Source organism: Heptranchias perlo, chromosome 33 (assembly GCF_035084215.1).
Source record: "Heptranchias perlo isolate sHepPer1 chromosome 33, sHepPer1.hap1, whole genome shotgun sequence".
NCBI lineage: Eukaryota > Metazoa > Chordata > Chondrichthyes > Hexanchiformes > Hexanchidae > Heptranchias > Heptranchias perlo.
The window spans coordinates 3468473-3749082 of record NC_090357.1 but is presented as its reverse complement, the minus strand read 5'-3'; the positions used below and the strand labels follow the sequence as shown (position 1 = coordinate 3749082).

The following is a 280610-nucleotide window of genomic DNA, read 5'->3' as shown; positions in this document are numbered from 1 at the left end:
TAGGGCTTAGAGGGTTAAATTATGAGGTCAGGTTGCATAAACTTGGCATGTATGGCCTTGAGTTTAGAAGATTGAGGGGGTGATCTGATCGAGGTGTTTAAAATGTTAGTGATTCAATAGGATAGATACAGAGAAACTATTTCCTCTGATGGGGGAATCCAGGACATGGGGACGTAATCTTAAAATAAGAGCTAGGCCATTTAGGAGGGAAATCAGAAAGCACTTTTTCACACAAAGGGTAGTGGAAATCTGCAACGCTCCCCAAAAGGATGTGGATGCTGGGGGACAATTGGAGTTTTCAAGACAGAGAGCGATAGATTTTTGTCAGGTAAGGGTATCGAGGGATAAGGAGAAGAGGTGGGAAAACTGAATTAAGATACAGATCAGCCATGCTCTAATTGAATGGCGGAACGGACTAGAGGGGCTGAATGGCCCCCTCCTGCTTCTATTAGGAAGCTGTGACTTTTCTCAGGATCTCGGTCATAAATTGGCATCTCACCCCTTGTCCGTTAACAGCACAACATTTTCTTTTTATAATTCTTAAAGTGCCAAGAACAGGTTTACCTGCCAAATTGCTCATGAGTTCCAGGGACCATTGACCAGTGGGCTTCTTTGGCCAAGCCTGTTCCCGGTCTTTGATGTGACCAGGTCAGTTTTAACACTCGGGGCTCATGATTGGTAGGGAACCAGTCTTTATGATCAGTTTTCAACCAAGGAAGATGCAATGACCTTGAGCACTGGGGGATGGGGGGGAGGGGGAGGGGTTTTGGGGGGGCGAGGGGGTAGGGGGCGGGGGGGATCTCTGGAGAGAGCAGAACTTCATCTCATACTTCCCCTCGGGACAACTGATTTGTTGGCAAAATGATTTATTTTGGGTGGTTTATAACTGTGATGTTCTCTTGAACAGAAAAACTGATGCAAACTGCACTTTGGGAGTTAGTGAAAGATTTCTTATCTGATTTTTAAAATGTGAAGTGAACCAAAAACTTGACCCAGATAAAAGATGGTTAAAAGGAGAGTGTTCAGGCTGGAGTTCAAATACATTGAGTGGCCAAGGTTCAGAGGTGTATAACTTGGGATGTGCACGTGAAGTTCCACAATCTACAAGGCTATGGACCAAGTGCTGGAAAGTGGGATTAGGCTGGATGGCTCTTCTTTGACCAGCACAGACACGATGGGCCGAATAGCCTCCTTCTGCGCTGTAAATTTCTATGCTTCTAACAAATGAAGGTTCATTCTGTGGCAGTGACTCCATGTGCCAGGAGAGATGAACAGCACAAGAGAGAGAGCTGACTGTCCGATACCCAATAGCTAATAAACTACCCCATATCCTTAGTGGGAGTTGGGGGGGGAGGGGGAAGAAGGGTTAAATGGGGTCTCTTTGGAGTCAATTTGGTTCCAAGATAACGTGCCCAAGACATGGGAGATTGGAACTGAGTTGAACCTCAGTGGAGACTCGGTAATCTGATACCCCAAATCCAACAGATCTGTCGTACCCCACAACACTGCGAGTGGTTGATGGGCCAGCCCTTTGGGATCTGGAAAGGTAGACCTGTCACGGAGGGGGGGGCGGTGCGGTGATTCTTCTCACTTGGATCCAGATCGTCCTGCAAACCAAATCCTAAAGAGTTGGGTGGTGCCAGCAGCAAGCAAATCTTAATCATGTTCCATGTGAGTAGATTGTGCTTTTAGCTGGTTGAACTCCACGTTCTTAAGGGTCCCTAATCCTTTGTCTTTTTGCCAACCTGTACCTACATTCTCCAGACCGAGGTGAGGGGAGATGTCCCCTGGAGGGAGAGGCATCATGTGGGGCAAACCGATACTTTCCCTGTTTGGATTTGTCAGTAATTTGTTTCGGAGACTCTTGTACAGGGTGATGGGTCTGTGGGTAGGGTGTGTGTTTGGGGGGGGGGTGATGGACGGGTGTGTGTGTGTGTTTGGGGGGGGGGTGATGGACGGGTGTGTGTGTGTTTGGGGGGGGGGTGATGGACGGGTGTGTGTGTGTGTTTGGGGGGGGGGGTGATGGACGGGTGTGTGTGTGTGTTTGGGGGGGGGTGATGGACGGGTGTGTGTGTGTGTTTGGGGGGGGGGGTGATGGACGGGTGTGTGTGTGTGTTTGGGGGGGGGGGTGATGGACGGGTGTGTGTGTGTGTTTGGGGGGGGGGTGATGGACGGGGTGTGTGTGTGTTTGGGGGGGGGGGTGATGGACGGGTGTGTGTGTGTGTTTGGGGGGGGGGTGATGGACGGGTGTGTGTGTGTTTGGGGGGGGGGGTGATGGACGGGTGTGTGTGTGTGTTTGGGGGGGGGGGTGATGGACGGGTGTGTGTGTGTTTGGGGGGGGGTGATGGACGGGTGTGTGTGTGTGTTTGGGGGGGGTGACGGGCGGGTGTGTGTGTGTTTGGGGGGGGTGATGGGCGGGTGTGTGTGTGTGTTTGGGGGGGGGGGGTGATGGGCGGGTGTGTGTGTGTGTGTTTGGGGGGTGACGGGCGGGTGTGTGTGTGTTTGGGGGGGTGATGGGCGGGTGTGTGTGTGTTTGGGGGGGGTGATGGGCGGGTGTGTGTGTGTTTGGGGGGGTGATGGGCGGGTGTGTGTGTGTGTGTTTGGGGGGGTGATGGGCGGGGTGTGTGTGTGTGTGTTTGGGGGGGGGGGTGATGGGCGGGTGTGTGTGTGTTTGGGGGGGTGATGGGTGTGTGTGTGTTTGGGGGGGTGATGGGCGGGTGTGTGTTTGGGGGGGTGATGGGCGGGTGTGTGTTTGGGGGGGTGATGGGCAGGTGTGTGTGTGTGTGTTTGGGGGGGGGGGTGATGGGCGGGTGTGTGTGTGTTTGGGGGGGTGATGGGCGGGTGTGTGTGTGTTTGGGGGGGTGACGGGCGGGTGTGTGTGTGTGTTTGGGGGGGTGACGGGCGGGTGTGTGTGTGTTTGGGGGGGTGACGGGCGGGTGTGTGTGTGTTTGGGGGGGTGACGGGCGGGTGTGTGTGTGTGTTTGGGGGGGTGACGGGCGGGTGTGTGTGTGTTTGGGGGGGTGACGGGCGGGTGTGTGTGTGTTTGGGGGGTGACGGGGCGGGTGTGTGTGTGTGTTTGGGGGGGGGTGACGGGCGGGTGTGTGTGTGTGTTTGGGGGGGTGATGGGCGGGGTGTGTGTGTGTGTGTTTGGGGGGGGGGCGGGTGTGTCAGACATCTAGCTAACCATAAAAAAAAGACACGTTGCTTTTAAGAAGGTTTATTTTGATGCTGTAAGAACAGAAAATGTTGGAAACACTCAGCAGGTCAGGCAGCATCTGTGGAGAGAGAAACAAAGTTAACGTTTCAGGTCCTTTCATTAGAACTGGAAGAAGTTAGAGATACAACAGTTTTTTTAAACGTAGCACCCTGGCTGGAATTGGCTAACTCGGTATAGACCCAACACCAAATCTGGAATCTTGCAGATCTGGGTAGTTCAGTATCACACCAAGCAGTGCACTTACAACTGATCTAATGGGGAAGTTCCCTTTCAATCCACTCTACTGGAGGGTACTAACGAGGAAAAGAGGAAACCAGGGAATTGGTTTATAGTGAAGTTGTACCGGAAGAATATGCGCTTGGATGAATCTGATTGTCCGTGTGTTTGACTTGCAGGTGAGGCTCTGCTGGAGAGTAAATCAGCCATTGATTACGTTTACTGCTCACCGTCACTGCGCTGTGTCCAGACGGCATTCAACATACTGAAAGGTAGCAAAACATATATGTCTATGTTTACCAATCCCTTCCTTGCCTTCCCCTGCCCAACCTCTGCAACCTCCTCCCAGGTCCAGGTCCATGTCCCTCTTTGTAACCTCCGCCGTTCTACATCAGAACTGAATTCCAGAGGTGAGGTGAGAGTGACTGCCCTTGACAGCAAGGCAGCATTTGACCGAGTGTGGCACCAAGGAGCCCTAGTAAAATTGAAGTCAATGGGAATCAGGGGGAAAACTCTCCAGTGGCTGGAGTCATACCTAGCACAAAGGAAGGTGGTGGTGGTTGTTGGAGGCCAATCATCTCAGCCCCAGGACATTGCTGCAGGAGTTCCTCAGGGCAGTGTCCTAGGACCAACCATCTTCAGCTGCTTCATCAATGACCTTCCCTCCATCATAAGGTCAGAAATGGGGATGTTTGCTGATGATTGCACAGTGTTCAGTTCCATTCGCAACCCCTCAAATAATGAAGCAGTCCGAGCCCGCATGCAGCAAGACCTGGACAACATCCAGGCTTGGGCTGATAAGTAGCAAGTAACATTCGCACCTGACAAGTGCCAGGCAATGACCATCTCCAACAAGAGAGTCTAACCACCTCCCCTTGACATTCAACGGCATTACCATCGCCAAAATCCCCCACCATCACCATCCTGGGGGTCACCATTGACCAGAAACTTAACTGGACCAGCCACGTAAATACTGTGGCTACAAGAGTAGGTCAGAGGCTGGGTATTCTGCGGCGAGTGACTCACCTCCTGACTCTCCAAAGCCTTTCCACCACCTACAAGGCACAAGTCAGGAGTGTGATGGAATACTCTCCACTTGCCTGGATGAGTGCAGCTCCAACAGCACTCAAGAAGCTCGACACCATCCAGGACAAAGCAGCCCGCTTGATTGGCACCCCATCCACCACCCTAAACATTCACTCCCTTCACCACCGGCGCACAGTGGCTGCAGTGTGTACCATCCACAGGATGCACTGCAGCAACTCGCCAAGGCTTCTTCAACAGCACCTCCCAAACCCATGACCTCTACCACCCAGAAGGACAAGGACAGCAGGTACATGGGAACAACACCACCTGCACGTTCACCTCCAAGTCACACACCATCCCGACTTGGAAATATATCGCCGTTCCTTCATCGTCGCTGGGTCAAAATCCTGGAACTCCCTTCCTAACAGCACTGTGGGAGAACCTTCACCACACGGACTGCAGCGGTTCAAGAAGGCGGCTCACCACAATTAGGGATGGGCAATAAATGCCAGCCTTGCCAGCGACTCCCACATCCCATGAACGAATTTTTTTAAAAACCCTTCACCCACCCGCCTCTCTGCTCTTTCATCGTGCTGCAGTCTTCAGCCATGATGCCCCTGCACTCTGGAATTCTCTTCCCAGATCCCTTGGCTTTGATGCATCTCTTTCTCTCTTTCCCCCTCCACCCCTGACCCCACAAAAAACAGTTAACGTTTCAGCTCGATGACCTTACATCAGGAGTGGAAGAAGTTAGAGATTCGACAGTTGATAAAGCGAGTACAGAGGCAGGGAGAAGGGCAGCTGGGAAATCAACAAAGTGAAGGTCTGGGGTAGAGTGGAGTGTCGGAGTGACGAAATGAGAAAAGGGACGATAGTTCAAGGCAAAAGGGGAGTGGAACTGGGACGAGAAGAGAGAAGGTTAAGGGGAGGTTTGACGGAGGCGTTCAAAATCATGAACAGTTTTGACAGAGTAAAGAAGGAGACAACGTTTCCAGTGGCAGAAGGGTCGGTAACCAGAGGACACAGATTTAAGGTGATCGGCAAAAGAGCCAGAGGCGACATGAGGAAACATTTTTTTACGCAGCGAGTTTGTTATGATCTGGAATTCGCTGCCTGAAAGGGCGGTGGAAACAGATTCCATAATAACTTTCAAAAGGGAATTGGATAAATACTTGAATGGGAAAAATTTGCAGGATTATGGGGAAAGAGCAAGGAGAGTGGGACGAATTGGACAGCTCTGTCAAAGAGTCGGCACAGGCACAATGGGCTGAATGGCCTCCTGTGCTGTACCTGCAATAATACTATGAAGTAAAGAAACAAAAGCTGGGTCCAGAGGAGGTGTAAATGGTTACAGCAGAACCATGATCTGCACCTACTGTCCGAAAAAGTGGGAGCAGTGGTTATGATCTAAAGTTGTTGAACTCAAAAAAGGTCGTCGACCTGAAACGTTAACTCTTGTTTCTCTCTCCACAGACGCTGCCTGACCTGCTGAGTATTTCCAGCATCCGCCGTATTTTGCTTTTGATTTTGTTGAACTCAGTGTTGAGGCCAGAAAGCTGTAAAGTGTTCATTGAAAGATGAGGTGTTGTTCCTCGAGCTTGCGTTGAATGTTGACTCAACATGTGTACCCCAGTGAGAGTCGGTGCCCGGGGAACGTGTACCCCAGTGAGAGTCGGTGCCCGGGGAGCGTGTACCCCAGTGAGAGTCGGTGCCCGGGGAGCGTGTACCCCAGTGAGAGTCGGTGCCCGGGGAACGTGTACCCCAGTGAGAGTCGGTGCCCGGGGAACGTGTACCCCAGTGAGAGTCGGTGCCCGGGGAACGTGTACCCCAGTGAGAGTCGGTGCCCGGGGAACGTGTACCCCAGTGAGAGTCGGTGCCCGGGGAACGTGTACCCCAGTGAGAGTCGGTGCCCGGGGAACGTGTACCCCAGTGAGAGTCGGTGCCCGGGGAACGTGTACCCCAGTGAGAGTCGGTGCCCGGGGAACGTGTACCCCAGTGGGAGTCGGTGCCCGGGGAACGTGTACCCCAGTGGGAGTCGGTGCCCGGGGAACGTGTACCCCAGTGGGAGTCGGTGCCCGGGGAACGTGTACCCCAGTGGGAGTCGGTGCCCGGGGAACGTGTACCCCAGTGGGAGTCGGTGCCCGGGGAACGTGTACCCCAGTGGGAGTCGGTGCCCGGGGAACGTGTACCCCAGTGGGAGTCGGTGCCCGGGGAACGTGTACCCCAGTGGGAGTCGGTGCCCGGGGAACGTGTACCCCAGTGGGAGTCGGTGCCCGGGGAACGTGTACCCCAGTGGGAGTCGGTGCCCGGGGAACGTGTACCCCAGTGGGAGTCGGTGCCCGGGGAACGTGTACCCCAGTGGGAGTCGGTGCCCGGGGAACGTGTACCCCAGTGGGAGTCGGTGCCCGGGGAACGTGTACCCCAGTGGGAGTCGGTGCCCGGGGAACGTGTACCCCAGTGGGAGTCGGTGCCCGGGGAACGTGTACCCCAGTGGGAGTCGGTGCCCGGGGAACGTGTACCCCAGTGGGAGTCGGTGCCCGGGGAACGTGTACCCCAGTGGGAGTCGGTGCCCGGGGAACGTGTACCCCAGTGGGAGTCGGTGCCCGGGGAACGTGTACCCCAGTGGGAGTCGGTGCCCGGGGAACGTGTACCCCAGTGGGAGTCGGTGCCCGGGGAACGTGTACCCCAGTGGGAGTCGGTGCCCGGGGAACGTGTACCCCAGTGGGAGTCGGTGCCCGGGGAACGTGTACCCCAGTGGGAGTCGGTGCCCGGGGAACGTGTACCCCAGTGGGAGTCGGTGCCCGGGGAACGTGTACCCCAGTGGGAGTCGGTGCCCGGGGAACGTGTACCCCAGTGGGAGTCGGTGCCCGGGGAACGTGTACCCCAGTGGGAGTCGGTGCCCGGGGAACGTGTACCCCAGTGGGAGTCGGTGCCCGGGGAACGTGTACCCCAGTGGGAGTCGGTGCCCGGGGAACGTGTACCCCAGTGGGAGTCGGTGCCCGGGGAACGTGTACCCCAGTGGGAGTCGGTGCCCGGGGAACGTGTACCCCAGTGGGAGTCGGTGCCCGGGGAACGTGTACCCCAGTGGGAGTCGGTGCCCGGGGAACGTGTACCCCAGTGGGAGTCGGTGCCCGGGGAACGTGTACCCCAGTGGGAGTCGGTGCCCGGGGAACGTGTACCCCAGTGGGAGTCGGTGCCCGGGGAACGTGTACCCCAGTGGGAGTCGGTGCCCGGGGAACGTGTACCCCAGTGGGAGTCGGTGCCCGGGGAACGTGTACCCCAGTGGGAGTCGGTGCCCGGGGAACGTGTACCCCAGTGGGAGTCGGTGCCCGGGGAACGTGTACCCCAGTGGGAGTCGGTGCCCGGGGAACGTGTACCCCAGTGGGAGTCGGTGCCCGGGGAACGTGTACCCCAGTGGGAGTCGGTGCCCGGGGAACGTGTACCCCAGTGAGAGTCGGTGCCCGGGGAACGTGTACCCCAGTGAGAGTCGGTGCCCGGGGAACGTGCACCCCAGTGAGAGTCGGTGCCCGGGGAACGTGCACCCCAGTGAGAGTCGGCGCCCCGGGGAACGTGCACCCCAGTGAGAGTCGGCGCCCCGGGGAACGTGCACCCCAGTGAGAGTCGGCGCCCCGGGGAACGTGCACCCCAGTGAGAGTCGGCGCCCCGGGGAACGTGCACCCCAGTGAGAGTCGGCGCCCCGGGGAACGTGCACCCCAGTGAGAGTCGGCGCCCCGGGGAACGTGCACCCCAGTGAGAGTCGGCGCCCCGGGGAACGTGCACCCCAGTGAGAGTCGGCGCCCCGGGGAACGTGCACCCCAGTGAGAGTCGGCGCCCCGGGGAACGTGCACCCCAGTGAGAGTCGGCGCCCCGGGGAACGTGCACCCCAGTGAGAGTCGGCGCCCCGGGGAACGTGCACCCCAGTGAGAGTCGGCGCCCCGGGGAACGTGTACCCCAGTGAGAGTCGGCGCCCCGGGGAACGTGTACCCCAGTGAGAGTCGGCGCCCCGGGGAACGTGTACCCCAGTGAGAGTCGGCGCCCCGGGGAACGTGTACCCCAGTGAGAGTCGGCGCCCCGGGGAACGTGTACCCCAGTGAGAGTCGGCGCCCCGGGGAACGTGTACCCCAGTGAGAGTCGGCGCCCCGGGGAACGTGTACCCCAGTGAGAGTCGGCGCCCCGGGGAACGTGTACCCCAGTGAGAGTCGGCGCCCCGGGGAACGTGTACCCCAGTGAGAGTCGGCGCCCCGGGGAACGTGTACCCCAGTGAGAGTCGGCGCCCCGGGGAACGTGTACCCCAGTGAGAGTCGGCGCCCCGGGGAACGTGTACCCCAGTGAGAGTCGGCGCCCCGGGGAACGTGTACCCCAGTGAGAGTCGGCGCCCCGGGGAACGTGTACCCCAGTGAGAGTCGGCGCCCCGGGGAACGTGTACCCCAGTGAGAGTCGGCGCCCCGGGGAACGTGTACCCCAGTGAGAGTCGGCGCCCCGGGGAACGTGTACCCCAGTGAGAGTCGGCGCCCCGGGGAACGTGTACCCCAGTGAGAGTCGGCGCCCCGGGGAACGTGTACCCCAGTGAGAGTCGGCGCCCCGGGGAACGTGTACCCCAGTGAGAGTCGGCGCCCCGGGGAACGTGTACCCCAGTGAGAGTCGGCGCCCCGGGGAACGTGTACCCCAGTGAGAGTCGGCGCCCCGGGGAACGTGTACCCCAGTGAGAGTCGGCGCCCCGGGGAACGTGTACCCCAGTGAGAGTCGGCGCCCCGGGGAACGTGTACCCCAGTGAGAGTCGGCGCCCCGGGGAACGTGTACCCCAGTGAGAGTCGGCGCCCCGGGGAACGTGTACCCCAGTGAGAGTCGGCGCCCCGGGGAACGTGTACCCCAGTGAGAGTCGGCGCCCCGGGGAACGTGTACCCCAGTGAGAGTCGGCGCCCCGGGGAACGTGTACCCCAGTGAGAGTCGGCGCCCCGGGGAACGTGTACCCCAGTGAGAGTCGGCGCCCCGGGGAACGTGTACCCCAGTGAGAGTCGGCGCCCCGGGGAACGTGTACCCCAGTGAGAGTCGGCGCCCCGGGGAACGTGTACCCCAGTGAGAGTCGGCGCCCCGGGGAACGTGTACCCCAGTGAGAGTCGGCGCCCCGGGGAACGTGTACCCCAGTGAGAGTCGGCGCCCCGGGGAACGTGTACCCCAGTGAGAGTCGGCGCCCCGGGGAACGTGTACCCCAGTGAGAGTCGGCGCCCCGGGGAACGTGTACCCCAGTGAGAGTCGGCGCCCCGGGGAACGTGTACCCCAGTGAGAGTCGGCGCCCCGGGGAACGTGTACCCCAGTGAGAGTCGGCGCCCCGGGGAACGTGTACCCCAGTGAGAGTCGGCGCCCCGGGGAACGTGTACCCCAGTGAGAGTCGGCGCCCCGGGGAACGTGTACCCCAGTGAGAGTCGGCGCCCCGGGGAACGTGTACCCCAGTGAGAGTCGGCGCCCCGGGGAACGTGTACCCCAGTGAGAGTCGGCGCCCCGGGGAACGTGTACCCCAGTGAGAGTCGGCGCCCCGGGGAACGTGTACCCCAGTGAGAGTCGGCGCCCCGGGGAACGTGTACCCCAGTGAGAGTCGGCGCCCCGGGGAACGTGTACCCCAGTGAGAGTCGGCGCCCCGGGGAACGTGTACCCCAGTGAGAGTCGGCGCCCCGGGGAACGTGTACCCCAGTGAGAGTCGGCGCCCCGGGGAACGTGTACCCCAGTGAGAGTCGGCGCCCCGGGGAACGTGTACCCCAGTGAGAGTCGGCGCCCCGGGGAACGTGTACCCCAGTGAGAGTCGGCGCCCCGGGGAACGTGTACCCCAGTGAGAGTCGGCGCCCCGGGGAACGTGTACCCCAGTGAGAGTCGGCGCCCCGGGGAACGTGTACCCCAGTGAGAGTCGGCGCCCCGGGGAACGTGTACCCCAGTGAGAGTCGGCGCCCCGGGGAACGTGTACCCCAGTGAGAGTCGGCGCCCCGGGGAACGTGTACCCCAGTGAGAGTCGGCGCCCCGGGGAACGTGTACCCCAGTGAGAGTCGGCGCCCCGGGGAACGTGTACCCCAGTGAGAGTCGGCGCCCCGGGGAACGTGTACCCCAGTGAGAGTCGGCGCCCCGGGGAACGTGTACCCCAGTGAGAGTCGGCGCCCCGGGGAACGTGTACCCCAGTGAGAGTCGGCGCCCCGGGGAACGTGTACCCCAGTGAGAGTCGGCGCCCCGGGGAACGTGTACCCCAGTGAGAGTCGGCGCCCCGGGGAACGTGTACCCCAGTGAGAGTCGGCGCCCCGGGGAACGTGTACCCCAGTGAGAGTCGGCGCCCCGGGGAACGTGTACCCCAGTGAGAGTCGGCGCCCCGGGGAACGTGTACCCCAGTGAGAGTCGGCGCCCCGGGGAACGTGTACCCCAGTGAGAGTCGGCGCCCCGGGGAACGTGTACCCCAGTGAGAGTCGGCGCCCCGGGGAACGTGTACCCCAGTGAGAGTCGGCGCCCCGGGGAACGTGTACCCCAGTGAGAGTCGGCGCCCCGGGGAACGTGTACCCCAGTGAGAGTCGGCGCCCCGGGGAACGTGTACCCCAGTGAGAGTCGGCGCCCCGGGGAACGTGTACCCCAGTGAGAGTCGGCGCCCCGGGGAACGTGTACCCCAGTGAGAGTCGGCGCCCCGGGGAACGTGTACCCCAGTGAGAGTCGGCGCCCCGGGGAACGTGTACCCCAGTGAGAGTCGGCGCCCCGGGGAACGTGTACCCCAGTGAGAGTCGGCGCCCCGGGGAACGTGTACCCCAGTGAGAGTCGGCGCCCCGGGGAACGTGTACCCCAGTGAGAGTCGGCGCCCCGGGGAACGTGTACCCCAGTGAGAGTCGGCGCCCCGGGGAACGTGTACCCCAGTGAGAGTCGGCGCCCCGGGGAACGTGTACCCCAGTGAGAGTCGGCGCCCCGGGGAACGTGTACCCCAGTGAGAGTCGGCGCCCCGGGGAACGTGTACCCCAGTGAGAGTCGGCGCCCCGGGGAACGTGTACCCCAGTGAGAGTCGGCGCCCCGGGGAACGTGTACCCCAGTGAGAGTCGGCGCCCCGGGGAACGTGTACCCCAGTGAGAGTCGGCGCCCCGGGGAACGTGTACCCCAGTGAGAGTCGGCGCCCCGGGGAACGTGTACCCCAGTGAGAGTCGGCGCCCCGGGGAACGTGTACCCCAGTGAGAGTCGGCGCCCCGGGGAACGTGTACCCCAGTGAGAGTCGGCGCCCCGGGGAACGTGTACCCCAGTGAGAGTCGGCGCCCCGGGGAACGTGTACCCCAGTGAGAGTCGGCGCCCCGGGGAACGTGTACCCCAGTGAGAGTCGGCGCCCCGGGGAACGTGTACCCCAGTGAGAGTCGGCGCCCCGGGGAACGTGTACCCCAGTGAGAGTCGGCGCCCCGGGGAACGTGTACCCCAGTGAGAGTCGGCGCCCCGGGGAACGTGTACCCCAGTGAGAGTCGGCGCCCCGGGGAACGTGTACCCCAGTGAGAGTCGGCGCCCCGGGGAACGTGTACCCCAGTGAGAGTCGGCGCCCCGGGGAACGTGTACCCCAGTGAGAGTCGGCGCCCCGGGGAACGTGTACCCCAGTGAGAGTCGGCGCCCCGGGGAACGTGTACCCCAGTGAGAGTCGGCGCCCCGGGGAACGTGTACCCCAGTGAGAGTCGGCGCCCCGGGGAACGTGTGCCCCAGTGAGAGTCGGCGCCCCGGGGAACGTGTGCCCCAGTGAGAGTCGGCGCCCCGGGGAACGTGTGCCCCAGTGAGAGTCGGCGCCCCGGGGAACGTGTGCCCCAGTGAGAGTCGGCGCCCCGGGGAACGTGTGCCCCAGTGAGAGTCGGCGCCCCGGGGAACGTGTGCCCCAGTGAGAGTCGGCGCCCCGGGGAACGTGTGCCCCAGTGAGAGTCGGCGCCCCGGGGAACGTGTGCCCCAGTGAGAGTCGGCGCCCCGGGGAACGTGTGCCCCAGTGAGAGTCGGCGCCCCGGGGAACGTGTGCCCCAGTGAGAGTCGGCGCCCCGGGGAACGTGTGCCCCAGTGAGAGTCGGCGCCCCGGGGAACGTGTGCCCCGGTGAGAGTCGGCGCCCCGGGGAACGTGTGCCCCGGTGAGAGTCGGCGCCCCGGGGAACGTGTGCCCCGGTGAGAGTCGGCGCCCCGGGGAACGTGTGCCCCGGTGAGAGTCGGCGCCCCGGGGAACGTGTGCCCCGGTGAGAGTCGGCGCCCCGGGGAACGTGTGCCCCGGTGAGAGTCGGCGCCCCGGGGAACGTGTGCCCCGGTGAGAGTCGGCGCCCCGGGGAACGTGTGCCCCGGTGAGAGTCGGCGCCCCGGGGAACGTGTGCCCCGGTGAGAGTCGGCGCCCCGGGGAACGTGTGCCCCGGTGAGAGTCGGCGCCCCGGGGAACGTGTGCCCCGGTGAGAGTCGGCGCCCCGGGGAACGTGTGCCCCGGTGAGAGTCGGCGCCCCGGGGAACGTGTGCCCCGGTGAGAGTCGGCGCCCCGGGGAACGTGTGCCCCGGTGAGAGTCGGCGCCCCGGGGAACGTGTGCCCCGGTGAGAGTCGGCGCCCCGGGGAACGTGTGCCCCGGTGAGAGTCGGCGCCCCGGGGAACGTGTGCCCCGGTGAGAGTCGGCGCCCCGGGGAACGTGTGCCCCGGTGAGAGTCGGCGCCCCGGGGAACGTGTGCCCCGGTGAGAGTCGGCGCCCCGGGGAACGTGTGCCCCGGTGAGAGTCGGCGCCCCGGGGAACGTGTGCCCCGGTGAGAGTCGGCGCCCCGGGGAACGTGTGCCCCGGTGAGAGTCGGCGCCCCGGGGAACGTGTGCCCCGGTGAGAGTCGGCGCCCCGGGGAACGTGTGCCCCGGTGAGAGTCGGCGCCCCGGGGAACGTGTGCCCCGGTGAGAGTCGGCGCCCCGGGGAACGTGTGCCCCGGTGAGAGTCGGCGCCCCGGGGAACGTGTGCCCCGGTGAGAGTCGGCGCCCCGGGGAACGTGTGCCCCGGTGAGAGTCGGCGCCCCGGGGAACGTGTGCCCCGGTGAGAGTCGGCGCCCCGGGGAACGTGTGCCCCGGTGAGAGTCGGCGCCCCGGGGAACGTGTGCCCCGGTGAGAGTCGGCGCCCCGGGGAACGTGTGCCCCGGTGAGAGTCGGCGCCCCGGGGAACGTGTGCCCCGGTGAGAGTCGGCGCCCCGGGGAACGTGTGCCCCGGTGAGAGTCGGCGCCCCGGGGAACGTGTGCCCCGGTGAGAGTCGGCGCCCCGGGGAACGTGTGCCCCGGTGAGAGTCGGCGCCCCGGGGAACGTGTGCCCCGGTGAGAGTCGGCGCCCCGGGGAACGTGTGCCCCGGTGAGAGTCGGCGCCCCGGGGAACGTGTGCCCCGGTGAGAGTCGGCGCCCCGGGGAACGTGTGCCCCGGTGAGAGTCGGCGCCCCGGGGAACGTGTGCCCCGGTGAGAGTCGGCGCCCCGGGGAACGTGTGCCCCGGTGAGAGTCGGCGCCCCGGGGAACGTGTGCCCCGGTGAGAGTCGGCGCCCCGGGGAACGTGTGCCCCGGTGAGAGTCGGCGCCCCGGGGAACGTGTGCCCCGGTGAGAGTCGGCGCCCCGGGGAACGTGTGCCCCGGTGAGAGTCGGCGCCCCGGGGAACGTGTGCCCCGGTGAGAGTCGGCGCCCCGGGGAACGTGTGCCCCGGTGAGAGTCGGCGCCCCGGGGAACGTGTGCCCCGGTGAGAGTCGGCGCCCCGGGGAACGTGTGCCCCGGTGAGAGTCGGCGCCCCGGGGAACGTGTGCCCCGGTGAGAGTCGGCGCCCCGGGGAACGTGTGCCCCGGTGAGAGTCGGCGCCCCGGGGAACGTGTGCCCCGGTGAGAGTCGGCGCCCCGGGGAACGTGTGCCCCGGTGAGAGTCGGCGCCCCGGGGAACGTGTGCCCCGGTGAGAGTCGGCGCCCCGGGGAACGTGTGCCCCGGTGAGAGTCGGCGCCCCGGGGAACGTGTGCCCCGGTGAGAGTCGGCGCCCCGGGGAACGTGTGCCCCGGTGAGAGTCGGCGCCCCGGGGAACGTGTGCCCCGGTGAGAGTCGGCGCCCCGGGGAACGTGTGCCCCGGTGAGAGTCGGCGCCCCGGGGAACGTGTGCCCCGGTGAGAGTCGGCGCCCCGGGGAACGTGTGCCCCGGTGAGAGTCGGCGCCCCGGGGAACGTGTACCCCAGTGAGAGTCGGCGCCCCGGGGAACGTGTACCCCAGTGAGAGTCAGCCCTTTCAAAAGAGAAGAGGAGAAAGTTTTGAGGGGCAGGCCTGTTGTTTTTGTACCCCTGACCTGGAGATGCTCCTTTTGTGTCAATAAATCAGCGTCATCGTATCTCGTTTTAATCACAGGGCTTCAGCAGGAAAACCAGATGAAGGTTCGTGTGGAGCCTGGGCTGTTCGAGTGGACTAAGTGGGTCTCGGGCAATACCTTACCAGCGTGGATGTCAACAGAGGAACTTGCAGCGGCAAACCTGGGGACTGACACAACCTACAGGTGGGAATTGGCAGAGAAAATACTCACCAAACACAAGCATTCAAATTTATGGGCACTTCCACTTTTGTAAGGGTCAAGTCAATTGGTCTTGAACCAACTTATGGGAAATATTTAAATCCTTTGACAACCATATTGGTATGTGCATAGAACCATAGATTGATGCAGCCCAGAATGAAGCCATTCGGCCCATCGTTCCTGTGCAGTTGTGTTAGGGTGTCAAGCATATGAACCAATCAGTGGGAGGCACCTGAGGTCAAAATTCCTAATCTGGGATTGACAATAAGTCTAACCAGAATTGAGGGGATGCAACTATCATGAAAGATTGAGCAAACTGGGAATATTTTTTTCTGGAAAAAAAACCAATGAGACCTGATAGGCAAATTTCTGAGACGTGCAAAAAACAGTAAGGCAGTAATAGTAGGGGATTTCAACTAACTTAATATTAACTGGAACTCAAACAGTGTGAAGGGTATAGAGGGCACAAAATTCTTAAATTGCATTCAGGAGATATTTTTTAGCCAGTACGTAGCAAGCCCAACAAGAGAGGGGGCAGTTCTGGATTTAGTTTCAGGAAATGAGGCTGGGCAGGTGGAAGGAGTATCAGTGGGAGAGCATTTTGGCGGTTGTGATCATGATTCAGTTAGTTTTAGCATAGTTATGGAAAAGGACAAAGATAGAACAAGAGTTAAAGTTCTCAACTGGGGAAAGGCCAATTTTACTAAGCTAAGAAGTGATTTAGCAAAAGTGGACTGGAAACAGCTACTTGAAGGTAAATCAGTGTCAGAGCAGTGGGAGGCAGTCAAGGGGTTCAAAGTAAACATGTTCCCACAAAGAAAAAGGGTGGGACTGCCAAATCTCGAGCCCCCTGGATGTCAAGGAGCATACAGGGTAAGATAAGCCAGAAAAGGAAAGCTTATTTCAGACACCGAGAGCTCAATACTACAGAAAGCCTAAAGGAGTATAGAAAGTGCAGGGGTGAAATTAAAAAGGAAATTAGGAAAGCAAAGAGAGGGCATGAAAAAATATTGGCAAGTAAAATCAAGGAAAACCCAAAGATGTTTTATAAATACATTAAGAGCAAGAGGATAATTAAGGAAAGAGTAGGGCCTATTAGAGACCAAAAAGGTAACCTATGTGTGGAAGCAGAAGATGAATAATGAATACTTTGCGACTGTCTTCACAAAAGAGAGGGATGATGCAGACATTGTAGTTAAGGAGGAGCAGTGTGAAATATTGGATGGGATAAACTTAGTGAGAGAGGGAGTATTAAGGGGTTTAGCATCTTTGAAAGTAGATAAATCACCAGGGCCAGATGAAATGTATCCCAAGCTGAATACAGAATACATTCAAGGCTGAGTTAGACAAATTTTTGATCAACAAGGGAGTCAAAGGATATGGGGAAAGGGCGGGAAAGTGGAGTTGAGGTAAAAATCAGATCATCCATGATCTCATTGAATGGCGGAGCAGGCTCGAGGGGCCGAATGGCCTATTCTTGCTCCTATCTCTTATGGTTTATGGTCAGGCTGTTAAAAGAAGCAAGAGAGGAAATAGCAGAGGCCTGACCTTCATTTTCCAATCCTCACTGGATACAGGCGTGGTGCCAGAGGATTGGAGGACTGCTAACGTTGTACCATTGTTTAAAAAGGGAGTGAGGGATAGACCAAGTAATTACAGGCCAGTCAGTCTAACCTCGGTGGTGTCTGAGGGACAGGATAAACTGTCACTTAGAAAGGCATGGAGTAATCAAGGACAGTCAGCACGGATTTGTTAAGGGAAGGTCTTGTCTGACCAACTTGATTGAATTTTTTGAGGCGGTAACAAGGAGGGTCGATGAGGGTAGTGCATTTGATGTAGTCTACATGGATTTTAGCAAGGCTTTTGACAAGGTCCCAGAGGGCAGACTGGTCAAAAAAGTACAAGCCCATGAGATCCAAGGGAGAGTGGCAAGTTAGATCCAAAATTGGCTCAGTGGCAGGAAGCACAGGGTAATGGTTGGCGGGTGTTTTTGTGACTGGAAGGCTGTTTTCAGTGGGGTTCCGCAGGGCTCAGTACTGGGCCCCTTGCTTTTTGTGATGCATATTAATAATTTGGACTTAAATGTTGGGGGCATGATTAAGAAGTTTGCAGATGATACAAAAATTGGCCGTGTGGTTGATAGTGAGGAGGAAAGCTGTAGACTGCAGGAAGATATCAATGGACTGGTCAGGTGGGTAGAAAAGTTTCAAATGGAATTCAATCTAGAGAAATGTGAGGTAATGCATTTGGGGAGGGCAAACAAGGCAAGGGAATACACAATAAATGGGAGGATACTGAAAGGTGTAGAGGAAGTGAGGGATCCTGGAGTGTATGTCCACAGATCCCTGAAGGTAGCAGGACAGGTAGATATGTTGGTTAAGAAGGCATATGGAATACTTTCCTTTATTAGCCAAGGCATAGACTATAAGAGCAGGGAGGTTATGCTGGAATTGTATAAAACACTGGTTAAGCCACAGCTTGAGTACTGTGTACAATTCTGGTCACCACATTACAGGAAGGATGTAATTGCACTCGAGAGGGTTTCTGAGGATGTTGCCAGGACCGAAGAATTTTAGCTATGAGGAAAGATTGGATAGGCTGGGGTTGTTTTCTTTGGAACAGAGGAGGCTGAGGGGTGATTTAATTGAGGTGTATAAAATTATGAGGGGCCCAGATAGAGTGGACAGGAAGGACTTTTCCCCTTAACAGAGAGGTCAATAACCAGGGGGCATAGATTTAAAGTGATTGGTAGAAGGATTGGAGGGGAGCTGAGGAAAAATGTTTTCACCCAGAGGGTGGTGGGGGTCTGGAACTCACTGCCTGAAAGGGTGGTGGAGGCAGAAACCCTCAACTCATTTTAAAAAGTACCTGGATGTGCACCTGAAGTGCCGTAACCTACAGGGCTACGGACCAAGTGCTGGAAAGTGGGATTAGGCTGGATGGCTCGTTTTCGGGTGGTGTGGACATGACTGGCCGAATTGCCTCTTTCTGTAAATTTTCTATGATTTTATGATAGTTGTCTTTAAAATTGTGGAGCAGTTCGATAGGGTGGATGTGGAGAAACAGTTTCCGCTTGTGGGTGAGTCCAGAACAAGGCAGTATAAATATGATAGTCACTGACAGATCAAATGAAGAATTCATTTGACAGATCAAAGGAGGAATTTCTTTGCACAGAGTGTAGTGAGAATGTGGAACTCGCTGCCCCATGGAGTGGTTGAAACATTGGAACAGGAGGAGGCCATTCAGCCCCTCGAGCCTGTTCCATTCAATTAGGTCATGGTTGAACTGTATCTTAGCTCCATCTACCCGCCTTGGTTCCTGGTTACTCTTTCCTAACAAAAATCTATCAATCTCAGTTTTGACATTTTCAATTGACCCCCCAGCCTCAACAGCTTTTTGGGGGAGTTTTTTCCAGATTTCCACTTCCCTTTGTGTGAGGAAGTGCTTCCTGACATCACCCCTGAACGGCCTGGCTCTAATTTTAAGGTTATGCCCCCTTGTTCTGGACTCCCCCCACCAGAGGAAATGGTTTCGCTCTATCTACCCTATCAAATCCTTTAATCATCTTAAACACCTCAATTACATCACCCCTTAATCTTTTATATTCAAGGGAATAGCATTGCACTGATGGCATTGATGTATTTAAGTGGAGTCTTGATACATACATGAGGGAGAAGGGAATAGAGGGATATGGAGGCAGAGTGGGAAGAGATAATTAGTGGGAGGAGGCTTGTGTGGAGTATCAACACCGGCATTGGCCATTTTGGCTGAATGGCCTGTTTCTGTGCTGTAGATTCTATGTACTCGTTCCATGGTTAAAGTTCAATATTTTATATTGTTTGGCATAAAAACTTCGCATTAATGTTTTCATTTTAAATTTTGTTATATCGCAAAGTCAGAAGTGTCTCAAAGGTTCTTCACATATACGATAACTTATCTTGAAGTGTGGTGACTTAGTTTGTAGGGAAATTCTTCACACAGCAAGATCCCACAAATGGCAATGAGATAAACGACCAGCCGGTGATGTTGGTTGAGGGAGGAATGGGGACAGGGAGAACTCCCTACACTTTTTTTTGTAAAGCTTCACACTGGCTGGAGTGTAACTGAGTTGCCCCTGACTTTCCCGGCCTCCTGCCAGCGAATCTCTTCCGCCAAGAAGCCCCGTTTCAGTTGAGAACGCATTGGGTTGGGGAGAGATAACCATCTCGCACCATTTGCACCGGTGCAGGGAGCTGACGCACCATCAGGCCTTCCTCCCTTTCTCTGCTCTTCACTGGTCTGCCTTCGTTTTGTGTCACTTTCTAACTGGTATATTTATATATTGCAGACCTCATTTACAGGCGAACAAACTGGGGATTTCGGAACCCTACGAGACGTATATTAGCAGGAGTTGCCAGGTGATGAGGGACATCCTGGCTCAATGTAAAGTCAAAGGTAACTGCAAGACTCATTGTAAATAATTGTGAGGAAGCAATGGTATTTTCAGTTGATATTTGTAAGGGAATAGCGTTGTGGATTACATCAACAAGACAAACAGTGTGACCGACCCATCAAGGTTCAGGATGATGGTTGGAACGTAATAAAGAACGTAATAAAGACTTGCATTTATATAGCGCCTTTCACAACCTCAGGACGTCCCAAAGCCCTTTACAGCCAGTGAAGTACTTTTTGAAGTGTAGTCACTGTTGTAACGTAGGAAATGCAGCAGCTAATTTGCGCACAGCAAGATCCCACAATCAGTGATGAGATAACGACCGTATAATCGTTCTTTTTTTTTGTGATGTTGGTTGAAGGATAAATATTGGCCAGGACACCGGGGAGAACTTCCCTGCTCTTCTTACAATAGTGCCATGGGATCTTTTACATCCACCCGAGAGGTCAGGCAGGGCCTCGGTTTAACATCTCATCCGAATGACGGCACCTCCCCCAGAATGCACTGGGAGGGTCAGCCTAAATTTTGTGTTCAAGTCTCTGGAGTGGGACTTGAACCCACGACCTTCTGACTTAGAGGCGAGAGTTCTCCCCGGTGTCCTGGCCGATATTTCTCCCTCAACCAACATCACTAAAAACAGATTATCTGGTCATTATCTCATTGTTGTTTGTGGGATCTTGCTGTGCATAAATTGGCTGCTGCGTTTCCTACATTGCAACAGTGACTACACTTCAAAAAGTACTTCATTGGCTGTAAAATGCTTTGGAAAGTCCTGAGGTCGTGAAAGGTGCTGTATAGAAAAGCAAGTTCTTTCTTTGTGCTGGGTTGTGAATTGCAATGACTGTTGGTTTGCTTTTGCCCTTCAGGTAACAACATTTTGATTGTAGCACACGCCTCCTCCCTTGAGGCCTGCACACGGCAGCTCCAGGGTCTCTCAGCGCGCAATTCCAAGGACTTTGTGCAGGTGGTTCGAAAGGTCAGTGTGTTGGTGCCTCCCACTGGGGCAGGGAATGCTACAGTGGGGTGGAAATTTGGCATATTTCCAACTGTGGGAGCAGTAACAGTGACAATACCTGACCGCTGTTCAGTCTAAGCCCTTAATATCTGTTAATGGCGGGGGGGGAGGGTGCGGAATTTTTAACTGGGAACGGGTTTTAGGTGGGAGGGGCGGGGCAAATGTCAAACCTGCCCGACAGCATCAGTTTCAGGCCTCATTTGCACGCGTTCGCATTCAGGCCAGCTGCTCACCTGAGAAAGAGGCAGCAGGCCGACTTTGGGCAGGTATCAAAATCGCGGGACGTGGAGGCTGCCCACCTTGCACCAAGGTAAATTGTGGGGTGTGGGGGAATCGGGCCCATTCTGCGGGTGAGAAGAGGAGAGTCCTGGGCAGCAGAGGCCCAGACTCACTCATGTTTACACTAGCGGAAAGGAAATTTAGAACAGAATATACTTCATGCAAAGAGTAATAAATGACTGGAATTAGCTACCAGATAGAGTAGCAGAGGCAGACTTTGGAAGGGGGAAGGAATGGTTTCAAAGCAAAGTTGGCTAGGAGAGTTGGGGTACTCGGAGAGGAGTTCATCAATGGGCCTTTTCCTTAAGCAAATCACCCTAAGGATTAATGAAAAATCATGGGCCAATTGGAAGAGCATTTTCCCACCATTTCGTTTCTGTTGTAACTGTGTTCCCCATGGTTTAGATTGACATTTTCTGCTACAACCAGTGCATTAGTCGTGAAGTTGCTTTTAATGTGTGAAATGTGAAGTGATGCAAGTGTGAAAGGAGAATGAGAAGAGGCAATATAAACTAAATGGTACAGTTTTACAGGGGGTGCAGGAACAGAGAGAACCAGGGGGGAGGTGAGGAGAATTTTTCTTTTACGCAGCAAGTTGTTCTGATCTGGAATGCGCTGCCTGAAAGGGCGGTGGAAGCAGATTCAATAATGACTTTCAAAAGGGAATTGGATAAATACTTGAAAAGGAAAAATTTGCAGGGCTTTGGGGAAAGAGCAGGGGGAGTGGGACTAATTGGATAGCCCTTTGAAAGAGCCGGCACAGGCACGATGGGCCGAATGGCCTCCTTTCGTGCTGTCAGATTCTAATACCAAGACATAGATGTTGAACATGATTCTTTAGGAGTAAGAATGGAAGTCAGCTAAAACTTTTTCACCCAAAGTGCAATCGAATTGTTTAATAGAATTGAGTTAAGGAAGAAATGTCCAGAGAGAGGCATTCGATCAGACAGTACAAATAGGTTCAAGAGATGCGTTTCTGGAGAGAGAAGGGTTATGATACCAAGGTGGGTTTTAGATTCTGGGCCGAGTGGCTCTTCCTGTTCCTCAAGATACTGTCCCTGAAATTCATGTGTATTTTTTTTCCTCTTCCCACAGATCCCGTATTTAGGATTCTGCGCCTGTGAAGAGCTGGAAGATGCAGGCATATGGCAATTGGTAGATCCTCCCATCCTACCACTCACCCACGGCCCCAATCACAGTTTTAGCTGGAGGGAGATCTTGTTCCAAGACTGAAAAAAAAAAGGACAGAAAGGCCCATCCATCACTGGAAGATAGAGCCATTAATAGCATGTGCTTCCACTTACTACACCACCTCCTCCTCCTTTCCCCAAACTCAGTACGAGCGCATTCATTCCACTGCCACGCTTGGTGTATTGTGTGATCCAACAACCATCTGGTGGTCTGTAGCTTTAATTATTTGATTGTTGTGTTAAAAGCCTGTACAGTACTTTGTTTTTGACAGGACTGGTATTTTTTTCATCTGATTTGCTTGAAGTAAATTATGAATGATATATGTGATTTCAGGGCCAAATATATTTAGGTCAGGACAAGATAATGTTCTGAGGCTGGGTTTGAATGGAACTTGAGTCGATTTCAGAGAATCGAAACGTTGTTGAGGGACCTTGTGGTCGCTGTAGGTGTATGAAATATTTCTGAACTGTACATGGCACAGTTCCACTCGGACCTGTGGTGCACTCGAGCAATAATTGGGGACGTGGGCTTCTATATAATGGGCTTCAGATGCAACGAGGGATGACTAGAAATGGTTTTATTGGAGCAAAGGTGACTCGGACTTCTGTTCCAGAACAGTGTGACCTCGCTTATCTGAGATTCTTGAGAGAGTAGAGTGATTTTTTTTTCTCCTTGTTCTGTTTAATTAAAGCCAAATAACAAAATGGTTTGCAAATTAAAAGCCAAAGGAATGGCTCATGAAGATATCTTGAAATGAAGCCCACCTTCCAATGTTTAAGATACACTGCACCTCCCCCCCCCCCCCCCCCCCCTAGTTACCAGGCTGCCATCCGGAAGAGGGACGATTGCGTGTTTTGTTAGAGGGGTCTGCTGTGGTGATTGTCTTGTTTTTAAAAACAAAGCAAAACACAATTGTATGAAAGCTGGTTTGAGATGAGTTCATATAGCCTGGCAATAGAGAACAGGGCTAATGCCACAGCCCCGCACTCCGAGCAGGGAGACGACACTCAAAGGGAGTGGGGACGTGGCTACAACACTATACAGCCCCGATTCTCCAATCGGCACACTGTGCATACACGTGTCCCCACTGGGAGTGCGGGATCGTGGGATCAGTCGGAATGTTCTAACTGAGGGGTTCCTATTGAGAGCCGGGTATGACCGAGGGAAGGCTTGAAACTTATGCAGTTGAGCATGTGAGCCCTTCATGCGTCCGTGGTCATTTCCTTAATCCGCTAATTAAATGGAGGCTTGACCCCCTCCATTAAGGGGACGACTTTATTGTGAACACGTTCACTTTTCTTGCACTAATCTTCACGCAGTGTAATTTTAAGGCTGCAGTGTCGTGGTTGAGAGCTTTATAATGAGGGTGTGGTGCGAGCTGAGTGCTGTTTAAATGTTGTTCTGCTGTATCCTGAAGCAAACTGAAGAGATAACCATGAAACACCTCTATTTTGCTTTCCCATTTTCCCTTTGATAGGTTTTTAAAACAGAAAGTTGACATTCGCAGAATATAAGTCAACTAAAATCTACATTCTTGGTCCACTAGTTTCCATCTTCAAAACTCTTTCTACATTTTGGAAAATAAGCTTAAGTTTGTTTTGAGTTGTCGTTATATAAAGACGCTTTTGAAGTTAATGGCCGTGCTCCCCCCCACTTCCTATATTACGTTTGTGGAGCGTTCCAAACCCACTGAGGTATTTTAATGGAAGGTCGAAACCTTTCTGTCCAATCTCGATTCTACTGAATAGCCTTTTTTTTTTCTCTGGGTGGAGCTCTTCAGCCTGATTTTGTTCCTCAACTGAAAGGGTGTGGGGGTAATTTTATCTTCACTGCTTGGGGGGTAAACCACCATCCCCCCACCTACCCCCATTACAGAAATCGGGTGATCTCCAGCACATTACCATCAAGGTGGCAAAATTGAAAACTACCCTCTTTTTTTCTCTCTTGTGGTTCTTATTTTAAATACTGCCTAAGCCCTCCACTGGAAGATTGTTTTGTGCGGTGCGTGCTGCTTAAGGAACCCAGTAAGGGTTAAAAATAGCAAATCTGATTTTTGTGTGTGGGGGGAGGGGGAGATGGAGATGGAGATAAACCTGTTACCTCTTTGAAATTTCAGAGCAGCCTGCACTGCTCAGTCTAAAACTGGATGTTTGGTGACTTTACATCTCATGAAAAATTAGTTGTCAGACATGGATCTTTGGATAATTCAGGATCAAAGCATTTCCATTTAACAGTGAGATCTTTAACCTTTATGTGGGTTGTGAGTTTGCTTTTGTTCATCACAGGATGATGTTAGTCTGCAGGCCACGCCTATTTCAGAAGTGAGAATAATAATATGAAATCATTGTCCTTTATTTATTTTTGCCAAAACTGTGCCCTGGAAGCTCCTTCACATCACATTCTGTTTGGGGATAGCCAACCAAAAAACAAGAGTTTATTATAACTTTTGAAGTGGTGTGTGTGCGTGTTTTTTTTTTCTCTCGTGTGCTGTCAAAATAAACATATTAAAAATAATTCTACCACAGGAAGTCATGTAAAGGAACTTCCTGGGCATAGCTTCAGTGATGAAAGGCAAAATCTCAGTGGGGATATCTGGCTTCATGGCCTGTGAATGTTGAGTGATTCTTCCCCCTTGCTGAGGTGGCCCTCGGCTTTTCAGGGTTGGGACGAGCACATACATGTTTTCAGGGTTGTAGCTTCCTTCAGTTCTGAATTAATTTGCATCTTTAATTTACTCAGCAATCCCTTTCTGCTGAATGTTTTATGTGATCAGATAGTGGGGGGAATGGGGATTCGAGAGGGGACAAGCACAATATGAAACAGTTAACTTCAGAAATTCCAGATGCTTCTCCTTCGATGGCTTGGCAAATTTGTCCAGTGAATAGCTGAGCCATGCAAACCAGGGAGGTCCCAGGTTTGATCCTTGGTCTGTCCGGAGATAACTCATGCCAATTTGGGCTGCCGTGGGTGATGGGTGGCTACAATGGGCTTTAGTGCCCTTGGCTGTCAAGAGTGTGAAATTGGTTAGGGTTCCTGCTCCTGAATGCGATCCAGTAACCCCAGTTGGGAGAGCATATGTGTGTGGATGTTGGTTGAGGACAAGACCGAACTTGACTGTGATGCGCCCCAGCAGTTGAATAGCCTGTCGACACTTGCTGGCAAGACTTGTGCATGAATAATGGCTAAAAGGGCAAGATACAGATGGCCATCTGGCATCGGGGAACTGTAGCCCAGTAATATGTTAGTCGATGGTTGTGGGAGGAGAAGGAAGAAAAATAAATTTCAGTTGCATTACATTAATGCCAGAAGTTAATTCTGACTCTGCTGCTCTCACTGTGAATATCCTGCTCATTTAAAGGAACACTGTTGTCTAGAAGCAATGATGTTCTGCGCTTTCCTAGATTTACAAACAGAGCTACATGTAGTGATGTCATTGCATCACCAATCAAGTCTGCCTAGACAAAAAAATTATTCATTGGATTCATTCGACCTGATATAGTATGGCTACAGTGCAATTACCCAGAGGACAAAATGGTGGACATCCGGATAGAGGCTGTTCCAGGCAGTGTAGGAGTGCAGCCTTTCCCAAAAATTCCTTACCAATCTAGCAGGAAATATCTGGCACTATTTTGTGTGTAACATTTTCTTCCCACCATTTTTTCCCCCCTCAGATAAGATTATCTCCAACAATGGACATGGAGGACAAGATTTCTCTGTGTATCCTGTAACAAAATAAACAACGTGCTCCTTTATAAACAGGTTTACGATATTGTTGCACACATTGCACAGGGGAACCCTCCCTCATTGGGGGCAATTCTAAGTTAATCCATCCATCCGGAAACTAACTAGATCGGGTGCAGTGCTGCCCGATTTTTGCTCCATTGAAGGCAACAGAGGGTGACATTGGACGGGGTGTAAAACGTGGGTTCCACGTGATCCGATGGGTTTCCCCTCGGGCAGTTAGGTTGAAATTACCCCCATTGTGTTCAGACACCATCCTTTCTCCTCTCAAGTGTGAATTCCAGTGCAACCGGCATCCATGGGGAGTGAGGCTCTCTTCATTGCGAAGACTGAAATGAATTCCAGGTGAAGTGATGTTGGCCCAGCCGTTGGGTGCCTGGTTGACGTGAGTGTGCCGTGTAAAACATGAGCCATTTGCAACTTGGAAAACTGTGTGGAGTCATCAAATTTCCATTTCAGTGCTGCGGCGTACGTTTAGGGTCATACCACTGAATTAAATAAAGAGTATGTTGAACTAAGGAACTAATTAAAAGGAAAATCATGTGGCTTTTGTGAATCACAGAGGTACTTGATTAGACCTGTTCCTTGAGTGTTCATCTTTTCAGCCCAATTAGATGGACTGTTTTATCATGGTAACTTTTTTGGCCTCACCCATTGGCTAATTGCATTTTTGTCTTGTTTCTACCTGCACAGTTTCAAGGCTCTTTTTTTTTTGTGCTTATTAATTACACTAAGTGACAGCATGTTCTAAACACTGAACTGAAATGTAAGCTCATCTCTTTCAGAGCATTGCGATAACTTGTTCCTGCTAGCACTGTGGGATGCTCCTGCTGCCCCATAACACCCAACAATGTAAAGGATGCAAGCTCAGTTCCTCTGCCTTCCACGTCCTGAATTTTCATGAGTCCTGAGGGAGTCATAGCACACTATAGGCCCCAATAACTTAACAATAGGGTGCTTGTGGGTCGTGGGTCCCTGCTTGAACTCTGCTCAAAAAAAAAGCATCAGACTGGGAATTGGTAGGATCCTGTTTAGCCTCTATTTTGGTTGCATTTTCTTTCTGTTGGTATCTTTTGAGAAACAAATGGAGCATACAACCTCCCATAATGGTTCATTGTGCAAAAAACAGCCAATTCCAGTCAAATAAACATTCCTTCCTTAATGGTTACTGGGTCTCTACTTTTAGAATCACAAACCCACTGAGAGCTTTTTAACTGACTTAACATAACAAATTCTGCTTTGGATAACCATAATAGAACTAATTAAGAACAATATAGGACAGAGACTGAGCCAATCTAGGACAACACGTGAATGGTACAGGTACACTTGGTACAGGCAATGGGTTAGACAATGGGCTTTCACGTCTGGAACACAAATTGAGTTCCAGCTCATACCTGAGAGTGCCAGTAACCAATCGATTGTGGAGCATGTTGTTTATGGTCTAGAGGCGGGTGCTAGTTATCCAGGTTTACTCAGCTTCTGTCATCTAAAGGCAGAGCAAAAATAGAAAGGGAGCTGCTTATTGGTTTCTGAAAAGACTCGAGAGGGTGGGGGGGGTGAAACTTGACTTGGACAGGGATGCAAAATGGGCGATATCGCATCTCCTGGCAGTTATACGTTTGGTCCGATATATTCAGTTGACGTTAATTGACGTTTTGCATCCCTGCACAAATCGAATTTCAGCCCCAGACTCTTCTACAAGAGTGAGAGTCTTCCTATACTTTAGTTTGGTGTAGAGCATTGCAAGATAGTGGCCTTCGGAGGCTTAATTCAATTGGAAGGGAGAATCAACTGAGGGGCATTATATTCCAGAGTCACTTGCCCAAAGGATCCATAACCAGTGGCTGTGGACAATTAGTTTTATATAATGACTGAACCTGGCCTCTTAACCAATGAGCGACAGTTACGAGGAAGTTCTGCTGGTTCAATTCAGAAGGAGTTTGGGTGTCCTGTTCTCCAGCTGGCAAACCCGTGCATCTGTTTATACAATGACTATTCTCCCCTCCTCCTCCTCCGATTGTTTCTGTGGGCTCAATTACTCATCAGTGGTGTTGCCATGCTACTAAAGGCCAGGTCAGCAGTATGGGAGAAGCTACTTCCTGTGGTCACCGGTTAGTGAAATCGTTCGGCTAGTGTGATCAGTTTATCAATAGAGGAATGTCTTTTCTTGTGAAAGACCAAAGTTTTCGAGAACTCAGTTACATGGTGTAGTGGGGGTCAATGGTCTGAGAATTTCTTCCAAATACTCAGGTTTACATATGAAAAGTTGAGTCAGGAGTTGTGCGTTGTGTTCTGCAGTGAAAACTCTTCGAGCGGTCCTGCCCACATGAGGGTGATCAGTGTTTGGGGAGGCAAAACCCTATGTTCATCAGCCAATCATTTTGCAGTGATATGGAGATAAAACAAAAAAGAAACACACATGCTGAAAATCTGAAATAAATACCCAAAATACTGGAAATACACAGGTGGTCAGTCAGCATCTGAGAGGGAAAAGACACGTTAACATTTCTGGTGTAGGCCCTTCATTAGACAAAGTAAGACTTACATTTATATAGCACCTTATCACATCTCAGCAACATCTCATACAGTGAACTACTTTGAGGCACAGTGACTGTCATAGCGGAAGCAGTTCTGGGTAAGTTGATCTGACTTTTCTTTCAGATGCCGATTGACCTGGTGAGCATTTTCTCTCTCTCTTTTATGCAGTGATGTGTTTCAACAGGACCCTAACGTCAGGGTTTGCAAACAGTAGAAAAGAACATTTGCCAAAGAAGTTTATGAAGGCGATGTCCCTTTGAGACTTCCTCAAACCCATTTTATGTTTTCCTCTGTGTGTTGGTCCTTCCATTCCAATTTCTGAATATTTTAAATTGTCCACTTTTACAGCTCAGGACAGTGGGTGTATAATGATACAAATCTTGTGTGTAAAAATGGCAGATGTACTAAGCAGCTTCTACTGTACAAGTTGTGGTGCAAAAAGTGTTAAAAGGCCTATTGATATATTTATTAAAATGTTTTTGTATGTATAAATGACCGGAATGATGTTGATGCCAAATATTCTGATGTTGCCTATGTTACATATTTATAGCTGTTTTAAAAGTGATTCAATTTAACAATGAGCTCTAATCTCTGTGTCTGTGGTATTTCACCTTGGTTATAATCGGAATTAAAACTGATTTCTGCAGATAGGGTTTGTGCAAATGCTTGTTGTATATGCTGTACTTCTGCAGACCCTGTTCGTCACCTCATTTGATGGTCAGCAACTTAGAATGGCTTGAGAGATGTGGGTAAAGGGACCCTTGTTCCCTGACCAGTTGAGATCTTCCTCTCCGTCTCCAGGGATCCTGCCAATCTATGCCCCTCAGGGACGCCCGAGAGTGAATCTGTTATCAAGACTGTGATCATGACCTAAGTCTCTGAAGCCGTACCATAGCATCAAATTGTGTTTCTGTGGCCAGATCTTTGACCTTGAGAGAGATGCTGCTTATCCAAGTCGCTTAATATAGGCATCATGGCCGAACACTCGAAATAATGGGCAGTTCGAACCTTACTGCTTCCCTACAAGATCAGGCCAAAAGTGACCCACAAATAACGAGAGCAGAACAGTTACTGCTCTACCATAATGGTGAACTGGAAAAAAATATATAAAAAAATAAATGTATTAGCATTCCTCAGTTCAGCATTTTGTAATCAGTTATGGTGTCCAATATAGCTAACAGCTCAAATTTCTGTCTGAGTCTTTGTCAATGATAAAACTCCCCAGAGCAGGTGAATTAAGATGCTCTGTACAGACGGTCAGCTCGCAGCATCCAGCTACCCAACCTTTTCTGTGTTTTGGATTTCCCAGTCCAAAACACAACCTATTGTGGGCGATTTTAGCAATATGCAGCCACCGGGAACTGGTGAAGCTCCTTGCGGCCAACAAGCAAGGCTCGCCCTGGTGGCGGGTGAGGCTCCCTGCACCCAGAGGGCGAGGCTCCCTGCACCCAGAAGGCGAGGCTCGCCCTGGTGGCGGGTGAGGCTCCCTGCACCCAGAGGGCGAGGCTCCCCCTGGTGGCGGGTGAGGCTCCCTGCACCCAGAGGGCGAGGCTCCCCCTGGTGGCGGGTGAGGCTCCCTGCACCCAGAGGGCGAGGCTCCCCCTGGTGGCGGGTGAGGCTCCCTGCACCCAGAGGGCGAGGCTCCCCCTGGTGGCGGGTGAGGCTCCCTGCACCCAGAGGGCGAGGCTCCCCCTGGTGGCGGGTGAGGCTCCCTGCACCCAGAGGGCGAGGCTCCCCCTGGTGGCGGGTGAGGCTCCCTGCACCCAGAGGGCGAGGCTCCCCCTGGTGGCGGGTGAGGCTCCCTGCACCCAGAGGGCGAGGCTCCCCCTGGTGGCGGGTGAGGCTCCCTGCACCCAGAGGGCGAGGCTCCCCCTGGTGGCGGGTGAGGCTCCCTGCACCCAGAGGGCGAGGCTCCCCCTGGTGGCGGGTGAGGCTCCCTGCACCCAGAGGGCGAGGCTCCCCCTGGTGGCGGGTGAGGCTCCCCCTTGGCGGAAGGGTTGAGAACCAGAGGACACAGATTTAAGGTGGATTGGCAAAAAAACCAAAGGCGACATGAGGAAAAACTTCTTTACGCAGTGAGTGGTTATGATCTGGAATACACCGCCTGAAAGGCCGGTGAAGGCAGATTCAATCATAGCTTTCAAAAGGGAATTGGATAAGTACTTAAAGGGAATTGGATAAGTACTTGAAGGGAAAAAATTTACAAGGTTACAGGGAAAGGTGGGGGAGTGGGACTATCTCAATCTGTGGGATTTATACCCTTACAGAATACTTGTTTATATGTTTTAAATTTAATTTTTTTGTAAGAATTTGTCTAGTGAGCTCTAAACTTGCAACTGCAGCATGTTAAAATGATGAGGTGTGTCAGTGGGATAAGGCACCTCAGTTTGGTGATTTAGGAGTCTTGCAAATCCCTGTTTTTCCTCAGTGGCACTGTTAAAATTGCTCCTGTGAAGCACCTTAGGACATTTTACTATGTTAAAGGCGCTATATAAATGCAAGTTGTTGTTGTTGTTTGACATTGGGATGTTCCAATTTAAAATGGAACAGCTGGGAGATGAAAGCATCTGCCTCAGCTGGTCTTTAGTTGCCTTCCTCTAGATAAGCTGGAGTGACAGGCGACATGGTGAATCTGTTGTGTCATCACTGCCGCAGGGGCAGGTATGCCTCAACCATGCCCATATTTAAAGCAGTGGCGCTGGAAGAGCAGCAGGAGGAATAGAACGACAATACTAAATAATTTGTTCACTGACCATACCAATTGAGTTGCACCTCTCTTTCAAATAAGACCACTACAAAAGGAATGTTAGCCTGTTAGTGAAACAACTTCATGATAAGACATAAGAAATAGGAGCAGGAGTCGTCCCTATGGCCCCTCGAGCCTGCTCCGCCATTCAATAAGATCACAGCTGATCTTCGACCTCAACTCTACTCTCCTGCCCGATCCCCATATCCCTTCATTCCCCTAGAGTCCAAAAATCTATCTCAGCCTTGAACATACTCAATGACTGAGCATCCACAGCCTTCTGGGGTAGATAATTCCAAACATTCATGACACTCAGTGAAGAAATTCCTCCTCGTCTCAGTCCTAAATGTCCGACCCCTTATCCTGAGACTATGTCCCCTAGTTCTAGACTCTCCAGCCAGGGGAAACAGCCTCTCAGCATCTACCCTGTCAAGCCCTCTCATTCTTCTAAACTCCAGAGAGTATAGGCCCATTCTGCACAATCTTTCCTCATAGGACAACCCTCTCATCCCAGGAATCAATCTGGTGAACCTTCATTGCACCGCCTATAAGGCGTGTATACCCTTCCTTAGTATAAAATAAAAACAGAAAATGCTGGAAATACTCAGCAAGTCAGGCAGCATCTGTGGAGAAAGAAACAGAGTTAACGTTTCAGGTCGATGATCTTTCGTCAGAAGATCTGCCTGACTTGATGAGTATTTCTAGCATTTTCTGTTTCTATTTCAGATTTCCAGCATCCGCAGTATTTTGCTTTTGATATCTTTCCTTTGGTAAGGAGACCAAAATTGTACACTGAATTTAGGTGTGGTCTCACCAAAGCCTCACCTGTACTTCCTTACTCTTGTACTCCAACCCCCTTGCAATAAACGCCAACATACCATTTGCCTTCCTAATTGCTTGCTGTACCTGCATGTTAACTTCCTGTGTTTCTTGTACATGGAAATCCCAAATCCCTCTGAACACCAACATTTAACAGTTTCTCACCATATAAAAAAAAATTCTGTTTTTCTATTTCTCCTACCAAATTAAATAACATCACATTATACTCCATCTGCCACCTTCTTGCCCACTCACTTAACCTGTCGATATCGCTTTGCACACACTTTACATCCTCCTCACAGCTTACTTTCCCATCTAGCTTTGTATCGTCAGCAAACTTGGATACTTCGGTCCCTTCATCTAAGTCATTAATATAGATAGTGAACAGCTGAGGCCCAAGCACTGATCCTTGCGGCACCCCACTAGTTACGACCTGCCAACCCGAAAATGACCCGTTTATTCCTACTCTCTGTTTTCTGTCCATTAACCAATCCTCAATCCATGCTAATATATAACCCCCAATCCCATGAGCCCCAATCTTGTGTAGATTCGGGCTCCAGATTGTGCAGTATTGGTATATCAAAAAAATTAAGTCCATGTGAGGTTATTCGTCCCATCAAGCCTGCTCCATCTGTGTCAGGGACTCCACCCTCTGCACTAAGTTCCCCTCCTAACATCCCTTAAAAAAAAAATCAAGCAGTGTTGTTAATATCACTCGAATCTTCAATCTTCCTTCTCAACAGATTTCAATCCAGCTCCTTTTTTAAAGGTGTCCATTGATCCTAAGTCAACTTTCTTCTCGAGGAGTCTGTTCCATATCCAGTATTGTGTGCAGGAGAGGGGAAGTTTTTGTTCTAGCTTCCAACCTTGTAGCAGATTGTAAATTTTGGGCTTTTGATCACTGGTTCTGGGCTCATTCTCTATGTTAAATAACTTGTTTAATTCAACCTCATTATTTTGAAGAACTTTGCCTGGTGGTTTGAAATTTTCAGTTTTAATTTTTTTTATTTAAATAAATGTTTACTTTTGTCAACTGATTGTTAGTTGATAAACAGAGGCTGATCATGTGGGTGCGGTTGTGTGTAGAGAGGGCACTGGTTCAGCATTGTGAAGGGCAAGTTCAGGTCAGGCACCAGGCAATATTGCTTTACACAGAAGGTGATCGATATCTGGAATGGATTGCCGGGAAGTATAGTTGAGGCGAGAGCACTGGCATCATTTAAGAAACGATGAGATGCTATAATGGGGAGAGGGTGGGATTAGTATTCTGGAAGGATTCGATCAAAGGCTGAAGGATTGAATGAAGAAGACTCTAACTTGTGACCCTCTATAAATGTAGCCAAAGAAACCTAACGGGGAGATGTAATCAATGTCGTAGCCCATGCGTACCTGTATATTTAGGAACATTCAGAATATGGGCAGGTGTTGCACGCCTGAGTCTTTGTACAGTTTGAACATTTCTGAAATAATAATTCACCGCTTTGGAGATGATTCATTTCATGAAAATTGAAGGAAAATCACAGACAAAAATTTAAAGAGAAAAATTTGAACTCCCCTTTGTAAAGGAATTCTTGGAACCCAAGGCATTGTCGATTTTCTCATTCGTTGAATGAACGTATTGTTGTATTTATTTTTGCTGAGAACAACACAAGGTTTAATAAAAGCTAAGTGTAAAAGTGCACCCCGCTCGATTTTGCGATTGTCTTGTCTGGGGTTTTAGGATAGGTTGACTCCTATCCAATCCCAGCAATAGCAAGTTGAGTGCGACACAACATTCTGGATTATGTGACTCACTGTTGGTTGTTGGTGTTATACTTGTCTGAATCACTTCAGCCTGGACCACTACTGCAGTGTATGAATTGACGTAGGGATTTAATTGCCACAGAGAATCTTTTTTAAAGAAAAAATCTGAATCTGAAGTACTCTTGTCCTTAATTTTTTAAATTTAATTAAATGTTTATTTTTGTCAATTGATATGGGTTATCTGAGGCCAACTGATTGTTAGGTGATAAACAGAGACTGATCATATGGATGCGGTTGTGTGTAGAGAGGGCATTGGTTCAGCATTGCGAAGGGCAAGTTTAGGTCAGGCACCAGGCAATATTTTTCAGGAATCTTTTCTCTAATATTGGCTGTGGTCTTTAGTTCTCAATGGGTGTTTAGAACTGCTTATTGCCTCTTGTGCTCCAGAGCTATTGAGTGTTGTGCCATGCATGTGGTAATCTAGACTATTAGAACTCCTTGATTTCCTTGGTCTTCCCTTCCTCCTAGAGCCTTCAGGCCTTTAAAACCCAAGCTTAGGGTAGCTGACCACTGCTTCCTGATTACTTACTCTTCTCTCCTTTTTTAACCGTTGGTGGTGTCCTGCACTAGGGGCCTTGGTTTCTCATTTAAGAAAATATTTCATGGCACAAAACTGATATCCTGTTAATTCTGTGGAGGATCTCTTTATCCTGCCTATAACTAGAATCTGAAATTTTTTTTTTTTTTAAAAACCAGATTGAATAGTAGCTGATGTGTTTACACTTTAGGATTGTGAAATCTTTTTCAGTCTTGAGCTATGCCACGTATCTGCCCTCCATTGTGCAGCCTTTACTTCCTGGCTTTTCCACCCAATTGTAGATTTCTTTCCAATTCCTCTCTATTTGCTTAACCCCCCCCCCACACTTATCGCACTCTCGTGCAGTCTGTTTACAGCATTGAGATTTGGGTATCTACCATCAAGGTGACTGTAGTCACCAGCACTGCTCTTGTCTACAATCTAGGTGGGTGTTATCGTTTTATGCTTTTGCTGAGCCGTACAATGAAGTAACAAAACTCTCAGCACTGTGAGGTTAGAAGTTTTGAATGTGTCTCAAACCTGTTACTACAACTCCTTAAGTTTAAAAAACAATGCCGGCAGGGTAATTCCAATATTAATGCATTCTGCTGAAAAGTCTGTCTTGAATGATTCGAGCTTGGTTTTATGAATGTCTGACTATCCAATTCAAGCTTTGCAGAATAATTGGCGGTTACTCCTACTTAACCAAACATCTTTTTCTCTGCACCAGTCCCTGTCCAAGGTGAGCTCCATTTCCTCATTTACCAGCCTTACTTTATTTTGAAAATAGGAAAAGTCGAAGGACAGTCAGACACCTCACTGCTTCCCAACCAAAGTGACAAGAGTTGACTCTCAACCTTGCCTGTCACTCAAATCTGCCTGCCTTTCTTTGGAGCAATGACCCTCAGTGCCACATAGTGGTGGGGTTTGGGATGCAGCTGTTGGACACCCAATCCCAGCTGTGTCACTATAAGAAGAAAATGAGTCCTACCAGTTCTTGTAAAATGGCATTGGCAGCAGCCTGGGAAGAGCTCATCCCCACCTGCCCTCTTGGTGGTTGTGGGAGACAAAGAAAACAAAAGAAAAGCAACATGGAAAAAGGAGTTTGCACCTTTTTTGTAAAACAAAATTTTAATAGCATGCCTTATTTTGGGTGAGCTAAGCCTTGTTTTGTAAATGGGTTCCCCAGTCTCAGAGAAGGAACTAGTTTCTTGAGTTGCACCCGTGCTAGATGCTCCATTACAGCAGTCAAGGCCGACTCACCTCTTCGGTTTGGGGTGAAGAATGAAAAGTTGAAAAAAAACGGAGCCACTGAAACGAATTAAAATTGACTTCAAAATAAATTTCAAACCTTGTAAACAGCATTTCCGGCACAAGTGTGTTTAGTTAATCTCAGTCAAGCAATACATTGCATTTTCTCTTTTTAATAAAAACCCTACGCAATATATTTTCCACATTAAATCTGTATCCAAATTGTGTGTCTTGATAGTGAGTTAATCCTGGTTGTGTCTTGGTCCTTGGTGTCCCTATTATTTTCCTATTTGTAGACAATATACATAAGAGGACTATAAATAAATTAATGAAGAATTTGGTTATATATATATATATATATATATATACATACACACACACTGTATTAAAAAGCCTGGCGCTTTTGTGATTATACGGCTGGGGGGGGAGCTTTAGTTTTCGGCATGTTATTGAGTAGCAATTTGTTTGCAGCTCTAACAGGGAGGCCTCAATTCAAATGACAAGTCTCTTGTTCTTTAAACAAATGCTTTATGTATTTAAATTATTGTTCCATTTTTATGTATTCAGAAGTGTGTTTCTCAAGAATGTGCAATTTTTTTTGTTACAAACGACTGCCTCGATAATTATTTACCGCTTCCTACTGTGTAAATTATGTTGCCAAATAAATGTTTTATTAGCGTTAAATATCACTTTATTCTGAGTATATTTTTGGGTCATTTTCATTGTTTACTTGGTTTGAGCGTGTAATTATTATGAGTCACTGCACCTTTAAGGAATTAATGATAGGTGTGAAACCCCCGGGCAGTGTTGTCACTGGGATTTCATTAAAATATAATGGTGGGCGTCTGAAAATGTCAAAAACCGTGACCACTTGAAAAATACCCAGCAGGACAGTAATAGATTGTGTCCTTCCAAACATGAGTTGTGTCTGGAGAGAGGACTGTGAGCTGGGTAACACTAGAATGAATTACTGGTGGGTGCATGTCTATCACTGGTGCTGATAGTAATGGGAGTAATTTAAGGCGGTGAATTAAGAGCAGCACACAAGAAGTGTATCAAACAACATTGAAGTGAACTGACTTATGTGAATTTTTTTCTATAGACCATTCATACCAATACATTAAGCCTTGTGACAATATTGATCACATTTACTGCTGTTAGTCCTTGGCTCCCCCTCCCCCAGACATTAAGAAGCACTACTAGGAAAGAAAGTCTTGCATTTATATAGCACCTTACAGGATGTTCCAAAGTGCTTTATAGCAACAAAGTACTTTTGCAGTGTAGCCACTGTTGTAATGCAGGAAAACATAGCAGCCAATTTGCGCACAGCAAGGTCCCACAAACAACAATGTGATAAATAACCAGATAATTTGTTTTGGTGGTATTGGCTAAGGGATAAATCTTGGCCAGGATACTGGGAGACTCCCCTGCTCTTCTTGAACAGTGCCATGGGGTCTTTTACATCCACACACGAGGGCAGACGGTGCCTCGGTTTAACATCTCATCTGAAAGAAGACATCTCCAACAGTTCAGCGCTCCCTTGGACTGCACTGGAATGTCAGCTGAGATTATGGTCTCAAGTCCCTGGAGTGGGACCTGAACCCACGACTATCTAACTCAGAGAGGAGAGTGCTACCACTGAGCCTTGGCTAACTTAGCTTCAGCTATTTGGTATCAATAAAACTCTACTGATGGCTCAGTGGGTATAAACACAGCCTGGTATGGCATTTAGGCATACACAACAGGCATACCCGAGGTTGAATCCCTGGTCTGCGTTGACTTAGCTGATCTTGGCCAGGTCAGTGGTAGGGCCATTACAATTGGCCCCATTGCTCTTTTTGTCAAGGAGGGGAAAAATCAACCAGGGTTCCCTCTGGAGATGGTCATCCAGTTATGTTTGTTGAAAAGTACATTTCTATGGATATTGGGTGAGGACAGAATCAGGTTCAGGCTGCCTCACCTCCTTCCCTCCCCAAAAGGTCCAATGCCATGTCAATTGCTCACTCACTTACTGTCTAGGGTCACAGATCAAGAATGGATGAAGAAACTGGAGGGTGGCCATCACCCATAACCTAACATCATCTTCAGAAAGGATGAGAAAATTGAAGGGAGGAAAGTCACACTTACATTTTAGCACCTCACAAACCCTACTTAAAGTTGAGCTGTAAACATTAATTTCTGAACTTACTTGTATATTTAGTTATTTGTTTAAACATCCACTCCCTCCACCACCAGCGCACCATGGCTGCAGTGTGTACTGTCTGCAGGATGTACTGCAGCAACTCGCCAAGGCTTCTTCGACAGCATCTCCCAAACCCACAACCCTCCACCACCCAGGACAAGGGCAGCAGGTGCAAGGGAACACCATCATCTCCAAGTTCCAAGTCACACACCATCCCAACTTGGACATATATTGCTATTGCTTCATCATCGCTGGGTCAAAGTCCTTGGTAGCATTAAATGGCACATTCAACTGTAACCAAGGTATGGTGTTTTTTATTCATTCTTGGGATGTGGCTGCCACTGTCAAGGCCAGCATTTATTCCCCATCCCTCGTTGCCACAACTGAGTGGCTTGCCAGGCCACTTTAGAGGGCAGTTAAGAGTCAACCACATTGGTGTGGGACTGAACTCCCTTTTAGACCAGACCGGGTAAGTATAGCAGTTTTCCTTCCCCAAAGGACATTAGTGAACCAGTTGGGTTTTTCAGACATTCCGAGTGCTTCATGGTCACTTTTACTGAGGCCAGCTTTTTATTCCAGATGTTTTTTAAACTGAATTGAAACTCTCAACTACCATGATGGGGTTTGAACTCATTCTCCATTATTAGTCTTGTAACATAACCACTACACTACTGTACCCAATAGTGTAGTGGTTATTGTACTGGCCTAACAACCATGGCAATTTTTGAAATCAAATTCAATAAATCTGGAAGTTTGTGGACTAGTCATAGAAAAAAATGACCATGAAACCTGCTGTTTTAACCTTATAATAAAATTAAAACCAAACTGGTTCACAAATGTCCTTCAGGGAAGGGAATCAGCCATTGCTACTTGTTCTGGCCTACATGTGACTTCAATCCCACAGTATGTGGTTCTCTTAATGCTGTCTGATGTGGCCTAGCAAACCCACTGGCAACATGGGGCAACGAGGAATGAGTAATAAATGTGGCCTTGGACAATTTTTTTTAAAAAAAAGGGATATGTCCTATAAATTTAATCATGGTGGCTACTAATAACACAGAAAGGTCTTCCCAGGTTTTGTCAATGATTTTACAGCCTCCGATGGACTGTGGTGTGCAGAACTGTACAATATGGACTTCCGTCCCTCCCATCCTTGAGAACTAAGCTGGTAGTATTTCGGGATGGGAAAAAGGTTGCCAACTCTGGACATATTCCTGGAGTTTTTTTTATCATATGACCTCCTGCCTCCGAGCGCCCCGCCCCCCACACTCCCGCCCGACACGCCCATCCTCGCGACACACCGCCTATTGGAAAGCGAACAGACTTTGGATGGATCTTGACTCTGTCAAACAGCTATTTTTCCCCATCTCCAATATTTTTATAACTAATAAGCGAAAGTGTTTAAATAAAAATGGAAAAAAAAAACACAATCTGTTTTCAAAAAAAAAATGCCCCTATGATTTCTCTCCCGGGGTTTTGCTCGCAGCAGTGTCCTGGAGATTAATTCCTGGAGACTCCAGGACAGTCCTGGAAGGTTGGCGACCATACAATGTCTAACAACCATCTCCAGAACAGGGTTGCAGAGGCTTGGATACAGGTAACTTGTTCTCCCAGTGCAGGGTAACCTGAGGGAAGGGGGAAGAGATACACCTTGTTACCTATTTGGTGGGCAGTAATGGGAAAGTGGGAGCTGCACTGGGACATTAAACTCTCTTTAAAATATGGAATATTATGGCCCATGGACTATTAAAGTTCTTAATATTACCTTTTGTAAAAACATAAATTGGTATTTTAGGTTAATTCAGTATTTTTTTTCTGACAATCTCACAAATTCCATTCTTTCCCATTTTTTTTTTTGCCCCGTGGAAGGGACCAACCCCGCGCACGCGGCCGCGATTTGATTCAATCGGGAGCGAGATTCGGGCGCGCGTGCACACGCTTCCAACTGTCATTGCGTCCGGGAGCGCGCCTGGGGAGCAGTTGGAGCAAAAACTGGAGGTAACGTCAATGAATTCAAGGGTTAAAACCCTCTGCCCTGAAATGTCTATAAAACTAATCCAAACAAAATTATGGGAATAATCACTAAACTGCTTTAAAAAGTGAAATTCAATGTTTTTCTGTCATTATATATAATATTGTTTAAGGGCAAAATTATATTTACCACTTTTTTAATATGTTGTGGGTTTACAATTGCAAATCTATTTGATCACTTTTTAAAAAATATATATAAAAATTAGGAAATTACAATTATGTTTGAATTATTCTGTAAAATTATGTTGTTGATTACATTAATCCGGAAATGTTTAATTACTTATGGTATCTCTTCCAACATCCCATGAAAAAAGGTTGGAAATTTTGGCTGTGTACACATGCCACATTCTCGTTTAAAAAAAATACTGTCAAGGTTAACACAAATCTTCTAAAACTTCCACCTGGTAATTCTGTTTTCTGGATTTGGACAAAGGGGTGGGTTTATAGTGGGTATGGAGGCGGGTTTATAGTGGGTATGGAGGCGGGTTTATAGTCCGTAGAGGCGGGTTTATAGCGGGTATGGAGGCGGGTTTATAGTGGGTATGGAGGCGGGTTTATAGTCCGTAGAGGCGGGTTTATAGTTCGTAGAGGCGGGTTTATAGCGGGTATGGAGGCGGGTTTATAGTCCGTAGAGGCGGGTTTATAGTCCGTAGAGGCGGGTTTATAGTTCGTAGAGGCGGGTTTATAGCGGGTATGGAGGCGGGTTTATAGTCCGTAGAGGCGGGTTTATAGTGGGTATGGAGGCGGGTTTATAGTGGGTATGGAGGCGGGTTTATAGTCCGTAGAGGTGGGTTTATAGTTCGTAGAGGCGGGTATATAGCGGGTATGGAGGCGGGTTTATAGTCCGTAGAGGCGGGTTTATAGTGGGTATGGAGGCGGGTTTATAGTCCGTAGAGGCGGGTTTATAGCGGGTATGGAGGCGGGTTTATAGCGGATATGGAGGCGGGTTTATAGCGGGTATGGAGGCGGGTTTATAGTCCGTAGAGGCGGGTTTATAGTGGGTATGGAGGCGGGTTTATAGCGGGTATGGAGGCGGGTTTATAGCGGGTATGGAGGCGGGTTTATAGCGGGTATGGAGGCGGGTTTATAGCGGGTATGAAGGCGGGTTTATAGCGGGTATGGAGGCGAGTTTATAGCAGGTATGGAGGCGGGTTTATAGTCCGTAGAGGCGGGTTTATAGCGGGTATGGAGGCGGGTTTATAGCGGGTATGAAGGCGGGTTTATAGCGGGTATGGAGGTGGGTTTATAGTCCGTAGAGGCGGGTTTATAATGGGTATGGAGGCGGGTTTATAGCGGGTATGGAGGCGGGTTTATAGTCCGTAGAGGCGGGTTTATAGTGGGTATGGAGGCGGGTTTATAGCGGGTATGGAGGTGGGTTTATAGTCCGTAGAGGCGGGTTTATAGTGGGTATGGAGGCGGGTTTATAGCGGGTATGGAGGCGGGTTTATAGTCCGTAGAGGCGGGTTTATAGCGGGAATGGAGGCGGGTTTATAGCGGGTATGGAGGCGGGTTTATAGCGGGTATGGAGGCGGGTTTATAGTCCGTAGAGGCGGGTTTATAGTGGATATGGAGGCGGGTTTATAGCGGGTATGGAGGTGGGTTTATAGTCCGTAGAGGCGGGTTTATAGTGGGTATGGAGGCGGGTTTATAGCGGGTATGGAGGCGGGTTTATAGTCCGTAGAGGCGGGTTTATAGCGGGAATGGAGGCGGGTTTATAGCGGGTATGGAGGCGGGTTTATAGCGGGAATGGAGGCGGGTTTATAGCGGGAATGGAGGCGGGTTTATAGCAGGAATGGAGGCGGGTTTATAGCGGGTATGGAGGTGAGTTTATAGCGGGTATAGTGGCGGGTTTATAGCGGGTATAGTGGCGGGTTTATAGCGGGTATGGAGGTGAGTTTATAGCGGGAATGGAGGCGGGTTTATAGCGGGAATGGAGGCGGGTTTATAGTGGGTATGGAGGCGGGTTTATAGCCGGTATGGAGGCAGGTTTATAGTCCGTAGAGGCGGGTTTATAGCGGGTATGGAGGCGGGTTTATAGCGGGTATGGAGGCGGGTTTATAGCGGGTATGGAGGCAGGTTTATAGCGGGTATGGAGGCGGGTTTATAGCGGGTATGGAGGCGGGTTTATAGCGGGTATGGAGGCGGGTTTATAGCGGGTATGGAGGCGGGTTTATAGCGGGTATGGAGGCGGGTTTATAGTGGGTATGGAGGCGGGTTTATAGCGGGTATGGAGGCGGATTTATAGTGGGTATGGAGGCGGGTTTATAGCGGGTATGGAGGCGGGTTTATAGCAGGAATGGAGGCGGCTTTATAGCAGGAATGGAGGCGGGTTTATAGCGGGTATAGTGGCGGGTTTATAGCAGGAATGGAGGCGGGTATAGTGGCGGGTTTATAGAGGGAATGGAGGCGGGTTTATGGTGGTATGGAGGCGGGTTTATGGTGGTATGGAGGCGGGTTTATAGCGGTATGGAGGCGGGTTTATAACGGGTATGGAGGCGGGTTTATGGTGGGTATGGAGGTGGGTTTATAGCGGGTATGGAGGTGGGTTTATGGTGGTATGGAGGCGGGTTTATAGCGGGTATGGAGGCGGGTTTATAGTCCGTAGAGGCGGGTTTATAGCGGGTATGGAGGTGGGTTTATAGCGGGTATGGAGGCGGGTTTATAGCAGGAATGGAGGCTGGTTTATAGCGGGTACAGTGGCGGGTTTATAGCAGGAATGGAGGCGGGTTTATAGCAGGAATGGAGGCGAGTTTATAGCGGGTATGGAGGCGGGTTTATAGCGGGTATGGAGGCGGGTTTATAGTGGGTATGGAGGCGGGTTTATAGTCCGTAGAGGCGGGTTTATAGCGGGTATGGAGGCGGGTTTATAGCGGGTATGGAGGCAGGTTTATAGCGGGTATGGAGGCGGGTTTATAGCGGGTATGGAGGCGGGTTTATAGCGGGTATGGAGGCAGGTTTATAGCGGGTATGGAGGCAGGTTTATAGCGGGTATGGAGGTGGGTTTATAGCGGGTACAGTGGCGGGTTTATAGCAGGAATGGAGGCGGGTTTATAGCAGGAATGGAGGCGAGTTTATAGCGGGTATGGAGGCGGGTTTATAGCGGGTATGGAGGCGGGTTTATAGTCCGTAGAGGCGGGTTTATAGCGGGTATGGAGGCGGGTTTATAGCGGGTATGGAGGCGGGTTTATAGCGGGTATGGAGGCGAGTTTATAGCGGGTATGGAGGCGGGTTTATAGCGGGTATGGAGGCGAGTTTATAGCAGGTATGGAGGTGGGTTTATAGCGGGGATGGAGGCGGGTTTATAGCGGGAATGGAGGCGGGTTTATAGCGGGTATGGAGGCGGGTTTATAGCGGGTATGGAGGCGGGTTTATAGTCCGTAGAGGCGGGTTTATAGCGGGAATGGAGGCGGGTTTATAGCGGGAATGGAGGCGGGTTTATAGCGGGAATGGAGGCGGGTTTATAGCGGGTATGGAGGCGGGTTTATAGCGGGTATGGAGGCGGGTTTATAGTCCGTAGAGGCGGGTTTATAGCGGGTATGGAGGCGGGTTTATAGCGGGTATGGAGGCGGGTTTATAGCGGGTATGGAGGCGGGTTTATAGCGGGTATGGAGGCGGGTTTATAGCAGGAATGGAGGCTGGTTTATAGCGGGTACAGTGGCGGGTTTATAGCAGGAATGGAGGCGGGTTTATAGCGGGTATGGAGGCGGGTTTATAGCGGGTATGGAGGCGGGTTTATAGCAGGAATGGAGGCTGGTTTATAGCGGGTACAGTGGCGGGTTTATAGCAGGAATGGAGGCGGGTTTATAGCTGGAATGGAGGCGGGTTTATAGCAGGAATGGAGGCGGGTTTATAGCGGGTATAGTGGCGGGTTTATAGCAGGAATGGAGGCGGGTTTATAGTGGGTATAGTGGCGGGTTTATAGAGGGAATGGAGGCGGGTTTATGGTGGGTATGGAGGCGGGTTTATAGAGGGAATGGAGGCGGGTTTATAACAGGTATGGAGGCGGGTTTATAACGGGTATGGAGGCGGGTTTATAGAGGGAATGGAGGCAGGTTTATAGCGGTATGGAGGCGGGTTATAGCGGGTATGGAGGCGGGTTTATAGCGGGAATGGAGGCGGGTTTATAGCGGGAATGGAGGCGGGTTTATAGCGGGTATAGTGGCGGGTTTATAGCAGGAATGGAGGCGGGTTTGTAGCGGTATGGAGGCGGGTTTATAGCAGGAATGGAGGTGGGTTTATAGCGGGAAGCGGGAATGGAGGCTGGTTTTTGCAGGAATGGAGGCGGGTTTATAGCGGAATGGAGGCGGGTTTATAGCGGGTATGGAGGCGGGTTTATAGCGGGTATGGAGGCGGGTTTATAGCGGGTATGGAGGCGGGTTTATAGCAGGAATGGAGGCGGGTTTATAGCGGGTATGGAGGCGGGTTTATAGCAGGAATGGAGGCGGGTTTATAGTGGGTATGGAGGCGGGTTTATAGCGGGTATGGAGGCAGGTAACCAGGGATGGGCAATAAATGCCAACGATGGCCAGCAACGCTTACATCCTGAGAATGAATTAAGAATTAATCTGAGGTAAATCTTAATGAAACTTAATTTCACAATTTAAACAATTTTTTAAATGTCCGTAAGACATCGAGTGGGTAGCCCAGGAACTCCAGCTGGAAAGTGTGTGTGGATGTCGATCTAGAACAGGATTGGGCTTGGCTATAAAGCTTCCTCTCATGTGGGAATAGACTCCCCCACTCAGTGTCCAGGCTCACAGATCAAGAATGGTCACTTAGCTGAGATATTGGAGAGCTGCTGGTGTTTATGGAACCTGCACCTCAGTCAGCATCTTCCGAGGAGGGGAGAAAGTACTGCAGATGGTTAAAGCAGACCGCTCACTTTTAAATTTGAGATGCTAAGCCAAGTTATTAACGGTGAATGATCGACCTGCTTTGGTCGGACCAATGTACTCATGATCACTATCTACTGTATTGAAAATGGCTTAGGTGTGAAATTGGTGCAGGGCAGAGAGGGAATTCCTCTGACTTCAGCTCATCCAAATCTCTGCTGCCCATAACCTATTCCGCATAAGTCCCACTTACCCATCAACTTCTCGTCCACCAATGCCTCAAATTTAAAATTCTCATCCTTGTGTTTAAATCCTTCATGGCCTCACCTCTCCCTATCACTGTAATCACTTCCAGGCCTACAACCTCCCCCCCACCCCCCACCTCCAAAATCTTCATTCCTCTGACTCCAGCCTCTTGTGTATTTTCCCCTCCTTTCGCTCCACTATTAGCAGCTCTACCTTCAGCTGCCTAAGCCCCACCCTCTGTAATTCCCTTCCTACACCCCTCATGCCTCGCCACCTCCTTCTCCTTTAACATCCTCCTTACAATCCATCTCTGACCAAGTTTTTGGTCACTCTTCCTAATATCTCATTCGTTGGTCCAGCATTTATTTTTAACATGCCTCTGTGAAGAGCTTTGAGATGTTTTTCTTAGTTAAGGTGTTATATAAATGCAAGTTATTGTTGTTACTACAAAGATAACAATGGGTGGGTAGAAGTGGAGAATATTAGAATCAGTATACTGATACATGTTAACAAAAGTTTTGGATTTGTATCTCTTTCATTCCACAGTCAACTGAGAATTGGTCGACTTTGATCTTTTCCAGCCATGGTTAACAAAGACACTCTGGTTTCAATAGCTCATAGAACTTATACCACGGTCTTTGCCCTGCTGTTGCTTCTTGGTGTGTCTTGGGCATATGTAGCAGGATTCCAGCTCCTCTTAGAAGGATATAAACTAATTTCGCTTGGGGTCTATGGCACCATGATCATTGTCCACTTCTTCCTTCAAACCATCTTTGCCTTGCTCGAGTGCAACAGGACAGAAGATAACATCTTACAATGTAGCAGCACCAAGTCAGTAGCCATAATCATATCTGCCTACCAGGAAGACCCTTCATACCTGGTACAGTGCCTTAACTCTGTGAAGAACATTGAGTACCCAATTCATATGCTGAGAATTATCATGGTCATTGATGGGAACTCAAAAGAAGATCAATACATGATGGACACGTTCAAAGAGGTTTTCTGCAAGGAAGATATTGGGACTTATGTATGGGAGGGCAACTATCACTCCAGAAATTTTAATAGAGTTATTCGGAATAAAGAGGAGGGCCACAACAAGGGGCCGTACAGGGACCCTGTCAATCTGTTTTATGGGGAGGCATGTGTTGGAAATCCAGAGAGGGTAGAGGTGGAGTCACTAATCCGGACCAAACGTTGTGTTTGCATCATGCAGAAATGGGGAGGAAAGAGAGAAGTAATGTACACAGCCTTCAAAGCTATCGGAGACTTGGTGGATTACATTCAGGTATGACCAATGCGACAAGTCTATGTCTGTAATTTATCCTTTTCACTGGTGTAAATCTGTCATCTGCATCAAACAAATGCCTTTTGCTTTAGCACTCTGAAACTGGAAGTTGAGCTTTAAAGTTTCCATCTGACCTACTTATGATTCAATGTTCCTTCTTTTCAGTTCCCCTCACCCCCAGTGGTTATGAATCCATGATCTCAACTTCCCCGGAGAGATCTGAGGCATAGTTTTTAAAAGTTCATTCTCAGGATGTGGGCACCACTGGCAAGGCCGGTATGTATTGCCCATCCCTGGTTGTCCTGAGAAGATGGTGGTGAGCCTTTTTCTTGAACAGCTGTAGCATTTTGATGCAACTGAATGGCTTGCTAGGCCAGTTCAGAGGGCAGTTAAGAATCAACCACGTTGGTGTGGGACTGGAGTCACGTATAGGTCAAACCAGGTAAGGACAGCAGTTTTACTTCCCTAAAGGCAGTTAGTGAACCAGTTGGGTTTTTACAACAATTAACAGCTTCATGGTCACTTTTACTGATACCAGCTTTATTATTTCCAGGATTTTTAAACAATTCAAATTCTCAAACTGCCATGGTGGAATTTAAACTGATGTTCTCTGGATTAATTAGTCCAGGCCTCTGGATTACTTGTCCAATACATAACCACTACACAACCGTACCTCTGTTGGTCCAGAAGCTGAAAGTACCAACTTCAAAGTTGACACAAAGGAATCGCCCCATTCCAATCTTGGCCTAGATACAAGGAGAAGGTGCTGGATTGAGGGGGTGCAGAAGTTCTCTTTTTTTATTATTCGTTCATGGGATGTGGGCGTTGCTGGCGAGGCCGGCATTTATTGCCCACCCCTAATTGCCCTTGAGAAGGTGGTGCTGAGCCGCCTTCTTGAACCGCTGCAGTCCGTGTGGCGAAGGTTCTTCCACAGTGCTGTTAGGAAGGGAATTCCAGGATTTTGACCCAGTGATGATAAAGGATATATTTCCAAGACGGGTTGGTGTGTGACTTGGAGGGGAACGTGCAGGTGGTGTTGTTCCCATGTGCCTGCTGCCCTTGTCCTTCTAGGTGGTAGAGGTCGTGGGTTTGGGAGGTGCAGTGCATCCTATGGATGGTGCACACTGCAGCCACAGTGCGCTGGTGGTGAGGGGAGTGAATGTTTAGGGTGGTGGATGGGGTGCCAATCAAGCGGGCTGCTTTGTCCTGGATGTCCCAAAGGGAGAATCACTGGAGTGAGTTGCCCTGAGCTGCTCTTGCACACTCTTTAGTGATGAGTTCCACATTGACAACACGAGCAGGTCACTGGCCTGATAGGAAACAAGGCAAGGTAGGAAAAATAAAGAAAATTGGTGGTAGTAACATAATTACTTTTAAAGTAAATAAGGTCCTGACTCTAGTTGCCCATCCACCTCCCTAAACGATTGATCTGTAGTTTGTTCATACAATTGGATTATATACATTTGCGCAACAGCCTCAGTCTGAGAAGGCAGAAAGTTACATGCCTAAAGTTACTTTTTTTACAAAACAGCAAACTTAGTCCAACATAAAAATTCTGGGTGTAAGATTTGGGCTTTTTATTTTATTTTTTATTGTTCAAAGCCTCCCACCCCCGTCTGATGCTTTCCCACCTTTTGAGGGATATTTTCCAATTGTGGAATGTTGTACAAGTGTGCTAAGAGTTCACACTGAACTTTGCTGGTCAGAAAATATTATACCTCTTTTAAGTCATGCTTAATTCTCACAGTACTTTTTTCTTCTATAATTTTCCCTCCAGTTCTTGCCCCTCATTCCTCCTCAGCTGAATCATTGATTCATACTCAGATATGATTCCACAGACAGTCCTCTGATACCTCACCCAATCATCAGTTCCTATTTGTCAGCCTAGAGTGAGTAACAGCAGGATATATTGACCTTGGAGGGGGTGCAGTGCAGATTCACCAGAATGATACCTGGGCTAAAAAGGTTAAGATGTGGAGATGCCGGTGATGGACTGGGGTTGACAATTGTAAACAATTTTACAACACCAAGTTATAGTCCAACAATTTTATTTTAAAATCCACAAGCTTTCGGAGGCTTCCTCATTCACCTGAGGAAGGAGGAAGCCTCCGAAAGCTTGTGGATTTTAAAATAAAATTGTTGGACTATAACTTGGTGTTGTAAAATTGTTTAAAAAGGTTAAGTTATGAGGACAGGTTACATAGACCAGGCTTATATTCCCTTGAGTATAGAAGATTAAGGGATGATCTAATTGAGGTGTTTAAGATGATTAAAGGAGTTGGTAAGGTAGATAGAGAGAAATTATTTCCTCTGATGGGGAGTCCAGAATAAAGGCATAACCTTAAAATTAGAGCTAAGCCGTTCAGGGGTGAAGTCGGGAAGCACTTCTTCACACAAAGGGTAGTGGAAATCTGGAACTCTTTCCCTCCACCCCCCCCCAAAAAAAAGCTGTTGGCTAGGGGTCAATTGAATATTTCCAAAACTGAGATTGGTAGATTTTTGTTAGGCAAAGGTAGTAAGGGTTACGAAACCAAAGCCGGTAAATGGAGTTAAGCTACAGATCAGCCATGATCTAACTGAATGGTGGAACAGACTTGAGGGGCTGAATGGCCTACTCCTGTTTCTGTATTTCAATTTGACTCGGGGCAGGAGGGAGCCATCACAAACAAACCTGGTTCTGTCTCCATCTGACTTTGACACACACGCACTTATCAGTCAGGAATCAGCAGCAGGAATCCTGGCTGATTTTACCCCTCCTTAGCCCAGGGGCACTAAAGCTAATTACAGGGCCCCTAATGCTGCCTGCCTGGTCTCAGACTAGAAATCAAACCCAAGACTTTTTGGTCTGGATGCTTTTAGATATCCCATTTGCATGTCTTATTTGTTTTCATTGCTTTTCAACAACAGAAAAAAAATCTTTTTGACGTTTGAATATCTGGTAATAGAACTGCACACTCCTTAGGTCACCAGGGCACTGAAAAGGCGTTAAACTGTGTGAAGCTTCAGAAAGGACACACAATGAACACCCTCCCATTAGACAGAGGGCAGAACATTTAATGATGGGCCTGTGATTACATGAATGTAACTGGACTAATGTGGCAGCCCAAAGCTTTGCAGCGACAATTATTGCTCATTATCCTGTTCTCCTGCACCCAGGAATCCTCTTAGATAGGCTTAGTTTCAGGTATAGCGTCCAAATAAAGCTGTGTGCGCATTAGCTGCAGTAAGTATGTTTCTAGTTTCTGTCACATTGCCCACCATTTTTTTTTACTGTCATCGCCTTCTGGTCCTGCTGTCTGGTGATTGTGCAACTTCCATTTTATGCCTTGAGAGTTCAGCATGTTTCCATCACTACCTTTGTCTTGGTGTTTGGCTGAAGTACAGGGAGGATTGCTACCTCTCCACTTATGGACTAGATAAACCAGTTTTGTATCTGGAAATTTCTGAAATGTAAACTGGGCACCAAGAAATTTTTTTTAAACAAAAGTTGATTTTTCCTGCTTATTTCTCTGTCTCATGATGCATTGGGAGTTAAGCTAAAAGTGGAACCGTAGAGATAGGTAGAATGTGGACCAATGACAGCATTGTGCTAGAACAGGCTTCTGCGCCAAAATAAGGAGAGAAAATGCCAAAAATGCACAGCACCTTGATCAGCATTTGACAGAGCAAAGGCAGTTAACATCTCAGGTGGGATCCTTCATCAAGGTTCAGATGGTTATTTCAATGACTGGTTTAAATGAGAAATGGTCACTTCTGAATAAATGTACAGAGTCATACAACACCAGTTTATAGTCCAACAGCTTTATTTGAAATCACAAGCTTTCGGAACTTAGCTCTTTCGTCAGGTGAGTGAATATTTATGGAATTATGGAAAGTATTTGTACAGTTCCATTAGGTTTACAAACAAGAGAACTTGCATTTATATAGCACCTTTCATGACCTCAGGACGTCCCAAAGTGCTTTACAGCCAATGAAGTACTTTTGAAATGTAGTCACTGTTGCATTGTAGGAAACGTGGCAGCCAATTTGCACACGTCAAGGTCCCACAAACAGCAATGGGATAAATGACCAGGTAATCCGTTTTAGGTGTTGCTTGAGGGATAAATGTTGGCAAGGACACTGGAAGAACTCCCCTGCTTTTCTTAATAGTGCCGTGGGATCTTTTACGTCCACCCGAGAGGACAGACGGGGCCTCAATTTAATGTCTCATCTGAAAGACGGCATCTTCAACAGTGCAGCACTCCCTCAGTACTGCACTGAAGTCTCAGCCTGGGTTATGTGCTTAAGTCTCTGGAATGGGGCTTGAACCCACAACTTTTTGACTTGGAGATGAGAGAGTACCACTGAGCCATGGCTAACACCTGAAAGAAAGTATAATCGGAAAATGTCTTTGATTATATTCCCAGGGGATATGAAAAATGTTCCTGTAAAAAGTAAATTCCATGTCAGAGATTCATGGCTCAGAGATGCTTGTAGATTCTAATACATTCTTGAAAAAAGCTGATACTTCACCTTCCCTGGATAGTTGATACCAGAAAAATAAATCTGGTAATTAACACATCTATTGTAGCTCAGGAAGCAGACGAGCTAGACCAATGTAAATAAAATCAGGATGAAGCCTGAATCAATCAATCAATCTTTTTGTTTATCTATAAAAAATCTTGTTTTCCTGTTTGTCACTCCCATTTCCTGTTGTCACAACTTAGTAACACTTCAGTCCCATTAGTAATGCTAGAGTAATGTTTCAATCAATAAAAAGATTTATAAGGATGATACCAGAACAGAGAGGGTATACCCATTAGGAAATATTGAACAGGTTGGGGCTCTTTTCTCTAGAAAAGAGAAGGCTGAAGGGTGACCTAATAGAGGTCTTTAAGATTATGGAAGGGTTTGATAGGATAGACATAACAAAGATGTTTCCATTTGTGGGGGATACCAAAACTACGGGCCATAAATACAAGATAGCCACTAATAAATTCAATAGGGAATTCAGGAGAAACTTCTTTACCCAGAGACTGGTTAGAATGTGGAACTCGCTACCAGAAGGAGTAGTTGAGGCGAATGGCACAGAAGCATTTACGGGAAGCTAGATAAATAATGAGGGAGAAAGGAATAGAAGGTTATGATAGGGTTAGATGAAGAGGGGTGGAAGGGGGCTCATCTGGAGCATAAACACTGGCTTGGACCGAAATGTTTCTGTGCTGTACATTCTATGTAATTCTATATAATGATTCTTTACATTGGTTTTAATAGGTAACACTAGAACACCAAAACAGCTACCACCTGCAGTATGTACTTTGTCCATTGCTGGTGCTGGAGTACTCCTACTATCTTGCCTATTATTCTTACCTGCATCAGAGCTGGCGCTATAACCTCACTCAGCCTGTTACAACGCAGTTAAAGATGTACCATTTCCTCTTGATTAACTGTGAGCAAGATAACAGATTATTGATTAGTACTATAAATAATGACAGGTCAAAATAACACTTAGCTTCTTCATTCATGTGCTAGCATATCTTTTCTGAGATATCACATGGGTAAAAGATTTAACACAATTACAGATGGATCTTAATCAGTGCTAATACTTGACAAGCCCAGCTGCCTTGCAAGAGCATTCAATGTCGCAGCCTACTCTTGATGTTGCTGATGTGCAGTAGTTTTCCACTCTACAATTCCTATCAATCAAAGTGTCACTTTCTTTGTCACTTTCTGTTTCATCAGATTCAAGTGTCAGAAGGAAGTTTACTATCTACTTCACCAGCACCTCCACCTTTTTGTTTGCTGTGTTTTCATCCTTGTTACCAGCACACAATTTCTGAGTGATTAGAGGAAAGGCTAGTCTTGAGCCTGAAGATTGCCCCCAAATGAAATCTGTAAACAATTTTACAACACCAAGTTATAGTCCAGCAATTTTATTTTCTAGGTTTTTAATCACATAAAGAAAGAAAGAATTTGCATTTTTAAAGCACCTTACCACATCCTCAGGATGTCCCAAAGCACTTTACAACCAATGGATTATTTTTGAAGTGCAGACATTGTTATTATGCGGGCAAAGGTGGTAACCAATTTATGCTCAAAAAAGGTCCCCAAAACAGCAAATGAATAAACAGCCAAATGATCTGTGATGGTGTGGCTTGAGGGAGGAATGTTGATAGGGACACTGGGAGAACTCCCTGCTCTTTGTATAATGCTCTATGATCTCTTACAACCACCTGAACAGGTTAACAGGGTCTTGATTTAACATCTCATATGAAAGATGGCACCTCAGATAGGGCAGCACTCCCTCAGTACTGCACTTAAGTGTCAGCCTGAAATTATGTGCTTAAATCTGTAGTGGTGCTTGAATCCATAACCTTCTCACTCAGGGGACCAAATTCGCACCCCAATACGCCAACATTTTCACGCACAAGTTCGAGCAGGACTTCTTCACTGCACAGGACCTCCAACCAACACTATACACCAGATACATCGACGACATTTTCTTTCTATGGACCCACGGTGAGGAATCACTAAAGAGACTACACGATAACATCAACAAGTTCCATCCCACCATCAAGCTCACCATGGACTACTCCTCAGAATCAGTTTCTTTCTTGGACACACGAATCTCCATCAAAGACGGGCACCTCAGCACCTCACTCTACCGCAAGCCCACGGACAACCTCACGATGCTCCACTTTTCCAGCTTCCACCCTAACCACGTCAAAGAGGCCATCCCCTATGGACAGGCCCTGCGAATACACAGGGTCTGCTCAGACGAGGAGGAACGCGATGGACACCTACAGACGCTGAAAGACGCCCTAGTAAGAACGGGATATGATGCTCGACTCATCGATCGACAGTTCCGACGGGCCACAGCGAAAAATCGCGTAGACCTCCTCAGAAGACTAACACGGGACGCAACCAACAGAGTACCCTTCGTCGTCCAGTACTTCCCCGGAGCGGAGAAACTATGCCATGTTTTCCGCAGCCTTCAACATGTCATCAATGATGACGAACACCTCGCTATGGCCATCCCCACACCTCCACTACTCGCCTTTAAACAGCCACCCAACCTCAAACAAACCATCGTTCGCAGCAAATTACCCAGCTTTCAGGAGAACAGCGTCCACGACACCACACAACCCTGCCACGGTAACCTCTGCAAGCCATGCCAGATCATCGACACAGATACCACCATCACACGAGAGGACACCACCCACCAGGTGCACGGTTCATACTCCTGTGACTCGGCCAACGTTGTCTACCTCATACGTTGCAGGAAAGGATGCCCCAGAGCATGGTACATTGGCGAAATCATGCAGACGCTGCGACAACAGATGAACGGACACCGCGCAACAATTGCCAAACAGGAGGGTTCTCTCCTTGTCGGGGAACACTTCAGCAGTCATGGACATTCAGCCACCGACCTTCGGGTAAGCATACTCCAAGGCGGCCTTCGAGACACACGACAACGCAAAATCGTCGAGCAGAAATTGATAGCCAAGTTCCGCACCTATGAGGACGGCCTCAACCGGGATCTTGGGTTCATGTCACACTACACGTAACCCCACCAGCGAACAAATGTTATCTGTTTTTAATATAACGGGTCATTGACTGTCTTCCTTCTCTCTCTCTTTTTTTTGGGGGGTTTGTATATTCGGTGGCCTTTTAGGTGACACCTTTCTGTCTGCTCACTGTGATTGCCTTGGCAACGGGCAGTAATCACCAGGCATTGTTCTGTGATTTTCAAATGCGAAGGATTCGAAAATGTCATTTCCACACCATTCACCTGAGGAAGGAGGAAGCCTCCGAAAGCTTGTGGAATTTAAAATAAATTTGTTGGACTATAACTTGGTGTTGTAAAATTGTTTACAATTGTCAACCCCAGTCCATCACCGGCATCTCCACATCATGGCTTCTCACTCAGAGGTGAGAGTGCTACCAACTGAGCCATACTGACAGAAGATAGGCAAGTGGAACTCATGCTTGGTGATTCCTGTAGCCCTTGCTATATTATATTGAATAATTGTCTCTGGAATATCAGCAGAGTCCCATTTACTTGCAGTATTTTCTGGCTGCTGGACAGAAATGTCTTGGAACAGATGAAAAAAGAATGCACGTTTGTGGAACTTGTAGCTTTCTTTCTTGATTTGGGTCATTAAGTATCCCCACATGCTATACAAAGAGCTAATTTTAGTTGAAGATGGTAAAGTAGCCCAGTAGCAGATCACCTTAGCTTGCTGTTCCATGGAATGGTAGATACAGGCTTGTGCATGCATCTCCACACATTGAGTTCCTTATCTTGGCCAAGAAAGTCTGTGGAAACCATAAAACAGACTGTTTCTTGATTGTCCATCATGAGTTATGATGTTTTCCAAAGTTGTCTCTCTGTGCCACTGAATGTAGGCAAATTCTTGAATTCAATTTGTTGTCACAACAAAAGCAGGGAATCGTACGATGATCTGTGTGGTCCCACAGTGGCCATTTTCATTCTATCCACTTGGTGTCCCAGATTGTGCCTTGTTGGTCTCTAGGTCGGCAATACCAGCTGTGGCACTGCTTTGCCATCCCAAGCTGTTTGTTGCTGTTTCTTCAAAATTCTCTGTTGGTATTTTGCAGAGCCTTAGCGTTGCCTTCAGAATATCATTGCAGTGCTTTGGTTGACCATTGTGGCTGCACTGTTCTCTGTAGAAAATCCATTTTGGCAACCTTATCCATTCACATGCCATTTGCTATCGAAGCAAATGAAGCTGTGATTTCATCGCCATTGCTTATGTGCTCCTCATGTTGTTTTTGTCTGGGTACTTCAGTGTCTCCCACATGATCTGGCCATGAGACTAATGATGTAAGAGTGTGAGACTTCTAGAGCTTTTTTCAGGTGGGGTCTGTGGACAGTCCATGTCTCATAGTCATACAGAAGAATGATGAGCTTGAATGCTTGATCTCCAGGTCATGCTCTTCAAACAGTCTGTTCTTCACCTTTCCAATGCCTTTCTCACATAGCTTGGAACCTCTTTATTGACATTGCCATCAGGCATAATGATGCAGCTGAAGTGGGAGGACTGTTGGATTGACTTCAGCTGTTGGTCTTTGACCCTGATGCCAAGTTCACTGTGGTAACTTTCAGGAGGAGGGTGAAACCTCATCCCCATTTTGTTAGGACTGTTAGTACAAAGCATCTAATTGCTGGTGTAAAATGACCCATGCATGATGAATTGGAGGTCACTTTCTAACTGAGCCTTTTAGAGTACAGCTATCAACAAAGGAGTTCTTCAGTTTGTATTTAAATAGCTTGCCGCCACTTATAAACTTGATATAAAGGCCACAATCTCACAACAGAACAATATGAAAACATTTGAGGCGATAACATCTCCCTGTTTCACTGTAGGGGTCAATAGGAGAGCTTTGGCACAGACCCCACCTGAGATCACTCTGATGGGCATTCCTTCATGGAACCCTTTGATAGTGCTGATAAATTTAAGAAGGGAATCAAACTTTGCCAATGTCTTCCATTGCACTTTGAACAGTTTTGTTAGGTTAACACATGGCATGAATAGATCCCTTTTGAATTGATTGCTTCGGAATTTCATCAGTTTCTCACTCACTGTCGTTGATGTGTTCGATCCATCATTACATTTCATCTTTGTCGCTATTTTCCATGGTGAATGGATCCAATGTATTGATATCATACAACTGCCTTATGTTATGTCTGTCAGCAAATGCTTGTATTTCCACAGCCTTCTGCTTCCATCATATGTCTCAGTCATCTCTGGGCCATATGCCTGATGTCTGTCTACCTGTTCTTGTTCTCATCCATTGGAGCCAGTTGCTGTGAGCTACACACTTGCTATCTAACAACTGTGAAATCTTGGTGTAATTTTCATCAAACCAATCCAGCTACTTTCTCTTTATGAAGCTGTAAGGTTTGGATGTAGCACCATCACAGCCATCTTGCGCATGTACCATTGTTCAACCATATTAGGGGCAGCATTTGCTTCCACATCTGTGAGTCATCCAACACCAACATTTGGGATCTTCACTTTCTGTCTCTGTTGTTGGTGTTGTACCATGAGAACTAGTGTACAGTGTACTAGATGATGATCAATATAGCATTCAACACTTCACGTGGTCCCTGCGTTCTTCACATCTTGAATGCTCTTTTGGTTGGTGATCATATAGTCTATCAATTACTGATGCTTCGAATGCTGATGCATCCAGATTATTCCATATGTATCTGAAGACAGCCTTTGTGATGGTAAGTTGAAGCTTGACATACAGGTACAACAGGTATAGCCTATTGCTATTGATCTGGCTAATGTCCTGCCTGTTAATAGTCCCTTTGCAGACCTGCTGACTGCTGCCCAGATAGAGTTAGATGAATGGTTAATGGATTATAGGGGTAATTTTTTGAGTCCATGGGATCCTTGTTTGCCGGCAATGCACATCTGGCACTTTGGCACCTGTAACTCATGGTTGTATGATGATTCATTATAATGGTTGGAAAATTATGAACACCATGTGCCCGAAATACATACATTGTCTGCCAGTAGGCGATGGTCCCTGCCAGCAGAGTGGACTCAAAATTACCTCTTGAGTATCTTTATCAATGAATTATGTATCTTTAACAATGAATTGGGTTTCTTTATCAATGGATTGTGTATCTTTTAGGTCTGTGATTCTGACACAAAACTTGACTCACGAGCAACTGTGGAGCTGGTTAAAGTTTTAGATTCAAAGGAAAACTATGGAGCAGTTGGAGGGGAAGTGCGAATTCTCAATGTCAACGACTCGTTCGTTAGCTTCATTAACAGCTTGCATTACTGGATCACGTTCAATGTGGAACGAGCCTGCCAGTCTTACTTTGACTGTGTGCCCTGTATCAGTGGACCTCTAGGTAAGAATGTGAACAAATCCTGATCTTAATATAGGATGTTATGATCCCAGATCATTTTTTAAAAAGAAGCCCTCTTTTAGACCTAGCTGGTGCAGATGCAATTCCTACACACTAGGCTTGGGTAGTAGCCTTTATTTTTTAGAAATTTAGCTCAAGAGCAAAGACCAGTTATGCAGGAATACCAAGGCTAAATAAGAGTCAAAGAGAAGACAAATCAAACAGCAATGATGCCAAGTTTGGGTTTTAAAAGCCTATCAATTGCAGTACAAAGGAGGTGCTGAGGGAGGTGTTGCACTTGTCAGTTTTGAATCTGGGAAAGAATGAGATAGAATAGAAGACAGTGTGATGAGTCCTGATTTCCACACATTGAGAAGGAAGAGTATTGGAGCTTAGGAAGAACCAGAGAGAAAAGTTCAGGTGGGGAACTGACCATCGTGGTATCGGTAAACTAGACAGGGAGGGACAAGAGGGAGGAGTTGTTAGGGTTCTGTCAGTGTTACTTTGCTGTCCTGTCTGACTCCCTCAATAGCCCAACTGATTTGCCTTCTTACTTCTAACTTCCTCATTTTTAATTTCTATCCCGGGTAAGAGAACCATCCATCGCAGTATAGTGAACTGTTTGCCCAGACCACGAACATAATCTGTGTTAATTTCTAACAATGACTATCTGTTTTAGGGATGTACAGGAATGATTTGCTCCAACAGTTACTAGAGCCCTGGTACAATCAGAGATTCCTGGGAATCCGGTGCATATTAGGGGACGATCGTCACCTGACTAACAGGGTGCTCAGTCTGGGCTACTCCACAAAGTAAGAGACAAATCTATTTTCTGCTCAATTGTGTAATACCATGCCTTATGTTGTAGCTGAGATGATAAACCTGGGCCTGTTATTTCTGCTTAAACGGATAAGGACACTGCTTCTTCTTGTGATACAGTTCCATGGGCACTGGCAGCCTGCTGATACATTTCCATTTTCATGTATGAGCCCAGACAGTGAGTGCCGGCAGACTATTCAAACATGAGGGGCATCATAGACAAGGCCAATCTTGTCTTCAGTTGATGCCCTTTCCAGCAGGCATCATCAGTTAGTAATCAAGAGCAGGAAACCTGACTGATTGCCCCCCCACCCTCAGCCCAGGGGAGCAGCACCACCTACTGCTGCTCCGACTGAGATCAGGTAACATTATTCAAATGCTCCTGCTTTTTATAAGCTTACAACAACACGGGACACTGCATTTACCTGCACAGCCGCCAGGGAGGTACCTATAAGTATTTATCATTGAATTACGACCACTGTGGGGCAAAACACCACACATGGAAGAAGTAGGGTATCATTCAGGAGAAGAGAATGACTAACATTGAAAGGCCAAAACTGAATTAATGAGAAGGTGGCCTGTGGGCAGTAGTTGAACTTTACATAGAATTACATTAGAATTTACAGCACAGAAACAGGCCATTCCGGCTCAATAGGTCTATGCCGGTGTTTATGCTCCACACGAGCCTCCTCCCACCCTTGTTATTGAACTTGTTACAGCAAGAATATTGCAACATACATAATTGAAGATTGGTGCCCTCAGACAGTGATGGGTGAATTCTAGGTGGGAAAAGACCATATTGAAGGTCAAAGCTGAGACAATGGGATTACGTACAGGAAGACAACGGTTAGCTGGCTGCAGAGGCGTGGCAGAGGTGTTCCAGTGTCTGTGGCCAGCTTGGTTATAATGATTGGCTGATTGCATGGCAGAGGTGTGTTAAATTTGATTGTTGTAAAATGAAAGTCAAATACAGAAATAACAAGGGTTCATTAATGAAAACTCATTTCTGTTTCACCCAGGTATACGCCCAAGGCCTGGTGCTACACAGAAACTCCAGCTCAATATCTGCGCTGGCTGAATCAACAACTACGTTGGACCAAGTCATCTTTCATGGAGTGGGTCTACAGTTCTCTCTGGTGGCACAAGCACAGTCTGTGGATGACCTATGAGTCCGTAGTTATAGGAATCTTGCCATTCTTCATTATCGTGACCATTGTCAAGCTGTTCTACCATGGGTGTCTATGGAACATTCTTTGGATGCTCCTTTGCATCCAGGGCCTTGCAATCATCAAAGCAATCAACGCCACATGCCTGAAGGGAAGTCTGGTGATGATCTTCGTATCTCTGTATCCAACCTTCTACCTGAGCGGGCTGCTGCCCATCAAATGCTTTTCTCTTCTTACTGTTACCAATAACAGCTGGGGAACATCTGGACGCAAAGAGAGAGTCAAGAACTACATCCCGCTGCTTCCGCTCTTGGTATGGGGGATCATCCTCCTTGTGGGTTTGATCGAGACTGTCTTCTCGGAGTCTGAACGCTCATGGATCCACGCTAAAGAGTCAGATAGAGACTACGTGCTCTACAGTTCACTGGCCTTGTTTTCATATTGGGCAGTTATGGTTACAATTTACCATCTGCGGTCATGTCAGCGGTATAGAAGGAACTCTGCAATGTACCGTGTCGAAGTGTAGAGAGATTTTGTGTAAATCACTTCGTGATCACTGAAAAATTTGAGGAATGTCTCATACCTTGAAGCATGCTTTACGCCCCATAAACTTTCTGCTTTTTGTTCCTGAGATGATTTTATCTGCAGTCCCTCCTGGGCCATGCACATTCTGTACAGGAGAGTGGTAGAGACACCATCTCCCAGCGCCGCTCTGTGTTAGCTAATAAGAGATTCCCAAAAGCAGATACTGGACACCCGTCACTTTGACTTTTCGCTTGCTCCTTGTAGGGAAGAGATTACTGTCTGTCACATGTGGCTCCGTTCTGGCAAACCCACCCTCGAAGCCCTGGCAATTTGCACTTATGTTTCTTATTTGTTGGTTTGCCCTGTTTGAATTTAGTGGGCCTGGAGGTTGGAAAGGGCTGTTTCCTCATTGGCGTATAAATCTTAAATCACAATACAAAGATCTAACTGAATCATCAAATTAATGCAATATGGATTTCAACTTTAGACATGGCTGCCGAGGCTTCATGGTAAACGCCTATCTGGCCTGTGAAGACAAAAATGCTGAGACCGCTGCTAAACACCACGGGCACCAATCACTCTGTGCTTGCTCCTACAGCTCAATTCTAAACACAGAATCTGCCACATTGGTATTGTCCATGAGAGGGCAAAATTAGGTTGGGTGTCATCCATTCAATACACGTGGCAGAAGCACTCTAAACCCTGCAGTCATGTTGTTTTAATATGATGTTCGCCGTGAGTGGCTCGTTTATGACTCCTGCCTACATGCGCTGTAAACTGGGTAAACTGCCTACCCACTAGCACACAGCAGCGATAGTGAAGGAGGAACCAGCATTTATTTGCATGGTAGCTGTATCTCTTCTATCCTCTAATGGTGCCCTGCCCATGACCTATCACCTTAGTTTCTCATTTGTAAAAGAATCTTAGATAAGTGTAGCAGTCGTATAAATGGATTACACTTACTAAAAAAAGTGCTGCTCATTTCCTGTACAAATAAAACACACCCCTTCAAATGAGTCACTTCGCAAATGAGATTTGCTAATTAGGGTGAAAATTGAAGTAGCCAAGGTGGGTGTGCAGAAACCAGATGGTTGCAGTACATATTCTCCTCCACAAGAGCGCACCACCACACTCTGTAATACTAAATGGAGCTCACTTGTGCCACATAGTGGCATCACCTTGGTGTGACATGAATTTCAACTCCTAAGCCATGATGAAAAAGGTATCTCTGGTCCATTGTTACAGCTGCTGCCAGTGGTATCTCCAGCAAATGTTAGCACACACCCTGTAGCAGTTTTGTTAGAAAACAATTTGCCTTAAAAATGATTGTGGAGTAAATCAGGAGTCCTTTTGGTCAAGATATCGGTGCAATCATAGTATCACAGAAGGTAGAGCACTGGAGGGAGGCCATTTGGCCCATTGTGTCTGTGCTGGCTCTTTCAAAGAGCTATCCAATTAGTACCATTCTCCTGCTCTTTCCCCATAGCCCTGTAAATTTTTTCCCTTCAAGTATTTATCCAATTCCCTTTTGAAAGTTACTATTGAATCTGCTTCCACCGCCCTTTCAGGTAGTGCATTCCAGATCATAACAACTCGCTGCGTTAAAAAAAAGTTTCCTCATGTCACCTCTGGCTTTTTTGTTAATCACCTCAAATCTGTGTCCTCTGGTTACTGACCCTTCTGCCACTGGAAACAGTTTCTCACTTTCTCTATCAAAACCGTTCATAATTTTAAACACCTCTATCAAATCTCCCCTTAACTTTCTCTGTTCAAAGGAGAACAACCCCAGCTTCTCCAGTCTCTGCACATAACTGAAGTCCCTCATCCCTGGTACCATTCTAATAAATCTCTTCTGCACCCTCTCTAGGGCCTTGACATCCTTCCTAAAGTGTGGTGCCCAGAATTGAACATAATACTCCAGCTGAGGCCTAACCTGTGTTTTATAAAGGTTCAACATAACTTCCTTGCTTTTGTACTCTATGCCTCTATTAATAAAACCCAGAATCCCATATGCTTTTTTAACAGCCTTTTCAACTTGTCCTACCACCTTCAGATTTTTGTCTGTGCATCCCCAGGTCTCTGTTCCTGCACCCCCTTTAAAATTGTACCATTTAGTTTATATGGCTTCTCCTCATTCTTCCTACCAAAATGTATCACTTCACACTTCTGTGTTAAATATCATCTGCCACGTGTCTGCCCATTTTCACCAGTCTGTCTATGTCCTCCTGAAGTCTATTATTATCCTCCACATTGTTTACTACATATCTGAGTTTCATGTCATCTGCAAACTTTGAAATTATACCCTCTATACCCAAGTCCTGGTCATTCATATATGTTAAAAAGAGAAGTGGTCCTAATACTGACCCCGGGGGAACACCACTGTATACTTCCCTCCAGTCTGAAAAACAACCGTTCAACCCTACTCTGCTTTCTGTCCCTTCTCCAATTTTGTATCCACGCAGCCACTGTCCCTTTAATCCCAATGTGTTGACGAGGAAGACTTTGGGAACTCTCAACTTCACCAGTTATGTGTTTTTCATCCTCCTCATCCTCAGATCTGAAAATCTTAGTGTTTGGACTGACCCTGCGATTCAGTGTGACAGGCTCATGCAGGTATATATCAGGCAGTCAGGAGAAAAATAGAGGACAATGTCAGGGTTTTGGTGAGATAACTAGGGTATATAGGGTATGGTTGTATAGTGGGTATAATACTGGACCAGCAGCCCAGGGGTTATAACTTGACATCCTACCATGCTAAGTATGAAAATTAATTCAATAAATCTGGTAATTTGTGGGCAGGCACCAGAAAAAATAACCATGAAAGCTGTTGCTTTATCAATAGACACACAACTGGTTCGCTAATGTCCTTTACGAAGGGAGCCTGCCACCCTGCATGTGACTCCAGTCCAATACTATAAGCTTAACTCTTAATGCCACTCTGAGGCCTGGACTTATCTAGAAAATGGTAGGGATGGTATTCGAATAGGAGATCAAATGGGCTTAAGTGCCTTCTTAATCCAAACCAAACTTATGATCATGATCCCACCCTCATCCTATCTCTATCCTGACCCCTGTTTGGTTTTGGATATAGCAAAAGATGGCCACCCCAAGTGAACGTGAGCTGCTGTACAGACAACGGAAAGGAAAATGGGAAAAATAAAACTTCTTAGCAGTTTACAGAACAGCAGAAGTCAATTTTTAGGTAATATCCCTGACCACTCTCAGCCACCTGGTGAAGATAGGGAGAGCCAATTGTAATATTCAGGTGAAGCGGGGATGGGGGGAAATAATTGGACATGGGCACACAGACTTAATTCGGAATCTGTTTTTAAGCCACATCTTTTTGTCCTTTTTATATAATGCTTTGATTTTATATTATTATTTACATTTAAATAGCAAAACCTGTGGCATTTCGGGAAGCATAGAAGTAGAGTTGGTTGTGGAGCATAGGAGTTTCTTTGCAGTACAGGCGAAGGAGATGCCAGACACAAAACTGAGCTGCTACAGTGCCACCACTAGCAGGAGGGTGTGATTAAAATGTGACAAGTTTGCATTGGCAGTTCCGTTATAAATGTGGACATAAGAATTTATAATGGAAAAGTTGACAAAAACCTGACAACAGAAAATAAGGCTTTGCAGACATGACGTTATTGCAAATATAAGATTTGTAACATATATTACAAATCTTACATTTCCATTCATGCAAATATATAGATGTGAAAAGGACTGGAGCATGTAGAGGACATTCCACCTGGATAGACTATGTGGAGGAGGCACTTTGTTTCTCTTATATTGTGTGAATTATACTTTTATCCCTCTTCATGTAGAGATGCTGTAAATGTATTTTTATAATTGAAAATACCAGGGCCCATGCCCATAGCAGGACACCATCGATGCTAAAAAGATTAAGTGAGAAGATGAGACAAATCGAGTCGTAGTTAGGTGACACCAAACTTGGGTTTTTAAAGCCTTTAGATTGTAGAATGAAAGGAGGATTTAGGGAGGCAAGGAGCCCACAGTTTTGGAAAAGAATGAATTGAAGTAAGAGTCAGAGCAATATGTCTTGACTTCAACATGGTTGTCAAGTCTGTCTTACGGAAATGTGATATTCAATTTATCATCCTTAGAATCAAATTCAAGGGTAAAGTAAAGTCAGGGAGCAGAACCATTTCATTTTTCTCCTCACTCTAAGTAACAGAATGTTTTATCTGCTTGACTGATCTTGGAGCATAATAAGGATGACTCACTTAATAGACTCTACAGTGAGGGTTTAACAATGATGGATAAATACACTCCCAGCGTAAAAGCCCAGTTTCAAATTCAGAATTTTTTTTATTCAGATAGGTATTCCATTTTCTTTTCTTTGACTAATCCTGAGAAAGAAACTGGTACAATTATTGATAACAAACAAAATGGTTTCCTCAAACACTAGACTGCTGTCTTTTATGATGCATGGAGATAGAATTGTTAGTCTCGATAATGAAGGGGAAGGGAGTGCTCTTAAACTGCCACGTTATCATAAATACAATAGTGAGAGTCTGTACACCTACCAGCATCTCTCAGGCTGCTCTTGTTTTAAACTGCTGGCAATATGTAAGGTGGAAACAGGCATATTTGAAAGACATACTTGATTAAGTATGCTGCCCAAATTCCATTGTCGCCACTCATAATGCCATTGAAGAATGTGTTCATGATATTACTACAAAATTGGCCTCAGTGCCTCTGGGCTATGGTGGGGAAAAAATCAGGCAGGACTCCCACTCTAAATTGCCATCTAGTGACTCCTGCTCAAAACGCAAGTGTGGGTGTCAGATGAGTACAGGATCGGATATGGCTGTGATATCCATGGGGCTGATTTTTGTATCTACATCATCCCATAAACTGGAACAGATGGGAGGTCACAACTTGTTATGCTGTGTCTTTTCACATTTTGATCATGACCTTCAGTGAGGGTGGGCGGGAGGAGGGGGGTGTCCCATATCTTTTCCTGGTTCAGCGACTTTTTAAAATTGTCATACATAATGGCCATCTGTGGTTGCCAAGCACTGAGTTATATACAGAAGTAGGTTTAAAGGGTCTACTAAGAATATTAAACAATTTTAAGGGCATTTCTGCACTCTTTACAATCTTTTTTGGTGTTTTTATTCCCTGCTGGCACTTAGATTCTTGTGAGCCTTTATACCAGTTGTTATAATTTTTTTGTTTTCTTGCTTCCAGCACCACTACTGACAGAAATGAGTTTCACAATTTGAATCCTCCCTTTGACATGTTTAGAAGAACAGTTGGACCAAAAAAAGTATGGCAGGTAGGTCAGTTCATGGAACCTACTCGGTGGTCACCCATGGATACCTTCAAACAGGCAGTTAGGGACAGAGGTGAATATACCTCACTCTGGCAGACCATTAGTGTATTAGGAGGCTCCAATTCTCAAGGTAGGTTGTAACAGCTGGCCCCTTAGCACAAATACGTGTAAAGGTCTGACTAATTGTTATGTCGGATGCGTTTTCAGAAGTAGCCCAATCACGTCATGCTGCATGAAAGAAGGCATGCCAGCGTCGTCATAAGCCAAAAAACTCTGATTGGCCACCGACTCAAGATGCCACCAAACATATTTGCAGGTATTGTTGCACTTACCTGGCAACAATTGTAGGGAATTGTCTTCACAGGGTCAGCAGAGGGCCAGATACAGAGCTGCCATCTGCTGCTAATATGCATCAAAAAGGTTGGCACAGCCAGATACTGGTCAAATGCAACCTCAAGCCTGATTCTACCTCCTTCTAAGTATGCTGCAATGCAAACATATGGGGATGGTATAGATGGCAACTATCCTCACAACCATCTCCACTTCAAAAGCCATCAAATGGGGGTTGGGTGCACAGATGATCCATTACTTGCCTGCAGACTCATATTTGCATTTTGGCTTTCCTTTCCCTTCATTTTTGCCTGGCACTACTTCTTATTCCACTTGACAAAGACTGCTAATGAGCTGTGATGCTGTTGAATCTTTCTAAAGGCTTTCAGAATTTTTGCCACCCTTCTGTTAAATTTAACTTATGCACAATTTTCTGCTCCCACCACTAGTTTGTTCCCTACACCTGTCCAAATCTACACCTGGATCTGTAAATAACTGCATATAACCTGACCCATGAATTTTGAATGGTATTAGTACATTGCCACTCTGATGAGATTAGTATCAGTTCTTAACCATTTAGACCTGATTTACACCATTAGGCAAAAATTGTTCCCTAAATGTCTTACAAAAGAGAATGTTCTAAACATATACTTTATAACATCAAACAGCTACCTTCATTGCAATATATATATCTTCCATGCCACCTCATCAATGGAAAATGGGGCATTCATTTATTATGCGCCAAGATGTCTGTTCAGAGGCCCCACAAATATACGGTGGGTCAGGACCGAAGCAGAGTTTTTCAATGTGACTCTAACATGTTGCAGACATATACAAACAGCAAAGTTATGGGCATGCTGGATGAAGGATCATTTGGAATTTAGTCAAGGTGATCCTTGTGCTTCTACAGTTCCGCTATATAAATCTGATGCTGCATCAAGCGGGCCCTCCAAAACTGCAATTACATCGCTTCTCAGTACCGATGGGGGTATGTTTGCGGAACTGGTACGGAATCAGTGGATAAAGAACAGAGGCTACCGGAGATGACATTAGAGACGGTGATTCTAATGTATATTGATTATTCTTGTTTGATGATTCATACCCCTTACAAAGCGATAGTATTCTGCAAGGGCGTATATTAGCAAAAGAACAATGATATAGAGAGTAGGGTAATAACATCCCAGGTAGTGCCAAATTAATTTCTTAATGAGATTTTTGATGCAGCCTTTGGAACTAGACCATTTTAATGGTGACAGTTGACGAAACTATGGCCATACTTCAGTTCAAAATAAGTTACTGTTTCCACATGCTGACTCTGAGTGCCATAGAATGATACACAGAGTTGATAACTGGCCTATTCTTAGGGGAATCAAGTATTCTTATCCAAATCTCTACATCATGATTGAATAGTCCACCAACACTCACTGTCTCGGTTCACACCTGAGGGATGGCTGGCACCTGAAAAACTGTATTCCAACAACAGTGGGCGCTTTTAATAGAGAGGGGAGAAAAATATGTAAATACTGTGCAGAATATCAAAAATGTTCAATAAAGAAAATGTAGTTATTGGTGAAAGCTAGACCTTTCACACAGTGAACAAAGTTTTAATGTGATATAATTATGATTAAGTTAGGAATCAATGTAAAACAAATGGATATTTGGGGGAGGGGAATGGAGCTGCACACTTTTTTTTTTAAAAGGGATGCAGGGGAGCAAGCCACCCAACCCAGGCTTCTGGAAATGCTGCTCTGCATCAGACACAAGGCTGTGTGCAACCTTCGCCCCAAATTCTGCTCAGGAGATTGCCACACCAGTGTCCAATTGAGAACCACAGACTGACTAGAAGAGAGACTGAAATGAAGATTCTGTGCATCTTGACTCGACCGCAATTAACAGTGGGATGCACTTCAAAATTAAAGTGTAATGATTTTCACAGCATGGCAACTTGTGTTGATTAATAACTCAGGATGCCTTTTCCCAGATAAACACAACATTGAAAACTATTGTCCCACATGGGACAGTTTTGGCAAATCATGATTACCGCTTTAAGTCAAAGAGTACAAGTCTAATAACATAGGTTGTTATAAGTGACAAGCTGTATTTAGATCCAAAATAACTGCAACAAACATATAGGGTAGAGTATTTAATTACAGGAAAAAGCCACAAATAGAATAAGTCTCCTAAAGGAGCAGCTCCATCTGCTGCAGTGTGAACTTTTTAATTGGTGTTAGCACAAGTAAATAAAATTAACTGCAACCCAGGACCAGAAACATTTTTGTCTAATGTTGGCACCACCCTGTTCATTGTCCTGTGAAGTAGATTCAGTGAGTTGATTGAAAACCTCCAGCACAGTACTTGTAGTTGTGTGTGCTAGGGATTATGTTGGGCAAACTGGGTAAGAGGTATAGGAGGAGCTCATTAACAGAGTAGTTTAAAGTAGGATAATCTAGATCGAAAGAACTTCAATTTATATAGCACCTTCTTCAGGATCTCCCAAAGTGCTTCACAGTCAATGAATTATTTCTGAAATGTAGTCACTGGAGGTCACTTATAACAACCTATTAGACTATGTAGGCAAATGCAGGAGGTAATTTGTGCACAGCAAGTTCCCACAAATAGCAATGAGATAAATGACCAGTTAATATTTTTAGTGGTGTTGGTTGAGGGATAAATGTTGGCCGGGACATCAGGAGAACACTGCTGCTCTTCTTTGAATGTGGGATCTTTTACCTGAACAGGCGATTTAAATTTAACGCCTTATCTGAAAGACAACACTTCTGACAACGCAACACTCCCTCAGTATGGCACTGAAATGTTAGCCGAGACTATGTGCTCAAGTCCTGTAGTGGGACTTGAATCCATAACCTTCTGATCAAATGGATGATTAATGGGAAGATCTCAGAAATAGATCATGGATTGGAGGAATAGTTGGGGGGTGGGGTAGAAACTGGACTACCTGAATCACAGACATAGTGAAGAAAAAGCCAAAAGATGTATAACTGTGCCCTAAATTTAGATTTTCAACAGGCATTTTAAGTCTGAACCTTTAGGTTTCTCTTCGCTAGATGGAGCAATGAAAGGGCATTAATGCACTTTACTCTCTTTGCTTGGCTACCAAAAAGTTAGGAACAGCTCTGCCCAGCAGTGAGATTTCAGAGCACCTAAAATAGAACCAGACACAAAAACAAGCTGAGTTGATTGCAAAGTTGCACAACAATGAAACCAACAAGTTGCGTCAGATCTTTCGTAACTGGCTGTGTATCTGTTAATTATTCATATAAACATCAAACACCCTGACCTTTGCCTCGATAGAAAATTTTTAAAAAATGACTGAATACAATTGAGAAAAGAATGGTATGAGAAACATTATACTGCAATTGAATTATTACATAAATGTAATAATGTTTTCCCCCCCAATTTTTTCCCTTCCTTATTTGAAGGTACTGGTTCCTGTTGTTCAATTCCACAGCTACTAGCAGCCCTCCAGTACCTCACCCAAGTGATCATTTTTCATGTGTGAGCCTGGACAATGAGCGGAGGGCATCACAATGAAATGGAGAACCCAATCCTGTTCTCACTCGACATCTACAAGTGCACACTTTCTAGCCATGGGTCACTCATTATTAATCAGGACCAGGAACTCTGGTTGATTTCCTTTCTTAGCTGAGACCAATTCTGCTGCCCTATCTTCTGACCCAATTGATCAACCAAGGCAGCATACTGGGGATAGAATTTGGGTTCAGTAATACATCAGGTGGCATATTTACCTACTATGTCATCAGGGGAAATGAAAAGGAGAACTGAAAACACTTACCACAGCATTATCTTACATTAAAAGGCTTGTCATCTTTTTTCTCATGGTCACTGCCGGTCAGACGTTGCAAATTAGGCTCATTCCACTCCAATGATATTGTATAACTGCAAGTGAACTATAATTACATTTACATTGTAAGGTTTTAGGGGATATGTGGAACTATGATTTTGGAATTGGAAAGGAGAGGGAATGAATGAACTGTGCCATTTGTTGCCTGGATAATAATCTCCTTTTAAAATTAATTGAGTAAAATTGCCAAAATCTGATATTACCTGAGAACACTGGGAAAGGATTTACAGAGATTGTACAAAGCAAGAGAAATCGCAACAAAACATCATGTGATTCATTAACACTTATTTATGGGTAAAAAACACCACACAAACTTAAAGGATGCAAGTTTATGCCTGAAGTTGCTCATTCCATTCAATTCAGGAAAGGAATTCAAGAGAAACTTCTTTACCCAGAGTTGTGAGAATGTGGAACCCGCTACCATATGGAGTGGTTGAGGCAAATACCATAGATGCATTTAAGGGGCAGCTAGTTAAGTACATGAGGGAGAAAGGAATAGAAGGTTATGCTGATAGAATTAGATGAAATAGGGTGGGAGGAGGCTCATGTGGAGCGTAAACACGAGCATAGATCAGTTGGGCCAAAATGGCCTGTTTCTGTGCTGTAAATTCTATGTAATTCCTAATCAGCCACTTTTTTGTCGGCAATCAAGGGTGGGAACGTAGGAAAGAGACTTGTTCTCAGTTCATTCTTTCAGACCCCTTAGGGGTTGGTTCAGAGTGATATTGTCTAAGATCTCAAGTCTGGGAGTTGGTTGTCGGATCATAGTTGTACTCAATCCTGCCCACACCTGACATCCAGATACGTGCGCTTTCCACTTAGGGTCACTGGACACAAATCAGGAGTGAGAACACCTGTTGATTTGCCCCAGCTTCAGGGGCTGAGGCTAATTATATCGTTCCAATTGCCAAGCCTGCTGGAATCAGCTAACTCAACACAGACTGGCAGAAAAACCTGGGACCTTCTGATGTTATGGCTCATGCTGTCTTTACCAACTGAGCCATTGTAGAAGCCTTTTAATGCAAATTGTATTTATCCATAGTTACGAACAAATAAAGTAGATTAAATCTGACTAAATTTAGAATTGCGGCTCACCAATTAAATATAGAAGCAGGCAGGTATCACAGCAACCCAGCAGAGGAGAGAAGCTGTTCTCAGTGTGAACTGGCTGACGTGGGGACGGGCTGCACCTGTTATTCCTATGGCCCAAACACCACAATCTCCAGGAGCAGATGCTCTCAGATATCCTGTTGAAAATAAACTATCAACATGGGAATTAGCTTGTAATTATAAATTTCCACAACATTGAAAAGAATACTGTTTTGTTTTATCTCCTTCCTTCCCCAAGGATGTTTTAACAATATTTCCCTATAACTATAAAAATACTGAACAGAATTAATTTAAATAAATACAGCAATGCAGGAATATTAGTTTAGCAACACTGTAAAAGAATCAGAATTAAGAAGCTGTTTTCCTGAGGGGCTTCTCTTTTTGATTTTGACGCTCCCTCTTTCTGTTGCTTTCTCTATTCTCAGGGGCAGCCTTACCAGTTCCCTACGCTATTTTGCAAATTTTCTTTTTCAAAGTGATGGTTTTTCAATTTCTTCCCAGTTTCTTGATGTAACCTATCCATCTTTTCTCTTTTAAGGCGTCTTCTATCCTGTTATGAGTCTCCTTTCTTGGCTCCACCATTCCCTTTTCAGTCTCCTTTCTTTTATCTCTTCATTTTATTTCCCTCTACCAAAATCTCCACTTTTTGATCACTATTTCAAATTCATCTTTGTTTCTGAAAGTACAATTCTAACTCATTCTCTCCCAGGACTTCAAATCTGGACATTTTATCTTTCTCCTGCAACCTATAAGCTTTTAAAACTCAGGTTTGGCATCATCTAACACAAAGGAAGAAAGGCTTGGCATTTTTATAGAAACATAGAAAATAGGAGCAGGAGTAGGCCATTTGGCCCTTCGAGCCTGCTCCGCCATTCAATACGATCATGGCTGATCCTCTATTTCAATACAATATTCCCGCCCTCTCCCCATGTCCCTTGATGCCTTTTGTGTCTAGAAATCTATCTAGCTCCATCTTAAATATATTCAGTGACTTGGCCTCCACAGCCTTCTGTGGTAGAGAAATCCATAGGTTCACCACCCTCTGAGTGAAGAAATTTATCCTCATCTCAGTCCTAAATGTCCTACCCCGTATCCTGAGACTGTGACCCGTCGTTGTGGACCCCCCAGCCAGGGGAAACATCCTCCCTGCATCCAGTCTGTCTAGCCCTGTCAGAATTTTATATGTTTCATAGAAACATAGAAAACAAGAGCAAGAGTAGGCCATTCGGCCCTTCAGGCCTGCTTCGCCATTCAAAATGATCATGGCTGATCGTCTAACTCAGTACCCTGTTCCCACTTTTTCCCCATATCCCTTGATCCCATTAGCATTAAGAAATATATCCATCTCCTTCTTGACTTGGCCTCCACTGCCTTCTGTGATAGAGAATTCCACAGGTTCACCACCCTCTGAGTGACAACATTTCTCCTCATCTTGGTTCTAAATGGCATACCTCGTATCCTGAGACTGTGACCCCGGTTCTGGACTCCCCAGCCATCGGGAACATCCTCCCTGCATCTAGTCTGTCTAGTCCTGTTAGAATTTTATATGTTTTGATGAGATCACCTTTTATTCTTATAAACTCTAGTGTATATAGGCCTAGTCAACCCAATCTCTCCTCATATGTCAGTCCTGCCATCCCAGGAATCAGTCTGGTAAACCTTCGTTGCACTCCCTCCATGGCAAGGACATCCTTCCTCAAATAAGGAGACCAAAACTGCACACAATACTCCAGATGTGGTCTCACCAAGGCCCTATATAACTGCAGTAAGACATCCCTGCTCCTGTACTCAAATCCTCTTGCAAAGAAGGCCAACATACCATTCGCCTTCCTAACTGCTTGCTGCACCTGAATGCTCACTTTCAGCAACTGGTGTACAAGGACACCCAGGTCTCGTTGCACCTTCCCTTTTCCCAATTCACCATTCAGATAATAATCTGCCTTTCTGCTTTTACAACCAAAGTGGATAACCTCACATTTATCCATGTTATACTGCATCTACCATGTTCTTGCCCACTCACCCAACTTGTCTAAATCACATTGGAGCCTCTTTGCATCCTCCTCACAGCTCACATTCCACCCCAGCTTTGTGTCGTCTGAAAACTTGGAAATGTTACATTTAGTTCCCTCATCCAAATCATTGATATATATTGTGAATAGCTGGGGCCCAAGCACTGATCCCTGCGGTACCCCACTAGTCACTGCCTGCCACCCGGAAAAAGACCCATTTATTCCTACTCTCTGTTTCCTGTCTGTCAACCAATTCTCAATCCATGCCAGTATATTCCACCCAAATCCATGTGCTTTCATTTTGCATGCTGACCTCTTGTGTGGGATCTTATCAAAAGCCGCCTGAAAATCCAAATACACCACATCCACTGGATCTTCCCTATCTATTCTACTAGTTACATCCTCAAAAAACTCCAGTAGATTTGTTAAGCATGATTTCCCTTTCATAAACCAATGCTCACTTTGTCCAATCCCGTTAATGCCCTCCAAGTGTTCTGTTATCACATCTTTTATAATAGACTCTAGCATTTTCCCCACCACTGATGTTAGGCTAACTGGTCTGTAATTTCCTGTGTTTTCTCTCCCTCCTTTTTTAAATAGTGGGGTTACATTTGCCACCCTCCAATCTTATAGTACCATATCTCTCTTAATGTCTCAAATTGCTTCATATATAATGAATTACTTTAAAGTCCACTGACTGTTATAGTGGCAAAATTGGATTGTGGAAATCTGGAACTTTCTCCCTCAAAAGGCTATGAATGCTGGGTCAATTGACATTTTTAAGACTGAGATTGATAGATTTTTGTTGGATAAGGATATCAAGGGATATGGAGAAAAGGCAGGTAAATGGAGTTACAGATCAGCCATGTGGCAAAAGTGGCAGCCCTTTGTATGCAGCAGGATCCCACAAATAGCAGAGATGAACAATCAGTTCAACCTGTTTTTGGTGGTGTTGGTTGAGGAAAGAACGAGAGCCAGGCCATGGGATCTTCAACATCCACCTGCACCTCCTGAACAGGCAGAAAGGGCTTTGATTTAATGTCTTATCCAAAGGAACTGCTTGATTTACCTCATCTCTCAACTTTGGTGGCAACCTGCACTATAGGCCTTGGAACTCCATTGGGGTTTCTTAATTAAAAATAGCTCCCCCAGCTGTGGTGCATCACAAGTAGTTCAATCTACTTGTACCAACACATAGCGATGCAACAATATTTTTATTATTCATGAGATGTGGTGACACTGGCAAGGCAGCATTTATTGCCCATTTCTAGTTGCCATGAGGGCATTAAGAGTCAGTCATGTAGTGTGGGGCTGGAATCATGTGCAGATCAGGCTGGGTAGAGATTGCAGGTCCCCTTCCCTGATGGACATCAGTGAACCAGTAACAGTGAACCATTACAATAATCTGGCAGCTTACATGGTCATTTGTTCTGGTACCAGCCCACAAATTACCAGATTTATTAAATTCAATTCGACAATTTAACAAGGTTTTCTCCACCAGACATCTTTATCAGCAGGTTTGTCCACAACTCAGTCCCTTACACTTGCCACACATGTAGATTACTGAAAATGTTGATATTACTGCCTTACATTTCCTGGAAGTGAAGGATAACCTAAGGTAACTGCTGTCCTGTATGTATTGGGTACTATGCATCAGGTATGGGAGGGTAGTGGTTATGATACTGGACTTCCAACCCACAGGTTATGAGTTTAGTCTTAATGGTAAGTTGCACAACTGAAATCAATAAATCTGGTAATTTGTGGGCTAAACCCTGAAAAAAATAACCATGAAAGCTATAGATTGACATATAAACCCAACTGACTATCCTTACTCGGTCTGGCCTACTGTGACTCCAGTCCTACATTATAGGTATGATTTTAACCTAACCCGCCTGGCGAAAGCGGTGCAGTCTGGCCAGATTCTGACTTGCATTTAGGAAATTAGAATCCTGCTGCATTATACTTTAACGATAGCCCCGTGTCAACAATAGCCACCCCTCTTAAAAAAACAGGCTCTGGATTGTATTTATATTTAAAAGAGCAGGGGAGCGGGACTAATTGAATGGCTCTTTTAAAGAGCCGGCACAGACACAATGGGCCGAATGGCCGCCTTCTGTACTGTATGATTCTATGAAAAGGGTCAGAACTCTTACTGTATTGTTTAGGGACAGAGCTAAGATCAAAAGATTAGGTGGGGAGGGCAGGTGGTCGAAGTCCAGATTTAGCACAATGACATCCTCCAATGCCGTGTTGCTGTTCGGGTCAGACTCAAAGCCGCAACGTGATCGCAATCGAAAATTTTAAAGTTAAGATTAGTCAATTATTTGCAGTCAGTTTTGGTCAACATTAAAGTGCCACTGGTAGTATTTATATCACATTCCTGCAGAACTTTACCCATTTATTGGCACTTTAGAATCATAGAATGTTACAGCACAGAAACAGACAATTAGGCTCTTCAAGTCTTTGCTGGTGTTTTTCTCATGTGAGCCACCTAGTCTGATCCTGCTCCCCTGCTTGCTTACCATACCTTTTAATATTTAACTTTTTCAAACAACTATCTAATTAACTTTGAGAGGAATTTAAGGACGCTGCTTCAACAATGATTTGTGGCAGAGAACTGCACATTGTACCCAATCTACGTAAAGACATTTTTGTAACATCCTCTTTAATTATTTTGGTGATTATCTTAAATTTTTGTACTCTCGTTACCCGTCTCTCCAACCAGTGAGGAACAATCCATCTTTATTTACCTTAGTTTAACTCTTTCATTATCTTGAAGACCTTTATCAAATCAACTCTTAACCTTCTCAACTCCAGTGAAAAAGCCCTAACTTCTCAAGTCTCTCTTCATAGCTGCAACCCCCTCATTCCTGATAACATCCTAGTGAATCTATGCTGCACCTTTTCCATTTCTTTTACACTTTTCCTATAATGGGGTGCCCAAAACTGCACACAATACTCTGACTTTGATCTAAGCAAGGTCTTGTATAAGCTCAGCATTACCTCCTTGCTTTGTATTTCATGCCACTAAATAAGAAACCAAAGATTCTCTTTGTATTTTTATGGTCTTATCTATTTGTACTGCCATCTGTAATGACCCGCATATCTGTACACCAAGGTCCTTCTGCTCCTCTACTCTGTTTAAAATCTTACCATTATGGCGCATTCTCTTTTCCTTTCCTTTAAAAATATATTATCTTAGATCTTTTACACTAAACTGCACCTGCCACCGAGTTGCTCATTGTGCTAGCCTATCCCATGTTCCGCAGTTTGGTTTCATCAGCAAATTTTGATAATGTTTATTCAATTCCTGAGTTTAGACCTATGAATTAGAATAGACCCATCATAGTTCCCCTGCTTGAGACAGTGGAATTTTTCTGTATTTTCTCTGGAAAATGATTCCCTATCAATGTGTTTACTTGAGAATGGGAATACCTGGAGACTGAAGATAAAACAGAAAGGTCAGAATCCAGATCACAATGGCAGGCAGTGAGTTGTTTGTATAGGATAATATTGCACATAGCACTGCTGATAATCAAGATGCAGAGAAGGATCCTGTGAAGATCTGTGAATTGGTTTTGAGATGATTTGTGGTTGCTGGCATGAAGAAGTTGGAACCAATGCCTAATGAACCTTCCAACCTGAGGAAAATATTTGAGAGCGAAGACTAGGCCAGGTGCCAAAGAAGCCAGGGGCAACTAAATTGGTCAGGGATTTAAGGGCTCCTTTAGATCTCAGATGCTTAGGATCTTGAAAACCCAGGAGCCTCAATTCTCATTAGTTTTTGATTTAAAAATGTCATTTTTTTCCATGTTTGTCAGCTTGGCTTGGCTACTAGCGCTCTTGCCTCTGGGTCAGAATGTATCAGTACACAATCTAAGCTGACACTCCAGTGTAGTAAAGAGTGCTGCATTGTTGGAGCTGCCGTCCTCTGGAGGAGATGTTAAACCGAGGCCCTGTTTGTCTGTTGCCAGTGGTTAAGATGGACGTTAAAGATCCCATGGCACTGTTCAAAGAGAAGCAGGGAGTTCTCCTGGTGTCTGCCAATATTCCTCCCTTAGTCAAAACCAGAAGAAAGCAGATTGATTGTTAGTTGTGGGATATTGCTGGCATAAAATGGTTGTTGCCGCATTCAACTACATAACAACAGTTAAAGCACTTCAAAAATAATTCACTGGTAAAGCACTTTGTGTAACAATAAAGTGCTATATAAATGCAAGTATTATTCTCTCTTAAAAATAAACTATTCCATTGCCAAGATTTTCCTCTCTGTTTACACTAATTTAGTGGGTGTAATGGGGTAGGTGGGGACGGAAAATTGGGTCCTTTCTTCATGCATTGCTAATTCTGCTGGAAGTGACGACAGCCCCTGTTACTGCCCATCCAAACATGGCTGGGTCTATTCAAAAAAGACCAAAATGATGTCTTATGCCACAGTTTCTGTCAATACCACCTAAGCAACCCTGATGCTTCTTGTGCCAGCATGTTACTGGCATCCAGTGCCGCTAGGGTCAGCGGATGGGGTTTAAAATTTAAAGGTGCCAATAAGTGCGATCGACTGCAGACCATTGATGCACTCGCCCACACCAGCAGATGGGCTCTAAGGTCCCTCATCTCTTACGTCCATGGTGCAGATGGCCCCTTTAAGCAGCTGTCTGCCACAGAATCCAGTGAAGCAGCGATTTTTCCTTTCCTCCCTGCGGTGGGCTCCCTAGCACAGGTGGAAACATCAAGGAGTGCCCACCAAGAAAGTATGGGACCAAGTGAGGCAGATGGGTGCACGCAAATCCCATCCCCACTAACTTTACGCTGGCTAGTCCAGCAAAGAAAAAATCCCACCCAGCTTGCACAGGAACATGGGAACAAGGGGAACTGGAGGCTATTCAGCCCCTCGAGCCTGCTCCACCATTCAATTAGATCATGGCTGATCTGCTCCTCAACTCCATTTACCCACCGTTGCTCCTTATCCCTTGATACTCTTACCCAACAAAAGTCTTGGAAGCTCCAATTGACCCCCAGCATCCACAGCCTTTTGGGGGAGAGAGTTCCAGATTTCTGCTACCCTTTGTTTGAAAAAGTGCTTCCTGATTTCACTCCTGAATGGTTTAACTCTAATTTTAAGGTTATGCCCCCTTGTTCTTGATTTCCCCACCAGAGGAAATAGTTTCTCCATATTACCCTATGGAATCCCTTTTAAACACCTTGATCAGATCACCCCCTCAATCTCCTACACTCGAGAGAATGTAAGCCAAGTTTATGCAACCAGCCCTCATAATTTAACCGTTCTTTTAACAGACCAAATCTTACATCTGGCATTTCCTCCAAGTTAGCAACTGTACTGTGCCAACTCTTCCTTAATTCTAGAGAAGCTTGTTCTCCTTAGAGCAGAGAACGTTAAGGGGAGATATAATAGAGGTGTTCAAAACTCATGAGGGGTTTTGATTAGAGTAAATAAGGAGAAACTGTTGCCACTGGCAGGAGGGTCGGTAACCCAGAGAACACAGATTTAAGATAATTGGCAAAAGAACCAGAGTGAGATGAGGAGAAACTTTTTTTACACAGCGAGTTGTTATGATCTGGAATGCACTGCCTGAAAGGGCGGTGGAAGCAGATTCAATGATAACTTTCAAAAGAGAATTGGATAAATACTTGAAGGTGAAAAATTTGCAGGGCAATGAGGAAAAAGCAAGGTGATGGGAGTGGGACTATTTGGATAGCTCTTTCAAAGAGCTGGCACAGGCACAAAGGGCCGAATGGCCTCCTTCTGTGCTGTAAGATGCCAAATACACCCAGTGAACTAAGGGGCGAGATAAAAAAAAATAACAAAATACTGGAATCCTGAAACAAGAAGAAAAAAACTGAAGGCATACAGCGCAGTGTCCAGTCAGTCAGCGCATCCTTCTTCAGAACTGGTCCGTGTTGCAGGAGATGATCGAGTGCCTCAGACGATGATGATGGTGGTGGCGGCGGTGAGGAGCAGGGCGCGAAAAGGGGGATGATTGACAGCTAACCGCACGCGAGCGAGCGAGGCGAGCCGACAGTTGGCAGCGGCGCGCGGCAGCCAACCCCCGGTTCACCCGACCCGTTGACACTCGTCGCGCGGAGAAGGATGAGTGACAGTTAATACTTAGCCCCGCCCCGCGCGGGAGCGCGCGCCGACCGTTGAGCTGTCTCTCTCTCTCTCTCTCGCTCGCTCTCTTTGGCTCGCGCGCCTGCAATCCCCAACCTGGCCTTAAGGCGCCGCTTCTTCCCGAAACACCCAACCCCCGCCGCGAGCGTCACGAACTTAAAGGGGTGGGCGGGTTGGGTCGTGAAGGGAAAAATAAATCTGCCGTCAGAAAAGAAAAGAGAGAGAGAAAAAAAAAATCCACTGAAACACAACCGGGGCTAAGATGGCGGGCGGCGGTGGCGGAGGAGCGAGAGTCTGGCGGGGGTTAGCCCTCCTGCATTTTCTCCTGGCCTTCGGCACGGCTCGGCGGCCGTACTTCAGCTCGCAAACTTTGCACTTTGGCGGGGGGCTCGCCGCCGATCCGCAGGACCGGAGGGTTTTGACCCTGGCGGCCGATTTCACCGAGGGAGGTGTGGGGACGGCGCTCCAGAGCCATCTCCATCGGTGGCGCAGAAGCGCAGACATGAAGGAGCAGCTCCAGGTTTATGGACAGGTACAGGGATTGAACAAAACAAAAATATACCACCTTTGTGATCTCTTTACACTGCTTAAATATTTTCATACCTTTTTTTTAAAAAAAAATTTCAAATTACATTGCTAACTCCGATTGCATGCGGAAGTTACTGGCAGGGGATGACTCCTGACAGTCACTATCTGTGCATTGCTTTACCTGGTTTTAAAATAAATATAATTGCTCTTTTTTAAAAAAAACTATTCCACTTATTGCTAAAGCCTCCTTTTAAAAAAAAAACATTTTTCTTTTTTCGATAACCCTTCAATCAAAATTAAACCTGTTTACTAAATCACAACCCGTTGCGATCACACCCATTATATCCGGAGAATAACCTATACCTGTGCAAGCATTAGAGTAAACCCTGTGTTACCAGATATAACAAAAAGGCCTGTGCATTGTGTCATTTTAAAGTGACATTGATGTATTTCTGCAGAGAAACCTGGATTGTTTATTTAGAGGTGAGAGGGTGTCATTGCAGGATAAATAACAGCATTTATTTTGACGTAAAAGTGAATAATGTGCCCCTCTTTTTTTTTGAAAGACAAAAATAAAAGCCGTACTTTTAATGGAACAAGTAACAGCAACGTCAAAACTTGTGGTGCAAGATCCTATCTGATAGCAGACGACCTATTTTCCTGTTTTGTTTTGGTTGATTGTGCAATCGAATATTTTGAGCGCTCTGAAACAAATAATAAAGCTTATTTCAAGTTATTGCTGTTCCAGAAAGATCCTTGAATGTTTGGGTTTAAGAAATTTCATGATTTAGTTGATAAATTTCTAGTATGCAACATATTTCAACATTTCCTCTTTAAATGGACTACAACGCAGCATATTTTCCGGAATATACCTGTGGTTTCAACCTGGAAACTCATTTTCAGAATTTAGAAAGATAGGGCCATGTAGTCAAACGGCTGATGTCATGATTCATTTGTCTAGTTATCACCATTGTTTTTGTATTAAATGCAAATTTCTTACTAGTTCTGCTTAAGATGTGTGAAAATGAAAGCACACTACTGTACATACACTTTTACCAAACTCTCCATGGCCCCTGAAAGAAAATTTGAAGTTGCAGTACTCCATTTTTAAAATTCTTCTAAGATTAAGATGAGCAGGTTTACCTCTTAGGAATGCTCTCAAAAATGTATTTATAAACTTTAGTTGACTATTTGCCTGCTGCAGTATAGAATCATCATAGAAGTTTACAACATGGAAACAGGCCCTTCGGCCCAACATGTCCATGTCGCCCAGTTTATACCACTAAGCTAGTCCCAATTGCCTGCACTTGGCCCATATCCCTCGATACCCATCTTACCCATGGAACTGTCCAAATGCTTTTTAAAAGGCAAAATTGTACCCGCCTCTACTACTGCCTCTGGCAGCTCGTTCCAGACACTCACCACCCTTTGAGTGAAAAAATTGCCCCTCTGGACCCTTTTGTGTATCTCCCCTCTCACCTTTAATCTATGTCCCCTCATTATAGACTCCACCACCTTTGGGAAAAGATTTTGACTATCTACCTTATCTATGCCCCTCATTATTTTTTAGACTTCTATACGATCACCCCTAAACCTCCTACTCTCCAGGGAAAAAAGTCTCAGTCTATCCAACCTCTCCCTATAAGTCAAACCATCAAGTCCCGGTAGCATCCTAGTAAATCTTTTCTGCACTCTTTCTAGTTTAATAATATCCTTTCTATAATAGGGTGACCAGAACTGTACACAGTATTCCAAGTGTGGCCTTACTAATGTCTTGTACAACTTCAACAAGACATCCCAACTCCTGTATTCAATGTTCTGACCAATGAAACCAAGCATGCTGAATGCCTTCTTCACCACCCTATCCACCTGTGACTCCACTTTCAAGGAGCTATGAACCTGTACTCCTAGATCTCTTTGTTCTGTAACTCTCCCCAACGCCCTACCATTAACGGAGTAGGTCCTGGCCCGATTCGATCTACCAAAATGCATCACCTCACATTTATCTAAATTAAACTCCATCTGCCATTCATCGGCCCACTGGCCCAATTTATCAAGATCCCGTTGCAATCCCAGATAACCTTCTTCACTGTCCACAATGCCACCAATCTTGGTGTCATCTGCAAACTTACTAACCATGCCTCCTAAATTCTCATCCAAATCATTAATATAAATAACAAATAACAGCGGACCCAGCACCGATCCCTGAGGCACACCGCTGGTCACAGGCCTCCAGTTTGAAAAACAACCCTCTACAACCACCCTCTGTCTTCTGTCGTCAATCCAATTTTGTATCCAATTGGCTACCTCACCTTGGATCCCGTGAGATTTAACCTTATGTAACAACCTACCATGCGGTACCTTGTCAAAGGCTTTGCTAAAGTCCATGTAGACCACGTCTACTGCACAGCCCTCATCTATCTTCTTGGTTACCCCTTCAAAAAACTCAATCAAATTCGTGAGACATGATTTTCCACTCACAAAACCATGCTGACTGTTCCTAATCAGTCCCTGCCTCTCCAAATGCCTGTAGATCTTGTCTCTCAGAATACCCTCTAACAACTTACCCACTACAGATGTCAGGCTCACCGGTCTGTAGTTCCCAGGCTTTTCCCTGCTGCCCTTCTTAAACAAAGGCACAACATTTGCTACCCTCCAATCTTCAGGCACCTCACCTGTCGCGGTGGATGATTCAAATATCTCTGCTAGGGGACCCGCAATTTCCTCCCTAACCTCCCATAACGTCCTGGGATACATTTCATCAGGTCCCGGAGATTTATCTACCTTGATGCGCGTTAAGACTTCCAGCACCTCCCTCTCTGTAATATGTACACTCCTCAAGACATCACTATTTATTTCCCCAAGTTCCCTAATATACATGCCTTTCTCAACCGTAAATACCGATGTGAAATATTCATTTAGGATCTCACCCATCTCTTGTGGTTCCGCACATAGATGCCCTTGTTGATCCTTAAGAGGCCCAACTCTCTCCCTAGTTACTCTTATGCCCTTTATGTATTTGTAGAAGCTCTTTGGATTCTCCTTTGCCTTATCTGCCAAAGCAATCTCATGTCCCCTTTTTGCCCTCCTGATTTCTCTCTTAACTCTACTCCGGCAATCTCTATACTCTTCAAGGGATCCACTTGATCCCAGCTGCCTATGCATGTCATATGCCTCCTTCTTTTTGACTAGGGCCTCAATCTCCCGAGTCATCCAAGGTTCCCGACTTCTACCTACTTGCAGGGAAAAAAAGATTAAACTTACATTCAATAGATATTGGACTTTTAGTGACTATTCTGTATAGCACACTATTAGACCCTTCCTGTAATCATTATTTTAGAGTGGTACAATATTCTGAAATAAGAGATGATGTGGTGTCTCTATTAAAATATATAGCAAAATATAATAGCAATCGACTCCCCTTCCCCTGACCCCAGTGTTGAGTGAAATTATAAGTTTACTGATGTCCCTGTGAGCTGCCAGAGTTCTGTTACTCTGATCATGAAGCAATTTTATTTTCATTCAACACTAAATTTGAAGGAGTGCTGGTGTCCAGCATTTCCTTGTCGGCTCATGCCATTTTAGAACCATAAATGTGTAGGTAAATGGTTGTGATTAATCCCAGTATATAGGATAGCTGTTTCTTTATCAATATTAAGTGAGGATTACAGTAATGCCGTGCAAATGCAGGTGGAGATTCCCCTGACCTTTGACCTGAATCTGAAATAGTGATCCTGGTAATGTTGGGTGGAGATCAGAGCTTGAAAATAAACTCTGAATCTCCAAATAACAAGTTTTAGTAAATGTATATCCTTTTTAAAGTTTTGCTATTTACCTACGAGCATCCAGTTTCTAAAAATCCTTGATGTATCTTAACGTGCTTGTGCAGTGCTTCTCGGTACCGTACCAGTAATGGGGCAGATCCATTCACTGAAGTCCTGGTCTCAGTTGTGCTATGGTTAAGCAAAAACAATGGGTAATTTTAACCAGCCTTGCGGGACTGGGTCGGACACCTATTTTACACACTGATTGATTTTACTCTCCTTTGACTTTCCCATCTAGTCTGGTGCAACCTTAAAAAATGAAACTATGTTACAAGCTTTTTCATGCCCTGATATAGTTTGTCTTTTCAATACATTATCCAGTGTAAACAATACCTGTCTGCTATAATATCGCACAAGCTGATGTTTCCGATACTTTATTCAACTGGTGAGCTTGTCAAAATATGTAGAGGAATTCTGATTTTTCTGTTTTTTTAGAAATGCAGTAGTTGTTGTTTTTCGATTGTGTTTGATTTGGTTTCAAATTTTAACTTTCATTCCATTCGCAAAGCAGTTACAGTTTTTAAAAATCTATTTAGAAGTAGATGAAGACTGCTTGGTAAATATAGCAGTGGAGTTGTCCTTTTATCCATAAGAACTTAAATCTGAGGCTGAATGTTTATACACTTTTTCAGGTCATGTTTTGATAGAGTATTGTAGTTATTGTACTCTATAGTATAACAACGTACGTTTATATGGTGCTTTTAACGTAGGAACGTTTAACTGAGGTGCTTCACAGAGGAAAATACGAGGCATTCTGGGAGAGTTAGGAGTGGTGACCACATGTTTCATTGGAGATGAGTTTTGAGAAAGCTTTTAAAGGTAGGGAGACATAGACAGAGGAGTTGAGGGAGGGAGTTCCAGAGAGTGGGACCAGGATGGTCGAAGGCACTGCTACCAATGGCGGAGTGGGAAGAGAAGGGAAAATACGAAAAGGGCTAGAGTGTGAAAACTGGAGGGCACAGGAGGGGATGTGAGGCCGGAAGAGGTTGTCAAGGTAGGTAGGGTGAGGCTGTACAGGAATCTGTAGAAGAGGATGAGTATTTTAAATTCAGTGTTTTCAGGGGTTAGGGTGCCAGTATAAGTTAGTGAGGAAGAGTTGCTGAGCTGGTGGGATGTAGTGTGGGTCAGGATGTGGATAGCAGAGCTTTGGATGAGTTGAAATTCATGCAGGGTGGAGGTTAATCCATACACTAGAATCAACATACGATGACCGGGTCATTCATAGTTGGGGCTGGGGGATGGATGGATGGATGGATGAAGGGAAGGGAAGGGAAAGATAGCTTATCCTTCAGATATGGATGTTCAGTCTAATTTTGGCTGGGATGCTAGGTGGAGGGTTCTGTTACTGCTACAGAATGCGTCATCATTGGGACAGAAATTAAAATCTGCTGGGGTGAGTTTTGTGAATTGCACCTCTTGTTGCTGTATGATTGGAGACTGTTGATGGCAATCATGTGGATGTGATTCAGATTATTCTGCCCTCCCAGCTGGTTAAGTCCAAAAGGGGAGGGGAGAAAGAATAGAAAATGAGTTTTTTTTTAAAAATGCCTTTTATAACTTGTTTTGAATCTTGACATAGTTGAACTGTAAAGGAAACTTTTTTGTCATCATTTGGGTTAAAAAAATAACCGGGGCAATATTAATCCATGCATTTAAAGTTAATTATTAGTCGGGTGTCAGTGAGTAAAGTCAATGTAGTTGGTTGACTTTACAGTTGGAATTTCAGTAAATTATTGTCAGAGGAAAAAAAAACTAGCACCACCAGGTGATATCACTGAGCTACACCGACTAGAAGGTCCCAGATTTCACTCCGGGTTTGTTCTGAGCGAATTGATCTGAACTGGTGTAGCAATTGGGGCACTGCAATTTTCCTCAGTGCCTCTGGGCTAGGGAGGGATAAAAATCAGCCAGGTTCCCACTCCTGATCTTAGCCAGTGACCCCTGCTGAAAGGTGTGTACGTGTCGATATTGGGCGAGAATAAGGTCAGGCTCAGCCACGATGACCTCAATAACCAAATTGCCTCCTGACATTCACTGTCTCGGCTTAGAGGCAAAAAAAAAGTACACAAGATCTCAGAGTCAGCAGCTTCAGGAGATGAGGGGAGAAAATTGGTGGATAGGAAACTAAATCCAAACTGCAAACCAGAGAAAATTGATTTTTTTTCTTGTATAAACCTCTTGCAGTAAATATGTAGCAGTGACATTTTAATGCAGCTCTGTTCCAGAGAGTTCATAGTTCAGCAGTATTTTCAATAGTATTTGCCATCCAGTGCTTGGGTAGCACAAATGTTTGTAGAAAGTATTTCAGATTTAAGTCATAAACAGAATAATGTAGGAATAAGGAAAGGATATTCAGCATGTCCAGTTTTATTTTAGTTCTGTATTCTGAACCTTTCCAAGCTCCTTCCATTTATCTCTTGTCTTGGCATAAAGTCTTTTGTTCTGTGAATTATAAATCTGTGTGTTGCTTCAAGAACAAGACTCTAAGCCCAAGTGATAAAATTTTTATTAATTCAGTAATCTTTGCTGAATATTCAGATCTGACAGAAGTTGTTTTGAAATTATTAGCTATATATTTGAGTTGGCTATAATGTAATCCCTCCTTCAAATTTCTAGCAAACAGATGTATTCGCGCCTTCTTTGAAAGAATAACCACCTACATTTTACATACCTGTCTTTGCATAAGGAAAACATCTCCATGTGCTTTAAAGGGCAGAGGATTAAAAATAAATGTATAGTGAGCGGAGGAGATGGGAGAGGGGTATGTATATGGTGGTCGAAAACATGGATGAAGAAGAGGGTTTTTAGGAAACTTTTGAAAGCAGAAGAGTTGGTGACATCGTGGAGGGAGTTCGAGAAAGCAGAGGGTAGTAGCTATAATGACCACTGTCAGTAGAGTGAAGAATAAGGAATAATCTGATAGAGGCAGAAGGTTTGTGTGGGGATATATGGGTGGATGAGATTGTTACAGTAGTATGGGCCGAGGCCATTGAGGGACAACGAGGATCTTGATCAGTTTGTTTTTGTTTGAGTTTTGGTAGATATTTATGTACAAAATTAAGTGAAGCTTTCTTGTGTTTTGTGTTTTAAAAAAAATCATAAATGGTCATTCTGCATGTTGGGATCATTGCGCCTATGCAACGGTTTGTTTCCAAATTGATTTGGAAGTGATGTGAATCCAGGTGATGTTGGAGTTGCTGTTCAGTGGCCTACCAAGGTAGTTACACATTTGTGGTAATAGATTTCAGTGGAATCATTTTGGCAGGATGCAAAAGTTCTTGATTGCATTGCTGCTGTATTTGTGTGGGTTAAACATGTAGATACAAACAGGATATTTTGCTTGGACCTTAACCACAGAATTACAGGACCTAGATACAAAATTAAGAGTCTTCATATAAGACTAGAGATCAGAAGAAATTATTGCCCCATTCAATTGTGGATGTTTGGAACAGCAAAAACAGTTAGGGTTTTTATATCCTTTTTAAAGGCACAATAATTCCTATGCCGTTCCGACCAAGAAATGTCATCTGTAATAAACAAATGGCCAGGCTTGAATAATTACGATGTGGGGATTTGGCGTTCTGCTTAATTACCTTTTGAGAATTAGGGAATATTTATGTAGAATTTTCCTTTGGGAAATTATAGATGTGTTTTCACTGCAACTTTAGGGTTTCTGCAAAGTGTCTTTTTGCTTTGCATTGATGCTGAAGTTCTAGAAGAAATCTGAAATCAGGTGTCAATCTGATTCCGGCAGAGTGAACTCCCTGGAAAGAGCAGTCTAAATGGTTTAATACCGAATGAGTAACAATCCAAGTGTAGAAAGTGCTCTGGGATCTTTTGAACCTCTTGGATACCTTTACATTAATTGCAGATAGGTTTAAAATGTTTAGACAATGTGGCCTGCATGCACAGAGCATTCTCCTGGGGTACAGGATTGAAGTTGCAGCCAGGTGCTGTAAATAGCACAATGTCTAGCTGAAACCTGAACAGAAGCTATTGATCTCGATTGGCAACTGAAGTCTAAAACTGTTTTTTATTTTTTATAAAAGCAGCCCACTTCAGCAAATCTAGCAAATTTACTCTGTAGCATCACTACCAGTTACATCATATCTGCGCACTGGTTGCTGATGGCTCTTGCACCCCATCAAGTGCACTATAAAAGCAGCTTAAACGCATCCAAAGTGAGTGCAGTTGAGTGCATGATAGGTTAACTTGTGCACATTCTGTGGCAGGACCAAGTATGGTGGGCTGAATGGTGTTTTTCTTCCGTGCATTTTTGGATATTAACAGGGAATGCCTATAACAATTTTTGGTACACGTCAAGCTGTTGAGATCTATGCCCCAGAATAATCAAAGTTTGCAGTTTTAAATTTGAGTGAGTTTTAAAAAAATTCAGACGTGCCCTGTGTTGTGCTCATTTTGTCTTAAGTTTAAAAAAAAATACATCTTTTACAACATTAGAATTCCAGCTCTCTCTATATAACCAGAGTTTGAAAACCCTCATGACCAGAGCTCTCTTGACTTCAGCACCCAATAAGTTATAATATATTGTGTGTGCTTCAAAGTAAACATTATAATTTTAAAATATCAATTGTAAAACTATTTGATAAGTTTACATTGCAGCCTGCTGTAGAAGTAAATGCAGCAAAATTGCTAATGGATAGAAGATGCTGTTTGAGTTATTTTTCTGCTTGAGGGGAGCGAATGTCTATGTCCTTGAGAGCTCTGAAGATGACTGACTTTAAAGCCTCAATTGAAAGCTGGAAGTTGTGCTATGGTTGTGAAAAGAATTTTGAAACCAGTTGAGCTTTTTCAATTTTTTATTCATTATACAGGGCTATTCAGAAATATATACATTTGCACAAGGAGCCCTATTAAATTGATTTAAAAAATTTTTTTTTTTCTGAACTATATATAAAAAAAAATTGATTTTGTGCATCTTTCTCCCCTGGCAAATTAGTGTTTTTAAAATAAAGCTATTAATTTTTAACAGTTATACAGTACAATAAGCTAATTGGGAAAGAACAAACACAATTTAAAACATGAAACATTCAATACCTAGTATGAGAAAGCTAGTTCAACAGATTTTTTTTAGGAAAAAGTCTTGCTGTGGTGCATTTCTGGAAGTACCTTCTCCTTGAGAACCCCAATATGTTTGACGTAATTACAGTCTCTAAACAAGGGGGCATGGATTCCAGTTGAAAAGAGGCGAAAATATAGTTTAGATTTGTTTACTTTGCACAGGAGCTGTTAAATATATGAAACAGATTGTCTAGGGAGATGGATGTTGTCGCCAAATTCAATAAAGAACTGGTTAAATATTTGGCATACAACACGGTTGAGGGGTATGGGAGATGGAAGTAGTTTATGGTATCTTTTCCAACCTTGGGAGGAGAGAGATGCAATTACCTAAGTATCAGACTTGTGAACATGCAGCCAGAGTAGGGATGGTATCCACTGTTTTTCCCTTGTTGAGAAATATTCTCCTGACCCCCCTCATCTCTTGATGCGATTTTGGCTGTGAATGGGAAGTCACTAATGGGGACTGCAGGCACAAGCCAGCATCCTATCGTTGTGAGCAGTACCTAATTCATAGCGGTGTCATATTTAAAACTCTTCTCTCTCTCTTCTCTCAACCCCCCCCCCCCCCCCAAAAAAAAATACTATTCTCCAATGAAGACTAAAATGCAGCATTTTCAATATGGCAGAGGAGGAAGGGGAAAAAACATTAAAGAAAGCATTTGGCAGGGATGGACGTCTATTTCACTGAGCTTCCATTGATAGAATTTGGAAAATAGTGTCTAAAGTGGCAGTAAAGCTGTGCTGTGAGCTGTCAGGTCATTTACATGGGATTAAAAAGACTCCATGGTGGCACAAGGATAATCCTTTTTTAAGCAGCAAGAAGAGAACTTCCTGGTTTTTAATTGTGCGATATATTGCATTGTCTGATTTCCAGTTCTCCAATGATTGGGGGGGGTCATTAATTTAATTACCATCAGCTTCTGAATGAGTATTGTAAAGTTAAAAACTAACAAGGTACTGGTAAACCATTTTGAAATATTTCAGCAAATACTGCAGTTCTTTCTAGATGGTTGAAAATTGTAACTCTAAATTGACTGTAGGAGCAGCCTTCTTTAAACTTCTGTGATTTAACTTATTTTTTATGTAGTGTGTTTTTTTCCCATCTTCTCCTGAAGGCAGTGACTTGTGTGGATTTATGGCACCATGTGTTACATGGGCACCAGCAGTCCTCGAGTACCTTATCCAAGTGACCATTTCTCACGTGCTAGCAGGCAATGTAACTGGATGGTATCATGCCTGACCTCAATCCTGCCATCGCCTGCTTCCCTTCTAGCAGGCAATCACTAGCTGGACATCAAGAGTGGAAGCCTTGGCTGTTATTTAAAAAATTTATCCTGTCTGGGGACTGAAGCAGAGACTTTCCTGGTCTACAAGGCTTGGCTGCAAACCAATGTGACATGTTCATTTGAAGACTAATGATCTCATTGGAGGAATTTACTTTGAGGTGCTATTGAACATGACCATGAGGGAGCTTATCAGGTGCAGTAGGGTTAACTGATGCCTTTGATAAATCTCACTATTGTAGTTGTGAAATTTCTCTTTGCCTACCTCAAATTCAACATACAACCCTGTTTTTAAATGTAATAACATACTTCGTTTTTTTTTGTTCTTCATCAAAAACTGCTGCCGAGCCAGCCACAAAATTTCCATAGCTGTGCAGATGTTTGGAATGGCGAATGCTTGGCATGCCCATCTTATGAAATGGAGGAAATCGCCGTTCAATTCAGGAAAACAATAACTTTTTCCCCAGGTCATTCAATGGCAGCATCCCCCCCCACCCAAAAAAAAAAGCTGGCAACCTTTGATCATGTTAAGCATGCATTTCTTTGTGGAGATTGGCCTGTCTGGTGCCACAGTACAATTTATCAAAGTCTTTTCTATACTTCCAGCAGCCGTTGAGTTAAAATTCAGGCGATATCTGTTCTTGATCCAGTTATCTCTGGCTACATCCTGTTATACCACCAAATATAGAAAAAACTGCGAATTGGGAACAGAAGCTGCATTGCCTGCCGGGGTTAGAAATCTGATTGGGCTTCTGTTTGGCACTATAAACATTGTGAACTTAAGAGAATTCAGAATAAGCAGAACTTTGCTGTTAGAATTCAGGCTGTCTCCCAACTTGTGTTCACATCAAAATGGCCATCTCCTCAAATGAGCCTCATTACCAATGCACTGAAGTTTACATCTTTCTGTGCCACATATGGGACAGTGTTCCACAGCACTATTTCCCTTTTATCATAGAATGTTGCACCAGAGGCCATATGGGGTGCCCACCGTAGTCCGCCTACTCAGAAAGGTTGTAACTATCAGACTGTAATGTTCAGGCAAGATTTATTGATAAATAATTACACACAAGCAAGAGACTAGCTGTACAGTATTTGACTTGCACAACTGTTCCAAAACAGTTGAGGAGTTTAAGCTCTTTAGCAATTCTTTTCAGTAAATTTTGATTGAATCGTTGATGAAAATGTTATGTTGGCAAAGACTCCATGGAGTCCCTCTTAGCTATATCTCTTGGAATAGGCAGTGTAAAGCAGGGAATAAACGATAAACCCTTAGCTTAGTTTTCTGGAACTCCAAAGACTGGTTTCACCATCCAAGATCAAAAAGCTTCTTCTCGATGGTTATTATCATAACTGCCTGATCATTTCTAACACAGAAGTAGATTAAGAGGTGAACAGAGGTCTCGAGGCCATCTGTTCATTTGCTTTTGACACCTGGCTGCAACAAAAAGCGATCTTCATGTCTGATTAGAATCTACAAATAAAATATCCATTGCCTTTCGAAGGATCAATAATTTTATTATGTTGAATTCAAAGGCTGTTGAGGCTGTAGTCCAGACATTAAGTAATCTTCTGACTGAGATGAAGAAACTTTTTAGAAAGTAATGCAGCTACTCTCTGGAGCTAGTTTTCAATTCATATTATTTTATCCAGCTAAAGTCATATACAAAATTATGTAATCAGAAGTTTTTCCTTTTCTCAATGTGTTTTAAACTAGTTTCACTACACAACTCAGTGAGTGACAAAATACTGAAAACATTAAATTCCAGGTCAACTGTTATTGGTGTGGGGACGAGGAGGGGGACATTGTGTACAGGTCTACTATTGAGATAACAGCAGAATTGGAGAGCTGTCGCCTATTATTTTATAAGGCCATTGTGTGTTGCTTTTTTCCCTCCTTTACTGTGGTTTGTAGTCAATTTAAGTTTCACCAGTGAAAGGATTATGCTTTTTTGTGAAGCCCTGCTGCTATGGGGAATCTTCCATTAGCTTCCTTGGCCTTTTTTGTAGGGATGGTATAAAACACACACATCTGATGAGTACCTATTTCTTTTCTAACCTCATCTTTTTTTCTTTCCTGCAGAGCTAAGTCTTGGAAGCTTGATTTTATCCTATTGTGTGCCTCTTAATGGCTGTCTTAAAAATCTACAGCAATAAAAATGTTCAGCCTGGGTGGCTGAGTTTGAAATGAAGTCTAATTGGATAATTATGTAAATTGAAATTTTCAACTAGACATGTAGGTGGTGTGGAATTGAAGTAATACTTTACTTTTGAGCATTTCATCCTTTTTGTTATTTCAAAGTGAACTAAATTTCTCTGTAATTAGTTCAGAATAGAATTGGATGGTTCTTGAAGTAATAAAAACTTTTAATGAGTCTGTAGTTTAATCTTCCACTAATGCAAACCTGCATAATTGAGTCTAAACTGTGGTCTCTTGGATATTAGTAACCCAAATTTCTGTTGTGGGCCATAACCATTTGGCGCTGAATCCCTGTTGAGCATAAGGGCTTTGATAGGATGGACATGGAGAAATTGCTTCCACTTGTGGGTGAGCCAAGAACAAGGGGGCATAGATATAAGATAGTCACTTACAAATCAAATAAATAATTTAGGAGGAATTTCTTTACACGGAGCGGTTAAAGTATATAGCATTGATGCATTCACGAGGAAGAAAGGAATAGAGGGATATGGGGGCTGGATGGGAAGAGGTAATTAGAGTGGGAGGAGGCTCGTGTGGCGTATCAACACTGGCAAAGGCCATTTGGGCTGAATGGCCTGTTTCTGTGCTGTAGATTCCACATAATCTCATGTAGTATCCAGCAAACAATGGGTATGCTTAGTCTGTCTTTCTGGACTAAATATAAAAGCTGTGTCTTAACCCCTTTGCTTTCTCTATTTTAGATATTTTTAAAAAGCTGTTTGAGGTTGCAAATAGTAGCAGAGTTGAGGTTTATGTGTTTATCATGCATCACAAATTTCTGGTAACCATTCTGCTTGAAAGATACCAGTAGTGATCGTATTATATTCAGATTTCCTGACTCTTGCCTTTTCTTTTTGGGGGGCTGGGGATTGCAGGCTTCTGCTTGATTGGTCTTTATGACTAGTGGCAATGATAATTAGCTAATGTTTACAGATAATGACTCTGTTCAAATTGTGACCAGGGATGCCCCCTGTGTGGCTGGGAGTTGCGTTTTTTGTTGAATGTGCTATTGTATGGAACTTATAGCTTTATCTGTGAATTTTTACATACATTATAGCATTTTTCAATGTTTTATATATACATTTAAACTTGTTTATGCATTAAAGCTTTTTGGAAAACTTGTTTTGAAACTAATATTAATACATGGCTAAAGTACTCTCAACCTGGGCTTTTACGTGACAAATTTGAAGTATATGTAAAACTGATGTAGTTAAACCATGTTTTTGAAAAAAAAATAGTAAATAAGTTTACATTTAGACAAAGTGAAGGGGTGAAAAATACAAGGTTGGTGATAATAGAATAGGTTATCAAAGCTGCTTTTTGTGCGTAGTTGCAGCTATGAATAAATTGTAGAGGTGCTATACAAAAATGACATTTGTGAAAGTACCATATAACTGGAACTTGCCCCCTTTTGAGACTGCACAGTTGGTTTTTGAAGTGGAGATGCCGGTGATGGACTGGGGTTGACAATTGTAAACAATTTTACAACACCAAGTTATAGTCCAGCAATTTTATTTTAAATTCACAAGCTTTCGGAGGCTACCTCCTTCCTCAGGTGAACGATGTCCACATCGTTCACCTGAGGAAGGAGGTAGCCTCCGAAAGCTTGTGAATTTAAAATAAAATTGCTGGACTATAACTTGGTGTTGTAAAATTGTTTACAATTGGTTTTTGAAGGGGTTAAACAAAACAAACCATTCATCAGAATGTTTTTGTAGCTTTCTTGTATCTTTAAACTGCTAATTGTTGAAACTACAAATGTTTTGGAACTTTTCGATTTGGTAGTGTATGATATGTTGATTCCTGGATTAAAAATAACCTTGAAATATCCTACCAGACATGTGATTAGTATTACGTGGTTCTCCAACAATGTATTATGTAGTAAAGAATCACGTCTGTATGTGTATATATGTATATAGTCTCCCTGAAGAAAGCAAGATCAAGTATCTAATCTATAAAATGCATTGAGTGGAAGTCTGTAATAGGTTAATTACCAATTGTCTAGTCTTTTTAGTTTACAAGAACAAGGCCCTGCTTTCTAGCGAAGTGAATTCAGTGGGTTTCATCTACAGCAATGGCTTCTCCCCTCCCGTCGCCTCAAATCCCCAAAGATCTATCTCTGCCTCCTCTTCACCTGCATGATGTTCCTTGGTAACATAATTTGCAGCCGCATCCAGTTCTAAATCTCAACACAGAAATATATAGAAGTTACAACATGGAAACAGGATATTCGGCCCAATAAGTCCATGTTGGTGTTTATCCTCCATGCAAGCAAATAGTCCTAATCACATTTAACTACCTGTTCCCATTTTGTTTTATCTCCTTTTTCTTCATCTACCAATCTAATTTAATCTTGAATATTGGCATAGTTTGTGCCTCCACAGCTAACCCTGGAAGTGAGTTACACAGCCTCACGAGTCTGTATATAAAGAAGTTTCTTTTGCTCTCTGTTCTAAATCTCTTGCATTTAATGTTGTATCTATAGCTCCTCATTCTAGACTCCTCAACTACTTTAAACAGTCTGCTTCTATCTACTCTGTCCCATCCTTTCTTAGTTCTAAAAATGTCTATCATATCACCCCATAATCTGCATTGTTCTAACTAGAAAAGCCCCAGTTTTTCAACTGTTTCTTATTTGTACTTCCTCATTCTAGGAAGCATCCTAATGAATCTACGTTGTGCCCTCTCTAAAGCCTCAATACACTTGCTATAGGATAGGGCCTATACTGCACACAGTACTCTGAGGCCTTATTAAGGTGCATCGTTACCTCTTGTTTTTTATATTTTACACTACTTGTGATAAGACCTATTACCATTAGCTTTTTTTATGGCTGTATCAACCTGAGGTGCTGCCTTCATTATTTGCTTTTTCTTTTTCTTTTTTTTTTCTTTTTTCCTCGAAGCCAAAGTTTTCAACCCCTCTTCTTCCCTGGCTTGGGGGTGATTTTAAACCCCAAGAACAGGTGTGTTGGGGGCGGGTGGGAGTTGAAAATTGGGAATTGGGAATGCAAAATCCGAAAATTTTGAGGTTGTGATTCCAAAAAAACAACAATTTCTAACTCCCACCTGCCTCCAACCCACCCGTTCTTGGTGTTTAAAATAACCCCCCTGGTGTCCATTTTTGTGCCCATCTAGTAGTGCATTTAGACTTCATTACATTAAAGAAATGCAGTATAAATGGAAGCTGTTTTCATTGTCATATCACTTTCAGTAATCATCTAAAATGTCGAATCAAGTTCTTTAATTAGGGAGTTCAAAATAAGTGTCTTGTCCGATCAATCAACAAAAAACAAAACAAAGGAACAGTTTCAGAAACTTGCTTTTACCCTCTTGATTTCATTTGAAGTTTTTAAACATACTTGCCAATTTTGCATTCCCGAAAACAATTGGCAGTGGTAGGTTCAAAAAAATTCTGAATAAATACAGTTGTGACTGTGTGGATTTTCATAGGATTCACAGCAACACATTTCTGTCTCAAGATTAACTTAAATTATAAGTTTTCAGACTAGTGGTTTTATTAGCTAAGGTGTAAACAGAGATTCTAGAATATTCCCATTTCCTTGTTCAGATTACTGGAAAACTCTGGTACATTAATGTGGCCATTAAATATTTAAATCAGCAAACTATTCTCGCACATAATCAGAAACTCCTTTTTGTATATTCAGATATTCTGGATTTTTTGATCATAAGAATATAAGAAATAGGAACAGGAGTAGGCCATACCGTCCATCGAGCCTGCTCCGCCATTCAATCAGATCATGGCTGATCTTCAACCTCAACTCCACTTTCCCGCCCGATTCCCATATCCCTTGATTTCCCCTAGAGTCCAAAAATCTATCTATCTCAGCCTTGAATATATTCAATGACTCAGCATCCACAGCTCTCTGGGGTAGAGAATTCCAAAGATTCACAGCCCTCTGCGTGAAGAAATTCCTCCTTATCTCAGTTTTGAATGGCCGACCCCTTATCCTGCGACTATACCCCCTAGTTCTAGACTGCCTAGCCAGGGGAAACAATTTCTCTGCATCTACCCTGTCAAGTCACCATCTGAACTCTAATATAAATTAAACAAACAAATCCAAACAGTGTGACAGGAGTTAATTGGTATGAAAACTAGTATAAGACTATAAACCAGTATAGCTGGTTTGCTTAAGCAATGATCCTATCCATTTCTGCAGCACATCCTGTTAACTAATTTATCTCTCGTTCTATATCTACATAGCACTATGTGAGCATGATGCAATATTACTTGCAGAAGTTTGTATGTTTTTTTACAAATGGTTTTCACCATTAAATGAACACTGCAAGTTGTAAAAGTTTACTATATTATAATTTACATTTAATTTCTGTTCCTGACTAAAGAGAAGAAATCGATGGTTACGATTTGTTGATTTATTTTCCCCCCAATTTTTATCAAGTTAAATTTATCTAGTGAGAATAGGAAGGAAGATATTTTTAAAGATGGGAGTTAATGATGACTAAATCATCATAGATTACAGAACTTTTCTCAAAATTGTGAGCAACTGTGGATCTGACTATTTGAGTAGTATTTCGGAAGAATTTCTGAAGTGTGTCCGGGAGAACGAACTTGATCAGTACTTTTCCAGCCCAACTAGAATCATAGAAAATTTAAGGCACAGAAGGAGGCCATTCAGCCCATCGTGTCCGCTGACCGAAAATGAGCCATCCAACCTAATCCCGCTTTCCAACACTCGGTCCGTAACCTTGCAGGTAATGGCACTTCAGGTGTCTATCCAGGTACATTTTAAATGTGATGAGAGTTTCTGTCTCTACCACCCTTTCGGGCAGTGAGTTTCAGGCCCCCACCACCTTCACGAGGAAGGAGGCATTGCTGGATTTGGTTCTGGGGAATGAGGTGGATATAGTGAAGCAAGTGTCAGTAGGGCAACGTGTAGGGAACAATGATCATAGTATCATAAGGTTTAGATTAGCTATGGAAAAGGCCAAGGAGCAACCTAGAGTAAAAATACTTAATTGGAGGAGGGCCAATTTCAGTGGGTTGAGAACGGATCTGGCCGGGATAAATTGGAATCAAAGATTGGCAGGCAAAACTAATCGAACAGTGGGCAGCCTTTGAAGAGGAGATGGTTCGGGTACAATCTAGGTACATTCCCACAAGGGGGAAAGGTAGGACAACCAAAGCCAGAGCTCCCTGGATGATGAAAGAGATAGTGAGTAAGATGAAGCAGAAAAAAGGGGTGTAGGACAGATGTCCGGTTGATAACACCAGTGAGAAGCAGGCTGAATGTAGAAAGCTTAGAGGGGAAGTGAAAAAGGAAATGAGGGGCAAAGGGAGAGTATGAGAATAGACTGGCAACTAACATAAAAGGGAATCCAAAAGTCTTCTATAGGCATATAAATAATAAATGGGTAGTGAGAGGAGGGGTGGGGCTGATTAGGGACCAAAAAGGATACCTACTCATGGAGGCTGAGGGCATGGCCGAAGTACTAAATGAGTAATTTGCTTCTGTCTTTACCAAGGAAGAAGATGCTGCCAAAGTCACAGTAAAAGGAGGTAGTTGAGATACTGGATGGGCTAAAAATTGATAGAGGTGGTACTAGAAAGGCTTGGCTGTATTTGAAGTAGATAAGTCACCAGGTCTAGATGGGATGCATCCTAGTTTGCCGAATGAAGTAAGGGTGGAAATTGCGGAGATACTGGCCATAATCTTCCAATCATCCTTCGATATGGGATGGTGCCAGAGGACTAGAGAATTGCAAATGTTACACCCATGTTCAAAAAAGGATGTAAGGATAAACCCAGCAACTACAGGCCAGTCAGTTTAACCTTGGTGGTGGGGAACCTTTTAGAGACGATAATCCGTGACAAAATTAACAGTCACTTGGACAAGTGTGGATTAATAAAGGAAAGCCAGCACGGATTTGTTAAAGGCACATCGTGTTTAACTAACTTGAGTTTTCTGATGAGGTAACAGAGAGGGTGATGAGGGCAATGTGGTTGATTTAGTGTATATGGACTTCCAAAAGGTGTTTGATAAAATGCTATATAATAGGCTTATCATCAAAGTTGAAGCCCATGGAATAAAAGGGGCAGTGGCAGCATGGATACGAAATTGGCTAAGAGACAGGAAACCGAGAGTAGTGGTGAACGGTTGTTTTTCAGACTGGAGGAAGATATACAATGGTGTTCCCCAGGGGTCAGTACTAGGACCTTGTGCTTTTCTTGATGTATATTAATGACCTGGACTTGGGTGTACAGGTTACAATTTTCAAATTTGCAGATGACACAAAACTTGGAAGGGTAGTGAACAGTGAGGAGGATAGTAATAGACTTCGAGTGGACATAGACAGGCTGTTGGAGTGGGCGGACACGTGGAAATTTAAAGCAGCGAAGTGAGAAGTGATACATTTTAGTAGGAAGAACAAGGAGAGGCAATATAAACTAAAGGATACAATTCTAAAGGGGGTGCAGGAACAGTTCGTTGAAGGTGGCAGGGCAGTTGAGAAAGTGTTTAAAAAAAGCTTACGGGATCCTGGGCTTTAGAAATAGAGGCATAGAGTACAAAAGCAAGGCGGTTATGATGAACCTTTATAAAACACTGGTTCGACCACAACTGGAGTATTCAGTGTCCAATTCTGGGCACCGCACTTTAGGAAGGATGTGAAGGCCTTAGAGAGGGTGCAGCAAAGATTTACTAGAATGGTTCCAGGGATAAGGAATTCAGTTACGTGGATAGACTGGAGAAGCTGGGATTGTTCTCCTTAGAGCAGAGGAGATTTGATAGAGGTATACAAGATCATGAGGGGTCTCGATATAGTAGATAGCGAGAAACTGTTCCCATTGGCGGAAGGGTCGAGAACCAGAGGACACAGATTCAAGATGATTGGCAAAAGAACCAAAGGCGACATGAGGAAAAACTATTTTACGGAACGAGTGGTTATGATCTGGAATGCACTGCCTGAAAGGGTGGTGGAGGCAGATTCAATCGTGGCTTTCAAAAGGGAATTGGATAAATACTTGAAGGGAAAAAATTTGCAGGGCTACAGGGAAAGGGCAGGGGAGTGGGACTAACTGGATTGCTCTTGCAGAGAGCCGGTACAGGCTCAATGGGCCGAATGGCCTCCTTCTGTGCTGTAACCATTCTATGATTCTATAATTCTGTCCCATACTAGTAGTACGTCGGCTGCTCCCTTGATCTTCCCCCAATATAATGCCTGCTAAGATGTGCTAATCCAGTGTTCTACTTAACCTGCTCCACAGCTCTACTTAACAACTCCACAGGCAGTCCATCATTACTACTTTACACCTTCAAAATATTGCCCATCTTACCACTAGTCGCACTGAAATCCTCAACTGTGCCGTTGCCACCTCCTAACTCTACTTTTCCTTGCCCTCTTTGCCAGCCTCCCGAGCTCAACCCTCCATAAACTTCCAACATTATGGAAATTTGCTGCCCAAATTCAATGCAACACAAATGCTGTACACCTATTGCCCTTGTTTATCTACCTCCATTGGCTCCTTGCATCTACAAACATTTCCTGGATCTTTCTCTCCTCCCTAGCTCTGAAATCCTCTCTAGGCCTATGTCCCTGTTCGCATCCTCTGTTCGTCTAGTTCTGCTTAACTTTGTATTTTCTTCCCCTCTCCTTTCTTTCGATAACATAATGTGACTTTTACCTCCTGTTCTTCAAGGGATTTTATTTTAATTTATTTTATGATATTGCTATAAATTAATTTAATTTACAAAGGCTTAACTCCATTAGATAGACAATTTTTGATCGAACATTTACAACAAGCAGACATGGGGTAGAGTGAATTGATGTGTTAATGAACTTCCTAAGGTGACCTAGGACAACCATCAGAGTGTTGCATGTTACTTTTGGGTTTGAGACGATGAGCATTGTCACGTTTGAGCATTTCTAGTCATTGTGATGGAATGGTTTTCATTTCATTTTAGACCGCTGGGAGAAAGTGATCTGATTTAGTCTGAATGGTTTGTTGTGGGTACAGGGGAGTGGATTTCTACATTACGCTAGATGTGCAAAAGCAGTGCATGGATGAATCGTTCCCCTCCTTTCCCTGTTGGTGAGGTCTTAATGTTTGATTTATGACTCCGCACAGTGTGGCTGAAATTGACTGCTCTAGTGTAAGGGGTTCGAAGCAATGACCCCTATTGCTGTGGCACCTTGGTGCTTTAGTGCAGTATTGTCCAATAGAAATCAATGACGAGCTACAGATGTGGCTATAGCAACACTATTTTAGACACATGCACTAATTATTAGTGGAAAACACCTTGCATACAATACAGGTAAATGTACTTGAAGTGTATATTTACTGACCAGACATCTATCACCATTTCAGTGTTAAACTTTGCAGTCTTTCTCTTTCACCAAAACTTGGAATTCTGGTATGAATTTATCAGCTACAACACATGCTCTCCAGAAGATGGACGCTGCTTGACCTTTGCCATGACATGTCCTGTTGACAATTGTAAACAATTTTACAACACCAAGTTATAGTCCAGCAATTTTATTTTAAATTCACAAGCTTTCGGAGATTTTCTCCTTCCTCAGGCAAATGTTTCAAGATCTCCTTGAAGCCTACGCATTTATACATATTGAACAATAATAAATGGTGTTTACAGACTGCCCCTGCAACTGCCCGTTGCCAAGGCAATCACCGTGTTCAGACAGAGAGGTGTTACCTGCAGAACCTCCGAATACACATTCAATAAAAGAACAAACAGGGAAAAAAAACAGAGAAAAAAAAAACACAGAGAGAGGCAGAAACATCCGGAAGGCAGAGAGAGCCAGCCTCTCTCTGCCTTCCGGATGTTTCTGCCTCTCTCTGTGTTTTTTTTTTCTCTGTTTTTTTTCCCTGTTTGTTCTTTTATTGAATGTGTATTCGGAGGTTCTGCAGGTAACACCTCTCTGTCTGAACACGGTGATTGCCTTGGCAACGGGCAGTTGCAGGGGCAGTCTGTAAACACCATTTATTATTGTTCAATATGTATAAATGCGTAGGCTTCAAGGAGATCTTGAAACATTTGCCTGAGGAAGGAGAAAATCTCCGAAAGCTTGTGAATTTAAAATAAAATTGCTGGACTATAACTTGGTGTTGTAAAATTGTTTACAATTGTCAACCCCAGTCCATCACCGGCATCTCCACATCATGTCCTGTTGAAGCTGCTCGTTATCGGTTGAGCTTGCTGTCTTCTGCTGGCCTGGTTGAGCTGGTCCTCTCTCCATACGACGTTGCTGATATTTGCATGGCGTTGAAGTCCGTCGTTTTCACCCATTTTACACACCATTTTAGCAGATAACCAATAAGCAGAAACCAAGGAAGTGAAACACACAAAACGGTCAAAAACACTCGCACACTCTCTGCTTTTTGACTTACCGTTTTAACACCTAACACTCAAAAAGGTTAAAGTACACGTGCATGCGTCGTGCAAATATGAGTGTTGAGATCACATGTGGCTAATGTATTGGACAACACTGCTTTAGTGTGTCACACTGCCCAGTATGTTAGTAGGATTTCAGTCAAGTGTATATGGGAATTCTTATATGTCTACTTACAGCAGTGACTACACTTCAAAAGTACTTCATTGACTATAAAATACTTGGGACATCCTGAGGTCATGAAAGGTGCTATAGAAATGCACGTCTTTCTGTCTTTTTCTCTTGAATTGTGAAAAAGACTCCTTTTCCTTTCCTGTGAAGAGCCATTTGAGTTGGAAAGCCCAAGCACAAAATCCTGGTGAAGGCTATTTGAGTGCATTTTGAATGATGAGCAATGCCTAACATTAAAGGTTTATGTGGTAAGTAGGCTGGATAGCTGGCCCTCATAATAGGATCTCGTGTTTGTTCTCGCTCGCTCGCACTCCTCCTCCAGGCTCGCGGTCCTCGCTGTTTTCAAAAATGAATCACGTTCACTTTTTTTTATGTCATTATGAAAAACCAAACACTTGTGGCAGGGGAGATAAGTTCTTTTCAAATTAAAGTTCCCTACGCTGCTTCTTTCCTTTTTTTTTCTCTTTTTCCCCCCCCCCCCCCCCCCCCTCACCCCAAAGCAATCTATGATGGAAATATCATGAAATCTTCTACCTGCTCGGCAATATTTCTGTTTTGTTTCAGATTGTTCCTCTCCTTCACTGGAAGTCCAATAGATTGGTGTCTAGCCGATCAAGGAAGCTGAATGGGATGTGTCTTCGGCAAAATTCATTAACAGCCTATCACCAGTAGATGACATTCACTTGCGTTTATATAGTGCCTTTAACGTAGTAGGACATCCCAAGGCACTTCACAGGAGTAGTATCAGACAAAATTTGACACCAAACCACATAAGGAGATATTAGGATAGGTGACCAAAAGCTTGGTCAGAGGTAGTTTTTAAGGAGCGCCTTAAAAAAGGATAGAGGGGTTTAGGGAAGGAATTCCATAGCTTTGGGCCAAGACAGCTGAAGGTACGGATGCCAATGGTGCGGATCGAAGGAAATCGAGGATGCATAAGAGGTTCAAGTTCTTGGAGGGTTGTAGGGCTGGAGGAGGTTAAGGAGCTAGGGAGGGACAAGGCCATGGAGGGATTTGAACACAGCTGAGCACAGGGTTGATGGGTGAACAGGGCTTGGTGGGAGTTAGAATATGGGTGGCAGAGTTTTCAATGAACTGAAATATTCAAAACTCAAAACACTGGGGAAGATTAAAAATGGGCTTTGATGTTAATTAATTCTGTCTTGTGTTGGTAAGGCAGGTATCCAAGCATGTGCTCAAAAAATAAAGGTTGAGTCCTTTTTGCATGTTATACAGTTACCTCATTCATGAAAGAAGAATACTTTGCTAGTTGCAAACTGGGCATGTATTCTCTCATGAGATTAACTGGCATCCTCAACAGCTCAGTTGGTAAAGGTAGACCAGACAATCCCACATCTTGGCTGTGGTGGCAGTAGGGTTGTTGCAATTGGCCTCTGCACCTGGGCTAAGGCGGAAATGCTTCTGAAGAGTTTCCTATGCTTAGTGATTTTTGTTAACTTGCCACAGTGCTAACCTGAATATTTAACTCCTAATGTTTATATTTCAAAGGGGGGAATTATGAATCCCTTCATTTTCTCCCCAATTCCTCTGCCCCTTTCAGATATGCAGCACTATATCTGGGAAGACAGGAGGGTGATCTGCTTCTAGGCCTTTGCCAGTGCCACTTGAGCTGACTGTTACGGAATGTAGAACTGCAAAATCCCTTTAATCTCCTCATCATCAGCCAATTGAATTTTATATCTTAATTTTTACAAAAATGTGTTTAACAAAGAATACCATTCAATGGAAATGCACTATTAAGAGGTCCAGAATGAATTTGAATCTATTATGGTTCATGTTTTAATGTGTTTTTTCTTTGCATTCATTTCCAGCCTTTTTAACAGATTATTGAAATGTTTTAACAAGGCTTTGAAAGTTTCCCTACATTTGACCATCGTGAAAATACAGTATTATGTTCAATAAGATGATATGTCCCATAGAATATTGCTGCACAGAAGGAGGCCATTTGGCTCATTGTTATGGTGCCAACCCTTTGCTGGAGCAATCCAAAATTACTCCCACTGCCCTATCTTCTTCAATATCTAATCTACCCTTAAAAGATGCAATTGTCTCTTCCTTGGCTACTCCTTATGATGTGGAGATGCCGGTGATGGACTGGGGTTGACAATTGTAAACAATTTTACAATTTTACAATTTTACAATTTTACAGCATTTCACGCTGTATCAACTCTGTGTAAAGACATTTCTCATAACCTCTCTATTTTCTGGGTGACAGTTTTAAATTGATTCTCCCTTGTGCCTGATTCCACAACCAGTGTCTTTCCCTATTCACCCCATCAAAGTATTTTTATAATTTTAATAACCTCTGTTAAATCATCTCTTTGTCTTCTCAGCTCCTGGTCCACTGGGGATACTCCCAGCATCTCATATCTCTCCTAAGTAATTGTTTGATGTGGAGATGCCGGTGATGGACTGGGGTTAACAATTGTAAACAATTTTACAACACCAAGTTATAGTCCAACGATTTTATTTTTAATCCCACAAGCTTTCGGGGGCTTTCCCCTTCCTCAGGCAGTGTGGAAAAGACAATTTCGAATCCTTTGCATTTTAAGATCACAGAACAAAGCCTGGTGATTACTGCCCGTTGCCAAGGCAATCACAGTGAGCAGACAGAGAGGTGTCATCTAAAAGGCCACTGAATATACAACCCCCCCAAAAAAAAAAGAGAGAGAGAGAGATAAGGAAGACAGTCAATGACCCGTTATATTAAAAACAGATAACATTTGTTCGCTGGTGGGGTTACGTGTAGTGTGACATGAACCCAAGATCCCGGTTGAGGCCGTCCTCATGGGTGCGGAACTTGGCTATTAATTTCTGCTCGACGATTTTGCGTTGTCGTGTGTCTCGAAGGCCGCCTTGGAGTACGCTTACCCGAAGGTCGGTGGCTGAATGTCCATGACTGCTGAAGTGTTCCCCGACAGGGAGAGAACCCTCCTGTTTGGCGATTGTTGCGCGGTGTCCGTTCATCCGTTGTCGCAGCGTCTGCATGGTCTCGCCAATGTACCATGCTCTGGGGCATCCTTTCCTGCAACGTATGAGGTAGACAACGTTGGCCGAGTCACAGGAGTATGAACCGTGCACCTGGTGGGTAGTGTCCTCTCGTGTGATGGTGGTATCTGTGTCGATGATCTGGCATGTCTTGCAGAGGTTACCGTGGCAGGGTTGTGTGGTGTCGTGGACGCTGTTCTCTTGAAGGCTGGGTAATTTGCTGCGAACGATGGTTTGTTTGAGGTTGGGTGGCTGTTTAAAGGCGAGTAGTGGAGGTGTGGGGATGGCCATAGCGAGGTGTTCGTCATCATTGATGACATGTTGAAGGCTGCGGAGAACATGGCGTAGTTTCTCCGCTCCGGGGAAGTACTGGACGACGAATTGTTTGGCATCCCCGGTGAATCTATGCTTTATGCTTGCTGTGGCATTAATGTCATTTCTGCAGTGGGGTGCCCAAAACTTTGGATAATTAATTGGCCTAACCATTGCCTTGTATGAATTTATCGTCACCGCTTTGCTCTTGTACTTTATGTCCCTATTTATAAAACCTAAAGGTGAGAGATGCTGGAGAAGGATTCATGCCATCTGGATTTATTGTAAAAATCTATTGCAAAGAATTATTCATAACTGCTTTATGTTCATCTGTCAGTTGAATATTTTTGTTTATCCAACTATTTTACTTATCCAAGTGTTTGAATCTGGCAGCATGAAGGAGTTAAAATATGCTGTTAATGCTTAACTACATTTTGTGTTTGTCTCTACTGATATTGATTCTGCTCTCTGCACTAAGCTTCAATAACTCATTCAAGCGAGCAGCAACAATTACGTCATTGGCATGTATTCAAAACAAATGTGCAAATATCAACAGAAGTGAACAGAAAAAACATTTAAAAAAAAACTAACCAGTTGGACAGGGTCCCTCTGAAGAATTGGCTTGTGTTGATCCATGACATTATTGTCAAGTAATTGGTTTTGTCTTCTAGGTGTAGCTATGACAATGGATTTTAACTTTCAGATTCCTTTGTTGCTAAAAATAAATGTGTAAATTTAACAATACTTGTGTTTTTGTACATAAATTTATTTGACCTGATGTTATCACATGATGAAACTGTGACAACGCAATAAATCTTTTCGTCACATAAAGTGAATTGTATATTTCTGTAGTGAGCTATCTCACAGCAATAGCATCATGCCTACAATGATTAATTTCAGGGACACAGCATTAGTGCAAATTCACCATCAGCAAAACGTCCCTCAACTCTTTTATATTATTTGTATGCTTCTACGATCTATGTGCTCCTTCCAAGGTGAAGTCCCAGTGGAAGGAAGTGCAGTTGACCTAGTACTTCTATCTGTTAGCATATGCCCCCCCCAGAATGGAGGCAATATAGTATCTATATCATGAAACTGTTAAAATTAAAAACCCTTGGAAATCATACTGACCTGACTACTGCTGCCTGGTTTAGGTTTTCTTGATAGTTGTGATTTATGGAGTAGATATTATACATCTTAAGCTCACAAGCAGAAACTAAGTTGCTTCTGTACATAGTTGCTGATTCATGTTTTACACATTTTTCAAATATCATGGGGTTAAAAACTTATCCACTATATTTCCCCCAATGGTTCTGTGACTAAATTCACCTGACACAGTGAGCTATGCAGACTTGGACGGTCCCAGATTCAATCCTGGGCCTTTCCAGAGATAGTTGTGCATGTTGAAACAGGGTCACTTGATAGCAGCCAAGTGTACGAGTTCTATCTTCTTACTCTTTCCCCTCTTCCTTCTCCTTGTCACTGAGGTCAGTCATTATTACCCCAGCTGCTGTCTTTTTTAAAATTTGTTCATGGGATGTGGGCGTCACTGGCGAGGCCAGCATTTATTGCCCATCCCTAGTTGCCCTTGAGAAGGCGGTGGTGAGCCGCCGCCTTGAACAGCTGCAGTCCGTGTGGTGAAGGTTCTCCCACAGTGCTGTTAGGTAGGGAGTTCCAGGATTTTGACCCAGCGACAATGAAGGAACGGCGATATATTTCCAAGTCGAGATGGTGTGTGACTTGGAGGGGAACGTGCAGGTGGTGTTGTTCCCATGTGCCTGCTGCTCTTGTCCTTCTAGGTGGTAGAGGTCGCGGGTTTGGGCAGTGCTGTCGAAGAAGCCTTGGCGAGTTGCTGCAGTGCATCCTGTGGATGGTACACACTGCAGCCACTGTGCACCGGTGGTAAAGGGAGTGAATGTTTAGGGTGGTGGATGGGGTGCCAATCAAGCAGGCTGCTTTGTCCTGGATGGCTTCTTGAGTGTTGTTGGAGCTGCACTCATCCAGGCAAGTGGAGAGTATTCCATCACACTCCTGACTTGTGCCTTGTAGATGGTGGAAAGGCTTTGGGGAGTCAGGAGGTGAGTCACTTGCTGCAGAATACCTAGCCTCTGACCTGCTCTTGTAGCCACAGTATTTATATGGCTGGTCCAGTTAAGTTTCTGGTTGATGGTGGGGGATTCGGCGATGGTAATGCTGTTGAATGTCAAGGGGAGGTGGTTAGACTGTCTCTTGTTGGAGATGGTCATTGCCTGGCACTTATCTGGCGCGAATGTTACTTGCCACTTATCAGCCCAAGCCTGGATGTTGTCCAGGTCTTGCTGCATGCGGGCACGGACTGCTTCATTACTTAGGGGGTTGCAAATGGAACTGAACACTGTGCAATCATCAGCAAACATCCCCATTTCTGACCTTATGATGGAGGGAAGGTCATTGATGAAGCAGCTGAAGATGGTTGGGCCTAGGACACTGCCCTGAGGAACTCCTGCAGCAATGTCCTGGGGCTGAGAAGATTGCCCTCCAACAACTACTACCATCTTCCTCTGTGCTAGGTATGACTCCAGCCACTGGAGAGTTTTCCCCCTGATTCCCATTGCCTTCAATTTTACTGGGGCTCCTTGGTGCCACACTCGGTCAAATGCTGCCTTGATGTCAAGGGCAGTCACTCTCACCTCTGGAATTCAGCTCTTTTTTGTCCATGTTTGGACCAAGGCTGTAATGAGATCTGGAGCCGAGTGGTCCTGGCGAAACCCAGACTGAGCATCGGTGAGCAGGTTATTGGTGAGTAAGTGCCGCTTGATAGCACTGTTGACACTTTCCATCACTTTGCTGATGATTGAAAGTAGACTGATGGGGCGGTAATTTGCCGGTTTGGATTTGTCCTGCTTTTGGTGGACAGGACATACCTGGGCAATTTTCCACATTGTCGGGTAGATGCCAGTGTTGTAGCTGTACTGGAACAGCTTGGCTAGAGGCGCAGCTAGTTCTGGAGCACAAGTCTTCAGCACTACAGCTGGGATGTTGCCTTTGCTGTATCCAGTGCACTCGGCCGTTTCTTGATAACACGTGGAGTGAATCGAATTGGCTGAAGACTGGCTTCTGTGATGGTGGGGATATCGGGAGGAGGCCAAGATGGATCATCCACTCGGCACTTCTGGCTGAAGATGGTTGCAAACGCTTCGGCGTTGTCTTTTGCACTCACATGCTGGACTCCGCTGTCATTGAGAATGGGGATGTTTACAGAGCCTCCCCCTCCCGTTGGTTGTTTAATTGTCCACCACCATTCACGACTGGATGTGGCAGGACTGCAGAGCTTTGATCTGATCCGTTGGTTGTGGAATCGCTTTGCTCTGTCTATAGCATGTTGCTTCTGCTGTTTAGCATGCATGTAGTCCTGAGTTGTAGCTTCACAGGTTGGTACCTCATTTTTAGGTACGCCTGGTGCTGCTCCAGGCATGCTTTTCAACACTCCTCCTTGAACCAGGGTTGATCCCCTGGTTTGTTGGTAATGGTAGAGTAGGGAATATGCCGGGGCATGAGGTTACAGATTGTACTGGAATACAATTCTGCTGCTGCTGATGGCCCACAGCACCTCATGGATGCCCAGTTTTAAGCTGCTAGATCTGTTCTGAATCTATCCCATTTAGCACAGTGGTAGTTCCACACAACACGTTGGATGGTATCCTCTCTGCGAAGATGGGACTTCGTCTCCACGAGGACTGTAAGATGGGACTTCGTCTCCCCGAGGACTGTACGGTGGTCACTCCTACCAATACTGTCATGGACAGATGCATTTGCGACAGGTAAATTGGTGAGGACGAGGTCAAGTAAGTTTTTCCCTCGTGTTGGTTCGCTCACCACCTGCCGCAGGTCCAGTCTGGCAGCTATGTCCTTCAGGACACGGCCAGCTCGGTCAGTAGTGGTGCTACCGAGCCACTCTTTTTGTGATGGACATTGAAGTCCCCCACCGAGTACATTCTGTGCTCTTGCTACCCTCCGTGCTGCCTCCAAGTGGTGTTCAACATGGAGGAGGACTGATTCATCAGCTGAGGGAGAGCGGTAGGTGGTAATCAGCAGGAGGTTTCCTTGCCCATTTTTGACGTCATTTAACTTAACACAAATGAAAGAAAGAACTTGCATTTCACAACTTCAGGAAATCCCAAAGCGCTTTACAGCCAATCAGGTACTTTTGAAGTGTGGTCTCTGTTCTGGGCTTGCTTTTAGCTGGTAGGTCTTCAACAACAACTTGCGTTTATGTAGCACCTTTAACGTAGCAAAACATCCCAAGGAGCGATTATCAAAAAAAAATTGACACCGAGCTACATAAGGAGATATTAGGACAGGTGACCAAAAGCTTGGTCAAAGAAGTAGGTTTTAAGGAACATCTTAAAGAAGGAGAGAGAGGCGGAGAGGTTTCGGGAGGGAATTCCAGAGCTTAGGACGTAGGCAGATAAAGGCATAGCCATCAATGATGGAGTGATTAAAATTGGGGATGTGCAAGAGGCAACAATTGGAGGAGTGCAGAAATCTCGGAGGGTTGTAAGGCTGGAGGAGGTTACAGAGATTGGGGGTGGGGGGGGCGAGGCCATGGAGGTATTTGAAAACCAGGATAAGAATTTTAAAATCGAAGCAGACCGGGAGCCAATGTAGGTCAGCGGGCAACAGGGGTAATGGGTGAATGGGACTTGGTGTGAGTTAGGATACGGGCAGCAGAGTTTTGGATGAGGTCAAGTTTATGGAGAGTGGAAGATGGGAGGCCGGCCAGGAGAGCATTGGGATAGTCAAGTCTAGAGGTAACAAAGGCATGGTTGAAGGTTTCAGCAGCAGATGAACTAAAGTAGGGGCGGAGACGGGCGATGTTATGGAGGTAGAAATAGGCGGCTTTGGTGATGGAGCAGATATGTGGTCGGCAGCTCATCTCAGGGTCAGATCGGACGCCAAGGTTGCGAACGGTCTGTTTCAGCCTCAGTCAGTGGCCAGGGAGAGGGATGGAGTTGGTGCCAGGGAACGGAATTTGTGGCGGAGACCCGAAGACAATGGCTTTGGTCTTCCAAATATTTAGTTGGAGGAAATTTTTGCTCATCCGTCAAGCAGTGAGACAAGTCAGAGACAGTTGAGGGTTCGAGGGAGGCGGTGGTGAGGTAGAGCTGGGTATCGTCAGCGTACATGTGGAACCTGACGTCGTGTTTTCGGATGATGTCACCAAGGGGCAGCATGTAGATGAGAAATAAGAGGGGACCAAGGATGGATCCTTGGGGGACTCCAGAGATAAAGGTGCGGGAGCGGGAAGAGCAGCCATTGTAAGTGATTCTCTGGCTACGACAGGATAGATAAGAATCAGGAGAGCTTTCCCCCGATCTTAATGGGTGGAAAGCAATTTCCTCGACATTTTAGCAAAAAATATTTTTTTATAATCAGAAAACTATTGGTCTGAACATATCTTTATCAGGATTGGGGAAAAGCATATGAGTTTATGAGTTAAGTATTGGTTTCGTTCCTTACCTCTATCGAGGCCAAGAAATAACGTGCACTTGGCTACTTTAGTACATAAAAAGTAGACATACCTGTCAAATTGCTCATGTATCCTGTATATTTGCTGCTGGTTAACTGGTGAGGTATAAATGTCTAGGTATTCATTGGTTTGGTTTGATATTGTCAGGCTCAGACCACTGGATTTTTGCCAGAATAATGTGATGTACAGAGAAATAGAATTGTATATGTTTTCTGAAATATTTCAGATAAATCTACATAAATGGATGAGAAAAGTCAAAACCAAGACTTATTGGACAAAATATTAGTTCCATTTCCAGGAAAAGCTGTTATGATTCTCGCTGTTAGTTTTCACTCCAATTTGTTACAAATGTGAATTTGTAGATGAGAATTGCACACGTACAGAATTGCAAACACTTGCTTAACGTAGATCTTGTGTAGCAGAAGTTTTTTTTTTGTTGTTAAGAAACCTAAATAAAGAGTGAAAGATCACAGGGGCAAAGCTAGTTTGAGAAAAGACATCATCAATGAAGACACCATGGGCACATGAAGCCAAGCTTAACATAATTCACTTGGATGAAAAAAAAAGCTAAAAACTTGCAATTTTTGTAAACCAACTTTTGATGGAAGAAAATACTGGCTCTCCATTTAAGTGGAGATCATGCCCACTATATGTTCTTTCTCTGTCAAAAGGTGGAAAATACCACACTGACCAATTAATGCAAACTGACTAAAATTCTCCAAAACCAAACACGACAATAAAATCATCTTAACACGCTACTTAAAAACAAGGAAATTAGAATAAGTCCAGAATGAGTAAAAAATACCATTTTTAGAATGCATTTCTTAATTCCAAAAGCAACAAGACTTTTGGGTGAAGGTTTGGATTGCCTCTTTTTAGACCTTCTAGATGTGATGTTATAAGTGAAACTAGTGCTGTGACTTATTGCCTAGGATGTTTTACATGTCCATTTCCTTAATGGTTCAACAGTTGGAACGATTACGTTAATCTTTTCCATGGTCTGTCAATCATCCATAAGCAAAGACACAAGAGTAGGAATTATTGTACTGAATGCTTATGACCTGGCGCTCATATGTTGACTGGATTCCAAGTATCTGCTAATGCTGTGACCATGTATAATTCAATTCGCATCTGGAACTACCTAATTTCCAGATAATTTCCTGGTTTGAATCCTATAGACAATGTGTCTCCGTTTTGAAATGTGTCCTTCATTTTGAAATTTGGTAAGGGACGACTGCTTCTGTCAAAATGTAAAAATACAGAATTTTCCTTAATTTACCATAGTAATAACACTGAATTCAATTGGTGTTAAAAAAATGAGAATTCTCACAGCCACGTTCACATAGAAATAAATGCTTTCATTGAGTAGATTTGTTTTCTTGAATGAAGATAGGATTATGTGCAAATCAAGCATGCAATTCACTGATGCCCTTGGCCTATTTCTGTAGAATTAACTAATTTCTCAAGTACTATAAAGAAGCTGTTCTGTGCTTGTTACTCTGGAACTATAGTGTTCTTAGTGTTTGGGCACACCAAATATTAAAAAAAAAAGTCTCTCATCCTTTCCCACCTGAGGTTTTTAAAATCCATTTCAATTTTCTTTCTATTTATAAATGTTTAATTTTGCCAGCCAATCAACCAAGCTGACTAGATTGCTTTTTTTGAATAGAACCCTGACCTATGCAGATATTTTGATGCTACTTTAGAGATAATCCCTGTAGTTACCTGTCCTACTTCTATTAGCATTATAGTGACAACAGACAAAATACATAGCTCCTGTTAATTGAGGTTGAGGACCTGTAGTTGGTGGCATTGAATTTCAGATATAAAATCAGAGACACTATTGAAGTTTATCTGGCCAGTAACAAAGTTTGGAATGTATAGCATACCACTCTCTCTTCCCATACACTCCATCTTTTTTTCCTCCCAAACGTCTATCTAGTTACTTGAATTTGCTGACACTATCCATCTCTATTGTCTCTTCTATAAAGTCACCACCCTCTATGTAAAGTAATTAAGCTCAGAAGGGGGAAACTTAGTTTAGATTTGAGCCTGTGCCCTCTTTGTAGAGTTTCTCATTATAACCAACATAGTACGGTTCAATTAATCCATATCCTTTTAGAATCTTGAGGAACTCAATGTTTATCATGTGCTGCTTTTTCTCCGGTTCAAACATTCCCAGTTTTCATAGCCTCACCTTCTAAATGCTCAATCCAAGGTGTCTGTTTATTTGTCCTTTGCTGTTCTCTATCCAGTGCAAGGTATTGCCATTATAGTGTTATGATTAGAATTGTACACCAGACTAGTGCTTTGTACAAACTTGTTATAATTTCCTGAGATTTGTGCTCTTTGTTTTGAGCTATGCTCCCTAAGGTTTTGTTTTTCTTCACATCTGCTACCCACTGATGATCAGTAAGCTATACACATCTTACTTTCCCTTTCCTGCTCTACGTTTTGCTGACAGGCAGGTTGAGGTTACAAAGAGAATAATACCATTTTTTTTTCTCCAATGTTTATTCCCATTCTCGTCACCTTTTTGAATTTATCTACCTTAAATGATATGCAGCTTTATATATAACTACCCTTCGATTTCTCAGATTCACCAATTTCCGATTCACTTCAATTGTTCAACCCTTCCCTTCCTCTTCTCCACATTCTTTGCTTTCCAGTTTCCTATGTGGCAATATCAAAAGCTTTGCGAATATCTAAATATGTAACATGTCACCGAAAGAACAATAGATTTGTCAGGTTTGATCTTGCTCTCAGTCCTGCTGATTCCCACTTATTCCATACTTTACTGTTTTTATGTATTGCATTGTTACTGCCTTCAGAATGCCCTCTAATGTTTTCCCTACTACAAATTATAAGCTACCAACTGAAGTGTGTATCTTCCTACACCTTATTAATAATTTGGTGTTGTGTTCACATTCCTCCAATCTTCAGTCATTCTATGTGCCGTTAACATTGAAAAGCGTCCCAAGGTGCTTCACAGAACCGTGGACAAAAATTGATGCTGTGCCAAAGGGGATATTTGGAAGGGTGACTAAAAGGTTGGTCAAAGAGGTGGGTTTTATAGAGGGTCTTAAAGGAGGAGAGGGCAGGGGAGATGTAAAGAAGTTTAGGGAAGAAATTCTAGTGTGGGGCCTAGATGGTTGAAGGCATGGCTGCCAATGGTGGAGTGAAGGAATTAGGGATGCACAAGAGATCAGCCATAGCAAAGCATGATCAACTCATCCAACCATCTTGGCAGGCACTTGTCATACCTACTGGGCAATGGTTGTGGGGAAGAGTATGGACTTCGCTCAACAGGGAGCCAGATGCAGTGCTCTACCATCTGCTAACATGCACCATAGGACTGGCACAGTCACAGTCTCAAGTCTGCACATTATATTTCCTTTCCCTTCATTTTTGCCCTTCACTTCTTAATCCGATATCCCTTCAGCTATGACAAAAAGTTTAGTTAAGAAAGCTAACTGTTAAACTGTTAAAAGCTTTCAGAATTGTCATCCCATTGTGACACTGCTCTTTCATTGTCCCCGTCCATTTAAATTTCACAAACAATTTCCACTCCCTACATCTTCCAGGTCTGAACTTGGATTGGTGAATAATTATGCAAGTGAGCTGATCCAAGAAACTTGCATGCTATTAACACTTTACCAGTCTGGCAATGTTAGCACTAGTTCTTAACCATTTAGACCAGATATACACCTGTCATTTTTTTTTAACACTCTTTTTACTCTTTAGGGTAATCCAGATTGTTAAAGTCAACCAAAGTTTTTAAAACTTTTCTAACAATTAGTTTTATTAACATTTAACCATAATAGATTTAAAGAATGAGATGCCTACAACCCTGTCACTAGTACAACTCAAAACTCCGAATGGTCAAATTATTCTGCCTCAGGAGACTGGTTAATTCTCCGTTGACATCCTTCTTGGTGTTCTTCTGGTCTGCCTCGTTGACTGATTCAAAATGGTTGCTTTTATACCTCTCTCTCTGGTAGTTTTCCACTCTCTGATGCAAGAACAGTTTGCTAATGTGTATTACAGTTTCCCGCAGTTTTTCAAGGCCTAACTAGGCAGCTGTTTTATCGTCCCTTATCTCCACGAAAGTACATTGTCTCCGTTAGCCTTCTAAATCATCTGAAGCAATAATAATACCTTTTGAACTTAGTCAACTTTCCCAGCATGCCTTCTAAACAGTCAGGTTAACAATTCTGTGTTCTATCTTTTTGTTAATACTTTTAACTGAATTCTGCTCTTTGAGCAAACTAGAGTTTCTAGCCCATCCTTTTTAGTTTTGTTTAAGTCCAAAATCCTTCACACCAGATTGGCCGCTACAAATCTTAGAAAAATCACTTTTGGGGAAAAAAAATGTCCAACTAAGTGACTTCAGAGTGATTCCATCTTCAAATATCCCTTGCAATTGTTGAAAGTTTCACTGGGAGTATTGTGTTTCACTGCAGATAACCCTCAGCACTTATCCAAGATAAATTGATGAAAATAGTATTCCTCAAGAGGCCACTTCAGTCTGTGGTTTGTACTATTACAATACAAACAGACTTCCTACCATCTGCGAGATCACCGAGGCTAAGTAACCAACCTATCCTTGAGAAGCAGTCATATAATTTTCCTTATTTTCTTCTTTTAATGATAAAAACATTCACAGTTGGACTAGAAACAGACTTTACTTCTTGAAAGAAAAATTGGCACCCCAACAGCATAGTAATTGGAGCATTCACTTCACCAGCTTCCTCTCATTCCAACAGCCAGTATGAGTGTGAGTTCTTACTTTGTAGCAGAATTCCAATAAATGTTCTTCCTCAAGGTAATAAAGGTGCCCTATTTAAAAATTATGCATCCACCTCATCCTCACTTAACCACTTTGAATATGTTGCCAGCCAACTATTGCATGCGATTGTATTAGTAAAGGTCAGGGAGCAGCTCTCATCTTAATTCATCTCCACCTTAAGCTGGAAGGGCAAAAGCATGCAGACTAAGAGTGCACCAAAAGAAAATCTGAACAAGAGGGCACTGAATGGTGTCCTCTTGTAAAAATCTATGTTTGGATCTAGATTATGCAGATGGAATAAACTTTCCCTTCTTTGATGGCTGTAAATTAGTCCAGGGTGCAATACATCCTAACTCCATTTCCTGTTGACCACACAGAATTGCTCATTATTCAGCTCCAGGCAGAAGTCTCGCACTGATGCGAATGAGGTGGTGCTGAAGAAGCTTAATAACTCTTTCATAACCCTACAGGCTAACCACAGTCATGTCTGACCAGAGAATGCTCATTGTTGATTGAGTGAAAGTAGAAAATGGACACCTTCCCCGGGACATTTATCTCATCTCATCCCATGAGTGTTAAATTCATCAAAAACTTAGGGTGAAACATTACATGTTCTGCAACATAACTGTGCACACAAAGGAAACCACAAGCTGCCTTCCTAATTCAGAGACAATATTTGCTCATTTTGCCCTGCAAATTGTAAAGAATGATAAAAAAAAAATAGAAATTGAGGTTACAAAGAGAACAAGGTACCTGGTTCAGATGGATTGCACCCAAGCTACTTTTAAGTATGCTAGTAAAATCAGACACAATATGACTGATTGTCCAGCTCAGTGGGACTGCCCTCACTTGCTCCCACTCTTACCTATCCAATCGTGTCCAAAGTACCTTCCTACCTCTAGAGTCTCCAGTGCCTCCATCCTTAGCCCCCTCCACTTCCTCATCTATATGCTGCCCCTTTGAGATATCATTTGAAGACATGAAGTCAGATTCGACATGTACCCTAACGATGTCCAGCTCGATCTGTCCATCACTTTTCTCAGCCTATCCACTGCTACGGTATTGTGTCTGACATCCAATCCTGGATGAGGCACAATTTCCTCCAGTTAAACACTGGGAAGACCGAATCCGTTGTCTTCAACCCCTGCCACAAAGTCTACCTTTGGCACCAATTCCATCCCACTTCCCAGACACACTCTCGGGTTGAACCAGATTTTTTGCCACCTCGCCGTCCTGTTTGACCCTGAGCTTCCAACCTCTCTTTACCACAAAGACCGCTTACTTCCACTTCCCTCACATCGCCTGCCTCAGCCCATCTGCTGCTGAACCCCCTCATCCATACCTTTGGCACCTCCAGACTCGACAATTCCAGCCTGGCCACCCTTCCATCTTCCATCCTCCATAAACTTCAGGTTATTCAAACTCTGCTGGCTGTATCCTATCTCACGCCAAATCCCACTCACTCATCACCCGTGTTTGCTGGTCTGTATGAGGGACCAGTCCCCAACACCTCAAATTTAAATCCCTTCATGCCTTTTCCCTCCCTTTCTGTCACCTCCTCCAGCCCTACAACCCTCCCAAGAACACTGCATTCCTCCAACTGTGACCTCTTGTGCATCATTGTGATTTTGGCAATTTTATTTATGAAAAGCCCAACCCATACACTTGATTTTTTTTTCCATAGTTCTTGTGTAAAGTGAAATAAGTTAATGTGTCTTATTTCATGAAATTTGTGCACTTGGTCTGTAGATAGAATATAATATTCTGTGGCCCTTTTCTACTTAGTGTGGCAGAAGACATCATTAGAGGCACTTGACCTGTAACATTTCAATGCAAGTTGATCTAACATACTTGGTGCTCATTTGGCCCAAAAAAAAATCATGCCTGGGTTTAAGCCAGTGAAGTTCTGGTTCCTGTTTTGCTTGAGTGGAAGGATTTGTTTCGGGATGCTGAGTTTATGGAAGGAACAGTGAGAGGAGAAGGCCAATATAGCTGGAAAAACTTGAATCGTAGATAAATGTTCGCAGTGAGAGAGAGTGTTCTGATATTTTTAATAGGACATATTGGGCCATGTAGCGCCTGTTGTTTGGGCCTCTTCGACATCCAAGATGGCGTCTTGGATGCGCACGCACGTTTCCAGCGTGACGTGCGCCAGACACCATTTTCGTATAGGAGTCAGCACAGGCGCAGATAACAAACGCTGGAATCATGTAAAGTAGGGAGAAAATGGCTTCAATCAGTGTACAACGCTGATTTAAAGTGATAGACACCATCTTGGGACTTAATGCTCAACTCACGCACAGTCTTAACCCCAACCATCTGAACTTGTCTTAGAGTGCCTGGAGGATCCCTAACCGGCGCTATTTAAAGGGACCATGCAGGGTTTACAGGTTAGTGGCTGGATTATTGCTTCTGGCTGCTGAGACATTTGTAACCGTTTTTGGAGGCCTGCTACACTTGAATACTAGGACGTGGGGACAAAGCCTAACATGTAGAGCCAGGACATGCAGGAGTGAAGTTAGGAAATACTTCTACATGAAAAGTATGGGAGAAGTCTGGAACGCTCTTCTGCAAGCAGCAGTCAATGCTAGCTCAGTTGAGAATTCTAAATCTGAGATTGATAGATTTCTGTGAACCAAGGGTATTAAGGGTTATGGGGCTAAGGCGGGTATATGGAGTTAGGTCACAGGTCCACCCTGATCTGATCGAATGGTGGAATAGGCTCAAGGGGCCCACTTGCTGCCTCCTGATATGTGCCAGCTTCTCCTGCAAGAAAGCGGGACGTGTGTCTGGGTGACGTGCCTATCGTGGTTGAATAGCTGCCAGTCTGTGTGGCCTGTGAGTTGTGGGTGGGCGGCTTGCAACGGTGGTAATGTGTAAGGGTGAGAGGGTTGAGTACTGATAGAAAGCGTTTGTTGGTATGTGGGTGATGGGGGTTGTAGTGCATGGAGCAATGGATGCGGCTAGTGGTGTAGTTGGTAGGAGATGCCACTTGACAGTTGACCTCACTGATCTGGACCACTCATGTCAAAGCATTGAACTTCTTCCTGTTCTCCATCCATGTTAATGATGCTGTGCACCTGGCATTGACTTCATTCCCTATTGCCTCCCCTTTTGGGTGTATGTCTGGAGGGCCTCTTGCTCCTCCCTTCCCCAGTGGATATAGGATGTCCCTCCTTCTGTCCACCTCTTGCACAAGGCCTCTGGTGCATCAACAGAGAACCTTGGTGCACAGATTCTCAGATCAGCAGATTGGTGAGGTCTGGCATGCAGACTGAAGGATGTGGAATTTAGTGGTGCACAACCTTTAGTCAATGTTTTAACATAACTTAACTTATCAATATGTAAAAATAGGGATGGGACCTGCATCTGTGCTTTACGTGTGCGATAGCTGATCTCCGTTCAGACTCCGTGCAGACAGCAGTATGTAATATTCACCAAATAATAGGTACCAGCTACCTTTAAGAGATTTCTAACAGACAGCCTGCCTTTAAGAGATTGGAGCTTCCCCCTGCTGGTGGAAAGTGCAAATTGCATGGAATCCTCGTTCAACGCTGATTTCCAACGCAGATTGCAGGTAAGTCCTCAGGCCTGACAAAAATCTCATCCTGCCTGCGCAGGGACCACTGGGCGCGGGGTAATAGCGGATCGTGCTACTTCTGCCCAAAAACAGGCCCTATCCAATTTTTCCCGCATTCTGTTTTCGGTTGAGGCTAGGTGAATGTAGGAGACTGATATTTCATTAATGGGGGCATGCCAGTTCCAACACTGTTATTTCTCTAAAGTTCGGCAGTATTATTGTGCAAATGTATTGCACCAAGTGATTAGTAGTAAAGCAGTGAAATCTGAAAGGTTAAGCCAGGGAGCAAATAATATGCAGATGTGGTACTTGTATTATGGCTGGACTTCTCAAATGAAGTCTTATTTGGCCTTCCTGCTTCTACTATTCATAAACTACAAGTCATTCCAGAATGCTGCAGCCATTGTCCTCACCTGCACCAAGGCCGTTTCCCATCAATCCTGGTCCTCGTAAGCTTAACTGGCTTCATGTCACAGAGGTTGGATTTTGAGATTTTTGTCCATTCTTCCCCGCCACATCCTGTCCTACTTCCAGGATCTCCACCAGCCCTACGTTGCTGCGCCCACCCTCTAGAACTCAAACACTTCTCATTTCTTACTCCACCGTCGGTGGTCACTTTGTCCTTTGGTTTCTAGAACTCCCTCTCTGCTTCTAAAACCTCCAAAGGTTGAGTGTGCTTTTGTCCCCTCATTCATTCGCTCTACATCACCAACTAGCTACGTGTCCACTTGCCTGTCATGTAAAGTGCTCGGAAATGTTTTTAACGTAAGTAATAAGTGCAATATAAATATAAATTGGAACTAATATTACTTCACTGCGTCTTCATTGTTTACATGAGAATGCATAAATATCTAGAACTGTATTTCACTGCTGTATTCCATTACAGTGCTGGTGAAGCTGGGGAAAGGAGGAATGAAAAGGCATTTGATATTTAGTCCTCAATGTACTTGCCACTATGGAGTGCCTATCAGCAACAACTGTGATCCTCCAAAACTGGAGGGGGGATTGATATTGGGGAAATAGTTGCTGTAACGAAGCATATATCGGCATCAGTTAAGTCATTTTGTTAATGAATGGTTAAATAAAAGTAGCACAATATACCGTAATTGTAGTACTACAATTCATGAGGTGCTCTTTTATTTTTTTTAATTGGTGTTTTCCAGTAGGCAAAGGATTACTTTAGTTTTAATACTTTTGTTCTCCCTGTGTCCTGGCCAATATTTATCCCTCAACCAACATCACACAAACAGATTATCTGGCCATGATGACATTGCTATTTGTGGGATCTTGCTATGCGCCAATTGGCTGCCACGTTTCCCTCATTACAACAGCAACTATGCTTCAAAAGTACTTTATTAGCTCTAAAGCGCTTTGGGACGTCCTGAGGTTGTGAAGAGTTCTATATAAATGCAAGTTTGTTCTTTCATATGTGGAGCGAGTGTTGACGACAAGTTATTTTACTGTCTGGGTGCATCGCCGTTGAGTCTGATCCTGTCTTTGCCCAAAATGCGCACAGGCGCCCTTCTAGTAGGGAGCTGGCTTGACAAAGTTTAGCAAAGATACCGGCTGCTTTCTGAGAGTTAAGTTTAAAATGTTTACTTTTTCTATTACTGTACAGCATAATATATTATTGGAGCCTAACTTCTTAGCTTGGCTTCTAACCACGTTTATGTTTCACAGGTCTGAAAGCGGTACAAAACTTGTTTATGCTTAGTAGCTACAGGGCTCCCATAATTTTTTCTTTTGTTTAGCTCAGTTCTTGTGTCTGTAAATGTAGAGTAGCAAATGTAATGTTTCAATTCACCAACTGCAGAAAGTGAGTGCTAATCTAGGAGCGCTGCAGTAGCTCATATGACTTTCCAGGCAGCAGCACTTATTAATTCTCACTTCCTTCTTCATCCTGCAGATTGTGTTGCCTTCTTTGCCTGCTTTAGCTGCAAAACTGCTTGGAAAAGGCAAAGCATTTTCGTACAAAAATTAAAATCTTAGCTGTGTTAAAGTTTTGTGGTTGCTGGGCACTGTGGTGATCTTGAGTGGGTGTTTGGGAAGGAGGTGAGTAGAGAAGAGCAAGAAGCTAAAACATGAAGTTCTTGATTAGTTAAAACTTTTAATGTGTAACTACTGGAAGGAAAGCTTCCAGAAGAATCCACATATGGAAATATGCAGCACTTTAAAAGAAAATCTAGTTGTTTGGAGAACTTTAGTTGGGGAACAAAATGTTTAATTTTTATATTTGTGTCTCAAGTGGAGAATCTAGATTTGCAATTGTGCACACATTGAGTTCTATAAGTGAAGCATTTTAAAATGTCTGTCTTGGAGTTTAACGTTAGTGTAGTACTGAGTGGAGACCGAATAAAGTGCTATTTGTCTTGGGTAATAGTTTCCAAGACATAAGCTGAGGAGTTGGTATTTGAACAGTCCATGTGGCATGAAACAAAGGTGCAAAATTGTATGCACAGAGTTTGATCATGATCCTGAGAAGTCCATTTTGGTTAACCCAAGACAGTTTTCAGAATTTTCCATCTTTGTGCCATGCCACATGGCTAGTGCTAGTGCTCCAACAGCCCAAGACTGATGCACAAAACATGGCACAGCGTGACACCACACAGTTTTGGTACTGGAGAACCATTGCAGAAACCCCTCAATACTGCACTGCAGTGTCTTCCTGACAATATGCTCAAGTGCATAGTGGGGCTTGAACCCACAACCTTCTGACTCCAAAGTGAGAGTCCTACCAGCTGCCTGCTCATCATTTTTTTTTCTTCTTTCTGAGGTAGAGAAGATGCTCTCTGTGCTTGCATTGTTCACAGTACCTTTTATTGTCTTAACTGAAATTATACAATGTAGGATTGTGCCTAGGTAATTCAAATTATGTGTCCCCCTCTTCTCCCAAAGGGGGTAAAAATTGGTGTGCTAGAAAATCTCGCATACATTATACTGTAATACCTGGTTTACAGAGAAGGGATATTCTGAGGCCCAGAATTTGATGGCTTGCCTGCCCGTGTAATTAGATGAAAGAAGGAAAGAAAGACTTGCATCTTTCACAACCTCTGGACATTCCAAAGTGTTTCACAAGCCAATGAAGTACTTTTTGAAGTATAGTCACTATTACAATGATGGCATGTAGGACAGAGGGATCTTGAGAGGAAATGATAAGAGGTGGAGAGATGTGTACTTTTTTTGATAGATTTTCATATCCTTCCTTGAGCATAACAATGGGCTCTGCAATCTGTGTTCTGGTTACTAGTTGAGGTGACCAGGCATTTGCAATAATTTAAGATTGTGTTTTACTGTGCCAGTGAGATTCTGGGCAGAAAACACTTGCACTCTGTGCCACATTCACTCTTCTGCTCATAGATTTATATTCTCAGCAGTTTCACATTTCTTTGCTTGTATCTTTTGCATGGAGCATGATACCTTTTTTTGCAGAAAAGTGTATGGATTTTTTTTTGAACTGGCAAATGTCATGTCAAATTCTGTTATGAAAATAGGAGACCTGCAAACATCCATGCATTATAAAGTAAGCCATTCATTAGAAGTCTTTTTGTTTTTGCAAACCTGGTGCTGGCATCTGGCGATATTTCGAAGTACACTTCTAATGGAGCTGCTTGTTTCTTAGACCCAGACATATTGATCCATGTTAATGTTGCTGCATGACTTTATTGCAGGTGAACCTCAACGATTCGCACAATCAGATGGTTGTTCACTGGGCTGGAGAAAAGAGCAACGTGATAGTGGCACTTGCTCGGGATAGTCCAATCTTGCAGGGACCTCACACCAGTTCTGTAAGTAAAGCATTTAAAAAGTCAGTTTTGGATTTCAAGATGGTCTATGTTTCCAATTATCACACTAAAATGTACAATTTGGAAGAACATACAAACTTCCTGACTTTTTAAAAAAAAAATCAAACTATGTAACAGTAAATGCATTATTTATAACTTATTACTAATAAATTCTATTTGTTCCAACTCAAAATCAGGGCATCTTGCCCCATTTAATTATAATCCCATTGAAAAATGGTTAAACATTGAATAAGGTCCTCTTGTATATATTTGTATGAAAAATACACCTTGTGTGTAATTTTAAAAATTCAAAAAATATTTCTAGTAGTAATGAGTAGGGGCTAAGTGACAAACCATTCCAACTAATGTACTTCATGGTGAGTTTGACTTTTATATTCAAATTATGTTAAATCACATTAATGTGGTCAAGGAAGAGTAAGGCTGACTTTATTGATGTGCATGGCAAATAATATATGGTAATGTTAATTCTAAGTATAGCACTGCATAAAATGTATTTTGTAATTATTTTTAAATATTTCTACAATTTATAATTGTTAAAACTTCAAATATTGACAACTTCTTTGAAGGGTACTGCATTGTTTAATGTTTGATATATAAGTGAAGGAGACAGTATAAATCTGTAAGCAACATTTGGGAAGAAGTGTACAGGTATTTTTTAAGAGAGGAGGAGAGAGAGACTCACAGATTAACATTTCTGTAATGTGTGGAATTTAGGGCTGCCATGTTTTGATTTAGTGGTACAGTATGTAGTACCTCCTGAATGCTTGGGAAATTGTTATGATGTGGAGATGCCAGTGATGGACTGGGGTGGACAAATGTAAGGAGTCTTACAACACCAGGTTATAGTCCAACAGCTTTATTTGAAATCACAAGCTTTCGGAGCTTTCCTCCTTCGTCAGGTGAACCCTACACTCACCTGACGAAGGAGGAAAGCTCCGAAAGCTTGTGATTTCAAATAAAGCTGTTGGAATATAACCTGGTGTTGTAAGACTCCTTACATTTGGGAAATTGTTGTGATGCTTGTGATACCAACCCTTCCTGTTTTGGTTGTCAGAGCATGCACTTATGAGGACTTGACCTTGTTCAGGTGCATTTAGTCTTTTTTCATAAATGTTTTATGTTTTTGGTTTGGTTAACAGTGCAATGGTGTCAGTTATGTTATTTTGAGGCATAGAATGCCCAACAGTGGCTGCTGGGTTGGTCAAATTGGTTTTTTTTGCAGAGCTGGTGTTCTCATGGATGACTGCCAGGCAGTGTTGTACAGTTGTAGCATTGCGATTTCTTCCTGAAAGATTAACTGCTGTGGTACAATTGCTGAAAGTCGGGTATCGCCCAAAAAATAGCGATTCTAAGTTAATTCTGATAATTCTAAGTTTCTTGTGCTTAAAAAAAAATTGACTGATGGAAATTATTTGAATTCAGCAACATCAATAACAGACCAAAGTGCTAATTTAGACCTTTTAAAACAATTTGAATTATCAGATAATTTAAATTAACTAACTTTGAATTAAGAGCAGACTATAAACCTATCTTGGTGTTCAAGTAACTGGAATAAACCATTCATGCTTTGATATCGGGGTGCAGATGTCCTCTCTAAGAACATAGTTTCAGCAGTTTGTAGCAACTTTCAGAACTCTGGGATGGATTGGTAGGTAACCTGTTGCTTAGTTCTGCTGATTGACAGTTGGTCTTTTGGTAATGTAAAAGCTCTTCTTGCTGTTTTGTTGTACTGTGGAAGTCTTGAGAACTTTTTCACTGAAAATTCTGTATTGACAGAACTACAGCTTTTATTTAAACTGCCCTAAAACAGACTTTATTGTTTAGTTAATAGAAATGCTAAGAATGCTGGAAACACCTGAATATGGTTGCATCAGAAAGTTTCATTTCCCAGTGTTTTTTAAATGGGAATTAGCTGACTGCCTGATGTCCATTGAGTGCCCCCAATGTCCCTAAACCCCATCCTGAGTTTCTCAGATATCCTCCCTCCTTTCTTCCCTCAGCTTCTGCGCTGATAGACTCTTTATCCTTGTTGATTTCACTATCCATCTCGGCTCCCATTGCCCCCACGCACAGATCTTCTGTCCTCTCTCTAAATCTCTACTGCCATATAAAATCTCCTACCCATATTCAAGGCCACCCACTTGACCTTGCCATCTCCTGTGGCCCCTCTATTTCCATGGTCTCAATCATCACCATCCACAGTTCCTTATATCCCTCACCACTCACATCCCCGTAACCCCTTCCAACTACACTTCCTTCTGTGTCCACCGCTGGGAAAAAAACTTCCCCCCCCCCCCCCCTCCCCCCCCCACCTCCCCTCCAAGTTAACTTAAAACTGCATTTTCAAACTACCAACTATCTAGCCTTTGGTCCTTCATTCGTCACAACTTCATTCATTCAACTAATCCCTCTCCTCCATTTTTGATGCCCAGCAAACTCTTTACTATCTCCCATAGCTGCTGGTTGTTTGTCTGTATCGCCTCCATCTTAGGTCCAAGGATTGAAGACTTGAGTGTATCAGGTGCACAACTGGCTTAGCCGTCCATCACCAGATTTGGCTGGACCGCATCAAGCATTATTGGGCCTCATTCTCCCCTGCCAAAACAACCCACTGCTCTACGGTCACCCTTGAGAGAAAAGATAATCCCTGGCTTCTTTTCTCCACTACCAGCTGTCTCCTTAAACCCCTCTCCCCTGCCATCTCTACCCTCACCTCCAACAGCAAGTGACTTCTTTGTCATCAAGATTGAAACTATGCATACAGCTGCCTCTGTAGCCAAAACTGCCCTAGCCCTGAACCCATATTTTCCCTAATTTCTCTATTACCCCTCATGCCCTCTCTGAGCTCATCTTGTCCATGAGACACACCTCTTGCTACCTTTACCCATTCCTACTAAACTGCTGGCCACCCGACCTTCCATTCCTAGCATATATTTTAAATGGGGCCCTCTCCTCAGGTACTCTCCCTCTCCCTTTCAAATCTGCTCTCATCGCCCCCCTCCACAAAAAAACCCACCCTCGACCCCTCTGTCCTTGCAATCTACTGCCCCATCTCCAAACTCCTTTTCTTCTCCAAAGCCCTTGAATGTGTTGTCCTCCAAATCCATGCCCCTCTTTCCCGAACTCTATTTGAATCTCTCCAATCAAGTTTCCATCCCTACCTAGCACTAAAACGGCCCTAACCAAAGTTGCTTTCTCTGTGACTGTGGTGCATTATCCCTCCTCATTTTCTCTGCAGCCTTTGAGGTTGACCACTCCATCTTCCATTGTCCAGCTTAGTGGGACTGTCCTCTCTTGGTTCCACTCTTACGCTAGCTATGGCTGGATAGCTATCTCCAGCAATGTATTTTCTTCCCATCCCTACACTGTTCCCTGCAGACTCCCCTGAGGATCTATCCTTGGCTTCCTCCCCTTCCTCATCTTCATGCCATCCCTTGGCGACATCACGTGCAGACATAGGGTTAGCTTCCACGTATGCTGATGACATTCAGCTCTACCTCCCCATCACCTTTCTGGACTCTTCCATTGCCTCTGAGTTGTCAGACTGCTTGTCCAACATCAAATGTTTGGTTGAGCTGCAATGTCCTCCAGTTAAACATTGGAAAGATTAAAGCAATCGTCTTTGGTCCCTACCACAAACTCTGCACCCTTACCACCGATTCCTTTGTCCTTGTAAAGGATGTATCAACAGCTCACTAAAATGAGGCAAAAGAACTAAAGCCAGGTTTCTCATCTGCAAGTCAGTTCAGTTTCACAATGATGTTTGTCAAGTGCAAAAAACTCTCTTCCCTTACCACAGTTCTTTTGTGTGTTGAGAATTCTTAGCAGTCATTTTGCATGTTTCCAGATGTTTTCATGATCACTATACTTGGCTTAAACTTCCAAGTATAAACAATTTAAACTGTTTGTAAACAGGGTAAAGTTAAAAATTTGATAGCTAAAATGAAACCATTAACAGGAATAAATGCAATGTTTACAGATGGAAAATGATCATGATGCTTCATAGTGATATATTTTATTTTTACTAGAGTTTCAAAACTTTTGAAAATTCACCATGTTTGTCACAGTGGTCAGGGTGAACTGCCAAGACTCCAGATTACTAAACTAAGCTATTGAAGTATGTTGACTGAGATATTGTAGAGATATCCAAGTTTCTCCTATTGAATCTGTTGAAATTTTAAATGAACGAGAAAATGTAGACCGGATTGGACAACGGTGTTCAGGATGGCTGTATAATGGCCTTTTGTACTGTTAATCTAATCAGGGGTTACTGAATACTCATTTATCAGCTTGCTTTAAACATTTACCTGCCCTGCTTTTAGATATCAAGGTGTAGTTTCCTTGGAACCTCATTTACAGTGACTTTGCACACCTTATACTGAGCTTGCCTGCAACTTAGAGGCGTGATGGACGTACAAGAGAGTTCCTAAATTTTCTAAGGCAGATTTTTAATCCAAAATGCTAATTATAGAGATCTTGTAGAGTGTATGTTTTAAAAAAACCTCTCTTGCCGGCAGTTTCAGTGACTCGGTCTATACAACTGTTGGCTGTAGTACAATATATTTATTAATTAGAATCCTTTATTTGAAATAGAGAAATGGAGTTACTGAACCTAAACAATTACATTGAGAAATCCATTAGAGGTATTTTAGTCATTTCTTAAAATGGCCAATAATTCCTAATTATTATAACCTCAAATCCTTGCTGTTAGTTGCAGTTAAAGGAAAGGATTGGAGTGATGGGTTGCATTTCTCAGCATGGTGCTCTTTCTTAAACAAACCAAAGGGCAGTCTTTGTAGGCCTAATATTCTCAAAGCCTTAATATAGCTTGGTCAAAATTATTGTCTTCCAAGAAATACAGAACAAGTTACTGTTTTTTTAAATTTCTGTATTACAACAACGTGCATTTATATAGTGCCTTTAACGTAGTAAAACGTCCCAAGGTACTTGAGTTGTCCGCAAAACACAATCTAAAGCAATTCAGGCAATAGAAAGAAAATTATAAGTGACTTGACCTGAGCAGTTCAAATCATTTGCAAATGATCATTTGGAAAAGTTTATTTAAAAAGTCTAACCAATTGCAGATCGGTTTGCTGTACAATTTTTTTTTTAGTAGCTAATCCATTTTTGGGAAAGTTTATAGGCGGGTCTAGTTTGTGGAAAAGCCTAGTCTGAAAACTCAATTCACATCTCTGTATGTTGGCTGTTGAGTGAAGAATGTGCTACTCCAGGTGTGTAGGTGTCAGAGAAGTTTGCATTTTGTTTTCATTTTTAATATTTTGAACAACTGATCAACCTTACCCTTCTCATTATGTGCCTGTTTGTATTTTCACAATACTTCCACAAGACAGTCCTTGTGAAATTCCTGGGTTGATATTATTTTAACCTGCTGGAAGGAAGATTTAAGAAGACATTTACCTCCAAGAAAAGCTTACAACAAAGTATAGCAGTAAAAACCAAATGGAATCAATAGGTACTGTTGTGGAACAAATTGGCAATCTCACTGCAGTAGTTTTGTGAAAGTAATTTTATTTATCCCTTCAGGAATTCTTTTTACGCAGATGAAAATGAACAAGGATATAGAGGCATTAGAGAGGGTGTAAAAAAGATTCACAAAGATGATAACAGAACTGAGAGGATATCCTTATCGGGAAAGGCTGGACAGGCTGGGGCTCTTTTCTCTAGAAAAGAGAAGGCTGAGGGATGATCTGATAGAGGTCTTTAAGATAATGATAGGGTAGACATAGCGAAAACGTTTCCACTTGGGGAGTCCAAAACTAGAGGTCATAAATATAAAATAATCACTAATAAATTCAATAGGGAATTCAGGAGAAACTTCTTTACCCAGAGAGTGGTTAGAATGTGGAACCTGCTACCACAAGGAGTAGTTGAGGCAAATAGCATAGATGCTTTTAAGGGGAAGCTAGATCAGCACATGATGGAGAAAGGAATAGAAGGGTATCCAGGTAGGGTAAGATGAAGTAGGAAGGGAGGGAGGAGGCTCGTGTGGAGCATAGACCAGTTGGGCCGAATGGCCTGTTTCTATGCTGTAGTTTCGCTGTAATAACTTAACCAAAGGCTTCAGATTGTCCTTGAGAGTAGAAGGACTATATAAAATAAAAAGTGTGATGTAGTGGATTAGTTAAAATCTTAAATTCTGTAGAGACGCAGCTCTAAGTTATGTAGACTGCTCTCAACGCACATCCAAATGAATAATGATTTCTATGAATTTAGTAAAGGAACTTAATTGACATTATTGGAATAGGTGTGCTTATATTAGGATTCTTAGCACCAATGTGCCAATTGGAAACTTGACGGTAGACATTCTTGCTCATGTTCATGTTGTCCTTTGGAATGTGGGTGGGCTGATGAAGACTGCAATTGCACGTTCCCACTCATCTGTCGTCTGACCCAGTTTCCTAAACACCACATGATACAGTGTATCAAACTCATTATCAAGTTTGCCGAGACTTGAAGGAAGTAGGGTTAGGATGCATTTAATGAATTGATTTATCTGATTAGTTGAAAGTTTAAAAACCGTGCCCTGAAATGGAGTGGGGGGGGAAACGAGAAAATTCATTAGTGCACCTTACTTGATGTGTTCCAGACGGAGACACTGTTTAAGCCATAACTTTGTTGATTGTGCAGTCCAATCTAGAAAAAGCTCTGTCATGAATAAGTGGATTGCTGTACTAGGAGCTTCCCGTTTGTACAACTTCATGTGGGAGATTTTGGTTCAAAAATTATGAGAGGATAATCCGTAATTGGGAGTTCAAGGCATCAGTGCATTTTGCAGGTTTGGATGACGGACTTCCCAAACCATGAATGAAGCTCAAGTAGTTTATGAATGTTATTCAAAGCCCAAAATTGTTCTAGCCTTGAATACAGTAAAATAAGTTTAACACTTATACAGTTGCATTTCTATTTTTTTTTGGAGTTTTACTGTCTGGTATTTTCCACAGGCATTGCAGCCACTGGGTTTTCTGTCTGACTGCGTTCTGTCTCTAGTGACCAGAAGAAAGACCTTTGGAATATGATGGTAGTACAAGAGTTAGAGGATAGGTGAAGGTTTTTTGAGAGAAAATATGTTTCATAGACCAGGTCCTCTTGTATCTGTATTGAAATTACTGATATGTTTTTGAATCTTAATAAAACTTTAAAATATTTTGAATTTTCTTCAGTATTGTAATTCATTTGAAAAAATAAAAACTTTATAAAGATCAATCTGCAAATGTTTTTCAGTACTGGATAACTTAATTGTGCCTTATGGACTTGAACTGTGTTCTTACTTGAGCTTGTTTTTAATAGAATCATAGAATTTTACTGCATAGGAGACCATTCAACCTATCGTGTCTGCACTGACTCTGAGCTATATCTTTGTCATAGTCCCCTGTTGTTCTTCTTTCCCATAACCTTAAAAAAAAAAATTCTTGATGTGTATCTATCCACTTCCCTTTCAAAGGCCATTGTAGATACTGTTCCGAGGAGGGCATTCTGTGTCCTGACAACCTTCTCTGTTTTTTAACAATTGCCTAACTTTCCCCATTGTTGCTTTTGGAGTTCATTTTTAATTTATGCCGTTTAGTTACCGATTTATCAACCCAGTGGAAATAATTTTTTTCTAATTCAATTTATCAAAACCAGGATGTCAGCCTTAGCTCAGTGGTAAGTTCAAAGGTTAAGTTACGAGGAGAGATTACACAAGTTGAGGTTGTATTCTCTAGAGTTTCGAAGGTTAAGGGGTGATCTGATCGAAGTTTATAAGATATTAAGGGGAACAGATAGGGTGGATAGAGAGAAACTATTTCCGCTGGTTGGGGATTCTAGGAGTAGGGGGCACAGTCTAAAAATTAGAGCCAGACCTTTCAGGAGTGAGATTAGAAAACATTTCTACACACAAGGGGTGGTAGAAGTTTGGAACTCTCTTCCGCAAATGGCAATTGATACTAGCTCAATTGCGAAATTTAAATGTGAGATAGATAGCTTTTTGGCAACCAAAGGTATTAAGGGATATGGGCCAAAGGCAGGTATATGGAGTTAGATCACAGATCAGCCATGATCTTATCAAATGGCAGAGCAGGCACGAGGGGCTGAATGGCCTACTCCTGTTCCTAGGTTCCTATGGTAGCACTCTTGCCTCTGAGTCAGAAGGCTGTGGTTCAAGCTCCACTTTAGAAACTTAAGCACATAATCTAGGGCAGTACCGCAGAAGCTCTGCAGTGTTGTAGGTGCCGTCTTTTGGATGAAATGTTAAATCAAGGACCCATCTGGCTCCTCAAGAGTTTTCCCAGTCCTGGCCAACATTTATCCCTCAACCAACATCACTTTTTAAAAAAAAATTATCTGGTCATTTATCTCTGCCATTTGTGGAACCTTGCTGGTGTACAAATTGGCTGCTGCTATTCCCTACATTACAACAGTGACTACACCTTCAAGAGTACTTCATTGATTGAAATGCTTCGGGACATCATACGGTTGTGAAAGCTACCTCCTTTCTCTTTCTCTTCCATTTTCATGTATTCTCTCCTTTTTGCATCCTCACTTCTCTCCTTTTTGCATGTGCTGTCCGTTTCTCACGGTGCGCTTGTTTTCTCTCTCTGTCTCTCAGCAGGCTTTTTCTTTTTTGTGCACGTGTGCGCGCTCTCGCTCTCGCTCTCTCTGCTTTTTCCTTTTGTAATCTTGAACAGCTCTATCACAACATGGCAAGTCTTTTTTTTAATTCGCTCACGAGATGTGGGCGTCGCTGGCAAGGCCGGCATTTATTGCCCATCCCTAATTGCCCTCGAGAAGGTGGTGGTGAGCCGCCTTCTTGAACCGCTGCAGACCGTGTGGTGACGGTTCTCCTACAGTGCTGTTAGGAAGGGAGTTCCAGGATTTTGACCCAGTGACCATGAAGGAACGGCGATATATTTCCAAGTCGGGATGGTGTGTGACTTGGAGGGGAACGTGCAGGTGGTGGTGTTCCCATGCGCCTGCTGCTCTTGTCCTTCTAGGTGGTAGAGGTCGCGGGTTTGGGAGGTGCTGTCGAAGAAGCCTTGGCGAGTTGCTGCAGTGCATCCTGTGGATGCACTGCAGCAAGTCTGACTGTAGTACCTTGGAAACGAAGAAAAAGCAGTTTCTCATTAACTCTCGGGTAGACAGCTACACTGCATGTACTATTTATGATTGCAATATATAATATTCCCTGATGACTAGTCTGTCATGGGACAAAAGTCAGTGGTCTGGAAAATGAAAGATATAAATCTTCAGTTCTCTCTAAAGAAAGACTCACATTTCCATAGCACCCTTCACAACCTCAGGACATCCCAAAGTGCTTTACAGCAAATTAAGTACGTTTGAGGTGGTCTAGTCACTGTTGTAATGTAGGAAACGTGGCAGCCAATTCCTGCACAGCAAGGTCTCACAAACAGGAGTGGAAGACTGTTTTGTTATCTCTGCATTGAAAAAGTGTGGTTCTTCAAAGGTGGTGGGCATGATTTCTTGCAATATTAGTCTGCAATGCTTTTGTTGTTTAACTCTGGTGTGACCCACACTTCCGGCAAATTGTGGTTAAAATAATTGCTTTACAAACCTGTTTACTATGTCCAAAACTTACTTGCTATTATTAGATTTCCTCTTTCTGTAAGTGTAATGCTTAAACTGGTTATTTAATGGGACAAAGCATAAAATGCTGTCACATTTTCTGTTTGTGCTTCTAAATTAATTGCAATAATGTCATGGGCGATAATTTCAACCTAACCCGCCCAGCGGTAAACTGGCAAGATTGGGTCTGCTGCCCATTTTACTCCCTGCCTGATTTTACTCTCCCATTGACTTCAATAAAGAGTAAAATCAGGTGGACTGTAAAATGGGGTTCCCGCTTGGCAGGTTATATTAAAATTACCCCATGCTGTAACCGATTTCACTGCCCTGGTTGAGATTAGCTGGTTCGGCATCGACCAGCTAAAAAAGTTAGCCAGACCATTTAAGTAGCTGACTGACATTTTCAATATCAATTATGGATCTTTAGGTAGGGCCAGAAAAGGAAGGGAAATGGGACAACGGTGAGAGAGATGTGAATTTTCAATACCGGATCTCAAATTGTGTTTTTTTTAATGTGATCTCTAACATCAAGTTTAACTAAAGAATGCCCACATCCTAAACTTAACCTTATTTTTAAAGGATATCTACATACAGAATGGAATGGTTTAATGGTAGGTATGTTAGTCTGTCTCAGTGACATTGCTGCTATACATTTTTAAGTGACTTTGGTCACTTGTTGAGCAATGAAGTGAGAATTTTTAACTTCACAAATTATTTTAACATAATTACTGGTAGTACAGCTTTAAAAAGAGAAGGAACCTGGGAGGTCCTTGATCTGAGTGGCTTGTTTCCACACTGTATAGTGCAATTATAGCTGAGCCATTGAGGGAACCAGGAAATCTAACTGCTGCAGCATTCTATTAGACACAGATTATCAGAGACCGTGAAGTTAAGAGAAATCCATAATATGTTAATTACAATCTTTATTGCCAAGTATATGTACAAGAATCCCACTTGTTGCCTGTTATCTTGTTTGTGAACATTTGTGTTCACATCTGCAGAAATGTAGAAGGCTGCAATTAACTAAGGTATCCTATTGCTGCATTCAAGTTCCTTGGGGCTCTGTTTCTAAGTTACGGTAATTGTTTGTGCAGTGTAGCTCGGCAGGTAAGGTCACAATGGACCTTAGACAATCCCAATGGTATTTTTATAAACCTCATACAAAGGTGCATGGAAAGAATTAATCCTTGTCAATATACTTGAACTCCCAAGTATGTGAGTGGAGTCTTTGTGTCTCCATTTTCAAAGCTGTACTACCAGCTAATTTTTAATGTCCTAATTTAGATGCAAAGTTCTAAATTTTCACTTGATTGCTCAAAAAGTGACAAGTCATTTAAAAATATACAGCAGCAATGTCTCTTGGAACAAACTACTCACTATAAGCTATTCAATTCCGTATGTAGATTTTTTAAAAAAAAAATTAGTTTAGCATGTGGGTATTCTTTAGCTAAATCTGGTGTTAGAAATTATATTTCAAAAATCAGGTACTGAAAATTCATACTTCTCTCGTCGTCTCCTTAGCCTTCCTGAAGACCAATAATTGATATTGAAAATGTCAGTCAGATACCTAAGTGATGTAGTTAACTTTTTTACAAGCAAAAATAGTTGTAATTTTTGTATGCCCGTATCCTAGTGCTGACTCAGTGCAAGACATTGCCACGTCCATTTTCAGAACTTGCATTCAAATGCAGAAGAAAGTTTCTCTTTCCCCACAGCTATTGGAATAACTAGCATATTACCCAGTATAGCCTCTCAAAAACTTGAATGCCAAAAGATTAACCTGTGCTAGTCAAAATGATGGTATTTACCCATGCTTCATAGTATAGTTGAAAACCCTCTAATTTTATGCAAGGATGAGCAGCGTTCTGATTAGATGAGCTTAGAGACTTTCTATGTTGGGAGCTGATGTTTATCCTGATTTTATATAAATTTTGGCCAGATTGATTTGTTGGAAGATAGCTGACTAAAACATAGCCTGTTACTCAATCTTCGGATGGAATCGCATCATTGACATGATTTACTGCTATTCATACCCTCCTTGTGCAACAAATTTCACAACATCAGAATTCCCGTTACTTTTGTGTGAACTAAGTGCAGGTTTGTTGAGGGAGAGGGCTAGTGCTGGCTTGTGGTATGATTTGTTCTTGATGCATGTGTGAAAAGGGGCAACTTGAGTTATTTCCCCTCGTGCATTACTTTCAAAAGTTTTAATAAAATTTCAAAAATATGCTTTGCTTCCACATTTCCATACTTTAAAAGCTTTCTGACCTTGCTTTAGTAGAAAAAGTTGCTGTAATATACACCTTGAAGTAGAGGTGATTCCACAAAAATTAGTCACTATTGACTGTTTCTTGGTGCGGTTTGCGCAGGAAATGGTATTTTCACAGGAGCAAAACAAGATTTTGGGATATGTGCTAAAGTTCTCTGTGTTCCTATTTGTGCTTATCCAGCATGTGTCATTTCTGGAGGGCAGAGATTGATCTGGGTGCCTTTGAGAGAGATAGTGTAAACATTACTGCTGTTCTTTCACCGGTAATGTGGCCTTTTAAAAAATTATTTTTTTCTCTCTGCTGGGAAGGATATCTGGCCCATAAGTTGGTCTGAATGAGTTATTCTTTTATCTGCACAGGTATATCTGTCGTGCTCCAGTAAATGCACTCGTGCAATGCCACCTGGTGGGGTATGTGAGGACTGCACGGAAAATTCAGATAAACTGCTCAACGTCAGTTGACTGGTCGCGTAATGTTAGGCGCAGCAACATTGTACTCTCTCTCAACATTATGCTCACAGTGCTACCTGAAGACTCAATACCAGGGCTCTTTTCACTAGAGCAAAGGTTAAGAGGAGATCTGTTAACTTTTCAGAATTTAGATCTGTGTTTTGATAAGGTAACTGGAGGGGGGGGAGGGGAAGAACTATTTCCACTAGTTATTGAGCTGGTAAATAAATGGCATAAATTTAAGATCATCAGAAGAATGATGGAAGAGGTTAGGAGATTTTTTTGAATGCAGAGGGTTGTTAGGTCCTTAGGCACGGTGGTGGAAGCAGAATTCTTAATAGCTTTCAATGGAAAATGGTTAAATATTTGAAAAAAAAGGATATTCTAAAACGGCATGAGAAAAGGACAGGAGAATGGGATTAAGTGCTAACTGAGAGCTGGCACAGGTGCGATAGGCTGAATGGGCTCCTTCTCTGCTGTAACATTCACTAAAGAGATACTATAACTTGAAGTGTACCTAATTGTATTCTAAATTGGCCAGACAAGCAGAATTTCTACACCAACTGTTACTAGCCCCAATCATTTTGTTGCTGAAAATCCTTGTTTGAAGTTTTCCACTTCAAAAATATTTTTTTATTTTATTAGAATTTTTTCACCCTCACCTTTCCAGCTCTGCCAACTCTTTGGACATAGGCAGCCATGTCACTAGCCTGGAGATCTCTATCCAACTCTGTCTTTAATGCTCTGTAGACTGACATCGTGGAGTTACTGGTCGGTTTGATTTCTACCTCCTTGTGCCTAATTTTCACTTGGCATTCTAATGCATTAAGCTGCCCTGTCCTGCTTATTTCACTTAAACATTTTCTTCTTCTTCTCTCCCCACAGGTCTATGTTTCATATAATTATGGAAAGACCTTCAAGAAAATTGAAGAGAAGTTCAAGCCAAAAGATGGAACAATAAACCAGACAGTTATTGCTCAGTTTTACCACAGTCCAGCAGATAACAAACGGGTAAGGAATATTCCTTGTAATGTTGGCAAAAGTTTGAAATATAAATTTGCCATTAATTTTTAAAATATGACCATCTTCAATGTATTCACTAGTTTTTTTGAATCTGTAGGGTGCCTTATTATTGCAACATGTGACTTCCCCTTGCTGTGGTCTGCAGAGTTTCCCATGGCGCTGTTGACATTAGTGGGTATCAGCTGTTCTCTTACACAGCCTCCCCGTCTGCTAGAAGGATTGTAGCTGTTTGTATCTTATTTGCCTCTGTCAGTGCATATGCTTTGAATCCTAAATTTTAATTCACTGATTTCAGTGCATAAATTTACAGCTTATTGTAAGACATTTGGACTAACTGCAGGAAGACATATCCTAACACTGTTGTGCATGAATGAGACGAGTGGAGTATGTAAAAATAGGTGTGTGTGGAGTTAGCCGCAATGGGAATTTAGCCTTAAGGTTCAGTTAGCCTAAAATTTACATGTTAAACCACTAAGTTGTTGGAAACTCAGCATGACGCTCCCACCATCTTTTCCCCCCTCTCTCTCTCTGCTTCTTTCCCCCCCACCCTTACAAACTGTGATCAAAATCAACCCTGGCCCATTGCATCCTCCTCACTAGGCAGAAAATTAGCCCTGGGCCAGTGATTTCCACACCTTTCCTGTGGGGGAATTGGGGGAGGGCCCGGGAATTGGGGGACAGCTGCAGTGAATGGGGGAATTGGGGGAGGGCACCAGGGAAATGGGGGAATTGGGGGAAGGCACCAGGGAAATGGAGGAATTGGGAGAGGTCTCTTACACACGTCTCTGTAAGCCATTTCACCTGGGATTGTTGCTAGTTGTAGCTCTCCTGACCAGTCAGTGGGAACACCAATTCCAGCTGCAGAAAATGGTCCAGCCAAGAGCTAGTGTCCCTGAAACCTGAACACGGTTACCATGCCACCTCTCTGTAATATTCGGGGTCGGAAGAAGTGAATAAATGTTGGGGAGCACATGGATGCAATATATTCTTGACTAAGTGGCTCTCAAGCAAAAAAAGCTTCCTATATCTGTTGGTCCACGTTTATTCCCTTAAAATTTGTGTGCCGTAAGATTTTTACTGCTTTGGCCAAGAGGCTTAGGATTTGTCATGGGACTCAAATGTTTAACATCCGGATTGTACTAGTGGCCTTCGTAACCTGGTTTTATTTTAATTTTGATGTGAATTTTTTTAGCTCTCTCAGATTTGCAGCTAATCATTCATAACAAATGGCATTTGTTTCAACTACCTTATTTGTGCATGATCATCAGATTCAGAATCTAGAATTGTTTTGTGCAATTGGATTTGATTCTGTCCTTAGATATTTTATATTTACGTTCTTTTCACAAAGCAGTGTATTGCTGCAGTAGCTCCTGGAAAGTCACTCACTACTAAAGATGGCAGACTTAAGTATTTCACTTGGTGGAAAATTCAACTTGCAAAAGGTATTGTAGTTGGTAGGCAATTAGTAAAGTGACTATAAATTATACCGTGACACATAAATCTGCTTGTGCAGTATGCTGTGTACATTGTGAAAAGGGGCTGTGGCAATTCCAATTATTCAAACTGAGCCTGAAGCACTTCTGTCAGTGGTAAAGTTAAATGTGAGTGGAAAATTCCACTATATCTTTAAAAATTGCAGTTTTATCACCTTCCTTGTGGCAGCAACTGGCAACTGAAAAATGTGAAACAGGACTGATTTTTTAATGCTGGCTTTGCATTGATGCTGGGTTGGCAACATGTACATGATACTCTAGCCAATATAATGAATGCTTCTGATGGCCAAGACCCAAGTTTCTGTGCACCTTAAGAGCTGCTGTTGAAGGTGGCACAAGATGCAGTCCTTCAATTTATTGGCCTTCTAACAGGCCCAATAGAGTCGGTGGCACACAGCTATAAACACTGCAAGAACAGGTGCTCATAGGTTATGGTCTCTGCTGTACAGGACCCTACTGTTATAAAAATGCCATTAAGAATGTTTCGTTGGGAAGACATCTTTCAGACCTGATGATTAACTCCAGGATTTGAAAGTTATTCTACTCACAAATTTGTATTGTATATGATAGCCAGTATTGATTTAATCTAACTCACTTTGAAATGAAAAATGAAAAATTAAGTAGACTAGTTTATCTAACATGTTACTAATTTAAAAACTATTGTAATTCTGATGGCTTTTAATTTTCTTTCTCCAAAATATGATTTATATAATTTTAAATGTAGGAAGTCGCATGTTGCATTTTGAAGTTTAGTCACAAAGTATTGATGGCTAATACGCTGCTCATATCAATTTGTGGTAATGACATTGAAGGGGTCAAAATACATTTTAGTACTAATTACAGTATATTAAAGATAGCCCAATGATGTAGTTAATATGTTTTGACTTGTTGGTTATTACTCCATGGAGACAAATTTAAGCCCCATAAATGCCTTTTTTTCTCTGTTTTCTCAGTATATGTTTGCAGATACCAAAAATCACTACTTGTGGATCACTCTCAACTTCTGCAATGATATCCAGGGCATCCAAGTTCCATTCAGTCCTACTGATCTTCTCATGCACAGCCGGGATCCCAATCTTGTACTGGGGTATGACAGCTCCCATCCAAACAAACAGGTATTGTTATTCCTTTGCCTAGGCCCTGCTATCTGTGGGCATTACTGATGGGCAATTATGCTGATCCAGTAGAGCTTAAGAAGGAGATGCTTCTTGTTTGCAAGATGCTGGTCCTGAAATGGAACGAATTGGTATTGGTTCACTAGAATTTATTCCAAAGGCTTTAAGAACCAAATGAGAGCAAAGAACGCATGTTGGGTGCAGGAACATAACTGGACTCTTAAAATTATTTTTGTGCATTGCAGAAACAAAGGTAATCTTTTTCCATGTAGTTTACCTGTAGTGAGGAAATTGTAAACTGTTCCATCTGAATATATACATCAGCAAGCCATCTAAAAGGGGTCTACATTAAGAACATCTTAGTTTAGACAGTATTTATTTGTTTCTGGCTTATAACAGGAAATTTTGGGATGGTGCTTCATCGGTCTACAAACATACCAATTAAGAGCAGGAGTAGGCCTTTCGACCCCTCGAGCCTGCTCTGCCATTTGATAAGACATGGCTGATCTGATTGTGACCTCAACCCCACTTTCCCATCTACCTACTATAACATTTGACTCTCTTGTTAATCAGGAATCTATCTAACTCAACCTTAAAAATATTCAATGACCCTGCCTTCTGACTTTTTGTGATTCATGTACTCGGACACCCAGATCCCTCTGTACCTCAGAGTTCTGCAATCTCTATCCATTTAAATAATATACTGCTTTTCTATTACTCCTGCCAAAGTGGACAACTTCACATTTTCCCACATTATAACTCCATCTGCCAAATTTTTGCCCACTCACTTAACCTATCTATATTCCTTTGCAGACTCCTTATGTCCTCTTCACAACTTACTTTCCGACCTACCTTTTTGTGTTATCAGCAAATTTAGCAACCATACATTCGGTCCCTTCATCCAAGTTATTGATATAGTTGAGGTCCCAGCACTGATCCCTGTGGCACTCCACTCGTTACATCTTGCCAATCTGAAAACGACCCATTTATGCCTACTCTCTGTTTCCTGTTAGCTAACCAATCCTTTATCCATGCTAATATGTTACCCCCCCTACACCATGAGCTCTTCTTTTGTGTAGTAGCCTTTGATGTGGCACCTTGTCAAAAGCCTTCTGGAAATCCAAGTACACCACATCCACATGATCCCCTTTATCCACGTTGCTTGTTACTTCCTCAAAGAACTCTAATAAATTAGCCAAACACGATTTCCCTTTCAAAAAGCCGTGTTGACTCTGCCTGATTGCATTGAGATTTTCTAAGTGCCTTGCTATAACCTCCTTAATAATTGATTCTAGCATTTTCCTATGACAGATGTTAAGCTAACTGGCCTGTAGTTTCCTGCTTTCTGACTCCCTCCTTTCTTGAATAGAGGAGTTACATTCGCTATTTTCCAATCTGATGGGATCCTTCCAGAATCTAGGGAATTTTGGAAAATTAATACCAATGCATCTACTATCTCAGCAGCCACTTCTTTTAAGACCCTAGGATGAAGTCCGTCAAGACCTGGGGACTTGTCAGCTTTTAGTTCTAATGTTTTTTTCAGAACCCTTTCCCTGGTGATTGTAAGTGTTTTAAGTTCCTCCCTCCCTTTCACCTCTTGATTCACAATTGTTTCTGGCATGTTATTTGTTGCCTAAGAAAGGATACACTTGCCATAGAGGGAGTGCAATGAAGGTTCACCAGACTGATTCCTGGGATGACAGGACTGTCGTATGAGGAGAGATTGGGTTGACTCAACCTGTATTTGCTCAAGTTTAGAAGAATGAGAGGGGATCTCATTGAAACATATAAAATTCTGACAGGGCTAGACAGACTGGATGCAGAGAGGATGTTTCCCCTGGCTGAGGGATCCAGAACGAGGGGTCACAATCTCAGGATACGGGGTAGGACATTTAGGACTGAGATGAGGAGAAATTTCTTCACTGAGGGTGGGGAACCTGTGGAATTCTCTACCACAGAAGGCTGTGGAGGCCAAGTCACTGAATATATTTAAGAAGGAGCTAGATAGATTTCTAGACACAAAAGGCATCAAGGGGTATGGGGAGAGAGCGGGAATATGGTATTGAGATAGAGGATCAGCCATGATCATATTGCATGGCTGAGCAGGCTCGAAGGGCTGAATGGCCTACTCCTGTTCCCATTTTCTATGTTTCTATCCTCTACAGTGAAGACGGAAGCAAAGTATCTGTTCATTTCATCCGCCATTTCCTTATTCTCCTCCATTATGAATTCCCCAGACTCGCTCTCTGGAGGACCAGTGCTCACTTTACTTACTCTTTTCCTTTTTAAATACCTGTAGAAACTCTTGCTATTTGTTTTTATATTTCTAGCTAGCTTTCTCTCGTACTCTAATTTCTCCCTCCTCGTTATTCTTTTAGTCATTCTTTGCTGTTTTTTATATTCTGTCCAATCTTCTGACCTGCCACTAATCTTCTCAGAATTGTATGCTTTTTCTTTCAATTTGATACTATCTTTAACTTCCTTAGTTAGCCACGGATGGTACGTCCTTCCGCTAGAGTCTTTCTTTCTCAGTGGAATGTATCTTTGCTGAGTGTTATGAAATATCTCATTAAATGTCTGCCACTGCATCTCTACTGACATATCCCTTAACCTAAGTGCCCAGTTCACTTTAGCCAGCTCTGTCTTCATGCCCTCATAATTGCCCTTATTTAAATTTAAAACACTAGTCTTAGACTTGCTCTTCTCTCCCTCAAACTGAATGCAAAATTCAATCATATGATCACTGCTATCTAGAGACTCCTTTACAATGAGGTCATTAATTCTGTCTCATTACACATTACCAGATCTCGAATAGCCTGCTCTCTGGCCCTAGAACGTGCGGCTCTAAGAAACTGTCCCAGAAGCACTCCATGAACTCATCTTCCAGGCTACCATTGCCAATCAGATTCTTCCAATCTATATGTAGATTAAAATCACCCATAATTATCGCTGTTCCTTTCTCACAAGACCCCATTATTTCTTCCTGTATACCCTGTCCTACAATGTGGTTACTGTTAGGGGGCCTATAATCTACTCCCACAAGTGACTTCTTGCCTTTACTATTTCTTATCTCTCCCAAACTGATTCTACATCTTGGTCTTTGGAATTAAGGTAATTTCTCTCTATTATACTCATGTCATCCTTAATTAACAGAGCTACCCCTCCACCTTTTCCTAGCTTCCTGTCCTTCCGAAATGTCAAGTACCCTTGAATATTCAGGTTCCAGCCTTTGTCATCTTGCAGCCATGTCTCTGTAATGGCTATCAGATCGTACATATTTATTTCTATTTGCGCTGTCAATTCAACCATTTTGTTACGAATGCTACGCGCATTCAGATACAAAGCCTTTAGTGCTGTCTTTTTACTATTTTTGTGACCTCTGGTCTTATCTGCTGGCACACTCATAAGTTTGCATACTCTGTCCCTTCCTGCCACTCTCTGATTATCATTTCCCTTATTGCTACCTTGCTCTCTTGCCTTGTCTTCTTTCTTTAATTTATCACATCTTCCCTTACTTGATCCCTCGCCCCCATTATTTAATTTAAAGCCTTCTCTACCACCCTAGTTATACGATTCGCCAGAACACTGGCCCCAGCACGGTTCAGATGAAGCCCATCCCAACGGTACAGCTCCCACCTTTCCCAGTACTGGTACCAGTGCCCCATGAATCGAAACCCATTTCTCCCACACCAATCTTTGAGCCACGAATTTAACTCTCTAATCTTCTTTGCTCTATGCCAATTTGCTTGTGGCTCAGGTAATAATCCAGGGATTATTACCTCTTGAGGTTCTGCTTTTTAATTTAGCCCCTAGCTACTCATATTCCCGAAGAAGAACCTCTTCCATCATCCTGCCTACATCGTTGGTACCCACGTGGACCCCAACAACTGGATCCTCTCACTGCAAGTTCCTCTCCAGCCCAGAGCAGGTCCCAAACCCTGGCACTGGGCAGGCAACACAGCCTTCTGGACTCTCGTTCTCGACTGCAGAGAACTGTGTCTGTCTATCCCCCTGATTATACCGTCCCTTACTACCACTACGTTCCTACTAGCTCCACCCACTTGAATGGCTTCCTGTACCATGGTGCCACGGTCAGTTTGCTCATCCACCCTGCAGCCCCCGCTTTCATCCATACAGGCTACAAACACCTCAAACTTGTTGGACAATTGTAAAGGCTGAGGCTCCTCCACTTCTACCTTCTCGATCCCTTTACCCGCCTCGCTCGCAGTCGCACCCTCCTGTCCCTGACCACTGACCAATTTAGACCACCTTATCCTAAGGGGTGTGACCGCCTCCTGGAACCAAATATCCAGGTATTTTTCCCCCTCCCTGATGTGTCGCAGTGTGTGCAGCTCGGCCTCCAGCTCAAAGTCTCTGACTTTGTGGCACATTTTTCACTTTGCGTACTGCTTCAGCTTTGAATGAAGGGTAGTCCAGGCTCTGTCAGCCGTGCTCTATGATGAACGGGAGACACACGTAGGGAGGGGGAAGTAGCAGAGTGCTGATTTTCCCTTGCAACCAAATTCTAAAGAACTTCGAATAATGGGTGATTGCTATGAGATGGAGTGATCGAGGAACTGAATCTTCAATCTCTGGATTGCCACCTTGACATAGGAACAGGAGTAGGCCGTTTAGCCCCTTGAGCCTGTTCCGCCATTCAGTGAGATCATGATCTGTGACCTAATTCCATATACCCGCCTTAGCCTCCGATCCCTTAATACCTTTGGTTAACAAAAATCTATCAATCTCAGATTTAAAATTAACAATTGAGTTAGCATCAGTTGCCCTTTGCGGAAGAGAGTTCCAAACTTCTGTCACCCTTTGTGTGTAGAAATGTTTCCTAACTTCACTCCTGAAAGTCCTGGCTCTAATTTTTAGGCGATGTTCCCTAGCCCTCGACTCCCCCACCAGCGGAAATCATTTTTCTCTATCTACACTAATCAGTCCCCCTTAAAATCTTGAAAACTTCATTCAAATCACCCCTTAATCTTCTAAGTTCCAGGGAATACAAACCTTATTTGTGTAATCTCGCCTCGTAATTTCACCCTTGGAGTCCAGGTATTCATTCTAGTAAATCTACGCTGCATTCCCTCCAAGGCCAATATATCCTCCTAAGGTGTGGTGTCCAGAACTGAACACAGTTGTCCAGGTGTGGTCTAACCAGGGCTTTGTATCGCTCCAGCATAACTTCTACCCCTTTGTATCCTAGTCCTCTAGATATAAAGGACAGCATTCCATTGGCATTTTTGATTATTTTCTGTACCTGTCCATGACATTTTAATGATCTCTGTACATGAGCCCCTAAGTCTCTTTGGACCTCCACTGTTTCGAGCTTTTCACCATTTATAAAGTACTTTGATCTATACATTTTAGGTCCAAAGCGGATGACCTCACACTTGCCTACATTGAAATCCATTTGCCACAGTTTTGCCCATTCACTTAAAATTACAGAGAGATATTAATAGATTATGCTTCCATCTACACTACTTATAATGCTGCCTATCTTTGTGTCATCACCAAACTTGGAAATGTGGCTCGCTATCCAGTCATCTAAGTTGTTAATAAATAGAGTGAATAGTTGAGGCCCCAATGCAGATCCCTGTGGGACACCACTAGTCACGTCCAGCCAATTTGAGTACCTGCCCATTATCTCTACTCTGTCTCCTGCCGCTCAGCCAATTTCCTAACCAGGTCAATAATTTGCCTTCAATTCCATGAGCTTCAACTTTAGCTGACGGTCTCTTATGAGGGACTTTATCGAATGCCTTCTGGAAGTCCATATAAACAACATCCATTGACATTCCCCGTCCACGACTTTAGTCACCTCTTCAAAAAAGTCAATCAGGTTCGTCGGGCACAACCTACCCATTACAAATCCATGCTGGCTCTCTCTGATTAGCAGAAAATTTTCAAGGTATTCACTCAATCCTTAATTATAGACTCTAGTAATTTCCCGACAACAGATATTAGGCTAACTGGTCTATAATTCCCTGGTTTCCCCCTCTCTCTTTTCTTAAATAGCAGAGTGACGTGCAATTTTCCAATCTAAAGGAACGGTTCCTGCATCAAGAGAATTTCGGAAGATTATATTTAGGGCATCTGAAATGTTCTCACCTACTTCCTTTAAAACCCTGGGATGGAAACCATCTGGTCCTGGGGATTTGTCACTCTTTAGTGCCATTATTTAGCTATTCTTTTGGGTCTAAAATTTAGCAACTCTTGAGCTTATGAAATGTACCTGGATGTCAGATTAGTAATATTTTGCAGTAATGCAATTTATCATTTTGATTTAGGCCAGTAACTTAGCCTGTTTATTTAAATGGAAGATATCATTCAAACAAGACAAATAAAATGGAGATTTAAAAAGAAGAAACCAGTGAATACTGGAAATCTTAAATTAAAAATGAATGTTGGAAATAAACAGCATCTGAAAGAAAAAGTGATCTTTCAGATCCTACCCATTATGGCCGTGCCCAAAGTGTTAACATACCTTTTCCGATGAAGGGTCCCACATGAAATGTCAACCTAACTTTCTCTCTCCAAGATGACATCATCGGAGCCCGATCTGCGTATTTAAAGAATGGAGTAGGTAAGTCCCCCGCTCTATTTTAAATGCTTCCCCCCCCCCCCAAACTGGTTTCCGCCAGATGGGGATTGTTAAAATCGAGGCCGACACTTTGGGAATCGGGCACTACAATGGGACTGGTGCAAATGGCGTCTTTTTATAGGACAAACCTATCAAGGATTCTTGAATGTGTGCTTGAGTGGTGCCTGTTTTAGTTGAAGTATGTTTTTATCTTACAGCTTTGGAAGTCAGATGACTTTGGACAAACTTGGATCTTGCTTCAAGAGCATGTCAAATCTTTCTACTGGTATGCATATTTATGCAATTTTTATTTTTGTATATTGTGTGTAAGTTGGAGCTACTAAAAATGATGTACGTTATAGTGTATTTTTTCTTTTGAAGAAAATACAACTAAGATTCCCCAGATTTAGTCTCTTCACTGCTGTTGGATGTGATGCTGCGGTCTATATATGTGCATTGCACTTTCAATATGCTTGTTTAGTGTGTAACTAAAATTCACTTTGGAGTAGAAGGTTAGTCTATTGCAGTCTTTTTGAAGCCTCTTGCCAAGTTTATCATTGAATGATTTATAGCTCCTGTGGAGAACTGTGCATCTTGGACTCTCCCAATCCAGATAATTGTGCATGGCGAGGCACAAGTAGCAACTGCGAAAAGATATAATAATGAATAGCTTTTCCTTTCTTTGAAAATTTGCCCACTTTGTTTACGGTACCCTTAGGGTCTCCCTGTGCAACATGCAGCTCCCTATCCCTATGTTAATAATTGTGAATCAAGAAGTGAAAGGGAGGGAGGAACTTAAAACATTTACAATCACCAGGGAAAGGGTTCTGAAAAAAATATTAGAACTAAAAGCTGACAAGTCCCCAGGTCCTGACTGACTTCATCCTAGGGTCTTAAAAGAAGTGGCTGCAGAGATAGTAGATGCATTGGTATTAATTTTCCAAAATTCCCTAGATTCTGGAAGGTCCCATCAGATTGGAAAATAGCGAATGTAACTCCTCTATTCAAGAAAGGAGAGAGTCAGAAAGCAGAAAACTACAGGCCAATTAGCTTAACATCTGTCATAGGGAAAATGCTAGAATCGATTATTAAGGAGGTTATAGCAGGGCACTTAGAAAATCTCAATGCAATCAGGCAGAGTCAACACGGCTTTGTGAAAGGGAAATCGTGTTTGGCTAATTTATTAGAGTTCTCTGAGGAAGTAACAAGTAACATGGATAAAGGGGATCCTGTGGATGTGGTGTACTTGGATTTCCAGAAGGCTTTTGACAAGGTGCCACATCAAAGGCTACTACACAAAAGAAGAGCTCATGGTGTGGGGGGGGGGGGGGGTAACATATTAGCATGGATAAAAGATTGGTTAGCTAACACGAAACAGAGAGGCATAAATGGGTCGTTTTCAGATTGGCAAGATGTAACGAGTGGAGTGCTACAGGAATCAGTGCTGGGGCCTCAACTATATCAATAACTTGGATGAAGGGACCGAATGTATGGTTGCTAAATTTACTGATGACACAAAGGTAGGTAGGAAAGTAAGTTGTGAAGAGGACATAAGGAGTCTGCAAAGGAATATAGATAGGTTAAGTGAGTGGGCAAAAATTTGGCAGATGGAGTATAATGTGGGAAAATGTGAAGTTGTCCACTTTGGCAGGAGGAATAGAAAAGCAGTATGTTATTAATTGGAGAGAGATTGCAGAACTCTGAGGTACAGAGGGATCTGGGTGTCCTAGTACATGATATTGGGACAAAGGATCAGGATAATGAAACAGTTTGGGTAGAGATGAGGAATAATAAGGGGAAAAAAACACTAGTGGGCGTAGTATATAGGCCTCCTAATAGTTGCAACTCTGCTGGAAGAAGTATTAATCAGGAAATAGTCGGGGCATGTAATAAGGGAACAGCTATAAATATGTGGGATTTTAACTGTCATATTAACTGGACAAATCAAATTGGGCAGGGCAGCCTTGAGGAAGAGTTTATTGAGTGTATTAGGGATGGATTTGTTGAGCAGTATGTAACTGATCCTACAAGGGGGCAAGCAACCTTGGACCTGGTCCTGTGTAATGAGCCAGGATTAATTAATAATGTCCTAGTTAAGGATCCCCTTGGAATGAGTGACCATAACATGGTTACATTCCATATCCAATTAGAGGGTGAGAAGGTTGGTTCTCAAACAAGCGTACTGAGCTTGAATAAAGGAGACTATGATGGTATGAGAGCGGAATTGATTAAAGTGGACTGGGAAAATAGATTACAGGGTAAGACGGTACATGAGCAGTGGTGTTCATTTAGGGAGTTATTTTACAACTTTCAAAAAATATATATTCCACTGAGGAAAAAAGGGTGTAAAAGAAATGACAGCCATCCGTGGCTAAGTAAAGAAATTAAGGATAGTATCCGACTAAAAACAAGGACATATATGGTAGCCAAACTTAGTGGGAGGATAGCAGATTGGGAAGTCTTCAAAAGACAGCAAAAAGTAACTAAAGAATTGATTAAGAAAGGGAAGATAGATTATGAAAATAAATTAGCAAAAAATATAATAACAGATAGCAGGAGATTCTATAGTTATATAAAAAGAAAAAGGGTGGCTCAGGCAAACGTAGGTCCCTTTGAGGATGAGACCGGGAAATTAATGGTGGGAAACATGGAGATGGCAAAAATGCTGAACAAATATTTTGTTTCAGTCTTTACGGTAGAGGACACTAAGAATATCCCAACACTGGACAAACAGGGGGCTCTAGGGGGGGAGGAGCTAAATACGATTAAAATCACTTAGGAATTGGTACTCAGTAAATTAATGGGACTCAAGGCGGATAAATCCCCTGGACCTGATGGCTTACATCCCAGGGTCTTGAGGGAAGTGGCAGTCGGGATTGTGGATGCTTTGGAATAATTTTCCAAAATTCCCTGGACTCGGCAAAGGTCCCGGCAGATTTGAAAACTGCTAATGTAACACCCTTATTTAAAAAGGGTAGTAGGCAGAAGGCTGGAAATTATAGACCAGTTAGCCTAACCACTGTGGTGGGTAAAATTTTGGAGTATTATTAAGGAGACAGTCGCGGACCATTTGGATAAACATAATTTAATAGGACAAAGTCAGCATGGCTTTACGAAGGGGAAGTCATGTCTGACAAATTTGCTTGAGTTCTTTGAGGACATAACGTACAGGGTGGATAAAGGGGAACCAGTGGACGTAGTGTATTTAGACTTCCAGAAGGCATTCGACAAGGTGCCACATAAAAGATTATTGCTCAAGATAAAGAATCACTGGATTGGGGGTAATATTCTGGCATGGGTGGAGGATTGGTTATCTAACAGGAAGCAGAGAGTTGGGATAAATGGTTCATTCTCGGACTGGCAACCAGTGGCCAGTGGTGTTCCGCAGGGGTCGGTGCTGGGTCCCCAACTCTTTACAATCTATATTAACGATTTGGAGGAGGGGACCGAGTGTAACATATCAAAGTTTGCAGATGATACAAAGATGGGAGGGAAAGTGGAGAGTGAGGAGGACATAAAAAACCTGCAAGGGGATATCGACAGGCTGGGTGAGTGGGCGGAGATTTGGCAGATGCAATACAATATTGGAAAATGTGAGGTTATGCACTTTGGCAGGAAAAATCAGAGAGCAAGTTATTATCTTAATGGCAAGAGACTGGAAAGTACTGCAGTACAAAGGGATCTGGGGGTCCTAGTGCAAGAAAATCAAAAAGTTAGTATGCAGGTGCAGCAGGTGATCAAGAAGGCCAACGGAATGTTGGCTTTTATTGCTAGGGGGATAGAATATAAAAACAGGGAGGTATTGCTGCAGTTATATAAGGTATTGGTGAGACCGCACCTGGAATACTGCATACAGTTTTGGTGTCCGTACTTAAGAAAAGACATACTTACTCTCGAGGCAGTACAAAGAAGGTTCACTCGGTTAATCCCGGGGATGAGGGGGCGGACATATGAGGAGAGGTTGAGTAGATTGGGACTCTACTTATTGGAGTTCAGAAGAATGAGAGGCGATCTTATTGAAACATATAACATTGTGAAGGGGCTTGATCGGGTGGATGCGGTGAGGATGTTCCCAAGGATGGGTGAAACTAGAACGAGGGGGCATAATCTTAGAATAAGGGGCTGCTCCTTCAAAACTGAGATGAGGGGAAACTTCTTCACTCAGAGGGTAGTAGGTCTGTGGAATTTGATGCCCCAGGAAGCTGTGGAAGCTACATCATTGAATAAATTTAAAACAGAAATCGACAGTTTCCTAGAAGTAAAGGGAATTAGGGGTTACGGGGAGCGGGCAGGAAATTGGACATGAATTTAGATTTGAGGTTAGGATCAGATCAGCCATGATCTTATTAAATGCGGAGCAGGCTCGAAGGGCCGATTGGCCTACTCCTGTTCTTAATTCATATGTTCGCATGTATGTTCGTATCAGAGTGAGGGCATGCAATGACCTCCCTCGCCCCCATGTCTCTGCTCATGTTGCTGTGTAATAGGAATGTGAGAGCAGCTTATGGCGACTTACTTTAGATTGACCCCAGAGATTAGAGACATAGTTATGGAAAAATCACAATTGCAAGGCTGTCCTACTTAATGGTACAGCACATGTCAGTCAGCAGACTAACTGCTGCAACAGTGGGCTACTTAAAGTTTTCAGAAACTGCTGTTATACTTGGTGTTTAATTTTGTAGGGGTGTGGAACCACATGACTCATCTTCTACAGTTTATGTTGAACGACATGAACCAATGGGTTCGTCAAGCATCATCAAAAGCACGGACTTCTTTCAGACTGATGAAAACCGTGAGATCCTATTGGAAGGAGTAGATGACTTTCAGTTACAAGACAAATACATGTTTGCCACAAGGACCATGGTGAGTATTGAGAAATATGCCTTCTCAAAGTTCTGTTGCTTAAAGAGGAAGCAAAGCATTTTACTATCTAATTATCCCCTTAATATTAATCTCGATGCCTATAATAATAACTGTACTATAAAACTAATCCATTACATGACTCATGATTTTTCCAGGAGCATGTTCTTTAGCTGTTAATAGGAGAGAAAGGTGTACATTATTTATATAATTTTCCTCAAATTTTAAGTCTTTCCTTTCTAATTTGATCGTTTTTTTCCTTCTCCCTTCAGTTTGTCTCAGTTCAGGGCTAGTCAGTTTAAAGCTATTACAGGATTGATTTTCTCCTCCATTCAGTCTTATCAGTTCTAGCTATATTTTTTCAGAATAATGCTAAAATGGCTGAGGTGTCTATTTGTTAACCAGCTAAACAAGAAAGCCACAATAAACCATCAGCTAACATTAACAAACAGAAATAGAGCAGAATGTGCTGGAAACACATAGCAGGTCAGTCAGCATCTGAAGAGTGTTGCTAAGCCATGTGTATTTCCTGCTCTTGTTTTATTTCAGATTTTGAGCATTTGCAGTTTTTTCCTTTATATTTTCATGGTTATCAAACAAATGGTAACTGCTTTGAGCATATAAAAGTGAATTTTCATGAAGTATATATTTGGCATTTTGAGTATTGTGAACACTAAGATCAATGTTTAGGGGATATTTATGTGGGGAAGTGTTCTTTTCCTATACTTTTTGTTCTCCTTTAAGCAAGATATTACACTGTTAAACTGAAGCAAAACAAGAATTTGTGGAGAATAGAAAATGCTGAATGCATGAGCAATGGTTTCGGATGTGAGGAACAAAAAGCTAATTTGTAGCCTTGGTTCACTGAATCACTAACTCTAATCAGTAGGAAATAGTGAATTTCATTTTAGCATGATTTCTTTAAATAGTGTCCAATTCTTACTTGATATGTGCCTCTCTGCAGTGTTGTTGACTATATTTCACACATGCTGTGCTATTTTTGTTTTATTGCTGGTTGCATGGAAGTTTAGACTTTTTTTTTCCCTTGTTTTTCCCATTTGCTAATTTTGGGATATATCCTGCACAAGTAAAGGATACGCTTGAGTACTCAAGATTTTGGAAGAAACTCATGTAATTGTCCTAGGCCATGTCCTTTTAAATTGTTTATTTATATACATATATTTACTCTGAGGTGACGCCAGCAAGGCAGCATTTATCAGCCATCCATAATTGCTTTGAAGGTACTGGGCTAATGCCATTGTAGCAATTTGCTTTACTCTACTTTTATCGGGCTGATCTGACACCTGTGCAGTTGTTTGGCTTATACCTAAGCCAATGATAAAAGGATAAAATTATAGAAAGAAAGGGGAAACTGTATTCCCTTGCTCCAAAAGAAATGTTTTTAGAGAAGTTTTAAACATGAAATGGGAATGAAATGCCACAAGGAGATGGTGGTAATACCTTTCTTGTCTTGGTATTGCTTCTCATCTCTGATCTGGTACCTCCTAAGGTGTTGGAAGCAGTGGGTAGGGTCAAAAGAGTTCAAGTTTGCCCCAGTCTCTTAGTGGTTCCTCACAGTATCAACAGTTCTCACTTGAACCTGAAAAAGAACAAGGAAACTCCAAGTATAGTTTCCAGCATAAGGCACTTTTTTTCAGTTTGAGAGTTTGTACTTTTTGGTGTGCTGGAGTGCTCCAGGATGCTGAAATTCTCAGTGCCTTATTGGCGCTGGTGTTCTTGGAAGGATTCAGCTATGTTTTTCTAACCAGACCATTTACATTGAATTCTGTTTGTAGTCCTAATTCAACTGAAAAAGGGAGTCTTGCTGAGAACTTGCCCAAGGCCATGTCGTTTGCACTATTGACAGTGTCGTGATCAAAGGTACCTACAAAAGAACATCGTGGGGTAGTTTGTCAGTAAAACAGATGAGTTAATAGACTTCAAATCGTACAACTGTTAACAGCTTGATGCACGTTAATTCAGTTCTTCATGTTGCTGAGCTCAGTAACTCCATGAAGCTCGCCCTTGATGTCATCGGAGCTTTTTCAAAAACAAGTTCCAGGTCACAGTTGATTTTAATTTTTGGTACTATATTTTTTTTTAAAAAGGGGTCCAAACAGGGGAAAGTCTCAGTAAAGAAATACTCCAACCTGTTTGTGTAAAATTGAACTTTTTTTTAAAAAAAGATAACATTTCAGTTGAAGCTGTCCACAAAGTCCCCAGGTGCATTTCTTGCTCTAATGCTGTAAAATTATTTATAGACCTGGCATGGGTAGGAAAGTCTACCGCAGTTATCATAATTAGGTATGCCGTACTCGTTTGATGGAGCTCACAAAGACTGCCTGAGGAGCACTTGTACCTCATTTATGTGGAGACCCAGGCTGAGCAATTTGTTTAATGATCGACTGAAGATGGATACTTTACACTGTTGACTCAAGTCACAGTTTTTCCTTTTACATATCTGTACAACAAAAATAAATACATTGGATGCAATTATCTCTCAAAACACTACAGACAAAATTTAGAAGTATGCATCTGAATTTCAAACAGTTTCACATCTGTGTCTGAAGAGGTCTGGTTTAACTGGCTCATATAAACCAGCCAATGTATGTTGACAAATGGAGACTGAAATTTGGTTGACCCTCACTTCACGCAGCACTATGAATGAAGAACGAAAGCGATCTTGGTTTGTGTGCTAAACCATTTTCAGTCTTTGAATCATAAACACTATAAAATAACTCAAACCAACAACTATGGTCTTTTATTGTTGCAGCCTCGCTATAAAGTTCATGCAGGCCTCTTAAGTGTTAAATAGTTTAGACTTTTCTTTCATAACGTAGTGGTCATGCAAAAGAAACAGATAGAAGGAAGCTTGCTCCAGTGCTGGTTGTCACTTTATTTTGTCTACCAGGGATGGGGCATGTTGCTGATTCTCTGAGCCATTATCAGAAGGAGTATTTTATTAGAGACAGTTTAAAATTTACTTAAAACCACTTTCTTGTCTTTTTTAATTTGTTTAAATAATGAGCCCTGCTGTCACGAACTTGCTTCAAGAAGTCACTGAGCTCAGCAATATTGAGGAAAGTGAATTAGTGTGCGCACAGGCCGATGCACCTTCTGTTCATGATATCAATTGATGGTCACTCGCTCCTACTCTGTCGGAATCAGCAAATTTTCCAATGCGTCTATGTCATCAAAAGTTTCTGTTTCAACCATATTCAGAAATCACAGCAAAAAATCTAAACTGATGTTTGGGTGAATCAAAATAACTGTCTGGTGGTACCCCTCCTTATTGTTTCTACTCTTTCCCTCTTCTTCCCTCCCCCCCAACAAAATAAAAAGTTGATCATTTTAACATTTACTTCTGAAAAAAGCAGCAACTTGACAATGATTAATCCCTACTAATATAAAATTCATGCTCTGCCAGTTGTACTGAAGAGGTGACTGATGTCACGTCTGGCTTCTGAGCTCACCCAGGTATTGAATTCAAGTTTCCCTGGCACCAAAGTGTAGCCATCAATGTGGCAAAATGTGTGATCGCACTCTGCACTTCATGGAACTGATGAATATGACACAAGCTGATCCATCTGAATCATTGCCACAATCAACAAAACAGAGCTTCAAGGTGGTCGCCATTGGGAAGCAATGTACATACCGTTCATAGCCAACTGAACTTCCTTTAAAGCTGCTTTTTCTACTGGCTTGTTTATTTTTAACTAATAAACCTTGCTCCCTGGTTGAGTTTTGCAGAAATTTCTGGAAAAATGAATTGATCTTTGATTTGAAAGCGAAAGTAAATTCACTTACAATAAAATGAGCTACAGACATTCATAACAGCAATCCCACATGCAGAAGTGTTTTAATATCAGTGCTGCTTCCATCCCCCAAAGTTCCTGTAGATCAGCTTTAATGCTATTTCCTTATAATTGGTAGATTTTAAATAAACCTGTTATCCTTCTTAACCCCACACTCCCCCCACCCCCACCTCCCTGGCTTAACGTAGTGATCACTATTAACTTTAATTGGGTGTGGAGTTGGGGCAGCTGGCAGGAAAGAGGAGAAACCGAGGAAGGAGATGGGAAAGTCCGATCCGGTGTTTCTCCTGCTCTATATGCTGTTGGAGCTGGCTCAAGCAGCTTTGATATTGGGCTAGTTCCACCAATTCCTGATGTGTGGGTTTCACGTAGTCAAAGGCAGCTCCAAAGTAATCTTGCTGTTTTGCTAAGACCCATGGCTAGGAAGACCCAACCTTAATGAATTAGGCAAGTTTACTTTGGTGTTGCTATTGCCTGAGACCTGCAGGTCTGGAGCTAGTGACGCTAGTGCAACATAAAAGTGGCTTTGAGTTTTTTAAATTCATTCTCGAGATATGGGTGTAGCTGAAAAGGTGGTGGTGTGCCGCTTTTTTGAACCACTGCAGTGCGTGTGGTGACGGTGCTCCTACAGTGCTGTTGGGTAGGGAGACCCAGCGGCGATGAAGGAAAGGCTGATTATATATCCAAGTCAGGATGGTGTGTGACTTGAAGGGGAACTTGGAGGTGGTGATGTTCCCATGCACCTGTTGCTCTTGTCCTTCTAGGTGGTGGAGGTCATGGATTTGGGAGGTGCTGTTGAAGAAGCTTTGGTTAGTTACTGCAGTGCATCCTGTAAATAGCACACATTGCAGCCACATGCGCTAGTTTAGGGTGGCGGATGAGCTGCAGATCAAGCGGACTGCTTTGTCCTGGATAGTGTCGAGCTTCTTAAGTGATGTTGCAGCTGCACTCACCCAGGCAAGTGGAGAGTATTCCATCACCCTCCTGACTTATGCCTTGGAGGTAGTGGAGATGCTTTGGAGAGTCAGGAGGCGAACCACTCTTCATAGAATCATACAGCACAGAGAGAGGCCATTTGGCCCATTGTGTCTATGCAGGCTCTTTGAAAGAGCTATCCATTTAGTCCAGCTCCAATGTTCTTTGCCCATAGCCCTGCAAATTTCTCCTTTTCAAGTATATACATCTAATTCCCTTTTGAAAATTACTATTGAATTGGAAAGTGCACTCCAGATCATCATAACTCACTGCATAAAAGATTTCTCCTCATTTCCCCCCTGGATTTTTTTTTTGCCAATTATCTTAAAGAATACCCAGGCTCTGACTTGCTCTAGTAGCCACAGCATTTATGTGGCATTTGCAGTCTAGGTTAAATTTAGCTCTTATAGCTTCCATAAGCCCTGCTGCTTTGGAAGTTCAGGAATACCTACCTTGTTGTACTGCATGGTAAAGATAGTTAGTTTCACCTTATGGCTATAGAATCTTAAATGTGACCTGTTGGGGTAATCCTGTTTCTTTTGGTGTCCTTTAAACAAAGCAGTTTTAAATGGCCTATCTGAAATGGTTGTTTACTACCTTTTTTAGTTCAGTTTCACTCCATATGCCATCACGATTAACAGGTTTTCATTCTATAGCACTGCAGATAAAAGGATTATGGTTAATGCAACATCTAACCATAGCACAAAGATTGGCATTTTAAAGTGGTTCCCAAATTGGCAATTGAAATTCCTTTCACTCCTGTTCTTGTAATTTGATACATACTTTAATACTGCTGTGTGCAGCTGAAGTGTGAGGAAGGGGTAGTGAGATCAAAATTTATTGCTTTCAAAGCCGCAACACGCAGCATTTCATGCCGTGAGTATTAGCAGCTCTGGATGTAATCCAATTTGTTGTGATGAAGGATACAGTATGAGGAGGTTGAAATTTTATCTATTTGCATGTTTAAATGGCTTTTTTAAAGCAGGCTGTATAGCATAGATATTAAATTATCAAACTCCTACACATTATTGTAGCATTGACATGTTTATTGCCTGATACAGCTGTGAACAGTCAGATTCCTGTTTCTAATGCCATGTTTGTTTTTGGATGACACTGGGTGTTTTTAATGTACCTAGCAATGTGAACACCAAGCACAATCTTTCTTATCTGCCTTAATCCAGCTGAATGTATCATTCTGGTCTGTTTCAGTTTGTCATTGAAAAGTCCAAACTTGGTCTTGCTAGCTAATGCTGCAGTTTGTGGAATCAGTTTTAATTATGCTCATCCCAGAGTATTGAAAGAAATAAGTGAGGAAATTGCAGATGCATTCATCATAATTTTCTAAAGCTCGCTAGATTCAGGAATTGTGCCTTGAGATTGGAAAATTGCAAATGACACTCCAATATTTAAGGAGGGAGGGAGAAACCAGGTAACTACAGACCCATCTGTTTAACATCAATTGTGGGGAAGTTACTAGAATCTGTCATCAGACAGTGACTGAGCACTTGGACAGGAATCAGTTGATCAAAGAAAGTCAGCATAGATTTGAGACGGGTAAGTCATGTCTGACCTAGTTTAATTTTTTGAGGCGGTCACTAGCATGGTGGATAGTGCTGTCTATGGATGATGTCTGTTTGGACTTCCAGAAGGCGTCTGATTATTAGCAAAAATGAAATTGCAAGGCATTGGAGGTGACCTTGTGACATGGGTTGTAATTGGTTGGGAAGTCGGAGACAGAGAGTAGAGATAAAGTAAATGTTCTCTGATTGGTGGGATGTGACAAGTGTTCCCCATGGATCTGTACTGGGCTTTTCACCATATTTGTAAATGTTTTGGATGAAGCAGTAGTGTTGTATATCCAAGTTTGCACATGACACTAAGTTAAGTAGCGCAGTTAATTGTGTGGATTGGAACAGGAAATTACAAAGGGACATAGACAGACTGGGCAAAACGATGCCAGATGGAGTTCAATGTGGGGCAGTGTGAGGACAGCCACTTGGTATCTGATAAAGACAAATGGAAATATTTTCTTAATGGTGAGCGACTATGAGCTATGGAGGAGCAAAGGGATGCACAAATCACTAAAAGCTAGTGCACAGGTACAAAAAGTAATCAAAAAGGCGAATGGAATGTTGGCCTTTATCTCGAGAGTTGGAAAACAAAAGTTAGGAAGTGATGCTTCAGTTGTGCAGAGCCTTGGTCAGACTCCATCTGGAGTACTCCATTCAGTTTTGTGCACCGAACCTCAGGAAAGATTCACCAGAATGATACTAGGGCTTAAAGAGATAAATTATGAGGACAGGCTGCATAAACTTGGTTTGTATTCCCTTGAGTTTAGAAGTTAGAGGGATGATCTAATTGAGGCGTTTAAAATGATAAAGACATTTGATAAGGTAGATAGAGAGAAACTATTTCCTTTGGTGGTGGAATCGAGAACAAGGGTGCATAATCTTAAAATTTGAGTTAAACCATTCAGAAATAAAATCAGGAAGAAGTTTTTCACACAAAGGGTAGTGAAAATCTGGACCTTTTTCCCCCCAAAAGGCTGTGGATGCTGGAGGTCAATTGAAATTTTCAAGACTGAGATTTTTGTTAGGTAAGGGTATCATTGGATATGGATCCAAGGCGGGTAAATGTTGAGGTACAGATCAACCATGTTCTAATTGGATGACTGAACCAGCTCGAAAGGCTGAATTGCCTGCTCCTTTCTATGCTCCTTTCATTGGTAAATGTAACAAATTGGTGCATTTCCAGAGTGGTGATGTGCTTCAGAATATTGCAGTTTGATGAAAAAGGCCTTGTACCACTTGATCTTGCGTGTCCTATAAAGGGAGTATAGGGAGGAAAAATAGGAGATTAGGTACAGAGCTATTTGGGAGAATTTGAGAAGAGAAGTAGCTAATGGGACTTGGATGAAACTTTGTCTCTTGAACCCATTAATAACATTAGCAGGAATCGATTTAAGTTGCTGGTAAGCGATTACTTTTGGTTGACACATTGCTGACAGGGTAACAATGTGCTGTGTTATGTTAGAAGTTTGGTAGATTGCTGTCAAACTTGACATTGGCACTGCTAAATTGGATGGGTATGGGGGGCTCTGCTTTCAAAATTAAATATTTAGCTATCAACTCTTCAAAGATGATTTGCACTGGAAAGAAGTCCTTTGCTCTTGGTTGGTGTTTTGATCTCATTAGTGTCTTACTCTGATCCTTTTGTGCCCATGGTGCTTTTTCAGGTCATCATCTACACTTGATCTTTGATTCATGTTTTGGACTTTGCAGTTGTGAGTTCCGCATTAATGTTCTGTTCTGAAATGTACTATTTAAAAATTGTTAACCCTATGTCGTTACTGATTACCCTATAAATTAAAACTTGTTAGTGAGTAGCAGTTTTAGTTCAGTAGGTAAAGGCAGTGTGTCGCTGAGTGCACAAACCAGATATTCTTGGGTTCAATTCCTGGCCTGTGCTGCATTTGCTCATCCCAGCTGGGATGGTGGTAAGGGTGCTTCACAACCGTTCCAAAATCAGACTGCTATCCAGTGACCCCTGATGGAAAGCGCATATGTGTGTGGATGTTTGGTGAGGATAGGATTGGACTACGTTAGCCTGCTGACATTCATTGTCTCGGCTCACACGTAAAGAATGGGGCACTAGTACATGTGGAACCATAGCCCAGCAAGGAGTCAACATTTTCAGCAGACTGGGGAGAGCATTGAGAAAGGGAAAAACTGACTGGAGATCTTTTCTTGTAGCATCTCTAACACCATCAGTTCTTTCTATTCACTAATTTTTTTTTTGCAGTTACAGTTGTTTGAGCTCTACACTTTTCTTTGCCTTTCTATATTTAATGCTGCAGGTCCAATAATGGGTAGGCACACAGGTATTAGTGTGCCGCTGTTATGCTGCTTTTATAATTTCAGCTCTTCCGCATCACAGAGCCCTAAATCTTGCTGCTGTGCTTCATTGAACAGCAGGTTCTGAATTTTCTATTTGGCTGCTATGTAACGTATTCATGTGCAAGCATGCTGATCTTTCATTTTAATGTTCTTCCATAGCTCATCTGGTCAGGTGTAGCTGTTAACAGCAAATACGATGCTGCAATCAAAATTTTGACCACATTATCGTAGCAGTTTATTGTAGAGAGTGAAGTATTTACTAAAATTCTCATTCTTGTTTTTCAAATCCCTCCATGCCCTCGCCCCTCCCTATCTCTGTAACTTCCTCCAGCCCTACAACCCTCCGAGACCTCTCCGCTCCTCCAATTCTGGCCTCTTGCACATCCCCGGTTTCAATTGCTCCAACATTGGCCGCCATACCTTGAGCTGCCTAGGCCCTAAGCGCTGGAATTCCCTCCCTAAACCTCTCCGCCTCTCTATCTCTCTCTCTCTCTCTCCCCCTTTAAGACGCTCTTTAAAACCTGCCTCTTTTGGTCACCTGTCCTAATTTTTTCTTATGTGGCTCGGTGTCAAATTTTGTCTGATAACGCTCCTGTGAAGTGCCTTTGGATGTTTTACTATGTTAAAGGTGCTATATAAATGCAAGTTGTTGTTGCTAGCATTTTCTTTACAGAATTTTTATATTGGAGGGAAACCTTTGCTGCTATCACTTTATATCTTGCATTTTTGAAGGCTAGCTTGTCGAGGCAGTCAGTGTTCCTCATAACTAGTGCAGACTGCAGCCAGCATAAAACTGCCTTTCAAGGAGCAGTTGCATAAAAGGATGTGATTTTATCTTCTCATGCCCAGCAAATTATTGTGGATTTAATCTTGGGAGTATTGTAAACACAGGCTCAAAGTTTCCTACCATTTTGTGTGGGATTTTTGTTGTCTTTCAGTGCATCAAGTATTAGAGAGAATAGTTGCTGAACACTTACCGCTGAATATCTGTTGTATTTTCTTATAATAGTGAGAGAACAAAAGGGCTGACAGTTAATGCGTTGACATAGTGACCTATCATTAAACAGCCTCCTAGCAACCCTTTATCTGCAGTGTTCGGTGCTATAAGAGACCCTGTTCATGTCACGGGTTTCTGTTTACTCAGAATGGTAAAACCATTCTTTGTATTTTGATATCCATTAAATAAGACATAAGATGAATTCAAGGAGACAGCTTCCCTTTTGTGTTTTCCCAAAATAATGTTCCCATTTCATTCCTTATTGACATGAAATGATTAAATTTTCATTCTTAATACTTTGCGTAATTACTTGCGTACACCAGTAATGTGCATAACCCTCGGAGGTAGCATTTGGGGGACACAATAAAAAGGTTTGTTAATTGAAATAAGGTGGTTTCTTCCCTGTACACAGGATTCGGATAACAGTTATAAAGTCTCTAGCTGATTTAAATTCACCCTTGGTAAACAGGCTGTTTAAAATGCATAGCTTACGTAATGCACTCAAATAGCTAGTTAAGATTAAAACGTTGGTTGCTGCACATAGCAATTTATTGTGTGTTGGAATTTTGATCAAAATAACAGTGGAAAAACTTTTTTTTGTAGAGAGGATGAAGGATATTGCATATTTAATTTCCCCCCCCCCTCCATATCTATGCTGAAATTTTGTATGATTCTATAAAAATGGGATTTCATTAGATGATTCTGATGTAGAGCCAGAACTGGCACAATCACAGCTGAGTGGCTGCCTTCTCTACTGAAATTTTTAGCATTCTAAGAAACATAGTATGCTTTATCTACCTATATGTTTAAACATGCTAATGAAATACCTGCTTGGAGCGGGAGGGCTATCGTCCTCTGAGTCAGTTGCTATGATTACACTGGGTACCAGACTAAGATGCAGACTTTGTAACTTCTCCTTATCAAAGAAAGAATGAATGAACTTGCATTTATATAGCATCGTTCATGGCCTCTGGACATCCCAGAACGCTTTACAGCCAATTTAGTAGTTTTGAAATCTGCTCATGTCTTTGGAGTAGGATTTGCACTACAACCTTCTCATTCAGAGGCATGAGCGCTATCACTGAGCCAAGGCTGACATTTCTAATAGTGTGGTTGGAATGAAGCAGACATTTTATTTGTCAAATTTTAGATGCCTTACTAAGGATGTTGTAAATGTGGGTTGTGTGGGGGTGGCGGGGGGGAAAGAAAGAATAATTTCATTTACAGCTATTGACATGTCTGGATTCTGTGTTAATGGCTAGAACTTTGTGAAATGTTTAAATCTTGATTTGGAAGTAACATGAATGTTATGAAACTTCATACAGTACCTAAAGGGATGGCACTGTGGAAAAATAATATTAATGTACCCAGGGATGTGATTTACAAAATTACCAATCCAGGCACATCCTGTTGTGAGACAGGCAGTAAACAGAGAGTCCAATCTCCTGTTTTGCACTTGCCTCATTCCAAAAACACCACTGGGTTTAATGTCGCAAGCCAGATGGGAGTTTTAACTGCCTGCTAGTGTTAATTTGTGGGTTTTAATTGATGAGCGGCTGTAAATTGTGGAATCCAGATGAAAGTTATAGCATTAGTGTAAATGGACATTCTCTGTGGATTTTAGTTAAGAAAATTGATTAAGCAGAATTGAGCCAGCTGATCTGGTGCCAAAACCAAGCTGGTCAAAACTACTCCATTTCAGATCTAACTGGCTGTCGACCATAGGATTGGGTTGCAAAATTCTTCATGTCTCAAAGCAGCTTCATGTTTCAAAGCAGCTTTTTTTTTGTTAGAAAGGAAGTATGAGGTACAAGAAGCTTTATTATGAAATGTCAGGCACCGGATTAGTGTTTGGTTAGGGTAATAAAAATGAGCTTTATTGGGAAATAAAGCCAGTGTAAGTGGAGCCAGATTGCTTAGACTAGTCTTTGTGTCATTAGAGTGCCACCTGGTGGTTTATTTGCACAATGAATTTCTACTTTGGGATATTGGCCCAGATTTTGCTGCCAAAATTACATAGAATGTACTGCACAGAAACAGGCCATTCGGCCCAACAGGCCTGTGTTTATGCTCCAAATGAGCCTCCTCCCACCTTCCTTCATCTAACCCAACAGCATATCCTTCTATTCCTTTCTCCCTCATGTGATTATCTAGCTTCCCCTTAAATGCGCCTATGCTATTCACCTCAACTATTCCATGTGGTAGTGAGTTCCACATTCTTACCACTCTCTGGGTAAAGAAGTTTCTCCTGAATTCCCTATTGGATTTATTAGCGACTGTCTTATATTTATAGCCCCTAGTTCTTGTCTCCCCCACAAGTGGAAACGTTTTCTCTACATCTACCCTATCAAACCCATTCATAGTCTTAAAGACCTCTATCAGGACACCTCTCAGTCTTCTCTTTTCTAGAGAAAAGAGCCCCAGCCTGCTCAATCTTTTCTGATACGTATAACCTATAGTGGTGAGTTTAATGGCACTCGCTGTTATTAATTTGTAAATCGTCCAGCAACATTTGGCGAGGAAGAGATACCCCGTGAGTTGCGAAATGCCACAAGTTGCTGGACGATTTGTGCCGCTCCAACATTAGCCTCACGAAAATGGCAGCTTGCCCTCAACCTCCCAGTGAATTTCATGAAATTGCTGCATTTACGCATTAATTGCCAATCAAACTCGCCACAGAAACTTAGGGCCGCTACTTAACAGCGTAAGTATCTTTTTAATGAAATATATATTCCTGCAACGCCACTCAACCTTTCCGGTCCAGAGAGGGAACAATTTGAATTATAGAGTCTCATTCCTACAATCTCTAAATTGTTGGTAGAGATTTGAAAAATTTTATATTTTAAAATTTTTTTCTTACTTTTCCTTTCTGCCTTTTTTTTCTCCTCTTAATCCAATCTTTCTTTCCCTCGCTTTATTTCTCTTTCTGTGCCTGATTTGACTCTAATTCACCCTATTTCCTTCTCCGTCATTCCTCTTTCTTTCTCAATCCTTAAATCTCATTGGTTACGACGATAGACTGTTAGTCCCGTCGTTCACCAAGGTCCCAGATTCCTCGTTGCCGCTCGCACGTCCAGCATCTTGAAGGGCTAAAAATCTTCGAGCTGAAAGGTGAGGGAAAAAGTTTAACTAACTGGGCATGCCGTGAGATGCCCTACTCCAGCAAGATCTGAGCCATTGTTTTGTTAAAAATAGAATTTTATTCTAGGCAATCAATCTCCTACAGATTGCTCATCAATGACGTCATTTGTTTGATGCTACTGATTTTTGAGAGTAATTTTGCCATACTTAATCTGCTTTAAGGGGGAAGTTGTTTGGTAAAATATTATGCAAAGCACTTTATCAGGTTTGCAGAACAGGGAATGTGGTACAATATGTCATATCCACTAGTATTGTCTAACCGTAAGACTTTAATTTTAAATTTCATAAAACGGAAACTGGATTATTAAAGTTCACAATGCTGCAAGACCTCAAAACCATGGTACTCTTTACCTCCCTCGGTCTTCCCTTCGTACCATCTACAAGTTTTGAAAACCAAAGTTGGGTGTTACCTGCCCACAGCTTCCAGATTTACTTGGTTTTCTCTACTTTTTTCAACTTTGGTGTCAACTACTATGGGCAATTGCCCTTGAATTAGATTTCTCCATAAAGAAAAAAGGCCACATCTTCCCCAGTGGCCAATGTGACGAACAAGGAAGGGGGACTTTGGGGCAGACTGCTTATGAATCTGAAGCCACCCACAAACACACTAATGCAGGGTATCCAAACTACAACTTGTGGGCCCTCAGGAGGGCCCCATCCCTGGCAATCTGGCCCCTGGCCCATGAAGCCTAGGCAACTTAATCCTATTTGTGCTTATTTATTATTTGCTGATTTGAATTTTGTGGATCTGGAAATCTGTTGCAAGTGCTGTTGCCTCATTGTTGGATAAATGCTCAATCAGAACACCAAGAACTGTTAGTATTAGCAGCCTGAGATGTATGCAATTAATGGGAACATGGAGTGAAACTTTCCTGAGGTTCCATGGATGCTCCTGTTCAAATGGTATTATATGTCTAGTTTTAATATAGCTATCAAAAGTTATTTTTTCCAGGAGACTCAACAATTTGTGCTTAGAAATGAAAATGAAAGGAGATTTTGTTGTAGGTACAGTCCCTCTTTTAAAGGGAAAAATGACCGTTCAGTTGCAGCTCTAGTTGAAACACATTTTATTTCTCTCTTTGCAGCATCTTTTAGGTAGCAGTGAACCTACTGTGGTACAGTTGTGGGTCTCATATAATCGTAAACCCATGAAACGAGCCCATTTCCTCACAAGATATCAAATAGCGGTGAGTGTCTGTCAATATGAACATCAAAAGCATAAGCCCTTTATTGCTACATGAATTAATGTACATCTTTTGCTAAAGTCTGTCTTAGACTGGAGAAATCCAATTGCCTGAAAACTTAAGGCCATGCCAAAAATACGAGATTAGATGCCTGTCTGTGGGCAACAAGCTGGTTATGATTCTGACACATGTTAATACACCGACGTCCTGTGCTACTGGGCAACTTTTTCTTCACTGCAACATCTTCAGTACAACGCAAAGGTGTGGCATACTGCCTGATGTGATTTAGAAGTGCAGTAGCAACGTTATACAATTGAGCCACCAGCCGATCAACATTTCTTAACTGAATCTATTAAAATGATGAAACAAGCTGTCCAAATGAGCACGATTGTTTGTGTAAAGTAGTGGAGTTACATTCTCTGGTTGTATTTGCATTCTTTTCTTTTCTTTCCTTCCTTCCCTGCTACGTGCAAGTGAGCCCAGGGTTGGTGCCGTCTTTCTTTCTCTGCCCTCCCCATCCCTTGGGGAAGCATGCATCAGCATCTTACCAATTTTGACTCCAGTACTGTAACCTGCTATTGTATACTGCTGGCATTGAAAAAGAAGTGTTTCTGTTTTAAGTAAAGCTTGTATTAATGCAATATATATAACAAAATATGAATGTTAACTTGTATTTTAAGTTGGCATGTGATAACATTTGATGTCACTTTTCTTTTACATGCTGTTCAGGAATATTATGTGGCTGATGCATCAGAAGATCAGGTGTTTGTTTGTGTCAATCACAACAGTAATGTGACCAACCTCTATATCTCTGAAGCTGAGGGCCTGAAATTTTCCCTATCTTTGGAAAATGTACTATATTACAGTCCAGGAGGTGCAGGAAGTACAACTCTCGTGAGGTAGGTAAATGAACCTTGTGGTGCTTGAAAGAAAAAAACCAAAATGTTCTATTATATAATTGCTTTCAGCCAAAATGAGTCTATTTAGTTGTTGGGTGAGTATTTCTAGGTGCTTTAGGTATGACAGCACCCAATCTGACAGACTAGCACAGATTAGGTGAAAAGTAAAACTTCCTTCGTTCTGCCTGAGCCATATACTAAAGGGGGGACATTTCCTTTTCCCAGACTTCGTATTGTTTGTCCGATCCATGATGAGTTGCGGGCAGCTTCACGCTGTGGACTTGTGCCCACAAACAAAGACCTGGGTTCAGACTGCCCAAATTCCCTCCCTACCCCTGTGGCTGTGTATGTGAAAGGAGATTGTATGCTATTCTTGTCAGGATGCTACCCTAGGACCCACAGTATTCCTACTCCTTACACTGCCCTATCCCCACATCAGTAGTCATCCATAAATCTGCAGTTAACCTTCCACTGTATCCACATTTGCCATGCTGTGATTGTGCTGTGTGTTTTCCAGTAATTCTGTAGTATTAACCAATCATCTTGATTTCCAATGATTAGTTTTCTATACTTTAGAAAGCTCTCAAATTATTATTGTGGACTGTGCATATAACTGTTTATGGAGACAGCTGTCAGCAAGGAGGTATGGGATGCATACTTGAAAATTTAGTTGCTAAGATATTAGCAAACAAATGCTTAAGGTTTCTTTGTGTGCTATTTTAACTGAGGAAGTAACCTGTATTTTAGATGAGTTACTTATGCTAAAAAAGAAAAGAAATTACATATTCTAATATTTGAACAGCCTGCTTTTAAGGCAATAGAAATATGGATAGTTAGTTCAATGCAAAATTTAGCAAATTACAATACAGGAGTGTTGTGTCTCTTGTAAGTGCTATTTGCACCAGCACGTACAAACCCCACAGTGCACTTTAAACATTGGTTTAGCAAATAGGGTTGGCTACTGTTTATATAATACAGTTTCATTAGATGCTGCCAACATAATTACTCCATCTATTGTCACTCAGATAGTTAGAAGAAAACCTAAAATTCAGCCCCAACTTTTGGGGAATATTTCCCAAGTAGTAAGAATATGATGGTACTGCAGCTGACTTAAGGTAGATTTTACATCAGGCGTCCCCCTTGGTTCAGTGGTAACAATCTTGTCTCTAAGAAGGTTTTGGGTTCAAGTCCCACTCTACTTGAGCACATAATCTAGGCTGACACTCCATGCAGTATTGAGGGAGCGCTGCACTTTTGGAGATGCAGTCTTTTGGATGAGACGTTAAACCGCGGACCCATCTTCCCCTCAGGTGGGCGTAAAAGATCCCATGACACTATTCGAAGAAGAGCATGGGAGTTCTCCTGGTTGCCTGGCCAACATTTATGCCTCTGCAATCATCAATAAAACAGATTATCTGGTCATTCATTTCTTTTCTTTTTGTGGGACCTTGCTGTGTGCAAATTGGCTGTTGTGTTTTCCGACATTACAACAGTGAATGCACTTCATAAGTACTTAATTGGCTTGAAGCACTTTGGGACGTCCTGAGGTTGTGAAAGGTGATGTATAAATGCATGTTCTTTAATTTGGCTAATGTTTATTCCGAAATTTTAACTTCAAAGCTGATTAATGGGTAACTGACTTTTTTTTTAAAAAGTGGGGACATCTATTTGGTAAAATGGTAGAGATTAGCCCAGTTTAGATTTTGCACTTTGTTTTTTCACCTCTGGATCCCAACTTCAGACTTGTGGGTTAAATCTCACAATGCAATATTAATGGAGATTTTAACCCATTTAAAGCAAATGGGTTTAAATCTTGGTTGAAATAGCAGACACAAGAATTCCACACGATTGCATTAAACATTCATACACTAATAGCTCACAGATTTCATTTCATCCGATTGGCTTCTTGCATGGAAGTTATGTTGTGAAGAGTCAGATTTTTGACTGCAATTCATATAATTCAGAAAGCTGAAACTGTGTGTGCTTTAATGAAGAAAATTGCAAAACTGGACATGTGAAAGGGCTACAAACTCACCATGTACAGAAGTGTTTGAAAGTCAGTGAGTCAATTGGCTCCACCAGGCCATCTGAGGGAAGTTGACAGTGGATTTGGGGTTGCTTGTCTGAGGGAAAGAAAAAAGATCAAGGAGCTAGTAAACATTCTCATGACAACTGGCAGCTAGTTTGAGAGCAGAAGAGGTTTTTCTCCACAGTCAGGGACTCTTGTATAGTGCAAGAGCAGTGAGCAATGGGGAAATTAATTGAACAAAAATGCAACTTGAATCTGTGTTGTGGTGAACTGCAGGAGTTTGTTAGAAAGATGAAATGTAGTACACAACAAGATTATATTGTTATGGGTGATAGAATGGTAATTAAGTATCAACCAGTGCAGAAACCAACTGACACTGACTTTATTTTCCATTCTATTTGCCTAGATACCGCCATAAGGTTGGAAGGGAATTTTGTATCTGTTTTGTAGGTTATTGCGGAATTGGCAGATCCTGATAAAGTAAAAGATCAATTTAAATTTATGGTTGACATGGAACATACCATTTCCATTTTTTGCCCAGTTTACCCCTCCTGAAGGCATTGGCTTCTACTGAGTGTGGTTCCACAAATGCTGACTGCTCTCTGATACTTGATAAGGTGGCCATACCTCATGTGCGGCTCAGTAATGAATATTGGCATTCTATTCTAATGTGGAGAGCATCACTGCTGTCCTCATCTTGCAGCAGGGACTTATGGATAATGATCAAGACCGATGGCCTTTATATTTTCCCCTTCCCCCAACCTAGGAGCAGTGAAGACAATTATAGTACCCCTGCTGCTGCAGTGGCTGCGATTAGCTCATTGAACCTGGAGGTCTGTATTTACAGGTTATACAGAATGTACAGTACAGAAGCAGCCCATTCGGCCCAAATGGACCATGTCGGCGTTAATGCTCCACACGAGCCTTCTCCCAACCCTTTTCAGCATAACCTTCGATTCCTTTCTCCCTCATGTGTTTATCTAGCTTCCCCTTAAATGCTGTTCACCTCAATTACTCCTTGTGTAGCAAGTTCCACATTCTCACCACTCTCTGGGTAAAGAAGTTTCTCCTGAATTCCCTGTTGGATTTATTAGTGACTATCTTAATATTTATGGCCCCTAGTTTTGGTCTCCCCCACAAGTGGAAACATCTTCTCTATGTCTACCCTATCAAACCCTTTCACAATCTTAAAGACCTCTATCAGATCATCCCTCAGCCTTCTCTTTTCTAGAGAAAAGAGCCCCAGCCTGTTCAATATTTCCTGATAGGTATATCCTCAGTTCTGGTATCATCCTTGTAAATCTTTTTTGCACCTTCTCCAGTGCCTCTATATCCTTTTTATTATATGGAGACCAGAACTGTGCACTGTACTCCATGTGGTCTAACCAAGGTTTTATACAAATTTAATGTAACTTCTCTGCTTTTCAATTCTATCCCTCTAGAAATGAACCCCAGTGCTTTATTAGCTTTTTTTATGGCCTTATTAACCTGCATAGTGATTTGTTTATCTGTACCCTAGGACCCTTTGCCCCTCTACCCCATTTTGACTCTTATTTTGCAAGGACTGTATGGCCTCCTTATTCTTCCTATCAAAGTTCCCTTTACAAACATACGAAATTGACAGACAGGAAAAGACCAGCTGGTCCATCAAGCCTGTCCCACACCATGATGGCTGGAGCTTCATGGCTAAACACTTCTTCCAAACTTTGTCTACCAAAGTTAAAAGCTGCCCACTTGGCTCAAAGTGGACCATGTTAAAATGTGCTCTTGATCTTGTTCCATATCCAAGCATAACATTTTTTGACTAGCTGGTTTTGAGTTCATTTGGATTCTGACGTACTTTGCTGCAACTAAGTACACTATAGGTCCCATAAGAGCTTTGACACACTTGTTTTAGTAGTGAGGCACCAGTTGAGCAAATAGTAAAGACGTATGTTTTATTGATTGGCTTCAGCAATTCTGAACCAATGGTTACAGTCAAATATTGCACAGCTAGGTCAGTTCACTTCCAGATGGTTCATTGTGCACCAAACCCCTGCTCCCCAGCCAAGGGGTTGGCAAAATCTCAGGAAGTAAAATCTGCTTTACTTGTGTAATGCAGCTACAGTGTGTGAAGCAGCAGGGGAATAGTCATTGTGACAGATATGTGTATTACTACAGGATGTTATCATGCCAATGATTTAAACAAAGTCCCCTTTGTCTACCAAAGTTGAAGGCTGCCCACTTAGCTTTAAGTAGACTAGTTTAAAATGTGCGCTTGATCTTGTTCCATAGTTTATGTATTCTAAAGAAAGGGAGGTTTTTATTGTAACACTGTTAACATGAGCTGCTTTGCCAGTATATTTATTTTGGTTACTTTGAACAGATTGAAATTGGCAAGAGATTTTTTTCTCCCTAGGCACACAAATGGAATATGGAACGGTCTCAATGTGACCTTTCAAGATGGTCTCTGCCAGCTTTTTACTGAAACTGTTTGTAATCTGTATTAAATTGCAGTGGATCAATGACATTATAGAAGCAAGATAGATATTCCATTTGTTTGTCTTATGGGAAAAACAAACCCCAACAAAAACTTGCATTTATACAGTGCCTTTAACGTAGTAAAAAGTCCCAAGGCACTTCACAGGAGCGTTATCAAACAAAATTGCTCACCAAGGAGATATTAGGACAAGTGACCAAAAGCTTGGATAAAGAGAGGTTTTAAGGAGCGTCTTAAACGAGGAGAGAGCGATAGAAAGGCGGAGAGGTTTAGGGAGGGAATTCCAGAGTTTAGGGCCTAGGCTGCTAAAGGCACAGCCGCCAATGGTGGAGCGATTAAAATCGGGGATGCCCAAGAGGCAAGAATTGGAGGAGTGCAGAGATCTTGGAGGGTTGTAAGGCTGGAGGAGGTTGCAGAGATAGGGAGGGTCGAGGCCATTGAGGGATTTGAAAACAAGGATGAGAATTTTAAAATCAAGGCATTCCCGGATCGGGAGTCAGTATAGGTCAGCGAGCACAGGGGTGATGGGAGAACGGGACTTTGTGCGAGTTAGGATACGGGGAGCAGAGTTTTGGATGAGCTCAAGTTTATGGAGGGTGGAAGATGGGAGGCCGGCCAGTCTGGAGGTAATAAAGGCATGGATGAGGGTTTCCGTAGCAGATGAGCTGAGGCAGGGGCGGAGATGGGCCATGTTACGAAGGTGGAAGTAAGCGGTCTTGATAATGGAGCGGATATGTGGTCGGAAGCTCATCTCGGTCAAATAGGACGCCGAACCTAAGCAGAATTCTTTGTCTTTCAAATGGGATGCTAAACCGAGGTCCTGCCTGCCTATGCAGGTGGACGTTAAGACTCTAATGGGAAAATGAGATTTCGTGCTAAAGGGTCCTCTTCACAAGCTAATTATGGATAAGAAATGCCATTCAGCCCATCTTAGTTCATCCATCCAGAAAAGCTGAACAACAACAACTTATATTCATATAGTGTCTTTAATGTAGAAAATGTCACAAGGCCCTTCACAGAGGTGTAATGAAACAAAAATGGACATTGAGCCAAAGGAGGTGATATTAGGTGGGGTGACCAAAAGCATAGTTAAAGGGGTGGGTTTTAAGCAGGAGAGGGAGGTGGAGAGAAGGCGGGGTTTAGGGAGGGAATTTGAAAGTGAGGCCCAGGCTGAAGGCATGGCCAGTGGCAGGGCAAAGTGAGAGGGGATGCACAAAAGACCAGAGTCAGAGGAATTGAGGGAGGGTTGTTGGGCTGGAGGAGGTTAGAGATATGGAGGGGTGAAGCCATGAAAAAACTTAAACATGAGGATAAGAATTTCAAATTGGAGGTATTGGGGGAACCAGAATTCAATGTAGGTCAGCAAGGACATGGGTAATAGGTGAGCAGGTCCTGGAGTAGGATCGGATACAGGCAGCGGAGTTTTGGATGAGCTGAAGTTGAATGAGGATGAGAAACCAGCCAGGAGAGCATTGGAATAGTTGTGTCTGGAGGTGACAAAGGCATGTTTGAGGGTTTTAGCATCAGATGGGCTGAGGTAAGGGTGGAGATAGGCGATGTTATGGAGGTGGAAGTAAACGGTCTTTGTGATGGAGAGGATATGCAGTCAATAGTTGGGCTCAGGATCAAATAGTTCCTCTTTTTGAGAGCACCTAATTGTGTCTTAAATGATTCCAGGGTTTTCACCTTCACTGCTCTACCTGGAAGTCCATTCGATGAACTTTGTGTGAAGATGAACCTCCTAAGATCAGGCTTAATTTTGTTTTTCTTTTTATTAATTTAAATCTGTGTCCCTCTGTTCTACTCCCATCATTTAATTTTAAATGAAAGTAAGGATTTACTTTTTTCTGTTCCCTTGACTCGCTTGTATAATTCAGATGATCTCTTATGCTTAGTTTTCTGTTCAAAATTAAAGGTGGCTGAAATTAATGTATTTACTCTCTTTCTTCTCTTTCTCTTCCCCCCCCCCCCCCCCCCAATACCCATCCCATCTCAAAACTCAATTTTAACTGAGTATTGGTTGAATTCTGTCAGCAGTATTGCACCTTCAGCTTCCCCTTGTAGTCTGAGGCTGTCTAATGTTGAAAATGCTAATCACCCTTTTCACATTTTGGACCTGGTGCAACATGGTGAGCCTGTAACCCCGTTCCCTACTCTTCCTCCGCACCCCCCCCACTTCGTTTTACACGATTCTCTGCCTATAAGGTTTGCTGTGTTGATGTTTCTGGCATAGCTCTAAATGTTTCTTGGTTGCTTCATTTATTTGTAGTGATAGCCCAGTGATGCAGCAAAGAACATTCCATTGCCTCCTAAGGAACTTGTTTCTGTCTTAAAATTCTCAGGTACTTTGCAAACGAACCATTTGCAGATATTCATCGTGTAGAAGGACTGCGGGGAGTTTACATCGCTACCCAGATGAATGGGTCTTACAGTGAGGAGCACATGAGATCAGTGATAACATTTGATAAGGGTGGAACCTGGGAACTGTTGCAGGCACCAACCTTTGGCAGTGATGGCGTCAAAATCAACTGTAAGGTAAGGATGGTAATGACTGGAACAACTCGTCTGTCCTATCAGATTATTAAAAACTGAACAAATTGCAAATTTAATCCTCCATTCTAAAAATTGTACTCTATCTTAGGATGTTGGGTTTTAGGTGCCTCCCTTCCCCATTTCTCCTTGTCTCTCCTTGAAGTGCAAGGTTTTTACTGGGAATATGGTTCCATAGATGCTAGTTTCTCTCTCTTACCTCACCCAAGTAGCCTTATTTGTGAATGTTGGCCTGTTATTCGAGATTGGTTTGGGGGGTTGGGGGGGTGGGGGGGGGGGGGACAAGAATCGTAAAGCCTGATCTCCACACGTGCATTTTCTAGCTGGTCAGTGGATATCTTTCGGAAGCTGACTTCTCTTTTTTTTTCAAATTTTTCTCCTACCCCCAAGCCCAGAGGTGCTCAGACCCTACTGCTGTCTCGACAAATTAGCAAATTCAGCTCAGGTCTAGATTGAACCAGGAACCCCTCCGATCTGCGTGGTTCAGTTACTTACTGCCTTCAGCAACTGGGCTAGCAGGGACCCAAGGTTTTACTTTTTGAACTTAATAGTTTTCTAATAGATGTTGAGGTTACTGGAAGATACTTTTTTTTCTTTTTGCAGTTTGACCAAGGTTGCTCGCTTCACCTGGCACAGCGTTACAGCCAGCTGCTGAACTTCCAGCTTCGCAGAATGCCCATCCTTTCCAAAGAGTCGGCACCAGGCCTCGTTATTGCTACAGGTGATGGTTTTTGTTTACCAAAAGAAACCTAATAAATAACTTTATTTAGTACTGAGCTGCCTCTGCAGTTTTATAAATTCAGTTACGGTACCTTTTGCCTAGAAACCGTTTCCATCATGCTAATGAAAAACCATCACCCGACTTAAGATCACCAACTTTTAGACCATAGTGATGTTAGTTCAGTGGTCATTTAGAAAGGGGGGTAGATTTCCTTATTCTTGTGTTTATGACTATTCTTGTGTCACCTGGGCCAGCTGAATGCAGAACCTGCCTGATTTTAATTTCCCTCCCTCCTCTAATTTTAAATGAATGGATAATTGGATGGGCTCCTTGCATGCGCTGCTCCCTGTCTGCAGGAAAAGGAAAATATGCCTGTTTCCAGCACCATCATAATGGAATGAATAGTATTTGTGCAATACAGATTGAATCTGTAATAGTAATGAAGTGTCTTAATACTTTCAATTGTCACTGAATGTCTTTTAGCATGCATTTGTACAATATAGTGCTTACTGTGAGGTAGCTGCACCTGGTAGTAGAACACTTCTAAACTAACTTCACTCCAGCTCCAGTAAGGTCTGCATGTTTGAGATTAATCTTGGTTAAGATTACATTGAAACTGCAGAACCATGTGCATGTGATCTTTTAAAGGATCATTCTGAGCATTAACGGTGTATTTTTGATCCATTCCCTGGTCTCTGGAGCCTACGCATCTGCTAGGGTTAGCCAGGCTGCATGCTCTCAAGTCTCTGTGAAAGCTACTTTTAATTTAACCATTAGGACATAAATGAATTGATTTTTCTTTTTCCTTGAGAGGTCTTTCCCACAACAATGCAGCAGAAATGGAGAACTTTGTGGTGTTGGGCTTGTACCAGCGTCTTGTCATTTCATGTACTGTCCCACTGCAATAATTTCCAGCTCTTTTTATAGAACATGCATCCATTGACACCTTGTCATGTCCCTCAAACATTATAAATTAATCTACAATGAATTGGCATGAAAGTGCAGCCATTGTTATTTATGTGATCGCAACAATAATTTTACTCCAGCGTTCCTCAAACAAAAAGATGGTGGAAGACCAGTTAATATACTTTTGAAGGTGGTAATTAAGGTTGGTCTCGACACTGGGAGAACTCTGTTCTTCAAATAGTGCCATGGGGTTTATAATCAATGGATCATGCAGGCATGGCCTCTGTTCAACTTCTTATTGGAAGATCAGCATCACTCACCATGCAGAACTCCCTCAGTACTACCTGAAGTCTCAGCTTAGGTTTTGTGCTCAAGTGCTGGGGCTTGAAAACCAAGGAATAATAAAGCCTTTAAAACATATCAGCCTCTGAGTCAGAAGGTTGTGGGTTCAAGCCCCACTTGAGAGATTTGAGCACTTAATCTAAGATGACACTTCAATGTAGTACTGAGGGAGTGCCACACTGTTGGAGGTGCAATTTTTCAGATAAGATGTTAAAAAGAGGTCCTGTCTGCCCTCTCACGTGGACGTAAAAGATCCCAGGGCACTATTTGAAAAAGGGCAGGGGAGTTCTCCCAGCTAGTGTTTACCTCTTAACCAACATCACTAAAACTGTTACCTCATTTATCTCATTACTGCTTGAGGGCCCTTGCTGTGCACAATTAGGCTGCTGTCTTTCCCTATATCACGACAGTGACGACAATTCAAATGTTTTTCAAAAGCAAAATACTGCGGATGCTGGAAATCTGAAACAAGAACAGAAAATGCTGGAAATACTCAGCAATTCAGGCAGCACCTATGGAGAAAGAAACAGTTAACATTTCAGGTCGATAACCTTTCATCGGTTCTGACCTTATTGTGGATGATTGCGTTGACATCATGGCATTGATGGAAACTTGGTTTACTGGTGGTGATACCTTGCTCCTTACTGAAGCATCCCCACATGGCTATACTTTCCACCACCTCAGACTTTTTTTCTGTGCTAAAGGTGCTATATAAATGTAAGTTGTTGTTGTGCTTGTGTGCACATGGTCACTCTACTTTGAAATTCATTTGTATTTGAGAGATGTTATAAGATGCCATATAAATGAAAGCCCTTTTAAACAACATTGAGAACTAAACCGGGGTTTTTGTAAGAAATGGGTTTAAAGGAACTACTTGGAGTGCATGTCCACAGATCCCTGAAGGTAGCAGGACAGGTAGATAAGGTGGTTAAAAAGGCATTCGGGATATTTTCCTTTATTAGCCGAGACATAGAATATAAGAGCAGGGAGGTTATGCTAGAACTGTAGAAAACATTGGTTAGGCCAAAGCTTGAGTACTGCGTACAGTTCTGGTCACCACATTATAGGAAAGATGTGATTGCACTAGAAAGGGTACAGAGGAGATTTATGAGGATGTTGCCAGGGCTGGAGAATTTTAGCTATGAGAAAAGATTGGATAGGCTGGGGTTGTATTCTTTGGAACAAAGGAGGCTAAGGGGAGATTTAATTGAGGTATATAAAATTATGACTGGACTAGATAGAGTGGATAGGGAGGACCTATTTCCCTTAGCAGAGGGGTCAATGACCAGGGGGCATAGATTTAAAGTAATTGGTAGAAGGATTAGAGGGGAGCTGAGGGGAAATTTTTTCACCCAGAGGGTGATGGGGGGTCTGGAACTCACTGCCTGAAAGGGTGGTGGAGGCAGAAACCCTCAACTCATTCAAAGATTACTTGGATGAGCACTTGAAGTGCCGTAACCTACAGGGCTACGGACCAAGTTCTGGAAAGTGGGATTAAGCTGGATAGCTCTTTCTTGGCCGGCAGGGACACGATGGGCTGAATGGTCTCCTTCTGTGCTGTAACTTTCTATGATTCTATGGAAGACCCAATGTATAGGTGAAAGAGAAAGTGACTTTTAGTGACTTGAGATGAAGGTGACTGAACAAAAAAAAAAGTGGTATCTTCAGTCCAGCAGATAGGAATGAAAGGAAAAGATAATTGAACATTCTGCTGCTCGTATCAACGTTGAATTGGCAGCTTAATGACCATGAAATGCTCTGAATTATTTAAAATTATAATTTGACTTGCTGTGTAATTGGGTTACAAAGGTGCGTTCTCTCAAGTCTGCTGTTTGCACATCCACATGTTATCTCATTGGTACAGACGAGGTAATTATAGCCCTTTTCACAGCGCTCTGCAAATTTGAATCCATATTGTTCCCTGATTATTTGTTTGGTCAGTACATGTCTGTTTCTTTCATACACTACTCTTAAAAGATTATTAACATTTAGAATGTGTTCTTAGAGGAAAGTACATATGACAACCCAGCTCTAACCATTTTAATTAATATTTTCAATATTTGTGTTGAACTGTGCTGTATTTATCAAAGGATGTAGCAGTGATTTCATGTGTGTTTCTCGTCTTCCTTCCCCCTCCCTTAGGTTCCATTGGCAAGAACTTGGCAAACAAACCAAATGTATATGTTTCAAGTAGTGCTGGGGCTCGGTGGCGTGAGGTAATGTGCTTTTGTACAACCCATTTTGTTGTCAGTTAATTAGCTGCACTAATAAGAAAATACAGGGTATTAAATTCTAAATTATTAAAAAAAATGTAGAAACATTGCTTTTAGAATGGGCAAATAATAAATTATATAACCTAAGACTACTTTAGTTTTGCATATTGAAGAAGGCATTGTACCAAAGTGCTACCAAGTGTGCTGATGATTCCAAATTGGGAAAATTGTAAATAGTATGGAGAAAATAGAACAGTTGCCGAAGGATCTGATTAAGTTAGGAGATTGGGCCAAAATATTGCAGCATTTAAAGTAGGGAAATGGAAAGTAATGAATTGGAGAAAGGAAACAAACTGTGGGGTGTACAAAAGAAATGGGAATAGTCTACAGGAAATCACAGAGGGAAGATCTTGCAGTTTCAGTGGAAAACACCTTTAAATCATTAACACAATTTGCGGTGGTGGTGGAAAAAGACAAATGAGATCTTACGATATAGTTCAAGGGATGGGGCACAAGTACCAGGTGGTGGTTATTAGTTTGTACAAAGCATTGATCCAGCCCCACACTGAGTATTGTGTACAGTTGGACACTGCCAAGGAAGGTGAAGCAGCGAAGGGCTTGGAAGAGATTACAAAAGGCAATTAAGTGATAAATGGGATTGACACTTGTTCTTTGAGAAAAGACTAGTGGTAATGTAGGATTATTATTAATTCTCTTTGCCCCTATGTTTAGGGAACTATATAACCCAACCACAGAAACTAGTATCAAGATTACTAAGCATTTTATTCGATTGCCAAATGACAATAATCAACAGATCTAGACGATGCTCACAAATGGAATACAGTTCAGAATGCGGGTTGACCAAACCATCTTGTTCCGGAGGACATCTCAGGTGGACATGGTACTATTCGAAGAAGTGCAGGGGAGTTCTTCTTGGTGTCCTGGCTACTATTTATTCCTCAACCAATACCACTAAAACAAATTATCTGGTCATTATCTCATTGCTGTTTGTGGGAGCTTGCTGTGCGCATATTGGCTGCTGTGTTCCCTACATTACAACATTTACTACACTTCAAAAGTACTTAAATGGCTGTAAAGCGCTTTTGGTCGTCCTGAAGACTATAATTTCTGAGATTTGTCCAACAGGTTGGAATGATTTTTTTTTGAATGGCTAACCTAGAAATGCGGAAGATGATATTAAAATGATAATCAACGGTATAGTTTTGTTAATTTTACAGACTACTTTTTTTCCACCGGTCCGCCCCAGTAATGCTGGCTGAAACAGACTGAGCAGAGTTTGCTCTTTTATCTGTATCATGTAAGCTGTGTCAGTTGTTCTGGAGTGCTCTGACTCGCTCACATATTTGACTTCCTTTGTTAAAAGCCTTGAGCTGTCATAAACCCATCCATATATCAATATAAATGTACCACAGGATTATAATTATGATATGGAAATGCTAATAAAATTGAACGAAAATCGGGTTTAGTTGGAGACCAGGTACTTTCCCACAGGAAGAAGGAAAAATGAGACAGTAAGAGTTCCAGCCTCTGTTTTGTGCACCTTTTTAAGTGGCTGGTTATAGAATGGTGGAGGTTTGCATTGTCAGTCCCCTTGCCTATGTGTAGGATGCTACACAGACATACCCATTTGGAGATTGACTGGAAAATAACATCCAAGTGAAAGGGGAAAAAATATTATGACAGTGTAAAGATTGCGTTCTGAATCTGTCTTTTGTTTCTCTTGTTCAGGCCCTTGAAGGTCCACACTATTACTCTTGGGCTGACCATGGAGGAATCCTGTTGGCAATTCCTCAAGGATCCCCTACTAGTCAACTAAAGTGAGTAAACCAAAGAATTGACTGTACTTTTTCATTATTACAATCTCTCACTGGAAAACTTTCTTCTCAATTACTTTAATAATCCCATCTTTCTGGTTTCTCCCCACCCCCAGCTCTATAGCAGTATTCAGTTAGGACTTTGATCATATTTTTTGAGCATTAGTTTTGTACAGTTTGCATTTCCCAATGTGGTATGGATTTAATGCAACAGTGAAATGTGTGCACGTGAAAATTCTTCAGCTGTTTGAGAACAGTAGAACTGCTGCATCATTTTACCTGTGCATCAATCTCTTTCAATGAATAGGTACAGCACCAATGAGGGGGAGACATGGAAGACCTTTAGCTTCTCTAAAAAGACTGTTGTTGTATACGGATTGCTCACAGAGCCAGGGGAGAAAAGCACCATCTTCACAATCTTTGGCTCGTACGCTGAACTGTCCCACAGTTGGCTAATACTGCAGATCAACACAACGTTAGCACTGGGTAGGTTCATGTTGTATGAAAGTTGACCCTCTTTTTTTTTTCCCCCCAAAAGAAAAAGTTTGGGAAGGAGAAGAAAACAGGCTATAAGCCTGCCCTGCTTAGTGACCATCTAATCTAAATAGATTTCCTTGATCAAAATCTTCATTCCATTTTTCTTAAACGCCTTTGCTTATTCACGTCTGACGACAGTGACTTATTTGCAGTCCTCCAGTATTCCCAAAGTTTTTATCTCGTGTATGAGCCCCTGGACTGTGAACACTGGGGGTGGGTATCATATCCATATTGATTCCTGTCGTAAACTAGCATCCACATGTTTAGACTTTCAGCTGGGATCAGTGGGTCCCACCTAAGTTTAGGGGCATTGAGGGTAATTACATAGCTTCTATGCCTACTCTAGATGATATTCGCTACCCCGCATAGACCATTGATCACACCTAGAGCCTTTCTGGGGTGTGTCTTTTTTATTTGATGAGTGTTAACTTGCAAAGTCCACTGAGGTGATCCTTTACACACTAAGATAACCATATTATAAATGCTTGAAATTGTAGTCCATTCTGAATTTATTTTAAGTCCTAACTTTACAAGTTGTAATGCAGTCTCATTTTCTGTTGAGGGCCTTTATAACTCAGTTGTGTATGTGATATCAGATGTTTTATGTGAACCTGTTCTGTGGTGTCTATATGTATGTGGTTGGTCTCTATGGTCTGCTTGTAGTTTGTTGGCAGATTTCAGTTTGAACAGATTGGACTGTGTTATATTGCGAGTAGTTTATGCAAGATGCTATATTTTGTGCTTTATGTTGATTCAGGCAGATACTGTAAGGGTGCAGTATTTCTCAATTGGTGGAATCACTAATGTAATTGTAACATCAATAGCCTCCCAGATAAAAGGAAACAGAACAAGGGTCATGTTACCTTGACACACTTGGATTTTCTCTGGGTGGGAGCGCCAACCTGCAATCTAATATTGTTAACTAAATTTCATCTGGTGCTGTGACAAACTGTATGGGTTCACTGCTATGTCATCATTGAAGAGAGATGGGATGTGGAAGAGCAAGGCTAACAAAAATTGAAGAGAATCTTGGGAGGGATGAGGGTACAGTTTAGGCTACATTACCTATTTCAAACAATTTGACAGTCAACTAGTTCCCAGAACAGTGAATAGATACTGAAATTGATCTAATCCCATTTTATCTATTTGCATTATACTTACTTTAGTAAACTGAATAGTATTTGCTTATTGCTGTTTTTTTAAAATTATACTTCTGGCCAGATAACATAACATTTGCAAACCAAATTATGTCCCTGCTTTGCATTTTCTACAGCTGCATTTTAATAACATTAAGTATTTCCTGTGTATCCATCTGAAAAATGAAGGTCTACTATTAAAGCTTGCATTTTTTAAAAAAATCACATGGTAGCCAGCTTGCTAATTGGGGCCATTATCTTTCCCACACTTTGGAGGCTTGATGTGGAATCATGGTTTTTAAGTACCTTGCCTAAACACCCACACTGCAATGCTGTTTGTTTTCAATAGACAGTGCTATGAACCAAGGCAAAACATGTGTAGGATAGAGTCATGCGACCTGATGCAATGTGTGATTGAATGTATTTCTCCTACTCGTTTAATGGGTATCGGTTAGTTCTGACAGTTATTTATCCTTTAAATTCGACTGCCATGCCAGTCAGTCAGCTACAGTACTGTAGAATTGCCTTGGATGAGCAGATAAACCAACTTTTCCATTTCAGGGACAGACTGTCCGAAGCGACCAACAATTTTCTAGTTCATTTTTGGATCTTGTCAGTAGGCTCCTTATGTAAGGGGAATTTCTTGCTTGTGGATTTAATTTATATATTCTCCCCTCTCATCCCAGGTCTCTTATGAGCATGAAATCATGCAAAGCTGATCCCTTTCTATTTTCTGGGGAACCTTCTGGGTTATTCATACAGAAAGACCTGACCTTGCTGATTTGGGTATGTTGCATGTGGGGATCATGGTGCAGCCATACAGGAGGTGACTGACTGACTGCCAGTTAACATTTCCCTACTCATTCTAAAATTACCAGTATAATACCCTTCACTGGGGAACCAGTATAGTCAGTAGATTATATGTAAATGGATCCAGCAATCCAATAACAAAGCCTATAACCATTTCAATACAAAATGTTTCAAGTAAGAAAAAAAAAATCACAATTGCAAATTATGCCAAGTGCAAGTCTTTCTATTTTAAACTTACAAATGCAAGTTCTTTCTTTACAGGCGTACCTTGTTCTGAGACTGATTACAAATTGTGGTCCCCTTCTGATGAGCATGGAAACGAGTGTTTGCTCGGCCGAAAAATTGTCTACAAGCGAAGAACCCCACATGCAACCTGTTTCAATGGGGAAGACTTTGACAGGCCAATCACAGTCAGCAACTGTTCCTGTACAAGAGAGGACTATGAATGGTAATCAATAGAACAAACTTTCAAAAGTTCAAAATTGAAAAAAAAATGGGCTTTGTAAATGTATCACACTGGAGCTGTAAGTCATATTTGTTCAGGTAACCTACATTCTTTATACGATGGATGTGTCCTATTGGAGATGCTTAAACAAATCAGTTCATCTTTCACTATGATATCATCTTCTCTCCAATATTCGTTGCTCAGTATGTTGAGCATCAGCTTGCTTAGTTTATTCAACAGAGTGATGTTGTAACTGAAACTTGCAGTCTTGCAATCCACCAGATGTGGGTGAGTTGTCAGTTTAAATCTGTTGCTGTACGGGTTTATATGCAAATCCATGATATCTAATATATGGGAAAGAAGTTATTCTGGGCCTTGCTGCATAATGGACCGTGCCCTAGCTGAGAAAGGCAGGTTATCTTTGCCAGTGTTGTTTGAAGAGGTTGCTTCCTGTAGGGAAACAACTTTGCTGTCTATTTTAAATTTTGCTATTGCAGATCATGACCCCTATTGCTGCTGGTGTCTGGAAAATATGCTCTCCTGTGATTGGAAGAGTGCAATATTGTCCCAGCAATGCATTTTGGTAAATGTATATAAAATATTCTTTCAAAATGCACATACTGTTTATTATTCCCGGCTTTAAAACCCATGATAATTAAATAGTTGCATCAAATTCTATTTACTTCAACCTGGATTTCCCAATAATAATAGATTACTGCTCATTCCAAGGAATATTTAAGCCAAGCAGATGAGGAAGGTTCCAGGTCGATCCCTGGTTTGTGCTAAAATAACTGATCGCAGCAGGGATGACAATAGGGGTGCTACAGATGTCCACAGCAGTTGTATGTTTCGTTGTGGTGGGGGGGGGGGGGGGAGGAGAAGAAAATTGGGTCGGGTTTCCACTCATGATAGCTACTGCCATGCAGGAATAATATATTTGTAGACATCAGGGTAAGGACAGGATTGGGCTTGGCAATAATGCTCCACCGCATGATCGGAAAGTTTGCTAACACTTGCTGTTTGGGCTTAAGTGATGAATGGGCACTTGGGCAAAGTGCCAGAGGAGAGCCAGCATCTGGAGAACCATATCCAACAAGAAGTTGACTCCTTCATTAGGGCAGATAAGAAAATAGGTGTGAAGGGAATTTGCTTAAATCCTGCTCATTTTGAATTTAGAAAACAGATTCAATAATATCTTTCAAAAGGGAGTTGGATAAATACTTGAAGGGGAAAAAATTGCAAAGCTATGGGGAAACTGCCGGGGGAGTGGGATTAATTGGATACCTCTTTCAAAGAGCTGGCACAGGCCGGATGGCCTCCTTCGGTTCTGTATCATTCTATGTGAATTCCAGTGGACTGGAAGGTAGCAAATGTTACCCCGCTATTCATGAAGGGAGGGAGAGAGAAAACAGGAAACTACAGGCCAGTTAGCCTAACATCAGTCATCGGGAAAATGCTGGAATCCATTATGAAGGAAGTGGTAACAGGGCACTTAGAAAATCATATGATTAGGCAGAGACAACATGGTTTTATGAAAGGGAAATCATGTTTGACAAATTTATTAGTTTTTTGAGGATGTAACTAGCAGGGTAGATAAAGAGGAACCAGTGGATGTGGTATATTTGGATTTTCAGAAGGTATTTGATAAAGTGCCACATAAAAGGTTAGGAATCTTACAACACCAGGTTATAGTCCAACAAATTTATTTTAAAATAAATTTGTTGGACTATAACCTGGTGTTGTAAGATTCCTTACATTTGTCCACCCCAGTCCATCACCGGCATCTCCACAACATAAAAGGTTGTTACACAAGGTAAGGGCTCATGGGGTTGGGGTAATATATTAGCATGGATAGAGGATCGGTTAACTGACAGAAAACAGAGAGTAGGGATAAACGAGTTATTTTCAGATTGGCAGGCTGTAACTAGTGGGGTGCCGCAAGGATCAGTGCTTGGGCCTCAGCTATTTACAATCTATATTAATGACTTAGATGACGCGACCGAGTGTAATGTATCCAAGTTTGCTGACGATACAAAGCTATGTGGGAAAGTAAGCTGTGAGGAGGACACAGAGAGTCTGCAAAGGGAAATAGACAGATTGAGTGAGTGGGCAAGAAGGTGGCAGATGGAGTATAATGTGGGGAAATGTGAGGTTATTCACTTTGGTAGGAAGAATAGAAAAACAGAATATTTCTGAAATGGTGAGAAACTATTAAATGTTTGTGTACAGAGAGACTCTGGTGTCCTGGTACAAGAAACACAAAAAGTTAGTATGCAGGTACCGCAGGCAATTAGGAAAGCAAGTGGCATGTTGGCCTTTATTGCAAGGGGGTTGGAGCACAAGAGTAAGGAAGTCTTACTACAGTTGTACAGGACTTTAGTAAGACCTCACCTGGAGTACTGCATATAGTTTTGGTCTCCTTATCTAAGGAAGGATATACTTGCCTTGGAGGCGGTACAATGAAGGTTCACTAGATTAATTCCTGGGATGAGAGGGTTGTCCTATGAGGAGAGGTTGAGTAGAATGGGCCTATACTCTCTGGAGTTTAGAAGAATGAAAGGTGATCTCATTGAAACATACAAGATTCTGAGAGGGCTTGACAGGGTAGATGCTGAGAGTCTAGAACTAGGGGGCATAGCCGCAGGATAAGGGGTCGGACTTTCAAGACTGACAAAAGAAGGAATTTCTTCACGCAGAGGGTTGTGAATCTTTGGAATTCTCTACCCCAGAGGGCTGTGGATGCTCAGTCATCGAGTATGTTCAAGGCTGAGATAGACTTTTGGACTCTCGGGGAATGAAGGGATATGGGGATCGGGCGGGAAATTGGAGTTGAGGTCGAAGATCAGCCATAAGCTAATTGAATGGCGGAGCAGGCTTGAGGGGCCGTTTGGCCTACTTCTGCTCATATATCTTATGTTCTTATGATTGTATTTTTTTAATGCAAGTTCTTGAGATGCTGGAATGTGCATCAGTATGATATATAAACTGATCACCAATACTGAAAACCAGCAACTTGTTGCTGAGAACACTTGTGAAGCAAGTTACTTGTTCTTGCAATGATTTAGGAATATTGCACTCTATATGAATGCCAGAAGATGCTGAAATTATATAATCATAAAATTAGAGCTAGGCCATTCAGGAGTGAAATCTGGAAGCACTTTTTCACAAAAGGGGTAGAAATCTGGAATTCTCCCTCCCAAAAGGCTGTGGATACTGGGACAATTGGAGCTTTCAATACTGAGATAGATAGATTTTTGTTAGGTAAGGGTAAAAGGGATACGGAGCTAAGGTGGGTAAATGGAGTTGAGGTACAGATCAGCCGAGATCTACTTGAACAGCGGAGCAGGCTCGAGAGGACGAATGGCCTACTCCTGTTCCTATGTTCCTAAATTTAGCGCAGCACCCTGCATTTGGTAAGGACTTTTTTTTCTACTGCAGATCGTTATTTTTTTTGTCTGAATATTCTTTGGTGGCTCTCCCATGGAATTGCTTGCTTTTAGTTGCAGGATATGATGTTTGTTCAGTATTGAGTAAAAACAAAGTGAAATCAGAGGGGCAAGCATACCTGGGATTTGGGAAGTGTTTTGTGCAAGATGTGCTCAGGTGTTGTAGTGAGAGTTGGTGGCTACTCGAAATTTATACTTGTTTGCTGTCTGAGAGCCCCAAATATCTTTTGCAAGGTTTCTCTTTTTTTTTTAATATAAATCCTATTCTTGTTGAAAATGGTTTTGGAGAGTGCAAATTTCTTGCCAATAATTCTCTCTAATGCATATTTTCTTTTAGTGACTTCGGCTTCAAGCTGAGTGAGGACTTCTCATCCGAGGTCTGCAGCCCTGATCCAGAGTTCACGGGCAATATGTACGCTCCACCTGTGCCCTGTCCCGTTGGTGTTACATACAAGAGAACAAAGGGGTATGTGTTCAGTAAATGCAAGGACTGCTGTTGTGTGTTTATGGCAATTCTCAAATCAACAAAAACTAGGCTGTTTCACAGTATTTATAGAACGAACTTTCATTTATATAGTGCCTTTCGCAGCCAATGAATTACTTTTGAAGTGTCATTAGTGTTGTAATGTAGGCAATTCTGGATGTTAAAACTTGGCTGAAGATGAACTTGATGATCAACCTATGTGTGTTTATTTTGGATTTAAGAATGATTGATTAATTGGAAATGCCGTGTAACTTATTCAGTCCCAATGTAAACAGACATGTTCCTTATTTGTTTTCCCAGTTACCGTAAAATCTCAGGTGATACTTGCAGCGGAGGCGACGTTGAGGTTCGTTTGGAGGGGGATATGCTGCCCTGTCCTGTGGGAGGTAAGTTGTAACCATTTACCTTTATCAAGGCTATTGAGGTTTCAGTGACTGGTAACCAGGTACAACATTAATATAATGGTATGGTGCCAGTCTTTTGTAGGCATTGGTCTGAACATATTTGTGGATATGCAGTTTCTTATTTCTCCTTTGTTGTCTTCTGAGATGCTGAGTCAGGCTGGGTTTGCTTTCTATGGCTGCTTCCCTGCCCTTGGTACCTCACCAAAATGTCAATTCTTAATGTGTGAGCCTTTCTTCCAGCAGATAACATCAAATGTGTAGTGTCCTTGATGTAAAAATAAGCTGAGAGGGAGTTTGGTGAGCAGAGGAGAGCAGTTATAGTCATTTGGAGTGGTTTAAGTATTTTGATTGTAGTTTTCATTTCCCATTTTCATTTGGGATTGGGGAGGGGGAGGTACTGTAAGTTGTTACCTGTAGATAATGGGAAGTTCCCCTGAAAGGTGGCGAGGTATATGAGAGATGGCAGTGCTTAATTTCCTTGGCAACATGAGCAAACGTAGAGTTTCACCTGTGGGGTAGAATGTTTACTTTCCACAGAAAAGCAAAAACTATTCGCAAGAAAAAATAGACGGACTCTCCCTCAATAATTCAGTTATCAACAAAATCGCCAACATGAACATTGAGGAAAATATTCAGGAATAAGATCACATAAAGTGACATTTGCAAGATAGCTGTGCATATATGGGGATGGGCAATGCTCACAACTGTTGTTATTGTGACTAACTGGATCACAGCAATGTCTGGTACATGTATTTGAAAGGGAAAGTCTGTCTATTTTTCTTACAAGAAGAGGGGGAAGAGAGTGAATGTTTCTATTTGTATCCCTCTTTTCAATCAGACAAAATGTGAAAACCATTTAGAGAGGCACAGATAATGGAAGGGAAACCAAGGTAGGGGGAGACAAAAGACTTTGAAAGTGGGGGACAAACAGTAAGTTACAGAAATATTGCCTACAACTGAACCTTTTGGACATGCATTTGTTTATTACTGTAGTGCCCACACACTGACATGTGCCATCTACATAGTTAAAGTATTTAAATAAATAATTTATTCTTTGATTCTGCTTGCAGAGGAAAATGAGTTCCTACTTTATGCTCTAAGGAGCTCTATTCATCGCTATGATCTCTCCAGGGGCACAGATGAGGAACTGCCACTTCGGGACCTACGAGGCACTGTAGCTTTGGATTTTGATTATGAACGCAACTGCATATATTGGGCAGACATTTCGCAGGATGTTATCCAGGTGAGCACAGTCTGCTACTCCTAACTTGGAGAGATGCGATAAGCAGTATATAGAACTTTGAAGATCTGTTTAAATACAGCAGAGAAACCCTATCTTAGTAAAATTCACTTTCCAGCAGCTGGCCTCCTTTCCAAGCTGGCTCATTATCATGCTGTTAAAGGTCTCTTATCAAGTGTTGTGGACAGGTTTTGAGGGGGCTTGGGTTAAAATATGATCAAGGGGGATTGGGTTAAAATATGATCAAATCATTATTTGGATCGTGAATGTTACCAGAGTTATTTTGAGTGATTTTATATATATTTTGTTCGTTAAATATATATTTTTTAAATTCTTGGAAATTAATAGCTTTATTAAGAGGGATATCTGGGTGGTGGTCCCCCTTGTGCTTCAGACATCAGTTTTAATTCCTTGCTTAACATTGCAGGAAGACTTGCATCAGTAGAAGTGCCCTAGTTTTATTTTATAAAGTTGAGACCTGTAACTCCATGAGTGCAACATTCATGACGTTTTTCACGTGAGTGAAATAAACCTGGTAGTGTAGACTTTCATTTTACCTCGAGCTACATCAAAACTACAGCACAGAAACAGGCCAGGCGTTTATGCTCCACACGAGCCTCCTCCCTCCCTACTTCATCTAACCCTATCGGCATAACCTGCTATTCCTTTTTCCTTCATGTGCTTATCTAGTTTTCCCCTTAAATGCATCTATGCTATTTGCCTCAGCTACTCCTTGTGGTAGCGAGTTCCACATTCTTACCACTCTCTGGGTAAAGAAGTTTCCCCTGAATTCCCTATTAGATTTATTAGTGACTATTTTATATTTATGACCTCTAGTTTTGGACTCCCCCATAAGTGGAAACATTTTCTCCTACTCTACCCTATCAAACCCTTTCATTATCTTAAAGCCCACAATCAGATCACTCCTCATCCTTCTCTTTTCTAGAGAAGAGTCCCAGCCTCTTCAGCCTTTCCTCACAAGTATATCCTCTCAGTTCTGGTATCATCCTTGTGAATCTTTTTTGCACCCTCTCCAATGCACCTATATCCTTTCTATTATATGGAGACACAACTGTGCGCAGTACTTCAACATCTGTATCAACATATGCCAAAGGTAGTAACGTTGAAGATTTCTTAACACTTCTGTTGTAAAATTTTATTGAACTACTTTACATACATGATAACATACAATACGAGAAGTCCCTCGGTGACAAGACTTCAGTAGATGTCCAATGTAGTTTTAAATCTCCTCACTTAGGCTGCTCCTCAATTTCTGGCTACACTTTTTAGCCCAATATCTCTGATCTTTGGCCACCCAGTACAGAGGGAGGTAGGCAAGTCAGAGACCCTTCTCTGAGGTATGCTCCCTGGCCATTCACAGGTCCAGGATGGTCGCGGCCCGTGGGGAGGGTCGCTCTGGCTGCCTGCCCATCTCGTTCTCAGTTTAGACGGTGCCCAGGTCGCCCTGGAGAGGGACCATGCAGTGTCCACTGGTATTCTTAGGACCTTCTTTGACCGGTGGGTACTGCAAGGCATAGATGTTTTATTGACACCGATAATAATGTCGTGGTTAAAATTAGGAGTTTATTTTAGTATAAATTTTTAAAAATATTTTATGTTAATCTTGACAGAATAAGTTATTGAAAGCCTTGTTACAGTGGTCCAGTGATATACTGAGGCATTCATATATTGCTTTAGGTTATATTTTAGTTACCAGATTGCCACTGTTCTTAATAATGCACTTTTCTCTGCTCAGCGTTTGTGCTTAAACGGAAACACGGGCCAGGATATAATAATCAAGGATGGCCTGCAGACAGTGGAAGCTTTGGCCTTTGACTCTATCAGTCAGCTTCTGTATTGGATAGATGCTGGAGCAAAGAAACTTGAGGCAAGTCTAATAAATGTTTTGTTTAAATATGAAAAAATAATTTTTAAAAGTTGCAATGTGTTAAATGTCCTTGCCCCATTCGAGCATTGGTCAGAGGCTAGGCTGGTCCCCACAGAGAGAAGCAATTGGTTGGGAGCCACCCTCGGGCATAATTCCATCTCCCAGTGGCTGGATCCTAACTGTTGTGAGCAGCAATCTGGGGCCTGATTCCCTTCTGCCAGACCCCTTATCAGAGCAATATCGAGTGATGTGGGAGTGAAAATGGGAGGAATAAAATATAAATATGAATGGGAGGGCTGGGTATAGTTGCAATGCACATTTCATAATGTAATTTGCAGTATATCAGAAACCAGTATAGTTGATGCTAGGTTAATGGGCAATTACTAATCGATTAGTGTTGAAATAACTGCTTGAAATAAGTTTAATATTGCTGCTGCTTTCGGGCCCAAAACCTGTATACTGGTACCTTTGTACAATTGTTTTTAAATTATTAAACTGGTTGCAATTCGTTTGAAAGCTGAAGTTTAGCCTTTTTTTGACAACTGAAGAGGAGGTTCTGTAAGGCATGTGTCCTTGCAGTGATAGTTGGTGAATAATGCTGGTACATCAAGAAAGATAAGAACAATGTAGCACCTTTGTGCGGCATGTGTATTGGTGAATATTCAGTAGCAGGAATGAGAAATTTCTGACTTCTAAATAAACAAGTTTTCCCCCCTTTTTCTCCTGCTCTTCTGAAGATGGAGATTCATGGTTAACTACAGTTCCTTGAACCTAGCTAACCAAGTGGTACATTCTTTACATTTGAGCCTAGACTGTCAGCAGGCTATAAGAGCAGCTAAGCCTGACCCTGTCCTCACCCCCCCACCCATGTCAGCATACAGAACTTTGGATAGTGATCAGAAGTACAAACTCAGGCTGACGTGTTGTTCCTCACTTCTTAGCCCCTACCACTCTGCCGATGGAGATAGGCTAATCTGGCACAAACCAGAGATGACCAAGGTGTCTGTGACTCAACACCAGTTACCCACTGAGCTGCTAGCCTTGAACATGCTTTTTAACTTTGGAACATAGAATTCCTTTCTTTATTCGAAAGGAAAAGTAAAAAAACAAGTAGCATAGATTAGTATACTATTTCCCAACCTTTCGGTATATGACTTCAGATTGAGACAATGAGATTTTAAACTTTTGCGCCAGGCTGCTAAGAGTCCCAAGTGCAATGTATTTAGTCGGTCTTGACCCAGTTGCAAGTGGATGCAAACCCACAGCACAAAAACTGATTAATTCAGCATTAACCTGACATTTGCAGCTATTCCATAGCATTGCTGGTGTGGAAAATGGAAATCCTGTAGATCGGAAATCCCGCTGTAAAGCAGAGATGTTCCTCGGGTAGTGTGGAGGGATTTTTACATTGCTTCTGATCTGTGTTGTGGTTGAGAGAGTGCAAAAATATGGATGAGTGTTCCTCAATACTCCCTTGAACGTAAAATTCCCCAAAAATGAAACAAACTTGTTTCTGCTGGATATCTATATTTAGATTGTACTTGGAGCTTTCACTCTGAATAAACTAGTCACCAATGGAACAGTCAGTTTGGTCGGCACTTTGAAGTTTCATTGTTTTTTACGGTAGCTGATTCCTCCTACCCATTTATTTATTAAATCCAGTGAATAAATTGAAAGTATTATTTGAATGATGTGATGATATCAATCTGTTGCAACAGTGCTCCTGTCTTGAAAATGTTTTTGGGAAAAGAACAATGCCTGGGGAGAGAAAGCAAATTATAAATTTAAAATTTGCTTTCTCATTCATTAGGTTTCAAATCCTGATGGAGACCTTCGCCTCACCTTGCTGGACTCCACCGTATTAGACCATCCAAGAGCTCTGGTATTAATTCCGAATCAAGGGTAAGTTTTGGGAGAGTAGTTAAAACTTGTGTCTCTATCATGCGTAACATTGTACAGTATGTCAGGAAAGTCCAAACGTTACTATAGAGATTAAATTCCTAGTATGGAACGATGGACACATGCAGTTTCCAAAGAGACTATATCCAGGGATGGTATTGAGGATCATCAATTATAAGGAGGACCAAGAGTGGGAGTTCTGTGGTGGAGCACTATTAAAGTCATGGAGACTATGTCTCAATCAAATAATGTACTGGTTTGTGTTGAAGGTCACTTGGAGGAGTTGGCTATATTTGACTTGGTTGTAGAATGGGAGCGGACCAGGTGTTGGAAGTCATCATCATTTATTCTGAAATAAAAACGTTGCCTATATTAACTTATCACTCGCACATAAATAAACACAAGTCCATCTGTTTTTTCACCCCCACTCAATACAATAGTGTTCCAGTACCTCGCCAGTGAGACTATTATTTGTATGCAATCCTAGCCAGTGAAAAACCAGTTTTATTCCCCCCAGCCTCCCGAGTTCGAGCTTCTGGTGAGGTGGTCAGATCAGATAATCATGCACTCAGAAAATTGCCCCGAGTGTCAGGCTGGTAGAGTGTGGGAGCGTTAACCTAATCTTTTCACCCACGAGCACTCTACCTAGCAATTAGCATAGAAATCAGTAACCCTGCCTGATTTCTGAGCCCCCCCCCCTTCCCTAGCCCAGGGGCATTGTACTGCTGTGGCTGAGATGGACTAACTACAGTTTGGAAATTAAGCCTTGGGACCGTTTGATCAGTGGATTTCACCACTCAGCCAAGGGAAGTTCAGCTGCCATTGTTACATTGGGTTTGCTGTTGGCCAATTTGTAAGTATTGCCCCTAAAGCTTCCCGATGTTGACTGATTGGGAAGTGATTTCATACAGGCCGGCTACAAATGAATTGCTTTCATTGTTAGCATCTGCAAATTTGTCTTATTGAAGCTACACTTTCCTAACACTAGAGGGTGCTGACACGCACTAAATTATACGTCAAGTCTATTTGTGCCATCCAATGGCACAAGTCCGCACTGCAGGAGCTTCAGCATCAGCAGCCGAGTTAGAACTGACCCTTCACTGTGTTGCTTTCATACAAAGAATTCCACCTCTCTGTATTGATTGGATGGTCCATGTATTTAGTGGGCTCTTCAGAAATTTCTAAAATGTAACCCAGACACACACAGACCACTTATTAAAATGATTTGTCACTTTTCTGTCTCGATGTCGAGGTATTAATTATTTTTTTTTAATGAATTTCCATCAGTAGGAAAGCAAACCTCACACTCATACTATTGCGCTAAACCTTTCCCCCTGTTTTGCCCTTCTATCTGCAGTCAAGAAGGCAAATGGAATGTTGGCCTTTATATCTAGAGGACTAGAGTACAAGGGGGCAGAAGTTATGCTGCAGCTATACAAAACCCTGGTTAGACCACACCTGAAGTACTGTGAGCAGTTCTGGGCACCGCACCTTCGGAAGGACATATTGGCCTTGGAGGGAGTGCAGCGTAGGTTTACTAGAATGATACCCGGACTTCAAGGATTAAGTTACGAGGAGAGATTACACAAATTAGGGTTGTATTCTCTGGAGTTTCGAAGGTTAAGGCGTGATCTGATCGAAGTTTATAAGATATTAAGGGGAATAGATAGGGTGGATAGAGAGAAACTATTTACGCTGGTTGGGGATTCTAGGAGTAGGGGGCACAGTCTAAAAATTAGAGCCAGACCTTTCAGGAGTGAGATTAGAAAACATTTCTACACACAAAGGGTGGTAGAAGTTTGGAACTCTCTTCTGCAAACGGCAATTGATACTAGCTCAATTACTAAATTTAAATCTGAGATAGATAGCTTTTTGGCAACCAAAGGTATTAAGGGATATGGGCCAAAGGCAGGTATATGGAGTTAGATCACAGATCAGCCATGATCTTATCAAATGACGGAGCAGGCACGAGGGGCTGAATGGCCTACTCCTGTTCCTATGTTTGGCTTTAGAAAAGGCAAAAAAAGGAAAGCTTTATTTTACAACAGGAGGAGACTAAAACTGAATATTGTTCCAGCAGGACCCGCATTGGATTAATTTGGATTTCTCCTATGTGGATTATGCTCTTCCTCCCTTGAGTTAAGCTCATACCTTTCCTGGCTGAAGAAATAGGCAGGGGACCTCCTTCCAAGCCTCTGCCAAAGGTCCTCTTTAGACCCCTGCCAGGCAATGTAGAAGAGCATTTTTACATTTGATCAGGATCTCGGAGAGAGATGTTTAAATGGAGAACAGTGATCAGCATCCCCCAACCCTTTTTAATCACCTTTCTTTCTGACACTACTGCAAATCAGGATCAATTGGAGATGGGGAAAAAACATATTTGATGGTTAAAAGGCAAAGAGATCTGGCTCCACCATCTTAAAAAATAAATGGTGACCCCATTGCAGCTTGCAGGATGCAAAAAAAATGTGGGTCTGCCTCGTCCTCTGGTCCCTGAAGGCTTTGTACTTCATATTAGAGGCTAGCGGTGATCTCAGCAATTTGAGGCTGCATGTCTGCTATCCACAATGTTCCTTTGGTGTTAAAATACCCACAAGATGATGGACTCTGACCTCGCGTTTACATCCCTGTCTCCAGGGAGTGACCTGTCTTTCCCTTCCTGCCATCTGATGATGCAGCTGAAAGTAGAAACTTGCTGTGGAAGTGTCACGCATGAACTAACTTACAATCACACCAAAATAATGGTACAAAATTTTGCTCTGCCTATTTTTAAAAAAAAAATCCTCCAAGCACAGAGATGAACAAAACATTTTTGTATATCCTGCTGTAAATTTCAGTGCTGTTCTGATTGGCAGCATGTAACTTCACTCACTGCAAGATAGATAAGTTACTTTTTAAAGAACTTTAGATTTAAGTGGTGGTTTCTGTCCAGTTTGTTGGTCTAGTGCGGTGCTCTTTTTGTGGTTACATCTTTTTTGCTTTGAAAAAGAAACACACTTTGACTTTTGGGTGAGGATGGTGAATGTGAGATGGTGATGCATCCTTCTGGTTTGCAAGAGACGGACCCTTACCCATTTTCCTTGGCATAGGTGAAAGTGTAGATTTGTGGCTACTATACTAAGTCGACTGGGTAAAAAGTACTTTCATTTTGAATGATTATGGAAATTTGAATTTCACAACCCAGTTTCTTTATTCCTCCTAGATATCCAATCTTACTAAAATTACTTGTTGCTACTGAACCCCTAAGTTATGTGATAAAACAGTCAAAGAAAAGTCACTTTTATTTCCCTTTTAAAAGTACATTAAAAACAGTTGTTGCTTCATCGTCATTAAATGATGCTTGTCCTCTGGTGCAGCAAGTGTTAAAACAACCAAATTTATATGTAATATTATGTAAGACAGTGAATTTTATCTGTCCTGATATTCTCTCCACAGCCTGATGTTTTGGACAGACTGGGGTGGTGCTGCAGTAGGCATTTACAGAAGTGAGATGGATGCATCCAATGTCACTCGAATCATTACCGATGGCATTAAATGGCCAAATGGAATTACTGTGGACAGCTCCTGGATCTATTGGACCGAAGCCTATGTTGACCGAATTGAACGAGCGGACTTCAATGGTGGTCAGAGATCTGTATTAATACAGAACCTTCCTCATCCATATGCCATTAGTGTCTTTAAGGTATGAGATTTAGAATGCTGGGCCCATCATTGTCACTTGCAATAATTGAATTTAAGAAACAAACCAAGAAGTTCAAAATGAGTTTACAAAAAAAAAGTTCTGACAATTGTGAAATCAAAATGTTTACATGGTCATTACTCCTTCCTAGTTTTTGTTTTGATATTAGCCCTGTTTCGTATACTGATTTTTAATCTGCTTCTGTATGTTAAGAAGTAATAAGTACCTGGGATGTAAATAGTTTTCATACTACCATTTTTCCTAAAATTAGTTCTCTTCAATTTTGCTCAGTAGCTTTTTTTTTTGTTCCCAAGACTTCCCACAATTAAGTAAAACTGTTGTGATGGAGACAGTTTTTCATAAATGAAACATTTAAGCATACACTGTCTGAATTGCCACTAAATGTTTTAGCTTAATGCATTTATTTACTTGGCTGTGATGAAGTCATTGCTGAATGTATTACATTTTAAAAGGTTAAACAGGTGAGTGCTTGAGTGTCTGTATAGATTTTTATACTTGCCCAAGAGTTAACAATATATTTATTTTCCAGTTTTTCCTCACCCCAATTTTTATCCTTGCTTTCTGAATGAGCAGACGTGCTCAGGTTTTGATCTGCAAGTGCCAGAAGCCCTTTGGTACATCACCCAACTGGCCAGCCTTCATGTGTGAGCCTGATCAAGCTGTGTATTGATTGTATAGAGCATTGGAGCTGAGCCGGATCCTGGTTTCACCTGACATTCACACACGAGCACTCTCCAGCAGTGGGTTAGTCAGTGGCGCCAGTCAGAAGCAGGAGCCCTAGTTAACATTTTACCCCTTTCCCTAGCACGGGTAGCAAGGTCAATTTTAGTGCTGCCTAACTGAGTGGAAAAAGAACCTGATTCGTGTAGCATCTTTCACATGGTAAGGAGTAGCCAACCTATTGATCGTTTTTTGAAGTGCAGTCACTATTGTTTTGTAGTCAAATGTGGCAGCTGATTCCCACAAACAGCAAATGAATGAATGACTAGTTAATCTGTTTTGTTGGTGTTGGTTGCAGGAGGAATGTTGACCAAGGCACCGAGAGACCTCCCTACTCTTTGAATATTGTTATGGGATCTCTTATGTCCACCTGAATAGGCAGATAGGGCCTCAGTTTAACATCTCATCCAAAAGACAGCACCTCTGATGGTACTGCACAGGATATCAGCCTAGGTTATGTGCCCATTCTGGGGCTTGAGCGCAGAGTCTTCTGACTCCAACAAGTTCTAATTTCTGAGCTCAGCTAACTCTGCAGAGAATGGGAATCAGATTTTAGTCCTTCTGGCCTTTGTGGCTTGGTACTACACCACACATGGGCCATCGGGAGAGTCAAGTGCCAATCATTTGGCGCTATCAATACCACTTGATAGTGCTACTAAGCGAGCAAGCTGACTATCATCTAAGTCAGAAGGTTGTGGGTTTATACCCAGTCCAATATTTGAGCACATAATCTAGGCTAATGTTTCGGTGCATTATTGAGGAAGTATTGTATTGCTGGAGGGCTGTCTTTTAGATGAGATGTTAAACCGAGGTCCCATTTAGGTAGACATAAAAGGCTCCTTGTCACTATTCGAAGAGGATCACCGAGTTCTCCCAGTGTCCTGTCCAACGTTCCTCCCGCAACCAGCGACCCCAAATAAGCAGGTTCATTCATTGAATGTTTGTGGGACCTTGACATATGCAATTGGCTGCCACATGACATAAGTAACTGCAATTCGAAAATAATTGAATGGTGTAAAGCGCTTTGAGATGTCCCGAGGATGTGACAGTGCCCTAAATAAATGCAAGCTCTTTCTTCCTTATTGTGAGGAAGTTTGAATAGTATGAATATTGCACTAAATATTGAGGCCAAGATATTCATTTTTTTCAGAATCAAATCTACTGGGATGATTGGTCACGGATGAGCATCTTTAGGGCCTATAAGTTTGATGGCTCAGGTGTGGAATCCCTGGTCACTGGTTTAACTGGAGTAATGGATATGAAGGTGTTCTACAAGGGCAAGACAACAGGTAGCAGCTTTTATGTAACTTTGGTTGTAGTAGGACTTCTTTTTGCTCCCTGTCTACACAATTGGATTGTGATGTACAATAGGCTTTTCTTTATAAAATGCAAATATAACACAAGGGTCTTTTGACAGCTGGAAAAGGAAATCATAGCAGGCTGGGTAGATTATCATTAGACTGTCTAACATATTCTAATAGACTGCAACGGCATGATTATACCCAAGGATTGACTTCTTATACCCAAGTATCACGCTAAGGGAGCCATCTGAGCAACATACACTGAGTTGGGATGAGTAGCTGACAGAGGAATCTCCAGGCAAGCAGAATGCTCTGCTGTAATATCACCAGGTCACCTAAGTGTCTGTTTCTTGCCTCTGCAAAAGGAAATAATAGAGTGGGTCTCCTCAGTGCCTTTACTTCAATGATGTATATTATCTGTTTTGCCAGCAAAATTCGGTTGCAGAATGCAGCTGTTTTCAAACCTATCTAGAAGATGCATTGATATAATTGGATCTCCCTCAGACCACACATGATCAACCCTCTGGAAATTACCCATATTTAACAACAACTTGCATTTATATAGCGCATTTAACGTAGAAAAACGTCCCAAGACGCTTCACAGAAATGTAATAGACACCAAGCCAAAAAAGGAGATATTAGGAGGACTGTCCAAAAGCTTGGTCAGGGTTGTGAGTTTTAAGGGGGGTTGTTAAAGGAAGACAGGGAGGTGGAGAGGCAGAGAAGTTCAGATAGGGAATTCCAGAACTTGGGGCCGATACAGCTGAAGGCATGGCCACCGATGGTGGGGCAAAGGGAGTGGAGGATGCACAAGGCCAGAGTTGGAGGAATGCAGAGTTCTCGGAGGATTGTAGGGCTGACCTCCTGCAAAGGAGAAATCTGTCAAATTTCTGAGTTTAATACTTGGGGGTGGGATGCTAGCTAGTGGTCATCATGGCACTGAGGAAAACCAATTTTTTCACTTGCACACCTAATCATTGTCAGTGACCTTTTGTTGACCCCCTCAGTTGTACCTATATTAGCATACCTGAATGCTACTGTAGAGCAGTAGTTCACATTGAAATAGAAAATAATGTATGCGCACAAGTCCTTCCACATCTGAAAAGAGAAAGGATGGGTGAACTTCAGGTTGACCTCCTTCATTAATAATTCACACAACTGTTATTTGTAGCTTTTCCTAACATTTTGTATGTTTTTTTTTAAAGGGAGCAATGCATGTATGGAGAAGACCTGCAGCTTGCTTTGTCTTCCTAAACCTCATGGGAGGAGATGCGTGTGTCCCGAAGGAGTGAAGAGCACGGTTTTGCCATCTGGGGATGTTAGTTGTGAGTGTCCGCCTGGCTACTCACTCAGGAATAGCACCTGTGTGCGACAGGGTGAGTGCCTGTTTGTGCAGCTAGCGATGCCTGAATGCCTTGTGATTACTGGGCCGCAATGTCTTTTTTTAGCTTTTACTAATAAGTGACAGTATACAAATTGACAGTGTGATGTTGTATCACCATTCACCCACAATGGTTATTTCTACTGCATGTATATGTGTATATCTGTGTGTTTATATATGTTATGCTTCCACAATCAAATTGTCTGCATGACTCTTGCCATCCAGGTTCATATGTGGATAATGGTTACTTGGGGCGGGGTTACAGAGGCTGCTACACCCCAGCAAGGAGTTACCACTTTAAGTAGGGAAGGAGAGAAAATTGATGAGGAGGAGCTCAATTGTTCTCTTTTTTTTGTTTTTTTTTACTTTTGGACCAGATGATTGGAAACAAATAAGATTTTTAATATTTAAAGCAGCATAATTTTAGAAGGTAAAAAGCAAAATACTGCAGATGCTGGAAATCTGAAATAAAAATAGAAAATGCTGGAAGCACTCCGGTCAGACAGTATCTGTGCAGAGAGGAAGGTAGGGTTAATACTCTAGGTCTGTTGATTGGGCTCTGATGAAGGGTCGTAAGACCTGACATGGTAACCCTACCTTCCGATCTCCACAGATGCTGCCTGACCCGTTGGTATTTCCAGCATTTTCTGATTTTATACGGTCTCGGCAGTTAGTGGATTGAATTGTTGGACTATGTCACTTAACGATTTACTTTTAATATTGACGTGCAGATGCTGACAATTATAGAACCTTGCTATGTACTTTTGAGAGTAGTTTGTGTGTAATTGTCACCAGGAAACAGCAAATATTAGGACGCAGTTATACTGTAGTCGCCAATCTCAGATCAGTAGTTATAGTATCAATTTGCAGCTGGCAGTACCCTGTTTATACTGTCTAGCTGCAATTTGAACTCTTGTCTGAGAGGGAGAGGTCTGTACAGGTAGATACAGAGCTCTGCTCCTGGTAGGTAGATTTTAAATGATTTGAGAGCATAGGTGGGATTATCTTCACTCTTTTTAAGTAAACTCCGAATAGTTTAGCATTCAGGAGGTCCATCAGAACCCTTGCGCACTTTGTAAGCCTGATTTGACACCGCACTGGAGCTGTGCTTTAAGTAGTGTCAAGCCAAAGTGGTGTGAGGTGGCCTCACCAAGAAATCCATTTCCTTACACTGTCAGTTTTGCCTCTATGCAATGTGAATGCCTCTTAGCAGTGATGCAGAAGTAACAGTATAAATAAGAACGTAAGAAATAGGAGCAGGAGTAGACCGTACAGCCCCTCGAGCCTACTCCGCCATTCATTCAGATCATGGCTGATCTTCAACCTCAACTCCATTTTCCTGCCTGATCCCCATATCCCTTGATTCCCCTAGAGTCCAAAAATCTATCGATCTCAGACTTGAATGACTGAGCAGCCACAGCCCTCTGGGGTAGAAAATTCCAAAGGTTCACAACCCTCTGCTTGAAGAAATTCCTCCTCATCTCAGTCTTAAATGACCGACCCCTTATCCTGCGACTATGCCCTCTAGCTCTAGACTCTCCAGCCTGGGGAAACAACCTCTCAGCGTCTATCCTGTCAAGCCTCCTCAGAATCTTGTATGTTTCAATGAGATCACCTCTCATTCTTCTAAACTCCAGAGAGTATAGGCCCATTCTACGCAATCGCTCCTCATAGGACAACCCTCTCCTACCAGGAATTAATCTAGTGAACCTTCGTTGCACCGCCTCTAAGGCAAATATATCCTTCCTTGGGTAAGGAGACCCAAATTGTACGCAGTATTCCAGGTGAGGTCTCACCGAAGCCCTGTACAATTGTACTAAGACTTCCTTACTCTTTTACCCCAATCACCCTGCAATAAAGGCCAACATGCCACTTGCTTTCCTAATTGCCTGCTATACTTGCATGCCAACTTTTTGTGTTTCTTGTACCAGGACACCCAAGTCCCTCTGAACACCAAGATTTAATAGTTTCTTACCATTTAAAAAATATTCTGTTTTTCTATTCTTCCTACCAAAATGAATAACCTTACATTTCCCCACATTCCGCTCCACCTGCCACCTTCTTGCCCACTCACTTAACCTGTCTATATCCCTTTGCGGACTCTTTGTGTCCTCCTCACAGTTTATTTTCCTACCTAGCTTTGTATAGTCAGCATACTTGGATACATTACATTCGGTCCCATCATCCAAGTCATTAATGTAGATTGTAAATAGCTGTGGCCCAAGCACTGATCCTTGCAGTACCTCACTAGTTACAGCCTGCCAATCTGAAAATGATCCGTTTAAACCTACTCTCTGTTTTCTGTCTGTTAACTAATCCTCTGTCCATGCTAATATGTTACCCCAACCCCATGAGCCCTTATCTTGCATAACAGTCTTTTATGTGGGACCTTATCGAATGCCTTTTGAAAATCCAAATATACTACATTCACTGGTTCCCCTTTATCTACCCTGCTAGTTACATCCTCAAAAAACTTCAATAAATTTGTCAAACATGATTTCCCTTTCATAAAACCATGTTGTCTCTGCCTAATCATATTATGATTTTCGAAGTGCTCTGTTACTGCTTCCTTCATAATGGATTCCAGCATTTTCCCGACGACTGATGTCAGGCCAACTGGCTTGTAGTTCCCTGTTTTCTCTCTCCTTCCTTTCTTGAATAGCGGGATTACATTTGCAACCTTAAAATGTATTGAGCCCGATTATTAAACTTCAGCTCACTTGTTGGAGGTTAAAATGGCTTCTGAAGCTGCCTTCACACTTCAACTGTAGCCAATACTACAGTTGTACTGTTAATACAGACATGTCAAAAGTAAAGGAATGTTGGGGTTGGGGAAGAAGGAAACTGTCTTGTTTGTAGGTGATTACACATCATCTTGAAGCTGTAGAGATATGAAGTTCTACAACTATCTTCTGTTTCCTAAACTGAATAAATTGATTTTGAATGGAATCTACTGAAATGTTTGTTCCTCTCTCCTGCCTGCCTGCCCCTGCCCTGATATTCATGTAACCCTTCCCCCTTCAAGGGCATTAGAACTTCTGCTTTGTCCTAGAGCTATTCACCTGTTCCTTAAATGTGTGTTTATTTTATTATAGAACATACTTGCTTGCCTAACCAGTACAAATGCTCCAATGGCAAATGTATCAGCAACATTTGGAAGTGTGATAATGATAATGACTGTGGTGACTACAGTGATGAAAGAAATTGCCGTAAGTGCCATTTGAATTTAGCACCTGTGCCAAGTGTTGTGCAATTAGCTCTGTCGGGTAATGCTAAAATAACAAATTGCACCTAAGGCTTCATTGGGATGATTCTGTTGCATGCGGGCTGTAGTGGAATCTCTCACTTGTTTTACCTTGTAAAGTTATCCCTCTTGCTCGAGGTTACCTGTATATTATGCTAAACATACTGCTTGTGAAAGACATCTTGCTTGCCACCAGGAATTTGTGATAATGAAACTTGGCTATCTTGCAGGTTTCTGTCCTCTTATTAATGTAGGACTCAAAACGAGGATGTGATATCATGTGTAATGATGTGCATAGCTTAGCTTTAGTAAGCATGAGCACTTTTTCTCCTTTTCACAGCAACAGCTTCTTGTGACCCGAACTCTCAGTTTAAATGTCGGTCATCGGGGATGTGTATTCCACTGTCGTACAAATGCGACCGTGAAGATGACTGTGGGGACAATAGTGATGAGGAACAGTGCTGTAAGTGACTTCAGGAGCCTTAGTCTACATTTACCATATAGACTATAGCAATGAATACGCTAAATCATTTCACAGTGGTATTTATTATCCTATCCCATGTAAACATAAAGGTGCATTTATTTTTCATTGTTTTCCTAAACCCATGTTTTTCAAGTAGTTTATTTCCGGTGTAAAGTTCCTTGTTCCTTGCACCTTGAACCCATCTCCAGCAGAGGGCAGGCACCAACTTCTGTCCAACCAACTAACTGGAAGGCATTTTCACTAACTGTGAAATTACTTCCCTCAACCACCCTCTTTTCCATCCCCCGCCGCCCCCTTTCCCAGAGGCGGGTAGCATCTTACCAAATGACTGTGGCTGAGATTGGGAACGCCTGGTGGGGAAAACCTTGGGCATGAACCTAACTGACTGGACCGTGTTTTGTATTCTAATTTTAGTATATCATCTTAAAACCAAAATTCTACCCTGTTACCATATAATTTAATCTATTCATCTAAAGACAAGAAAAATGTGTGTTGGAATCTTACAGCACAGAAGGAGGCCATTTGGCCTGTCGTGCCTGTGCCGGCTCTATGAAAGAGCTGTCCAATTTAGTCCCACTCCCCAGCTTTTTCCCCATACCCCTGCAAATTAGTCCTCTTGAAGTGCATGTCCAATTGCCTTTTAAAAGTTCCTATGGAATCTGCTTCCACCAGTCTTGCAGGTAGTGCAGTCCAGATCTTAACCCTCTGTGAAAATATTTCTCCTCATTTCCCCTCTAGTTTTTCTGCCAGTTATAATAAACCTGTGACCTCTGGTTACCGACCCACTTGCCAGTGGAAACAGTTTCTCCCTACTTGCTCTATCAAAACCCCTCATAATTTTGAATACCTCTCTTGGGTCACCCCTTAACCTTCTCCACTCTAAGGAGAACAATCCCAGTTTTTCCAACTCTCCACATAACTGAAGTCCCTCATCCCTGGTATCATCCTGGTAAACCTCCTCTGAACACTTTCCAAGGCCATGACATCCTTCCTAAAGTGTGGTACCCAGAATTGTACACAATACTCAAGCTGAGGCCTAACCAGTGAGGGGTTAGGAGTTAATTCTTGATGCTTCCCCATCCAAGACGGTGAAATTGGCTCGCTTGTACGGATGTTATACGGAGAAATCGGAATGCTCAACAATGCAGATTTCCTGACACTAGTACTTGATCATTAAGAGTCTTGGTTGTTGTGTTTCTGGGTCATTAACTTTGTGAGAAGCAGTCAATTCTTTGCAACATACAGTAGAAGGGCCCACTTGTATTTGGCCTGTAAGCCAAATTTTAGGATATTAAAACTGACTAACCCATGAAAGCACCTTTTATAAAAAGCAGTCTTATTGGTTATATGCATGACTGACTATATTCTGTTTCGAAAATGTGTTTTCCACTCCCACATTTTTATAAAGTGCTTCATGGCTTGCAGGTTGGATACAGTGGGCCCTTCTACTGTATGCTGCAAAGAATTTGTTGCTTCTCACAAAGTTAGCCATTTAGGAACACAACAAACGAGATCTCTAATGATTGATGTTGGTGTAGAAGTGTTCTCCTCATGCAGTTCATTATTGGCAATCAATGTGCCATCCACAAATATTCTGTTTTCAGTCTGCCCATAAATTACAGCCAGCTAAATATGCTCGCATTTGATAGTAAATTCATTTTATCTAAAATATTCATTAGGATAAAGGAACTTAGACAGATTTTATATATAGCTGCAGAATTATAAAATGTTTCTGTTTCAGTCAAGTTGTGAGAAATCTGCAAAAATTATTTTTTTTAAACGGTCAAATAGGATTATGCTGATAGATATTGATAGATTTTTGTTAACCAAAGGTATAATGGGACTAAGGCAGGTATATTGAGATAGGTCACAGATCAGCCATGATCTCATTGTAAGGTGGAACAGGCTTGAGTTGCTCCTGTTCCTATGTTCTTATAACACAAACATATTGAATGGGTTCTTTGAACAGAAAATCTTATCAAGAGTGTAAGCAAGGGCATTGTAATTCTTCTTCCTTGAAACCCCGACAGCATTGAACAACTGTAAGGGAGATGAGTTTACTTGTGCCAGTGGCATGTGCATTCGCTTGTCCTGGACATGTGATGGGGACAATGACTGCCGAGATTGGTCAGATGAACTGAACTGCACCAGTAAGTAACCATTCACTTATTACTGTGAACTTTACTTGGATTTAACTTGTTCTTGGTTATTTTTTTTCATTCTTTAGAAGACCTGATACAATGTTCCCCTGGTTCACATTGGTAAACCTGCAGCTGAGCGATTTTAAAAGCAGGCAAAGTACCAGGGTTCATTCCCAGTGCATGTGGTTATACAGTCAGTTTTATATATTCACAACAGCTATAGCATCCAAAATGAACTAGGAGTGCCAAGATCCAGTAATAGGTTATAATAACACTTTCTTTTGAAAGATTAATGATTGTGCTAAAATTGATGGTTATTAAATTTAAGCATGGGGCAACATTTTGATCTTGTTGCTTATTGGCAGAAATACTATACAGTTCTAGCAATGTGAGTGGTATGAATTGGCTGAGATACAGAATAAGTATTCGTTTTATTTTCACAGTGTTATATTAGGGTAAACTCAAGTATGAAAACCAGGAATGTAGTTTGACCGCATAGCATTTATGTGGTGTTTTCAGAAGGCAATTCAATTAATTGATGGTTGGGAGGTGTTGCAAGTTGAGACGGAGAAGAGGATGATCAATGAAATCTAGTATTTAAACCTTTGTTTCAGAATAAGAAAATACTAACAAGGTGAATTTAAGGAGTTAGGAGGTAAATTAAAAAACAGGACCTCAAAGGTAGTGATCTCAGGATTACTACCAGTGCCACGTGCTAGTGAGTATAGGAACAGGAAAATAGACCAGATGAATGCGTGGCTGCAGGGATGGTGTAGGAGGGAGGGATTTAGATTCCTGGGACATTGGGACCGGTTCTGGGGAAGGTGGGACCTGTACAAGCGGGACGGGTTACACCTGAGCAGGACCGGGACCAATGTCCTCGCGGGGGTGTTTGCTAGTGCTGTTGGGGAAGGTTTAAACTAGAATGGCAGGGGGATGGGAACCTGAGCAGAGAGACAGAGGAGAGGGAAACAAGGATAGAAACAAAAGACAGAAAGGGAAGAAGCAATAGTGGAAGGCAGAGAAAATGAGGGCGAGAAACAAATCGGGCCATAGCGCAAAATAAAACTAAGATGATTAGCAATCTTAAAAAGACAAGTCTAAAGGCATTGCGTCTTAATGCGCGGAGCATTCGCAACAAGGTAGATAAATTAACAGCGCAGATAGATATTAACGGGTATGATTTAGTTGTGATTACGGCGACATGGCTGCAGGGTGACCAAGGATGGGAACTGACCATCCAAGGGTATTCAATATTTAGGAAGGACAGGCAAAAAGGGAAAGGAGGTGGGGTAGCATTGCTAGTAAAGCAGGAAATCAATGCAATAGTGAGGAAGGATATTGGCTCGGAAAATCACGATGTGGAATCTGTATGGGTGGAGCTAAGAAACACCAAGGGGCAGAAAACATTGGTGGGGGTTGTCTATAGGCCCCCAAACAGTAGTGGAGATGTAGGGGAGGACATTAAACAGGAAATTAGAGACGCATGCAAGAAGGGTACAACTATAATCATGGGTGACTTTAATTTACATATAGATGGTCAAACCAAATTAGCAATAATACTGTGGGGGAGGAATTCCTGGAGTGTGTATGTGATGGATTTCTAGACCAATATGTTGAGGAACCAACTGGAGAACAGGCGATCCTAGACTGGGTATTGTGCAATGAGAAAGGATTAATTAACAATCTTGTTGTGCGGGGTCCCTTAGGGAAGAGCGATCATAACATGATAGAATTCCTCATTAAGATGGAGAATGAAATAGTTGAATCCGAAACTAGAGTCCTGAATCTAAATAAAGGAAATTACGAAAGTATGAGGTGTGAGTTGGCTATGATAGATTGGGGAACTTTACTGAAAGGGATGACGGTGGATAGGCAATGGCTAATATTTAAAGAACGTGTGCAGGAATTACAACAATTATTCATTCCTGTCTGGCGCAAAAATAAAACAGGAAAGGTGGCTCAACCGTGGTTTACAAAAGAAATTGGGTATAGTATTAGATCCAAAGAGGAGACATAAAATTGCCAGAAAAAGTGGCAAGCCTAAGGATTGGGAGCAGTTCAGAATTCAGCAAAGGAGAACAAAGAGATTGATTAAGAGGGGAAAAATAGGAGTATGAGAGTAAACTAGCAGGGAACATAAAAACTGACTGTAAAAGCTTCTATAAATATGTCAAGAGAAAAAGATTAGTGAAGACAAATATAGGTCCCTTACAGTCAGAAATGGGAGAAGTTATAATGGGGAACAAAGAAATGGCAGAACAATTAAACACATACTTTGGTTCTGTCTTCACAAAGGAGGACACAAATAACCTGCCAGAAATGTTAGGGAACCAAGGGTCTAGTGAGAGGGAGGAACTGAACGAAATCAGTATTAGTAAAAAAAAAATAGTGCTAGGGAAATAAATGGGGCTAAAGGCTGACAAATCCCCAGGGCCTGATAATCTACATCCCAGAGTACTAAAGGAAGTGGCCCTGGAAATAGTGGATGCATTGGTGATCATCTTCCAAAATTCTTAGACTCTGGAACAGTTCCTACAGATTGGAGGGTGGCAAATGTAACCCCACTATTTAAAAAGGAGGTAGAGAAAAAACAGGGAATTACAGACCAGTTAGCCTAACATCAGTAGTGGGGAAAATGCTCGAGTCTATTATAAAGGATGTGATAACAGAACACTTGGAAGGCATTAACGGGATTGGACAAAGTCAGCATGGGTTTATGAAAGGGAAATCATGCTTAACAAATCTACTGGAGTTTTTTGAGGATGTAACTCGTAGAATAGATAGGGAAGATCCAGTGGATGTGGTATATTTGGATTTTCAGAAGGCTTTTGATAAGGTCCCACACGAGGTTAGTGTGCAAAATGGAAGCACACGGGATTGGGGGGAATATACTGGCATGGATTGAGAATTGGTTGACAGACAGAAAACAGAGAGTAGGAATAAATGGGTCTGTGAAAATCTGTGAAAAGGAGCAGACAGAACACAAAGCTAACTGTTTTGTTGGAAACTCTACCTTCCAGTTCTGAAGAGCCCCATTTGACTAAAATACAACTTTTCTCTAGCATACTGCAGAGCAGAAATGCATTTTTATCTTCGGAAGTTGCTACAGATTGTATATAATTATATTGCTGGTCTGTCGGAGTTAGGATTAATGCTTCTCCATTTTGTTTTCTTTAGCAAGTAAACACACCTGTGATTCTAGCAACTTTTCATGCCGCAACGGACACTGTATCCCACGTAGGTGGATGTGTGATGGGGATGATGATTGCCGTGATGCATCTGATGAAGAGTCTACTGTCTGTGGTAAGAATCCAGGGGATGCAGATCGCTCATTCCCTATATTTCTCTTTTTTAATAATCTGGCAACTGGTAAGATGAATGATTATTAACTGATGAGATATTTGGTTCAAAAGTTGAAAGCAGGTTATCGTCTAGTTCTGTTAATGTAATTCAAGCAGACAAAAACAGGTTATCAGTGCCTCTGTCTGAGGAGGCATTATGTTGAAATCACAAATACTTGTGCGTACTGTACCTAGTGTATTTGGGAGTGGAGGTGGGAGGGCAGGGAAAAAGAAGAAACACAATGTAAATGTTACCAAAGGTGCAAAAGTTTAAGTAGGTCTCAATTTTTGAAAAAATTATCACTGCGTAATGTTTCATTATCAGTGATTTAGATCTGGGTCAAGGAAGTAAAGCATTTTGTTTCCAATATTTCTGACTGCCTGTTTTCATTCTAATTTGCACAAATTATTTTAATAGATTTACAGATATTAGGTGTAATACACAGTGCAATTTGTGGAAAGGACAAGTTCTTGTAACTTTGATCTACAAATAGGCACATGATCTAAATTGAATCATGAATGGTCATGTGCGCTCTAATGATACGTGGTCCAAAGCTGGTTGTTGGGATGATACACAGTTCACTTTGACAGTTGCATTGCACCTCTGTTCTGTGTAGGAACATCATATGGACAGGATGAAAACTAATCCATATCTGAACTGTGGAAATCTGCTGTGACAGTACAAGTATGCAGAGGCGAGCTATGAATTTTTGGTCCTTGATCTGTATGCTTTTGCTTTGTTTAGTTGGACAACACATAATTTTATTAGTGCTCCAATTACTATTTGAGAAGCCAATCTTGACGATTTTTTTGTCAGATTGAACAGCTACTTGTATTCTCAACAGTACAATTCAACTGACTGACTGAGTACATCAAGCTTATTAACCTGAATGGCATGGCCAGGTTGGGACGTGTAATAGAAGTTGTATGTGTCCTTATTAATTCCAAAACATCTTGATGCATTTGCATTTTCTCCCACTCCCATCCAATCGCCAGATAAGACCACCTGCAATGGATTTAGCTGTGACAACGGCAGCTGTATTGCGATGACCAAACGCTGCAATGGTGTGCCAGACTGTGCGGACAAATCAGATGAGCAAAACTGCAGTGAGTGTTTTTTTTCTATTAAAAGAAATCAACTATAATTACGCTTACATAATTAATTTTGACAACTCTAATGTAATAGAGGTTGGAACAACAATACTTAACGTAATAGTGCTCTAAAAGCTCCAATATAGCACTTACCACAATATTGTGTATTAACATTTTGGTTGAGTCCTATATATGATAAAATGTGCCTGAGTATTTTTGTGTGAGTAGAAAGGATTGGAAGACCTGTTCAAAGTCAATCTTGTGGCATATTATAAAAAGGATATAAAGGCATTGGAGAAGGTGCAAAAAAGATTCACCAGGATGATAGCAGAACTGAGAAGATATACTTATCAGGAAAGACTGAACAGGCTTGGGGCTCTTTTCTCTAGAAAAGAGAAGGCTGAGGGATGACGTGATAGAGGCCTTTAAGATAATGAAAGGGTTTGATAGGGTAGACGTAGGGAAAATGTTTTTACTTGTGGGGGAGTCCAAAACTAGAGGTTATAAATATAAGATAGTCACTAATAAATCCAATAGGGAATTCAGGAGAAACTCCTTTACCCACAGAGTGGTGAGAATGTAGAATGTTCTACCACATGGAGTAGTTGAGGCAAATAGCACAGATGCATTTAAGGGGAAGCTAGATAAGCACATGAGGGAAAAAGGAATAGAAGGATATGCTGATCGGGTTAGATGAAGAGGGGTGGGAGGAGGCTCGTGTGGAGCATAAACGCCAGCATAGACCAGTTGGGCTGAATGGCCTGATCCTGTGCTGTTGAGTCAATCATAGTTAATAAATTACAGGAAATTTTTGGCAGGAGGAATTTGTCAGTCATACTAGGATTTGTATATAGGATTGTATTAGCATTGTATTAGCATAAATCGCTGTATAACTTGCTCCTTAATATTGATTGTTGTAGTAATCTTGTTTCTGTTAACTTAAGACCCAAGTGATTGCACTGTTGTTTCCTTCCTTTGGATTTAACCTGTTCTAAAACATTCAAATATCTGACTTAACACTCGGACAATGTACGTTTGTTATTCCAAAGTACTTATAATAGAGGTTGGAACAACAATGCTTAACATAATAGTGCACTAAAAGCTCCAATGTAGCACTTAGCACAATATTGTGTATTAACATTTTGGTTGGAAGTATTTGCAATTCCCATTTTCCCAAGGATGAACAGTGAGGTATTGCTGCTCTTTCTAATGACTATTATCTTTAATGTAAAGTGCATTGAGATATCTTTCTGCATGAGTGCTATAGACTTGCAAGTTGCTGTTTGCATTTAAAAATTAAACCTGGATGTATAAGGAGGTTTACCGTTTTCTGTTTTATTATCTCCTTCCCAGACCCGTTGTGCTCGCAGTATATGGATTTTGTTTGTAAGAATAGACGTCGGTGCCTGCACAGATTTATGGTGTGTGATGGAACCCCACAATGTGAAGATGGTTCAGATGAAGATCCAAACTATGCACATTGTTGTATGTTTTTTTTTAGTAGTACTGTACCATATTAGAACCATAGTGGAAAAATCTGCTGAGGATGACTTGCTTAAATTATTTCTGCTGCACCTCATGGGTATAAGTAAGCATTTTTGGTAGTCAAATTGGGCCACCCGATCTTAAAACAAATTTGTGTCCTCTGGTACCTGATCCATGTGGCCATTCTTCATGTGTGAGCCTGGTCACTGAGTGGTGACTGAAAATTTAACCATGGATGGCATCACATCTGAGTCTGATCATCAGCTCACCTAGCATATGTGCACCTATCCTTCCAGCAGGGCTAAGTGAATAGTGATCAGGAGCAAGAACTTTGTCTGAATATCTTTACCCCCCCCCCCCCCCCCCCCACAACCCCGACTTTCTTGCCTGCCCAGGGCACTGAGGCCAATTATAGTGACCCACTTGCTACCCTGGCTGAGATCAGAAAACTCAAGACAGAGCAGGAATCAAATCTAGGTCCTTCTTGTCTGATGTAGTATTACACCAGTTAGTGCCTTTGCCCACCAAGATAATGTTGGCTAGATCATAAAAGCCTATTTAGCCTCGAAGTACTTTAATTGATTTGTGCAACTTTTCCAGCACCTTTTTTGCTATGAAGAGATGAGAATAAACATCTGCCATAGTAAGATATATCGATACAAACTGAATGCGTAGCAAATATCCATTTCAAGATTAATTTCACAACTGGCTATAGTCTACAGCTACGTTTATTGTACATGTGAGAAACATTAAACTCAAACCAAGCACATCCCAGAATAACAAAGGTAATTGGTAAAATACTGACTCGGTGGTTGGAATTTGAAAAATGCATGGAAAATCTCAGATTACATAAACGTTCTTTCATTCTCCTGTTCCAGCTTTTCTCAGAAAAATAATTGAATCACGGGTTCAATCCCAAATGTGACTGAGAGTTTCCCAGCAGTGATTGTAATTGTAGAAGCTACAACTTGTTCTTCTTTTTAAAAAAAAATAACTGGAAAGTAGAGGGCAGTGTAGTTATCTGAAAGGACAGATTTAAAAAGAAAAACTGGAAATCTGAAATAGAAACAAACAAAGTGCTGGAAATAGTGTTTTTTTTTGATCAGCCAGGTGTCTGACAAGTGTGGAAATCCATTACCCACGCTTCGTCTCCCAGCCAAACTACTGAAAAATACACACAGCTTTATCCAATATTGAGTGTGAACATTCTTCCCATAGGGAACAGTCCCACTTTCAAGTTCAAAGTGCGTCTGCACAGCTTAGCAATAGGTTAGCGAGGCTTGGGGATCCTCTGTGTGTGTGCAAAGTACTACAAGTGTTTACTGAGATAAAACCGTGCAGTTTACTAGCACAGTGCACTTGGGAAGCTTACAGCTGCTTTTCTAAGCTAGGGCCACCCTACTCATTTGGGTGTCTAGCTAAGACCACCCTACTCATTTGGGTGTCTAGCTAAGACCACCCTACTCTTGGGTGTGTAGCAGGGACCACCTACCCATTGGCTTGCAGGCTTATCTGGAGCATTGAGATTTCTGCCCCTATCTGTGATGGGCCACTCCTCCAGGTCCCACTAATGAGTTAGACTGGCTAGTTAATCAACAACAATGCCATGAAGTAGGGTGGACATGCCTGCTCAGAATTGCTGAGTCTGGCATGGCAGGTTGATTCTGTTACAGTCGGCAGGTTATTCGACAAAGAGAAAAGACTGGTTAATGTTTTGGAGGAGACTCTCTTTTATTAATTCATGGGATATGGGCATCGCTGGCAAGGCTAGCATTTATTGGCCATCCCTAATTGCCCTTGAGAAGGTGGTGGTGAGCCGCCTTCTTGAACCGCTGCAGTCCGTGTGGTGAAGGTTCTCCCACAGTGCTGTTAGGTAGGGAGTTCCAGGATTTTGACCCAGCGGCAATGAAGGAACGGCGATATATTTCCAAGTCAGGATGGTGTGTGACTTGGAGGGGAACGTGCAGGTGGTGCTGTTCCCACGCGCCTGCTGATCTTGTCCTTCTAGGTGGTAGAGGTCGCAGGTTCGGGAGGTGCTGTCGAAGAAGCCTTGGCGAGTTGCTGCAGTGCATCCTGTGGATGGTACACACTGCAGCCACAGTGTGCCAGTGGTGCAGGGAATGAATGTTTAGGGTGGTGGATGGGCTGCCAATTAAGTGGGCTGTTTTGTCCTGGATGGTGTTGAGCTTCTTGAGTGTTGTTGGAGCTGCACTCATCCAGGCAAGTGGAGAGTATTCCATCACATTCCTGACTTGTGCCTTATAGATGGTGGAAAGGCTTTGTGGAGTCAGGAGGCGAGTCACTCGCCGCAGAACACCCAGCCTCTGACCTGCTGATGTGACCACAGTATATATGTGGCTGGTCCAGTTAAGTTTCTGGTCAATGGTGACCCCCAGGATGTTGATGGTGGGGGATTTGGCGATGGTAATGCCGTTGACTGTCAAGGGGAGGTGGTTAGACTCTCTCTTGTTGGAGATGGTCATTGCCTGGCACTTGCCTGGCGCGAATGTTACTTGCCACTTATCAGCCCAAGCCCGAATGTTGTCCAGGTCTTGCTGCAAGCGGGAACGGACTGCTTCATTATCAAAGGGGTTGCAAATGGAACTGAACACTGTGCAATCATCAGCAAACATCCCCACTTCTGACCTTATGATGGAGGGAAGTTCATTGATGAAGCAGCTGAAGATAGTTGGGCCTAGGACGCTGCCCTGAGGAACTCCTGCAGCAATGTCCTGAGGCTCAGATGATTGGCCTCCAACAACCACTACCATCTTCCTTTGTGCTAGGTATGATTCCAGCCAATGGAGAGTTTTCCCCGATTCCCATTGACTTCAATTCTACTAGGGCTCTTTGATGCCGCACACGGTTAAATGCTGCCTTGATGTTGAGGGCAGTCACTCTCCCCTAACCTCTGGAATTCAGCTCTTTTGTCCATGTTTGGACCAAGGCTGCAATGAGATCTGGAGCCGAGTGGTCCTGGCAGAACCCAAACTGAGCAGGTTATTGGTGAGTGAGTGCCGCTTGGTAGCATTGTCGACGGCACGTTCCATCACTGCTGATAATTAAGAGTAGACTGATGGGGTGGTAATGGCCGGATTGGATTTGTCCTGCTTTTTGTGGACTGGACATACCTGGGCAATTTTCCACTTTGCGGTTAGATGCCAGTGTTGTAGCTGTACTGGAACAGCTTGGCTAGAGGCGTGGCTTGTTCTGGAGCACAAGTCTTCAGCACTACAGCCGGGATGTTGTCAGTGTCCATAGCCTTTTCTGCATCCAGTGCACTCAGCTGTTTCTTGATATCACGTGGAGTGAATCGAATTGGCTGAAGACTGGCTTCTGTGATGGTGAGGATCTCCGGGAGGAGGCCGAGATGGATCATCCACTCGGCACTTCTGGCTGAAGATGGTTGCAAACGCTTCGGCCTTGTCTTTTGCACTCACCTGCTGGGCTCTGCCATCATTGAGGATGAGGATGTTCACGGAGCCTCCTCCTCCCTTTTAGTTGTTTAATTATCCACCACCATTCACGACTGGATGTGGCAGGACTGCAGAGCTTTGATCTGATTTGTCGATCGTGGGATCGCTTAGCTCTGTCTATAGCATGCCGCTTCCCCTGTTTAGCATGCATGTCGTCCTGTGTTGGCGTAACTAAAAATGAGGTGCCTAGTGCTGCTCCTGGCATGCTCTTATACACTTCTCATTGAACCAGGGTTGATCCCCTGGCTTGATGGTAATGGTAGAGTGAGGGATATGCTGGGTCTTGAAGTTGCAGATTGTGGTGGAATACAATTCTGTTGCTGCTGATGGCCCACAGCGCCTCTCGGATGCCCATTTTTGAGCTGCTAGATTGCTTCTGAATCTATCCCATTCAGCACGGTGGTAGTGCCACACAACACGATGTACGGTGTCCTCAATGTGAAGATGGGACTTCGTCTCCACAAGGACTGTGTGGTGGTCACTCCTACCAATACTGTCATGGACAGATGCACCTGCAACAGGGAGATTGGTGAGGACGAGGTCAAGTAGGTTTTTCCCTCGTGTTGAATATAAGAACATAAGAAATAGGAGCAGCAGTAGGCCATACAGCCCCTCAAGCCTGCTCAGCCATTCAGTCAGTTCATGGCTAATCTTCGATTTCAACTCCACATTCCTGCTCAATCCCCATATCCCTTGATTCCCCTAGACTCCAAAAATCTATCCATTTCAGCCTTGAATATATTCAATGACTCAGCATCCGCAGCCCTCTCGGGTAGAGAATTCCAAAGATTCATAACCCTCTGAATCAAGAAATTCCTCCTCATCTCGGTCTTGAATGGCCGACCCCGTATCCTGCAATTATGCCCCCTTGTTCTAGACTCTCTAGCCAGGGGAAACAATCTCTCAGCATCTACCCTGAGTTGGTTCTCTCACCACCTGCCACAGGCCCAGTCTGGCAGCTATGTCCTTCAGATCTCGGCCAGCTCAGTCACTCTTGATGATGGACATTGAAGTCCCCCACCCAGAGTACATTCTGTGCCCTTGCTACCCTCAGTGCTTCCTCCAAGTGGTGCTCAACATGGAGGAGTACTGATTCATCAGCGGAGGGAGGGCGGTTGGTGGTAATCAGCAAGAGGTTTTCTTGCCCATGTTTGACCTGATGCCATGGGACTTCATGGGGTCCGGATTGCATTGTTGAGGATTCCCAGTGCCACTCCCTACTGACTGTGTACCACTGTGCCGCCACCTCTGCCGGCTGGACAGGACATACCCAGGGATGGTGATGGAGGAGTCTGGGACATTGGCTGAGAGGTTTGATTCTGTGAGTATGACTGTCGGGCTGTTGCTTGACTAGTCTGTGGGACAGCTCTCCCAATTTTGGCGCAAGTCCCCAGATGTTAGTGAGGAGGACTTTGCAGGGTCGACTGGGCTTAGTTTGCTGGTGCCAATGCTGGGTGGTCTGTCCGGTTTTATTCTTATTGTGTCTTTTTGTAGCGGGATTGTACAACTGAGTGGTAGTTAAGAATCAACCACGTTGCTGTGGTTCTGGAGTCACATATAGGCCAGACCAGGTAAGGATGGCAGATGGTTTACAGCAATCCTGTAATTTCATGGTCACTATTTCTGATACTAGCTTTTTATTCCAGATTTTATTTAATTAACTGAATTTAAATTCCCTGGATGCCAGGGATTTGAACACATGTCTCCGGATTATTAGTCTACATAGCTACTATGCTACCGTACCCAAAGGGTCATCAGGACCAAAGTGCATAGCAACTAGAATTATTTTCACAACTGACTGTAATCTGCAACATTGTTTATTATACATATGAGAACGATTAAACTAAAACCAAGCAAGTCCCAAAATAATAAAGATAATTTAATTGGTAAAATATTTGCTGCGTTACTGGAATTTCACAAATACTAGGATTTGAGAATATGCTGGAAATACCAGCGGATCAGTCAACTTGCAGAAGAGAAAAGGAAAAACTTAACTTTGGACCTTTCAGAACTGGCGAAGAGTCCTCCCTGAAACATTAACCTGCCTTTATTAATCTCTGGTCTATTTCCTGCATTTATTGCTTTCATCTTTAAAGGATAGTTTAGATATCCATAAACAAATTAAATAGTTCAGCTATCTGGTGTTTCTTCAGGTTAAAATGTTACAGGTGAGAAGTGCACAGGAGTACATTAATAAGCTCGTGGCCAATGTCTGTCAGCACAAAGTTAATGTCGAGTCCTGTAACTTGCCAGTGTGACTTTGTTTGCGTCTGTGCTATGTAGTAGGATTGCTAGACTTGTTTGTAAATTGGCAGGTTGACATTAATAAATGGAGATATTAACATTTTGCTATTGATGCTTATATTTGTAGCACAGACAGAGGAGTTCGGTAGAACCTGTGATCCCTTCAATTTTAGATGCTCGAATGGGGTATGTATCAGTATGGAGTGGAAGTGTGATGGGGTGGACGACTGTGGAGACTACTCAGATGAAGCAAATTGCAGTAAGTGGAAAAATACTTATCTAAAGTCTGGTCTTTGAGCTTGTCAGAAACTGCCACCCAAAATACTTAATTGCTATAATGCATCTGGGTTACAGGAGGGTACTTTTCTGAGGTTGAACTATGTTTCATGGTTTATTATTTTTGTTCAGCTGGGTTATTATTTTTGTTCTCCGGAACAAATCTTTGTTCCTGAGAAATCTATACCCGCTTTGCCCAATATTGATTGCACACTTTCTCCCCACAGGGACACATCCCCATTATCTACATTTAGAGAATTTTTGGTGCTGAGCCATAGCTTGGGGACTCCCAATTGTGCTCTGACTATGGGAACTGTTGGTGATGAACAAGCTGAAACTGTGCGGTGTACCTGATAAGGTTCCTGCTGTTTGTCTATGCTACCCTTTAAATCTTTGACTTGAGGGGTCATCAAATCAAGTGGGAAGAATCGCAGCCCCATTGACTGGGTCTTCCTCTCCAGGTGCCATTAGCGAACCAGGCTGCTGGTTAATGATCTACATTTCCGTGAATACTGTGTAGCTACCTGGCTCAGGTATTGGGTTACCATGTTTGTCACACAGGGTTAACCTGGTTCCAAACCTCCAACACTTAAGTCTTTCATCTTGGAGTCACCTAGGTCTTAAAATGTTCACTATGGTGCTAATACAGTTCAAAATTTTAGAGCAAAACTTTCAGGTTTAATATTTTCCTTAATTGTGTGGAATTGATATTTAGTACCAAGAATGTGGAGGCTTAATACCCTGTCTATTTGTAATGTAATGCTGAAGAAGATTCTATTTAAGAGCAATTGTTACAGTCGCCTTCAGGCCAGCTGTCACTCGGGTGAAATATAGTAGTTTTAAGGTGGGCCATTATCCAGTTAATTGGAGGTTAATTGTTTGCTAAATTTTCTAACCTTGAAATCCATTGTTGGCTGATTGTTGTTTGGGAAGCAATTGTTGGACTTTATAATAAAGTGTAAATAATTTAATTTTTTTCTTGCACTTATCAAGATACTAACAATGTCAAAAAAAACTTCCTTTGCAAAAACCATATAAGTACCTGGTATTTTTGCAGGAAATCCTACTGAAGCACCTTCATGCACGAGATATTTTCAGTTCAGCTGCCGGAATGGAAATTGTGTTCCGACATGGTGGAAATGTGATAGAGAGAATGACTGTGGAGACTGGTCTGATGAAGTCGGCTGTCCTGGTATAAAAATTAAATCTAAATAATGTGATGCATACAGTGTGTGGGTGGAATGCAGGGCACCAGACTGACTGACTAAAATGTTTGCAAATATTGTAGATTGTGTGACCTTTTAATGCGCCTCTGGATTCCGTAGCTGACCATTAAATGACGGCTGATTTGCATTTATCTTGCTCTTAAAGTAGCACAACTGTAAAGTAATTGCAGTTGAGTAATAGAATTCCGTGTTGAAATTAAAAATAGTCAGTTTTACTTCGTTGCAATTATTTGAGGCAGAAAGCGAAAGGCAGAAGATTTAGAAATGGGGCACAAAGAGAATGGAATAAAACTTAAATCTAAAAATTGAGTATGTGTATATAATATGACCGTTGAAGAAAGAACTTGCATTTATATGACACCTTTCACCCCCTGAGCTTATGGGTTACTTTTGAAGTTCAGTCACCGTTATGTAGGTGGGCTAAAAATTGATCGAGGAGGTACTAGAAAGGCTGGCTGTATTTGAAGTAGATAAGTCACCTGGTCCAGATGGGATGTATCCTAGGAAGCAAGGGCGGAAATTGCGGAGGTACTGGCCATAATCTTCCAAACATCGTTAGATAGGGGGGTGGTGCCAGAGGATTGGAGAATTGCAAATGTTACACCCTGGTTCAAAAAAGGGTGTAAGGTTAAACCCAACAACTACAGGCCAGTCAATTTAACCTCGGTGGTGGGGAAACTTTTAGAAACGATAATCCAGGACAAAGTTAACAGTCACTTGGACAAGTGTGGATTAATAAAGGAAAGCCAGCACAGATTTGTTAAAGGCAAATCGTGTTTAACCAACTTGACTGAGTTTTTTGATGAGGTAACAGAGATGGTCGATGAGGGCAATGCGGTTGATGTAGCGTATATGGACTTTTGAAAGGTGTTTGATCAAGTGCCGCATAATAGGCTTGTCATCAAAGTTGAAGCCCATGGAATAAAGGGGGCAGTGGCAGCATGGATATGAAATTGGCTAAGTAATAGGAAACAGAGAATATTGTTGAATGGTTGTTTTTCAGTCTGGAGGGAGGTGTACAGTGGTGTTCCCCAGAGGTCGGTACTGGACCATTGCTTTTTTTGATATATATTAATTACTTGGACTTGGGTGTACAGGGCAAAATTTCAAAATTTGCAGAAGACACAAAACTTGGAAGTGTAGTGAACAGTGAGGAGGATAGTGATAGACTTCAAGAGGACGTAGACAGGCTGGTGGAATGGGCGGACAAGTGGCAGATGAAATTCAACACACAAAAGTGTGAAGTGATATATTTCGGTAGGAAGAACGAGGAGAGGCAATATAAACTAAAGGGTACAATTCTAAAAGGGGTACAGGAACAGAGAGATCTGGGGGTATATGTGCACAAATGGTTAAAGGTGGCAGGGCAGGTTGTGAAAGCAGCTAAGAAAGCATTCAGGATCCTGGGCTTTATAAATAGAGGCATAGAATACAATAGCAAGGAGGTTATAGTGAACCTTTATAAAACACTGATTCGGCCACAACTGGAGTATTGTGTCCAGTTCTGGGCATTGCACTTTAGGAAGGATGTGAACGCTTTAGCGAGGGTGCAGAAAAGATTTACTGGAATTATTCCAGGGATGAGGAACTTCAGTTATGTGCATAGACTGAAGAATCTGGGGTTGCTCTCCTTAGAGCAGAGACGGTTGAGAGAAGATTTGTTAGAGGTATTCAAAATCATGAAGGGTCTGGACAGAGTAGATGGAGAGAAACTGTTCCCATTGGCGGAGGGGTCAAGAACCAGAGGACGTAGATTTAAGGTGATTGATTGGCAAAAGTACCAAAGGTGACATGAGAAAAAACTTTTTCACACAGCGAGTGGTTGTTGGAGGCAGATTCAGCCGTGGCTTTCAAAGTACTGGATAAATACTTGAAGGGAAAAATTTTGCAGGGCTACGGGGATAGGGTGGGGAAGTGGGACTAACTGGATTGCTTTTGCAGAGAGCCGACGGGCCAAATGGCCTCCTTCTGTGCTGTAACCATTCTATGATTCTATAAACGTGGCAGGCAATTTGTGCAAAGCAAGGTCCCACTTGTAGCAAACAAATGTATGGACAGATGACCTTTTATTGATGGTGATTAATGGCACAATGTTGGGCAGAATGCTGGGAGACCCCTCCCTGTTCTTCTTCGGGTGGTACCATGCGGTCTCTAGTGTTCATCTGAGCAAGTAAACAGGGTCTCGGTTTAACATCGCCTCTGACAATACAGCACTCTCACTACTGCGCTGAAGTGTCAGTTTACATTATATGCTCATGTCTGCATTGGGACTTGATCCCACGACCTTCCGACTTCGATGAACGTGTGATCTACTGAGCCAAGCTGTCATTTTGGATGGCAGAGAAACAAAGGGACGTTTAGGATAAGCCAAGTGAAAGGTAGGGAGAGGCTGTGAAGGTGGTAAGAAAAATAGACAAAGAAAGCGAAGAAAATCTCCCCTAGCAAATTAACTTATAATTTTATATCACATTCATTAGTATGTTTATTTAGTTCTACAGGAAGCACAAGACCAGTTATGTTTTTAGTCCATTTAGTGAGAAAGTTCGTTCTTTTTGCTACTAACTCATTGAGCTGGTGACCAATGTTTGCAAGCGCAAAAAGCTAGCATCGAGCCCCGTAACTTGCAAATGTAACTTTCTTCATGTTCATGCTGTGCAATCCGTTTGTTGGATTTTATTTTTAAATGGGCAGGTTAAGCTATTATAAAACATAGCCATGCACTGTAATTTTTTCAGCATTTTCATAGTACTTTATTACTAAAGGAATTTCACACTGCACAAAATCGTACCTCAGTGCAAATGTGTGACCACAGTAATCCTAATGATTGAGTCAAGGATATATAGTCACAATGATAGCAGAAGAGCCCTAAAGAGCAGTGACATGGTATTTAAATTCTTGCTATGGTGTATAAATGAGCACTGTATTCAAATAAGTGCTTCGTGAGGAGCGAGAGAGAAGAGAAAGCAGAACTCTTCAAATAAGAAAAGTAATCCTCTCTTCTCCCAACAACAAATGGCTAGTTTCCTCTATGATGCCATCTATGTTGTCTTATAATAGAAAGATTTAAGTCACAACTACTGACATTTTGTGGTTATGGTTAGATCCTGCTTTCTTCCATTTCCCTGCCTCAACTGGTGCCCATGGAACCATATCTCAGAAATTAATCAATGCCTTAAGGAGAAGAGAGGGGGGCAAAATTAGCAGAAAAAGAAAGATGATTTTAGATATGGAACTGCAGTTTACAGTTGCTGATTAACTTCAAGCCCCCAAAAAATATTTCTTAATTAGAAGCCAAAGGACTTCTACTTTTATTTAAGTATTTACAACTGTTTTAGGTTGGATTCCTATTGAACATACTACTGAGGTTCCTTCGAGTTGTGGTCCCAACCACTTCAGATGTAATTCTGGAGGATGTATCGTAAACCGTTGGGTGTGTGATGGTTATGAAGACTGCCCGGATGGTTCTGATGAGGAAGGTTGCCCCACCTTTTTACGTAAGTGGAAATGGCCATTCTATCCTTTCGCTGCTTAAGATCTTGGCTTCTTTGGAAATATTTGTTGTTTGCAAAGATTAGACAGAGGCCTTTGATGCGCCTTTCTTGTGCAATATCTGACTTAGAAGTGTCCATCACTGTCAGTAAGTGCAAATCAGACATGTGTTCCATCCCCCAACATTGCCATGCTAATTTTGATCAGTGAAAATTTAAATCTATCACTATTTCTAGACTATAGTGGGGGCTCATTGAACATTAACTTGTGTTGCTTTAAAGTCAATACCAAGTTGATACCAACATGCGCTGAGTTTTATTCACATCATATTGTAGCTAGTACCATTCTCTTGTACGTGTATACCTAATCACTGCGAAATGTTGAATAGGTGAAAGGTGAAAATGTTTATGTAGTTGGTACCTGTGCCAACAATTGCTGATGAGATGTTAAACATCATGAATTGCTGGAACACTAAACTATTGAGTGTTGCTTTTTGGCTGTGATGCTGTTGTTTAAATGGCTGCTTATAAAACATGTGTTTTAACTGAGGTTTCCATCTCAGTCATATCATCAATTGGAAACGTGATTTTGTTGCTACATGAAAATGTTCTGGTAGGTCTTGAAAGCAGTTCATACCACTCTTGGATTTTTTTTGATGACCATAGTTTACAGTAGTGGGCTGTACTGCCCTGATAACTTGGCCCTGATGGTGCTTATTTTTAACTGAACAGCTGTGTATCAAAAATAATGGCTCACTCGACTTGTGTTTAGTGTCAAGATAATCAAATGGTTCAGATGACCTAAAACTGAAAGTGAGGGGTATGCAGCACAAATTTGAGAAACTGGGCGGTAGTGAGTTAGCGTGTTGTTCTTTTATCTCTGCGAGCTCGGTTTGGAGCCAGCACAGATTGATAGGATAGAAGTCTCCTCTCCCTACTGCCTGTAAGTTTCTTACATAAAGTTTGGGTCATCTCAACCCTATTTCCAGTGGATGTGGTACCACAAAATTGCTAATTGGAAGTTAAATTGGCAACCTCACTGAAGCCACAAGAATGGCTGCTACAGGAAAATTAAAATGCTTCACTACTGTGGGAAATAATGATTCACTCTTCTGAGTTTTGGACAGGCTTAAGGCAGCGTTACTCCACATCCAGCCTATGCTATACCTGACCTGGGAGTTGCATACGCTGACACTAGGTGCCTGAAATGGAAAGTGTTTCATTTCTCAGTTCTAATACCCATCATCTTCAAGTACACAATAAATCAATGTATTTAAAAAAGTTGTTTATATGGAAAGCTCCTCTCATGTTAACCACTTTATAATGCAATCCAAGTTAATAGATAAACGCCTCCTTTATCCACTCAGTACTGAATTAACTGCCCTTTAACCCCAGTCTGGGATTTATGTGATGGTGTTAATAGCTATGGGATCTTATGATTGTATTCTGTATTAGCAATAAACAGAACAACCATTTCCACCACCACGGCACATCCTGCTGGAAGGTGTAGCATCTCGGAGTTCCGTTGTGTTCGAGGCCACAATTGTATTCCCAACTGGAAGCGGTGCGACAATCGTCGAGATTGCCATGACGGGTCGGATGAAATCAACTGTCGTGAGTACTTCCATTACGTCAAATCTTCTGCATCAGATGCTGTTGAGTTAAACTGCAAATTAACAGAATGAAAGGGTGCTTAAACTGGAAGCGGTTTAAATTCAAGCTGGTTCTGTAACTGGTTACTTTATCTCCTTTCTTCCCTTCCCACCCCCCCTCACATTAGAATGATTTGCAATTGTATCAGATGGGCCCTTCTGGACTATGTCTGTATATGTACTGTGCCACTGACCGGTAGTGTTGGAATTGTGCTTTTGTTTCCCCATATTAGGTAATCTGAGATGCGGGTTTGATCGGCATGAATAAAAGGCCGGGTGTTTGTACCGTGGGAGGGGGAAGGATAAAAAGCACACTGCTGTACACCTTGTAATAGCCATCCTGTGATTGAGGCATGGGATTAGGTTGGCTGCATGCTCTCTTGGCTAGGAAATCATGTATAGTATAAAGAGAAAATGGGGCATAACAACTGTACAAGTCCATTGTGACATTTCTTTTTTAATTGTTAAAAGCAGTTTTGTTCGCAATGAAGATGAGAAGAAAACTGCAAATTTTAAATAAAAAAAAACAAAATGAATGGATCGATCAGTGTCTGAAAGAGAAAGGCAGGATAATACTTTGAGTGTAACCCTTTCTCAGTATGATGAAGGGTTGCACCCAAAACGTTAGCCTTTATCTTTCAAATGTACTTTGACCTGCTGAGCGTTTCTTGTTTTATTTTTACTTTCAAGCTAATTAAATTTTGAATTTTTTAACTCTTGCTCTTTCTTTCTATTGGAACACTATTTTTTCAGCTACCCGTACTCCATTATTGTGTTTGAATGGAACTGTGTGTGAGGATGGAGAAACCTGCATTAGTCCTCTGGAACGCTGTGATGGATTTCTGGACTGCTCCGATAACAGTGATGAGAAGAACTGCACCCGTAAGTCACAGGCGTAGACACTAAAAGGCTGTGCAGCAGCATGACTGACGCTTTTGTCCCCTGCCCACTGTTAAATGATGGCCCCCCCCCCCCCCCCCCGCCCCCGACTTCAGCTTGTACAACTGCTTCCATAGTTTAACCTTGTGCCGTCTTTAAAATTTATTCTTCAGTACTTGCGATGGAGCCCTTTAACCTATTTAGTATCACCTGTTCCTGACAGTGGGTAACTTCTAGGATTGAGAGGAAACCGACTGCACTGCACTGTTTTTCGCAAGACCACATTGCCCACAGGAAGTATTGTTTATAAAGATTACCAATGTGCTGTCCTACCGGATTGTTTAATAATAGGATTGTTGAATAATAGGATTGTTGTAGCATTTCTGCATTATGTCTAAAATGAATATAAACCAAAATGGTTCAGTCATGAAGGGTAGATTTTTATTTTCAATTCTATTTAGGAGTAGAATACTGAACATTTCTGGAAATAATTTTGTTTTTATTTTAAGGTGACAGTGCAGTGTACAAAGTTCGCCATCTCCGTTGGTCAGTTGATTTTAATGGTGCTGTTTCTCTAACTTGGGACAGTCCAAAGAATTTGCAACCATCATGCATCTACGTTGTATTATACAGGTAATAATCCCATAGCTCTTCTGTTTTACATGGTTCCCTTTCTTTCCCATTGTGACTAAACCAAATTGGATGATGCTTGGATCTGCCGTTTGTTTTCAGTTCTCAAGTATTTCACTAGCTGGATAGATTTCCTAATAAATGATTGGGCCCAAACTGATGAATTTTGTCATTTTTTTTTTTGAATTCACAATTTTTTTTAGGGGAAGAGTAGAAACCAACATTTTTAAGTAGACTTCATTTCAGTTAAAATTCTTATTTCTGCTGAACATTTTTAACTTTATACATAAGCTATCTCTTTATGTATGTGTGTGTGTGTATATATATTTATATATACATATACACACACACATACATTGTAAATATTCTGTTAGGCCAGCTGGAGTCATGCTTCTTACAGCATATGACACATTATCAGCTTTCCCTTAGCAAGTGGCTGGCCTGCAGGGGTAATACAGCTAATTGGACGTGTCATTAACTCTGGCAAACTTGAGTATTGGGCAGGGGTGGGGGGATGCGGCGGAGGGGACAGCTTCTGTACTTGTTCCTGTTTTACAATAATGGACAACTTTCTAGTTTGTTGGGATTTATTAATACTTCGGAAGTACCTTAATGGAGAATGTCCTGTGGTTGTTTTGACACCATGTAGTTCTAGGAATTGAACTGGTACTTGAGAAAATGTTAAAAGAGCGTCTATAAATTTGCACACAGAGTCTGTATTATTTACTATTGCTCCAAGTTGCTGAGGTCAGTGTGATTTGCATTCCTCGGAGGTCCAGCAGTGACTTTGAGCAGATGTATTGACATTTGGCTGGTTCTCCAGAAAAACAGGGAAGGATGCTTATTTCACGCCAGGTGATTATGGTCCCTGGACATCACTTGCTGTGATGACCTCTGTTCACAGCTGAACCGTGTGGAGAGAAACAACAGTTGACCATATGTTCTATTCCACCGATTTAGTGCACCTTTTTTTGGCTTTTCGTAGCTATCTGTGCCTTAACCGCGGACCGATTTTTATTTTTGGATGGATGAGAGGAGGAAGAAAAGTGAGAAACTTTTTTTGTCCTCAGCATTCAGTGGAACTTTTTGCATCGGGCAGCATGGAGAATTTCAGTCACTTTCAGAATAGAGATTTTTTTTTGACGTTTTAAATCTTTTGAGCAGCTTGCTCCCAGGTGCTTTTTGAATGGCAATCAGGTAGTGTGGGAGAGCAGAATGCTCACTGTACCTTGTGAAATATGCTGGAATTCAAAATCTACAGACTTTGAAAAGGGTCTTTAAAATGTATGCCAAGTTTGGACAGTGTACTGCAGCACTAATGTGTAGTGCCATGCAGTATTATGGCATGGGTTCATGTCCATGATTTGGCAGGTGGTGAGCTCCTGATCTAAACCGTTCTGCAGTGAGGAGGCCTAAGGGAAGAAAGCACTTCCTACCCCTCCACAAGGGGAGGGAGGGAGAGGGATCAATACTGCAGCTCCTTTCGGTCAGAGTAGATGCGGGGGAAGTAGGTAAAAATAAATTACATGGGGAGGGGGGGATAGCAGAGGAGAGAGAAGCAGGGGAAATCAGGAGAACATATGAAGTACTGCATCTTGTTTATGAAGGAAGTGAAAAGTTTCGTCCAGTGTCTCTAATCTAGTTATTGAACTCAAGGAAACCAGAAAACTCTGGAAGTGCACAGCAGATCATTCAATATCTGAAAAACAGGGTGTTTCACGTTAGTCAGGTACAGCATCACCTTTCACTCCACATGCATCCTGCTGTTTCTTAAGCATTTCAAGAATTTCTGGGGTTTGATGCTATACTGTTGAATGGCAATATTTTTTCTCTTTCAGGTTGGTAGGTGATGCCTGGAACAGCTTGGAAGCTTGCAACAAAACTGCTTTTATAATAAATGTTATGAAACCTGACACAACCTACCAGGTGAAAGTGCAAGTGCAGTGCCTCCATAAAATCTACAACACAAATGATATTATTATACTACGAACACCTGAGGGCTGTAAGTGCAATTTTCTTTTTGAGTACTGTTGTTCTGTAGAGAATAAGTTAACATAGAAGCTCCTTAAGTTGGTTTCACACCTCTTGTCATAATGCAGTCCACAATCATATTGCTGATCTAATTCCCTTGCTCAGTGCTGAAATCGGAGAAGCAGGTGCTCAATGTTTACGGCTCGCACAAACTGCTGTGCATTTTTTGTGTGCTGTAGCATTCTGAAAATGAGTACATCAGGATCACTCTAATGACCAGAATGACCTCGATACACAAAAGAGCTGTTGAACGGAAAACTAAAACAACAAAACAGTTCAACTTCAGGTTTTACTTAAAGAAATTGCAGTTGCTGGTTTCGCGCTCAATTAATTTTTGTGAGCCTCTCCTAAAGCATCTTTTGTCTATGAGTAACCTATAGTGCTAAATGCTGTCACCTATCAGTGAATGCTTTGAACTAATGAGAGTGGATCTCAGTTTTATTCAATTGCTTACTTGCATTTATATATTCTTTTCCGACTCCAATAGTACTAGACAGACTAGATGCAGGGAGGATGTTCCCGATGGATGGGGAATCCATAAACCAGGGGTCACAGTCTCAGGATACGGGGTATGCCATTTAGAACCGAGATGAGGAGAAATTTCTTCACGCAGAAGGTGGTGAACCTGTGGAATTCTCTACCACAGAAGGCAGTGGAGGCCAAGTCATTACTTAATGCTAAAGGGATCAAGGGATATGGGGAAAAAGCGGGAACAGGGTACTGAGTTAGACGATTAGCCATGATCATTTTGAATGGGGGAGCAGGCCCGAAGGGCCGAATGGCCTACTCTTGCTCCTATTTTCTATGATTCTATGTACTTTCCAATCTCTTATTTGCCGCTTGCAATTTCATTTCTCCCCCACTGCGTGATGCTGATGGCAGATTAACCTAAACTGAAGTCTGGCACAGTATATTTCTGCCTATTTCCACACAATGAAAATTTGAGCTAGAAAAATTATTAAAAAGCCAAGTTTTTGACAATCATCATTTTCCTTGGAAGCATTGGTTCATGCGGATGTAAATGTCTTGTGATGATATAGGACCACAAAACATTATATTGTTTGGTTAAGTTTTACCTGAACCACCAGCCCTGATATTTTTCTCATTTCGTGTTGTCCTTCTATTTATTTATTTTCCTTTTTTCCTCACAAGGTTACTGTGAGGGTATATTGTCTTCATTTAGAGTTCTAAATTTTAGACAATTCAATTTACAGTTATCTTTAATGGAATCAGATTCTGACTTTTTTTCCCCCACAAAGTGCCAAACCCAAAAGCTGTGTTTGGGCAGTACTGTACTAGAAAATACCGGTCGTGGTTACATCGAGTTACATCGAAACTACATCACAGAAACCGGCCATTTGGCCCAGCTGGTCTTTGCCAGTGATTATGCTCCACACGAGCCTCCTCCATCCCTACTTCACCGAACCCTATCAGGACACCTTTCTATTCCTTTCTCCCTCATGTGCTTATCTCGCTTATGTGAGAATTGCAGTGAGGGCGTCAGGCACTTTATTAAACACACCTGAGACTGGCTGCAGAGGAGTTTCACTAGAATGGTTCCAGGGATGAGGGACTTCAGTTAGATGGAGAGACTGGAGAAGCTGGGGTTGTCCTCCTTAGAACAGGGAAGATTATGGGGAGATTTGATAGAGGTGTTTAAAATCATGAACGGTTTTGATAGAGTAAATAAGGGGGAACTGTTTCCAGTGGCAGAAGGGTCAGTATCCAGAGGACACAGATTTAAGATGATAGACAAAAGAGCCAGAGGCAACATGAGGAAACATTTTTTTAATGCAGCGAGTTGTAATGATCTGGAATGTACTGCCTGAAAGGGTAGTGGAAGCAGATTCAATAGTAACTTTCAAAAGAGAATCAGATAAATACTTGAAGGGAAAAAAATTACAGGTGTATGGGGAAAGAGCAAGGGAATGGGAATAATTGGATAGCTCTTTCAAAGAGCTGGCACAGGCACAATGGACCGAATGGCCTCCTCCTGTGCTATACCTACTATGATTCCCCTTAATTGCATCTATGCTAATTGCCTCAATACTCCATGTGGTAGCACGTTCCACATTCTAACCACTCCTTGGGTAAAGAAGCTTCTCCTCCATTCCCTATTGGATTTATTAGCCACTATTTTATATTGATGACCTCTAGTTTTGGACTCCTGGCCAATGGAAACATTTTCTCCACGTCTACCCTAGCAAACCCTATCACTATCTTAAAGGTTTAGTAGTAATGTATGTTGGAGGAGTGTTGTTGTAATTCTTGTTCTCATAGGGCTATATTTTCATATGGTCAAATATATGTAAGTGATCATCTAATTTTCTTTGCAGTACCTGACCCACCACAAAATCTCCAGCTATCTTATAGCGAAGAAGATGATCGTACCATCTCCTGCAAATGGAGCCCCCCTGTTAATGCACACGGTCTGATTCGGGAGTATCTTGTAAGTTTATACAAATCCTTAATAAAGCTATGTTTAAAAAAAAAAAAAAATTTCAGATCATATTCCTTCAGTGTTTTTGATTAGAAAAGGCTAGGATTCACACAATTAGCCCCATTGATTTGTCTCCTTCGTTCATTGGCATAGAACTGAAAGTATGGAATAAACTCCTCTTGTGGCCAAGAAGTCTGCCTCCCATTAGTCTGGTTGTGTTGCCATAGCATTGGTGCATATGGAGTAGAAAACGATTGATGTGAATGTCCTGTCATTCCAAATAGTATGAAGATAGGTTTATAAACTTAATGGTGTCACTCGGCTGTATTGTCTCCACCCACCCCCACAGATGTGAAAAAGTTACTGTATACTTTGTGCAGCATTTTTCTGCATGTGACATGAATCTGGATCTGTGGCCAGCGTGTCCAATTGTGATTTTCCACGGAAACTGGGATTGGCCCCCATGTCAACAACAACTTGCATTTATATAGCGCCTTTAACGTAGTAAAACGTCCCAAGGTGCTTCACGGGAGCAATTATCAAACAAAATTTGTCAGTAGCTAGGTTTCACATCTCGTGCCTCCCCTACACTTCTCCCCCCACCCACACATAACCAACCCAAAGCTTGGAAACAGGACAACTGAATGGCATCGATAAGAGTTCCCAGTAACAAGGCATGAGAGGGGGAGAATAAAAAAAATCTGGTGACTCAATAAATTGCTCTTTTGTTTTGAATTGAGCTATGGTTCAGCCTGCTTGTTACAAACTTGTGGGTTCCAGCAAAGTAGTTCTGAACACGAGTTCCATTGTCGTCTATAATGGAACCTCGACAGGTTTGTAATGAACTTCCACTGTTCAGAGGGAGCTCTATTTTGCACCTGACCTGAACTAACGCTTCATAGGGTTGCTTGAGGCTGTGAGTGCAGATTGGTACGATACTCGCTTTCCCAGAATTATAATGTCTTGCCTTGATGGGGAGCCCCTGTCTTACATTACAAGCATAGTACAAGGAACTGTTTTATGTTTTTTTTGTGTGTGTTTTTGTAGATGTTGAGTGCTGTACAAACAAGAGCTTTTTCTTGTTCTTTTTGCCCCAGGTGGAATATGCCCAGAATGGCACGAAAGAATGGACTTCACTGAAGAGCCCTGGAAATCACAGGGATATCAGAAACCTGCAGATAAACGTCTTGTATAGAGTCAGGGTGAGTGTGATGCATTTTTGATCTGCCAACTAAACTGTACTAAAGTTGAGAATAACTTGCACCATTTTAAAGTTGAAATTTGTCTCATTTAAATGACAACCAAGAGCCATATTATGTAGTGTAAAATTCTGCATATGTTGCACATTCCTACTTTAAATATGTGCACTCAAACATAATTTAATTTAGCTTTTTTCTGGCAATTTTCCTTCCTCCTTCTCCATCCGCACCCATCCCTCACCACCATTTTATACCCTCCCCTGCAAGGCGTGACTCCTTGCTAGGTTATCGCTCACCCAGGTGGCCGTTATTTGTGAGTGTCAAGATGCCGTTCCAAAATGGAGGGCATCACTTATGACCTCCAGTCCTCACTCAATGTCGTCATGTATATTTCAGCAGAGGTCGCTGGGTAGCAATCAGGAGTGGCAATTCAGATTAATTTCCCACTCCCTAATCCAGGAGCCCTACTGCTACACCGGTTGAGCATAGCGAATTTAGCACACGCCGAGGAATCAAAGCAGAGAGCTTCCTGTAATGCATGGCTCCGCTATTTATTACGTAAAGCCATGTGGGGACCCTACAAACAATTTATAATCTGGATGTTGCAGCTTTCTACTCTCTTTTCTCTTCCCCACCGAAGAAGGTTCCTGACGACAGAGATCAGTGAGGTGATACCAATATTGAATGTCGTCCAATTGCCATCTGTTCCAGTTTTTGTAGGTAGTATCTCTGCAGTCCGTGGGAGTAACTAAAGTCAGAATTTGTAGTGTCATAATTTTAGCAGATTCTAATGACACTTTTTCCATTATTTGCAGGTTGCAGCTGTTACAGGTCATGGGATAGGCAACTGGAGCGATTCAAAAACCATTATCACAAAGAAAGGAAAAGGTTGGTGGTACAGTACTTCTAGAGAGGGAAACCAATGATGCGTAACGTATTACAATTGGCGATCTGTTCTTGTGTGCTCAAGCTATTTTGCTGCTCTACAGTAGTAGTACAAATGTTTCCAGCTCGGTGGGATATTTTAAATATCCTATACCCAAATTGGATAACTCCTAACCAACCAGCAGTTCACGGACCATATTAGAAAAGTGCAGGTCATTGTTTATTAAGGTATTAATTTGACTCAGTGTAATTTGATATATCATATGAATGATGAGCAGAAGTATGTTACATAAGTGTAATAAGATCTCTTCATAAACTTCCCTCAATTTAGCCACCAAAATCATTAACAGATGCTGCAATTTTTTTGATTTGATCCCTGAGAATTGTCAGCCTGCAATTAGCTTCCTGACCTCCAGTAAGCTGTGATGCTCCAACTGTGGCTTGGCACCATTTCAAGTTTTTAATTTTCTGATTATGTTGTTAGTTTTTCTTTCAGTTTTCTCTGCTTTTTCTGCTAATCATATATTTTTTAAAAATGTCCCTGGTGCCTGTCTGAAACATGCGTTAGGCCTCTGATTTGCATATGCAAGGGACCTAACACCAGTTTGAGGAGCACCAGCCTGCTGCGCTCAAGATTACCGGCTCTACATGTGGCCTAACCAGCGGTCCTTAAAGGGACCAACAAAGATGTAACTGTTTTCTATACTTACCTTAATGTGAAGCTGGAGAGCTCCTACCAGCTCCACAGCACAACATGCTAGCATCCCACCCATTCTCCTCCCCTAAACGCCCCCACCCCAGGACTTACCTTAGGGCCTCCCAAACTAAAGCTGCTTCTGGAGGCTCGATAGCTGCCCGCAGCTTTCTGGCAATATTGAAATGAGGCCCAAGGCCCAATTTCGGGTGACACGTGCTGGGAGCATGCGGACCATTCTGCGCCCGAAAACGGGCCTATACAAACTTTTAGCTCAGCGTTTCTTCTTTTAAATTTGAATCTTAATGATTAGGTTGCACAAGTAAATACTTTGATTTATCAGAGGCACAATTATTAAATCTAAGATGCTAGAAATAACTTTGAAACAAAAAGCTTGTTGTTACTGATTTAAATTGTTATGATCGTCCAAAATTATTGTTGAGCACTAAAAAAATTCAGCTGGCTAGTTTAAAAAAAAAAATTTTTGTCATCCAAATTTCAGTGGGGAGTACTGAACAAGTAAATTGCTTCATGAGATGGGTTAAACACAGATGTATGCAATTGCTGAAATACACATTAATTTTGATCTTTGTTTTTCTTCTGTAATAGCAATTCCACCGCCAATAGTTACAGTTGCAAATACAAGTGAAGACACCATTAACTTGAAGTTACAGATGGACACCAGTATTGAGGTACATATTGTGCTGCATGAGGGATTTTAACAAACAGTGTCGGTCCTTTTTAAATGGAGTAACCATTCCAACTGAATAGTTGCAGTGTACAGTTTAAAGTTGTACATCAGGCAGTTAGCTATTTTCAACTCTCACTGGGGAGTTCATTAAGTAGAAATGGTATTTGGTTGGGATGTACCTGCCATTTACAATTGCACCTCAGCAAGGGCCTTTTTGGTGCAGCATGGTGCTGTACAAGTATCCGGTGCTGTGCCACATGATAGCAGGATGCAGGTTCAGACTGACTGCTTCCTATCTGGTATGTTTATGATCTGAGCTGGGTTATTAAGTGGACATGGCAATTAAAAGCCAGGTAGTTTTCTGGAGAGGAGTGCGGAAAATGGCTGTGTTTGCACACTGCGTCGTAACTGATTGTACAAAGTCCTGGAAGCAGGTTTTCTTTCAACTGGTGAATGGGAAAGAGACATGAGGAGGGGACACAGAGAATATGACCTCTAATGCACTGCCTGAGGAGGTGGTGGAGGCAGATTCAATTGTGGCTTTCAAAAGGGAATTGGATAAGTACTTGAAGGAAATAAATTTGCAGGGCTACGGGGAAAGGGCGGGGGAAAGTGACTAGCTGGATTGCTCTTGCAAAGAGCCGGCACGGGCACAACGGGCTGAATGGCCTCTTTCTGTGCTGTAACCATTCTATGATTCTATTCTATGAATAGAGGAGAACTCTTAAGTTAGCCTTGTACCAGTGCATGCGTTGGGTTTGGATGATGAGCTGTTACTGGTCTGATGTATATATTTTGGTTTGGCACAGGAGAAGAAATGAACAGGGATCAACCTGAATCACTGTCGATTCAGAACAAACTGAAAGCAGTTGTATGAGTGGGGCTTTGGGTGAATATCTCTAACCCCCTTAACACTTGTGTCTAATCCACTAGTACAGAATGCACATTAAAAAAAAACCTATGCAACAATCTTCACAATAATGTACCTGGATTCACCATCTGAAAACTTAGCTCCTTTACTAATGGTCTGTTATGTGACCTTTTTAAAAAAAAAAAGGCTTTTGTATTCTCAAAGGCTGGGTTATAAATGGGTTTAACTATACAATAGTAACTAAGAAATATTAACTGCTCCTGTGCATTCCCTTTGTTTTTTCCTGCATGTGAAATGCCATGGAAAGTTTATCTATGTTAAAAGTGCTATATAAATACAAGTTGTTGTTTCTTGAACCATAAGTATATTTCAGATCTTTAAAAGCGAGCTTTAAAGAGCTGAGAAAGTATTTACTACTTGGGTGGTTAAATATACATATACTTCTGACAGGAGATTTGTGGTAAAGTAGCTTATCCCTGCATTGTTTAATGAGCATCTGCCTGAGCCCCATAGCATACCATAGTTGAAAGTTTGCACATTTCTATTACTATTGGATCTGTACTACAGACAAATATTTGAAATGCTGTGGTACTTTCTTAATTTCCTCCCCGCCCCCCCAACATGTTTTTTTTTCAGGTGGTCAGCTATGTTGTGGACATGTCCTGGACATTTGATACCCATATAAAAGAGAAGCGATCGTTGAATGTTGATGGAAGAAAAGCTGCTTTATCTGGTATGTAATATATTCACACCACTGAAAATGAGGTCATACAAATACAAGCGACTTCCCACAACATCCAATAACAGCTTTTGTTTTGAAGATTTTTAATTGCAGTCAAGTCTTTGAGCACACTTGCACCCTGTGGCCGTGTTTAGCAACATTTTATATGGTCAGGAGAGCAAAGGTTCATTTTTTTAAAATTTAATTTATTTCCTCTAGGTGCAGTAACATTACAATTTCTATGATACGGGGGAAGGGAGAGTAGGAAGGAAAGGTGGGAAGACAGTGAAACTGGTAGGACTAGTCAGCGAAGGCAATATACCTTCTACGTCACACTACACTTGACTGATGGAAGTATGACCGGACCTTTAATTTAATAAGATTGTATCAACACGTTTGTAATTAAGGTGATTTATTTTTATTATACAGTTACCAATTTAACTGCTGGTACGGATTATGAGATTTCCGCCTGGGCCAAAACTGTTGTTGGTGATAGCCCAATGTCTTTTGTACGTGCTAAAATGGAAGGAACCAGTCCAGCTCCTCCTAAACTTAAAGCAATTCCAATCAATCAGACTGCTGTGAATTGCAGTTGGAGTGGCCCAAAGAATGTGGTGAGTGTTTTGTGCTATTCTACGGTTCAGATCTTCTAGGCACATAGTCAGTCATTGTATTCACTGACCTTTTGATAGCGTGCACATGGTTACTGGATGAGAAACAACATAAAATGCCCTTTCTCATGGACCTCTGCAAATCATACAGAACACAAAGACCGCTTAATAAATCTTAGTCAAGAAAAAGCAATCTTTCATACAAGCGTGTGTTGCAACAAGCTGTGATCCTGTTGTGCTGGGATCGGTCTTACAGGTGTCACCAGCCCTGTGGGACCTCATCAAAGTGACCATTCTACATGTTTGAGCCTAGACGATGAGCTGGCTATTTGAACATGGAGATCATACACTTGAGCTGGATCCTGTTCTGTCCTGATGTCCACGTGTCCTCTTCAGCAGAGGTCACTGGATAGTGATCTGGAGTGGGAGCCTTGGCTGACTTTTTTGTTTCTTGTTCCTCTCCCTAGTGCAGAAGCACTGAGGCCTGTTGCGCATCCCTGATTTCCTTCCCTCCACCATTGGCGGCCGTACCTTCAGCTGTCCAGGCCCTAAGCTCTGGAATTCCCTCCCTAAACCTCTCCACCTCTACCTCTCTCTCCTCCTTTAAGATCCTCCTTAAAACTTACCTCTTTAACCAAGCTTTTGGTCACCTGTCCTAATATCTCCCTATGTGGCTCAGTCTCAAATTCTGTCTGATTACGCTCCTGCGAAGTACCTTGGGATGTTTTACTATGTTAAAGGTACTATATAAATTCAAGTTGTTGTTGTGGCACTCCTGCTGCAATCAGCCAACAGCACAAACTGGAAATTGAACCAGAGATCTCCTAAGCTGTAGAGCTTAATGCTGAACCTGACTGTGCCTTCAGCCACTAGGCCACTGGGGGAGCAGCGTACAGGCCTTCGTGTATCACAATTGAGGAAAGGCAATCCTTTATATGTAGTAAATATCGCTACATGCTGTGATTGAAGAGCTTATAAATAATTTTAAATATCATTTAAATTACCCTCTTTGATGCCGCCTGAACTTTATTACATTGCTTGTTTGCTAAACTGACAGCAGCAGAAATTAAGTGAAGGAGCATTGTTATTTTGGTCACTGACGTAATTAGAATAGCTGACACTATTTAAGATGTTTGTTTATTTTGCTGTCCTTGTGCAGCTCTCCAGGAAGTCTTAGGTTCATTAGAACATTAGTTGTCCAGAATTATCTCGGAAGTAACCATCCTCTTTCCTTAACAGGTTTACGGAGTTTTCTTTGCTACATCATTCTTGGAACTGTACCGAAATCCAAAAAATGCCACTTCATACATTAACAATCTAACGGTGACTGTGGACAGTGACGAGCAGTATCTATTTTTGGTAGATTTTCTTTTCATTGCCTTTATTTTTAAATATATTACTACTGAAGGTCATATGTTATATGAAATGTTTACATAGAGAACTGATAAACTGGACTCTTGGTTTTAGAATTCGAGATCAACCTTTACTGTGTTTATTTTGTGACCTTTCAAGTTGGATTGGTTTCTTTTAAATACCTACGTTTGAGAGACAGATTGGATATGGTGGTAAACACACTGCACACGCCTAATGAAGCCGGTGATAAGACCACGGGAAATTAGTCAACTGGCCTCATTTGTTTATTGCTGGCGAGCTGTAGGCGGCAGTCGTGGGCCCAGAGGCAGCTGGAGGTCATAAATAGAGTCCAAGGGGGAGGCAAGTGGCAGGGGGGACGCGGGGCATGTGGTGACTGGCAATGGACCGCGAATTTAATGTAGAGCCGGGAGGAGCAATCTTGCTTGTCCCCGGCTTCACAATAAGTTTGGTACAAAAAATTAAATCTCTCCTTTACGGAGACAGCCTCCAGCGATTGATTCCTGGAATGAGAGGGTTGTCCTATGAGGAAAGATTGAGTAGAATGGGCCTATACTCTCTGGAATTTAGAAGAATGAGAGGTAATCTCATTGAAACACGTAAGATTCTAAGAAGGCTTGACAGAGTAGATGCTGAGAGGGTGTTTCCCTGGCTGGAGAGTCTAGAACTAGGGGACATCGTCTCAGGATAAGGGGTCGGACGTTTAGGACTGAGATAAGGAGGAATTTCTTCACTCAGAGGGTCATGAATATTTGGAATTCTCCACCCCAGAGGGCTGTGGCTATTCAGTTACTGAGTATATTCAAGACTGAGATCGATAGATTTTTGGATTCTAGGGGAATCAAGAGATATGGGGATCAGGCGGGAAAGTGGAGTTGAGGTCGAAGATCAGCATGATCTTTATCGAATGGCGGCTCAGGCTCGAGAGGCTGTATGGCCCACTGTTGCTCTTATTTCTTATGTTCTTATGATCCTTGGCTGCCAAGCGTCGGAGAATACTGACCTTGCGTGGCGCATGCTGCAGTTAGTCACAAACTAATTTTGCAAAGACTGCCTCGATCAGGTGTTCGGCCCCCTGCGCACACATTCCATGGGCCTAATGCCTGTTTGACGTGGGCCCTGGACACCTATGCAGAAGCTTTCACCAATATGACGGGTAGCGCGGAATGAGCGCGTGCACGCCACCTGACGTAGTGGACACTTAGAAGGCCGATTTAGGCCTGTAAAATGGGCACAGCGACATCTGATTTCTAGACTTTAGTTTCATCAGTGCAGCTGAAGAAGGTGTGAAATGTGCAATCAGTGCCAAATTTTAACCTATATCCTTTGCTGGAATAGGTTAAATAGCACCCCCTGAAATTAAGTGTTGCATTTTAATAAACTGCCCCGATGATCAGGTTTGTGCAGAGACCTTGATCCCAATTTGTGTATGCAGTGTGAAAAGTTTGAGATGGATAGCTTTAACTGAGATCAATGTGTTTTATCTTTTTTTTTCTAGGTTCGTGTTATAGTCCCATATTTAGGACCACCCTCTGAATATATTGCTATTAAGATGATTCCTGATAACAGGCTTCCACCTCGTCACTTGCATGTGGTGAAGGAGGACAAGACATTAGCTGTACTGAAGTGGCAACCTCCATATGACCTGCTGAGTGAAAGTTTAGTGAGTACCTTAACCCTTGTTAGGAGAAGGAAGAAGCTATAATGTACATTATGCTCACCTGTGGACCTTGACCTTTCCACAGAGAAACCATTGGTTTGATAAAAAGGCTGGGCAAAAAAAGGGGCACAGGGATTCCACGTTTGCTGTCCAAAATAACTTAAGGTGTCTCAATTTTAAACACTGCTTTATTGGCATATTGCAGCAGCTTTTTTCACATACCTTATTTCCCAAAGAATTAAAGGTTTTCTTTCCTTAAAAAAAACACAGAACAAGTGCATGCCTTAGATAGAATTTAAAGTTTAAACATTTTTTTAAAAAGCACCAAAACTGTGAACTTCAGTAAATTTGGCTTTGGCGCACTAAACTACTTCCGTCTCACAGTGCATGCAGTAGGTAATTGAGCATGTTGTGATGTGAGTCTGCTTTGCATAGCAATGTAGATATTTAAAAAAAATCTATTAATAGAGGCATTTTGATGGTGCCTGAGGGATTGAGTGGTTCCTGTCTCCAAATGCAGTCACTGGTGCCAGCAGGCTACTGGTGCCAGCAAGCTACTTGTGCCTTAGAACAGGAGCTGCCTTCATTCTGTGCTGCTGTAAATGCCATGTGGATAACCAGCCCTGGAAACTGAATCTCTTCAAAACACTTACGATTAACTCTTCTGTGTTTTTTTAACAAATAATTTCTTACTGCTATAATAACTGAATCGCAATGTGCTGTTCACTAATCAAATTTGTTTACTTTCCGCAGACCTATGCAGTTCTTGTAAAAGATTCCATTCGTAAAAATGAAAAAAATTACAAAGTGACTTCAAAGAACAACACAGTGGAATATATAGTGAAGCAGCTCGAACCGGGTGGAAAATACAGTGTAGTTATCAGACTGTGGAACATGAGTAAAGAAGCAAGTGTCTCTCTAAACACAGGTGAGGCAAATTGTAGGATCTCAAGAGTTGACTAAAAATGTTTTAAGAAAAGATAGTATGCACCCAGGTGATTTAATTACTATTTGTCTTCTGTGGGAAATCAGACATCCTAGCTACAACTAATGAAGTTTAGAACAAAGATGAGGGAGACATGCATTTCTACAGACAGCAGCATATCATGTTTCAGAAGTGCCTCAAAGCAATGTACGTTCAATGAAATACTTTGAAGTGTCGCCCCTGTTGTTATGTGGACAAACTTGGAAGCTCCTTTGAGCATAGCGAGATCCTACACCAGCAGTGATGACCAGTTAATCTGTCCAGGGCACTGGGAACGCTCTCTGATCAAATAGTGCCACAGGATCTTTAACATCCACCTGAGCCATCAGCACAGGCAGATGAAGCCAATTCCAAAGGCCAGCACATCAGACGACGCAGCACTGCACTGTAGTGGCCGCCTCGTTTATGTGCTCAAGCCTTGGAGTAGAACTTGAACCCACAAGCTTCTGATTCAGACGTGAGAGCTTTAAGAACTGAGCTAAGCCAGCAGATGGCAAGTTGATAGCGCACTGGGTGATGCCCCAAAGTCCAGTATTTATAAAGCCTGGTGACACCTAGTGGTAGGAACTCAATGCTACAGCTGTAGTTGTGGCTTAATGCAGCAAAAATGAATATCTCACTATCTGTACATCTCCTTTTAGCTACAGGGGTTCACTTGAGTTCTACTCTAGCATAACGCTGTTTAAAGCTGAAAGACCATGCAATCCTGATTGTGTTATTCCTCTAACACAGCTATACTACACACAGTACTTTGGATGCTCCTGTCAGCTCTTGGCTGTTCAGTTTCTTGTAACACAAAATAGCAAGCCAAAAATCCAAGCAGCATTGCGTACTGAAATATAACTTGTACACAGCATGTTGGAGCAGTAATGCCCAGTGATTTCACTGGTGGGTTGTAGGTTCAGTCTCTTGTGCTAAATTCCTGATCTCAGCAGCGTTGCTATAGTCAATGCTGAATGGAGACCATGGAGTCTCCGAGAGGTATAGAGCGAAAAGCAGAGTCTCTTCGCCAAACATACTTCAGTAGACTTTGTAACAGCTGATTTTAGAGCAACATTAATGGAGTTCACGGAACAGTTCATCCACCTTCACATGTAGCCAAAGATTGGGGATTGGGCGAATTTTTCTTTAAGACCCACTGTAGAGGGCAATCTAGCATTTTATATCTTCAGCTGAACAAAGCATGGAGATAGATAATGTTTTACTATAGTACTTAGGTATGATCTGCATTTTGCACATCTCTCCATAAGAGGCAGACTTAAGATGATGCTTTGTCATGCCAAATACTTTTTCTTGTCCTATTTTAGCCCCAGTAATCTCTTCTCCGGACTCTTGATGTTCTTCATGGGCTGATGGTTGAATATGATACGAATTTTCTGACTGGTTTGCCCTCCTTATTTTTCCTTCCTCTCTGGGCAAGTGTCTAGCAAGGGAGGCAATAAATTATACCACTATATTTCTGTAGTTTTAAGTTGAATTCTTAATCTCTGACCCTATAATTAACTTTTTGATGACTTCCAAAAAGTGCTGAGTATATTCTTAATCATAATGAGATCCAATTTCTAAACAAGTTAGTTTTGTTGAAAGACACACCCAAAACAATCCTGCTTTGTTTGGCTTTAATTCCAAATCATGATGAACACCATAGGAAATTCTAAAGTTGTTCACACACTTTACAGGACAAATCTTTGTATATTTTGAAAGTAGCAGAGGACATGCTTGGAGGGTTAATTACTTTTCAAATGTGCGTGCAAAAGCAGACTAAACCATTGACCACCTTCAACCAAACTGATCTCAGAGAGTTCTTGCCAACGTTCAGCCACTGCGAAATGATTTCAAAATGCATCAGTACATAGCTGAATGTTCCTCGTGTTTATGTGCCGCAGGAATGGTGACAATGACCCAAAGAAGTTGACCAAGATCTTTGCTCAGAGGCCAGACATGCTGTGAAGAATGTATCTGGAATGCTCTGAACAATGGGCTCTGTCTGTTAGGAGGGTTGCAGGAGGCAGCTGGTGGTATTCTGGTGTTTTGATAGCTTGAATAACTCATTGTGTCTATATTTTTATTTTATGTTCTCTTGTGGCAGTTCCTCTGTCAGCACCAGAGTCACTGAAAATGCTACCAGAGAAAGACCACATCCTGCTGATCTGGAAAAGCCTCAAATTGAAAGAACGGAGCTTTAATGACAACAGGGTAAGTGCAAAATATGACTGAAAATTACAGCTATTTATTTTGAGCTGACTCCATTTTTAACTGACTTATTCAGCATTAAACTGTCCAGAAAAATAAGCCAAATATACGCAGTCAAGATGGCAAAAAGCTTCAGATTTATTCCAGTATGCTTTTTAAAAAAAAATGCTTGTGGACTTTTTCACCTAAATTGATTTGGTTTAACACATGCACTGGCTGTTGAATTTTCCAGGAATCGACAGCAAATGTTTTTAGGGATGTTCCACTAGTGTGAATATTATTATACACCGTTACCAAGTGCATTTTTGGTCAGCTGCTGTCTGAATAAAAGTGTGGGGGAGATTACCACACCCCATTAAATTTTCATTACAGTATAACTTGGGAGAGTGAGTGGTGCAGTGAGTTTGCCCTTCACCATCTGGGACCTTGGTTAAATATTCAGCCCGTAAGAATTTAATGGAAAATCTCCTCCCTTGTCTCCTGGCTACCAAAGGCCTACTTGAGTAAAAGCAAAATACTGCGGATGCTGGAAATCTGAAAGAAAGAAATCTGACGAAGGATCATCGACCTGAAACGTTAACTCTGTTTCTTTCTCCACAGATCCTGCCAGACTTGCTGAGTATTTCCAGCATTTTCTGTTTTTATTATTATTAGTGGCCTACTTAAATTGTGATGTGGAGGTGCCGGTGATGGACTGGGGTGGACAAATGTAAGGAATCTTACAACACCAGGTTATAGTCCAACTGTTTTATTTGGAAAAAAATATATATATTTTTTCAAATGTAACAGTTGGACTATAACCTAGTGTTGTAAGATTCCTTATACTTAAATTGTGTTTGGATGGGCTGAAGGGTGTTTTCTCATGTCTAACTGTTGCATTGGCGCTTCTTTGCTCCAAAATATCCCCACTATTTGATGCTCTACTCCTAATAAGATCATAAGAAATAGGAGCAGGAGTAGGCCATACGGCCCCTCGAGCCTGCTCAGCCATTCAATCAGATCAAAGGACAGTTTGCAAATTGGGTGCCTGTCCTCATGAATTTTCAAATATCCTTGGATATGGAAGTTGTGCCAAAGAACTTGCCAATGCTACACCTCAGCTCAAGAAAGGAGAAAGGAATAAATCGAGCAACTGTGAATCAGTCAGTCTAATATTGGGAGTGGGCAGGCCTCAAGAGGTCATGGTGCAGGTTAATATTAATATTCAGACATGGGTCAATTTAAGGACAGTCAGCATGGATTTGTAAATTATGCCTGACACATTTAATTGAATTCTTTGAAGAAATAAGAATTTATAGATAAAGGAAATGCAATGGATGTTGTATGCATTTTCAAAAGGCATTTAAGAAGGTGCCACACAAATGGCTTGTTGGTTAAATTTACAGCATATTGTGATAATGGCGATGTAACAGCATGGATAGAAAGTTGGTTTAAGTACAGAAATTAGAGTAGTGTTTAATTAATATGTTTTTGGACAGAATACATTAAAGGGTATGGCGAAGAGCAAAGCAAGGGAATGGGATTAGCTCTTTCAGATAGGCTGAATGGCCGCCTTTTATGCTGTATGATCCTATGAAATGTGCAAATCACATGGTGACTTCAAATTTTAAATGGGGGGAGTGAAATAATGAAGATGTGTTGCTGGGGAAAGAGATTCACCTGCTGTGCTTGATATGTAAATAGTACTCTTTAAAAACTGCACTTTTGTGTTCTAAACATAGTTCAAAAATGTCTCCATGGCGTTCTTAAGGATTGGAGCACTTTCGCACCTATTAAAACTCTCTTGCTTGAACATTTTGTTTATGCTTCCCAATTAGTCTGCTCCTTTTTACCTTTTTTTTGCATCAGTGGAATACTGAAATCAGACGTCAAAAGATACTGGTACAACAGCCAAAGCTTAATGCTGCAATGAGGAATTTTCAGTGAATGAATGATACTGCACTAGAATCTGAAACCTTTTTTAAAGATGTTCTGTTATATATTTTTTTGTGTTTTTCTCATTTACTTTGCTGATATTTTCTTTTCATTTGCAAGTGCTGCCTGTGTTTTCTATTAGTGCAACAATCATAGATCTATATATCCCTACCTGTAAAGTCTTACTCATTTGAAGTGATATTCATTTGCGTTTACAAAGATCACATTTTGACATATCTCACTCTTTAAAATAAATGGCACTCCATCTGATTAAATGGGTCTGTGATCTGTCTCACTCTTAGCCATAAATTTCACTCCTAACATTTCCCCAGTGTTAACAGCTCTACATGTATCAGTGAATTACGTATAGGATGAGTCAGACCCTTGCATCCGTGTCGCAGAGTAACAATTCTCTAGAGGGCATTTCTTCTTTATGATGATCGAGTAGAATTCAGCACACTTAATTATTCTTTTATAAACAGTAATATGCTGGATGAGTAAATAAAAGCTTTGTAAGGAAGTGTTTCTGGTTTACAGCTCCCATGAGGTCAGTTGGAATACTTTTTATTTGCAAAGATTTAATGAGTTTCTAAAATAGATGGCGTTCTGAAGGATTGCTTCTCCCTGCTTTCATTGATGCTTAAGCAGTGATTGAATGTGAAGAGTGTATAACAGCTAATTGAGTGATCTACCACTCCTCGTGATGATCACTGGCGATCATTAAAAAGTTTCAATCTATCATGCGAACAGTGGAGAGATTCATGATGGATCTGTTTATCACTTGCTGAGAAATTTACCCAAGGAAGCAGTTTTTTGGCGGGGGAGGTGGGGGGGAGGAAAAGAAAAGGAAGAAGTGAATTTAAAATAAGTCCATGTTTCACAAACCCAGGATAACTGTAGGAGGATGCTAGGCATACTCGGAGGCAAAACTGCCAGATTGTCAACTGCTCGATTTTTGATTTTGCCGGTTCCCAATTTGACTTGAGTATATTTCCCAAAGTACCTAAAACATTATCCGCCACTTCATTTACAGAATGAAAATCTTGCAGTTGTAACTGCACAGAGATTGTTGTCACTCATTTATTGAAAAGGATCTGTGTGGCCAGCTTTTTGACCAATCCCAGATTTTCAGTTATATTGCATTCTGGAATGTTGAGCACTAGGTCTGTAGAACATTGTTGCAAAACTGGTATCAGTACCAGCACTGATCCAGTCTGCATATCTAAAGGCTAATAGTTTCACCATTATAGCACTAAGATGCTCGCTTTACACTTTACTCACATGATTGCAATCTAAATTTGTCTCTGTTATAGGAAGGATATAGAGGCGTTGGAGAGGGTGCAAAAAAATTTACAAGGGTGATACCAGAACTGAGGATACCCTTATTAGGAAAGGCTGAACAGGCTGGGGCTTTTTTCTCCAGAAAAGAGAAGGCTGAGGGGTGACCTGATAGAGGTCTAAGATAATAAAGTTTGATAGGGTAGATGTAGAGAAAATGTTTCCACGTGTGGGGGAGTCCAAAACTAGAGGTCATAAATAAATATAAAATAGTCACTAATAAATCCAATAGGGAATTCAGGAGAAACCTCTTTACCCAAAGAGCTGTTAGAATGTGGAACCTGCTACCACAAGGAGTAGTTGAGGCCAATAGCATAGATGCATTTAAGGGGATGCTAGATAAACACGAGGGAGAAAGAAATAGAAAGGTATCTTGATAGGGTTGGATGAAGTAGGGAGGGAGGAGGCTCGTGTGGAGCATAAATGCCAGCATAGACCAGTTGGGCCGAATGGCCTGTTTCTGTGCTGTAGTTTCGATGTAACTTGATGTAAATGCTGCAAGTGGAAAATCTACCTGTATAACATTTTTTATATTATGTGTATCAGTTTGTATATGGAAAGAGGTGCATATATAAATATGCATACCATATATATGTATTTATAAGAGATATATGTATATTTTTAAGAAAAACAGAATCACATGAGTAACTGAAATTGATGCTCGGGTAACAATAGTAATAAAGATGGAATCACATCTCAAACGTGCATTTAATAAATGAAGTATCAGGCTGAAGGCTGATGAGTCATGTACAGCGTGACTGCTAAAACTAAGCTTGCCCGTGATCGGGCCAGGTGTGCTCTATGGGAGATTTTTTTTAAAGTGCCTTTTTTTTTCTGCTCATCACCTGCCCAGAAATGTAAAGTTGTGGAAGTTGTTGGACTTGGGTTACAAATCACTAAATTCCATCTGCAGTGATTCTTCTGCTTGAGTTTAACTTTTTTTGTTGTTGCAGAGGCTTTGTGTGTGTTTAATGTACAAAGTGCTGTATCTTTCAGGAGGGAGAAAGAGGCAACACTTTTGATTTTCTCACTGTCGTCTATTGCCTTGTGAACTGCAGAATCTACTTATCTCCTTTCAAAGCTGGAGGATGGCACCAAGAGAAATGGAGAGAAAACAGCAAAACTTAATACTTTGTCCTTTGTTTGACCTCAGGGTTATGAGATCCACATGTTTGATCATGTGACCAATACGACTGTATGTCTTGGGAATACAACGGAAAACATCTTCAAGATTTCTGATCTGAAGTTTGGCCACAACTACACATTCACAGTGCAAGCCAGATGCTTGTACAATGGGCAGATTTGTGGTGAACCTGCTTCCCTGCTGTACGATGAACTTAGAAATGGTGAGGTCATGAAAATTTGATAACTGGCACACTGAACACAAGTACACAGCATTAAACTAATTTTCAGTTAGCATGTAGAGCAAAGATCTAATGTGCAGTTAAAACAATACTTGGCTTGGGTGCTGTATTTTCCTACATCCAGCCAAGAATGCATTAGATAGTTACGGCCTACAGTATTAGCTTTGTCAGTGTACCAAAGCGTGTTGAATTATGCTGTTGTTCCTGTATAGAATCTTTACATCAAAAGCAAATCAATGCATAAATTGCACTAATGCATAGCATGTGGCATTTAACATGTGAACACTGAAGTGTTGCTTTACTCTTAGAAATCAATGATTTAGGTGTAGAAATCATTTTATTTTTAGTCTCTTCTCTGGACCTTTTGCTTTTCAGCCTTATTTATAGTCAATGGAAGAAATTTAGTCCAAGTCTTAGTGAAGTCTTTTGTTCCCAAATTATATGTTTAGTCTTGGGAGGACAGGGGTCAAATTTAGTTTTTGCTTTCCATGTTACTGTTCCAGTCTTTTTAGAATTTTTTTTTTCCCATTTACGGTTTTAAACAATGTTGACTGTTTCATTTCTCTCCACTCGCAAGGACGTGAGAAATGCTGAAAGACAATAAACTAGGCCTTGAATGAGAACTGTAACTTTATTCATCGTTTTCAGTTTCCAGCATCTGTTCCCAAAGCCGTGGATTATTGATTAGTGTTTTAGCCCTAGAAGTGGTTTTAGTTTTTTATCAGCTCTCTATCTTAAATGTTACTTTCATTTTAGTTCAGGTTTAAATAAATTTAGTTCTAATTTTAATTTAGTGACGAGTACAGAAGTTTTACTCAACTATTTTCCGAACTGGTTTTGATCCTATCTGAATGATTTGTTTTAAATCTATCAAAGAGCATCAGGTTCCCCCCCCCCCCACCCCCCCTTGTTACTTTGACTATTTTGAGTTTACAGTTGTCACAGTTGACACGTCTATTCTGAGCTGCTGACACAAAATGGACATCTCAAAGCTGTTAAGAATTAGGTGTGAAGTGCCTCCATATGTAGATGTGGAATACATTACTTGTTCTAACTTCAATCAGGTTCAGTAAAATCTTGCTGAGAACAAGTTGTTGCATGATATTTGATTAAAGGTACAGATCCATTACATGTAGATGGACTAGTTCCTAAAAAATTGCTTAAAGATGGAACTGCAGATTCCACTTGTTATCTGGGATACTCTTCCATTTCTACGTCCCAGCATTAATTTCATATTTTTGCATTATTTATTTTATATCTTTGTGATTTGCTACCTCTGTCTGTAAAATCCACCCCACATTAAAGTGGAAGGTAAAGCTCTAAAGCCAGTTTTTGTTTGTAAGTGCTCTCCATTTTGTAGAGGAAAATAGTTCTATTGGGTGCTTCTCGGATACAGTTTTCCAGTTATACAGTACACTGATGTTAGTTCTTACAATAATATAGCCACTGGAATTTTCTTTGGGGAGAAATGTCAGTTTTTGTATCTGCATGGAGCATCTTGACTTGGTTCTGCTTGCTAAGCCATTCTATGACCTCGTTGAGTGTTTGAGGGACATGCCGCTAGGGTTGCTGCATTGAAAACAGCGGAAGTGGAGTTAGGGCTCCTAGGAAACCATGCAATAAGTTGGGGATGCACTGTTTCCAACTGGTAGCATAGCTTCCAGGGGGTGATGCTGGAGCTGTCCTCAGATTAGCCTGAAGTTGCTGGCCCCATTGTTTCAAGTGGTGCCACTCAGAGGCACTCCCATTATTGCCATCGTTCAATGGCCTAGGATGGAGTGTAAACTCTGGGGTCTCCATGCAACTTAAAATATTTAAATCTTTACAAAAACGTCAAACAGTATATATGAAGTATGATTTTTCACTTGACAAAGTACTTCGAACAATAGGTACTTCCCCTGCACATTAGTTTCCCTTTAAAAAGTGTTGTGACTAAGTAACTGGTTAATGGAATTTTGAGCCACCAAATTGAATTGTCAAGCCATAAGATTTAGTGACTATGTAAAAGGTCTACATGATGCCTGTGGTTGAGCCTCTGCTAATGACTTGTGTTTTTCATGTACAATTTTCATTCCTTGTGATTTAAGAAAATCAAACAACTAGGAAAATAAATTTATTCCCAAGACTGATTGTACTGTAGCCTCCAGCTAGAACATCAGAGTACTGCATAATTAGAAAACCATACCTGAGAAGCACCCAAATTTGTAAGAGGGGCCAAAGTTGAAGAGTTAAAAACTTCTGGGTAATTGTAGTCTGCATATACTTCATAAAATGTCAGTTTTAATGGAATTATTAAAAAAAAGTTTAAATGCAGGAAATCTGAAACAAATACTGGAATTGATCAGAACAATCAATGGTGAAGGTAAAAGAGAGAGGTACACATTTTTGGTATTGCCCTTTAGATTGCCAGTACTGCTGTAAGGTCCCACTCAGTGTTAATTTATCTTTCATTTCCAGGTGGTAACAGATCTGCTGTGCATTTGCAGTATTTTCTGTTTTACTTTTATCCCTTATTTTTGCTGTTGATGGGGCCACTGTGTTGACAGGCTAAAAGCAATGCATATTTGAAGTTCTCTAATTGAGTCACTAGATTGAAATAACGCTCGCTAAATTCTGGTATTATTTTTCTCTAGCAGCAGCAGCTTCCAAAAGTCCCAAATCGACAGATGTAGCAGCCATCGTGGTGCCAGTAATGTTCTTGCTACTTGTGATATTAGGTATTGGCTTCGTTGTGTTATATGTTCGACATCGAAGACTCCAGAACAGCTTTACAGCTTTTGCCAATAGTCACTATAATTCCCGATTAGGATCAGCTGTGTTTTCTTCAGGTGATGAGCTAGGTAAGGATTTGCTCGTTAAAAATATTGCATGCATAGAACAGCCATGTCGCAACTTTGCATAACCCTCCCTTCATCCACTAGGGTGAAATGCCACCAAATTCGTCCCCTGGGGTTTTACTTTATTAACCTGTTACCAGTGTTCACTCTAAATTACCAAACATTGTATTGCTGTTAAGAATGTATCCAGACCCCAAATATGTGGACAGGGCCTCTCCATTCAAATTAAAGAACACAGCCTGATGTTTCTAATGTTTCTTTTCAAAATAGAACGTGGGTGTTCTATTTTGTTACTGAAATAATTCTCCCTTGCTCTCCAATGCAGTGCAGTGTTTCTAGGGAAACAATTTTGTAAGCTTTTTATTAAATTCTATTTCCCCTTGATTTTTAAGATTTCCCCCACCTACATCATTTATCTTCCCCCAAACTGAGGGGGTAAGTAAGCTGTCCCTTAAGCCCTGGAATCATTTCAAGAAACAATTGCTGCTCCAACGGGGAGACATTAGGATCTGTCTGGATGGTTGAATTAAGATGCGCTAAATGGCGTTCCTCATCCATAATTATCTTGTGAAATCCAGTTGAATGGGTGAGCTAATTGCAATCTCGTTATTTTAGTGGAAAACTGCCACATTTTTCTCTGTTCAAGGCCTCAGAAGCAACAGATTTTTTTTCCCCCAAAATATCATCACCAATTTTTCTGCGAACTTTAACGATGCCAGAAAACAGAATAGCACGTAAAAGGAGAAAACCTGGTGGTTTCAGTTTATCTCCCTGGTTTTCTGCCAGTTTTAATCCCTGCCCAGCCCAGTTATTCCACAGCCATTAAATGAGATTTGGAAACATCCCCTCCATTGTGTTCAAAATAATTGCAGAGTAATACAAAAACTGGCTACATCCGTGCTAGTAGTAGTTTGAAAATGGGGCCTTTGTACTAAAGACCGCATTGGCATTTCTGTACACAAGAAGTCAACACTTGGGGGAGGGGATTTGTTTCTTACAGATTGTTTTTCCCTCACTGGACTTTTTTTTCCCCTCTTTAGGCGATGATGATGAAGATGCTCCGTTGATTAACGGTTTTTCTGATGACGTACCAATGGTAATTGCGTGAAGACCTTGCTGCAAACCACGCAGTACAAGAATTCTTCAAAGAAGTCTCAGCAACAGGGAAGAAACCCTTTTAAAAAAGAAAAAAAAATGCACTTTTCTGAGTTGCAATACATTATTTTTATATGGACCAAAATTTAGACTTTTATTGCAATGTGCTGTGATACCAGGGTAAGACTGCAAGGTATACAGTGCAGTCCTGGTCCCTGACTGTAGGCTTTTGCACAGCTGTGCTTGTGTTCTCCGTCTTCAGGCACCAATTAATTTTCAGGTTATTTGCTTGGTGGATGTTACAGCTGCAATCCCTCTTTCTGATGGTCTATAGACTGCATTATCTGTAGAAAGTTTAACCTTCTCGAGTTCAAGTCCAGATTTTAGCCCCAAGACAAAATGTTAAAAAAAAATCATGTTTAAAAACTATTGGATTATTGGTAAAAAGACAGAGTTGCTCAAAAGATTTCAACATCAAATTAATACTAATACCAAGTTAAACAAATTTGTTAAATAGTTTCAATGTAAGATTTTAAATTTTGGTTTTAAATACCAGCATGGAAAATCTGACCCATTGTGCAACAGAAATCTTCTACTTAAGTTCAATATTTCAATTGGGCAGTGCATTTAATATTTTCATTGTTTCCTTTTGTGAAGTTTGTACGATATCACCATTTTAAAAAATCCAATTGATCAAATAATAATCTAAAATAATGAGGGGAGAGTTTTGGCAAATTATAATATAATTAAACAGTTTTTTTTCAACAAATAAAAGATAGCAAATATATTCAATCATAGGCCACTATAATATACCTCATTTTGCCTACAATTTGAATTTGTACGGTGTCCATTATTGAATTACTGTGACTTCAATACACTTCGTGCATATCCCAACAAGATACAGTTTCACAATAGCCTCAGGTTGCATGTTTGATTGAAGCTGTCATAAACCAGAAAGTTGCTGAATGAATGAATATACCACTTTTTCACTGCAGAGTATTTCTTTCAAAGGAGGACTATATTCCAAAGAAAGAAAACCTATAAATTTACCTTATGTGAATCGTATTCTGCATGTGCTCCTGTTGCCTTCAGTCAGAAGGAAAAGTGCCAAAGTCGCCCTTTTGGTGACCTAATCCCATAATTTAGCAAAAGTAAAATGTTTCAAAATTCCCAAATCCTCTACCTCTAAAACATCCATCTGCATGCGTTCTAAAAACATTAGCCGAGATGTGCTTTGTTTCCGGGATCTCTGATTGCTTTCCAGAATCTTGCTTCAGCCACAAAGCTATATATCTGCCAATCTCTTGCACCCTTGAACTAGATGTGGTTGTCTGAAGAGCTTGCTATTGCCCGCTAATTGATGGCAGTGGAACAGCATCTCTTTTGGTTGGCTTTAAGCCAGAATTGGCAAAACATTTTTGTGCCGTTTTCACCAGTGCACAACTACAAGCAGGATTTGTTGGCAGCCCAAGAACTTGTATATGAGCAGAAGCATCAAACAAATGTCCCTGTCTTGTTTGTCTTGCAATTCACTTTGACTAATAACCGCAGTAGAGCTGACCTTTATAAAATTGCCTTCACTCTCTCAAAGACTAGCAATAATTGTGCTTTTTGAATTCAATTGGATTATTTTTTTTAATGTATTTGTTATAGGAGGAGTTTACCATCTGGGCACTTAAAATGTCGAAAAATAAAACTGCACAACTTTTAATGAGAAACATGAGAACCTGGAAATGGACCATAAAATAAAAACAAAGTGTTGGAAATGCACAGCAGCTCAGGACCTGAACGAGAGAGGTTAACATTTCATCAGGAGAGAATCTAATTCACACCAAAAATATTACCCTGTCTTTTCTCTTTCTGATGCTGACCAACCTCCTGTGTATTTCCAGTGCTTCCTGTTTTTCTTCCAGATTTTCAACATCTGCCTATTTTTCCCCTCATCTCTGAAAATTAACCATACTGACCACACCATTGCTGCAAAAACACATTTGCAATTTACTTGGGCCCCTGGACTATAAACTGTAAATTTAAATTGCATCCATCCTTGTGACTGGAATAAATTTTTAAAACTTGCATAAATGATATCTTTGAAATTTACGCTTAACTCCCATTACAAAAAAAAGGAAAAAAACTCTATTTAAAAAAAAAACTTTGATTGCTGTAGAGAGACTTGGTAAATCCAATGGGTTATATTTTTGAACTTGGCGTGCAGGTAGAGCTTCGTAGTAGTAGAATTGGTTTTAATTGTCCGTAATTCATAATGTTGGAAGCTGTACTGTGATGATACATGTTTAAATGGTGACTTTGGGACCAAAAGATTGAGTTCATCTTACTGAGGTGTGATAGTAGCTTGGCCATCAGAAACAGAGTGCAGCTTCAGTTTGGAGCCTGTTACAAGGCTGCCAGCTGTGGCCAGTTCTGCATTTTTTTTCTGATCATGGTTTCAACATATTAATGAAGGTGTAATTGTTTGTTCTTACTGTTGGTAAAGGATGTGCAGAAGGGTCTAGTTCCCCAAATCTTACACAAATACCCAACATGGACTGCAAGTTGGTAGTTATTCTCTCCACTGGGCTAAATATTCATGAGAACAAACTCACAAAAAATTCAGGTGGCTTTAATTTGGTGGTTTCCTGCTTATCTTGCGACCCCTTGTTGTAAAAGACAAAGCAATGTTTGCGACTTTAGTAAAAGGCCAAATGCAAAATCTGCAAAAATAAGGTCACGTAAATTTCCCAACTTAGTGTACTAGATGGCTGCAGCTCTTAAAGCATTGCAGGTCAGATCTCCAAAACCTCACCTTTTTCAACCCAAATTGTAATTGGCTTTTTGTGTCAGACTGGAGCAAAATATCTAATCTTAAACCAAACTGCAGAATCTTCCAACTTATTCCCTCACAATTGTACAGAGTTGAGGAAGGATTTACAGCTATTTCCCCAGGTTTTAATATTTTTTGTACTGAAGGCTGTTTTGAATTATGTTTTTACACAAACACTTGGACTACCCAGATCTAATGTAGATAATTTCCCTCCAAACCTCTTCGTATCTATACTACTAGTAATTCTCCATATGTGTTTCCATAATTTGATTTGTCACTGGAAAGTGGATCAACTAATATTCCTTAATGTAAAACTAAAACAGCCACTGTTCAAATTCTGTTCTGGAGAAGCAGCAAAAATAAATGGCTCATAAGGAAAGTAGAGAACTGGCCAGAGAATTGCAATTGATTCCTTTTGAAAGTATCTTAACAAAAAAATTAATAGGAATTAGTAATTCACATTTCCACTATACATTAGTAGCCTTCAATACTTTATCTCTTGAGAGTAACCTGGCAAGCATAGCACCAAGTACCACATTCTAAGGAATGAAATCAAACGTTACTGGACAACTGACTGTTCACAATAGAACAAAAATGGGGTAGAAAACCAACTTAAGAGCACTGGCATGCATTGCAGATAAAGAGGTGTTTTATTAGAGCAAGTTGTACACATGGAAGGCTTGCTTTTAAGTAAGATGGTCTATGGCTCAAGATTTCATGCATATTGCTGTAGTGTAGTTGTAAGCACCCTTACTTTAACTTTTGCCAAACTCAGTTTAAGTTTATAGTTGATCTTTTATATGCAGGGCTCTACTACTTTACCAGATTCTTTCCCTTTAAGTGAGATATTAACAGTTTCTGGGAGTGTTAGAGGTGGGTGGTGAGTGTTTATGCTGCTAAGTATAAAAGTCCTACTTAGCAATGTTTCTAGCTATAATCCTGCTAAGTGAGACGCATTTTCCTGTATAAACAAATATCTGTTGGCAAATTGCTCAGAAGGTCTTTTTTTTAAATCAATCTTTTTTAAAAAGTGGGGTCAAAGTGTAAACTTTGGGTAACACTAACTCAGAGCCTTGTTCACATCCCTACTGTCTAATTATGTTGAACTTGATCGGAACTTGTGTGGAATTTTGTCAAATGTGCATGTTTTGAAGGGAAAAAATATGCTGTTTTTGTAATGGTGTTTCCTCCCCACTTTATCATTAGCTGGAAAACCCATCACACGATTGTCGGCAACCCCCTGTGTTACGTTAGAGTTGCTTCACTCTGTGGTAGTATTTAGTAGTCCTGTGTTGTAGTCACTATATGAAATGGAGCCATTTTTTAAAATTGATCTATACTTTTTGCATTTTATTTAAGTCACATGAATGTACTATTTTACTGCTGGGTGCATAGGAGGGAAAAGTCCAGCAGGGCTGCTTGTTTTTAACATATGGTACTATTTTTTTTTCCCCTGTGTTTTCATTTAATTTCTTGCCTTAAAACTGGAGTTTTTTAAGAAAATTCTTAAAAGCCTTTAAATCATTCTGCCATATCTGCCTTACTGAGTAAAATTTAAGTGTCTGTATTTTTGTGCATCAGCCTTCAATGACTTCTCCCCCAACCTCCCCACCATTGAATTGCACACATTGATACACATGCTCCACTCCTCATCAGCCAGCCACCAGGACTCGAGTGGTTTTAGTGTATTCTTTTTGCTTCATTTAAAAAAAAAATTGATTGCTTCAACTTGTGGGGGAAAAAAATGCATATCAAATTCCTAAGTTGCGGATTGTACAATGCACAATGTACAACAATGGGGTGTTTTGTATAAATTGAAAATATGTTTTTAGAAAAAAAAATGTAAATTTTGGGGAAATATTGCTGTGGATCTATTTTTATGTTTGGTAGTGTTTAGAGATCAATGAAAGCACAGAGTAGACTTTGCATGGGGATGTGGAGGGTACCTCTGTATATAATGACTACACGAGTCTTGTGCCTAGCATTATGTTCTATGTAAAAAAAAATGCAACAAAACAAACCTTGAATTAAGCATAGCTGTGCCAGAAATCATCAAAATTAGTGGTACTAAAGATGTCCGGTTCAGATTTTTCACATTGTGTTTTTGATTTTCAGGCTGTTGTGCTGTGAGACTTTGCACTAATAGAATGTTGGACAAATTGTGTAATAAACCTCTAATTCTTTAATCACCTATTGCTGTACACTTTCGGAAGGGGTGCCATGTGCTTTAAATGTGGATTTTTTTTCACTTAATAAATTTCACTTGGGTCAAGAACTAAAGTTGCCTTAATAATATGCCATCTATAACAGCTGTCCAAGGGTTCTTAAAGAGATGGGACTTGTGCTTTGCAAGCTCCTTGCCAGCAGCTCAACCTTTTGCTAGAGTCAGGCTCTATTCCTTAGGACTGGAAGGATGCTCATGTAATTCTAATTTTGAAAAACTGGGACAAGGCAGAACCAGGGAACTATAGGCCTGTTAATTTGACTTCAGTTATTGATAAGATGCTCAAAGGGATCATATGAGATGCTCTCTATGATCACCTCGACAGAGATGGAGTCATCAGGGACACCCAACACGACTTCTGGAAAAGGTCATGTCTTACTAATTTGATTGAATTTTTTGAAGAGATCACCAGATTAATGGATGAGGGTATCCCGGTAGACATTGTCTATATGCATTTTCAGAAAGCATTTCATAAGGTATTGTATAATGGGTTACTCCACAAGGTGGAATTCTGTGGAATTATTGTGGACTTAACACAGTGGATAAAGAATTGGCTGCATGCCTGCAAGCAGAGAACTATCAATGGCTGCGGATCTCCTTGGAGATCATTTACCAGTGGTGTACCGCAGGGATCGATCGGTGTTGGGGCCTTCGCTCTTTAACTATATTAATGACCTAGAAGAAGATATTAGGGCATTGATCCGCAAGTTTGCGGATTGTATGAAGATTTGTGCAGGTCTCAGATCATTGGAGGAGATGACACAACTGCAAGCAGATCTCGATGTGTTGGAATGGGCCTGCATTTGGCATTTAACTTGAAGTGAAGTGTTATGCATGTGGGCAGGTCTAACACTATGCATATTTTCACCGTTAGTAGGAGCTGAACTGAAGCCTGTGGTGAAAGAATAGAAACATAGAAGTTTACAACATGGAAACAGGCCCTTCGGCCCAACATGTCCATGTCGCCCAGTTTATACCACTAAGCTAGTCCCAATTGTCTGCACTTGGCCCATATCCCTCTCTACCCATCTTACCCATGTAACTGTCCAAATGCTTTTTAAAAGACACAATTGTACCCACCTCTACTACTGCCTCTGGCAGCTCGTTCCAGACACTCACCACCCTTTGAGTGAAAAAATTGCCCCTCTGGACCCTTTTGTATCTCTCCCCTCTCACCTTAAATCTATGCCCCCTCGTTATAGACTCCCCTACCTTTGGGAAAAGATTTTGACTCTCTACCTTATCTATGCCCCTCATCAAAGAAAAAGATCTTAGTATCATAATTCATAACTCTCTTTTCTAAAAAAAAAATCAGGACCAATGCCGTGAGCTGTAGCTAAAGTAAATAGGGTACTGGGCTACATTCAGCGAACTATCCATTACAAAACAAAACATACCTTTTTGTCCTTGTACAAGACCTTTGTCAGGCCTCATTTAGAATATTGTGTTCAGTTTTGGTCCCCTCACATGGTGGGTGATATTGTGGTTTTGGAAAAGGTTCAGAGGAGGGCCACGAGAGTGATTCCAAGTTTAAAACACCTTAGCTGCTTAGATGGGCTTGAAGAGCTGGGTCTGTATACTTTAGCAATTTGATTGAGGTCTGTAAAATAATGAATGTATCGGATTGTGTGTTTGCCGACAAATTATTTCAATTAGATAGGTTTGTGGAGGCGTATAAACTACGCAAGGGAAGAAATTGGTTAGATGCTAGGCTGCTCTTTTCCCAGAGAATAGTAGAGCTATGGAACAAGATGTCGGCTTGTGTGGCGAGTGCTGATTCACTGTATACCTTCAAGAGAGAGGTGGGCTGGGGCAGAGATCGCATCGTGCAAGAGGTAGGTACAAAATTATGTAAGTCATTGTCAATGTGGTCTCGTGGACTAGTTTCGATCGTTGAGAGGGATGGGAGAGGAATTTTTCAGATTTACTTTCCTAATTGGCCTTGAGTCTTTGATCTGGTTTTTCACCTTTCCCAGGAGACTGCATGGCACTTGGGGGGGGGTAAAGAGTCTCTTGACGTGATGCATAAGGCATCGTAATTGTATGAGACAGGCTTGATGGACCAGCTGGCCTTTTCCTGCCCGACGCTTTTGTATGTTTGTACTTGGCTAAAACATAACATCTGCATACATCTGGGACCAATGTGCATATCTACGCCCTAGAACATAAGCTTGCTTCTATGGAGGGAGAATGTGCCCCTGTTTTGCTTTTGCTATGACTTGTGCTTTGAGAAAAAAGGGCTGAACCTGATATTTCCTGGAATTAACTTCTCACATCTTGCTGATGAGTTGGATTCCATATCCTTCATATGCAGATTCTAAATCATCAGAACCATTGAAACTCAAAAGAACATTTTTTTAAATGAGGTGCTAAAAAACATTCTTTAATTTGTTGAACCACATCTTGAGCTGCAGTATTGGCATGTAGCCATAATGGGCACTCACTGCTGGTTCAGTGTTTCATGAACTTTGGCTTGTATTGCTTTGCGCTGTGTCTGAAGGTAGTGCAAACCAGCACAAGATCCATATGGGCTTTACACCATGAACATCTGCGTGGCATTTGATATTTCTTGTTTAACTCTCACTGCTGGTTCATTGTGTTTCTCCCAACAGCTGCTAATGTATTCAAGGATAAGGGATGTTTTAGATTTTGGCATAAGCTAGTTCTTTTTCCTCTTTATATACAAAGTTAGTAAAGTACCAATGTTTCTGCACTTACTTTTAAACAACAACTTGCACTTGTTTAGTACTTTATGTAAGAATGTAGATGTGTTTTTACATTCTAACGCAGAACATCGAATATATCAGAATTGGTTTAAACTGTTTCCTCGCAAATACTGTCTTTTCCTCTCAATCTTGCTGATAACATTGGAGAGGATGAATTTCAGGGCTGAAGATATTGTACTGTAAGGATAGGTACATATAGATTATTAAATGAGTAAGCTAGTTGGATAATGTGGATCTAAAAGGGTTGCTAGTTTAAAACACAGGCTTTTGATCACAGCAGGGGGGAGTGTAATAGAGGGAATTACTGCCGTATAAAAAAGTCAATAGGTTCATTTTACTATAGAGCATAACATCAGCGGTTTGTCCAACAAAGCTATGGCTTGGGGAAAAGCATTGATGGGCAGTAATGGTATGGTGTAACAAGACATAAAGCCCCTCATCCCTGTCTAGCAATCTATTCAAAGCTCTAAGGGTCATAATTGGTAATGTTGAATCCAGCAGGAGCTGGACCATAAAAGAAAATGGTATAAAAAGAGATACAGAATTTCAGTAGGAACTTTTGCCTAAGTTCAAGATCAGGTAACGTAAACAGGCTTGAATAAGCCATGCTTACGATATTCCCTAGAAATTCCCTACGCAGATGGTTTTAAACACATGGCTAAATGTGTGCTATTCTGTACGAAGTTTTAAGATGAATGTTTTGAAGAAATAATAAATGAAGTTAATTCTCAGACATATTACTGTCCCTAGCTTTTCGAATCTGTTAAAAGGATAAGGAAGGAATTATCCCAGCACTTTACAGTGCCTTTAATATAGTGAAATGTTATAAAGTGCCTCCTGGAGGAGGGAGCGACTGCGGTGGTAATGGACATGGAAAAGAGTTAGGGAAGGTGACAAAGGGGGTGATTTTAAACCCCAAGAACAGGTGGGTTGGCGGTGGGTGGGAGTTGAAAATAGTTGGGTTTTTTTGGTCGCGACCGCAACCCGGCTTTATTTCCAGGTTTAACGTTAGCGCGTAAAAGTGCAGGCTTCCCACTAGGAACGCAAAGTCCGAAAATTTTGCAGTTGCGACCCAAAAATAAAACTATTTTCAACTCCCACCTGCCCCCAACCCACCCGTTTATAAAATCACCCCCAAAATGTAGGCAGAAGTTTCAGGAAGGATTTTGAAGGTCATAAGAGATGTACCAATCTTCTGGAGTTTAGGTCGAGAATTCCATTGTGCAGAGTGTGATGGTTAAAGGCTCGGCCATTTATTTGCAAGGATGATTGCGGGGAGAGGTGAGGGACTCACAATGGAGGGTGAAAGCTGGAGAATAGTGCTAGGGAGCGTTGCAGAGATAGGTGGGAGCCATAGAGGGATTTGTGAAGTAGGTGAAAATTTTGAAATTAATGGGGGCAGGGCACCTTTTAGAGGTTGGCGACTACGGGAGTGATACCGAGTTATAATAAATTATGACCATGTCCCCAAACGTGAGATGAATATTCAGCAATCCTGAAGCTTTTAGATTTTTCAAAGGAATGCATAGTCTTTGTTTTGAGCATTGTGTATTGGAGGAAAACTGCAATGCAAAATGTTTGAGCACTTACTGGAGGCATGTTCGATGTCTCTGTGTTCCGAAATAGTTGAGATTATGTTTTTTGAGAGAACTCATTACTTAAATAAATTATTAGAATTCCAAGGAATTTCTTTTTTTTTAAATTCTTGCTTCACCTAAACAGAGATGCTCAATGTATGAACTTTAGTTTTAGAAGAGAACGGAGACGTGTAATAGATTTGGTACTTTTTTTAAAAAAAAAGAAGTTGCATAAAAATGTCAGCTTCACTTTCATGTACGTGCTTCTAAAGGAAAATCTCCCGAGTGCCTGCCTTTCAATACAAATTTAAGATTCGTACTAGAATCATAAAGGGGACGATTGAGAGATCCCTTCATGCAAAGGGATACTAGAATATGATTGCAAATACAGTGAGTGGCTATTGAAGGCAAGTCAATCACAACATTTAAGAGGAATTTAGATGAACACTTGAAGAAAAATATTAAAGGGTACGTGAGTAGGGCAGGGAAATGGAAGTGGAGTTGATAGGTTTAACATGCAGCTAGCATGGGCACAATGGGCCAAATGGCAGTGTCTTATGTTGAAATTTAATTACTTTAGTTTTTATGTAGGGGCTGTGCAGTCAGCAAGGCACTATATAGCTTGCAAATTTTCAGGAAGATCCAACACTGGATAGAGCACAAGTCAGTAGTCAATGAGGCAGCTGCCTGATTTAATACAGCAGAAGAGGGGAAAATGAGCTTTATTTGCGGAACTGAATCACAAATAGTTGAAATGCTAAGTCTGACTAATGAGCATTGTTCCTTATTATGCAAGGTACACGATGTTTGCGTGACATTCCCCACTCCTCTTCAGAGTTTCTTTTTCGCTTCAGAATATAAACACCTCTTTGTTACAAAAAATAATTTTAAGATTTTCTGTGGTAGGTTTTGTTGTAAACATTTGAATGTGGTTTGTTGGAAGCTTCAGAGGTCACTGAAGTGAGTCCGAACTCTGGCTGCCCAGTTGTTTCACAAAACTGCTGAACAATATCCTAATTCACCCTCAACTAGTTTATCTGCCAAGTAAACCCACACAGTTGGAAACAGTTTTTCCTATTTACTTGCAACTTTTGATGGGACATTACTTTCCCTCTCTTTTCCCCCCCCCGCCCCCCACCAATAGACAAAATCTATTTACATTTCAGCAGTATTTAACTGGGGATTATGGTGTGCTACTGTGATGTTTGGCAAATTGTGCAGCTGCAGCAATGCTCAAGAAGCTCGACACCATCCAGGACAAAGCAGTCTGCTTGATCGGCAGCCCAAGCCCATTCACCACCTTAAACATCCACTCCCTCCACCACCGGCGCACCGTGGCTGCAGTGTGTACCATCTACAGAATGCACTGCAGCAACTCGCCAAGGCTTCTTCAACAGCACCTCCCAAACCCGCACCTCTATAACCTAGAAGGACAAGGGCAGCAGGCACATGGAAACAGCACCACCTCCAAGTCACACACCATCCTGACTTGGATGTGTATCGACTGTTCCTTCTTCATCGCTGGGTTAAAATCCTTGAACAGCATTGTGGGAGCATCTTCACCACACGGACTCCAGCGGTTCAAGAAGGCCCACCACCACCTCCTCAAGGGCAAGTAGGGATGGACAATACATGCTGGCCTTGCTAACACCGCCCATTTCCCCCTCCCCCCTCCAAAAAATTGAGTAATACTTTTAACACTTTCCAGCCTAGGCAGTACAAGTACCTCCTATTGTATGTGAGGATGCGCTGAGTCGGGCAATTGATTTGGCATTGCGGGATATCAACAAGAAGTTGAACCATGCCGTCTCCGACCCATCTGCAGTGGAGCAACTCTGGAACTTCCTGTAACAGACATCACCTGAGCTTTTTACCTTCTCTGCAACATGAAAATCCAACAAATGAGTACGGTTTTTGCACCAGGTCCTAGGCATATCACATCTCTGTGGCAGGCTCTGGTGATTATTGGTACTAGAATGGGGATTTTGGAAATGTGGGTCTTTTGTTTATCTTGCACCTCTTTTTTTTTCTAAAAGGCTTATTTCTGCTTGCCAAACCCCTTCCTCCTGCTACCTTGGGTTTCTGATTCCTCTCTTTCTCTTCACGTCGTGCGAGAAGTCACTGAGCCACTCTTCACCATCTACTATTACAACAGCACGGCCAAAATTGGGAATGCCTTTCTTAAATAATCCATAAGGATGACACTAAGTTGCTCCAGTGTCATTAACAGAACAAACAAATTTACACGTGTGTCCCCCTGTCCCTTGCCTCCCTTTTTAAGGGGCAAAACTAATAAAGGAACTCAAACATGATACTTACGAAACTAAATAAGAATACAGTTTCCAACACTTACACTGCCCACGCTGATCCCACACTGCTGCCCATATCTGGCAAGTGTCACTAACCATTTGTTATCGCCATTGGCATCAATCACAAAGGTGCCACTTAAACCGTATTAAGCACGCCAAATATTTCGGGCTGTTCAAGGAGAATAATTTTTTGCCTCATCTGTTCGCACCTTGTTAAAAGTACAATTACCATCAAGTTCTTCCATGTTTCTTGGTGACCGACGCACCCGCTATAAGCACCCGCTATCATTGTTAGTGTCTGGAAGACACTCTCTTCCTTGCAGTGCCCACCAGTCGCAGAAGGTCTTTCCAGGGCCACTCTGGCGTGGACAAGACTGCGGAAGAGAGGCAGGCAGGCAGCCAGAGCGACCCCCTCTCTCCCTTGGGCCGCGTCCATCCTGGACCTGTTGATGACCACCTTGGCCAGGCCCAGGAGCAGGTGCCTAAGAAGGTCCTCCAACTTGGCCCACCCCCTCCGCACTGAGTGGCCAAAGATCAGGAGCGTCGGGCTAAATTGAAGCCAAAAATTGAGGAGCGGTCCCATTAAATAACTGAACGAGGGGCTGCAACTTCTCGCACTCTGTAAAAAAATAAATAAATAAATAAATATGGAATACTGACTCATCCGGGTCCAAAATTCGCAAACTGTGTGATGTGGGGAAGTACAGGAAGGAAAGGACATGTCCTGCTACTCAAGTGTGCGATGTGCTGCATCACCAGCAGGGGGTGGTATTGTGCCACCCTCCAAACTGCATCCTGAGTGTATTTCTCAGCAGTGTGGTAATTAAAACACCATATATAGCAATAAAAAGCAAACTGGTACAGCACCAACATTCAGGTATGCACCTCATTTTGTCAGTCACTCATACACATGCGGTAAATGTCAGTAATTGGAGTAATTGTGACAGGTCTTAGTGTTTTTGTTACACTGGTATAGTTGTAACTCAAGAGGTAAACTCTTCCCCCATTCTCTTGTCCCTTCCCCTCAGCCTGTGTCCTGTCGCGACGTATCGGTGAATTGCTACACCGACAAAGCAGTGCACTATTAAACTATTGCCCCACTTTCTGAATAGAAAATATTGATCAGGTGTGCAAAATGTACGATATTCTCTGGCGACTGGGCAGGGCGTGAGGTTTGTACACTTGTCCGGCCAAATAACATTACCCAAAATAAACCTCCAATAGTCCCAGTGCAGTGTTGGAAGGGTTAAAGTGAGATTAATCTTCAAGGCTTGTTCACTAAAAATCCTGCAGGTGGCAATATCTGCACTGCTTTTGTAACATCACGCTGCAAACTCGATGATGGTTTAATTCAGATCCATCGCCTCAACCCGACTCGACACCTTTTATCAAGGCGGTGGTGGGGTCTTAAAATTAATTTTCAGTGGTCTTCTGACAAACCCATTACATTAAACACATCTCAAATCAAAATCTCTTCTTTCCCCTTCCCTATTTATCATGTGATATGTTTGGATGTGGATTAAAAAAATGCTTCCTTTTTTTTGTACCTGAAAGTAACTACAATCCCTTCCTTCCCCCCCCCCCCCTACCCCCTCCTGTGCTTCAAAAATGCAGTGTTCTAAAATAAGAAAAGGCTGTGGTTTTTGATGTGCTGGTATTTCTTCAGAGCAGCAAGTTAAGATGGTGCGTGTTGGCCATTAAGCCAGGTTAAATAACGAGAGAGAAAGTAGTTTTTTTTTGCCTGAAGGCACTATTTTGACATCCTCCTGAAATCGGAACAAAGAAGCCACATGGTGATAAATATAATTGTAAAGATAATGACTGCCCATTAAACCTACAACGCCAATTTTTCCGGGAACAATTAAAGCATAGACTACCTCGGGCACTAATGTCTGAGAACCATTTTGATTTTATTCTCTCAAATCCATTCTTCTCTCTGCCAGAACGAGCAATCTTTTTTTAAAAAAAAATATTCTGCCATTCCTTCTTTGTCAGTCTGTGGGACAACTTTTAAAGGTCAAGTGACGAGGATAAGATTTTTTTCACATAATCTAGGAAGAAAGAGCAGTGAATTATAAAAGCAACCAACTTTTCTGGGAGGGATTTTGTTGAAAAAGTGAGTTAATTTACTGCAGTCTTGAAGGGGGACCTTTTTTCTACTGAATCACCCGACGCTCCTGAAAATTCCTGCACTGCCTCGGTGTGCCCTATTTCTGGACCCTCCTCCGGCTTCTCAATCCAGCTCACACCCTCCACTCTTAACGATTCTGGTCGATGTGCCATTTTCCCCAACCCCACTCCATTGTTCAACAACAACTTGCATTTATACAGCGCCCTTAATGTAGCAAAATGTCCTAAGGTGCTTCACAGGAGCATAAACAGACAGAAATTGACACTGCGCCAAAGAAGGAGCCATTAGGACAGGTAGTCAAAGCGTAGTCAAAGAGGTAGGTTTTAAGGAGGGTCTTAAAGGAGGAGAGAGAGAGATGGAGAGGTTTAGGGCTTCTAGAACTTAGGGCCGAGACTGCTGAAGGCACAGCCGCCAATGGTGGGAGATGGACAAGAGGCCAGAGTTGGAGGAACACTGAGTTCTCAAAGGTTGTGGAGCTGGAGGAGGTTAGAGATAATCCCAGAGCTTTTATCCACAATCCCATACATTGGAATTCTCTTTCTAAACTTCTTCACCTTGGTACCACTTGTGTAGTTAAGCAGCCATGGTCCACAAAGGAGGTAAGACAGTATCAAGCTAAAAGAGGCTTACACAAACGCAAGGAAAAGTGGAAATTCAGCAGACAGGGAGAGCTATAAAAAGCAACAAAGTAATGAGGTGCAAAAGGAGAATATGAAAAAAAAAAATTTACAAGGGTTGGCAGCAAAAGTTTTTATAAATGCATTGAGAAAGAGTGGTAAAGGGAGAATGTGGGCCCATTAAGGACAGATGCAGGTGAGACTATAATGGATAATAAGGAAATGGCAGACTTGTGAAATGAGTACTTTGTGTCCATTTCCACAGTGGAGGTTGAGGACACAATCCCAGCGGTTCAAGGGAACCTAAAAAATAAGTCAAGGGGAGGAGCTTAGTGGATTTAATAAGTTTTTTATAAATGGTAATGGAGAAAATAATGGGACTTAAGAGACAAATCTCCAGGACCTGATAGTCTCCACCCCAGGGTATTAAAAGAAATAGGTGAGAAAATTGCAGGTGCATTAATCATAATTTTCCAAAGATCTCTAGATTCAAGAATTGTGCCTTTTGGCTTAGAAAATTGCAAATGTCACTCATTATTTAAAAAGGAAGAGAGAAATCAGGTCACTCCAGGCCTGTCAGTTTAACAACAATTGTGGGGATTTCACTGGAATCTATCATCAGAGACAGAGTGACTGAGCACTCGCACAGGTTTCAGTTGATCAAAGAAAGTCAGCATGGATTTGTGAAGGGTAGGTCATGTCTGACTAGTTTAATTGTTTGAGGAGGACGCTGGCAAGGTGGATAGGGGAGTATCTATGGATGTTGTCTATATGGACTTCCAGAAGGCATTTGATAAGGTTTTGCACAAGAGATTATTAGCAAAAATGCGAGTGCATGGAATTGGAGGTAACCTTGTGATATGGGTTGGTAATTGGTTGGGAGGTAGGAGACAGAGAGTAGGGATAAAAGAGTTTGCTCTTTGAATGGTGGGATTTAACATAAGAACATAAGAAATAGGAGCAGGAGTAGGCCAATTGGCCCCTCGAGCCTGCTCCGCCGTTCAATAAGATCATGGCTGATCTGATCCTAACCTCAAATCTAAATTCATGTCCAATTTCCTGCCCGCTCCCCGTAACCCCTAATTCCCTTTACTTCTAGGAAACTGTCTATTTCTGTTTTAAATTTATTTAATGATGTAGCTTCCACAGCTTCCTGGGGCAGCAAATTCCACAGACCTACTACCCTCTGAGTGAAGAAGTTTCTCCTCAACTCCGTTTTGAAAGAGCAGCCCCTTATCCTAAGATTATGCCCCCTCGTTCTAGTTTCACCCATCCTTGGGAACATCCTTACCGCATCCACCCGATCAAGCCCCTTCACAATCTTATATGTTTCAATAAGATCGCCTCTCATTCTTCTGAACTCCAATGAGTAGAGTCCCAATCTACTCAACCTCTCCTCATATGTCCGCCCCCTCATCCCCGGGATTAACCGAGTGAACCTTCTTTGTACTGCCTCAAGAGCAAGTATGTCTTTTCTTAAGTATGGAGACCAAAACTGTATGCAGTATTCCAGGTGCGGTCTCACCAATACCTTATATAACTAATATAATTGTTGAATGTGTATTCGGGGGTTCTGCAGGTGACACCTCTCTGTCTGAACACGGTGATTGCCTTGGCAACGGGCAGTTGCAGGGGCAGTCTGTAAACACCATGTATTGTTCTATATGTATAAATGCGTAGGCTTCAAGGAGCTCCTGAACATTTACCTGAGGAAGGAGGAAGTCTCCGAAAGCTTGTGAATTTAAAATAAAATTGCTGGACTATAACTTGGTGTTGTAAAATTGTTTACAATTATATAACTACAGCAATGTTCCCCAAGAATCTGAACTGGGGCCTCAGCTTTTCACCATATACATTAATGACTTGAATGAAGGAAGAGAGAGTTGGATATCCAAGTTTGCAGATAAGACTACGTTAGGAGGCACAGTAAGTTATGTGGATGAGAGTGGGAAGTTACAAAGGGACATGGACAGATTAAGTACGTGAGCAAAACTATGTCAAGTGGAATTCAATGTGGGGAAGTGTGAGGTCATCCACTTGCAACAATACAGGATGGAAGCTATTACCAATGGAACCGTACCCCAGTTTCAGTCAGCCCCTTCAGCCTCCGTTTGACTCTTGCCTCGGTCAGAAGGTTGTGGGTTCAAGCCCCGCTCCAGGACTCGAGCTTATCATCGGTGCTGACACTTCAGTGCAGTACCTGGGGCGTGTTGTATTGGTGAAGACCAGGCTTCATGTGTCTCCATGTGGACATTGAAAAAATGCCATGGGATTTTTTGTTTGAAGAGCAGGGAGTTCTCCCAGTGTCCTGGCCAACATTCATCCCTCAACCAATACCACTGAAAGCAGATTAATTGGCCATTCCTATAATTGTTGTTTGTGGCACCTTGCTGTGTGAAAATTGGCCGTTCTATTTCTCTACAATACGGTGACCACGCTTCAAAAGTAATTAATTGGCTGTGAGGCACTCTTCGTATCGTCAGGATGTCCCAAAGCACTATAGAAATGCAAATTTTTTTGGTAAAGGAGGAAAAATGGAGCACACTACCAGCATTAACAATACTTTGTGCTTTTTAGTGCACATGGGTGGAGCTCTGGCAACACCCCTCCGTTGCAGTGAGGGACAGTATAACTGAGTGTTACACAAAAGGATCCAGTACTGCCCTTGCACGGATAATATAATGAAGAGACACCTGTAAGAGAGTGAGATAATGTGACAATTCCGTACAATACATTTTCTCTTTAATTGCAGTTCTCTGGTCCCAGCAGAGTACCCGACACTGTTCAAACTGGAACCGTGCAGAGAAAATTCTTGGGAACTATTAAATCACTTCACAATGACACAATGATAATGTGCAGTAATAATTATTAATAGGAATTGTTTCCTGTTCACCTATTATTTTTTTTCCTTGGGAAATAGATGGTGAATTGCTGAGTGGCTGTTTGGGCTGTAGCTCACCGTTTTTACAGCTGTAGCAATGAGGTTAATCTTAGGATTTTAATGGAGGGTTGTTATTTGACTATGCGTTCTGCAGGCAAGCTCAGGTTCAAGAACAAGCTGTGCCTTAAAGCGGGAATCTCCCCATCGGTAAGCTATCTGAAATATTACATTGTTATACAGGTTGCTTCCTCCAATGACCTGGCAGATAAAGCCACTAAGCTGTAGAGACCAGAAGCTTCCTTGTTTTGTGCTGATCTCCCCTGGGCCAATTGAGGTGCTAACTGGCCTTGGGCCAAGGGAAAAATATCTGCTGGGTTATTGTTTCTCATTGCTACTCAGTGGCTCCTGCTGGAAAGTGCAATTAGTGTACAAGAGTTGAAAAGGGCAATGCTACTTTTTAATTCATGGGTGTCACTGACATGGCCAGCATTTATTGCCCATCCCTATTTGCCCTTGAGAAGGTGGTGGTGGGCCACCTTCTTGAACTGTTGCAGTCTGTGTGGTGGAAGGGCTTCCATAACGCTGTGAGATGGGGAGTTCTAGGATGTTGACGGCTACGATGAAGGAACGGCCGATATATGTCCAAGTCGGGATGGTGTGTGACTTGGAGGGGAGCTTGGAGGTGATGGTGTTCCCATGCACCTGCTGCCTTTGTCCTTCAAAGTGGTGGAGCCCATGGGTGTGGGAGGTACTGCCGAAGTTATGCAGAGCGCTGGACAAACCTCATTTGGAATATTGTGCAGTTTGGGTGCCCCACCATAGGAAGGATAGACTGTATTTGGGCAAAGTCCAGTGGCAATTTACTAGGATCATACCTGGGGTGAAAGGACTCAGCTATGATGAGATACTGGGTAAACTTGGGTTATATTCCCTGGTACTGAGGAGGTAAAGGGTTGAGCTGATATCTTCAGAAAATGAAAGGAATTGACAGGGAGAAAGGAAATGCCACTTCTCTTGAGTAGAGGAATCCAAATAAAGGGGGGCGGGATTTCTTGGAATTCAAGCTAAGCTAGTTTAAAAATGAATCCAGGAAGAATTTCTTCCCACAAAGTACTGGGTATATGGAACACATAAACCCCACAGGACCCTAGATATGGAATGAATTGAGATGTTTAAAAGGAAGAAAGACATTTACTTGGGCAGTAAGGATATTAAAGAAAGAAAAACTTACATTTCTGTAGCACCTTTCACGACCTCAGAATGTCCCAAAGCGCTTTACAGCCATTGAAGTACTTTTGAAGTGTAGTCACTGTTGTAATGTACAAAATGCAGCAGCCAATTTGCGCACAGCAAGATCCCACAAACAGCAATACGATAATGACCAGATCATCTGTTTTTAGGTTTTGGTTGAAGGATAAATATTGGCCAGGACATCGGTCAGAACTCCCCGGCTCTCCTTCGAATAGTGGCATGGGATCTTTTACGTCCATCTGAGAGGGCAGACGGAGCCCCAGTTTGAATCCTCATCCGAAAGACGGCACCTCTGTCAGTGCAGCACTCCCTCAGAAACTGCACTGAAGTGTCAGCCTAGATATGGGATCGAGTCTCTAGAGTAGGAATTGGACCCACAACCTTCTTACTTAGTTCCACCAACTGAGCCACGGCTGACGCACACATCATCTCTCCTGCAGTGATGTAACACGGTACTGAGCCATACAGCGCAAAAAGGCAAGAACGCTACCACTGGGCCGCGACTGACATCGGTGCAGGATATGGAGAAAGGACTGGGCATTGGGATTAACATAGAGCAGCCATGGCTAATGAAATGGCCGAGCAAGCCAGGTGACATAGTTTAAATTCAAAAATTCTTTCTCTTTATTCTGGAGGGATGAGCCTTTCATTGCCTTTCCCCTGCCAATCTCCTTTGTTATTTTAATCATCGACTCCTAGTCCTGTGACTGCAAGGGGATCTCGCAGAGGCAGATAAGACAATTAACTGTACAGAAGTTACAGCAGGACAAGGGGTTCAAACTGGTGATTAATAACTTTTAGAAATGACATCAGGAAGTTCTTCCCACAAATAACGACAACACTTGGAATCAACATTCCGAGTAGAGTAGTGAAGGTTAAAATGGAGACGTCTAAGAAACCATTAAATGCTGTGATTAGGGGGAGACTGGGTTCTTTGCGGATTGATGAGCCAAGCAGCCTTCTTTATCTGTATCTATCTTGTGATCTTCAGTTACTTCCCGACAGAAAAAAAAGATCAATTAACATCCGCATTGAATCAAAAGCAAAATACTGCGGATGCTGGAAATCTGCAATAAAATCAGAAAATGCTGTAAATACTCAGCAAGTCAGGCAGTATCTGTGGAGAAAGAAACAGAGTTAACATTTCAGGACACTGACCTTTCGTCAGAACTGGAAGAAGCTCGAGATTTAACAGCTTTTAAGCAAATACGGAGCTAGGCAAAGTGAGGGAGGAAAGAACAAAAGGGGAAGGTCTGTGATAGGGTGGAGGGCAGGAGTGATTAAATGACAAAAGGTGCAAGGCAAGGAGGGTGGTAATGGGACAAGTAAAGAAATAAAAGATCGATCTAGAGGAGCTGTAAATGGCAACAGGAGAACCATTACCAGGACCTGCTGTCTGAAAAATGGGAGCAGTGGTTATGATCTGAGGTTATTGAAATTAGTGTCGAGTCCGGAAGTTTGTAAAGTGCCTAATCGAAAGATTAGTATAGATATACATCAGTATAAATATCGCCAATTAACAGAGGCTCTTTTCATGACTATGATTTCAGTTGTGTGTTAATTCAGCATCCCCAGTCTTGCTGTCCACTGCTGTCATAAAATCTCTCTCTTTCAATAAGAATATTCAAAATGTTTGGTCAGGAATAGACAGAACACAAAGCAAAAGGGATATTAGTTAATCCTAATTGTGTGTCTTTTTTTTACAAAACAAAGTTGACCCTTTCTGGTGATATCTCTTTAAGGGCTTCAGTAATGGCTGATGGAGATAAATTACCACTGCCGTGGTTTGTGAAATGTGAACTCCATACCTTCCCAAGCAATTTTTGTTGGCATATATATTTTTTAAAATCAAAGTACCATAATGGGGATGTCATACAGTGTGATTTAATGATGCATAATGTGTTGTCAAGCCTTGGTAAGTGTCGCTTCAATGTGCTGACAATGAACCTTTAACCCTATCCCCAATGTATTCTGGTCACCTGAAAGCACTCTCTCTGCCACTTCAGTCTGGGTGCGCTCGAATATAATATGTTAGTCAAACAAGCCCCTGTTCCCCAGTGGCACAGTGTCGAATAAAACCTTGGCTATTTGAGTCATGATTTCAGGACCTGGTCCACACCATTACCACATTAATATTTCACCTGATGGAATTTTCTCATTAAAAAAATGTTTTAATTTTTTTTTTTAAAAACACTCCTATGAAGCGCTTTGGAACATTTACTACATGAAAGGCGCTATATAAATGCAAGTTGTTGTTTCTTCATTACTGAAGTTATCATTTATAATTTAGTGTTAGAGTTCTGCGTAGCAGTGAAATGTCCTGAATTTGGACAAAAATGCACAAAGGATTTAATTTTTCACTTGTTCATTTTTCCCCTAATTGCCTCTACCACGCTGTTTGTTAACTGATGGTTCCATTGTCAATTCATAACCATTGTCACGCTTTTACGTGATTTTCATGCACACAGTTTCTCCATTAAATAGCGCAGTGTAATCAAAAATCACAGGAGCTGTCATTGTGAAAAGCGATGGACTTCATCCACAAGGATGTTATTGGAAAAGGATTCACCTTGAACGTGTCTCTGAGGAAAATGAGAGTGCGAGATGTTCAGCGAATTTAACAAGGTCTATCAGTGATTCACCGAATGATCCAATAACTCTGTAACCTCCTTCCTCCTCCAAAGGATCATCCTTCGCCTACAGCAGGAATAATCCACAAACCAGAGGAAAATTAGAGATAGTGAAGGTGAAATTCAACTACGGTGGCGGCACAAAAAACGGGCGGTAGCGGATTGGCCGCCCGTTATACACCCTCTCGCCCAATTTTAATTTCCATTTGAATTTCACCCCCAGTATCATTTTTAAGGATTATTTTCTTTTTCGTTCCAGCCCCTTCTGGGGAAGTGTTGACTCGTGATGGGGTTCAGATCCATGGTCACCAGTCACCCTCCAGTACCTCCCGCAAGTAGAGAAAGAACAAGCAAGCTTGCATTTATATATGAACCTTTCATGTCCTCGGTGTTAATTGTACCCAGGTGATTTATACCAATTAGTGTTAATTGTATTCAGAAGGTGTGTACCAATTGGGGTTCTCTTGTATCCATACATGAGAGCTTAGCTAGGGTGTGGTATGGGTAACGTGGATCTCTGCGAATAGAGGCTTGGAAGCAACTGAAAACCAGGCCCTCGTATTCTATCCTTCACTGGACTATCCAGCTTGTAACACTCGGAACTTGCCCATGTGCTTTAAAGCCAATGAATTACTTTTGAAATGGAGTCACTTATTATGCAGCCAATTTTCACACAAAACCCTAGGTTCAGACATGAAGAGTAACCAGAGTTTTTTGATGTGTGAACCAAGTGTTTGAGTGTTGGCAGACTATCCCAGTCTGGGGAATGTGGGTGGGTAAAGGGGCACGAGTTAAACCTGGCGCTCTCTTCACCTGATGCACCTTCCAGCGGGAGTCACAGAATAGCGACTAAGCAGCAGGAGCTCTTACTGATATTTCCCTTCTCCAGCCCAGGAGACACGGGGCCTTCACCTTTAACTTTCTGTGCGTTAGTTGTGCAGAGCAATCTCTCGGCTTATTGCCTGCCCCTCCACCACATTCTGTCATCGCGAGTAACATTGGTCTCAGATAGGTGAGTAAATAAACCCCAAGCTTTGGTGGTTAAACAACTTTGTAGGGACACCTTTTTTTAAAAAAAAAAGCCGCTGTCTCATCATTTATAAAATTGTGGCTGAGTTCCACCTTGCCTAAGAGATTAAAGCCCTGATTTTTAACCTAACCTGCCCGGCGAGAATGGGACATGTTCGGGTCAGCATCCTGCCCAATTTTGCATTCCACTGATGTCAACGGAGCATAAAACGGGCGTCTGACCCGAACCCACCCTGTTCCCACCGGGCGGGTCAGAAAGAAAGACTTGTATTTATATAGCGCCTTTCACATCCTCGACGTCCCAAAGTATTTTACAGCCAATTAAATACTTTTCAAGTGTAGCCGCTGTTGTAATGTAGGGAAACGCAACAGCCAATTTGCGCACAGAAAGGTCCCACAAACAGCAACGTGATAATGACCAGATAATCTATTTTAGTAATTTTGGTTGAGGGATAAATATTGCCCAGGACACTGGAGAGAACTCCCCTGCTCTTCGAAATAGTGCCTTGGGATCTTTTACGTCCACCTGAGAGGGCAGACGAGGCCTTGGTTTAAAGTCTCATCTGAAAGGTGGCACCTAACAACAGTGCAGCACTCCCTCAGTACTGTACTGGGAGTGTCAGCCTAGATTCTGTGCTCAAGTCTCTGGATGTGGAGATGCCGGTGATGGACTGGGGTGGACAAATGTAAGGAGTCTTACAACACCAGGTTATAGTCCAACAGCTTTATTGGAATCACAAGCTTTCGGAGCTTTCCTCCTTCGTCAGGTGGAAAGCTCCGAAAGCTTGTGATTCCAATAAAGCTGTTGGACTATAACCTGGTGTTGTAAGACTCCTCACACAAGTCTCTGGAGTGGGTCTTGAATCCACAACCTTCTGTCTCAGAGGCGACAATGCTACCCACTGAACGCACTAGGTAAAATTGTATTTCTCTCTTTGCAGCTCCACAGGCCTTGAAAGTTGGGTGACATTTCCATTGTGCAAATGTTAACCTTCTCTCTGTTCTTTTGTAAGATCTCTCCCTAAAATCAACGGGAAAAAAAATTGGACGGAGTGCAAAGCGGCTTATTTACGGTTATGGGTCAAGAAATGGATAAAGCCATTTGCAAATAGTTGATTCCAAACTAGTTCATGGAATATTTCTTCATCGCTGTCAAATGACAAGGAGACAACCTTCGTGTAACACTGAGGACCACCTAGCTAGAGCTGTGGCCATTTCTTCGTTGAATCTAGAATGGATAATCTTAGAGAAGTCTTGCAAAACATGTGGTTTGAATTTGTCAGCACAGAAGATATGATCTTTGGTTGTGGTTCTTGAGGCAGGAATTAGATTTTCCAAAGCAAAATCATCCGCTCTTCTTCCCCCCCCCCCCCCCTCTGGAAGTGGGTTACAAACCTGTGCTGTGAAGAAAAAGTAAGATTTAGAACTTTAAACAATGTTAATTCGTGTGTTATTTAAGATAAAATTAAACTGAATACAGGATGAGCTCCTGGACGTGGGGGAATTTTCCAATGGAAAAGAAAATTGGACGGAGTGCACAGCGGGTGGCCGAGTTGCTGTGCACATTTTGCGCTACCGGCCGAGACTAATTTATACTTCTACAATGTTCTTATGTTAAACATATACTAAAGGGGCACTGTCTTTTTGATTTTTCTCCTATTGTCCATACACAAGGCTTTGCATGTGGGGAGCAACCTACTCAAAGAACATCCTGCGGAGCAGATAATTTTTCTTCCCATTTCTAACCATCCATTCTGCACTCTGCTGCAGGCAGTTGTCCATATCATTGCACCTAGGTAGTCGTTCTTCAAATAGGAGCCTAAGGCAGTGAATGTGAGCAGATTATTCAACAGTGGGCAGCAACACCATCACGCCCAGTCCTATACGCACCTGATGTACACACTTGGGCTTTCCAGCAGGCCTCATTGGCTAATGATCAGGAGCAGGAACTCGGGCTGAATTTTTTCATGAACCTGGATTGGGGACGGTGAGCCAATTATAGTAACCTCTAACCCCTCCAACAGCTGAGCACAGATAACGCAGGACAAACCAAGAATCTGTCCAACAACAGCTATTAAATTTACCAACTGAGCCCTGGGAAGCTATATGAATTTTTTTTTGAGAAGGCACGGATAGATGGAGAACGGAAGGAGTAGACAAATTATTTGACGAAAATTCCTGTTTATTTTCCATACGCACAAATTTGTTTCAAAGGTGAATGTTGATAATATCGGGGGTAGGAAACAGAAAATAGGAGCAAGAGTCGGCCATTCGGCCCTTCAATCTTGCTCCGCCACTCAAAATGATCATGGCTGATCGTCTAACTCAGTACCCTTTTCCCGCTTTTTCACCATATCCCTTGATCCCTTTAGCATTAAGAAATATATCTACCTCCTTCTTGAATACAGCTAATGACTTGGCCTCCACTGCCTTCTGTGGTCGAGAATTCCACAGGTTCACCACCCTCTGAGTGAAGAAATTTCTCCTCATCTCGATTCTAAATGGCATACCCCGTATCCTGAGACTGTGACCCCTGGTTCTGGACTCCCCAGTCATCGGGAACATCCTCCCTGCATCTAGTCTGTCTGGTCCTGTTAGAATTTTATATGTTTCGATGAGATCACCTCTCATTCTTCTAAACTCTAGTGAATATAGGCCTAGTCAACCCAATCTCTCCTCATACATCAGTCCTGCCATCCCAGGAATCAGTCTGGTGAACCTTGGCTGCACTCCCTCCATGGCAAGGACATCCTTCCTCAGATAAGGAGACCAAAACTGCACACAATACTCCAGATGTGGTCTCACCAAGGCCCTGTATAACTGCAGTAAGACATCCCTGCTCCTATACTCAAATCCTCTTGCAATGAAGGCCAAGGGAAGTACCAAGGAGTTCCCATGCTGGGAAGCTAAACTTCCATCAGTAAATATACAACCACAACAGCTATGGCCTGGCAATCCAGAGGTTGTGAGTTAAATCCCACCATGGCAAGTTGTGAAATTGAATTCAATAAATCTGATAATGTCTGAGGCAGCATCAGATAAAATACCCTTGACAGTTGCTGGTTTGTTGAAAAAACCCAACTGGTTCACGGATCTCCTTCAGGGAAGGGGCCTGCTGCCCTCGGCCTACACGTGACTCCAGTCCCACACCAGCTGGATGACTCTTAATGCTCACAGGGCAACTAGGGATTGGCAATGAATTCTGCTTTGCCAGCGTTGGCCACATTCCAAGAACAAGTATATTATAAAGGAATCAGCTTCTCAGGCTGCTGGGCTTGGTAATTCTGATGAACGCGCTTCTGAGAGGCAACACTGAGCTGAAACAAAAATAGTCAAAAATTCAGCAGCAGAAATAGAAAGTCACAGACCGACGGAGCTTTGTAATCATGTGGTATTTAAGGGTGACGTCCTCTAACTCCACATTCTGAGTATAGCACATAGAACAATGCACCTGAATCAGAGTTGCCCTTATTAAGGTATCCTTAGACAGAGAAAACATTTTTAGATTTTAAAAAAAACTGTCTTTGCATTACTTACAAGGGAAATGCTTAATTGAAATTGATTTTGTAACCTACTTCTGCGAGCTCCCATGGACTGATAGCAAGAGGGCAGGAAATGCAGCTGCCCCGAGGCCCCATGATATTGGTTGGGCTCCCGTCACTTTCAACCAGTGAATAAATCTCAGATACAAAGCCTCTCCATAACCCAGCAAAAACGAAACATTGGCCTATCCCACCCCCACCCACGACAAATCACCTGATCACATAAGCAAAATCAGATGAAAACGTGAAGTGAAATAATCCTTGGTGCTTATGTCTAGCCTGCCCTTGGCTCTGGAGCTGGTTCGTGACCAATATTCCATGAGTGCCAGAAGTGTTGGGTACCAACTGTTATATAGAAGGGCTTAAGATTTAATAAAGGTTAATGTAACATATTTGGCCCTTACTCTCAGTTGCACAATCTAATATTTCCAGTAATACACAATTATCAGTTGTAACATCATCCCTCGGGCATACTGGAAAAACTAAACCTTTATTAATTTGTTTTTTTTTTGCCAGAAGCTGGGTTAAATTTTGCAATATGACACACTTTGTGAAAACGCAGGTAGGAATATATCAGATGTACGTTTTAACCAGCAAAGTTGAAATAGTCGTCGCTTTACTTTCAAGTGTAACCAATCTAGATCCTTTTAATTATTTCAGCATTGTCCTAATGGCTGAAATAAGTAATTACATTTCAGTTAAAATGCCTCCTGCTTTGCTGAAATCAGTCACAATGAATGACTTTGTCAAAAGAAAACTGCATCTTTCCAGGGCATGGATGGTGCACCGTTGCTGGTCGCCCTCTGATATCTCAGCAAGTGGTCATTGAACGTGTGAGCTGAGACTTTGAGTGTGGCAGGTTATTCTACTGTGTGGGGTATCACAGTCAAGCTTGATTGTGTCATTGTCCGATGTGTAATTTCAAGCAGGGGTCACTGGAGAGTGATCAGTAATGGGAACCCTGCCTGACGTCCACTCCCTAGCTGGACTTGGTGCAAATTAGTATACGGGCAGCAAAGTTTTGGATGAGACCCTTTTCATTTTAAGGTGGAGATCCTTTGTCAGAATTGGGTAGACAATGAAATGTCAACCTATCTTTCAGATGTTTCCAATATTTTTTGTTTTTATTTTGCATTTCCAACATTCGTTTTTTTTTTCTTCTTTTAATCACCCCAGTGTCCAAATCAGGGTGGGAAGATATTTAACAGAAGTCACCGGTCATGGTCAGAAGGTCATGGGTTCAAGCCCCACTCCAGAGATTTGAGCCCGTAATCTAGGCTGACACGTCCAGTGCAGCACGGAGGGAGTGATGCACTGTCGGAGAGGCAGTCTTTTGGATGAAACGTTAAACCGAGGCCCCGTCTGCCCCCTCGGGTCAACATAAAAGATCCCATTGCACCATTTCAGAGAAGAGCAGGGGAGTACTCCCCGGTGTCCTGGCCAATAATTATCTCTCAACCAACATCACTAAAGCAGATTATCAGGTCATTATCACGTTGTTTGTGGGATCTTGCTGTGCACAAATTGGCTGCCACGTTTCCTACATTTCAACAGTGACTGCATTTCAAAACAAGTACTTCATTGGCGCTAAAGCGCTTTGGGACATCCTGAGGTCATGAAAGGTGCTATATAAATGTAAGTTCGTTCGTTCTTTCTTCTTTCCCTCGGTTAGATTGCAGGTATAATCGCAGGTACTAACTCAGTTAGTTCCAGTTAGTTGGCCAAATTCAATGGCAGCTTGTGCTGAGTGGGGTTGAGACTGTTCAGCTCATCTCACGTTGGACTTCAGCAAAGAGAAGTGTCTTCTGCTCCTAGCTCCCAACGCTTAAAGAGCCATGTGTTAAACCACCTCCGCACCCAATAAGATCATCCAAATATGTGTATGTTTGATGGACAGCTTTCGGGAGAATTTCATTAGATACAAGTTCTTATGTTTATAAAATATTGTGTTTTTTAAAAAAAAAGAATTTTCAAAGCATTGGATAAATACTTGAAGGGAAAAAATTTACAGGGCCATAGGGGAAGAGCAGGGGAGTGGGACTAATTGGATCGCTCTTTCAAAGAGCCGGTACAGGCACGAGTGGGCCGAATGGCCTCCTTCTGTCCTGTAACATACTATGAAACTATGATGATGGATATGTAGAGCAAAGTCACGATTCTGAGAGTGCGGTGCATTTAAAATTTAAGACTGTTATTTATTCTCAAAGTGGTGGTGATGAATCCCCAGCCCTAGAACATGATAATTAACTGCAGTGACGGCCAATGCTATTACTTACACTTAATGGCCTTAGGCAAATAACATGTCCCAGTGCATACTTTAGACATAAACCAGAAGTAGAAGATTATACTATTGGCAGTGTTATGTGAACTTTTAAATTAAGAAACCTAGATCAAGACCCGTAGAGCAGGACACCACCAGGGTCTGAGAGATGAGATAAATCGAGGAAGTCCCTCCTGGCTGGCTCTTGAATGTTCAGTTCAGAGAGGAATTGGCTGAGGCCTCGGAGAAGATAGTCAACATTGTTGGCTCCAGCGAGTGGTTGATGAGGTGGGGTGGGACTGGGGAGATGATAGAGGGTCTCACAACCTCATAATAATTACCAAATAGAAGTATCTTTCTTGTATTAGCTTGTTAGCGAAATCATTTGATTCAGTCAGAAGCTTAGCTGTATATTCACTTGGAGATATAAAATATTCAACCTTGGTGTGTCTCTGGTATGAATTGGTGAGTTCCTGGTCTTGTCGTCAATGCTGGGATGGGCGGGGGGTGTGGGGGGGTTTAGCGGTTATGGTAGTGAGGATCATATTTGCCAAGCTGAGGCCAGTTGCTTTCTGAGAGGGACAGAGAAAGATGTAAAATGGAGAACAAGCCAGCCATGGTCACACTCTCATCTTTTGAATATATTTTTTTAAATGTTCTCTGTTTACCCATCCATCCAATGAGGCTCAGCAAATCTCCAGCTTCCAATATGAGATGCCAACCTTCTTTAAAACCTATATTCCATAACTGATGAAGAAGCCAGCAATACTTATCATTGTCATTCATCACCAGGGTTAGCCCTGAAATAAAAAAGAATCCTAGGAAAGGAAATTGAAAACACAGTCGTAATCTTTGACTGGATGAGATAACACTGAACCACCCAAATATCAAACTCAATGAGAGACCGAGAGCTTTGGGGACTATGAAGTTTCCACAAAGCTGAAGCAAAATACAAGCTGAGATCAGAACGCCTTTGTGATCAAAAGCCCATAAATATGATGCATCGCCTGCCTTTTAATCCAAATTTTTGAAACTGACCTGAAATTGCAAGTAGGCTTAATTTTGGAAGGAAAAGAAATCGTGACGTCCTACATTTAAATATATTTACGTAGTATTCACAGTACAGAAACAGGCCATTCTGCCCAACTGGTCCATGCCAGTGTTTATGCTCCATACGAGCCTCCTCACACCCCTCCTCATCTAACCCTATCAGCATATCCCTCTATTCCTGTAACTCAATGTAAAAAAAAAAATCTCATTTCAGAAACCAGGCCCTGACACCTTTTTTAATATTGGAGAATTTTTTTCTGCCCTTGCTGAATGCTTGTCACGTCTGAACCACCCAAGGTCTCTGCTCGTAGTGGAACTGGTTAATTGCAGAGAGAATGTTTGCAATTGGACATTGTGCATGCATCGATCCAATGCCTGATCCCAGAATCCCTGCGGTAATACAATCCACACATTTTTGGCAGGCTATGCATTTGATTTTATTCCACAAAATGATGAATTCTCGTGTTGTTTAGAGATTTTATTTTATAAGATAAGCTAAAAGGGCCACTTGACTGCACAAAATGTAATGAGCCATGGAGATAATTAAATATTTATTGGAATATTGGATGAACTCAAATACACCAATGGACAAGCTGCCTGTGTAATTTTTTTAAAGCGCTTTAATGATTAAAGGGAAAAAAAAGTAAAAGAGGTACATTGATTTCGAGTCACTTTTGAACATTTCCTACATTAGTACCAAGAAAAGTACATTTTGATGTATGTTCGGTTCAGCAGGCTGCTTGTATCAAGTGCTCAGAGGTTCCTCAATGAACATTTTTCTGCCCTTGCAAATTCACTGCTTGTCCCCGTGTATAGCTCCCTGGCACAATATAATATCTTTAACTGTCTCTGAATAGTCAACGGTGGAACAGGAGGAAGTCCTATTGCTGTCACATCAACTAAACATTGGAGCAAGACCTGTAAAGTCCACTCAGGAGGCCCAAGATAGAAAATCCTTTCAAACTTTTCATGGGCGGAGACACATCACAACAGGTGCTTGTGTCACGGAATCATGTAGATGAGCTCCCATTTTTGGTTTGAGATGGGAGGGTGGAAATCATTTCCTGTGCATAAATTGGCTGCCATGTTTACCTACAAAATAACAGTGGCTACACTTCAATAAAGTAAGGACTTTTGGATGTCTTGAGGTCATGAAAGGTGCCTTGTAAATGCATGTTCTTCCTCTTCTATCCCTTTAGATGAAGAGAAACTCACGTACCTGAAATCCTTTCCATCTGAGAAAGGGTTGAAAGGAGACACGATCCAGGTCTTTGAAAAACATTAAAATAGAGACCCTTAACTTGTGATCCACCAACAGTCTAAGGTCTTCGTGTTCCAGGACGTAGGGCGTTAAGTTACAAGGACACGCCCACAGAGAGGAACTTGTTTATGTGGAGAATAAAAGACCAAGGAAAGACATGATCCAGGTCTGTAAAATGCTCAGGCTGTAAAATGTGATGTGGAGATGCCGGTGATGGACTGGGGGTGGACAAATGTAAGGAATCTTACAACACCAGGTTATAGTCCAACAGTTTTATTTGAAAATCACAAGCTTTCGGAGGCTTTCTCCTTCGTCAGGTGAGTGTGACGAAGGAGAAGGCCTCCGAAAGCTTGTGATTTTCAAATAAAACTGTTGGACTATAACCTGGTGTTGTAAGATTCCTTACAGGCTGTAAATGACATCAATGTTAAGCAGTCTATCTGATTTGCACAGAACTATAGGATACAGGTTTACGATTAATGAGCCTCGAGTAAGGCTAAAGATTCTCACACCTGGGGAGATGCAGAGCAGACTCCAGGCAAATGCAACTGATAGTGTGTTGATTAACTCCTTCAGAAAGTAGGGATAGATAGGGAAAGATTGTGTGCATGTGCATAGGAATGATGTGGTTCAAGACCCTGGAGCTTTGCTGTTGGGAGCAGGGAGTATTTACATAGATTTGTCCCTCACGGCATTAAGTAGGTTTGGTGTTTCTCTCTGCCGCCCATATCCTAACTCGCAGCAAATCCCATTCATCCATCACCAAACTGTGCTCGTTGATCTACATTGGCTCCTGGTCCGGCAACGCATCCTTGTTTTTAAATCCCTCCATGGCCTCGACCCACCCTATCGCTGTAACCTCCTCAAGCCCAACCACCCACCAAGGTCTCTGCCCACCTCCAATTCTCACTCATCCCCGATTTTCATCGCTCCACCATTGGCAGCCGTGCCTTCAGCTGCCTAGGCCCTAAGCTCTGGAATTCCCTCCCTAAACCTCTCTCTCCTCTTTTAAGACGCTCCTTAAAACCTCCCTCTTTGACCAAGCTTTTGGTCACCTGTCCTAATATTTCGTTATGTGGCTCGGTGGGTGAGGGTGCAGAAAAGATTTACTAGAATGGTTCCAGGGATGAGGGACTTCAGTTACGTGGATAGACTGGAGAAGCTGGGGTTCTCCTTAGAGCAGAGAAGGTTGAGAGGAGATTTGATAGAGGTGTTCAAAATCATGAGGAGTCTAGACAGAGTAGATAGAGAGAAACTCTTCCAATTAGTGGAAGGGTCAAGAACCAGAGGACACAGATTTAAGATGATTGGCAAAAGACATGAGGAAAAACTTTTTTACACAGAGAGTGGTTATGATCTGGAATGCGCTGCCTGAAAGGATGGTGGAGGTAGATTCAATTGTGGCCTTCAAAAGGGAATTGGATAAGTACCTGAAGGAAAAAAAATTGCAGGGATACGGGGAAAGGGTGGGGGAGTAGGACTAGCTGGATTGCTCTTGAAGAGAGCAGGCACGGGCTCAATGGGCCGAATGGCCTCCTTCTGTGCAGTAACCATTCTATGGTATCAAATTTTGTTTGATAATCGCTCATATGAAGCACCTTGGGACATTTCACTATGTTAAAGGCGCTATATAAATGCAAGTTGTTGTTGGTATCGTCCATGAAAGGACAAATTCTACATGGTCTTTGGAAGGTGGGGGCTTGATTAGCTAAATGGCAGCATCTTCATTCTTCAGATGAAGTTATATTCCACGTGATGATTAGCCCTGTCCTGCCTTTACCCATTTCCCTTCCTGGGGAAACATGAATGTGTCGGGTCATTGGGAAATCTCAGGCCCAAAATGCCTGATTTTCCATCCATTTAAATTCGTAGAACATCAGGCTCTGGGGATTCATGAAATCTTGACCAGTACAGCCTGTCAGCACCATTCTCATCATGAGGGGCCAGATTAGACATTCAGCCTTATTATATAATTATGGTACTTCTTGGCGAAAGAATTAATCAGCAATCCAAAGGAATCGCGTTTAGTAATGTGCGTGAGGGGAGAAGGTCGATCATGTCGGCCGTGGATCAGTGGGTAGCACTCTCGCCTCGGAGTCAGAAGGGTTCGAGCCCCACTCCAGGGACTTGAATGCGAAATCTAAGCTGACACTCTAGTGCTAGTACTGAGGGAGTGCTGCACTGTCGGAGGTGCCGTCTTGCAGATGAGTCATTAAACTGAGGCCCCGTCTGCCCTCTCAGGTAGACGTAAAAGATCCCACGGCATTATTTCAAAGAAGAGCAGGGGAGTTCTCCCGGTGTCCAGGGTGATATTTATCCCCCAACATCACTAAAAAAAATATATATTATCTGGTCATTATCAAGTTACTGTTTGTGGGATCTTGCTTTGTGCAAATTGGCTGCTGCTTTTCCCCACGTTACAACAGTGACTCCAATTCAAAAGTACTTCATTGGCTGTAAAGTGCTTTGAGACGTCCTGAGGTCATGAAAGACGCTATATAAATGCAAATTGTTTCTTTTTATGTGATAGTATTGTAATGTTATGACAGAAAAAAACACCTTCAAGGAACAGTGTCTGTGATTTCTTCCCATTGACTACCTGGCTCGATTCTGAGCTGCAAGACTTTGATGGAAGAATGAGGAAGGCGATAATCCTCCCAACTCATCAAGGTAGGCCGTTTACCAGTGTGACGTTTTTCACAGTTCTTTTTTTTCTTGTTTTGCCTGTCATGTTACAGCCTATGCCAACTCTTGTGTCTAAATTGGACATGGCCACTTTAAAGACGGTTTAGATTAAATTAAATATAAAGAACGTACAAGTGGGTATATTGTCGGAAGGCGATATGCTTTTGAACACACAACCCAAATAAACAAGATGAGTGATTTAAAGCGTAGCGTGTTTCTATCTAGAGAAGTGGGTAACTTTCACTGAAAGAATGCAAATCAGAGATGGGATGTCAGATCACATCACAGATGACATCTTGGATCACAGACGCAATAGTAGCCACTATACTGGTTACCAGCGGGCAAAACAGTAAACACTAGTGACCGTGCTGAGCGGAATGAAATTCCTCTCCTTTTTTTATTTTAGTATTGCTCCATGTGCTTCTGAATCAACCTTCCATCCCATCTCTACTGAGTCATGTTCCACAGGAAAGCGAATAGTGTAGATGCACTGAAGGGGAAGCTAGATATGTGCTTGAGGGAGAAAGTAACAGAGGGTTATGCTGATGGGGTGAGATGAAAAGGGGAGGGGGGAGGCTCGTGTGGAGCATAAACACCGGCACAGACCAGTCGGGCCGAATGGCCTGTCTCTGTGCTGTACATTCTGTGTATATTTATGGTGTGGCTCGATCTGTTCCTTTTGAAGGGGAATTGTTGTGCGTTCTCTGAAACACGGTATTCCTGCAACAGTTGAAGCCTAAAGCTCTGCTTAGGTGCAGCCACAGGACAGTTATGCTCCGGAAGGGGCTGCACATCTCACACGTTTGTTCTGCA

The 280610-nt window shown here is 42.8% G+C and overlaps 3 protein-coding genes and 1 long non-coding RNA gene across 5 annotated transcripts; 3 read left to right on the top strand and 1 right to left on the bottom strand.

The window, feature by feature from the left end:
- Positions 1–3590: 3590 nt before the first annotated feature.
- LOC137301392 (ubiquitin-associated and SH3 domain-containing protein B-like) lies at positions 3591–29872 on the top strand. Its single transcript, XM_067970859.1, has 5 exons — positions 3591–3705; positions 14803–14947; positions 19290–19396; positions 20261–20370; positions 21784–29872. Exons 2-5 carry the CDS (start codon positions 14823–14825, stop codon positions 21919–21921), a joined length of 480 nt encoding a protein of 159 aa, XP_067826960.1. The 5' UTR covers positions 3591–3705; positions 14803–14822; the 3' UTR covers positions 21922–29872.
- Positions 29873–45168: 15296 nt separating this feature from the next.
- LOC137301251 (hyaluronan synthase 1-like) lies at positions 45169–59254 on the top strand. The gene is made up of 4 exons (XM_067970711.1): positions 45169–45870; positions 56521–56746; positions 57423–57555; positions 58582–59254. Exons 1-4 carry the CDS (start codon positions 45169–45171, stop codon positions 59252–59254), a joined length of 1734 nt encoding a protein of 577 aa, XP_067826812.1.
- Positions 59255–66605: 7351 nt separating this feature from the next.
- LOC137301391 (uncharacterized) lies at positions 66606–78047 on the bottom strand. Its single transcript, XR_010958284.1, has 3 exons — positions 77758–78047; positions 75323–75943; positions 66606–70029 (listed from the first exon to the last, which is right to left on the bottom strand). It is a non-coding gene; the product is annotated as an uncharacterized lncRNA (long non-coding RNA).
- A 199-nt stretch (positions 78048–78246) lies between these two features.
- Positions 78247–251904, top strand: sorl1 (sortilin-related receptor, L(DLR class) A repeats containing). 2 transcript variants are annotated; one of them, XM_067970858.1, is made up of 48 exons: positions 78247–78549; positions 121357–121473; positions 134678–134803; positions 137262–137423; positions 144228–144295; positions 148692–148872; positions 162779–162880; positions 163607–163776; positions 170627–170819; positions 171438–171555; positions 174946–175019; positions 176766–176854; positions 177159–177337; positions 179596–179782; positions 183563–183691; positions 184010–184095; positions 185184–185356; positions 187110–187241; positions 189052–189143; positions 192576–192822; positions 194711–194849; positions 196067–196237; positions 199338–199451; positions 199827–199949; positions 202001–202120; positions 205292–205417; positions 206452–206562; positions 207901–208032; positions 213880–214011; positions 215086–215220; positions 218590–218748; positions 220198–220356; positions 221148–221276; positions 221783–221906; positions 223742–223905; positions 226271–226383; positions 227472–227576; positions 228389–228461; positions 229762–229844; positions 231351–231447; positions 231865–232049; positions 233286–233405; positions 234916–235080; positions 235831–236005; positions 238152–238258; positions 242661–242853; positions 245508–245711; positions 246749–251904. In XM_067970858.1, the coding sequence occupies exons 1-48, from the start codon at positions 78280–78282 to the stop codon at positions 246814–246816; spliced, it is 6621 nt and encodes a 2206-aa protein (XP_067826959.1). In that variant the 5' UTR covers positions 78247–78279; the 3' UTR covers positions 246817–251904. The 2 variants fall into 2 exon arrangements, with proteins under 2 accessions (XP_067826959.1, XP_067826957.1); XM_067970856.1 differs by having other exon boundaries at positions 245505–245711.
- Positions 251905–280610: the final 28706 nt, after the last annotated feature.

Excerpts from the sequence above, each read along its gene's own strand:
- LOC137301251 (XM_067970711.1), top strand. The coding sequence starts at position 45,169 with ATGGTTAACAAAGACACTCTGGTTTCAATAGCTCATAGAACTTATACC. Across the intron at positions 45,871-56,520 it reads ACTTGGTGGATTACATTCAG|GTCTGTGATTCTGACACAAA; the intron begins GTATGACCAATG and ends TGTATCTTTTAG. Across the intron at positions 57,556-58,581 it reads AGTCTGGGCTACTCCACAAA|GTATACGCCCAAGGCCTGGT; the intron begins GTAAGAGACAAA and ends TGTTTCACCCAG.
- LOC137301392 (XM_067970859.1), top strand. The coding sequence starts at position 14,823 with ATGAAGGTTCGTGTGGAGCCTGGGCTGTTCGAGTGGACTAAGTGGGTC. Across the intron at positions 14,948-19,289 it reads GGGACTGACACAACCTACAG|ACCTCATTTACAGGCGAACA; the intron begins GTGGGAATTGGC and ends TATATATTGCAG. Across the intron at positions 20,371-21,783 it reads TTGTGCAGGTGGTTCGAAAG|ATCCCGTATTTAGGATTCTG; the intron begins GTCAGTGTGTTG and ends CTCTTCCCACAG.
- sorl1 (XM_067970856.1), top strand. The coding sequence starts at position 78,280 with ATGGCGGGCGGCGGTGGCGGAGGAGCGAGAGTCTGGCGGGGGTTAGCC. Across the intron at positions 176,855-177,158 it reads TCCCCTACTAGTCAACTAAA|GTACAGCACCAATGAGGGGG; the intron begins GTGAGTAAACCA and ends TTCAATGAATAG. Across the intron at positions 238,259-242,660 it reads GGAGCTTTAATGACAACAGG|GGTTATGAGATCCACATGTT; the intron begins GTAAGTGCAAAA and ends GTTTGACCTCAG.